At 41.6% G+C, this 214,623-nt stretch overlaps 2 protein-coding genes and 1 long non-coding RNA gene across 4 annotated transcripts; 1 reads left to right on the top strand and 2 right to left on the bottom strand.

Annotated features, from left to right (window-relative positions):
• Window positions 1-14,072: 14,072 nt before the first annotated feature.
• Window positions 14,073-22,386, bottom strand: CFAP97D2 (CFAP97 domain containing 2). The gene is made up of 4 exons (XM_062606924.1): window positions 22,330-22,386; window positions 20,906-21,124; window positions 16,840-16,926; window positions 14,073-14,283 (listed from the first exon to the last, which is right to left on the bottom strand). Exons 1-4 carry the CDS (start codon window positions 22,384-22,386, stop codon window positions 14,089-14,091), a joined length of 558 nt encoding a protein of 185 aa, XP_062462908.1. The 3' UTR covers window positions 14,073-14,088.
• A 10,979-nt stretch (window positions 22,387-33,365) lies between these two features.
• On the top strand, window positions 33,366-166,189 carry RASA3 (RAS p21 protein activator 3). Of its 2 annotated transcripts, none has more exons than XM_062606956.1 (24): window positions 33,366-33,384; window positions 73,532-73,649; window positions 85,555-85,658; window positions 96,516-96,610; window positions 109,097-109,173; window positions 132,520-132,600; window positions 135,402-135,474; window positions 139,772-139,851; window positions 143,849-143,953; window positions 144,454-144,610; window positions 145,445-145,593; window positions 147,495-147,609; window positions 148,500-148,574; window positions 149,063-149,186; window positions 150,320-150,426; window positions 151,050-151,127; window positions 152,049-152,126; window positions 152,657-152,730; window positions 156,514-156,620; window positions 157,551-157,633; window positions 161,073-161,284; window positions 162,040-162,143; window positions 163,895-164,078; window positions 164,333-166,189. In XM_062606956.1, the coding sequence occupies exons 2-24, from the start codon at window positions 73,573-73,575 to the stop codon at window positions 164,406-164,408; spliced, it is 2,415 nt and encodes an 804-aa protein (XP_062462940.1). In that variant the 5' UTR covers window positions 33,366-33,384; window positions 73,532-73,572; the 3' UTR covers window positions 164,409-166,189. The 2 variants fall into 2 exon arrangements, with proteins under 2 accessions (XP_062462940.1, XP_062462939.1); XM_062606955.1 differs by lacking the exon at window positions 33,366-33,384 and adding an exon at window positions 34,309-34,503.
• Window positions 110,273-112,517, bottom strand: LOC134157724 (uncharacterized). The gene is made up of 2 exons (XR_009962440.1): window positions 112,364-112,517; window positions 110,273-112,075 (listed from the first exon to the last, which is right to left on the bottom strand). It is a non-coding gene; the product is annotated as an uncharacterized LOC134157724 (long non-coding RNA).
• Window positions 166,190-214,623: the final 48,434 nt, after the last annotated feature.

The following is a 214,623-nucleotide window of genomic DNA, read 5'->3' as shown; positions in this document are numbered from 1 at the left end:
TGCAAATGGCCAGTAAGGAATTCCCCTGGAGGAGGAAAGCTCCCAGCTGCCACAGAGCCAGTTTCTGCATGCTATTCTGTTTCCACTCCTCCTGCCTGGCAGAGCTGATAGGAAGGGACTGAGGCTGAGAAATGAGATCTGACTGAGCTTTGTGTGGACCATTGGACCAAATTCCAAGTTACTTTCTCCTGCACTGGAGTTATCACAATCTGACCCAAAGGTGTGGGAGGCAGGACCTGCTCAGATATGCTCCATTTTCTTGTGCTCATTGTTAGGAGGGAGAGCCTGACCTGCAGCACCTCTGGCAGCGTTTTCTTTGGGCATCTTGGACACCCAGAACACAGGCGTAGCTGACAGCTTGCTTATGCTCTTGTTCAACGGTGCAGTAGGAACTTGTGAGGCTTATTGCACTTTTGATGTTGATTGTAGATGGGCATTAGGCCTTATGCATGTTCAAGCTTACTGCTCAAGGATATACATTTGCTCTGAGTAAGCATGGTAAGTCCAGGTGTCCAAAATATGGCAGTTACCATGGGTGAGTACAGTCTGATGTGCCTGCGATAACAGTTTTGTTGTTCATACAGAACAGGGTTGCTCTGCACAAGAATTGTAGGTGATGGTCACTGCATGTGTGCAGTGGTAGCTTAATTTCCAAAGCAGCAGGGTGAGAGATGAAAGGAATAACGTTGGGGGCAGTTTTAACAGCCTGTGCTCTCTTCTGAATGAGCTCATTCTGGTGTCTGGGCTTTCAGTCTTAATGGACTCAGTTAAGCTGAGTTTTTTTGTCTTCTGGAAACTGAGGATTTGAAAACCACTTCCTAGAACATCACGTTTGCCACAGTCAATTAACACGGTCACCCTCTGCAAGAGAGACACAAGTGGCCGGCCTTTAGGAGCGCTATGCATTTCACTTCTGTGGGATAGAATTTCATCATTGGAAGCTTTGAAAGAACATATTTCTGTGGTGTAAAAAGAAAACTGTCTTTTTCTCCATATATAAAGATACACTTAATATCTTTATCAGTATGTTTGCAGACAACATGAAGTTGGGTGGGAATTTGCTTGAGGATAGGAAAGCTCTACAGAGGGATCTAGACAGGCTGGATCCATTGGACAAGGCCAATTGTATGAGGTTCAACAAAGCAAAGTGCCGCATCATACATTTGGGTCACAACAATCCTGTGCAATGCTCCAGGCTTGGGGAAAAGTGGCTGGAAAGCTGCTTGGCTGAAAAGGACCTGAGGGTGCTGGCTAACAGCCAGCTGAACATGAGCCAGCTTGTGCCCAGAAATAAGTTTATTTCTTCAATTGCATAATTGAGTGAAATTGTATCTGAGTAAGATACATATCTCTATCTCTGTGTCTGGCTATGTATATCTATATGTTGACTCGACCATTCATAGTTTAGAAGTTCCATCTTAAAAGTTTAACCCAAAATATGCTTGGGAGCAGTGATTTGGATAAAGCCTTATCCAGGCTGTTCAGGTTGAAGAGTAAATTCTAGAGCTGAAAAGTTGGGACATGACATGTACTCAGATGTGTGGACTCTCTACGAGCTTTTGTTTAGATTAATTAATATGCAAAATATGCTAGGTATGTTTAGATGAATTAATTGCCTCCTCTAATTGTTAATCACACATGTGCCAGTATGTTTGCTCGAGTTTATTTTGTGCAGCTGCTGCAAGCCTGTGCCAGATGGCAACCTACCTCTTCCAGCATGAAAAAAAGCACTGAAAGAAATAGGAAGGTCTTGGATACCCATGTAAGGCCTGATCCTGTAGGCAGTGGGAGTTTTGTATATGAAGGGCTTGTAAAGTCAAGTCCTTTGCATGCTTTAACCTAATACAATTAGCCTAACTTTTGATTTTAGTGGCTTGAGCTGTTTGCCTTTATAAGTGTTGTCAGATGAACAACATTTTTAAAATGGAGGCAAACATCTTAATTCAAATTTGATTATCTAATTAAGATAGAGAACCATATTTAGACAGCCAGCAAAAGAAGGCTTAATTTTTTTGGTTTGCTTTCCCTCTGAAAATGCTGGGTACCTTTGAACGCAGGATATTGTATTTGGGCAACTGCTTTTAAAGTTACAAATCTGAGATATTTTTCTCCCCAACTTTCAGGTGGGTTTGGCATGTAGGCCATGTACCATATAGTGAGAATGTTCATATCACAGAACATGCAGACCAAGTATGTTGAACTCTAATATCTAACTCTGGTATAGGGGGTAATATAGCATGCAAAATATACTTCTTATAGTAGGAGTGAATTACACAGGAGATTTAAAAAAAAGTGTATACATTTACAAATTCAGTAGCAGAAAGTGGTTCTCATTTTGAGAAATGATAAGCATAAAAATAAAATTGTGTTTACAGTGTAGTAATTAGTTGCAGCAGGATAATATATGATGGAAAAAATGTGCCAGTGTGCATCTATGCCAACCTTGGTCCTGTTCTCAGAAAGGTCAGAGGATAGAAGTATTATGCCCTGTCAGGCAGCCAACACCATTTTATAGCTGTTATCAGTTGCTCTCAGCATAGAGGAAATGGGCTCTTGCTTCAGCTCACAAAATCAGAGCCTGAAGCTAGTTGTGCAAAACATTCAGGTTGGATCTCTAATGTATTTGAAATCAATCTTGATTCAAGTCCAGACTAGCTCCACGCATTTGCACCCGTTTGCTGGAATTTTGCCTGATGTTTTCCGGCAAAGGTGATTACGAATCTTTCCCAGTGATTATGAATCTTTCCCCCCCATATCTGAAGATTTGTAAACTTTTGCAGGTTTTCATGATTAGCACTAATGTGATCTCTATTTTATACTTTTTTAGCTGATGCTGTCAAGGGTTTGCAAATATTCCTTGATTCTTCACAGTTGAGGTAAGGCTCACTTCAGCTGATGTTCTAATATAATCTGATAGACAGAGATCTGCCTCCATGTTTATCTGCACCAACAATGAATTTGAACCAGTCAGGTGGTCTGTACCCTTATCCTGTGTCTGCCAACCTCTGTGTCTTTTCATGTTGCTTAATCTTATCAGTCACGTTTGTCTAGCCTAGGATGGATCTGTGATATCGAAATGCTTTAGCTAATGGCTGCTAATATGTTCTAGAAGTGTGAAATAGGATGTAGTACTACAAAACACCATTAAGAAGTCTAAGCTTTAGCTCAGATCAGTTAACCAAAGCTAACTAACTCAGAATAGCAGCAAAGGTGAAGTAATGTGAATTTTAACTTCTCACAAGAAGCTTGCATTCAAGGCTGCACAAACATGCTTAGCAAAAAGAAGGTGAAACTGCTGCAAAAGACACAAAGTAGAAAAAAGCTGTAGGTACTCATATGAGTGGGTAACTAGTATTTCCTGAGGAGTTATACCCTCCTTGCTTGTCTTACAGATGTAAGTAAGTGCATCCAAGCTACAGCTGCACCCCTTTTGCTATGTAGCAGCTGGCCAAAAATCCGAAGTGTGCTGTCCTCTGGAAGATGTGAGCTATGCCTGGGTAAGACCACGCTTTCTTGCACTGTAACCTGTTAGGATATATTCTAATTCACGATAAGCTTCAATCTAAGGAGTCTAGAAGTGAAATGAAGCTTGTGCTATGTTGACTGTTAGAAGAGCTCGTTCAGGTTTGCTTTGCATGCTTCTGTTGCATAGAAGCCTGGCAGAGATGGGGAGACCAAATTAAACTAATTATCAATAACATGCTGTTCAGCAAATGCTTCTGTTTCTGATGGCATTAGCAAAGTGGAAGGAGTAATTCAAAGGCTGCAGTCTCTGCAACAAAGTGCTGGCACCGCACAAACAATGCAGCAAGCGGATCCATGAAGGACAACTAGGGGGTGGGAAAGGCAGAGGCAAGAAGTGATTGTCTGTCTCCTGATAATGGGACCAATTTTCACTGCAGCTATGCCAGCTGAGCTCCAGGGACACACCAGGGAATCCAGCTCAATGGGCTTTAATTTGGGCGAATGTGTATAGATTACATATGGCAGGCACGATTCCACATGCCTTCCAAATCACAGCACTGTACTTAAACCCTGATACACAGATAACACAGATGCGAGATAATCAAAGCACCCTTTGTCATACTGAAAACTGAAGCCCTTGAGCGCAGAGTTTAATCAATGTATCATTGGAACAAAAATTCCAGCCTTTCTGTAGTGATTGTGTTACTAGGTGCCATATTTAATTCATGAAGAAAACGAGTTTTAAAATTGAAATGAGACTCAAAATTTGCTAGTTGATGCAGAATGTAAAATTAATTTTCTGTTGGTCATGGGCCTCAAAGAAATAGATAGGAAAGAGCAAAAAATCTTTCTTGTCTGTTTCTGGATTCCTTTTATCAGATTCTTGACAGTCTCAAAAATGTTACAGGAAAACACTGCAGAAAGGTAGCCATGATTCACCCTCACAAGTTGCATCTCTGTTTTTACCGAATCAATTTTTTCTTCTGTTCCTTTAACAATGTATGTAAATCTCAAGCTTCTGTAGGCTGAAGAAAGATTTCAGCATTATTTAAATATATATTTAGAAGAAAGTTATTGCTTCCCTATGATTTTGGTAATACTACCTCCTTTTTGTTATTTTTTTTTTGTTGTTTTTCAGACAGGTGAATTGCTAGGAGGTGGTAATGTATCACTTCTACATAAATACATAATGGCAGTAATCTTTGCCCTTGTGTATTTTCCCACAGCTTTGGCAAGATTTGATTTAACAAAAAAAAAAAGATAAAGAATCTGCTGATTCAAAAGAAAATACCACAGTGCAATAAATCTGGGTTATATTTGGCTAATAAGGAAGCAGAGGATGATGCCGGATGTGGAGGTGACCAGGATGTTCCATTGTAGCTTTCCTTCCTCATTTAACTTTTCTTTGGCTGCTGCAGCTAGAAATGATGCATGAGGGCTGGAACAACAGCAGCATGGAAGTTTTTCATTACCTGCCCGTCTGACACAGGAGCACAGCCATCACCACACCTCCATCTTCCTTCCTGTAGGCTCCTTCTTTCCCACCCTGGGGATATTCTTTCTCCTGATATCCTGTATCTTCCCATGTGTATGGTTTTATAAATACTGTTTGCAAAGTCCCAGTAAAAGTTTGCTTGTAGAGCTGTAACAGTACTTCAGGATGACAAATTATGAGTGTCTTCCTGTAACCCAACAAACTCTAATGCTTCCACACACTGTGGTTCATATGTTTGTTCAGATGCTGGCTTTTCATCTGTAGAAAAGCAAAAGAATAACTGGACCTCTTGTTGGCAAGGAAGTTACAGCCACACATGATATTTTGAGCACCAGCCTCTCACTGACATGAACCTGAAGCTCGAACTCTGTGGTCATCTGTGCACAGACTGAAGTAAATGTGCTTGAATTTTCAGAAGTGGCTGGGAACAGTTGAATTTATATTATGTTTAAGAGTACAGTTCAGACCTTTCTTGTATGTGAACTGCTTTGCATGGTGATCTATCTGGTTTATCTACCTACCTGAACGGTGAGTTTGGAGTCAAGTGCAAATATGACCATCTGACTAATGTGACAGTAGCCTTTATGCCAGACCCTTGTATCTGTGATGGAGGTAGCATTTCCATCCTTCGCAGGATGTATGGAGGGATAAAGCCATGTTAATGCCAATGCAACAAATCAATAGGGTAAACCACAGATTTAAAGAAACCACCATGCTGTACTCTGCCCTGGTAATCTCCAGTTGTTGCTGCATGCTGCTGCTGCTTTCTTAGCACTTCTTTTGTGCTGATTTATTTTTCAATCACATTCATGTTAAGAGTGTTAATCCACCTACTACCTCCCTTCTTAAATAAACTTTCCCATTTATTTTTAGAAACACATTTAAAACATAAAGCAATTAAACTGACATCAGTGAGGGTAGCAAGGAGAGTCAAACATGAGTGTTGGGAAGGAACAGATCTTCACAGTTAAATTTTATTACAGCTTTTGTGATATCTCGCTGGTTTAGGTTCTTTGAATTCAAGTTCCTGCTGGGCAGTCAAGTGAAAACCCTTCAAAAGAAGGTTTCTTAACTTCTTAAAAGCACAGGAAAACTTGAAAACATGAAATCTGCATGTCCTGTAACTACAAAGCAAGTAAAAAAAAATCACAATTCAGGTTTCAGTTTCATGACTTTTAATGCAGTAATACCAGTGCAATATTTTTGGGAGGCATTATTTTTAACTGCAGGCAGTATAGTTTCAAATTATCCTTGCTAAAACTCAGGGCCTGGAAATCCAGGTGAATAATTTTCTCCTGAAATTATAAAAGCTACCTGTTAAAAAAAAATTAAAAATCAGGAATATTTAAGTACTATTCCTTTTATTGTGGTAAATATAAAGAAATAATAAAATGAATACACTCATACTTGGTGTTTGTCCAGTTAAAATGGGGGTGGTGGTGAATACCACATTAGTCACTCCTAACTTGGACAAACCCTGATTGTGTCTATATTCATAATTTTTCCATGGTAACCAACATGGATTATTGAGTTGTGACATTTTGCTGTGTTCCATGTGTTTCTACTGACCCTTAGGAGAGCTGTTTTGGTGTTAAATACTGCCAGGCAGTGAGTAACCATTTTTCCACTTTACTGGAGGAACATGTAGCTTTACTACTTTCTTGCATTAGCTATGGCCTTAATCTTAAATTCATCTTCAATGAACTGATTGAACTCATTAAACCACTGGAAAACTATTCTCCTTCCTGAAAAAAAAAAGTTTTCCTTTGTGACTTCTGTCCTGGAGCTGACCTTGCTCAGAATTTATAGAGACAAACAGAATGGAAAAGGGGCACAAGGAGGGGGAAGAAATGGGAGAATGACCTCTTGTTTCCCATGGCAGTGAGCTGGTAGTTTAGCTCAGCACAGCCATCTTTAAAAGTTCATCATGAGTTTTCTTTTCATAGAATCACAGACTGGTTTGGGTTAGAAGTGACCTTAAAGCTCATCCAGTTCCAACCCCCTGCCATGGGCAGGGACACCTTCCACTAGACCAGGTTGCTCAAAGCCCCATCCAGCCTGGCCTTGAACGCTGCCAGGGATGGGCAGCCAAAAGTTCTCTGGGTTTGACATGGTTTCTTAGTGTATAGTAGTTATATCCACAGCAATTGCAGTAGATTCACAGCTGCTAGCCTGGACTTACAATAGTGAAAATGGAAGCCCTCAGATTAACATTTCCTGTAACTTTTAACACTTTTTTATACTTTAGTTCTCTCTTGTTTCAAGTATTTAGCTTGTAATCATACCAGTGTTTCACTAGCAAAGTGTTTTAATTTTGGAGCCAGGGATTTGGAATAACACTTCTATTTAATTATAAAGCAAGAAGCATTTGGTCAAACATTTTAAGTTATCATCATCCCAATCTGAAGCTCTTAAAGAAGAAAGGGAAAAAAAATCTTGTTTGGTTCAGTGATGTAACTTGTTAGAGGACAGCTGGCCCCTTATGGAGTGCCCCAGTGATCCAGTCTGGAACCACATGAAGTGGGGGCTTCAGGGGTTTTTGTCTTGAGCTGTAAATGCATGGGACATTTTAATTAAGAAATAGAATTGCTATTAAAGCCAAGGTGGCACCTTCCTTCTGATAGTAAGGGAAGTTTTGATTCACTAAATTACTGTCTTTTTCACTTTTGTTTAAAGGGTGCATAATCTTTCTTTTAGAAATAAGCTACTGCTGAAGTCAACAGTTGATGTACTCTTGCTCAGTGTGATTGCTGTAAGAGATGTGCACACCAAAGCTGAGTTTGTCTATCCTGGCACTGTCCCATCACTGCTGGTGGCTTGAGATAACCTCCATGCAGCCATGTAGTCCTGTGGCTGACCACTGCATAGGGGTCAACCCCTCTGTGCTGGGCCTGGGCATACTCAATGCTCTCTAGGATGCATATTGCCAGTCCCACTATTCCTTTAGGCAAATGGGCATCCTTCCTTTCTAGCATGGTGGGTTTGGGGATGTTGTCTGAGAAGCTGCGAATTTTCTGAATCAAGGAGTTCACAGTCATATGTACAGTTCCTGAAGTACTGGAGAGTTGGAGGTTATGGTAGCTGTTATTTCTGTTCTCAGTTCAGTACTGTAAAGACCTATTCATGTATTTTAGAGTTACTGTGCTTCAGGAAATGTGTTTTCATAATCAACACTTCAAACATTATTCACTAAACCATATTGTAAATGAGAAAGGAGAAAATGTCTTAGAAAGCATTTCTAAGTGCCAGGAAGTAAATAGCTATTGCTGGGGTGTCCGCTTGGAAAGCTGGCAGCCTCCAAAATGATTACCAGTGAAATTCTACTTTAGGTAAAGCATGAACTGATACTGGTTTGATGCTTGGTTTTGATTGATACTCTTTCTGAGAGAACTGCTGCTACCCTGCTTGGCTATGCTAAGATCAGTATGGGATTTTAATACATACTTTCTTTTGAAGAAGTGTAATTAAAAAACAAGAAATGGAGAATATGTGTTTCAGAACAGAAATGTCTGTCCCCTGAGCTGTAGATCAATGATGGTCTAAAAGAGTGGTAGATTATACCAGGCTGAGCCGGTGGAACATGTGGTGCTGTTTTGCCTTGCTTAAAGCTTCTAAATCCCATTAAAAGGAAAGCTAGAAACAAATTTTATGTATTTTCAGTATTTTCACTCTGTGAATGCAATTACTGTGACTGACACAAAAGCTGCAGAAAGTCATGAGTAAAGAAGGAAGTGTTGCTGTAGTGGGAGGACATTGGTCCACCAAGCACTCCCCCTTGTTTGCAGGAAGTGGCTCAAGGGCTTCAGAGAGCTTCTGAAGACTTTCCAGACCCTTCACTCTGAAGTATTTACTGTCAGCCAACTGGGCCCTCCCTGGAGAGACTTTGGATACTGAGATGAAAATTGTCATATGGGATAAAGCCCAAATCTTAATTAGATCAATTAGTTATGCTACAGTTGCTCACTTACAGTCCTTTTCCCAGTTAGGCTCCTTCTTTGCTAGCTGTTATAAACTCAAAGCAGTTTTGTTGGCAATTATGAAGGAAATGGCTTTTTTGCCATTTTGCTTCATGTTTTCTTCACTATACTGAAGACACAGTGTCTTTAATATCTACACTCTTTCAGAATATATAAACCCCTAATACCCTAAACTATGTGAATCCTTCCACCTGATTCTCCCAGGCACCCCAGTTCATTCTGAACTTCTGCTTACAATTTTTAGCTGTTTAATTGAAAAGGTTGCCAAAAATATTGCCAACCTCACAAATTCCCATCTTTCCTGAAGCTGGAAGTTGTAATCCACATAGGAACAGCCGTATTTTAACTTAAACTACAGAAATCAAAGTATGCTGATGCACAGCGTTGCAATCACAAAATGAGCTCTCAAACCCCTGTTCTGCTGGTCCACCATGCCAGGAAAGGAGTGACTTTCAGAATAAAGGCAATGCAGAGGGCTGAGGACAGTGAAATTTTCAAATGCTATCATTATCCAGAGCCAGTGAGAGCCTTTTGCTACTTTCACAGGAGACTACTGGAATAGTGCTATTTCTGGAACTCTTGTCTTGTTCTAGTTGTTTCTTCCCTTTCCATGATGGACATCATCTCTTTCTTTTTCCTTCATCATACTTTTCACATCTTCTTGTTTTAGTTTATTTTCTCTTTTTCTGTCTTGTTCAGGTGTTTGGTTTTTAAATTGTTCTTCCTAGAAAAGAGAAATCAATATAGATGTATGCAAAATAAAGAACCTGTCACTGCCTTGATTTGCTAACCTTCTGTGATTTATTTTCAGGATTATTCCCTTGGCACCAAAGCTCAGTTAGAAAAGAAAGGGACAACTGTTTTCTGGTGATACTGCTGCTGTCCCCTTCCAGAACAAAGGAAGAGAATTTTCCCTTTCTTTCATTCATTAGAACTGCCCGAGCCACCAGAGTCAGAGCAATTTCCATTAGGCAGGCCAGCCGGTAGGCTGGTTCAGATAAATTGTTTCTCCAACTGATATAACAACATGTAAAACTTGCCTTTATATAAAAAGGTTCTCGCTTTCTCCTGCTGTTATAGCATATCAGTGACCAATAAAAAGCTTTAAATTGCAACAGAGGGAAAGCAGAAGAATGCTTGATGAGAAGCATGACTTGTCCTTTATTAAAGGTTGACCGTGGACTGGTGTCAGGTGAACTGTAAAAGCACAGAGGGATCACCCAGTAGCACAGGTTATTGCACGGGGGTTGGAAGGACCCTTAAGGACACTTAAGGTCCTTCCCAACCCTAACTATTCTATGATTCTACGATTTTGCCAAATACTTCCACTGATCCTAATTTCAGCTGTAACTTTACTGGATTTCCTCCATTCACCTGAAGAAATCTGTGGCAGGTATCCATACCAGATTTGCTTATTTGTCTTTTAAAGTTCCTTCAAAATGGCTTAACCATTTCTGAAATGGGGACTGGCAAAAGGTGTTTCCTAGTGACTACTTCTCACAGATGTTCTAGTACCTATCAATTGCAGAGCAAGGACTTAACAGTTGATATGGGAAAAGTTGCAGGATTTTCTTTGCCATAATTCTGGAATTAGAACTGGGATCAGAGACTTGGAACAAGGATAGTCCTTGGATAAAAGAAATACCACTTACGTGTCCTCCAAAGACTTGGACAGATTTGGGTGAGCTACACCCTTCAAAATCTTTTTACATAGGTTCATAAACTACAGGCTTAAGAAAGATTTATTTCAGTGGCCTTAGGCTAGAGATAATGGTAAGGTAGTGAATATAGTGAATGTATCTATAGTGAATATGAACCACATCCATATATATTGACTCAGACTCGCATGACAGAGGACAGTCCTCGCAAATCAAGACACATGGGAAATCTTGCTAACACCTCATGTAGCTGTTTTGTTGTTTTCTTTACCTCTGTTATTAACAAAACCAAGAATGGCACAGAATTGCCACTGCAGGTTTTAGAGCCATCCATGCATGTGCCCATTTGATCACCTTAAATGTTGCTGCAGTGTTTGGTTGTTTCTCTCAGGGAACTGTTAAGCCATTGCTTCTTTTTTAAAGCTTATTTTTAGATCTATTTCTTGGAGCACCATCTATCCGTGGTGGATAGTCTGATTGTACAAACGACAGCACTTACAAATCACCTAATGAAGGCTAAAGAGCGCTCTGGGATTCATTTGGTAAGAGTGGCTGTATAAATGAACGGCTGTTAATTGTGCAGCTGGCTGACACGTGCAGTTAATCTCAAGTGCAAAAGCACAGAGAAATGTGCTCTGTGAGCAGTTCTGATCCAGAAATACCCGTGAAGGAAAGAACAGAAGCTCAGGGCTACCTTTTGGCTCTGTGATTTATACCGCCCATGAGGATATCTTGCGATGTTGGCCATGTGTTTTTCAGCTCGATGCCAATCCTCATGCCATCGCTGAACTTGATACTGAGGCTGGGACTTTGTAATTCTATCCAGAATGGCACGGTTCTCCTGGTTCATTTTCTGCATCTCCAGCCTTCGTTTTGTTCCATTTCAACTGAAAGGGAAAACCACATAAGCAGAATCAAACTTCTCCAAGCTTGTTCATATTCTCACACCCTGTAACATAGAATGTGAAATGTCTGTCAGTCTTGTGTCAAGGAAAAATAGGTCTTATATCTCTTTTATAAGGTTTTATATCTCTTCTACGGAGACTTGCTCCTCCATGATCATCATTAACTGGGCCTTGCAGCCCAGTCCTTTTGTCTTTCTTAAGAGGATAGTCTCTGCCATTCAGAGGGACCTTGACATGCTTATGAGGTGGGCTGATGCCAACCTCATGAAGTTTAACCATGCCAAGTGGAAGGTCCTAGACCTGGGTTGAAGCAACCCCAGGCACAGCTACAGGTTGGGCAGAGAAGAGATTCAGAGCAGCCCTGCCAAGAAGGACTTGGGGGTGTTGGTTGATGAGAAAATGAACATGAGCCGGCTTCAGTGTGCGCTTGCAGCCCAGAAAGCCAACCGTATCCTGGGCTGCATCAAAAGGAGCATGACCAGCAGGTCAAAGGAGGTGATCCTGCCCCTCTACTCTGCTCTTGTGAGACCTCACTTGGAGTATTGTGTGCAGTTCTGGTGTCCTCAACATAAAAAGGACATGGAACTGTTGGAACAAGTCCAGAGAAGGGCCACGAGGATGATCAGGGGACTGGAGCACCTCCCGTATGAAGACAGGCTGAGAAAGTTGGGGCTGTTCATCCTGGAGAAGAGAAGGCTGCATGGAGACCTCATAGCAGCCTTCCAGTATCTGAAGGGGGGCTATAAGAATGCTGGGGAGGGACTCTTCATTAGGGACTGTAGTGATAGGACAAGGGGTAACGGGTTCAAACTTAAACAGGGGAAGTTTAGATTGGATATAAGGAGGAAGTTCTTTACTGTTAGGGTGGTGAGGCACTGGAACGGGTTGCCCAGGGAAGCTGTGAATGCTCCATCCCTGGCGGTGTTCAAGGCCAGGCTGGACAAAACCTTGGTTTAGTGTGAGGTGTCCCTGCCCATGGCAGGGGGGTTGGAACTAGATGATCTTGTGGTCCTTTCCAACCCTAACTATTCTATGATTCTATGATTCTGTCTTTGTTCAGTATCTTCCAAATGCAGCCCTGCTTATAGGGAGGTTGGGTACATTTTGTAGGAGGAAAAACACTACTTTTTAATGCCAACCCTCCAATCCTGGAATTGCTGTAGTGCAGTACTGAGGGGAGGGCATGGCCATTGTCTGAGGTGCTTAACAGTCAGTTTCAGTTACTCTGATTTATATGTTTGTGTACAAATCTGATGTGCCGAGTTAGGAAGCATGAAGGTAACGTATTGCCTCAAACATCTTGGAAACTTCCTGTGATTTCTTAGACTCTAATTTTGCAGGCAGCTGATCTGATCTCGTAGCACTCTCCTGCCACCAAAAAAGGGAAGGCCTTGCTCTTTTCCTTCCCCTGCTCATCTCCCCACTGCTCCCAGCTGTGTGGTCTTCTACGCCTTTGCACCAGCCCTGGAATTCATCACTTTGCAGAAGGTGGCAGAAAAAGCATCCAGGTTGTATTGTTTTTGTTGGGTCAGTTTTCTGCTGCTGTCTCGAGTTTAATTAGCTAATGGAAAGGTTTGATGAAAACCAGAGTTGGTCCAAAGAAAACAACAAGATTTGGCCACTTGAATCAGGAAGGTAGAGAGGGAATGAAAGGGAGGCGGATGCACTGCTCTTTCCATATCTTTTGGAATCACACCTTGAACTGTGGAGTTAACTGTTGCTTGTTGATGCCTGCACTGATCTGGGTATTATTCACTAATGACAAGCCATAAGTTCTATGATGTGATTTTGCATGATGTGGATATGACCAACTCTCCTTCAGATAATTTCTGTCTTCCCAGGGAAGAGTGTCAGGATATTCAGGACAGTGATGTGTAGTGAGTTCTACCTAGGTCACTTGCTCCTGAGCTGCATTTTGCTGTCTGGAGGCACTTTAGGGCTTGATGAGCAGTCTGTCTGTCATGAAGTAGTCTGTCTGTAAATGAATCACAGGAGATAACAACTGCCACCACAGTTATACAAACCATTCTCTTCAAAAGCCTGTCCCTGTGGCTGTCTGATTTGCTGTGCCCTATTCAGGGTGTGAATTTCCTCCTGAATCAAAAATACGTAAGGTGATTCTCTACAGTTATAAATCCTCAAGGCCTATTTTGCTTTGTCTCCTTTGAGGAGTGAATTTTATCTTTACTTCTGCTGCTTCCTGCTCTACTTTTCTTTTCCATTTTAATTCTATTTTTCGCTCTGTTTTTATTTCATATCTAAGCTTTGCATCTCCCTTTTTCTGGTGGTGTCTGTAAGAACAGCTGGCAAAGTCAGCAGCAATGACTCACTTAGCAGGAACAACAGCTTTACTGAGACATAATAGGTTTGCTTCATTTATTTCCTTAAAGTAGGGCAATCTTCTCCCTCTTTTTATTTTTTTTTTTCATTCCCACAGTTATTAAACTTAAAAACTAATTTAAAGCCATCTTCTCTTCAACAGAGGGTAGGAGGAAAATAACCCAGCATTGGATTTCATGCGACAGGGCAAGCAAATGGCTTTCTGAAGTGCTGATTATACCTTAGCCTGCCTTTTAAAATGCATGTCCTCAACAGAGCAGTTTATCCTTAGCTATGTTTGTCACTGGGAAGGTAATTTGATAACTACACAGAAATAGTGCTGCTGCTGCTGCCTTATAGTCATTTTTGTTATCAGTTTGTCCCTTTGTTCTCTTGATGCAGGACATCTTCTCCAGCAGCAAACGCTTGTCTCTTTTGATGACAGAAAGTCGATCTTCCTCCAACTTTGTGTACAAGAGGGATAAAGAAATGCTTTTTTTCTTTACAAGGCCATAGCAAACAGCAGTGATGTACCATGAATACCTAACAAGGTGTTCAAAAATGCTGTCCCCTTCTCTACACTGGGTGTAACAGACACTGGCCAGGTAAAGCTCTGTGCTAGTGTTGAGAGAACCCTTTGTGTCACCATTTTATTGCTGACACAGGGAGAGAAAGGCCTTTGCAAGGCAGCACATTTGACCCTGTAGTACTCTCCTGCAACCACAGCAGCAGCCTGCATGATTATCAAATGCACTTCATCAGTGTAAGCAGAACTTCTATAAATATTTGTTGATGTGTTTTCCAGGATCATCATTATCATTTGTGTCTCTAGCAGCCCTCAAAGACTCTTGTCAAAATCTAGGACTGTGATGGACAGTGTACAAACACATGATGGGACTTATCCAGACTCCTCTGAAGTCAGTGGGGCTCTTTCCATTATCTTTGGTGGACTCTGGATCAAATGGTAATTTTTCCATTGACTTCAGTGAGGTTCGGATTGGGTCCAGCTGCAAGCCATTTTTGTCCTGGAGTGGTTGCAAGCTAGTGTAAGAAGAGAAGCAACAACTGGGTGTAATGAACAAATGGAGAGAGGTGTAAGAGGCAGTATAAGACATTTCTCTTCATTGTTAGCATGATTTTAAGCCTCTTTAAGTTTGATTTTAAAATGGAAGATATTAATAATCTCAGTTTCTGAAGTTAGCTGTGTCAAAAGGGGGATGAAAACTGAAAGAGTCCACTAGAGGAAGGAGAATCCCTTTGGATATCCTGTGGGCATTGTCTGATTTGTAAAAAATGTTACCATATTGTTTTTCAAACAACACAAATCCATTATAAAAGTGGTTTTGGGGGATTGGGAAGGAATGGAGAAGAGGTGAAGGGAAAAACTCATTTTCCGGGTTATCTGAGTCCCAGGTATGCCTTCTTCAGCAGGGCTGAGCTGGAGATAACCAGAGAGAGGCTGGATGGAGGAAAGCATGCTTTTCATAGCTGACTTCAACATCTCATTCCCAGAAGCCTCTCAGAACAGAATCACTGAAGAAATAGTCTTGTTTTGAGCATACTAATTCACTCTTCTCCTTTCTCCACTTTTTCCCCCATATTTGATTCTAGGCACTCCAAAGACATTGCAAGTCCTCTATAAAATGAAAAGGAAATCCTGCTCATCCTGCTCTAGTAGTTTGGAGTGGTTAATGTTAGAGTAACAGGTTTTTGTAGAGAGTCCAGTGCATCTGCCTTGTTACCTCAGGTTTATAATCAAAGAAGGTCAGATACTGGTCACAGTGTAGTACAAAGGTACCTAAAACTGGTGTGTTTAGTAATCCCATCAGGCTCTGAATAACCTCAAGGAGAATGGTTGTAAGGAAGAACTAGTTAGTAGAAGATTGCAACATCAGACTTTCTTTCTCTCTCTCCTTCCTTTTTTACTTCCTTCTTTCTTTTCTTCTTTCCCTCCTTCTTTCCTTCCTTCTTTCTCTTCCTTTCTTCCTCTATTTCTTTCTCTTTCCCTCTTTCCCTCTGTAACAGTATGGGAAGGAGGAGGATGAGAAACTAGGACTAGGATCACAGTCTCACTTCTGCAGTTCAAATGAACATGCCTGAGAGTAGTGGGCTCCTGCTGTTGGGTTTTTTGTTAACCTCTGTGTGTGTTGGGGGGGGGGGGGGGGGTGTGTGTTATGCAATGTTTCATTTCCAGAGGAACTTTGTCAATGTTATTTTTGCAGAAATAGGAAAGAATTAACAAGAGCAATTGAATCCCCATCCTAATACAGCATATGATTTTATGCACAGAGGAGAAATGAATTGTTTTGCTAATGAAGTGATTTTAAGGTGCCTGGGGATTATTATGTGGCACAGTGAGATGATAAACAGTTTTAAGCGAATTAATTCTGAGTCCTTACATGGGCTACACTCCCATTGCCCGGGGGGTACTGCTTTGGAGATTAAACCTTTGACAGGGCTGAGCTGCACCCATTTTCTACTGTGCTCATGTTTGGGGTTTTTTAATTGTTGTTGTTGTTTCCTTTTAGTGAGCAGAGTTAATCAGGTAACAATTTATTTTCCACTCTCATCTTCTAATAAAATTTGCCTCTTGGGAGCAGTAAGATTTTGAAGGATGACTGCCAGTCGAGGCTACCCATTGTTATTTCTTGTGCTTTGAATATGCTAACATCCTATTATTCAGTTCATTGCTCAGTGTGTATCTTGATGATTGTGCTATTCTTATTATTTGTGATGTTTTTTTCATGGTTCTACAGAAGTACCCTTTAGGAGGCTATTTGAACACCTTAGCATTTGTTAATCTGAAGCAATCCGATTTCATCAATAAGCATAAAGATAAAATAAGTTATTTAATGCTGCTGGGAGTCTGCTATTCATGGATCCTGATAGTCCTGTGGCAACAATCAGTGCACTGAGGGGAAAAAAAGGCCCTGAAATTGTGACCATCTGGTCGCCTCTTTATTTTCTTTGAGAGGAGATGTGAAGGTAAGCATGCTAGTGCTCAGTGAAAAAAACAATACTGTACCTTCATCTTTCTCTAACTTCAGATGATGGTGGCTGTATATTGCAGGGGCATTTGTGTCCATTAATGGTTTTGCTGTCTGGATCTGCAACAGAAATGAAATGTTTATCCCCTTTGTATTGGAAAAACCCTTGCATATCATTACGGGAAATCTTTAAATTCTTGTGATCTGTTTTGTTAGCCAGCAGTAGCACTATTAAACATATGATTCATTGTATCAGCAAAGCCAGACTTGCCCAGAAGAAAAGTAGTGGAAAATGAAAATGTTAAAGGCAATTGTTCTAAAGTCTGCTTGAGATTCAAAGTGCTCTTATTGTTGGAGAAATGTAAAAACACATACAGTCCATTTACAGCTGTGTTGAAGTTACGATATAGGAAAGACTGTTTAAGATAAGTCAGCAAGTTTTTATTAGGCATCCAGCAGGAATAAAAAGACTAGTGTAAGAAAGCCTTAGGTACTCCTAAGCTGTACAGGTTTTCCAAAGTGATGCACATTTAGGATGCTGCCAGAATAAGATAAGAATGCTGGAAAAGGACTTCTTGTGTTGAAGGGATTCCCAGGCCTCTTCTTATTAGCACATTAGAATGATCATCAAAAGCAAATTGTTAATCTAATTATTCTGAGTTGACAGTGCAGTGGCACAACAATATTTATCCCCACCTTGGCCTAAATAGCCATGCAATATATGAGAAAGAAGAATAATCTGTGAGATGTCTTGCACTGAATATATCCCGTGGAAGAAAAGCGGGTAATGGAGACTGGAGTGAGACAGGATTTAGAGGTGAGACCACTCTCTCTAATCCTGGAGATTGAAGGGAGTGAGAGCGGATCAGTTAAAATAATGATACCATGATCACTTTTTTTTCCCCCCAAAATAGATGCGATAAACAATCTCCCTCTGTCATACCTCAGACTTGAACTGTTCCATCTCAGGCAGACTCAGCCTATTTAGAACCATTTTTCAGTGATATATAAAGAAGATATACTTGCAATTTAGAAACCAAGAGGCTGCCAAGAGCAGCAGGTATAGCACCAACACAAGCCCTTCACAGAAAGACATGACCAAAGCACTGCCTGAGTGCAGCAGGAGTTTTCCACATCTTTCTGTAGCAGCTATGTGATGAGCCAAGGACCAGGCTTGCAAATTTGATGGCAGACCTGTCATACATACTACCAGGACAGGTTCCTTGCTTTTATAACAGGTTCCTTGCTTTTTATATCCCTGCCCCTCTACTCTGCTCTCGTGAGACCGTACTTGGAGCATTGTGTACAGTCCTGGTGTCCTCAACATAAGGAGGACATGGAGCTGTTGGACCAAGTCCAGAGGAGAGCCACGAGGATGATCAGGGGACTGGAGCACCTCCCATGTGAAGACAGGCTGAGAAAGTTGGGGCTGTTCATCCTGGAGAAGAGAAGGCTGCGTGGAGACCTCATAGCAGCCTTCCAGTATCTGAAAGGGGCCTATAAGGACTCTTCATTAGGGACTGTAGTGATAGGACAAGGGGTAATGAGTTAAAACGTAAACAGGGGAAGTTTAGATTGTCTATAAGGAGGAAATTCTTTACTGTTAGGGTGGTGAGGCACTGGAACGGGTTGCCCAGGGAAGCTGTGAATGCTCCATCCCTGGTGGCGTTCAAGGCCAGGTTGGACAGAGCCTTGGGTGAGATGGTTTAGTGTGAGGTGTCCCTGCCCATGGCAGGGGCGTTGGAACTTGATGATCTTAAGGTCCTTTCCAACCCAAACCATTCTATGATTCTATGATTCTATGAATAATTTACACCATTGATTGGGACAATGCTGAGCAGTTTCTAGCTTTGTCTGAAATTCACTTGAACTGTTTGGCTTCTTGTGAAAACACTCAGCTGCTTTTTTGTGGCAATTATTTCTGAGGAGGTGGGATCCCAGGAGGGGCTAACTGCTCTCAGGCCACCTGATTTCAAGGGGGAGACAAGAGTACTCATCTTAATCTTTTCTAGAACCCCCCCCATGGTAAGTAGCTGATTTTTCCTGAGTAACAGAAGAAACTTGGTAAATCTCTGAGGGTTTTAGTGATTTTGGCTTCCTCTTGCTGCTACCTCCTCTGTTTCTTCAGGTGCTTTAAATTATTATGCTATTATTTTAAAACTAACTTTAAGAAGAGATACAATTTGTAAAAGAGAATTGTTAGTGCATCAGTCAGTGGAAACCAGCAGTGGGAAGAACGTGATATTTATGTGAACTCTGATATAAGTTTATAGGTATGTGAACTGTATCAAAAGTGAAACAACAAAAGGTGGGTTTTGAAACAAGATTTCTTCTATGGAATTTATATCACTATAATTTCATTTTCTGGAAAGTGTTATAATTAATTTCTGTCTTGTCCTTACATGCACAACTGTAAAACATAAAACCTGGTATTTTTTAACCCACCCTAATCTCTGTTGTGGCACTTTCCAGAGCCATGGTGATTTTCAAGCTTTCTTGTATTTCATTCTATGCAAAATGTTGCAGAGAGGAGATATAAATCTGTTTTTTTCCCCCTGTTCCTTTCTTCCATTAAGAAAATGACAAGATTATTCAGACTGGAAGTGTTTGGTCTTGTGTACATAAAAGCATGCTGGCAGCTTTTGTACTTTGCATCATGGAGAAAATCATAATGTATCCCTAAACTTTGCCATCTTTATAATGGTCCTCTCCAAGAAGTGTACCTATTATTATTACTTTTTTTAATGTTACCTTTTTTCTTCCTTGCTCCTTATCTTCCCCCTTTCACTCTTGCTCTGGTTTATTTTTTTGTGAGCTCCATCAATAGAAAGCCTGCACCTCACCAAGCAGAAGCCCTTATATTTTCTCAGAGCAATCCCTGTCTCTCTTGGCAGAGCAAAAGCCTGTGCTGCAGGGGGCTGTGTTGAGGACAGCCTGCTGCCTTCAGGTGCCCCAGCCCAGGGGCACTACTCCTCTGGTTGCTGGCATTCACCGCAGCAAGCCTGAGTTCATGCCAGCAAAGGCATGCTGGAATTTCTGGGCAACTAGCGTGGGAATTTAGGAGCACGCCAGCATGTCAACACAGGGGCACTTGAAGAGGCCGCTCTTTGGCCATTGGAGACCTTGTTAGTCACTGCTTGGTCTGGGTGTGAACCCTGTAATAAGGAACAAAATGCTGTACCTCCTAAGCTGTCCTTTACCCAGCATGATAGTTACTCTTTCTCTTTGCTCGCACTCAGAAATTCACACTCATGTTTAATCCAAGAGCAGCTGAGTTGTGGGAAATATTTTGTTCTCTATAAATACATTTCTCCACTATATTATCTTGATGATATCTAACCTCTGTTCTTGGCTTCTGAATGCCTTCATGAATATATGAAGTGCTCTGTTTGCTGAACAAAGGGGAGTTCTGTATGCACAGTGGATGCCCAGAGTATTTCAGTTACACTAATATAATTTTGCTGCTTTAAAAAAGCCACTGTTTAAATATCCATGGCTATATACACTAGTAACCCTCTCGAGATTAATTCAGACAGAAGGCTATTTATTTATTTATTTATTTCAATATTGTTAATTTGGTTAGAAAAATATGTCAAATTCAGTTCTCTACTTCATCTTTAACTGTTTTCCACCTGCAAGTCAAATTATAGGAACAATGGAAGGAAGGAAGGAAGGAAGATATTTTTATACAGTTAATGAAACAGACCCGGTCTGGAAATAATGAAGAACTATTTCTTCGTATTTAAGCTAATTATATTGTGATACAATCTTCCAAAGGTAGCAATACAGTTGAATCACTGCTGATGGTATTCACTATTTTCAAGAGGGAGCAGTACTGCATTATTACTGATTTGAAGCCAGTGACTAACTGAATCTATTTTACATCTAAATTTGGTGAACATCATTATGGTAACTCTAATGGACACAAAAGCTATGCCTAATTTGCTGATTATTCTTAAAACATGTCTCTTGTACCTGGCTGCTGATCAGCAGCTTTCACAACAGTATTAAGTATGAGAAAAGAGCTGCTGTTGGTTTTTTTGGGGTAAGGTTATTCTTTCATAAAGGCCTACGCTCCTTATCAAACAGCTGTACCTACCCTTTTCTTGTGTTCTTCGTACTTTGCTTTGTCCCATTTTAGCTGAAGATATTTGTTGCCACATGGTAAAATTGTCTGATAGGCTTGATGCACAAAATAAAGCACCTCTGAATACGGGCTTTTAGGGGGGGGAGAGAAAAAGAGGAAAAAAAAGTATGAGTAATACCAGTCTAAGCCTTTCCTATAGCAAAGCCCTGGAGACTTGTGGTATGTTTGCAGCTGGTCACGTGGGGGTTGTCATGGCATCGCTGCTCAGAAAAAGAATGAATAGCTGGTGGTAGCATTTCAAACAATACATTTAATGAGCAGCAAACAGGAACTGAATGTTATAGCACAGCATTCCAAAAAGTATTTTATTCATATATAAAATAGATTACCAATTATACTTCACTATCCAGATCTACCTCCCACTGGTGAAGAAAAGATGGTGTTAAGTTATTAGTCAGATTAGATATAAGGAAGAAATTCTTTACTATGACAGTGGTGAGGCACAGGCTGCCCAGAGAAGCTGTGGCTGCCCCATCCCTGGCAGTGCTCAAGGTCAGGCTGGATGGGGCTTGGAGCAACCTGGTCTAGTGGAAGGTGTCCCTGCCTGTGGCAGGGGGGTTGGAACTGGATGGTCTTTAAGGTCCATTCCAACCCAAACCATTCTTTGATTCTATAAGCAATGCTTTACCCACTACCATAAATATGTAAAGAACTGTATAATGGGCTATATTTGCCAAGCCTTGAACAGTATGCCTCAGTAATGCTTTGAGCAAACCACAGTGGGATGTGTCATGTTTTGCACTGCAGTAACTTGTTTCAAACAGGTTTTTTTTCATCGATAAATATGCACTTTTCAAAAGCCACAGCAAATGTGTTCATAGTGAAACAGTTCTGGTTTTTAACAGCCTTTTCACCTTTCTTTGTCTGCATGCCATCTGATTGCTAACAATTACAGAAAGCTCAGACAGATTTCCAAATGCTAACTATTTACGAAGCTGACCACTGGCTCTCACTCAGGGCCACCTTGGCTTGCTTTCTTTGTAGGCAATATTTGGCAAGGAGATACATGGGCAAACACGTTTTTTCAGGCCCACCTAAAAATGGAAAAGGTGCTTCTGCTCATTTAAGTGTGGCTTGGCCTCCTCCAAAGCTGGGCTTTAGGTGGCACAGTTCATTTGATGTTTCTGTCCCCATGGTGTGGAGCACCCTGAAGCTGGGTCTGGCAGTCTGCTGAAAAGCACTGCTTTTGGCTTATGCATTTTCATGGTAAGGTCTGTAGTTCCTAAGGAGAAGACTTGAATTACAGCTTGCAGCTGTCATGGGTCTTTTAAAATAGGTAGGGTAATACATGCTGTATAGAAGCACTGGGAAGTAAGGAACCTTTGACTGACAGTACCAAAATTCACTAGCCAGAAAGGGTCTGTACAAGGATGTACCAGGGGATATTCCATTTTAGCACGAGGCTGTTCGTCTAGGTTGTTCTTATACAGCATCTCCTCTGGGTGCAGGAGAACAGCAACACACTGTCACAGCTACCCAACACAGAATCAGAGCTACTGCACTCTTGAATCTTTATCTTGGTTAACTTTTGCATTTCAGTAGCAATGTGCAGTCGGGTATAGGAGTTGTGATTTTTATTCTAGTTGCTGTGAAATGGCACTTACTTAAACAATGAAAGCAGATAAATTTAAAGCCTTGATACGTGCTAACTTTGAACTGTAAGGCAAGTACTCTGATTTTCAGACAAATGATGGAAGCAATTGAAAAGTGTCTCTTCAGCCGCTTGGGTTCTTACTATTTTTCTGTTAATGTAACAGGAAGATGTGGAAAATGTCAGTAAACATAAAAAAAGAGCTGAAATGCATTTCTTCAAATACATGTAAAATCTATCTAGGCACATAATAGAATTACATTTTGCTCCTGAACAAATAGAAATGCTTGTCCCTCATTTGCTTGGCAGTGTCTTGGCCTCAGTCTTTTAAATGCTACATGTGTAATGATCTGTTATGGACAGATCCAAAAGGCACTGTTTTCATTATGATTTCATTGACTTTGATGAAGTCCTGAAAATATAAGGAAAATATAGCCTCTTACATTGATGGAAACATGGCCAAACTGCTTCTCAATTAAAGTTTGTGAAAGAAAGGAAGTGGCTTTAAACCTCCTCTGTGGTTGCCTGTTCTCTCTCTGCCCTTAGAAACTGTGGACCAGATATGCTTTCATTCTCAGCTGGGTTTTGGATGGGTTTTTGTTGTTTCTGTGGTTTTTTTGTTTTGTTTTCTGGTAAGGAAAGTAGAACTCAACAGTTTCAAAATTGGCTGTCTTTGTGTTGAGCTACCTAAGGTCCAGCAGGTCCTTTCTAATAGAAGATGGTGCTGGAAGACAGCAGGTCCTACCTCTCCTAATTTCACAGCCTAAGCTTACAGCTACAACAGGGGCTCTTCAGAGTGGCATTTCACTGCTTAGTCAAAGCAGTCATGTGAAGTATCCTTAACAAGTTAGAGGACTGGACCTACTACCTCTGCAAGATAAAGCAGATATTTATGAAACTTTTATTCTGTATACAATTTTATGAAGTGACAGCCATGGGAATTTCCATGTTATGTGCAGAAAGACTTGCATATAATTCCTTCATAGCAAAAGGTATTACCTGCTGATAAAGAAATGAGAAATAAGTAGATAATGAACATCAGATGATTTTGGAAAAAAATGCATTTTCCACTATACATCCACTTTCCAATGTATACATGTCTACATTTAGTTTTCACATAAAGCAGAGAGAACACTGTTTTCTGCAGCATAAAACCAAGGTCATTAATAATAAATACCAAGCTACTTTTCTAATAGGTCAATCTTGGAGTGTGCTGAGCTTCTTTTCTGAGATCTTAGCACCCTATGGATCATGTAGATTTCTGGGTATGTTTTTTAGTCTCTTTTTGCTTTTGGTCTGATTTTTAAGAAAACCTATGCAGATAAAATATAAGGCTGGAAGCTCTGTGGGTGGTATCGCCGATAGGAATTTGAATCTTGGGTTACTTCCCCCTTGAACTATGTTGCAAAATTAGTGAGTTGCTGCCCTTTCCTCTCCCACTGTCTGCCAGAAGAGCTTGGGATGGCTTAGGAACTACCAGCTACAGTAGCTGCTTATGCTTACAGCCCAGTTACTGAGTAAGTCAGAGAATATGCTGCTTCTCTCACTGCACACCTAATATAGATCAATGTCTTTGGAGGTACTGTTGCTCACCATGACCAGAAGTACCTTTTCCATGGTTTGCTTTTGCTGAGAACTTTGTATATATATATATATATAGTAAGAAAATATAAGAAGCTGGGTGTACATGTCCTAAAGCTTTAAGGGATCTCTGTATGTGTGACAAGGAAAGTGAGTCCTGTTTTTTGTTGACAACTTTCCTGGTTATTTTAAAGTTATGGCAATTTCTCGCTTTATTTTATGAAGTGTTTTTCTGTGACTGACTTTGAGTGCATGCACAGGCTGAACTGCAGGACTGGAGTCACTTGTGGGTGTGTTTGAGGATCAGGGCCAGTCTCCCATCATTCACTGCCTGTCCCTGCATGAGCAATTGGAGATGCTGTGAGAAGCCAATATTGTTTTGGTCAGTTCGGTATGATACATGATAGGATCCAATGCTGTGACTTTAACCCTGCAAGCACACACCCTTATCATGTAACTCACCAGCAAACCACTCCACTGAGTAGCTGAAGAGTCCATCCGTAGTCAGGGGGATAAAAAAAGCAACTGGAAAACCTGGTGGGATGAGTGGGGCCGGCTCTCCCTGTGCATGCTGCATACCTAGCTGCTTCCATCTAAGGGCTGCCTGCATTCAGGCAGGCTCTGGCTTTGTGCATACATGTGTAGTGGAGCAAACTTTTCCCAGTGTGGCATGAGTGCTTGCTGCGCTGAGTGGTGCAAAGGGAAGGGGACGTGAGGGTTATTGCTCCCACTGCAATACAAAAGCAGATTTACCAGATGCTTCCTTTAGACTTGACCCTTTTTGGAATCTTTGAGTGGGAATTAATTTTTGGCTGGGAAAAAAAAAAAAAAAAAAGGTTGTTTCCCACTTATTGTCTGAGAAATTTAGGGAAGGGAAAGGGGGTGGGAAGAGAGGAAGAGGAAGGGAAAACATTGCCATAATTATAAGGAGTTTTATTTATCTATACATCTATCTACATACACAATTTAAAATCTTTTGGACAATGTTTGGTAAGATCCAGGATTTCCTTGGTCTACAGCAAAAAGCCAAGTAGATTAGTGCTGATAAGTGATTTTCCTCAGTGGTTTTAACATGGGAGGAGGGTACAGAGGGAGACGAGAGAACTCTTGGATGATTGACTGAGCTTCTGCATTGAGGTCTGTTTGCTTGTGCAGTATACTCCTTAGCTTTTTGAGGAAGGCTGGTCTTACAGTGTGGGTGCTAGGGAGTGTGTACACAGAGAAGAGGCCAGGGCCCTGTCCTCCACCTTTGCCTGAGGAGGGGATCCCTTTCATGGTAACCCCAGAAGGTCCTGTAACTGTTGAAAAGCCTGTCTGTAGCCAGAGGCCAGCATATCCTGGCACAGAGGGGTGGGTGAATTGGCCCAGGAGGCCCATCCGCTCCAAGGTGAGCATTTTCATTCAGCTATGTGTTCTCCTGGACACAATGATCACTGCAGCAATGGGTGCAGCAAAGATGGTAAGTTGTCTGCTGTGTGCAGGCTGGGGGTGTTGCCGAATCTTTGTCTGGCAGCGTTCTACTTTGTGAGTCTTTCCCTTGTCTGGCTTTACGAGAGCAAACCTCTGCCTACTTGTCAGCATGAGGCGTAGCTAAATTTGTGGCTGGGATGAGGGCAATTTGTCAGTGCAGACAAGGTCTACATTGCTGGAAGAGAGGTGGTAGCCTCCTAAGAGCAGCACAGAGGAGAAAACTTGGAGGCGCCTGAAGTATAGCAGCCTCCTAAAAACTGAAAAAGCACAGTGAAGCAGTAAAGGTTTTTGGCTAAGAGCAGATGCCAAGAGAAGCATTGTTTTGTGTGTTTGTAGGTGGTGCACATGTGTTACGGGAATAGACTGTGATATTGCTCATGTTAATGCTGTACACTGCAGTAGGACACACGTGCCTCTGTGTGCACACCTCAGGCAGGCCTGGCCCTTTCACTGTGTAGGAGGCGTGTGATAGCAGGTGCCAGTATTAATTCTTGCTAATGTGCTGCTTAGTGTTTTAGATTTGTGACATTGCTTTCAGGGCTTATATTAATTTTTACTGCTATAAATATCTGATTGCTTCTAATGGCTAAAACAAGTTAGTGCAGAAAATGAGGAACTAGTTACAGTTTTATTAGGTCCTTGGGTGTGTGTTTTCCTTTCATCTATCTTTCTCTACTCCATCCCACAGACCTGGATAACCTTCAAAAATCATTTGTATCCCATCTTCATTTTTGAGTCTCCTCCTTTAAAAGGTACTCAGAGAAAGGCACTGTTTTTCTGAATGCAAGCACTATCTAAACATAAACCCTCTGCTGTTCTAAACCTGTTGGGCACACAGAAGTCATCTGCTTAAGGGTATGGGTATGATTTTGGGGAGAAAAAAGGTCTGAAGCACTAATCTAGTTGTACCTGTCTCTCTCCCCACTGGCTTGGGGATACCTGCCAACTGCAAAATTACACCAGTACAATTAGTCCTGTCATAGGCCAGTCAGACACAAGAAGCCATCGCACTGACAAGTCTTACCTGTGCATCCTGCTACTATTCAGACTGTTCCACACAAGAAAGAGAAGAAGGCGAGTCTTGCACTGCTGCCTTTGGATTTACCCTCTGGTTTACTTGAATTACTTACTTTGGTTTGCTGGCACGGAGGCAGCAAGCTGCAAGGTTCTGGCGCTCCTCATCCAAACCCTCTCCCTTCTTTTTGAGTGAGAGCAGATGTCTTGGACAGGCAGGTTTTGTTCTCCTCGGGGGTTTTATGGACCACCATGAAGCCAGAATGGTCAGGCTCTTCAAATGAGGTTCAAATACAGTGCTAGACTATACTGTGTAGGGGAAGAGCTCCTTTATGAGGATGGCATGTGGGGACCTGTAATTGTGCCATTTCCAGTGGGCTGTCAAAAACGCATGGAAATACCCCATGTGCAAGGTAAACTTTCCTAGTGCATTGGGTGCAAGAGGAATAAGTTCCTGTGTACAAGAAGCATATTTTGCCTTTTGACATTTCTGCTTGTTCGATGAGTGACCAGACCTTCCATCTGTGGAACTTCGTTGAGATATCACAGCTATTTCCAGCAGGTGGCAGATGATAATCACACTAGTCACCAAATCTGGGTACAAATGATGTGTTTTCCAGACTGTTTATTCAAATATTGACTTAAATATACACATTATATAGTAGCTATAAATGTGTTTCCAACAGCAATAAAATAAGATTGCATAATTGGAGCCGATTAGTAGTTACCCATGATAATATGTAATTAAATACTTGGGAATCAAGTGTGGTATGATTTACTTTTTCTTTAAAAATTCAGCTTTGATTTTCTTTTTTTTTTCTTTTTTTTTTCTTTTTTATCTCTCAGATTAGAGAAATTGCTTCTATTCCAAAAACCTCCAAGTAACCATCTGGCTAATTGTGTTTCATGGTATAAGATTATCTTTGTTCATGTACTGTGATGGGAGAGAGCTCCTTCATGCAGTCATGCCTGGATAATCAAAAAAACCCACATGCTTTAAAGAATTACATGCTAAAACTATCGTGCCAAATTGTGCACATTGCCTTTTCTAGGTAGCATCTCATTGGCAGAGTAGCTCTGGCTAAGTGGTACTACTGACGGAGAGAGGGTTTATTTCACATTAGCAGTCCCTAGTAAGGACCAGATTTAGTTCCTTTTGCTCTCATTAGTCGTTACTCAAACACATGAGTAATGCCAGTGGGTTCAATGGGAGCTATTCACCATGCAGAGAGAGGGTGGCTTTCGCAAGCTGACCCGCCAGCACTGGCCTCAATGGGATTTTTGAGCAAATGGAAGACCACAGGATCTGACCCATAGTAAATGCGTGACTACATGGAAAAGTCTCGTCAGGGTTTATAGCTGCGTATGGGATAGCTGTGTCACTCACAGCACTGGCTGTGGATGAATTATTCCCAAAGCTTCCCAAAGTCAATGTAAACTTTATAGCATCTGTCATATACATCTTGCTTATAGCACAAATCTGGGACATATCTCAGAGGCAGAAAAGTGTTTGTTTTATGGGTGGTTTTGGGTAAATTTGGTAGCATAATCCTAGTGGCTTCCCTCTGGGGGACTGTACACCCCCATCTGGGGGGGGATATGAAGGAGAAGATGGGGTAAGAGCTCTCCTTGCAGTCTCACCAGAAGAGATACTATTGGTGCTGCTAAACTGAGGGGGGTTGCGGCTTTGCCTTGGAGCTGGAGAGCAAGGATGGAGCCCTGTGTTGTCAAATTAATTCTCGTAAGGAATAGAGAAGACTGCAGATGAGCTGGTGACATAAAAGCAAAGAAGACATGAAGATGACTATGGCTGCCAATATGCAGTTACTTGTGAAATACAGGTGTTTATATGCCTGCTTGCATAACCATGTATTTATTGTAAACAGCATTACCCAGTATTTAAAAAAAAAGTAAAAAGCCCCACTGCTGCTCCATTTTTCTTTCTCGAGATTATTTGCTGTTTTCACTTAGTTACAGCAGTTCCACAGAAGCCTGATGTGGGAGAGATGAGGATGGATGAATACTTATTAAACTGCAGTAAAATTCACCACATTTCGTTCTTGTACATAATCACTGGTTTTGTTTTGAGTTTGTTTTTCTTTTTTTCCATGTAAGATCTTAATGCAGTTTTATTACATTATAATCTTTTATGGGAGGGTAAAGGGACTTGTTCCTTAATAGGAAAGCAAAATTTATAGGCTCAAGTAAAGCAGATAGGACCCAGAACACAATGCTTCTACGAGTTTAGCTTGAAGGTATTTCATGTTGGTAAACTTAATCGGAATCCTGAATGTTCTGTGCTTGCCGCTGAAATGACTTGGATTTTAACAAAGTTACATAATTTAGGAGGATGCTAGGTGGGCAGATTTTTAGAAGTGATGAACAAGAATTAAGAGAGCAAAGTGTTCTTTTTTATTTTCTTTTAATAAAGATTAAAAAAACATACAACAAGAAAATTAATTGTATTGTCTCAGCTATTGTAACAGCCAGTTCTCACTGGCTGCTTTTTCCTGTAATTAAAGCCATTTTTCTTTTCCCCATTCTGGCCTCTTCCTGGCCCAGAGTTCCAGCAACAACCGGCAAAAATGTGAGATGTTCTGAAAAGCCAAGCAATAAGAAAGTAGACATGCTTTTCTGCCTCTACTCTGGGGTCACAGTGGAGATCTTTGCTTTCTTTCAGTGTAGTAACTGCAGAGTAATCCCTGGTTTTCCTGTTTCTGATGCACAGATCTATTTTTATCCAGTGTGTGAGTGCACTGTACATGTATATTCTACTGGTACATGCACGCAGAGTTCAGCAACAGCCATCTCAGTAGTGTCCGCTCTTTCCAATGTTTCTTCTTCAATTAAACTTCAGTTAAATTTTTGGGAAATCTGTACTTTCTTGTCACTGTTGCTGACATTTTGCTAATTAAAACCTTCTTCTTGTCATCATTCTCTTTCTTTCCTTCTCTCATGTAATGTAATGGCCAAAGTGTTTTCCTGCCAGACTCATCATACAAGCAATTTCATTAGTTTGTTCATTCCTCTGTAGCTACATCAGATGGAGGCTCTTAGCCTTCAGAGACACAAGGTAATCAGAGACTCATTCTTCAGTTTCCTACTTACACAGATTATTTCTGCCATACCTCACTTCATGGAGGCTGGGGAAAGAACTGCAGTCTTTTCCTGGCCAGTTCTGGTTCTAGGACTTCAGGGCAGCCACTCGCCCACCCCTCCATTTACTATATTATTATGAAAGGTATCACTGCATGGGCTGAATTTACCACTTAGTCAGGGCATAAGATTCAGAGGCACTACTGAAGACATCTTTGCTTCTCCACTCACTTTGCCAGGGAAAAATATTTATTGGGTCACCATGGTCAGAGTAATGATATCACACAGCATCTCTATATGGATAGTAGCTGCCTTTAAGCCTCATATAAATATTATTAGTTGAAATTATCTATGTCTTCCTAAAACTCAGTCACAATATCTTGCTCAGTCATCAGATCATAGTCTTGCTTTGTGTCACAGTGATATTTCCTTAGATTTATCTTAACTATGTTGTTCCTCTACATAAATATAGGTAGCAGCTTCACGCTACCCAGGGGATAGTAGGTTCATATTTTGTTAGTTACTTGCATAATGCAAAAGGAGATTAGAAAGCTTCTTATATTCTGTTTCCTCCCGAGAGAAAGCTATCATGTAGATCAAGAGAGGAAATTATTTCCTTGCTTGGCACAAATGAGTCACAGAAAATGACCTTCTTTGTAGTCTAATTTAGACCCAAGAATCCTCTGAAGAGCTGGTAATATAAACCCATATGGCTTGGATGAAGAAAGTTGGAAAAGATATTGTCATTAACAGACTCATCCACATCTTAAAAAGCAGCATTTTACTTAGCCTAGGTTTTTTGATCAGACTGCTAGCAGCTGCAACCCTCATGTTGCCTGCACATGTTATCTATAGTACACACACACACATGCTATACGCTGCTACTGAAAAAGCAATGCACAGTTCTGTGGCTGTTTCTTATAATGCATTTAACATCTTTAAAATACATATTCATGTGAGTTTTGAAACTTTGCTTTCATTTACATTGTTGGACTGCATGTCATGTCGATTTGGAGACAGATGTTTATTAGAGAGGAAGCAAAAAGCTATTAGCCTTATGTCAAGAAAACAAGAGGCAAGAGAAAATAAACTGGCACACTGACACTGAATACATGAAAGCACTGTCAAAGAGCTTCAGCAGAGCAGGGCTGGTGGGAAACCAGCAGAGTAGCTGGGAAACACAGTGAGCTGCAAGTAACTATTTGCAGATTCTCATGTGAGGAAGATTGATTTATTCCATGGCAAAGAGTGTAAGAAGAAGCCAGCTTTTTTTTTTTTTTCCCTTTCTTTCTCTTTTCCTTGCTATAAGGGTTCTTGGTTTCGTTTTGTTTCGTTTTGTTTTGTCTTTAATTACTAGGTTTGGGTTTGTTTGTTTTTTTTTCTGTTTTGGGCTTTTGTTCTTAACACTGGTCTGTTCTGATTGTTGCTAATCTCAGTTCCCTAGGCATCTTGGTAGTTTCTTTTATGCTTAAGTACAGAAGTTGGTGATGCTTAAGTACATTTTAAAGGAAAGGCTGGGTTTATGGTTGAATTTTGCCACAGCCTTCCTGGACATATCCATGCTCTTGGTAAAGCTAGGCCATCCTGAAAAACAGTCTGGAAGTATGGTGGTGTGTAAGCATGTACTCCTAAAGCTGCCCAGCATGCCAGCGTCCCCCAGTCACACCTTTGGACTGGGGTTCTTTCTGCTCAGGTTGCTTATGATCCTGGGCAAAGGATTTTAAAGCATCATGGGTCTCTTGTTTTTCATAATATACAAGTGGGAATCATGTCAGTGTACTTTTTTTTTCCAACCAGCAAATGTGGTACACCACACACCCTCATGAACAGCCGTGCTAGCACAGGGAGAGGTTGCAAGCGATAGCTGAGGTTAGGACGTGGGGGGCAACCATCGCCTTAGATAACAGCATGCATTTGTGCTAGTTCCAATAAAACTAAATTTAAGAGTGGCGGGCTCTGACTGCAAACTTGGGTGCACAAAAAGGGATGGGGAATTCATGCATAGTCTCATTTTGTGAACATACAACAACTGGTTTATAGGTAGATACCTTGTTTTGTTTCATGGGCATAAAGGAAATAGAAGTGCCATGGCTGTGTGAAAAGAACACAACTGCAGATTGGGAAGCACAGTCTGCGTCTGCTGAGAGTAACTCTTACAGCTGCAAATGCTGGGAAGAGAAGTGATAAATTGATTTTTTTTTTTTAATTAATATGTTGGGGTCAACTTTCTGCAGATGAGAAAAGCTTCAGAGGGGGAAATGAGGTCAACTGAAGTCTTTATGTACCAAAGGCAAACACAGGAAACAGAGAGAAGTACAATATTTTATCTGAGATGTCTATATTTAGAGCATGGAAGCAGGTTTCTCCCTGTTGCTGTTAGGGAAGATTTATCAGTTCCCAGCATCAGTGTGTAGAAGTTTCTTTGGTCACTGAATCACAGGTACAAAGATAACATGTTTTAAAAAAGATTTGTGAACTCATTTGGGGTCAACTTATAGGGATCCCAACAACAGTACCCATTGTCCTTTGCTTAGAGCTAAACTTTATCCATTTGTTTACGGCTGTTGTTTCTGCCTGTGTACTGCATTGTGTGTAACAGTTGTTTGCCATTCTTCTTCAGTGATGCGACTCAGTGGGCCTGTATTTATTTTGTGCAAGTATGTTCAAGGTGTGTTGTGTGGCAAAGGAGCACAAGCAACAGCTGTTGTATATTCCTTTTGTATCTGTGAGCATGTACAGAGTTTCAAAATAGGGACAGGGAGCACTGAAGGTATCACAGGGGATGCAAATGACCAGCGGGGAGAGGGGCTGAAGTATTGCAGTGAGCTGGGAGCATTATGGAGAAGAGATGACACACAGTAGGTGGAACGGGGATAATGCAATGAGGCTACAGAGGACACTGGGCATATCGTAGTGAGGAGGATGGAATTATGGCATGGATGCTGGTAAATGGAAGCCTATGCTTTACAAAATCCTTCAGAGTCTTGTGCTATAGAAGTATTTTTATCAAATTACCTATGTCACTTGGCTATGCAGACAAGGAGAACACAGTAATGCAGCTCCTTAAGATAACTCACTGCTTCCTTTTTTTGGCTGCAAGCTTGCCAGTTTCCTTCAGATTTAGGCCCATACCTGTGTTGGAAAACCCAGATGCCCCAGGCTGTCCTGACTTCCCAAGTATCTCCTTCCTGAGTTTTCATTTGCTCTTATGTATTTCAATGTCTCACTTTTTTTCTTAAATAAAGGGAATTCGTTCTGTGTTGTACCTGCCATGATTCAAGCAATGATGGACTGCCAGCTATATTCCTTTGGCTAGACTGGACAACATTTTGCCTACAGACTTCATGCTGCATGTGACTGACTTAGTATTTGCCTTGTGATTTCTTGCTGTCCTTTAATACTTGCTTCTTAATCTATGTATAGCTTGTTCTTGGTGTGCCTCTTACTTCAGAAATTATCGCTGAAAAGGGAAAGCATTGTATTCTAAGGTTTTTTTTTTAACTTTTTTTTTTCTTTTTTTTTATTTTCTTTTCAGCTGCAGGCATGAGAAGGGACATTTTGTTGTGCTTCCGGCCATGATGGACTGTGATGTGCCTAGGTTGTTCTACATAGGGATGGTCCAAGCCCCTTCGGGGGGTGGGGGGGTGGGGGGGGTGGGTTGTGACTGTCTGCACCAAAGGTAATCTGATTTTTTGCTTTACGAAGGAATCTGTAGGGTCCTATTGAACTTTGCGTTCTGCTTTTGCCAGACCTCCAGGGGAGGAGTATTTCAATTACTGACTTTACAAGACCCAAAGCTTGGCGCTGAATGCTGACACAGGTCCTATTTCTTGCTGTTTATCTTATAATCATGCAAGACTGAAATTTGAATTCGCTGCTCTTCCCATGCCATCAGGCAGAGCAAGCTTTGCTGCTGATCTAATGGAGCCAGGAGACAGACTGGCCTGCTCCCAGCGCCCAGACAGGTTTGCTTATTTACCACGGGACTTTTTTTCCCCACTAATGAATGGGTTTCATCCTGGGGCATCGCAAGAGCCCTTTCTTTATGGCTCTGTGGGAAAGAGGACTTGAACATCCCTCCCTCCCTCCCCCCCTCCCTTTCGCCAAGCCGCGCAGGCCCCGCGGCCGCTCCCCGTCGGCGGGTCGGTGGGCGCCGTACACGGTCAGCGCAGTGCAGTTGGTCAGCCCGCCTCCCGCCGCTGCCCCGCCGCCGTCCCGGCGGGCTCGGGGCTGCCTCTCACACCCGCCGCCTTGCCCTGACGGCGGCGGGACAGGGCAGAGGGCGGGGGTGGGAGCGGCCGCCCCGCGCTGCACAGCTGGGCGGGCGGCCGGCGCGAGGCGCGCTCCAGCTGTTGCGAAGCACCGCAGCACCCCCCCCCATCGCCTCATCTCCCTGGCACCCCGCTCCCCCCTCCCACCACCCCTGGCGGGCAGCGGACCAATGAGCACCACGGCCGGCTGCCCCGCTGGCCAATGAGGGGGTGGCGGCGGGGCGAGGGCGGGAGTTGCCAGCGTCAGGGGGGAGAGCCGGACGCTGCGCTCCGCTTCGCTGGGCTGCACGGTCGTGGCAGCCGGATCGGAGCGCGTTCCGAGACCTCCGCTCGCCGTTTCGCCTTCCCATCGCGGCGGAGCAGCTCCTCTGTCTCCTCCTCCCAGACCCAGCCTGTGCATCTCCGCGGCGGCGGCGTTCGAGCGCTGCCGATCGCCAGGCGCGGCGGCGGCACCACCACCACCACCACCACCATGGCGGTGGAGGAAGAGGGGCTGCGGGTCTTCCAAAGCGTCAGAATTAAAATAGGTGAGGGCAAGGGGTGTGGGCGCCTGGCAGCGCGGGGAGCCCCCTCTGGAGCGGGCCGCGCTGGGCAGAGCCGGTGCGGCGAGGCACCCGCGGCCGGACGCTCTGTTCCGCTCCCCTGAGCTGCGCGTCCCGCCGGGGCAGCGGTTGGGGGTGGCGGAGGGCGGGCGGTGCCCGGGGCATCGGCGGTGCGGAGCTGGTTCCTGTGAGGCGGCCGGGTGCTGCGGTGACAAGCCGGCAGCGCGGAGCGCGTCCGGCGGGCGAGCGGCGCCGGCGGGAGTCCGGGCGGCGCAGGATATCAGGCTGATTTCGAGATTTTTTTAAATTATTTTTTTTTTCCTTTTAGTCGCTAAGCAACGCGCTAAAAGTTTGGAGGCGGTCGCCGAGTCTCAGTACTTTATGTCGCTGGCAGAGCTGGTGCGAAATCGGCCAAAAAGCGGCGGTGGGAAGGAGCGTGTGCCTCAGCCCCTTCCCTCAGCGAGCGGGACGGGCTGCGGCTGCTGCTTCACGGCTGCCTCCGACTCGCGTTGCTGTTGATTGAGTTGCAAACCACATTATTAGAAAGTAAGCGACAGATGTCGCCGTGCAGATTAAACTCTCCCTGTTAGAGCTCAGAGCGTGCCGGCTGGGAGGGAAAATCCCTCGTTTCCGTAACAGCGGCAAACGCGGAGTGAGCGGTTTGCCTCCCTTCGATGAGGCATGGTGGCCGGGAGCTTTAAGGGGAAGTAGAGAAGTTTAGCGCTGGACTCGCAGTGATGGGTACTGAAGGAGCTGTTGGACTGGTAGCTTCCTATTAACGCAGAGATCTTGAAAGATCTCTTCTCTTGCGTGTCCGTGCACGCGAAAGCAGATTTGCGACCACCAGTTGTCATGTTAGATAAAACTGAGAGTTGAGTTTGCTAGGAAATCTCATTATTTGCGTAGTGGCATTAGCATTTCAATGAGACAATTGCTAGGATCGTTTCCTTCTTAACTGCTAGCAGGTGTTTTAGTAATAGTAGATTTTAAGAAGTAAAATTTCATAACATAAACTAAAAAATTGTATGTTGATTCTGTATTCTTTTATACATGCAGAAAATAGATTTAGTAAGACTATAAAGTGTCGCCAGGCTTGGTTTTTGTCTCTTTTCGGGGGGGGGGGGGGGGGGGGGAGAACTCTTTCTGCGAGGGAGCAATTCAGACAGCATGCAGGTGATGCTATTGCAGGTTGTTCCTATCTGGTGATTTTCAGTGAAAGGAGTAAGAATACATCTCACATGATGGAGGATGATGACTCTTGGGTATTTTTTACAACAAACAGTGATGTTATTTTACCCAAATGACTGATGTCACTGGAGTGTGGGAATTTCTTTGAGTGGTAGAAGAGATCAAAGATATTAATGGCAGCAAAAGATTTGAGATTAATCCCATTAAATCATGGATTGAAGTTAATCCTGCCGCTGGCTTCAGTTATTGGAGCCCTCATCAGAACTAAGCATTTGATTAACGTGCAATACTGCAGCCAGGATTCCCGCTGCCTTTTAGCGTGGATAGTAGGTAGGAAAAGCTGTGTGCTTCACTGGTACACCAGTGCTTCGTTTCTGCATTCTAAGCAGAAGGCCTTTACTCAATGAACTGCAAGAATGATGCCAGGCGCCTTCTGGGGCGCTGCAGTACTCAGGTTTTCTGCTGTACCTCGGCAGAGGGCGGTAACAAGTACGCACAAAAGCGAGTGCTTTCCTTCTGTTCACTAGAAAGTGTCAGAAGGCAGAGCCATCAGCTTTGGTGGCAGGAGAGTGAGTTTCTGAGATTTGCTTTTGAAATAAATACCTTTCTGCAGCTGACTGTCTTTCATGAACTTGGTCAGACAATTAGAAGTGGCAGGATTGCTCTGATGGGTTGAGGGAGTATTTCTAATCTTGCAAACCCTGCAAAGCAATCCTAATCTTGACGAAATCGTATATTGAATCTTGTAAGCTCCCTGCAAAAAAATCCTGTGAGTGAATTTGAAAGGAGGTAATGAACATTGACCAAAAAAAAAAAAGTAGTGTCCCTCCGGTTATTTCCAGGAGTAAATTTGTATGTTAGCAGTTCCCATTTGCTAGTATCTTGTAGGTTTCTGTTTTCTAGGGACAGGATGCTGAATCTTTTCATGGGTTAAGTGATAAGTTATTTGAGGACAAAGGGATAGGTCATTTCCCATTCTGATTTGCTGGTATTTTTCATGCTTGAGAAGTGATCAGTCCTGTTCTTTAGGAGCTTGCTTCATGGCCAAGCTCTGTCTAATCTCTGACTTTCAGATATTCTGTGCCTGATCTGGCAAGATGTCTTCTCCTCTGTAGTACCTTTGCTGGCAAATCATGAATGGGGGCACTGCTATACAAGTATGCCTCAGTGTAAGTCTGACAAAATATAGGACCGCAGCTCTGAAGAATCAGTGCAAACACACTGTGAGATCAGCGTGGGACACCCATGGTGGTGTGCCTTTCTTAGTAGAGAGGCTGATGCAGTCTGGAGATTTCAAACTGCGCAAAACATGTATAACCTAGAGATGTTTGAATGCCTTAATGTGAAGTATTGCATGGCTGGGTCTTGTCCTGTATTTCCAAGAAGCTTCAGGTAAATTAAGGCATTTTCTACTGCTGGTATAAGTTGTTCAGCTGGGAGCTGATGGGTTGCATAGAGCCACATTTAGCTAGATGGCTAATTATATTGCAGACCTAAATGCTTCCCCATTGGGAGTAATGTTGTTCTAGTCATGTTTGGATTTGGCTTGAGGCATCTCTTTCGTATGTTGAAAATGTGAAACCTTGAGCTTTTTAGGAACCTGTTTCCCTCATACGGCTGCTGTGCCAATGATGTGCCATTTCCAGAAGGTGTCTCGTTGAGATCCTGAAGTCGTGGAGCAATGATACAAACTCTGCCATTGTGGGTAGTAGTGTTAAGAGGAATTGTTGCTGTGCTACCTCTTGTTCAGTTTCTGGTTTCTTTTGTGGTTTGTCGAATTGAAAGAACTCAATGCCTGGCTACTTCCATTCATGTCTGTTGCAAGGAAGGAGCACACAGTAAAAAGAAAAAAAGTAGGATCTGTGCTAATGAATGCACTGTTGAAATGTCTATTTGAAATTGTTTTATTTTGGCTTCCCATAACTGCAACTGTTGTCCTCTTGTTTTTTTTCCTTAACTGAAAATTATTTTTACCGGAATCCCTTGTACATAAACAAAACAATGTGTCATGTAAGACTAAACAAACACTTCCTATAAGATTGCCACTTTGAGGAAGTGTGCACTGCTGATATTTCCATGACTCAGTGTTTCAAAACCTGAAAGGAAACAACATAAGGCTCTATGGCTGATGATTGGCTGGAAAAACTACAAAGAGTCCTTCTGCTTGACAACATGACTTGTGTCGTACTGTTAATAATGTTTAATAAATATACTGTACTTAATTGCTATTTCTTTTCTCCTTAAATGACATCAACTATTAAGGTTTCAGCTGAGAAAAGAAAAGCTCATATTCAGCACTTCTGCTGTGGAAGGCTGTATAGTGGTTAGCAGAGAACTTTCTGCCAGATTTTACTTTGTGAAATTATTTATACTTGAAAAATATAGAGGAACAGCTCATCTGTGAATTTTCACTGTGAAGTAACAAGCTTTCTAGGTCCCTGAAAGTTAGTGCTCTTTTATTTAGCTCTGAAATTGTGTGTTTTTCTAGATGTAGCAGTGCTTGCTGTACAGGTTAAACTGTCTCACAGTTTTGAAATAATAAATGGAACAGGAGGATGCTGCATGTGAAGAGGCTACTGGGGCCATACTATAACAAGGAGGACCCTTTGCTCATTGTTCTGTTGACTTCAGAAATCATAATGGTCCACTGCGAGGGCTTGTTGCAATTCAAGACATGAATAAATTTCTAAAACTCTTTTATTGTTTTTAGAAAGGGCGAGGTATTGACCTTTTCTGATTACAGGTGCTGAGGTCAGAGTCTGAAATGTGGGTCTTGTGGCAGCGTAGTCTCTCTTTGGTGCTGCTTTGTGATCAGAAGCATGAAGCTGTGAAATTTTTGTGATGAAGGTTGAGTACTACCTGATGTGGGCTGGTGCTCCACTCGCAGCTCACCTTGTTCAAAGGTAAACCCACCATTTTCTTAAAATTCAAAGCCCTGTTTTACACTGTGATGATCCAGTTGACTAGATGGAGGATTGTTGGTCTGTAGCCTGTGCTGTCTTTCTGACTCCTCATTTTCTGTACCTTCTTTACTGATTCGTACAGAGCTATGTAGTTTAGGACGTTGCAAAAGCAATTGAACTTTTTTTTGGTAAACTGAGAGTCTTGAGTGAAGCCAGGCAGAGTATTTGCTTAAGTGGTAGTATACTAGGTTTACTCAGGTTGATTGACAAGAGAAGGTATTTACTGCCCTTCCGCCATTAAACTTGACATGAAATAAATGTTTGAAAGATGCCTCTCTGCATTTCTGTAAGGTTAAGAAGGAACTACCTTGTCTCTGACAAACTTAAGGCCTCTCCTAAATCTAATAATCCTAAGGTTGATCAGAGAAATCCATTTTGCCTTGAGAAGATGTTCCTTTCAGTGCTGTCTGTTGGGATCTAGTGCCTCGTCTTAAGTGGTAACTTGTAAAAGTAAGTATGACTAAATATGCTCCCTGCATAATAGTGTAAAAGGATTTATCCCCATTTAAGTGGGGCATAAGGTTGTTGAACAGGTATTTTTAAAATAAAGTATTTTCCCAGCTACCTATACATACAAACCAGAAAATTAATATTTAGGAAATGTGAAATATTTCTTATAAAGATAACTGATTTTTCTAGTGCTTCAAAGTTAGTGGACCAACAAGTAAAGAAAGGAAGAGAAATTATTTACATCTCACCCTGAATATATTCTCAAAATCACTTTCTACAGCTTAAAAATTTGGCAAGTACAGCTTAAACTGAAGTAGCGATTTACATTGTTGTGGATTGACTGCAACGCTATTTGAGGCTAGAGTCTGACAGGGTGTGGAGGGTGCAGAATAGATTATACAGATCTTTCACCACTGGTTCAGTATTTCATATTGTGCTAAATTTGGTGGTGGTTGTGTTCTGACTGACTTGTGTTCAGTGTGCTGAATGGAAAAGATGTGGGACCAGTGCTGTTTCTAGAGGAGGAGTACCGTGATTGTTCATGGAGCATCAGGAACAGCTGTAGCTGGGGAAAAAATGGAGACCAAAGCATAGTTAATGCAAGTGAGAGAAGGAAATGAAGGTAGCAGTGAAAAAATGCTTCAGTGAACTTAGTTTGAAGACATAGAAGATATTTGTGTTTGGGGCTGCCAGCCTGACATCAAATTATCCATAACTTAATGTAAAAAATTGTTCATATATGAGAGTGGAAGCCAATGTGACTTGGCTTTTAGATTGTGTAGAGGTAAATTCAGAGGAGTGAAGCCATTAAACAGATCTGCTCAGAGCCTCTGATGTCAGGTAGCAAATTCTGTAGGCTTTTTTGTCCTCTTTTGGAATTAGAACATTTGAAAAAAGTGTTCTCTAATCTCTCTCATGAGAATGAATAGTGTTTTCTTGTCTTCCCATTGAGGTGATTATGTGCTGGTCAAAGTACCAAATGCTCTTATATGAGGACATTATGTAAGTGCTGGGTAACTTAGTTCTGGAGTTTCCCAGAAAATTTGTTGCATTGAATTACTCTTCAGACTGGTTAGTGGGCTGTTTGGTGTGGTTTTGGTGTTTGATTTTGTTTTTGTTATTATTTTTTTTATTTTTGTTTTTGTTTATTTTGTTTTTTTTTTTTGTTTTTGGTTTTTTTTTTTACTTATTGTTGGTAGAAAACAGTTTTCAGTCTTCTATTTCTGAAATTACTGGGTTAGGTAGATCTGAATATTAGCTTCTCCCCCTGTGTTCTTATGTCTCTCTTCTGCTTGGTGCTGTTCTCCATGTTTCATACATGGCTTTGTGATTCTGTTCTTGCAGATGAAGTCCAAGGTGCTGTGTGATATGTTAACCCAAATTAGTAGGCTGTTGCTGCTGAAAAGGCAGGTCTTGCTTTTTCCTTTCCTACTCATTTTGCTCTAAGTTATGAAATGCTCTTTCCCTTCTCCACCCCACACGCCTGCTGTAGACTACTTTTCTGCTAACAAAAAAAATCCAGTTCAATTTGCAAAGTAGGTCCAAAGAATGCAACTTATTTTTCTTGTCAGGGTTAGTTTTCTTCTATTTGAGTGAGCTGAATCAAGTGAATGTCAGAGCTGTCTCTGGGCAAGTGTCGGGAGCTTGACTGGGCATGTGAGTGTGGGAAATCAGATGGAGGAGACAGCAGGTGCATCCCCTGCTTTCATGTCTGTATCCTGGCAGCGTCACGAGACTGACTGAATCTTTCTATACTCTTCAGACTGCTCCCCTTCCATAGTACATGTTTTCTTGATGATGCTGTATTTTTTAGCTTCCGATATTACCAGCTTGGCCAGCTGCTCTGGAGAACAAATGTGAGACGGCCAGGAGGATTGACAGACTGAGTTATCTGTATCTCTGATCATCCTTCTGCCCGAGAGATACTTGCATCTCACACTCGGTTCAGTAGCCTTAGTTGCTCCTGAAAGTGTAGGTGTTTTAGTTGGTATTAACTGATTAATACTTACATGCTGGTCTTCTAAAGCTGAGGCACCTAATGTTGTATATGCTTAAACAGAATCCCCTCATTCCCCCTTCTTTGTATCACAGCAAGATTTCTACTTATGCAGATAACGCTGTCAAAAATTGTTAGGTATGAAGCCATTTATTGCACTGGTGCTTCCACTGAAGGGTGCTACTTACAGCAAGATTAGCAAATAGAGTTAAAAAAACCCACCTTCTAAAATACCTTTAATAGTGTTATATCAGGTTAAAATTCTTAGAGCAGATAAACAGTACGGACTGCAAATAGACCTTCAGGTATTCCTCTATCCTCTTAGTCTCTGACTGATGAAGGGCTGACTGATCTCCATTACAGGAGTGTAAATTGTGAATAATTCTGTTGAAGCCAATGGTTACACTTCCGAATTAAGTCTTTGAGTAGCTCATGTAGTAGTTTTTCTCTTGAAGGAGGTGGAGGAAAGATGAGGCAAAATCCAGTTGGTGTTGTCAAGGAGTACTTAATACCTCTCGTGACAACTTTCTCTGCAGACTGTTGTGTTTGGAGAATACATGTTATGGTTTCCCCTTGTAAGAGCAAGAAGCCTACAATAAAGACAGAGGGTTATAGTCTTTGCTGAATACTGTAGAAAATGTAAATATCGGACTTTTATATTACTCATGATTTCAGATCAACAAATGGTCAGTCAAACATGTAGAAGAAAAATAAATGTTTATGTGTGCCAGTGGACTATTAATGTGTCTGGGCAGCAAGTCACTGAAGGCTTATATTAATGGTTAAAAAATGTACTAGTATGTCTTAATGTTATGGTTTTAAACCTCCTAGTACCAGAGGTTGAGTCAGGGAGAAGCTTGGGAGATGCTTGGAGTTAATAACAGGCTCTATTTTATTAAACTGAAAAGCTGACGTTCTGAACAGCTCTCTGATTTTAGCAACATTTATTAAACCTTATAAAGTACCTGTTCTTTAGCAGTGCCCATTTGATTTTTTTCAGCATGGTGGACTGGTGACTGAATTTAGGATCCAACTAAAAGCTTTGTTGTGGAATAAAAACTAAACAAAACTAACTTCCTTCCTCCCTCATCCTAACCTCTACCAAGGGAAAGCAACTTCCCTGAAACTTCATGTTGTTTTCCTCCTATAGTAGACTTTCTGGGTGACAGTTTTGCAAAATGAGATGTGAAGCTTCAAAATTATGAAGAACTGGATTTTTTCCACTTATTTTGTGTTTTGGAATTTTTCATGGATCGCTGCCAAATGCGAAACGGTTTAAATATTCAGTGGAAAGGTTGAGAGGTTTGGGGTTTTCTTTTTCCCTTTTCTGTGTATAAGGGGTGAAACGTGGTATATCTTTATTGCTGGGACCGAAGGAAAGCACGCAAATGTTGAAGACTTACAGCCTGGTTGATTTGCCCAACTTTGGAGAGTTCTGGTCTTCAGTTTTCATTCCAGACCTCAGAAATCTTATCTTTTTTCTACCTGACTAGAGACTCATGCATTTGCCTTTTGTCACCTCTCAGGGAGCACTGAGGCAAAATAAAGATCCCTTCGTTAGCCCAGTAGCCCAACAATGGAATTTTACTGTTCCCTACCTGCTGGGTTTTACAACTGTATGGCCATTAACTCAAATGGATTAGTGTGATGTGATAGTAAGAGGGAGAATGTTACACTTATGAATGGCTGGTAGATTTGAGCAGGTAGCGTTTGATGTGATGTTTAATTTGCATAAATATAAATGTGCTTTAGTTTTGTAAGCTGGTAGTAGGTAGATGAACATTAGGTGAAGTATCTCAATTCTGCCACTTGCAACAAATTCCTGAAAAGCCTTGAAACTGGGAAAAGTATCTATTTCTGCAATAATGGGAAGAGGGGAAATTTTCTATTAATGCAGGTCTGTGTTCCCTAAAATGCATACTTAAGCTTTTTTTTACAGTGCTGTTTTACAGTGACCTTAGGAGGAAATACATTTGTCTGTCACTGTACTTCTAACAAATTTCAACAGATTTCAAAATCCATTTAAAATAAGTTTGTGTTGAAAGGCCTAAGTTGTGTTTCAGAAAAGGAATGTAAAATGTTGGAGACACTGGGTATCATGGGGAGCAGAAGGGTATTTGAACTTGAGGAGGAGTTCTGTTTCCAGGATTTTTAACCTTGAGTGGTTAATTTTATAATTTATAGCTGTAGGAATGAAGTTTTTGAGTGACTGATAACTTGACTTTTAGCAATTTGCAGATTTAAATTCCCATTCAATTCCAGTTACACAGAACGCATGTAGTATGAATCAGCTTTACTGTTTTTGATTTTTCTTGCTTTCAAGTTTCATTCCGCTTTAATGTTCCAAGTACTGAAAAATTGACAACTTGAAATACTTTATTTACAGTTGTGCTTCTGTTATGGCTGCTTATACAGAGTTCTTAATTCCAAAAAAGCAGATGCACTGATGGCTGAGTTGTAAGCTCCTTAAAAAAGGGAGAGAGGGGAAGAAGTTTATTTTTACTACTGTTTTCAGTTTCTTCTAAAAATATTTCTGTTTACAAATTGTTTACAGCTACTTACTTTTTGTTCAAAAACTCTAGAAGAAAACAGTTAGTGGTAGGCTTTTACAAGGCTTTAGTTGATTCTTGCTTGTATTTCCCAGCTGGTGTTAGAGTACATCTGGAATCTATGAAATTCCTTTCTTTGTTCCTCATTTCCTGTTCCATTCAGTACTATAGTGTGGCATTCTGAAAGCTCTTTCTCTTGGTATTTTCTTCTAAGATGCATGTTTTAAAGCATTTAGTGAGTTCTTAAAGGTGGTTATATGTTCCTTGTGCTTAACAGTGTAATTGGACTGTATCATGCAACTTCTCAGATGTTCTGTTTCGGTATTTCAATGAGAAATAGTTTTGTTGATTTTTCTGGCAGTCATTCAGCTTGTAGAATTGTAGGAAGGAGGGTGGTAGAAAGAGAAGAAAAATCTGGTAGATAGTACAAAAGGTCCCTTTCTTAGCCTCCCTCTCTCCCTCCCTCCTCCCCCTACCCAGGAACAATCACCAGTTTGTAATGGAAAATTAGATCTATTTTGCAGGAGACACAGGGTGTGACATCCTACAGTTGCTTTTAGATTTTAGTTTGGAAAGCTGGTTGCTGCTACAGAACACGTGAACACAACCTTGGAAAACTGAGCTCTGACAGTATGATATGGTGTGAGAGTTGTGTGTCTAAACCAAAACCAATCTGTCCCCTCCAAACGAGCACTGTTTAAGTTAGGTTTACTGGCTGGGACTGCATTGTTGCAGATCCCTAATAGTCACTAAAAAAGAGAGGGGATCCTGGAGTCTAACAGAATTGCTCTTACTTATTGCAAGGATGTGTTTCGGGGTTTTTTCCTAAGAACAAAACTTCTGAAGGAATTGTGCTTTTATGAATACTTACATATATCTGGGTGGCTGGCCCAAGCTTTCCAGAAAGAATGGAAGTTCTTCATTGACCGGTGGCTGGCTCTTCAATTGTTGTCATTTGCCAACTGTAAGTGTTGTTTCCAAGATTGGAACTTTGCTCTCTACATGCTCTCTGTAGTCATGAAAGATCTGTAGTGCTACAATACATATTGAAAAGCTTCTTCACAAAGCACCTGCTTTTGAGATCAGGCTTTGCATCACAAACATTGTTTCTCTGTTTATAAATGCACTAGCAATTTTTGAATTGCGGAATATCTCTGAAAAAGCAGCATTTGCTCTCATGGAGAGCTTAATATTGGGGAAATACTTATTTTTATCTGCCTCTGAATGCAGTTCAGCAGAGAGAAGCAGGGAATGCTGCTGTGGGACCTGTCACTGCTCTACAGGTCAGACTTTCAGATCTGCTGATTCCAGTTGCTTATCTTTTTACTCTTATTCAGTTGTCCCTAACAGAAACTGTATAATTGATTACATTAAAGGGGTTGTACATATGGGTAATTGTACATTATATTTATTCAATGTATTATAAGGAAATCAGGGGTGGTGCTATTTGTTTCTATAAGGTATGCAAAAATAATGGCAGAACTGTGAAACTCCTGAAATTTTTGCATCAGTTGTTGCAAATCAGCAGTTGTCCGAAATCTTTCAGCAGATCATGTGGCTGCAGTATAAAATAAATCACATTTTGTAGAGTAGATATTTGATGTTTGGGGACCCTGGCTGATGTTGCGCAATACTCAAATGTCAAGCTGTTATGGTACCTGAAAAAGCACATTTGTGCTCTGTTAGCATCTGTTGCCCCGAATGTAAGGTAGGAGGTGATCAACACCATACTCATTTCTGTAAACATTAGTCTTATCCTGTGTTTGTGGATTGTTCCAGGTAGTTAATTTTTCTGCATGCTGTCAGCCAGCAGTCCTTGGATGATTCTGCTTGATTTGCCACTAACAGTGTACGGTACTCTAAGACAGGAGCTCCAGGTAGTTGCTGCAGAATAGGCTTAGGCTATCAGTGCTTCAGAGATGACAGTGGAGGAAGGAAGTCATGGTTGGTGGTCATAAATCCACCCATGACAAAAGCTAGGGGAACTGCTTATGCCTCTTCCCTCTCATATTACAATAAAGATCCAGCCTCTCTAATCTCTGGGATGATGTCTGCAGTGGACTTGAGGACACTGGTGTTGCATGTTGGGGTTGGAAGGAACTAGATTTCAGGACAGAGTGGGTGGTATACTTATTCTCTCCCTATTCCCCTCTGGCTTTTTATTTTTTTAGGCCTACTAAGCAACATTGCCTGAGAGGAAAAAAAAAAAAAAGAAAGCTAATTCTTATTCAGACCAATGCTCCTGACTGTCTGTTTTTGAGTGGTGAGGCAGAAGTTTTTGACAAGGAATAAAAAGTGCCTGGGGGAATTTAGGATCTTGCAATAGAGCAAAATAGCTTCAGCAAAAGAAAAGCTCTAACAGGCCGATAATTAGCTTGTTTTGACACCTGCTTCTGTGACAGTGTTCCTGAAAGTTGTGGGTTTGAAAGTAAAAAAAAAATCGACTGAATTACTTTTAAAGTCAGCTCCAGAATTAAATGTAACCATTCTCTGTAACAGTCTAGCAGGAATGTTGTCATTATTAGAATTTCCTCATAACACCTGCAAATATTTGGTATATTGATGCCTTGGTAATGGGAATTTGTAATGTAGTCCTGCGGCTAACTTGTACTTGATGCTCTTGAATATGGACATTACTTTCCTGTGCAAAGTGCATCTCAGGAACTGAGAACATACTTTTCTCTGAGCCCTTTGAAATCTTACTCTGGTATAGTTGCACCATGTCAAACTCCATGTGTTTTTTCAGTATGGTGGCTGTTTGATTTTGGCAATAACTGGAAGTGCCAAATGCTTGTAAGAAGGGGTCCCTACTTTAGCAGTACCATGCACACTGCATCGGCAACTGGGTAGAAGCAAATATGGTGCTTAACAGACCATGCACAGGGTCAGAATGAAATGGAATCATGCATTACTATCTTATTAAAGAAGGGCTTAGAACAAACTAAGAGCTTACTTGTCTGTGAGTTAATGTTGGGCTGCAGGTATACCAAAACTACTGCTGTACTGTGTGGGGTTAACTAGGTGCTTAAGAATGTGATCTGAAAAGCCCACTACTTGTGAGGTGACTTGTCTGGAGAAAATAACTGGGAATGGGGCTAGGTCTGATCCCTTGTTGTTCTCCAGAGCTCCAGCATGTGAGATGGGGACCGAAGCTTCCACCTACTCCCTTCAGAGGGTAGAGTCAGTCACAAGGCAGGACCTTGTAGCTATGCTTTAAAGGTAGGAATTTGTGCTTTTGGAGGAGGTGGCGGTGGTGGCGATATATCGCTGCCTTTATTGTATACTAGGTAAAGCATTTGGTAGTCTTCTGTCTCATTATGAGAATGCTAATGTATTTTCCAGTGTACATATCATCCTAGTGTGTCAGGCTGTGGGAGATCGAGCTGGGGATATTTGTTTTGCAGCAGGTTGGCTTGGACGGAAGCAACGCATTATGGAGCATATTGGTCTAGTACAGGTGTTGTGCGCTTACTTGACTGGCACAGGTTGCCCAGAGAACTTGTAGCTCCCCCACCCTTGGCAGTGTTCAAGGCTGGGTTGTATGGGGCCTTGCCAGGAGCAACCTGGTCTGGTGGAGTGTCCCTGCCCAGGGCAGGGGGGAGAAACTGGATGGTCTTTAAGGTCCCTTCCAATCTAAACCATTTGTGATTCTATGGTTCTTTTTGTCATTGTTTTGGACATGGATGCATGTTTCATTTTTTTGGTGTCTGGCTATTTCCCTGCAAAGTTAGAATTTGTATAATGAGTGAAGCTGGGCATTGCAGGCAGAGAAGAGTGTCTTAGGGTGAACATGTCTAGAAAACTACAAGTGGGGTGCATGCAGCTCACCCGTTGCAGACATCCATTAAGAGGAGAGCCAGTCTTTTTGTGTAGCCCCTGCCAAGGTGCTTGTTTTTTTCTCTGTCCCCTATGGTACACCTGAAGCAGCTCTGCTGCTGTGGGGAGCCTTCACAGCCACAGGGGGAGCAAGGTGATGGGAAGGATGAGCGATGGTCCAGCCAGTGCCTGCTATTTTTTTTTGCCTTGTTTGCTGAATGATAGCTGTCTTTGGAGAACCATGAGTTTAACACTAAAATAGGCCAACAGAGGATGAAGGTGACGACAATATAAAGCTTCAAAATGTCATTTTTGAGCCAGTGGGTTGGCTTTATTTTAATCAAGATTTTAAATGTTGTTGGTTGTTGTTTTTTTTGCTCCTTTTTTTTTTTTCCTCTCTCTCTTTATCTCTCTCTTTTTTTTTTTTTTTTTTAAGACATTGAAGTACCATTCTTGGACCATAATAGCTTATTTTCAAGAGTATTCTTGAGTATTTCTTTGGGAAGTGGAGCATTTACTCAGCTTTTGATGGGCAGTAATGTGAGTTCTGTTGTAGGGCTGTGATTCAGAGCTTTTGGGCTAGAAAGGGAAGGAGGTTGAAGTTTTGTAAATTAAAACTAACTCAAGAGGATGCTGCTGTAGTTTCCTGTGGTATTAATGGTGCCTCTGAAAGGTCTTTAATTATGCCCAGGCTTCAGAATCATACTGGCAGTTACAGCTTAGCTGTAGACAGTGTAATCATGTTGCTATTGGTCTGTACTCTTGTAATAATTCACATTGGATAGTTCAGCCCCAGCCCTTCAAGACAGTAAGTTTGACCTGGCCCACTTAGTTCATTTTACAGTCTCCTCAGGTGTATTTTTCTTTTCAGTTCATTACTTGCCTAATTAACCTTACTGATGATAAATGAGCTGCTATACTAATTATTTGAAAGACAGTCTGATTTCACTGAAATGCATAGCTGCTGTTCTGCCTGTAGGACAGCATGCATACTTGTCTCACTGTGACGTTATAGTATCAGACATACGTCTGTGTTCACGTTCCTGCCAGGGGAACGTGAATCTATCTAGGTGACTTGTGTTGTCTACCCCTGCGTCAACTAAGCACCAGTGAGCTTTCAGAATCAAATCCTTGAAACGGAGGGTTACCATCATGAGGGTTGTCCATTGGTCTGATCCCTTTGTGGACATAAAATTCCTCCTGCTAATGGAATATATACTTGCCTATAAAAGGAAAGCACTGTGCTGCTTCCTTTCCATGGGATGGGTGGTACTTGTGTAACAAGCAGTTATTCTGTTCCTGTAGTGGAATATGTGGCTTCCTGCACATACGTTCAGTTCAAAACCTGCCCCAGCACTGTCGATGGGCTTTCATTGCCTTCCTTACCCTACAATGGAATTCTTTATCTTCCAGCCTTTTCCAAGGCAGAGCTGACTCTCTGAAGTGGGTAGAAAATGGTATCTACCAGCCTAATTTTTTTGGTCTAATTCTAGATTTTTCTGGAAGGCAGTTTTGTAGAAGTGGCAAGGATCTCAGTGCCTAGTGTGCTATTCAGATCTGTTATTCCACTGTGGCAGTCATCTTTCTTCCTGCTTACTTGATTCACGATGTGCCTTCCCCCTGCTGAGACATACAGGGCAGGTGCTTCACAGGCAACTCTCCCAGCTGTATATAGAGATGGAATAAGTTGCTTTACATAAGCAGTGCCCAGGGTGGTGAGAGCCCTGCTAGGGGAAGGGACAGGGGAGGACTGTTCTCTTTCTCTGCCCAGCCAAGTCTTGTTTCCTTCCTTTCAAGGTGCTGTTCTTGTCAACCTGTGCTTTGAGTCAAATACCTTCTGCGTCCTCCTGGACACAGTATTGCTCTTGCAGTGAAGGTCCTGCCTGCATATCCAGTCCTAGGGAAATGAAATGTGATACCAGAGCAAATAGCTCTCACAAGGGTCAGAAAAGATGCTGATTTCTGTTTTCTGGTGATTTAGGGGACTTTGTTTTAATTGTTTTTCCCATTCTAAAGGCAAGGGATGCTTAATATGTAAGCTGGACATCTGCAGGACGAGCTGATTTTTCCTGACTCCATGTTAAGTTGTTTTAGCTAAAACACTCAAGGGGAGCAGAAGGAGTTTAGCAGAAAAGAGTTTAGGTGACTGTTTGGGTCTAGAGAATAGAAACTAAGGAGGAAGATGCTATTAAGAAACTGGCACTAAATTGTTGATTTCCCCTTTCTTCCCACTGTGTGCCCCTCCTTCTCCTGCTGCTCCCCAGCAGAACTTGTTCAAACACTTCCTGTTCTTCTGCAGGGTTTGACACTAGTTTTTGACTTTCTGTAAGCTGGCAGTAATGGAAGTTTTAGCATTGTGTGACTGCATAAAGGTCCCAGGCCTGGTGTAGAGCATTATTTTGTTCAAGAAGCTTCTGTTCTAGTTGCTTGAAGACTAAACAATGTAGAAAAGTCAGCTATAGCTTGAATAATAAATCCCGTCTTGTATTCTAGCTGCTTACCTTTCTGAAGAGCTGCTGGTCACTTACGTTTCAGATATAACCTTTTGCTTAGCTTTCTGTAGCCCTGTTTTGTATAGCAATAATTAACTTAAATACCCCAGTGGCCTTTGAGACCTTAGTAAGAGAAGTCCCAGTGCCCTGCTGGTGTGTGTGGGTTGGTAATATTTAGAGCAGAACTTAATAAACAAAAGATAAATGTAGTGTGGCTCTGTTAAGCCGTCAGTCCATCCTATCACGCTTGTCAGGGAGCGCAAAGTGCATTAGTTGGTAAAGAGAGGCAAGCTGGAAACTGAGTGTGACAGCAAAGCGGCAGGGGAGTGATCTTGCCAATGAAGTGGGGAGTCCTGTGGTAGCCAAACAAGAGTAGAGCAGGTCCATTATGTTAACCAGGGTCAACCAAGAGCCTGATGATCACCAGACAGGTCTGTCATGATGGGTATGTCTAAGGTAACACCAGGAGATTAAGTCAGCAGTTCAGGGTCAAGATCTATAAGGCAAACAGACAGGCACAGGTAAACCTGCTACATAGCTCTGGTAAGGACAAGGGCAAGTGTCTGAGCTGGAATACAGCTCTGAGGTGGAGAAAAGTGCCCAGTGAGGCTTGCTCCGGTGCTTTCCCCCCCAGCTCTCTTCCCAGCAGCCTGGTCCAAGCTTACACGACAGCACCATGTCCCAGCTGTGCTTGAGGCAAGGCATTCAAGCCCATGAGGGGTGGGAGAGAGGCTGATCTCATGGACCTGCACCACTGGTGTTCTGGTAAGATCTTATCTGGACTCGCCTTTATCTCATAAAATCTGTAGTTCCTGATCTTGGGGTAGCCATGGTGGGAATCCTAAATGGTGAAAAGAGGAAGCACGCATGCAGTAACAGAAAATAGGGCTGCATGTTTTGTAACACTAACTGTGGCAATAAAATGCATCCTGTGTGCTAGGGGAGCCAACTGCTGTCATTCACTATGACTAACATTGGAAGGTGAGTATTTCCACAGCTCTTTGTGGATAAGGACAAGTATGTGGGAGACACTAAGTATTAGGTAGCTATTGCTGCATTATGGAACAGTTATTGTTAATTGGTCTGGGGATGGAAGGAAAGTAGATTCTCTTGAAGCCTCTTTAACCTTCTGCAGCTGTGTTTTGTCTCTGTATTCATCTGCGTATTTTGGCTGATATCTTGCTCTCATTCTGTGACAGTTTTTAGTGATTTATTGTTCTTCCTTCTTTCTGTGGTTTGAAAACCATGACTGATTTTTGTGAAGTTTCTTGTGCACGTTCTTACTTCTCTCCAGGCTGTGGCAAGCTTGATCTTACATCAAGTCAGCACTATTGTATTGATTAGGAGAAGAGAACTATTAGTGTAATGTTCCTTTATTTCCTGTGTCTTTCACTCTTCCCCAGAAGCATTTTTTTTTTTTTTTAGACTTCTCTGTGCTATTTCTGTGGGAGCTGTACTGAAGGAGTTTTTGCAATGGAGGGTTGTGTAAAAATTAGCTGATGAGCTCAACCAGTGGCTCTCCCTGCAGACCTGGACTCGAGATGAAAGGGTTTGGTTTGCGATCGAGTTTCCTGTAGCTTTGAAAGATGATGATGTGTCTTGTAACAGCAATACTTCCAATGTGGTTTTCCACAGAAGGGAGAGTAATGACTGGTGTTTTGTAGTAAGACATGTGGTGCCTCAGTCTTCTTTAATTCTCTCTGGTTGAAAGAGCTAGAAAAAGTTATCAGTGTTAAATCTTTTTTTCAGAAAGATGAAGGATAACTCATTCAAAATATTTTGAATTGTAGTCTGAAATGTGTTTCATGGAGGATTCACTTTAGAAAATACTAGAGAATACTCTTAAATGTATCGGAGTCTTTTTCTACATAATCAAAGTGCTCTGAGATTTTTATCTTCACTTAAGATGCCCATGAATCTTAAAATCACAGAATGGTTTGTGTTGGAAGTGACCTTAAAGATCATCCAGTTCCAACTCCCCTGCCATGGGCTTCCACTAGACCAGGCTGCTCAAAGCCCCATCCAACCTGGCCTTGAACACTGCCAGGGATGGGGCAGCCACAACGTCTCTGGGCAACCTGTGCCAATGCCTCACCACTCTTATGGTGAAGAATTTCTTCAGAAGAATTTTCCCTTGTCCTGTCACATGCCCCCCAAAAAGTCCCTTTCCGTATTCCTTGTTAGACCTCTTTTAGGTATTGAAAGGCTGCTACAAGTTCTCTCCAGAGCCTTCTCTTCTCCAGGCCGAAAAGCCCCGGCTCTCAGCCTGTCTTCATAGCAGAGGTGCTCCAGCCCTTGGAGCATCATGAAGCTTGTACTGTTTGAGATTAGTAATGCTTTGTTGCAGGACAGCAAGCATTCCAGTATGTTTAAAGTTATCTTGCTTGTGTAAGAGTAGGGAGATGGCATGCAATCTGCTTAAGCAAAGATGTAAGGAGACAGCAGTTGCAGAGTGGTGGGGGAGGAAAATTCTTCACAACTGTCATGTAAAGAAAGTAGGAGAGGATCTTCCTAAACCAAGAAGCAGAGAGAGCTCACAAGAAGTGTAGAATAGGTATGGAGCGTTCCTTTATAGCATTGCTTTACCATTAGTCCTGGTGTTTTATGTGAGTGGTGTTGGTTCTGGCACTGTCTAGGTTAGAGTACTCCTTTGAACTGAAGGGTACAGCAGGGAGGTGGAAGTGCAAAGAAGTTGAAAGGACAGCTTATCTGGTTAAGTGGCTTTTTCCTCCCTGCTGGGAAGACCACAGAGCTGTACTATCTATTCAGTAGATATCTCCTGGATGTGAGCTGTTGGTAGTTTGCACCTCTTAATGATAACAAGTGAGAGAACTTTATTTTAGATAACCAGCAGAAATAAGTAGTTGTCATAAAGCATTTTTAATGGGGATCTGTCAGGGTGAGGAAGGAAGTTTGTTAAATGGGTATCTTTCTCGTTCCTGCAAGTACACAGTAACTGGTTAAAGCTCAATGATGTAATTGGATTCCTTAGCAGATTTATTTTAGCTGGTTACTTTTCAGTTATCTACTGTACATGTACCTCATCTCTTCCCTTTTGAATGTAAGCTTGACTGACAGCATTTATTATCTCTCACTGCTGAAGAAAACAAGGCAGGGTCTGTGTTTAAGATTAGAATTACATCTTCTAATCTGCAAGACAAATTTTGGATATATGTCTTTACATCTACTTTGCCTTTATAAAAGGGAGCAAACTACTGGAAGAGGTACCATTTAAACAAATTTGGGTGTGGGTCTGCTAATGGGGAATGGCAGTTTCAAAATCACTTACTTAATTTTATGATTCTCAAGAGAATAAAGATTTGTGGGTTGTTTTTCCTCTGCAATATGGGCATCTGTCAACTTTGGTTAGCCATGCCAGCAAGAGTTACACAACTTAGTTGGAATAGTAGACTGTGCTGGGGAAAGGATATCCCATGAATTTGAGAATGAAGCTTGTAGATGATAAATGCCAAGGCAAGAGTTAATTTAATACCTACTTTCCATAAATAGAGGAAGTTGATTCATAGAGTCACAGCTAGAGAGTACATGAGCATGTCTGAGTCTTCACTGTCTTGCTTGAGATCAGAAATACACTGAATAACATGGAGGTCAAGTTGCAAAGTCCGATCTTCTTCTGCCCTTAGAATGGGGGTCAGAAAGACAAAATGGCATGGAAGGAAATGTATTTTTTTTTTCTGTAATTGTTCTCTTCACTCTTTGGGTTCTTAACACTCCAAGCCATGTCACTATTCCAAACTCTTCAGATGTACTTATGATCTAGTTAAAGATCAGCATTGTGTGATACTTGATTATGCTTGTGGAAGAAAATCTATCTATTCTGTCAGTCGGATAGAGCTGTATCAAAACCCAGCAGAACAAGCACTGTCAGAAATGAAATCAAAATGTTTTAAATGTCAGCTGAACGGAGCTTCAAATTTAGAAGTTATTTGAAAGTTGTGTAGGGTTTTCATATAACTCCATGTAACATATGGTTGTACAATATAAAATATATATAATGTATTATAATTGCATAATTATGGCAGTGTATATTATACAGGTAATGACAATATTATGTGTAGTGTATTTTGTTATGATATGCTATACATTTGTTATATATTATTACAGAGAACAGTATTTTAGTGTGTCTATGTACTTTACTGACCACAAGGTCTGTAATTTTGAGGCACGTTGGCTACAGATTACTATAATTAAACATTATAGGTGAAGGAATCACAGGGGACCGTAGCTTATGTTATGCTGTCAATGATATGGTTGAGTTTATCCAGAGCTGAGTTTAGGACCATCTCTGTTTCTAAATGTGCTAGTCATCTGGCACAACTTACGTGTGTGGTTTGGGTTTTGGTTAGGGTTTTCTTGGGTGGTGGTGCTGGGAATAGACACACAAATGTAGAATGTAAATTCTCTTTTGAACTCGTTTTGCTGTTGCTGTAAAGCTGATGTCTAACTGCTCTGGTTATTTAATTTCTAGTTATTTAGGTGGTGGAGGCTTGTACCTGGCATGTTAATTGAACAGGAGAGCAGAAGTGGAAATATTTCTGTGCAGATCTTCAGTGGAGTTTGAATTGGCAGAGACTACTTCATTATTTTTTTAAAATAAATACATTGTTCTGCCTGTAAAAAAAGATGCACGTTCTAAGTTCTTCAGTGTATATGGAGCAGAGCAGTCGCATCCAGGAGGAGTCTGCCCAGAAAGTGGTGAGATACAGCATTGTTTTCACTACCGTAAATATGAGTCTGTTAGACATTAGTAGATCCTGAAACCTAGGCTGGTAGCTCAGCGGTTTGCTGCATTACCACATTTCAGCTCTAAGCATATTAGAAAAAAAGATAAACTCTTCACTTACCCTAAACTTCATGTTTCCTTAAAGTAGGTGGTCAGAAGCATAGCTTTCATTCCTGTCCAGCCATTTTCCTTCTGCTCTAAATTGGTCCTGTAGAAGAAACAGCCCACTGAGTATTCATTGCTGGCTGTCCAAAAATACTGCTGTTTTGGTAAGAATTCTTGGAAACTTTTAAACAGTTGCTTGAACATGCGGTAGCTCAAGAATACATGGTCTCCCATGTTTAAACCTATGTTTAAAATGCTGCAGTGATGTATTTATAGTTTCTTAAATTCTACTCTTAAGTGCATGGAATGTGCATGACATGCAATAGATAGGCTGCAGTTCATGCTAGACCAACACAAATAACATCCCCTCATTATGTTCACAGGGATAATTAGTATGACTTTAAATATTTCTCTTGCTGTTTTCCACCCCTGTGAATCTTGATTGAAGTTGCTAATTAATATTAAAAAGAATACATTGCCACACCTGTAATTGCACTATCTTGTTGCTGTCAGGCTTATAGGTGTTTAAGAGGAGATAAACTGTACTCTGAATGTTTTTGTAGGGAACCTACAGCAACAAACAGCTCTGTGATGTAGTGTTTTATGCAACCTGCAGTTTTCCTGTGCAATTTGATGTATTCTTTGTTCTGCCCTTGTTTTCAATATGTTAAGTATGCTGTGTTCTACTAGCAAAATAACATTTGGCATGGATTTCTTTTTTTTTGACTATCCCATTTGGAGATGCACGAGTGGAAGACATCCTGTACAAGTGTCATGTTTTAGAGTTAATTTTTAAAAATTATCTAGCTCTTGTTATGTTGCCATCTGTTTTCCTCTCACTTGAAGAGGAAGCAGCTGTTGTGAATAATCTCAAGACAGTATTTTTAATAAAGTCTGCCTACCTTCAGCTTGCGTGTGCATCAGAGTGAATAAATGTGCCATTTAGGAAGAGAAATGTGGTTTTATGGTAGAAACTGTAATGAGCTTGTTTGGTAATACAGTGATTCTGGTATGTCTCCTCCATAGCTGGGTTTGAACATAGCTGGGGATATCTGTGTTAATGAGCACACTTTGCTTGCTCAAACTGTAATGTCTTGCAGAGTGGCTGCTCTCTGCTGCTTCTGCCCTCCATGTGCACTGGTTGACATGCAGCTGGGCAGTTGACTGAACCCGATGATCTAATGTAGACACTAACGCATGGCCCCACCACGCCAAACTTCAGTTCTGCTGCTCAAGTGGAGTTGATAAACCTCAGGGAAAGCATTGGAGATGGAGAGCCAGTGACACAATGTCTTCAGCTGACAGCATGCAGTTGTACAGAATTAGATAAAACATGTACCATGGGAAACTTACAGGAATATAATTTTGTAGAAAATACTTAACTCTCATCTGGAGAATAAATGTTATTGACAGTGAGCAGGACATGGATGCGCTTCATGTGTCTAGTGGGGTTCTTGATTGTGTTTTAGTCTTCACTTTGGTAAGGAGTGCAGGACCTCATGAAGGAATTATGTACAATATAAGCTTCAATCACAGTGGTGATTCAGCTGAATTAAAGGGAAGGATAAATGAAAGCAGACAAGTTGACTGTCAAAGAATGCATTGAAAAAAGTTAAAATTAGTTTATTAAAGCTCAAACATTGCAGAATGGACAAGGTTTAGTATTGTACACTGGCTGGCTTTCTTCACTGCTTTCTGTCTAAATCATAGTGAGATATCTTGTTAGGTCTCAGACTTTGCTGGATGAAAGTTACTTGAAGTAAGAGGCCTCAGTGGTAAAATGAGTGGAAGAGACACTGGCAGTGGCAGTCAGGGAGTGCAGAGTTGAAGAAAGAATGATGACTTGGATTTTTCAGTAAGTAGTGTGGCTTCTTTTTGTCAGAGGCTTTGTTTCTTTTGAGCAAGTCTTTAGATGATGGCATTCTAGAATAACAATAGTAAGAGTAGCCTTGGAAAGTGAGCCTGTAGTCCACATACTTGTGAGGCTGGAGCCTCAAATTTTCCAAGAACATGCTTGGAAATACATGTTTGAAATACATGTCTAACACCATGCAGTTACACAAGTTCTGTGCTCTTTGCTCTCATGCTGCCCCATCTCTTGCAACAAGACAAATGTATGCTTAAAAACTGCCTCTTAACTTTTTTGTCTTTTGGAGGACAGTGAGTGTGTTGGAATTCAAGAAAGTAAGAGACACCAACTTGCAATTCATTTAATATTAAAAATTAAATGCAATACTTGCTTTTGAGCTTTCCTACCAATTTTATGCTATTAGTGTTTGCTGTCTTTCTCTGGAAGAATAGCCTAAATGTGCTAAGAACATACTTCAGCAGAAACCTGTTCTAGATCTGGCTCTCAAAGGAGAGAAGCTCTGATTAATGACTGCAAAAACTCTCGGGGAAATAAGCAAGTAACAGTGACCCAGAATGTTGTCACTTAAATAGCTATTTCGTTTAAAAAGTAATATTTTAGCTTAGCTTTGTGGGCAATTTCATTGGTTGAATAACAAACTTCGTTTGTTTTCCCACTCACAGGTGTATCCACTGCTTCACTTCTGAATTCATAATGGGAGTACTTTGATTTCAGACTAAGTTAGAGCTGGAGATAAGAAACAAACTTTGCGTTGCAGAAGCCCCCACTAGGCAACTATTTCAAAAGATATGCATAAGTCAGAACAGATGCTTCACTGTACTGAATATTTTTAGCATTCATATTCACAAATGGTTCATCTTCTGGGAAGGCAGTGTCTTTCTTCAGATCTCATGAATCAATAGCTGGCAGCAGGGTAGTGGTTATGGTGTGGTTATTTGGGATGTAATGGTGCCAGATTACGGAGAGGTGAATTTACACCTCGGTGGGAACGCTTCTAGGGCTTGTGTCTCTGTTACTCTGCACTTCTGTTCAGTGTGTTTACCTTCTGGCTTCCTCTGCCTCTCTCTTTTGGTACAGTGTACCTGAAGCTGCTTCGCATGAAGAGTGTCTTTCCTATGAAAGTAATTTCAGTTATGCAGCATTTTTGCCAGATTGTTTTGCAGCTATTACAGTACCTTTTTCATGCCCAAATTGGTGTTCTTTCCACAGTAAAGCCTCTGGGAGTCATTTTTTCTCTCTCTTTATGTACATTACAGTACTGCTGCAGTATACCCTGCAACAATAAGATATTGCCTGTCGTGGTTACTAGGAGTTGTTTGTCTGACTTAGCTTTTTGTTAAAAGGTTGAAAGGACCAGGTGCTTTGTCTTCTACTTTGTGTTGCTAAATCCTGCTTTCACCCCCCCCCCCCCCCCCCAACTTGTGCTGTTAAATAAGTAGGCAAGAGGCTCCCAACACCACAAGGATGTTGATCTTGCTATACAAGAGAATCTTTTGGTGCAAGGTGTGTTGGTCAGGCTGGGTTGGCTTTGCTGGTCTCTTTGTGGCTAGCTTTCAAATACAGTTTCTGAAAAGTCTCATGTATTAGGAAATACTGTAATGCAATATTCCAATGTGGTCTTTTCATTTAAAGGTTGGACTTGATGATCTTAAAGGTCTTTCCCAACCTGGTTGATTCTGTGATTCATCTGAGGGATCTGAAGTCGCATTTTGAATGCGAAGTACTAGAGAAGGAGGTAGGGCAACTGTGAAAGTTAGCTGCCTGGCTTATTATGCACAGTCACAGATGGAGTCTGCAACAGAACTGGGATGGAATCCAGATCTTCAACCAAAAAAAAGCTAGCTTCTTGCATGGGATTGCAAACTTCTTGCACAGAATAGCTCTGCTGTGTGGTAGGGCTTTGTAGAAACAAATAGACCATTTTTGAAACTACATGGGATGAGTAAGGAGTTAACCAAAGCTGAATGGCTTTCCATTCTTGGGTGACCTTTTTAAAGATACATTGGGTAGCCAGATGTCTGGTATATTCATCCCCATCCCCCCAGTATTAAAAATAATGACTACAGCATGCACGTGGACTTGCGTAACTTGTGTTCTACCCTAAAAGGTAAAAATGGGTATCTTTTGATCCAGTAAATAGCCTTTGGATAGGCATGTCTATTTACATGCTTTAGGTTTTGCAGCTGCTTATTGTAAATGTCAGTGAGGAACTTTCTTACCGTCTGTGAAAGTGTGTGATATAATCCAGAAATCGACTTCATTTCACACATGATTATCAGAAGCGTTCCCTGACTTCAGTCTGCTGTTCTTTTGTAAGCCATGAATTTGCACAGGAGTTTCAGGAGATTAGTTGAAGACAAGAGGGCATTGCACAGGTATAGCTTGGCCTATAGCTACTTACTGACACTGGCTGCATGTGATATCATAGCTTCACTTGACCCTCTGAAGAAATAAGAAGGGACTTCTTGCTTTTTATGTTTAAATTTGTGATTAAACTAGTACATAGTATATCTGCAAGAGGAACATGATGTGCATTATATATTTTCTGTTGGACTCTGCATAGTTGAGCCCAAAACCATAAATTGACATATGTGTGGGTAAGTTACCACTCTTTGCCTGCTTGATGTGTTCTGTAAACCGCTGAGGACAGGGTTGACCCCGGTTTTTTGTATTTTGGGCTTTTGATGACTAAATAATTGCAGTACGTAACTGTGGATTTGAAGCTGTGAGTTTAAATTTATGTGGCTCTGTTGTACTTATTGGTCATCGGGTTGAGGAATAAGCTTGGTTGCAATGCTGGCTCCGCCTGTGTGTCATTAAAGCAAACTATGGTCACTCAGGCTTAAGACTGTGAAGTCAGACCTTGGTTTGGTTCGGAAAGTTTTCAGTGTAAGACTTTAAAGATTAACATCATATTTTTATATATTTTGTATTGCATTGTTTGGGAATGCTGTGCCTTTGTACTTCCATCCTGTCAAATATCTTTCAACTTGCCCTTCCCTTTTTAAAGCTTGATCCTCCCTTTTCATATATGAATGTTTGTGTAGGCTTAAGCATTTCAAGAAAGACAATGTCTTCTGTGTTGGTACAGCTCTCACTACAGTTAGACCTCAGCTACTGAAAGCAAGTCAGGGCAGGTTTGTGCTTGGTTAGACAGGTTTGTGGAACTGAATGTGCTTTAAAAAATAATGCTTTGCGAATGTATTCCAGAGCAGTTGCCAGTTGTCCCTCTTGCTGATGTTTTTGAATTCTCACACTGCTGCATAGGTAAATGAATTCTGCTTTGTCACTAGTAGTAAGTATGCAAACTACTAAGCATTTCCAGAATGCTTTACAGGCAGTATGTCTTGCTCACCCCCTTTTCTGCAGCTGATATGACTAAATTGTAAACTGAAACTAGAAGAATAAAAGTGACATTGATGGAGTTTCATTATATTAACGCTTTGCATAGTTTAGAAAAGGAAAGTAGGTCACTTTCCATTTTTAATACCCAGCTTTGTACTTTGCATAAAAGCCTAACAGCTGGATTACAGACATTTCATGGAAAGTTATACATTTCCCTGTAAATACAGATTTTAATCATAGGAGCATTTATATAAATTACAAGAGAATATTGAATTTTGGCTCAGATGCCTCTTCAAAATCTCAGCTGCTTATACCAGTGATCTGTTTTAGGTGCCCACAGCTACACTAACTTCTGAACTCTGTGGTTGTGACCACTGCTTATAAATAAATGACTGTGCTCAGCTTCTTGCTTCTTTTTCTGCAGTGTTATCATAGAACGGTTAGGTTTGGAAAGGGCATTAAGATCATCTAGTTCCAACCCTCAACCCCTGTTGTGCCAGTGTTATCTATGCTCAGTGCTGAGGAGAGAAGTAGAAGATGTTTTGGGTTCTTTTTTCTCTTCCTGTAGTTACTGAAGTTGGATAATCTAGCATTTGGTTCTCATCACGTTGCCTGCACAATGAGTCATTCCTTCTTGGTTAAGTTTGTTCCTCAGGCCAAGATTCATGTGGTGTTCCCCCTCTCAGGGCGATCACATTAATCACTGTTTGAATCTTGTTTAAAAATAAATGGCACTGCAGGTTGATGCCTTGCTTACCAGTTACATGCTTCCCAACCCCCTCCACTTGCTGTTCTGAGTTCAGTAGCATCATTATATTGAAATGTGTTTTATAGTCATGGTAACTGATATGTTATTGGAGTCCAACTGAAATGAGTATATTAAATTCAGAACTCTGGGTACTAGCAGGTGAATTTAAAGTAGTTCAGTGTGCTGAAGTACATCTTGATTAAACTTGGGCTTTTTTCTTTGTGCTGCTAAAAATAAAACCTACGTTACAATTTTAGTAGTAGCTTGAACTTTGCGAAACAAGTTTAAAAAAACAGTGGTAATAACAGAAGTTATTAACATAGATGGTCTCTTATCATGATGCTTGAATCAGACCTGGACTATTAGTGGCAGAAACTCTCCTTGCAGAATTATCTCTACCTGGAAATGTTCAGTGCAGTTGAGATCTGATGGAGGTTTCAAACAGCAATGGACAGTGGCAGTTTCCAGTTCCTCTTGTGCAATATGTTATTACGAAAGCTCTTGAAGTTCTTTATCTTGGTATTAGAAGACTTTAGGGGTCTTGTTCATTGTGAGAAATATCAGTCTGAAAGTCCAGCCTTACAGAAAATGTGAGGTATCTAGATCAGCAGTAGGGAAAGCGTGTGCTTCATGGTTGTAAACGCTTAAACTGGACACTGATGTTAGCAGGCTAGGCTCTCTATCTAGTCAATGGACAGCAAGGGGAACTGATTCAAATTATGACTTAGAAAACCAATTATCTTTGTTCCTCAAAGCCTCTTATGCAGGAGTCTATGTGAACAGTAGATGCAAATGCAGGTACCTAAATCATGCAGAATGTTGAATTCTATGAATATCCATGGGAGCAATGTCTGGTTTGTGCCTTGAGAGCGAGTCAGGCTTAAGATAGGGTGGAGGATTGCAAGTTGCTGAAATAAACTGTTATAAACTATGTCATGGTTCATAGATGAAAGCTTGAGTAGAAGGAAAGATGTATTAATATTCCACATTAAACTTTGTTTCTGGCTTTTTTGAACATCATTATTTTCCATCTTGAAAGTTAACAGCATTTTGGTGGGAAAATGTTCATGAGGTAGGTGAAGGTGCAGACCAGTGGGATAGAAAATGAGATTGCTTGTAGAAAGTTCAAATAGTGAGGGTTTTCTTTGTGAAGCTTTTTGTGGTGGTCTTGTTCTGCCTTCAGTTTTAAGTGGATCCTCACAGATACCAGGCACTCAAAACTGTTAAAAGTATTAGTTCAGGTTGTTAGTTTTCCTTTCATTCTGTGTGAGACAGATGCATGTAGTGTCTAAAGAGATGTGTTAAAAATTCAACTTTGGATGAACTCTGTGGGTGTGGATCAGCAGCTCACAGGGAATGAATGCCCAGCTTCCAAAAGTCATTGGCAGTTTTGAAGAATGCTCAGCCTCTGGGTGATGACCTACAATCTAAATTTATTTTTGAATCTTGCTCCCATTTCTATAAGAATAACCACTGAAGCAACAGACGTGTTTCTTTGGGGTTTGTCAGCTTCTACTGCATTGGCTTCCTCTGGAAGGCAACAGACCCTGTATTTTGGCAGTTAATTCTTTGGTACAGGGATGAGTATGTTGGGTTAAAGCTTCAGCTGAAGTGAATTGGCTTCTATGCAGTGAGGTGGGGACCTGACCCTGTGACTTCAGGCCAAGCAAAAAGCAGTGAATGCTTAGGTATTCTTTCCTACATGTGAACAACATTTACTTTAAAGTTTGTTCCCCTGGCCACCACTGTGCAGGAGACTGGGAACTTGGATGGGGGATTTCTTGTTTGTGTTTTACAGTTTGTTTTGCTCAGCACTGGTCAGTCAGTCCCACATAGATCCCTAGATTTGTGGGTAGAACTTGATAGCTCATATTTTAAAATAACCTGGTACACTGTCAGTTTGCAACTGGGGAACTCTCAAAGACTTAAGTTTAAGGTTGTTCATATACATGTATATTAGACTTGCATTAACTTTAGCACTGTGAAGAATGGGCACTGTTGGGAAAGGGGAAAGACTATGATTACTATTACACTGTAACTCATAAACAAAGAGTTTAATAATAATTTTTAATTTGTATGAAACTGAAAGAAACAATTTTAACATTTTATTTTCTGTTTTTTCCTCTCGCTTCAGAATGAAGTGGCATATTTGAATCCAAAATTTTCTTCACTTCTTCAGTACTTCTTTATTTCTCCTGTGACATATACTAGCTAACCGTTCCTTTGTTATTCTGTGTCAACAGGTCTGAAAGTATTTTAGGTGTTCTAAAAACTTCTCTTGCTAAACACTGTTTCTAGCCCTCACTGTATTCTTCTAACATCATCATCTCTTTATCCTTGTGAAGAAGTCTTTGGTCTCAGCAAAAGTGCCTTGAGAGGATGGAAACATAGCTTGTCCAATATAGCTCAGCTTGCTAGTCGAGGAGTCTGATGTTGACTCTGTTAAATGACCACTGTAACAATAGAGGGTGTTGAACAAGCCCAAATCAGAAGGGGGGAATGAATATGTTTAAGCTGATTGTCTACATAAATAAATAAAGTCTATATAATGGTAAGAATGCTAAATTTGAATCTAAAAATATTGAGAGGTTAGCTGAATGTTTTATATATGTTTTATGTTCTTATAAGGAGGGATAGCACGTATTTTGTTTTTAGAGAGACCTTTTAGCTGCTTTTGCTTTACTAAGAAGAGGTACTTTCATGAAGTCATACCAAATTATACCCAAAAAACATATATTACTTGAAATGTACTTAATATTTGAGTGGGAAAAACACTTCTATATTTTCTTGGTAAAAATGAAGACACTGAGCAGATAGAATTACATAGAATTGCCTGTACTTTGGTGATAAATTATTGCCTGGGTTGATGTCAGTATACTCTATGTTCATGCCATCCAGGCAGAGGGACTTGTAGCATGTCTCTGCTGAGCCCCATTAGTCCTATGGGTCTGTGGAACTGTGCTGGTGGGCTTTCAGTGTGGCCAAGTGGGGGTGACAGCTCAGCATGTCAGAGCGTTCAGAAGTCTGCAGTGAGCAAACACAGCAGACGGTGATAGCTGACACTGTCCTTTCCTCCCTGTACCTAGGTCAGTTTGTCTTCAACTGTATTTTCTAATAGAAAATTTTATTTCAGCATTGAGTCAGGAATCCTATGCTAATATGTTAAAAAAAAAAAAAAAGAGAAATAATTCTTTAGTAAACCCACTGACATGGGCAAATTGAATATTCAGGATCTTGAATGTTTAGGATCCCAGTCCAGGTTTGCCCGTGTGTGGATGTTCTGAAACTAGCTGTTCATGAGGAAACTGTGTGCTGCAGTAGTTAAGGTAGTCTGGGCTTCAGCATACAGGCATGCTGTCATCTTTCTTTCCTCAAAGAAATCAGTAGGTCTGTAGATCAGTTGCAGTGTGTCCTTTCTCATCTGCACAGTTTTAATTTTACAGCACTGCAAACTGACAAGTAAGCACTTTGTTAGTCAAGCTCAAATACTTCAAAGCATCTTAAAATATCATGAGGAGAGGTGCTGGTTTTTTACTTAATTAGAGTGCAACTAGCAACAAAAAATTAGGAGCATCTATGTAAAATCTTGTTCATTGTCAGCATACATCTGTGCAATACAGGCTACTCAACAGGGAGATAAATCTCTCTGTGATAATTTAAAATACTTTAGAAGTGCACCAGCATGGAAGAGTCACCTATAGGTCAAACAAGGCAACAATCTTCGGAATGACCAAGTGGGATTTAGTTTTGTTTCACTCTGCTGGAAAAAGTGCTGTGTAAATGAAGACCCAGTAGCTAAAGCAGAACAAGTATTGTGGTGTAATTTCAGTAATGTCCTAATCTGAGCCTTCTGTTCCAAACAGAGGTGTGTTCGCAACATAGCATTTGTCAGCCACCGAAGAAACGTAACGATTTTCCTTAAATTGTTTTCATTCCAAAACTATCTATAACTACATGTCTGAGACCTGGTTATGATCATTCTTTTCTTAAAATAAAGGATTTCCTATGGCATTGTTCCTTAGTGTATACGATGCTCTTTGTGTATGAAGGAACACATGAGGAATATGTGGGCTAATAAAATATCAAGACCATGTCAAGTTTGACATAGTTATAGTCTTGCCTGTTACTGGCTCTAAGGGAAGCTGCTAATTACTTACTGCAAGTTTGGAGGAGACTAAGTTTGGATCTTTATATGGAAGAATGGATTTGGTCATCTTGTAGGAAAGCACCTGTTTTCACTGGTTTTGAAGAAAGGTTAAAGCAAAGCAAGTTGGGCAGATTTTGAAACCTCTTTCTCTCCCTTATGATGATTAGTTTCATAATAAGAAGGGTGTTCTAGATATGGAGGAAGACACTCTGCTCAGTTAATTCCTAAATCTGAGGTGGTTTCAAGACTGCCTTGAACTGCTGCATTGTGAGTCACCCTGTTTCTCAATAGCTGGGGTTGAGTTTAGTTTTGAACACTGCAGGGCCACAGGGCCAACATGAACTTGATCTAAACTTGATCCTGTGAACTCTGGTTAGTGAAGATATTTCTAAATAAGCAACGCTAAAGCAAGAGCAATAGTGGACAGCAGAATCATTAGAGGAAACAGTCACTGTTTTTTGACATTGCCAGTAAAGCTTCATCTCTTCAGCAATCGCTCCTTTTGTTACTAGTTTGTAATCTAAGCAAAACACAGCCTTTAGCAGATGTGTATTTTTCAGATTATTGAAAAGTTCTTCATGTCACTTATTGTGGTAAGTGATAAATGCTGTGGAAGAGAGAAGGCATCATGTCTTTTTCATTACTGGTGGGTTGTTTGGTTTTTTTTCCTACAGCTATAGCTTTTTGATATACACTGAAAAAGAAATTGAATATACATAGATAGAAAATTGCCTTTTTTTGTTTGTTTTTTGTTTGTTTTTTTTAACCTGGGGTTTGTTTTTTGTGTGTGAATAATATAAATAAAGGCAGGTAAAAAGAGAATTATTTTCACACTGACTTCTTTTTGCTTATGCTGATGTTTTCGAGATCATTACTTTTGTTCTTTAGCAATGATTAAGCTCCTGTAAGGAGCTTAACTACCTTAAAGAGAAGCTACCATAAATTATCCTAAAGCACAAAAACTCTCAAAAGGGAGTTGTTGGTTTTTGGTCACGTTTTGTTTGGTGTTGTAAATCATTTGCATGTATTTCCTGTCTAATACTGTTCTTCTAAAAATAGCTGGAACTGCTCGCTGTTTGCCCATGGTGGAATAGCCTGTTTAAAGTTACTTCCTCTCAGCTCCTCTGGCCCTCCTGTAGCCTGAATCCTCTCCCTCATGGCTGAGAGAAGGTCCTCAGACTTTGCTGAGAGGTCTTCTATAACTTTAGGAAGCTGATTTTTCTAAAACCAGCAACAACCGAAGACAAGACCACCACACCCCCCCACACCCCCCCCAACAACTAAAAAACTGCAAATAACCTCCACAAGCCACCAGTCTAAACAGAGGTCACAATTCAGAGGTACTGTAGCCAGTCCCTACATTACTGAAACTGGTAGGGAAAACCTCAAGGACCTCTATCAAACATGAGGTGTGCCATGATGCAAGTGTCATCTTCAGAGTACAAACTGGATTGAAAAATAGTAAATGGGGAGCTGAGTCTAACATTGTATCAACACAGCTAGAGGCAGTTTGGTTAATTCACCAGTTTTTCTGCATAAATAGGAGGGAGTCACATCAAAGAACCTTGGAATGCTAACCCCAGAATGCCACAGGAAAGCTGAATCTGAATGAAAGCTCCTTGAGAACACCTTTTTCCTGGCAGTATCCTACTTGAAAATGATCTCTTCAAAGTATCCTTTTACACAAAATAGCTTCAGTCTTGTTAAAAAGCAGCTGCATTGTACATTTTTTTTATTTTGTGGGATTAAGTTACCATCCTAAGAGAATCTTCAGAGAAACCCGATTCCTGCTGTTAGACCATGATATTGGCAAGCAGCATGCAACCAGTAACATTAATGACTTGTGGAGAATTATGCTTCTCCTCTTATACAAACTAAAATCTTAATTTTACAAGCAGCTCTCATGGAACTTGCTGGACAGACCTCTTTCCTGTCAGCCCTGGGATTTGATTAACTGCCAGTGTGCTGGGAGCACTTAAGTACTTGAGATCATGACAGTATCTCTTGAGCCTCCTCAATGTTCGTTGCCTCTTAAAAGAGAAGTAAGGCTGTTAGCCTGCAGCTTCTCATTGCTCTCCAGTGGAAACATCCTCAGCTGCTTCTGTTAGGCCCAGAACAGTACAGGCAAGATATTTGGACAGTTTATTAGGCCTTCAGGGCGGCAAAAGAACTGGGATGTCTGAGTACGCACGTATAGGAAAGAAGGAATTTGGCTACTAGCCATTTTGAGTGATAGGTCCTAGGCTGTGCACCATGCAGGCTATACCTGATTAAGTTTAGCTATTGTTACAGCTGATAGAAGGGCCTGTCGCTTGCTGTCTCAGAGCAGGTTTCAGATCACAGGAAGATCTATATTAAGGTTTCTAACTGGTATAGAATAAGTTTAATCGTGAGTGGAAAGGGAAGTAGTGTGGTAGTATGCCATGCACACTAATGAAGTGGATTGTTCAGAAGGGACTTTGGTGGATGCCGAATGTTCCTGTCACTAGGCTGTAAAGGGAGTAAAACCCCACTAGAAGAACTAGGTCTAAGTAGATATAAGTAGTTTTTGGCACAGAGGTATCAGCTGGTGGTGGTCTTCAGTTTAATGCCAAGGGATTTGGGGTTGATGCTGCCCCTAAGCCAAGGGTGTCCATATGATGCTTATGTCTAAAAAGTTGTAGTTAATGTACTGTGCTCCGTTTCCCTTCTAGTTGCTTGCTGAGGCAGCACTAGCTGTGGTATCAGGTTGTTCTGGGGTTGTTGCTAAGGCCCAGGTGGTCAGTATTGTTTTGTTGAGGAAGTGTTTTTCCTGAGTCTTCCAATGTGATGATTGCTTCACGTGGAAGGAGGCTGGCAGGCAAGGACTTAGATTAAGAACAGGTCATCTAAAAATCTCATTTTCCAGATCAGCAAAATCTGTTCACAGATGGCCGTTTTTTGACCTGGTTTAGAAATCTAATGCAATCTGTCTCTCCATGAGAGCAAAGTGTGCGTGTGTGTATGCGCACATAAATACCTATGGTTAAAGCAAAGAGAGATTGTTGGGCAAATACTGTTTCTAGTCCCATCTGTTTTAAGAGGGTTGTTGTTTTTTTTTATGCATCAATTTTCTTTATTCAGATATTTACAGATTCCACGTGTTTTTCTTATTTTCAGGCTGTGTGACTTATATACATAGGTAGAGGAGAGAGAACATTTTTGACGCTTGGCATATATTGCCTAAAAGGTGTTACTTGTTTTTAGCTTACTACAAAAGTACGTGAGAATATTACGCTGCTTACATAACCCCGTGGTTTCACATTGGGTGCGCTGGTTCTTGAAACTTTTCATTTTTATAGCATTTTCATATTTGGAAAGGCAAAAATGAACTGAATCCTTATTCTTCTGAGAGGTACACACAGTGTATCTACAGATAGGAATTATATACAAATATAACTGTATATCCACATATTCTGTTTTCAAACATTATGTTAATTTCACATAATTATCACACTGGCCGTGTAGTAACAAAACTGTTTTCTGATGTGAATAGAGTTTTTTTAACAATGACCAAATGACTATTTTAATATTAAAAGGGATTATTTTCTGTGTATATCCCCCTTGAGGTACTGCAGTCATACCACTCCCTTAACCCCACCTCACCACCAGAAAGCACACCTTGCAAGAAAATGAACTGCTTTCTAAGTCTTCAACATTAATGCAGCTGTTTCAGTTCAGTTTGAATTCATGAATAGGCACAAAAGTTAATGTGCCTCTAGGTATTTCTGCATGTTTTAATCAACATTGAGTGTTATTATATTTCTGTTGATTATAATTTTGCTGGCATCTTCATATTTTACGTATATGCTGGGTTTTGTGTATGAGGAGCTTTATAAGCATAAATGGTGATAGAGAGTTGGAGGTCTGTACAAACATTTTTCTTTCTCTATTTTTGCTTGACCTATGGATGTTGGGGGAATAATGTTTTCAGAAGAAAGAAAACTTGAAAGGAGTGCTTGAGAGAATTTTTTTCTTCTTTTTTTTTTTTTCTGATTCCAGCATCTCTAATTGGTATTGAGAGCTTAAGGGAGAGCAGAAGCTTTTCATTCTTGACAGACATTGCTGCTCTGTTCTCGAGGTGCTTGCCTATGAGGTTCTCTGGAGTGTGTTTTCCTGAATATGGTAGAAACAATGTGGATTGTTGTTGGTTTGGATATGTTGCCCTTTTCAGATTTTAGGTATTTTGTTTCTCTACTCAAGTCTTTCTCAGCATACTCCCTGAAGTCAAATGCTGTGGCATTGAGAGCTTGTCTGCTTTTATTTGGTTTATTTTTTAGAGGTAGTTTTTTGTTTGCTTGTTTGTATTCTGGAATAGTTTGGGAAATAATTCTCCCATGTCATCTTGATAAAAATCAAATATGCTGCTGCTAGAAGACAGCAAGCTGTATTTGTTGATACATTACTAAGCTTTCATGCACTCATATCAGCGGATGTGTGGTGGTGACCCAATACTTGGAAGCACAGGAGCAACAAATCCTTTTCCAAAAGGTAGAAATAGTACCTGGCTGTTGTGCGTTCTCTGCTTTTTAGAAAGCTGTATCTGGGGAAGCATGTCAAAAGCAAAGGTAATGCGATGCCAAGTATCTAAATTCAATTAAAAGCACTAGTGGCAAAACCTTAAGGAAATGTATACATGTCCATATTTGTTTATTCTTAGAAACATCTTCAAAGTTTTTCTTGTTTTCACCACTTATGCCCCCAGGCGTCTAAGCAGTGCTGTTCTCTGCCGTATATGCCGGCGAGCCCTTTTTTCCTGCTTCCCCTTTATTGCCAGTATCTTAGCAAGGCAGGAACATATAACATTGGAAAGAACACGGAAGATGAAAATGGTTCTAAGTTTTTTCTTCCTCTTTATCCAGCCTGTTGCATTTGCTGTGGCTAGCTCAAGCTATCTGTTTGCCATGGTAGCCTATTTTTAAACTGTAGTAACCTAGTATTTGCAGGGAGAAGAAAGCAAGCCAGTGAGGTGTTCAGAATTGTATGGTTTATTTTTTAAGACTTGCCCAAAAAAGCTAATGATAACTTCTCCATAGCTGAAATCAGCATTTCTAGGTTTAAGTACTCGGTACTAAGTTGAGTGATTTAACTCCATTAAGTTCAGACCCATGTATATTAGAAGTGCAGGGACAGAAAGAAAAGCTATTGCCAACTTGAACTGATTATTCTGCCACTGTGGCTCCAAATGGAAGCCTTTTGCACAAAATCAAAGTGCTTGTGTTTTTGAAATTGTCAAGGTCATAGACATCTTAGTAAACATTCTGTTTCTTCTTAGCAGTTAAGTGGAAAACTAAAGGTGAGTGTGTTGACCTTTTGCCTGCAAACCCTTCCCAAATTCTCTAGCATTCAGGCACTTCACAGATATGAAGGGGATGGGGGTAGGAAGTGCAAGGCTGTCTCTTGAAAATACAGTTGATGAAGATGCCTCTTTTATGCAGCTAGGCTAAATGATAAAATCTCACCCAAATTAAATGATCTCATAGCTCTGGTTCTTGAGAATGTTGAAATGGTGCATGACTCTATCAAGTATTTTGGGCTTTCTGTTTTCATTTCAGTAGTAGCAGAACACAAAAAATCCCGAGCAAATTGTTCAGCTTCATTGTAGATGGCAAAACGGTGCCACAGAGGGAACGTTTTTGTCTTGGAGGAATCTAAAGAGCAACTGAAACGCTAACAGAGTGCATTTGTTGACATAGAATGTCTGGCTAGAGAGCAGAGTCTTTAGCTATGCTTGAAAGCTTGACAGATTTTTCTTTCTGAACCGCTGAGTGCTGGAGGAATCTAAACAGCCATTAGCTGCTGCCAGCATTGGGAAGAAAACCCATGTTTTTTATTTTTCATAAGCTCCTACTTGAGTCAGTAACATGATTAATATGCTGGGTTGGTCAGTTAATCCCTTGTTCTAGTCTCAGTGGTTTTGCAGGGCCTTTTTCCAGTTTGAAGAAAGATATTACTGTAATATGCCTTCTCCCTCTATCTTCCCTGTGTGCCTCACTTTCCAGTATTATGATGGTGAGCCTTAATTTGCTGTATGGGCTGCAGGCAGTCATTTTCTTGCAATCCTAAATGGTGTCTTCCTGTACCCTGCACTGAAGTTTTAATACTGTGGGCTTTCCTACTGCAAGTCTGTTTAACAAAGAGAACTGAGTTTTCAAAATACAGTTTTTACAGTGTGCTCTGATATGACTAAGTATCAACTTTAAGTGCTTAACTGAATATTGTGCACATCAGAAAACTGGAAATCAAGATCACAGAATCCAGAATTGGGTTCATATGTGTGTGTGCATGTTGAAGTAGGAAGTGGAATTGTGCAGAAAAAGGGAAACTGTGTAAATTTTTGATTTAATTTTGAGCTTGAAAAGTTCTGTCCTGTTCCCTTGGAAGAACCATTAGAATGGTGTGACAGCCCCAGAGGAAGACTTCCTTATCATTCTGCTGTTAAAACTCTTCCTGTTGACATGCATGCTCTCTGCCTCTGGGGACCTTTACCTGGTTATCCAAAAAAAGAGGCTGGCTTCACATGATTTTAATGTGAAAATAGATAAGAGAAATTGGATGCCTGGGACTTGGAGAGAGGTTACAAACTCTGCAACCTCAGTCTACGTGAGGCTACATTTGATTTGTGACTTGCTTGAACTTAGAGTAACAAGAGTAAAAGTAAGGTTTACTATGGCAGAATAGACCTCAATGCAGCCCAAGCAAGCTGTCAGTAATCCTCAGTATATATTTGGTTGTTGCAGTTAAACTATTGCTAAGGCTTCAGCTTGGTTTAAAGCCACATTGGGCATGCCAACAGATGTTCCAGTCACACCTCCCAGTCACAGCAGAGACAGCTTCTTTTTTATATACAATGTCTCACAACTCTGAAGGAAGTGCGAAGAATGCTACTCAGTTGCATCAGCTGAGCTGAGAGCAAACTTTATTTCGAAGCACTCTGTAATAAGATGTTTTCATGTCCTTTTTCAATGCCTCCTTATACGTTCTCTGATTAGCTTTAGAAAACGTATGCACGTATGGTCACCCATATATATATATGGGCCATTTGTGTGGACGTGTGGCATTTCCAAGGGCATGTCGTGTCAGTTAGCAAAAGCGTGCAAACAGTGTGCCAGAAAGAGATCACAGGCAGGAAGCCATGGAGTCTTGTGTCACTTTATGTTTTTCCTTTAAAGCTGAGGATGCAGGTTGGCTTAATCTTTCCTTGCTGTAGTTCTTCAGTATTTACATGCACATACATCAGAGTTCTGTTGAACAAATCTATAGAAAGGAAAAAGTGTGTCTTTACTGAAGACAGGGTTGAAAGAAGCAAGATGATTCTGTTAATAGTATGGAGCTGTTTGGGAGTTGGAGATTGGGAAAGCATGTGTCTAGTACAATGTACTTAAGCTAAGCTGCAGACATCTGATAAAACGTTATGTTTGTTACTGTCATTTAGAGTTCTCTTCTCCATTGGCAAACAAACCTGTGTTCTCTTGGTCTATGCATTTTTAGTTTTAGTTTTATTCCTTGTTTTTTTTACCAGGAGAGAATGGTCTAGTTCCCATGGTATGTGCTAATGATCTCTGGGTACTGGAAGAGTTGAGGTAAATAAGAGCACGTGCATTGTAGACTTACACTTGGTCATTCTTTGAGAGTTCTGAGTTTTGTCTTTAGAGTTAAATCACTCATCCACAGAGTGCTTATGTGCTTTAGCAAAGCCATGAGGAGCAATACTGAGTTTCCTGTCTGTGAGTTTTGATTTTATCAGTCTGCCAAGGAAATTTAGTTCTCAGCTTTGGTTATTAATGGATAGGTAGAGGGAAAAGCTGTGGGCTTATTCTTGTTTCATGCTTGTGCTCTCGTGTTTCATAGTCTCTTGGTTACCCTTAGTTCCTCAATCCTGTCTTTTTCTTCTTTTTCTTCTGTAAGTCTAGGATACATACATGTTTCTCACAGTTTTGAAACAAATGTTTATTATGAGGAATATTCATGGCTTGCATGGCACCTTAGTGCAGGTATCTTCGGCAGCTTCCCAAATGCTAATTGCCTCATCACAGTGCTTTTGAAGTCCAGTGTGTGATGTGAGGCTGTTGGCTGTAACTAAAGTGACTGTTTTCCATCCCCACATCCATGGAGAGTGGTGGAGCTGGGGTCAGTTCTCATTTGCTGTGTTCTGGTGATACCTTTAGCATAAAATCAGTGGGCTGTAATGGAAAGCTTTATTACCACCATGTTGTATTGTGTTTCTGGTGCCTTACAGGGTGTTGTATGGTGTTTCTGGTATCTTTCGGGAGGACTGATCAAAACAAACACAAATTTGAAAGGAAGCAGTGTGCACTCAAATACATGTGAATAAATCTAACACAATGAACTGTTGAGTTGTTGCTGGCTACTGCTGAGCTCTAAATGTGGCAATGGTCAGGAGCTGCTGCCTTGGAAAGAGAGTACTGCTGTGAAGTTTATAATAGAGACTTCACTCTTGGGAGGAAAAAGACAACGCAATTTAGCCATGTTACTGGCACTGCATTAGTTGACAGGTGACTGATTTATGGATAATATTTTAATATGTAATCCTGTTTTTTTTTTTCCTTTCTTGTCTTTAGGTGAAGCCAAAAATCTTCCTACATATCCGGGGCCAAACAAGATGAGGGATTGCTATTGTACAGTAAACCTGGACCAGGAGGAGGTTTTTAGGACCAAAATAGTGGAGAAGTCATTATGGTAATGAATACTTGTATATATGTTCTGTTAACTCTTATTCTTTGCTATGTTTGTTTAATGTTCCAAAGATACTTTCTTAAGGGGAGGAGGGAGGATGAGTATGATCCTTTTTCCAGTTTTAAGAACACCAGTGGTGGAACTATTCATGTCATGATTCCTGTCTGTATATATGGGAAAAAGTCTTCTCCAAGGCAAGCCATATTAACTATTTTCCTAAGAATGTATGGCCAATGCTCCTTTGTTTCTACAACATTTGTTTTGAACTCCCCTAAGCTTTTCAGATCTCAACTTAGAAGGGAGCACTGAACTCCATTTCATGTCTATGCTTAGTATTTTGCATTGATTTAGCTACCCTAAAGGATGAAGTTAGGAATTCGTGTCGGTTCCCCCCCCCCCCCCATGAGGCTGCAACTGAAAGAAGAGGTTTGAACATGAGATGCCTGTCTGATCATCTTGGAAACTTCCTGTGAGACTGTAGAAGCCAAATGTAGAATGAATGAGAAACATGCAGCAAAACTTAAAATGCTTTCTCCTGGAAATCCCCAAACATCAAAAAGTAAAGGGAACAAGGCTGTGCATATATATATACTCTGGCAAGCTAGGCTTTTTTTTAGAATTGAGGGGAAAGTAGCAGCAAGGAACAGTCAAGTTTCTAACTTTTATCTTAAGATATGAAATGGGGAAAGACAGTTGAGTAATACAGTTAGGAATTTGCTATTTTGTTATTGCAAGTAATTTACTTTGGGAAGTAGCTCTAGACCTCACTCCCAACCTCTCAGAAGTACCTAATGCATTTAAGAATGTGAGTCTCAGTAGCTTGAAGTGGGTTTTATTCCCTTAAGTTACTTTAATTGTTCTCTTACCATATTTTTTGTTGTCTGCATCTTCATTTCTCACCTTATATTCTGATATGGTATACTGGGGTCCATCATGGAGGCTTCTGTTTCTTGAGGTATTTAAATTGACTGAACATATAGTGCTTTTGAATGGTGATGCTGATGCTTTCCTGCTTGTAGTATACTGTATATTTTACAATAACTGACATGCAGTGTCCCTAAGCAAGTTGTCCCTGAACCAGCTGTTTCCCTATAAGTAACTTTGTAACTCATTTCAAGTCATTCCTGGGTCAAATAGCTGTAGCCCTCCTGCTCACAACTAGAAGTTGCAGAGTTTTTTTCTGGATTATCATTAGTGTTTTGGAGGGAAACAGAAGCTGGGGAGTGAAGATGTATGAGAATAGTTGGAGTAATTTCCTTGTACTAATACATGTATTTTTCTATCGAGAAAATAAACTCTTAGTAGTAGGAATAAGCAACAAGTCTAATTCGTTTAGTCAGAAAGATTCCACCTGTCTTTGGATACCATTATAAAGCAGAAGAGGTACAATGAGGCTGTGCAGAACTGGAAGGTTTCTGGTTTCTTGCAGTTCTTTTTGTTAAATTCAGGTGAATTCAGAGCAGAGCAACACAATGATCAGAGGTCTGGAAAACAACCACTGAGGAAAGGTTACAATCTTGGAATTCTTTAACCTAGAAAAGAGAGATGAGAGTAGATATAACTGTGTAAATATACTAAAGAAAAAAAACAACCAAAAAAGAGAAACACCACCACCACACTCTTCCCTCCCTCCAAAAAGAAAACAAACTTCAGAGGGAGAGAATTACTCTGTATGTCCAGTACAGATATTGCAAATAATAATAAACTTAAATTGCAGTGGGGAAGGAACTTTAGGCTGAAATTTAGTGTGAAGAAAAATCTTCCTGTTGTTAAAGAAACTCGAGTGGTAGTTTGCCTTCTCCCTCTGTAATCTTCTATTTGCAAAGTATTATTTTGAAAAACTTACTTCTTCACAGCCCCTGAATATCCACTTACAGACAATGATGTCAAATGAGTATTGCATTTATCTGTGTAGGTTTTTCCTCTGCCCTTGTTTTTCTGTTTCATAGAAGAAAAACAGACAAAAATCCCAAATACATGAATGGTAAAACTGGGATGTCTTCCCAATCTGTGACTAAGAATTGCTCTTATTTAGTGAGGCACACACACACAGCTACTTAATCTTTTATGACTGTGTTTACATCTATTAAAACAAGTGCATAGACTTCCAGAGGAAGATGTTTTTCAAATGATTTCAGACTGTAATGCAGTCGCCTGTTGTTTTTTGTAAGACTGAGATGAACATACAGCTGAGGAGCCAGTCATGCAGTTACATTCTTTAATGCTTGTTTGTAGATTGATTCAACCCATTGACTGAATTATTGGGCAGGCAATGCTTACGTGCCCTAAGGCCCACGTAATGTGTATGTAGCAGAGAAATACCTCCCTTCATGTATGGTGCTTCTTTGCCAGGCATTTCCCAATGTAATAGCAAAGCACATGTTGGGTCCCTTTTTCTGGGGTATCACTGCTGCATTAGGCGACTTCAGATGGGAGGAGGGATGTGAAACTGGGCCAACACATGACTAAAATAATCGAATCCTGTCTGAACATCTGTGTGGCTGGCACTCAAGTGGGTGACACAGCCTTCAACTAGAGTTTGAAGGGGAGAGCACTGGCTCCGCTCTGTTGTTCAACCCTATTTTCTGTTTCTGATCACTTCACGGCTGACACAGGGCTGGTTTGCTCTAAAGTAAGCTTTAAGAATTGCCTGTATTTTCACTCATACTGGTAACTCCCCATCTTCCAGTAAGCTCAAAAAATTACTGTCATGTAGTCTATGAAAAATAAGATGCTTTATGTGAATGTCTGAATTGAAAGATGTTCCATATGCAGCCCTAGCACTACTGACTCTGAAGTGATATCTTCTCATTCAGATTTTCCTGGGGAAGCCTATCTTTTCCAACGTATCTGCATAAATGACTTTTTCATCTGCATGAAAAGGCTTACAATTACAGTCATGCTGAAAACATCATCTTGTATATTTGGAAATTCAAGGAGTGCTTGCTTCCCTTCCCCCCCCCCCCCCCCCCCCTTTTTGCTCAGTTGAGCTTCATTAAGCTTCTACTAAGCACTGCAGAAATGTATACTTTTTCCAGGCAAGCCTTCTCCTGATGTAAAGTTTAAACAGAGCTGCTAAGTGAGAAAAAAGGAGTTATCTCTCCTTCCCAGAGGAACTTGGATGAATGTGCAGTTCTGACTTGCTTGGGGTATCTGTGGCAGAGCCTTCAGACTCTGACTCATGATCTCCTGTGTTTTGTACTGGGGCAGTGTAAGAAGTTGCCTCCCTGAGCTCTGTCTAAACTTCTGCAACAGATTTTTATTTTATTGGGCTGTGGTAGAGGCACAAGGAGACAGCTGAGAACAGTAACCTCTTAAATCAACAAAGCATGAATCATTCAGAACTCTAAGAATTGAACCAGCACATCCTATTGTGCAGTCCAGTGCCCTTTCAGTGCTCTGAAGAGAATCTCTGTGAGCCTGATGCCCTGTATCTCAGTTTGCATCTCAAAAACTGAGTGCAGCCAGCATGGCAAACCTTAACTTCTTTGTTCAGAAGTCAGGTGGGACTCATAAATTACAATCAAGAACTTCAATAAGTCCTGCCATCCTACCTCTACTGGCTTCTGTTAAACTGGATGGTAGCACTGCTGCCTCGTGCTAGAGGTTTTGAGGGCTGCTGTGAGGCTATCTTGGTAGTGTCTGACTGAAACAAGTCAAGGGTTACAACATGGGCAGTCCTTTCTAAGAAACCACGGAGCAGTGTGAAAGTACTGTTTATGTGGGGCAGTTGGGGTCATCTGACTTCTCTGGGGATCTTTGGACAAGCACAGGGAACCCTTGGGTTGGTCAGAGCAAGTTCTCTAGGTTCCCAGGAAGAGAATCTTGAACTCTTCAAGCAGCACTGTTTTCATAAACTCCTTGGCACAAGCTTTTAGTAAATTCTAAGAAGGTCACATGCAAGTCATAAGATATGAGGGAGAGGTCAGTTAGAGCCAGGATTTAACACGCTCCTCTGTTTTGTGTTTGTTGTTCAATATTTACACTACCATCATCTGCAAAGGCACTGGATAGAATTGGATCCACTCCATATAACCTAGCAGAGAGGTATGTGAAGGGACTAATTTATTTTACATCCTAAGGAACGTGTGAGAATTTACTGTTCTTTTAAATGCAGAGGTCTATAACTTTTCTTGAATTCCTAGCTGCCAGTAGAAAGCCTGATAAGAATTTTGCCAATTAATTTCCTCTGCTGAACCAACTACTTGGCTTCCTCCACGAATAATTTCAAACTTAGAATCACCAAATGGTTTGGGTTGGAAGGGACCTTAAAGATCTAGCTCCCACCTCCCTGCCACAGGCAGGGACACCTTCCACTAGGCCAGGCTGCTCAAAGCCCTGTCCAACTCAGCCTTGAGCACTGCCAGGGATGGGGCAGCCATAGCTGCTCTGAGCAACCTGTCCCATTGCCTCACTGCCCTCACAGTAAAGAGCTTCTTCCTAATGCCTAATCTAAATCTACCCTCCTTCAGTTTAAGACTATTCCCCCTTGTCCTGTCACTACACACCCTTGTATAAATTCCTTCTTCAAGATCCCTCGTAGTCCCCTTTAGGTACTGGAAGCTGCTCTAAGATCTCCCCAGAGCTGTCTCTTCTCCAGGCTGAGCAAGCCCAGCTCTCTCAGCCTGTCTTCATAGGAGAGGTGCTCCAGCCTCTGATCATCTTCATGGCCTCCTCTGCACTCACTCCACCAGGTCCATGTCCTTCTCATGCTGGGGGCCCCAGAGCTGGATGCAGTACTCCAGGTGGAGTCTCACTAGAGCAGAGTAGAGGGGCGGGATCACCTCCTTTGAGCTGCTGGCCATGCAGCCCAGCACGCGGTTGGCTTTCTGTGCTACGAGCACACATTGCCAGCTCATGTTGAGCTTCTCATCAACCAGCACTCTCCCAAGTCTTTCTTCTCATAGCTGCTCTCAGTCCAATCTCTGTTCAGCCTGTATTGCTTGGGATTGCCCCAACCCATGTGCAGTACCTTGAACGTCGCCTTGCTGAACTTCAGGCTTCACCATCCAGGACTTGGTCCTAGCTACATATCTTCCCTGCGGATAAACTTTCTCTGCCCATTGGCATTAAGACTGACTTTGCCTTTGCTGGTTGCATCAAATGTTTCCATTCACTTAAAGGGCAGTGTCAGCTGCAGCAGGAAATCAAGGCAGCTTCTCAAATCATAGGTGAAGAATGGAAGGAATGTGACATCTCTAAATTTGTTTCAAGGATATGAATAAAGGCAAAAACCGTTGTACGCTAAGAATCAAATGGCTGACACTGTGTGCTTCAGAGGGGTGAGCCAAGCGTCTTGAGTCTGTGATTTAGTTCTCCACTATTTCACTGAGGAATTTTTCACATGCTAAACATAGTGATCAAAGCCTGAATGAAACAGCAAATGAAGCCAGAGGCACTTTCCCTACCCCCAGTCTTCTTGTCTCTAGTGAAGGTAACAGTGAGAACTACAAGTCTGCAGTGTGCTTGTGAGTGTATGGTGAAATGTGCTGTAAAATCATAGTTAAGACTGTTGTTTTTAACAAGAGGTTGCTGTGTCTTTGCTCTGGATCAGGTAACATACTCAACCAGTAGCTCTCAGAACTTTTTCTAAGTAATTCCACTGCCATATTTAATGTTGCTTTTTAGTTGTGGACTTGCTTAAACCCCTGTTTTCCTATGTTTGGAGTTCATGACTGCATAGCTAAACTTCTCTTATGTTCTGATAACATCTTGGAAGCAGGCCACTTCTCAAAATTTAAACACAGAGTTGTTTCCCTTAGTTGGGCCATTGACAAAATTAGCTGCTGTATCTGAGTTAGTTCCATTAGCTACTTCCATATTCTTATATTGCTAGTTTCCTTCCTTGAAATAACAGCTTTCCCAAGCCTGGATGCCTTAAGTAAAGAAGCCTTGAGCTGAATGCTTTAGCATAGTTTGCAGCTTCTCTCCTGCTTGCTTCCAGCTTACTCCTCAGTGTGCTGTCTGCCCCAGGGCCTGCCATCTTCTGCACTCCGCTACATCTAACTGTGGCTTGAATTCCTAATGTCAGTAGACTTTAATTCTGAAAAAAAAACCAAGCCTTTAAGGAACAGAGATAAAATGGGTATGGATACAACTTCAGCCTGGTCAGGGATGTTATTGAAGGCAAGGACTGTGTGGTTGTGTAGGGAAGTAATACATCTGGGAAGGGCACAAGGAAGGGAAGCAAAACTCAGTGGAAGGTGGAGAATGAAGTGAGCCTTGAGACCTGAGGCAGGGTTTATTAATAAGAGCATTTATCCACATGAAGAGCCACCCATATGAGAAACAATTGATGGTAGTGTAGGCTGCTTTGACTGATTAGAAAAAAAAAAAAGAAAGTAAATGCAGCTGTAATGTGACTTCTGTTGTTTGTGTGTGTCGTCTTACAGAATATTTTGGGAGGTGACTGGGGCCAAATGGCTGCTGCTCCAAGTTATCATAATCCCTGTAAGCCTCAATGAGCCATACCAGCAACTGTCAAGTGAGGATGATAACTATAGCTTGAGTGTCTGTCTCTCCCCTCTGAGCATGGGGTTGAGAAAATGCGAACTGCTTTACTTTTTTCTCTGTGTAGTAGGGGTGGTTGTGGCTATAGCACAGCACTGTCCATCTGGGTGTGTCTGCACAGGGACACAAGGAAAAATCTGCCTTTGTCTCGGTGGATGTCTGGGAGGCTTAACAGTGGCCATAATTGGTATGTTTGGATTTAGATATTGCCTTCTGGCCATATACTTCCTGCTGCATGCCCTCTGCCAGATCTGTGCTTCAAATATGATACTAGGTATTTTTAATAAATTGTGTAAGGAAGCTACCGTGACATCTGCCAACTTTACTTTCCTGTTGTCTCCTAGCTCTGTGTCTAGCAGAAGACTGAAGTGCATTCAGATTTCTATTTGGCTTGCTGTATCTGCTTTGAATAAACCTTCTCTGCCCCACTCCCTTTACATACACTGCAAAGCACAGTCTAAAATGTATTAGCTAAGTAGTAGGAAAAACTTAGTAGTAGAAACAAGCAAGTGTACTCCTTTGTACAGACTGATCTTGCTTCCCACTCACATGGTGATGTGAACTCTGGTCTTTAAGTTCATGCAGCAGGATGAATCCAGTATTTCTAAACATTTTAAAATAGTCAGAGGATGTGGAGTTGTCTGTGGCATGTTAATAGTCCTTACTTTCAATCATCACAAAAGCAGTTTAAAAAAAAGAAAAAGCTGTACACAAAGAATTCTGGTTTGAGGGGTTTCATTATTATTCATCATGCAGCTCTTGCACTTCATCCACTGAAGTACTGGTGCCAAAACAAAGACAAAACTGCTTTAGCAAATCCTAAGTATTGAGAAACAAGCACAAGCTTTTGCAACACAGCCTGAAACTAAAGAAATGTTTCTACACTGAGACTTGTTTTATGAAGTCTCTTCCTCTCTGTTAATATTATTTGTGATGATTTCATTAGATATGTGAAGGTATGGAATTTAAATTGCAAGCATGTTTCTGGAGTTATGTAAAACATGTAAAATGAACAAATTTTGAACCTTTTATAGGGGAAGAAGTTCCCATTCATTATGTTTGAAATGAGGATTCTCTTCCTTATTTGCTTTCATTCCGCTTGATCTACACAGTAATTTGTTTCTCTTCTCCTTCCCTGTCTCCTCTTGAAAATACCCATTGCCAAAACATACATTAGAGGAGGTTCAAAAATAGATACCTTGAAATGGGAAGGGCTCTAAGCTGGATAGCTGAGAGTGAAACAGTACCTAGAGGGAACTTTTTGGGTTTGATTCCTTGGTATTCCTGCTTCTGTGAGCATTCAGAGCAAGCAAGATTTTTTTTATTTTTTTTTTTTGAGTGTATGCCTGAAGATTGAAATCCATTGCACCATTCTTTATGCTTTTACTTGACTTTTGGGGGGGGGCGATGTGTGTATGTCTCTTCTGTGCCGAGAGCTGTGGGAGCGTCCTAGGGGAAGTGTCCCAAAGAGAGGTCAATCAGTGTATGTGTTGGTGGTAGGAGCTGGATAAAAGCTGTGCAGTATGAGCCCCATGCTTCCTGAGAAAAGGATTACCTCTACTGCTGAGGTAGAGCTTCCCTCATTCAGAGCATAGTAAGGTGATAGGTATCTACTGGAAAAGAGATAAGAAAAGTGTGTGAAGTGACAGTACATAGAGTAGAAGGCTACAGCGTCAGACCCTTCTGTGTCTGAAAGCTTAGAGCAAGGTTTTTAAAATTGATGCAGTTCTTTCTTTGCAGTTTCTCATCCTGTCAGGAGAACAAGAAACAGTGACTTAGAACAAGCCCCATTTAATAACTAAGAGTAGTTGATGCCTGCTCATCGGTGTGATAGCAAAACTAAAAAGTTAGTAAAACTGTTCTAAACTTAGTAGTCTGCTGAAGAAGCTGGGTTTGAAAATGGCTTTATATTGAACTTGGAAGGAGCTGAATTGCATTTACAGTGGAGGCCCACTGTATGTGTCCTTGCAAGGTATTGCCCTCAGCAGTTACGTCCTGTCATTTAAGTCCAAAAGGAACTGAAATAATGACAACAGTGGTCTTGTCCATGCCCTTCCATTGTGCTGGCTGCAAGGTTGGGAAGGGGGGACTCATCATTTTCCTTTCTCTTTGAATGATTAAAATTTCTCTGAATCCACAAGGAAAGCTGAACTCAAAATCTGGAAGTTGCATCTGAACTCACTTGGTTCTGAAAGATTCCCAAGTTTTCAGCCAGTCTAGTTCTAGTATTTGTTTTGGAGGATCTTGTCAGACTCTTGAGGGCTGTGTAGGCAGATGCTGCTGCTTTTTATTAATTGCTATGTCAAAATAAAAGTACTTACCGAAGCCAAATCAAACTAATCCTGGCTTTGGGGAGAGAGGGGGCACTGAGGGAGGAATTCAGCTGTTCTTTTGGAAAAACTGTTCTGCAGCCCTGGGGCTCATGCTCAAGAGAAGTTAGCTTGGGAAATAAATCATGGGGTTTGACTGCTGCGACCTCTTGCTCTTCAGGTCTGGGTGGGAGACAAAGTGAGTACTGTTCTCAAGAGATACATGGAGAAAAAGCACACATTGAAGTGGAAGCTGGAAGCTTTTGTGTGGTAACTTTTGATTCTTTCAGAAAGAAGATACTGTTTCTACAAAGCAACGCAGGATTGGGGTGAGGGGGTATCAGATTTATCTCCATATGTATCTTTACAGTTAGAGCTTTGGTGGCTAATTATCCAGCGTAGAGCGAGTGCACTTGTGTTGGAAATCTGCTTGCTTATACTAATTAAGAGTGCAGAGCACCTCAGGGGTGTTACCTGAGTGATGAGAGGTTTTGAATCTACAAAAGTACAAGATCTTGGAGGGGGAAAGCCAAGAGTAGAACAAAACTTGTGGTGACAATGGCTGCAAATAATGCATCCTGTGAAGAGTGCCTGCCAGTGGGCTCTGCTCAGGCTGACAAGCCTTGTGCAGAAAAGTAATGCCCAGATGTGGTCCCTACATGGCTAAGTCACCCACCACATCATTTCTTTTGTTAATCAGTCTCTTTCTGGTACCATGTGTTGAACTGGATGATGCTTCTTGTGCACTCAGCTTTTCTGATTCTCATGTTTGTTTTGCTGTGGTGTGGTCTTAGTTATCTTCTGCCCTGACCCCCCCCACAATAGCAGACATTAATAGGGCACTTGCCAAAGGCCCCAGTTGTTGTCTCTTCTCTGCTCTTTTCTCCAGAATCAGCTAAGCTGAATTCAGGTATGCTCGGTGCAAGTCTCACATGTATTTACATTGACTTTAGACTTCCAGTATATGGAAGCTTCCCTTAAATTCTTGACAGAGGATTGGATGTATCATCTACAGTTCATTAAGTATCGTTTCATGATAGTAAATTCATCTGTCACATTGTTCCAGCAGAAAGGACAATTTTATGTCTGAGCGGAGTATTAGGCCTCGGAATGATGCAAGTGTTTTGCATGTGTAATGCGCTAGATATCTGGGCTATGTTTCTGCATTTGTGTAGCCCCCTCGGGTTCAGCTTGTGTGTGAAAACTTGCACCAAGTGATGTGTGCAGAATGAGGCCCTTGGGGCCACCAGCAGAAACGTGGCTGCTGGAACAGTCAAATAGTTCCCAGTTTGGTAGAAGCTGCTTGTACCACAGAACACTTTTATTTTGTGCCTGAAGTAGTGGCTGCTGAATTCCTGATTCCAAATAAAAGAAGACATAACTGAGAGTGCTGTTGGGGGCAGTTGGGACAGTCAAAACAGCTTCCATTTCTGCCTGTTAGATTTTCTCCCCTGCCTTCACTGTAGGAATGACTGAGTGGGGCTCATGCTGGTTGCCATAGCTCACAGCTGGATGCATTTATTTCAAGGAATGGGAAAACGTTTCCAGTGGTGTATGTTTAACCTGTAGGTATGCCTTGCACTTTGTTGTTTATCCAATATATATTCTTGCATATGGCTGTTGGACTAGTGACTTAAATAATATTCTTACTGAATACTGGGTGATGTCTCTAGACTTCATAAAATTAATGTGGCATATTCCCTTCAAACACGGAGTGCTTAGCTAAGTTGCATTGCCTGTGTGTTTTGAGTGAGACTTGGCAGCTAGCTCTTGAGGGAATGTGGTAATTCTGGGGGAGTGTATTTTTACTGTAGGCAGAAATACAAGCAAAAGTGCATGGTGATGTAAAATATTCTGAAAGAAGCCCAGGCAATGATGTCTCCTGACAAAATGCTAAAAAAAAAAAATGAAGCTAATGCAAAGAAATATTAATATTTTTTGATATCTAATTTTCTGACAGAAAAAGCCTTTAATAATGGTTAAAGCTACAGCACAGTTCTGTCTCCCATTTTTTTGCTTAGCCAAGACAATAAGGAGTTCTGTGTTTAAAAAGGAAGAAAAAAATCCTGCTGGCTTTTGGCCTGTTGGAATTAGATTTATTTTTAAGTCTATATCTGCAGTGCTTGCTGTATTTGTTCATATGACTCAGACTACATCCACTCATTTAGATCTACTGAGGCATGAGTGACTAGGATTGAAAAGTGTGTGTAAAATGGTAGACCTGTCAATGAATAAATAATGTTGATACATGCTTATAGTTCTTAGGAGTAAATCCTTTCCCATATAATTGGATAGAGAGAAACTGAAAGGGTTGCTATTAGGTGTCTGAGATTTTCTTTTTCTCCATTTAAATTGATAAGATCCAAAGAAAGCCCTGGAAGTCTCTAAAGAGCTTTTCATGCTGAGATAGTATTTATTTTTTTTTTTAAATCTAGTCTTACTGTAAAGGAACTTATTCTACACAATTCCAGAATGCAAAAATAGACAGATATGCAGCACTATCAGGTAGCAGGCATCATGCCAGCTCCAAGGCTTAGTTACCATCAGTTGACTGAATCTGAGTTTTAATAAGAAACATTGCAGGGGATGGGGAAAGAGGCAGTGGCTGTAGGCATTTTATTTTAAATAAACCATATCCTTTTAAATAAATATTTAACTATATATGCCATGAACCATGCTGTATTTTGCTCATGCAGTATGGGTATGCTTTAGTGATCTTTGTCATAATGGTCTATTGTAAGCACAGTGTGACAGCAGGGGCCTCTCACCACTTTTCAGGGCACTTTATCTTAACAAATAATATACAGTCTTATTTGGTCTCTGCCTTCTTTATTTTGAGACATTTATTTTCCAAATAAAAAGAAGTATCTATTGAGTTTTTTGCATATGAAGAAATCTTGTTATGTGGGTGTTTAGGATAGTTAAGACAGTGTGCTTGAAGGCACACATTCATGGGTGGGAAAGACCATCAGAGCCCGGAGTGATGCTCTGGGTGTGAAGTATGAACACACTGGCTCCTCCAGGATATCAACACTAATTTCTTTTTTTTGTGTGTATGTTTATGTGTATGTTGTTTTTTGTTTACCCAGCCCCTTCTATGGAGAAGACTTTTACTGTGAAATTCCTCGGACCTTTCGCCATCTGTCATTTTATATTTTTGACAGAGATGTTTTTCGAAGGGATTCCATCATAGGTATGTGCTCATAAATTCTTATTTTATTTACAGCTTGCTTCTCTTGGATTTTAACTGTTAGATCATATGTAGTCCTATGAATTGGGAGTTCAATAGGACTGACAGTGACAGTTGCACGTACTGTTCAGGATTGTCCTTTTTGTCAAGTGACAAAAATGCCTGCAGTATTACATATTAAAAAAGTCTGGCAGGTAGATGCTCTCTGTTGTGATAGTAAATGCAGATTGCAGTTTAACTGAAATAGGCAATAAAGTGTTGTTTAAATGCTGGCAGCATCACTTGTTACTGGATTCATTGTTTTTTTCCCTAAATGCAAGGCCTTTAGTCTTGCACTCTTCCAGGCCTCATTACCCTTGCCTGTATGGCTACCATATGACTATCTTAATGACATGCAGAATAATACCTGCTGGTCATAGGTGCGCACAATACAATGATGACAGAATTTTATAGAGCATATCAGAGCAAGCTATTGCCTACAGAATAGCTCTGTAAGACTTCCAGTGTCTTCATGTGGGCAAGACCTTTGCTTTTCCACATGGTATTTGCTATGCATTTCACCTGCAGCAAATTGCATGATACTCCATTTATCTCTTCAGGGATAAAAGTCTTGTAAAAGCCTAGTTGTTATTGAGCAGAACAGTTTCCACTTTAAGTAATTTTAACTGTTGGATTTTTTTCAGCTTTTCATCTCTTTTGAAGGAAGTCATGTATGACTACCATTTTACTAATTACAGTAGAACATGACTGTAGCTGTCAGTGAGGTGTGTATGTTTTGACAGAGCTTCTAGCGAGGAAGTTGTCTGATGCTGAGCAAGAAATGCTGAGCAAGAGTTTGTATAATATTGTAAAATGCACTATGTTAAAGCGCATGGGGTGGTGGTGCAGATCTCTTTGTATGTATCTTTACATTTGTTATGCAGTCACTAGCTTTTTCTTTAATTATTCATTAATTATTTTATGTTTTACATAAAGCTAGAAAACTGGGTCTTCACTCCCCTAACTGAGCTCATGTGTGTACAAGATCTAGCATCCTGGGGAGGAGGGCATCAGTTTCTGATTTTTGAGTGAGCTTTTGGAAAGCTTTTTGGTCTTTCTAATCTCTATAGTTTCCCCTGGTAACGTGAAAGTAATATCGCCTTTCTGATGAGTTTCTCATAGTTTAAATTGCCTCATCTGATGTCTTGTGTGACACCAGTTTTCTGCAGCTGCAGTGACCTATGAACAGGCCACGGACTGGGATTTTTCTTGCTCAGGGCTTTACTCCCTCTCTTTGAACAAGGGTCTCCAAACACTTAACACAAGCCAGATCCATGAAACTGCAGATGGAGAAGTGCAAATTGTTTCCTTTTCTCCATGTGTCCAAAGTTGCTGTTTTAATAGTCAGGCTCTGACACTGGAGGGGAAATCTTCAGGAGCTAGTGGAGTAATCTCACCTTAAAGGTACTGGGAGCAGTTTGTGAAAAGAAGGACTTGGAGAAAAGATATAAAGAGACTTTTTGGATACTGAAATGATTGATCAGGTTTCTGTTTTTCACTACCTTTTCAAGAAGAGACAATGTTGATTTTTTTTGTTTTGTTTTGTTTTGTTTTTTTGTATGCGTTGTGGAATCTGTAGGTAGGCAGACTGGTGTGTTACTATACTGATGTAGCACTAAAAGTCAAAATTCCAGTGTCACCTGTCTATGCTGAGATTTTACAGTACATGTTGGCTGTTGTAGGCTGAGTTTTCCCCTCTTCCACTCTCTCTTCCCCTCCCTCCTTATCACAGGCATATTTTGAAAAGCATTTCAAAGAATTGGAAGTATGATAAATAGCAATGGAGAGAAGAAAAAAATCCAGCATTACTGTCACATTGATACTAACTCTGTAAGTTCTGCTTGTAATAGGAAAATGTTCTGGAAAGAGAACAGTGCTCTGGAGCAACTGCATGTGGTTATTTTCAGTAGTTCCTATTGACAGGAGTCAGCAGCAGCAAAGCTGAAGTGTGGAGGTTTTTTTGAGAAAGGAAACTCTTTCATTGAAACAAAGTCTAAGGTTTAAAGAGAACAGCTGCTGTATGTGTATCTTCAGCTCAGTCTTAAGAGACCTTTTCTTGCAGGGGCTTGAGTAAGGGAGGTTTGGAAGAGGTCCCTATTAAGTGAGTTTGGTCAGAGTAGTGCAAGAATAAGCAATTTTCCACTGAACCGCTGAATTCTGCAAATAGAGGCCCTTTGTTTGCATTACAGAGATATCTTATTATATTATGTCATCATGAGACACTTCTGCTGAAGAAAATGTGTTTACCCATGTTTGTCCAGCAACAAACTTTCTCAGAGAAGGGTGTTGGGGGTTGTGTCTTCCATCCAGGGAGACTAATTTTAAGTTCAGATGTTACTGAGCTTGTGAATTTGCCCGTGTTTCCTGTGTGATCTGGTATGTTTAACACATCTGTTTGCATTGTTTGGCTGGGTTTGTGCGGGTTTTGAAACAGAGGACGGTGCATGTGTGTCGGTATGGTGAGAATTTGGCAAGTGGCTGTTTTTTGGTTGGACTAGCAGAGTTCTTTTTTAGTCACTACTTGTCAGAACTTTCTCTTGGTGTTTTAATATTGATTTCCAGGGTGACTGAAGCTCAGAGCAGGCATGTTTTTATTTACTCAAATATGAAGCACAAGTTTGTGATGGTAAATTCTTTAACATTAGAACTGCGGCTCAGTGTGTGACAGACGAGAATGCTCAAGCCACCAAAAGCGGAAGGAGTAGGGGCGAGAAAAACAAGAACCCCCTGAAACCTCTGACAGAAACTTCCGAGGAGAAACAAAACAAACTCAGAAACTGGACACATGTGCAGCAGATATGTTTTGGAACACACTGTAGCGTTTTGGCATACAGGATGGGAGGATTGTGCAGATAAAGATATCTTTGAGTTTGCATGTTTGTTTATTGTGTTTGCATTTTCCTCATTATAATTTACTAAGTCACCTAGGATTGTTAGCTTGAACAATGTGTCTTGGAAGAATCTTGGATGACAGTTGAAAAGCAAATATAATGAAGACAAAGCAGAGCTCAATGGATCCGAAATGTGATTTGTCTTTTTTTTCTGGAGGAAACGTAGCAAATACACAGTTACTGAGGAAGTAAACTAGTCTAAAGTTGTCTAATTGGTATTGTGTGTCTTGACTCTTACTGGCTAGAGTTTATGTACTGATTTATATAGTGTGTTGAACTGCTTTGAGTGGGAAAAAAATAGATCTGTTGGTTTGTTTCCAAACGATCAAATAGGAGTAGTAGGCTAGTTTGATGGAGCATGGGTCTGTATAATACCTAGGATCGCTCTTTCCATCTAGTTGATACAATCTTAAAAACACCGTTAACTTGAACAACTGTCAATTGGTACCCTTCCAGTTGTAATGGGAAATAAGGTACCTCTGGCTGTATGCAGTAGAAGGAATATTAGGATAGTAGTGCTGCTAAGTAAGGTAAATGTAAATACATGCTCTTTAATTACTAATTTTTGACACTTTGTGTTTAGTTTTTTGGAAATGTTGAATGAGGCAAGCTGTGCCAATACAATGGGAGAGAAGGCATTTCTCACCTTTAATACTTGAGCTAGATTTACTGAAGAAAACCATCTCCATCATATGCCCTGAGCTGGTATTCTCCTAGGAGCCTAACAGACAGTTCAGGCTGCCAGGCTGTGACCTTGAACTTACAGATCAGTTAAAAAAAAAAAACAGAAAATGTACCACACCAAATCATGTAACAGTGCGCTGGTAGAATAGTTAATATCAGATGCCTTCAGGAAACATGTACACAATTATTTATCCTGTACTTAATTCACAAATCAGGTTTGTTTGTTTCTTTGTTTTCACCCCAGTACCTAATTTGTTTAGGCAACAAGATGCATGTAACTGACATGCTAACATCTGTGTTAAGTAGAAACCTGAATGTGCACCCCCTGTGAAGCTCTTGAGGGAAAAAGTAAATCCACTGTATCAAGTCTTGGCCCCCCATAATGTGCTGGGGAATAAGTACCTGGGAGGGACTGGTGATGGAGAGAATTAAGGAGGCAGTTGCTCAGTGCAAGCAGCATGCTCAGGGCCTTGGTGCCTACTGTAAGTCAGGCAACAGTGACGGCTAAGCTAGATTTTAGGACTGTTTTCCCATTGCAACCAGCCAACCATGGTGGCTATCACACCTTTCTCAAATGTATGGGGATTTTAAGGGCCCAGAGAGCAGCTGGCAGAGAATTGGTACCAGAGGTGTGGTTGGGTAGGTGGTGTTTTTCAGGTTGATTTTTCTTTTTTTTTTTTTTTTTAAACAGGGAGAGTAGAAATTGCTCTGTAAGTTAGGTGAGCTCTTCAGGACTGTGGTTAGCAAAACTACCCTGATATAGTCCATGCAAAGCTGCAGCTTGCTGCTGTTAAGGATAGAAGCTATGTCTTACCTGCAGCCTACGTTTCTCTGCCTTATTATCCAAGATAAATACCACAAAGGGAAAAAATGGGTTTCATAGGTGATATTATATTTGCACTAGTTATTTAAAAAACAAACAAAACTGGGGTCATGATTGTAGTACACCTTAGTACTACAGGCCTTAGGAGGCACCACTGCTGTGTAGTGTTCTGCTGTTATCTCCACCACTTCTTACCCATGGTAGCCAATGGTGTAGTAGTGCTTGTGCTTCATGGTGCACTGCACAGGAGCTGGGAGGGAGCTATTCTGCTGCTTCCAAGGTTCTGAAGCCTCATGTTACCCCTAATTCTCATCCTTATCTTTCTAATCCTCAAGTAGGGAGATTGCTTGTTTCAGTCTTCTTCCATGTTATGGGAGAACTGAGTGAATTTGTGCTCACAAACAAGGCAGGCATCTGGCCCTTCTTGTCTTGCAAAGTTTCTGTACTTTTATTTGATGACAAATAACCTTTCATACAGATTATTATTAAATTCCAGGCAGTCTGGATTAGTTGCAGTGCTTCTTTGTTGTAGATTGCAGGGTAATTAAAGTTTGCAAGGCTTTCAAAGCCTAAAATGTTGATTAAAATCAATTCTGATCTGTCTTTAGTCTTTCCAGCTATTAAAAGTGACTCTCCTTGTGCACTTTCATATCAGTTATTTTTAATAAATTCACCGATATAGTGTGTCTTTGCTCTTAATATACCAGCATGAAGCAACTTCTGAGCTAGCTTCCGGGTCCTCTTACTGCCTGATACTGTAGCACATAGGAAGCAAAGTAGTCAGCTCAGAGCTAAGATGGTTAAATTAATTAGGCATTTGGGACCTTTTAACATGTGACTCAGACTTCACTCTTTGCTATATAAATTAACTATGCTGCAGTCCGTGTTACTGGAGGATGTTGTATTAAACGTACTACATTATATTGGTTCAGCTCACTTGGCAGCAATATGCAAAATTCTGTGGTTTTCACTGTGCCAGTATTCCAAGATAAAGATAGCCTACAGAGAAGGTACAGGAGCTCCTGAAACACTGTTTTTAGGATCCTGTAAAATAACTGTTGGATCATTCTTCAGGTAGAGCCTTGCACCCTTTTAAAATTACAAACTCCTGTCCTATTGCTGTTTTGACTTTTTTTTTTTGTAAAGAAATATATCCTGCTAATCTAGCATGTGACAAATAGTCACATATCTCAGCTGTGAGGTAAGCATCCTACAAACCGGCAAATGAGTATTAAAAGGTGAGATGTAATCCTCAAACTAGTGTCCAATCCTTTTGTCACTAACAGGTAATCCAGACAGAAGGTAGTTGTGACTGGGTGGAGAATGCTTCAGCCAAATTATCAACTCTGTTAGTCTTTGTATGGAAGTGTTAGACCCTGAGTTAACAAGCCCAGCCATGTGTAGGGACAAGCTAATGCACTGCACTGACTTGGCAGAGAAGAGCTTCTGAAACTCCAGTGAGGAATGGGCACTGAGGGTGCAGTGCTTCCACAAGCACTTCTCAAGCAGAGAAGCCAGAAATCTCTATCCATCTCTGTTGCATATGTCTTCCTCTGTGCCCAAATTATTCACCTTCTGCTATGTTCTGTCTTTGTTGATGTGCAGAAACCATAAAACAGGTCAGTTGAAATTATCTGTGTGTTGAAATGCCAACACCACCCGCACATGGCCCCTGAAACTTACTGCTTCTTCCCTTCTCCTAGAATAATCATAGAATCATAGAATAATTAGGGTTGGAAAGGACCTTAAGATCATCTAGTTCCAACCCCCCTGCCGTGGGCAAGGACACCTTACACTAAATCGTATCACCCAAGGCCTCGTCCAACCTGGTCTTGAACACTGCCAGGGGTGGAGCATTCACAAGCTCCCTGGGCAACCCATTCCAGTGCCTCACCACCCTAACAGGAAAGAATTTCCTCCTTATATTCAATCTAAACTTCCCCTGTTTAAGTTTGAACCCGTTACCCCTTGTCCTATCACTACAGTCTCTAATGAATAGTCCCTCTCCAGCATCCCTATAGCCCCCCTTCAGATACTGGAAGGCTGCTATGAGGTCTCCACACAGCCTTCTCTTCCCCAGGCTGAACAGCCCCAACTTTCTCAGCCTCTCTTCATACAGGAGGTGCTCCAGTCCCCTGATCATCCTCGTGGCCCTCCTCTGGACTTGTTCCAACAGTTCCATGTCCTTTTTATGTTGAGGACACCAGAACTGCACACAATACTCCAAGTGGTGTCTCACGAGAGCAGAGTAGAGGGGCAGGATCACCTCCTTTGACCTGCTGGTCACGCTCCTTTTGATGCAGCCCAGGATATGGTTGGCTTTCTGGGCTGCAAGCACACACTGAAGCCGGCTCATGTTCATTTTCTCATCAACCAACACCCCCAAGTCCTTCTCGGCAGGGCTGCTCTGAATCTCTTCTCTGCCCAACCTGTAGCTGTGCCTGGGATTGCTCCGACCCAGGTGCAGGACCTTGCACTTGACATGGTTAAACTTCATGAGGTTGGCATCAGCCCACCTCACAAGCGTGTCAAGGTCCCTCTGGATGGCATTCCTTCCCTCCAGCGTATCAACCGAACCACACAGCTTGGTGTCATCGGCAAACTTGCTGAGGGTGCACTTGATCCCAGTGTCCATGTCAGCGACGAAGATGTTGAACAAGACCGGTCCCAACACCGATCCCTGAGGGATGCTACTCGCTACTGGTCTCCAGAATGATTGTTTTCATTGTTCTGTGTTTTTTAGTTTGGATCCATTTCCTCAACAGTTCCAGTACAGCCTCCTGCAAGGACAGGGGAAAGTAGGGTGGGGAAAGTAGGAGGCTCTTAAATCAGTTTGCACCTGGGATCGTAAGTGGAATTTGCACCCTGACAACCATTCAGGCCCTAAGTAGTAATTTCATTCATCCATGAGCTTACCAGGAGGTTGTTGATAGATTGGTTTTTTTCCCTAAAGCGAGATTCACAGAAGAAAGGGATCAGGTGTGGCATGTCACATCTTTGTTTTGAACACAGGGCTGAGGATTTAAATGTGCCAGTGAAGATCTGTTCAGTCTGAACTGGGGGGACATAGGGAAATGGCTGCCATATGGGCAAACAACATGCAGGAGTGTGTAGGGTTTACCTACCCTGCCCCAACCTGAGGTCCTGGTGAATGTCAGACTTCAGAAAGAAATTAGTTCCAATGAGAAGAATGCTTCTACCTCATCGTTGCTGAGAATCCAACTTTTAAAAATGTAACTTAAGTTTTGAAATTACACCTTACACCGTTCAGCATGCCTTGCTGTCTTCTGCCTCCTTCTATAGTGTCTAAAAGCTTGCGCAGACCTGGACTCTGCAGCCTAGGGCAGCTCTGAGGAAACCTGCAGGAGTGGCTGGGTGCCTCAGGTGCAAGTTTTAGAGTCTCTCTCCACTGCCTGGCTGCCACCCAAGTCTTGAGAAAGAGCAGGGACAATGGGCTCGAGTTTGGGAGCATGCTGAAGAGCCACAAAGAGGAAAACATCCTGTAAGTGAGTGGTGGTAAACCTTTCTGACCTCTTGTATCACATTTATCATCTAGGAGAATTATAGGCCCTTATTGTGTAGTGTCAGGTCAAATGACAGGTGCCAACAGCTTGTGATTATTGGCCTAGGTTTAACCTGCTTCTAGTGAGGCTAGAAGTTGTTTGAGCCAGGTCAGATGTAGGTCAGTTAGTGGCAGAGCAGTGACTGCATAGATGAGGGCAGGACCTGATTGGGCTCAGCACCTGCACTGCGGTACGCAGGCCTGGTGAGGAGGAGGAGGAGTGTGGGTTGGGTGAGCAATGGACATAGCTAGTGCAGGTGTAGAGTTATAAATAGAAATTATGCAGGCTGTTCCTGTATGCAGAGATTGTTTAATAGGGCAGACCAAACAATCTGCCTTATCAGCAATATACCTGTGTATATGTTTAGACTAACGAAAGTATAGGCCCTTTTGTACACACACACTCACCCTTCCCCCCATAGTAGATGTTTCTCCTTTGTGGATCATTTGGTATACAGTGAAAAACCTTGGATTCTAGCCAGCCAGGTCAATAAGTTTCACTCATTAGTAAGACTTGCTTGTGTACAGAGCAAACAGTGCTATTCAAACAGTTTCCTAATCAAAACAGTTGTACCATCATGTTATTAACCCTCTTAAAGCTGGAGGCATGTACCATTGCGTCAAAACACTTGGTGCTGCAATTACGTACCGACTGTGCGGTCAAACCCACCTGGGTTATCTTGCCATCCTTGATGCAGAGAGCAGTGGAACTCCTTGCTGAAAGAGAGGACAGTGGTAACACACCACTTATGCACAGGTGCAGATGTTGGTGAAATCATCCTTGAGGTTTACGCAAGGATGTTCCCTGCATGAGAGGTGACTGTGAATGAGGCTGATTATGGGTGACAGTGTTTGGGAAGCACATGCTGCACTGCAGTTGAGTGGAGGATTTCTGCAAGAGATTAAAGGGTGCAGTGAGGGTAGCAAGCAGTGAAAGTAAACAATTTCAAGTGAGGTCCAAAGCAGTTACTGGAAGGTCATGTGTTCAGATGTATTCCTCTCTCAAAATGCTTTAGAGAAACTAGGTTGCCTACAAACTGCTGTGATTGAAGAATAAAAGGAGAAGCTTTGAAAATACACAGAGCATCATCTTATAGATTCTCAGCAGCAAAACTTGAATGTTGTTCCAACACAGTTCAGATGCCTTACTCTTTTTGCCGTATTATTTAGGAGATTTGTTTAATTTAAATTATTGCTTGTCTAAGAAGTTTCAAGTCACTTGCTCTGCATATCCAATAAAGAGCCTAGTAATGAACCTGCCTCATTAATCTCTAGTGTAATGTTTGCCAAGAGATGGATCTCATAATCTCTATAAAGGACAAGCAGAGGGAGGGGAGTGCTGGTGGCAGAATGAGGAAGATTTAGGTGTAATGGGTCAGCAGCTCTGTGGAAGCTGGAGCAGAAACCCTAATGGGTACTATGCAGGGCAGTTGTGGAAGAATGGCAGAGTAGTTTAGAAACTAGGACTGGAAATCTGGAAACTGTCACCAGAAGCAGCCCAAGACTGACAGAAGAATGCAGCAGTAGCTGCAGCAGGGTATGCAGAGTGCCCCAGCAAACAGGAGGGCTTGGTGAGCAGCTAAAGGAAAAGGCCAAAATGTGCGGGAATGCTGAGGTGCAATAACTAACTGCTGTGACTTTCATAAGCTTTGGGGTAATGTATTACTGACCTCTGGCCAAATTGTATGGATTTGGGAAGCCTTGGAAATCTCTCCCACTAAGACTGTCCATTGGTGTATTTCATCTAGCAGGATCTGGTTAAAGAAACTGTGTTTCTGCAGCAAAGCAGTGGTTGCAAACTGTGAGCACCTCACTCTAGCAGAGGAAGTCTGGTACCAAACTACATTGCCAAAACCCGGCCTTCTTGAGCCTCGTAAACATCTCTGACTGTCCTAGATTCTTTCATTTTGAATATGCTGCTTTGCTCAGTGCCTGGGGAACCACCCAGCCCAAAGCTGCTCCCTGAGCTGCTTTCACGTGCTTCTCAGGCATGCCATGCTCTGCTTCATATATATAAAGACAGACACTTGGAAAAAGTTTCATTACCCCTCAGAGAGTGTTTTACATAATGAAAATGAGAGACTGGGCAAGATAAAAGTTCCAGCTTCACATACGTATTATCCCTTGGCATGCATGTAGTTCACAGCACGGAACTGGTTGCTGTTGCCATAACTACCAAGCCAGCTAATTTGGTAGAGGTTAGAGGGGGTTAAAAATATAGGGGGGTTTTGAAGCTCTACTGTATGGTTTTTGGTTTGTTTTCCCCCCTCCTCAGGAGCTACTTGTGTGAGTCTGGGTTGCAGAATGCAAACTCTGCAAGGTTTGAGAGAGGGAGACAGGTCAACAGGGCCTCAAAATGCAGATCTGGCAATCTGCTGTGAAATGACATCTCTAGTTGCTGCCCTTCTACAAAACCTTATAGTGAAGAGCCTTGTCCTAAAATATTGTTAGCAGTAACCCTATGCATCAACTTTCTTTTAGGATTGTTATAGATGTATGCCTCAAAAATGTCTCTCCAACAATTTTTGAGCCTGTTCTCCCATAAGTTTGTCATGTCAAAGACATTTTAATTATATTTTTTGCTATAAGCATACTTACAGGCTTATCCACAGAGCTTGGTGCTTCAACTCTGTTAGAGTACAGTGTTAGGAATTTAAAAGTCTTTCACAGTACGAAGTGGAAAAAGCTGCTCATCAGAAAGAATTATGTATTGTGTAAAGAAAGGCTTCCTTGGTCTGAAGCCTTTCTTGACTAGGACAGTCCTTAAATCATTGTTTTAAAAATTGTTTTTGATGGAAATGTACTTTTGGGGAGCTATATAGCATGTCTTAAACTGTGCTTCTGGTTTGTTTTATTTCCAGGAAAGGTAGCTATACAGAAAGAAGATCTGCAGAAGTATCATAACAGAGACACCTGGTTTCAACTCCAGCATGTTGATGCTGATTCAGAAGTACAGGTGAGATTATCTTGGCAAGGGAGTATTTGCAACAGGGCCATGGCAGCTCTGTGGGTTCCATGGCTCTAGGACAGATGTGTTGCTTCCCTACAAAAAGGAAGCACTTCTTATTAGTATGGTTTAGGTTTCAGTGATATTTGCAACCTGTGTACATGTAAGGTGAATTACAAGTGTGAATTACAATCAAAGGGGCCAGGATTCTGCCTACAGAAATAATTAAAACTATGTGAAGTATCAGGGTCACTGATACAAGAAGGTGTATGGTTATCTCAAGTATCAAATAACTTCAAAACCCTATAAATAACTGTTAATTCCTCAGGGAGCAGAGCCAGCTTGAAAATAATATCTGCAGGTACTGTTCTAAATAATTATGTAGGCAGGTTGTCACAGGAATGGCAACAAGTACATCTCAGATGAAAAAAACCACTCCTCACCAAATGTCTAGGCCCTGCTCCAAACCATGGGAATGCTGATAATTGTATCACTTCAGCTCCATTTAGGGTTTGGTACTTTACAGATTTTGGTACACGGTGAGACTTCTCTTTTTTTGTACTTATCCTCTTTTGAAGCAGGTTCTATTTTCGTTTCCAGTATTAGGTCTTGTGAAACAAGAGCAAAGCAATGTAGCAGGATATCAAGTCAATATAAATCAGTTACTTTTTTTACTTCTTGTAAGTAGTTATTACAGGTCACTTTGGAACCACAGTATTTGCTTAGAAGGCCACAAACATGAATGTCTGACCTGTGCAATAGTCCCATAAGTGCAAGGGGAAATGCTGCTTGGATACTTCTGTATGGTAGGGTTGGACACAGTATCTTGGGTTTTCAGTCTGTACACAAGTCTGCACATACCATGTCAGAACATGACACTTAAAATGCATACTCTTTCCAGCATGTAGTGTGATGGCCTGTAGTTAAGCATGCTATATGTGAAAATACGTTCAAGGTTAGGTTTTCTGTTTATTTGCAGAGACAAATAATACACTGTTGTGCATGTGATGCAGAGAAAACCTCATGACAGCTTGTTCAGTCTGTAACACTCTCTTGTAAAATATTGATCCTCTTTAATGCCATATTTCAATGACAGTGTTGATGGAAAGGCTTTTAACAGCCTTTTAAGTTTGAAGTCTGTTCTGTTTTACCCTGGTCTCTTTTTCTTCTTACCCCAAAGCCCCTTATGATACTGACTTGAAAACAGTAGATTTAGTGTTTACTTCCTGCAGGATATGAAAACTTTCCTTTTGTAATTTATCAGTAAAAGGAGGCCAGTGTTTGGATAAGCTTCTGCATTGCTTATTTTATTACAATATTTACACGGAGTGAACTTGTAGAAGCTTTTTAGACCAGGGTAATTTCTAGGACAGCACTGATAATCTCTGCCTGTGAACTCGTAGCAGAAAGGTTTACAGGTAGCCCTAGCTTTTGGAAGGATGAGGAGCACAGTATTTGCTGGAAAGTATGTTCTCTGTCTACAATTGTTTGTACCGTTTATCACTTCCGCTGTTTGTATCTTTATAAGCGCCCAGCTGTTAAAAGCTGTTTCTGGGCTCTGTGATAAGCATTTATTACAACTAGTGTAAATATGAACAACAGTGATGATTTTATCCACTTACTTAGATGTTCCACAGTCTTTATGTTAAGGAGTCTGCAAGAGAGCTTTGTTTTTCTTGATAGCAGGAGCAGACTGTAGATATTTTGTGAGAATTCTTATGCAAGTGAAGATAGCCAAATGAAGGAGTATTTTTGTGTTTGTTTCTCTTTATGTTCATGGTATCTCAGTTGTCTCTTTTTCTAAACCCTTTTTCTTTGATAAGAGAAAAAAATATGTTAATGATAACTTTGCACAATATTAGTCATTTTTTTTCTCCAATTTTAAGGAAAATAATGTAAGAACCTTAGTTAACTTTTGCAGCAAATCATACAAATACTAGTAGTCGAAATGCAATTTTCATGTGCCAGCTATCAGTTTTATCATTCTAGCAGTTGTCCCCATTAGTCACATAATCTAGTGGATTAAACATTGAGCCATGTGCCAGGGAACTCCAGCACCTTACTTCTGGTTTTGTAGGTCAGTGGCCTTAATACTATTTCCCACATTGTAGAGCACTTCATGACTAGTTAGTTATGCATCACAGCACCGTATTGAGGTAAGTCACTGTCAGTCCAAAACATTGAATACAGTGAGAATAAGTGTCAGAAAAAAATGTGACTTGCTTGAGGTTGCAGAAATCAGTGTGAAAAATTAAATAAATGCTATCAGAGAGACCAGATTTCTAATTCTTTCTAATTCATTAGGCCATGATATAAAAGAAACTGGGTGACAGTGATAAGCCTGTATAGGACTTTCTTGTGTGCAAAGCCTGAAATGATCTAGTTTTCAAGAAGACCAATCATCACAGTCAGAAACTGGAAAACTGTAAAATTAATGGATTGTTGAAATATTAGTGATCTTGGGTGCTGTGGTTCTCAGATGCTCAGTTCTGGAACACATTTGGCCTCATTTTTCAGAACAGAAGGAATGACTTGAAATTATGGGTAATAATATTTGTGGTTTAAGAACTGGTATTCTGAGCTATTTGGTATGTAATGAGTAGAATTCACAGTTTTGTTCTTGCATAGTTTGGACCTCACTTGTGTGAGATCCAGAAATGGTTTTCAAATGGCACTACTGTTTTCTCTCTTCATACATAGAGAGGGAATATGTGATGTGGAGGTTCCTCTTATTTTGTGAGTACAAAATAATAAACCAGACAAATAGAATTCCAATGTTAATGGAATATGAGTGGATTTCTTAATGTTTTTATGCTGTTTTCTCAAATTTTATTCTGAAACTACAGCTCATAAGTATTCTGATGCTGTAGAAAATAAATAAGCCTATATTAAAAAAACCCAAAGCAATCAAAATGTAAGTGGCAATGTTGTTTAACTCCATCAGATGTAGTTGCCAAGGTGTTTAGCTTGAGGCCTTGCATTCAATTTTATGCTTTTCCATAATTCTTAATGTCTTATAAAGAAGTTTTGTATTGTCAGGAGTGCAAGGTGAGATTATGATTTGATCAGCTTCATTATAGACAAGGATGTTGTTGACAGCAAGACTATGTTAATTGTCAGCCTTCACAGATATAAGCAGTATTGTAAGATGCTTTAATGCCACATCCATTCATTGCTTGACAGCAAGGTGTACCATTGCTTATCTTGAAGAAAGCCTAGACAGTGTCCTCTTTCTGAGAGCTGCTAAGAGGTAGGTATTCTCCCTAGCACTGATGCTGCTCAGTGTGGTGCACAGCCCCACATGAAGCACATAGGAGCTGTGCAGCTGCTCAGCCCACACATGCAGACTGGGCATTTCTCACCTACATGACCTTTGTGGCTTTGGTTCATCATTTGGTCTAGCAAATGAGCTTATTGAGAGAATAACAGCATAATGAGGCACACCTGAATTTCGCTTCTGAGTGAGTGCATATCAGTAGCCATCAGCAGCACACAGTGCTGTGTCATATAGCAATGGGCTGTAATTGCTCCTTGAGGTTAACAGGCATTTATTCTGTGGATACATCAATACCCCCTACATCTTACTGGCTTGTTTTGCTCTTACTAGTTTGAAAATAACATAATGCATAGTTTGCTGTAGTTGTGTCAGTGTATACCCCTAATGCTGTTTAGGTATAGCCTGGGTGATGAAACAACAGTTGTGCTAAGAATCATGAAGTTTGAGGTGTTCTGTGGAGAGCAAATTATGAAACTCCAGCAAAATTTGTTTGGTACAGTTATCTCTGAATATTTAATTTTGAAATATATTAAAACATGTTAAATGTTATCAGGAAGATTTATTATACAGAGTGCAGAATTAAACTTGACAGCAGTCGTTAAATGCATAATTCATGGCTTAACTTTTCAGACTGGAAAACTTCTTAAAATATGAAGGTGTAGCCAAGTGGGTTTGTGCGGATTCGGGTGAAGGAATTTTAAGTTCGCATCTTCTAATGCAGTTGCCTATTCCTTAGTGGGACATTACCACACCCAGAGCTAAATATCCAGTACAAGTGCCCAAACATTCCAGCAGGAAATAAAAGAGGAATTGAACCGTTTAACTTTTGTGTTGAAATAAGACTATGAACAATCAGGCAGCCTCAGCTGGAGAAAGGGAGGGACTAGCAACAGAATTCATACCTGTGTAAGCTGCCTGAAGTAGTAAAAGCATGATGTTGCACACTTCTTATGGGATATGTCTCTCTTCTACTAGCCATTCGTCTTTCAGGACCTGCTATATTCTCATTCTCATGCTTTTTGTGGACTGGAAGTGAAAATTGCTATGCTGCTGTGTCTGCATCTCTCTTGATCCGTGAATGTTTGCCTTTCCTTCACGTGCACAAGTTTACTCAACAGTAACTGATTCGCATATTTGCCTGGGGCTGTAGATGACAGATGTTTTCAGTGGTCCATGTGTTCTTAATGGAATTTAAGCCCAAGTGCACATGTGATCTTTAAAAGGCCTTTGCTGTTTTTGAGTAGTTCCCCCTAATTTTTTTTATTTACAGTAGCTTCAGGCCTGCATAGCTCAAGTCTGTTCTATGAAGTCTGAGCTTTGCAACCCAAATGCCCTTTGTGTGCATGTGATTAATCAATGAAATGGTTAAAGATCCAGAGATACTCTGATTAATATCAAAATACACTAGCACACTCTAAAGCATGTAGTCTGTATATGCCAAAGTGGAGGAGAGCTGCAAGGAGAGTTAGATCATTCTGACATGTTTTCCTGCGCAGGCTCTTGCTTTAAAAGTTTTCTTTTTCAGGTGTGCTTTGAGTTACTTCCTCCACAGCACTGACAAATGTGAAATGGTCATGTTCTGTTACAGCTGAGTTCTCAGTATTAAATGAGAGTGCTTTTCCAAAGCCAGTCATGCTCAGGGTCTTATGTAAAACTCATTGTTAGGAACATAAAAAAACTGACATAAAAACTTGAAAATTGCTCATTTCCCCTTCCTCCTCATTAGAACTTTGATGTGTCTGAAACATATCTATTTGGCTATCAATTTTAGGAAAAAAAAAAAGGCATGTAAAGGGCAGATAACCAACACTGAGGAAGCAAATTGTCTCACATTTTAACCTTCTGTACTGAAAGCTTTGTGCGAAAGATTTACTGATGTTAAGAAATACTTTACTTCAGATGCCAGAAGTCCTTCCTCCTCTTTCCACCACATTAGCATTTTGCCCACACAGGCCTTTGACTATTGTTGATTAATGTGCCTGTTCTTGAGTATGGACTGGTATGAGTGGCAGGGGTGGACTATACCTCATTAGTGGAAAACATTGCTTATGGGTATGTTTGAAGAGTACACCTAAAATTCTGTTGTTGTACTGGAAATCACTTGCTCTGAAATGCTGTCTGTTTATTAGCTAGAAGGCACTAGTGGCTGTCCAAGGCACTCTGCAGTGCTCAAAATAAACCTCTCCTCTTTTGTCAGGACCTTCCCATTGAATGCAAAATCTGTATCCCAAGTGTCAGGCTTCATGAATGAAATCCTGGCCTTGCAAGGGTGGGAGTTTTGCCATGACTTCAGCAGAGCCAAGATTTTACCACAAGCTTTTGAATTAGCTCTTCTCCATTCAGTCCTGCGTGACAGTTAGAGAAGTTTATCCCAGATCTGCAGAGGAAGCTGGAAGTGTTATCTATTATCTTCTTTTGCTATATCATCATAATGTCATGGAAGTTGCCAGTCTCCCTGATACCTGCTTGCCTGCTTCCTGTTCTGTATAAATCTGTTTTGTACGTGCAGAGCAAATTCTAGTGTTGAACTGGACTGGCTCTGATGGTAATTGTTGCTTAATAATATGGCTTTGAAGATACAGTAGGTTGAGCAAATTGTGTTTAGGAGCAACTGTGTAGGACTGTTTCACTCCAGTGTTTAACAGAATTATCTAGTCTACTGAACAGTTAAGAGCATTGCATGCCCACTCTCTAACACATTAACTATCTTTGTGTAGGTATTTAAATGCTTCAAGCATAAAGATTTGTCACTGATGCATATTGTAAAACCTATGGTAAGCATGAGTATATGCAAATTGTAAAAAGAAGCAGCTGCTTCCAGGTTTGGTATTAACTTTCCACCGCACACAGGAAATAAATGGGTGTTGCCCTCTATTTTATGAACTGTGGCTTTCAGGTTTCTCTCTTCTAGTTGTTTTGAAGAGATAAAATCTCCTTTTTGATAGGGTGGGAAGATTCTCAAGGCTATATGCCTCCTGGCAAAATAATTTCAGACAACTGAATCATGTGCCAGCAACAGTAAATAATGTTGGTGATAAACAAAAAGGCCAGTTATTCACCAAATCCTGCTTTGTGGCAGGACTTCCTCCCTATGTGAGTATAAGAGTGCAGTATTCAGACTTGTCAGCCTAAAGGTCTAAGACAGTCTATCTGGTTTTGGTCTGTTACTTCTCAAAAGCTTGTCTGTAACATGGCATGTGGTAGGGAGCAGCTACTGCTGAATAATAAATTTACATTATTTCAAAATAACATACCTGGATTCTGTATCTGTAGAAAACAATTTGTCAGGGGAAATGAAAGCCAGGTGGCTTTCATTCAGAGTATCTACATATTAAATTGCATCAAAGTAGTTTGAGAGGAAAACATGAGTAATTGCAAGGAATTTGACCATATGGAGGTATTCTTCCCTTAGAGAAACAGGAAGGCTAACATTGTGCCATTTGAAGATGTTTGCCAGTTACTGAGCAATTCTGACACGCTTGCACAGACGGAGACCAAGCAGACATCAGTTCTGCTTTGCCTAGCATTTGTGAATCCATGAAGTGTTCATTAGAGCTTTCCTCAGTGATAGACTGGATTTTGTTCCAGATTCTTGTGTTCCGTGCTGTGGTCCAGCAGGCAGGCTGTGATCTGGAGCATGATCCTTAGCCCTTTCCCAGCCGCCTGCTCCCCTCTGCTAAAGGAAGGAGCAGCTGTTACAGCAGCAAATGCAGACAACAAACAAACTCTTCCTCCAGCTCTCAAACCTGCTGTTAGGCTGTGACCTCAAGTGAGGCTGCTGATAATGCTGCAGGGCTGGTTTTACCTAAAGCAGTAGCTGCATTATTGGTCTTTCCTCTCCCAACTCCTTCATGGACAGCATTTAGTGAGCCCTTAGAGTTTGAGTCAGTTTTATTGTTTGCTTTTAAGCTTTATCAGTGCCAGAAAGTGACATCTCAGAAAGCTGCCTAAGAGGGTTTCAAAGTAGACTGGATCTCTCTAATTTTCTATATTCTGAAATAAAATTTGGAAATACAGAGAAAGCAATAGCACATGTTATCCCATGGTTTGGAATGGTCTGTGCAGTGCTGAGTTCTTCCAATGCTCCTTTCTCCAGACAATTTGCAGCAAAGTAAACCAACATACCAGGGGTATTATGATTCTAAATTTAAGATTCCAAGACAATGAGGTGCTGGCATTAGTCATGGGCTGTGGTTCATGTCACCTGCTTAGCCTAGTCTTTTCCTACAACCCACCCGTGTTGCATCTCTTTCCTCCTCCATCTCCAGGAGCTGGGGTGAGATTGCCTGCAATCACTCTGTAGCAGCAGCAGGATGAGCAGACAGCTGAAGGTGGGTCCCAGTCCCTCCTTCCACACTCCTGAGTAGTGAGCAGAGTTGAGCTAAGCTGCTGGGGTAGGGGTACCTATGTGGGATAAATGTTTGGAAAACTGCCATGCAGGTGCACTCCCACTTTGGAGGGGAAATTCCCTAGCAAACTTGGGTAGGTGAGTGAGAAGTAGAATGATGACAAAACCCTCTTGTCCAGAAGGTTTAGTAGGGGACATATACCTTTTCTAGGTATTTTTGCTTCTATTGTTCTTTTGTAGAAGAAAGACCTATAGTGCTGTATGTGCCCTGCAAATGAAGATAATTGACTTAATATTTAATATTCAAGCAAGTGAACAGTAAATACTTGTTCTTTTTCTGTTTTTTAAAAGTGAAAGATTTCTAAGAACTTTCACAGTAACAAAAAGGATGGAGATGTGGTTGATACTTCCTTAAAGACATGATTTAAGAGATTTGGGTAGATTTGGCTCCTGTCTTTTGAACTTAGCCAGACTGTCAGTCTTTTGTGCATTTTACTAGACCCTCAGATAGAGATGCAAACATTCCTAGTGTTTGTCGTTGTTTTTCTTAAATCTCTCCCTGAAAAACCAGTTCACATCTGGTTTGAGTTAGATCAGATGTTGCATCTGAATCTGCAGTCACTGGATCATGTGGCGTGTGTCAGACTCCAGGCCAAAATGCGTGCAGAAATGGCTCCCAGTGGTGTCTTGGTAACTCTGCAAGCATGGCCTCTGAGGCCCACACTTGTGCAAGATGCTAAACGTGCTTCATGCCAGGATGGCAGAACTTTGTCATAAGAATAGCTTTAGGATAATCTGTGGTTGTGTGTTTTCTTTTCTCCTTCAACATACTGTGTTTAAATTAAGCCACAAATTTGCAACTGCTGGAAACATGATACAGGTAGGTAGCATTTGTATACTTTTACTTACTTTACAACTGCTTTCTGGTGTTTCAATCCACAGTAACTCACAGCTGTGTTCCAAGTAGAAATGAGATGGTTGGAGACAGACTTTTCCTGTATCTGTAAAAACAGGACTTTTGAGTCTGCTTTTTCTTCTCTTTGCAAGCTTACGATGAGTGCGTTTTTCAGATAACCGTGCATGTAGTTCTCCCAGATACCTGTTAAAGAATGTTAAAAGACTGGGACTTGATTTCATTACTTTTTAGTAAAGGGGATAAACAAGCATAGTGTAGTTTGGGGTTGGTTTTGGTTTTTAACACAGTAAGGCCCTTTAAAAATTTTGTTTTGTTACTGATTTCCTTTTGAATGCTACTTCCCTACAAAAAAAAAGTCAGTCTACTGATGGCTTCTTTCATCAAGAACTGAAAAATGGAAGCTGGCTGGCCCCATTATGTGATGTTAGATGTGATTAGGAAGGACGTACGACCTATGAACCCACCCATCCATATCAGTCAGCGTTTATGGAAAAGGAAGCGTTCAGCAGTTGAGTTGGCACTCCTTCAGCTTGTTCCTTGAAAAAGCCCTACCCTTCCAAATGTGAAGGATATGTTAATGAACATGGCTCTTCTAGGAACATCCTGGAATATTTTTTAATGAAAATGTTTTTAATAATTAATGCATTCTACTTCAAAATTGTCAAACCTCCAGCTGCTTCTCTGAGGTTTTTCACTGGACTCCATTTAAAAAAGCTTTATGGCTTTATGGCCTGGGACTGATCCTAGACTCGGTCCCTGGCTCTGCAGCAGGGATTCTGTCTGAGGAGTACCAAGCCACGGTGTTTCAGCTGTAAAACAGGAGCAAAATATTTTTTTATCCTGCTGCATTATCAGATCTTTCCTTCTTGTAAATGTGTAACTGAGTGCCCCTGGTACAACTGGAAGCTCTTGCTATTATCACATTAGTTCTTTTAATAATAAAAACAGGAATTTCTTATAAACTGTCAGTAAATACAATATTGGTAACTCCCTGTTTCTGGGGTACATTTAATTCAGTATAGGTTGACCTATATTGCTTAGGTTAACTGTTGATTTTATGACACAGATTTATTTACAGTTTTCTCTCTTCCCTGGATTATCTGCTATTTTGTAAACCAATTAATGCCCTTGCTCAGGAGTAAATTTATTCAGAGAATCCATATATTTTGCCTAACAGTATAATCGATTTGGGAAAAAGCATTCTGTTTATGTAGGAGTTACATTTCCTGTGAATTAAGCCTGCAAGTATGTTGATGTAGCCTTACTTTAGGGTATTTATGCATTGGAGTTTTTAACTGGAAGTAAGGAGGTGCTTTGGGAACAGTCATAGGGCTACTGATCCCAGTGATCCCATGACCTCTGTTTTGCTGTCTAAAGCTTTGAGATGCTTTTTGAGCAGCTGACCGTTTTCAAAGGCTTCACAAGAGAAAAATGAGAGTTGGTCCAAAAGAAGCAGCATTGTGGTTTTGTGCTTAATGTAGCCAGGAAAATGTGTGCAGCACTGCTGACTTCAAAAGGCTTTTTGCAGCTTAATTTCAAAAATAGGGAGCTTTCATCTTAGTCTGTGTGAGATTGAGGAAATGGGCACTGTAAGTAAGTTTGCATTCAGGCTCACCTAAGTGCATGGAAGCATTCTTATTTTCTGAGAGAGGTTAGTCTTACCTTTAAAACCAGCAGAAATAGTTCTATAAAACAGTATCTTACCTTCTTGTTATTTTTCTGCAGCAGGATATTTCCTCTAGAGTTTATAAGTCTCTGTTCCTGTCTTGTAATTTCTTCAAAACTTGTATTTGTTTTGATTCCTCTAGTAAAGGTGATATGCAGGATACCAACAGATACAGCAGCAGTGTTTTTTTACAGGCTCATAATATAAATTTGTTTTCCAGAGACTAGTGGTTTAGATCCTGTGGTAAAATATGTGACCAGTGGAAGAGAGAGCAGTGAAGACTAAAGGAAAACATAGTAAAACTAAAGCCAGAAACCATCCTGCTTAACCAGAGTTCTTGGCTGGTTGTGGGCTTAGCCTTGTTATGCATGAGTACATAGGCACTGCAGTGGAACTGAGTGTTGAAGAGGTGGGTCTAGAAGTGGCTGTATGCGTTTGTGCAGAGAAATCCTGAGGACAGGCTTCAGTTTGGAAGAAAATGACAGATGTTGACGTTTGCGTGGACTGACAGGGCAAAGGAGGATACATGTCTTGCTGAAACAGACATGAATCAGAAGTCTGACAGACAAATGCAACGTTTGAGTTTCACCTTGTTTTTATTGTTTCTTTTAAAAGGATGCACAAGACACTTGGCAGGAAACATCTTTTTAAACTCCTACACACATTTGGGTCCTTCCCTGTTCAAAATGCCAGGTAGCTGCTGTGATGCCTCTGCACCATGGGCTCTCACACAGCTTGGAGAGATTGTCTGTCTTGTTTTCTGTGATGATGAGCACCAGTATCCTCTGCCACATGTACTTGAAAGGCCTGCGTTCCAGCCCTTGGACAGGAAAAACTGCTACTGAGTCAGAATGCTAAAGGTGTAAATAGGTGATGGAAGTTTTGAGGAGTGAAATGGTGAAGTGCAGGAAAGCATGAAGCCCGCATTCAAGATAGTACAGAGAGAATGGTATCGAGACAAAGGAGTATACAAGGAAAGGAAGAGAATGACTTTTTAGCAGTAAGAAACAGAAACTCTCATAGGTTTCTTCAGGACAAGTGTTCAGGCACTGACTTCAGAGTTTGTTTATACTGCTAAAAGTAAGAGGACCAGGCAATGACCTTGAACTGAACTTCTGTGTGTCCATGCTACTTAATTGTTACTGCACTCCCTGCTCTGCTTTGGAGTGGTTTCGTCAGCTTTTGTCCAGACAAGTATGCTGTAGAGGAAGTAGATCTTAGCAACTTGAGGCCAGGGTTGATCTTCACTCTCCTGTGTTATGCAGGGCAGACATCCTCATAGAGCAGGAGTCGGTAAATAGAAGACACAGGGAAGTCTCTGGCAAGAGTTCTGTTTATGTGCAAAAAAGAGGAAAGGTTAAATCTGGAAGATCTTGTGAAAGGGGTGGCAGCACATTTTTGTATGAGTTGAGGTAGACCTGAGTCAAAGATGACACCCACATTAGAGCTCTGACTAACTAGCAGGGTGGATTTTAGTATCCTTTGGTAAAAAGGGTGGAGAGGAGAAGTTATGAAAGTGAGTGTCGAAGTTTTGGCCACAATGATTTGCAGATGATTGGGCAGTGCCAGCAAGTCAGAATAGGTCAATAACAAAACATACTTTGCAATTACTTTACGTACCCCTAAGAGTGGTGCTGAGTTTTTGTCACTGGAATGGATGTTCATGTTTTGAAATGTAATAGAGTTAGTAAGAGTTAATAATACCGATTGCCTTTATTTTCTTAGCATATTTGAGCACAATATCTTAGCCCAAGTCATAAGAAAGTTAATGTGATGATAAGGAGTTACAGACTGTGGAATAATAGATGCTATGAATGCTAGCAGCATGGTTGTATTTTGTTTTTTTCAGTTGTCCAATATAATTTTACTGATACACAGTTTATATTATTTCAGAATTTTTGGTTTTCTCATGTTTAAAACATGTAGGTGTTCATTTATAACACACTGGTGTGATATCTTTTCAATGATTGTATTGCAGATCCTTGCTTAATATTTAAACTGTTAAATATAGATAAAGCTCCAACCAAATGTTTTTGTGTCAGGCTGCAGACCCCCCATATCAATTTCTAAAACATGGAGATCAAATAACGGTGAGAATTACGCACTGAAATTTTAGTGAAATGGCTACTAATCTGAATTCTATGGCAGTTATAGCTATACAGCTATTACTTAATTGTTAAACTCCTGGAGTTACTTGCATTTAACCATCTTGCTTTGTTTGAAGTTGGAATGATGTGGCTGGCTATGCATAAACCTAACTTTTCATGTGGTCTTTTGGTGTGTTTCAGGGGAAGGTTCACCTTGAGCTGAGACTGAGTGAAGTCATAACAGACACTGGTGTCGTCTGCCATAAGCTTGCAACACGGTAGGATTTGAAATGTAACTGCAGAGTTATGAGAAACACACTGATTTCAGATAGTGTGCAGTGCTTCATTTAAAAATGGTTGGAGGAATGAAAACATTGTTTGGATATTCAATGTTCTTAATCAGAGATAACCTTAGGAGTTTATAGGTTGTGAATTTTTTTTTCTCTTCTCTCCACATAATCTATATACTTTTATTCCTTAAATGTTAATAAATCACCCAAGTTTTGGCATAGCATAGATACTAAAAAGATACCAGAGGGTATTATTAATGTCTTTCTGATTTGCATTAAGGACTTTACCAGCTAAGCAGATTTGTGGCACAACTTCTATGGTGAGAGTGTTACAGAGCTGACTTAACACACAGGAGTCTGCCATCAGTTATTAAAGCAGTCTCAGAATCAGTCATCTAATCTCACTCAAACAAATAGACACCTAGAAGCCGCAGGACTCAGATGGGAGTTAAGATTTTTGCTTTCCTGTGAGGAGGAGTCTGAAAGGCCGTTGCTCTCTGACTGCACCAGAGCCTTTCAGGTGGCTACTGAAGGGGCAGTGGCAGAACTGGTTGGCTTCTGTCAGGAATCTGATTTGTATTCTCTGTCTGGCACAAGAGCCATCAAAATTGGAGTGTTGGCATCATATACTTCTACCTATTTGGCAGTTATGTCAATAGAGAAAAGTATTCTGCTAGGGAAGTTCTATTTTCAGACCAGTATTTGACATCATTTTGTGACTGCCTCTGCTATGGTTTTGTTAATAAGCTGTCATGGTAGTCCTCGTATCTAGGACATGTTAACAAATGCAGAGGAGCCATGTGGTTGATCTACATCCTTCTAGGTACACTGTTGATATGAGGATGTGCTGAGGTATGTGATCTTGAATTGCATGCCTGTGTGTATACCCTCTAGCCATCTGGGCCCTGCCAGAGCTCTGTGAGTAGGTGCATTTGAAATCTTTCTCTCCTCAGTCTGCTGTGATGAGGCAGAGTGAATAACAGGGATAGTTTGGTGCAAGTTGCTGTGTAGGCTGTGAGCTCCAGTGAACTTATTAACCAGGGCGCAATGCCACTGGAACACAGCTGTACCTTTTTCAGAACAGGTGTTTCTATGTCAGTATAGCTGTGTACTACCTGGAGGGCCCAGACTTACTTTAGTTGCTGTGTGAAGACTTTCATTGTGTCATTTTCCATTGTGCAATTTGAATGTGACCAGGTGATGATGATCTCACACGTTCTGTAAAACCAGGGTTCAAACCTGCATCTACTGAGTTGGCTGGCTTCTTTGGTTGAAGTGTTATTTGTATTGCTATAGATCCTAGGGCCTTGCAGTTGAGGGGGAAATAGAAGGTGGGAAAAGGCAGTTTCTTATCTTTCTACCCTGCTTGTATCTCCGCTGTGTGAGAGGGAACACAGAGGACAGCTTATTACTAAATTTGGCCTGTCCTCAGAGCAGGACTGGAGGGTATTGTGCTTCATGATGGAAAAGTATACAGCTGTCCTGAGTACCAGATTTATTCTGGAAGCATGTAGTGCACTTCTTAGTGTTGTGATACAGCCACAGAGGCCTCTATCCATGTTCTCTGAACCCTGATTGTGAGTTAAGACCCTGTGATGTCTGGGACTCTACAAACACAGATGAACTGGAACATCCTGCCATTCTCACCATAGTCTGTTTTGAATAGTTGCGTGTTATACTGAGGGACCTTCAGAAGTGTTTACCTCATCTTGTTTTGTTCTGAGACAGCATGCCATGACACAGCCAGCTTTCTTTTAAATTTTCCTCAGTTAAATGAGACCTGGTAACATTACAGTACCAATGGATTTTTTTTTGTTGGGATTCCTGAAATGCTGGAAATAAGTGTCTGAAAAGGTTCTTCCTAACATGTAACACATGTAGCCCCTTGCTTCATGAAAAGTAATAAGGCCTCGATTTGAAGACTATTTCATTCACTTTCTACAATGCAGAGAAAATAGCTTGCGAAGCATTCTGTAACCTTGATTTGCAAGATATTGTTCAGTAAGTATAATGTATTTGCTGAGATGCCTAGAAAAATCTTGAGGTTTTAACAACTGAATCATAATGTTCAGAGTTTATCTTGATTTAAATCTAGCCCTTGGCTCTTAGAACTTGAAAATCACAGGCCAAGGAAGCTTTTGTCTGCTGAAGCTATCTTTTCCCAATGTCATCTTCTTTTCTGTAGCTGACATGGACACTCTGGCTCTAGCTGTCTTCCACAGCTATTGGTTATTTGAGTGTGAGAACAGAGCTTAGCAGCTTAGATTAAAGAATTGGGAAATAAAAGTATTTCCAGAGTATGTAGTTATATTGGTGCAGGTTTTTGTGGTAATGTGTCTTACAAGTGAGAAAGGGGAATGATGAAGAAAAAGAAAGTGGAATGATTACATTGGTGGGGGGGTACGATCAAAGCACTTTAGAATGAAGTCCAACATTTTCTTCATGCCACACTGTTTGCTTTAAGAAGATATACAGCAAACTTCAGCTCTTAATGTTTTTCCACTATCTGAAATCTTATTCAGGTTTGTTCATAGTTTGGTTCTAGTGCTTAGGTATGTAAGAAAAGAGTGTGATAATTAAGTAATGCTCAATTGCATGTCTGTGTAGCCAGGATTTGCCAGTGGAAAATGCAGCAAAGGTAGGGTAGACAGAACTTCTGTTATATGTAGTTCATGAGTGAAAAGCCAGGGACTGGGTATATTAGGGAAGTGCAGCTTCCAACCGAGTTTTGTGATGATAACTGATTTTCTTGTGGATAGCTCATGAATTTATTGCAGTGAGCAAGTAAGATGAGGCTGTAAAACCGTGAGCAAGAACCTAGAATCTCTTCATCTTAAAACCTGACTGTTCTGATGAATCCAATACTTGTCTTGTGAACTTCCTTGAATTCCTTTTTTTAAGTTAAGAAAAAAAATAATGGAGCTCTTAGTGGCAAAGATAAACACTCCCCTTCAAGTAGCCTCATAGATATAGCTAGTTGAAGAGTTCAGGTTTGCAGGGAGAGCAAAAGCTGCTTCCAGCAGGCAGCTCTTTAAAAATACTTTTGAGACATATGCTTTTTTAAGCCCCAGAATAGTGCTTGTTTTCAAAGATACAGAGGCAGGCTGAGTGAAGATTAGGCCTAAGTAGGAATTTTTTTTACCTATCCAGAAAAGAAATATTTTTCTTAAGAGCTTACCCACAGGTCTTCACCAGAAAGCGTGTTCACATTCCTGCCACCTCCACATTCCAGAAAGCCTCGAAAGCAGCTGGGCCCTTGCTGAGCCAGCATGAAGTCCCATGGAGCACACCCTGAATAGTCAGCTGCACAGGTGGAGGGGAAAATTTATCTGAATGGAAGGGCAAATTGAAATTGTTAAGTGCTGAGCTCTTGAGCATTAAGTAGCAGATTACTTTAAAATGCGAAAGATGCGTGAGCTTCCTTAGCCTCTGCAGAGGAAGCAAAAATAATCAGTTTAAAAGCTGTTACCTAGTAGCTTCTCCTTAGGAAGCATTCAATACTTTCATTTAGCCCTAAACCACTTAGCTGTTGTGCTTCATCGGAGCCCTTCAGAGGCCCTAATCTCTGCCAGCTGCTACAGCACAATCTCCTGGACCAAATCTCTGCAAAAGATATTACAAGGAGAAGCATTAGTGGATTTAAAAGTTACATTGAGAGTACAGATGCAGGTACCATGCATCTTGTGTCCCCAAGCAGCTCCTGCTGTCATCCTTTGGTAAGGACCACAACTTTCACTTTGGCACACTCCTTCTGGGAGCACTTTGTTACTTGTAGGCTCCCTCTGTGGAACTGGTATGAAATCTGATAGTCCTAGTGACTGGCTTGGACACAGTTGTTAACTGGGTCTCTGTAAGTCTCTCACGTCCGTCCCTGTTACAGGTTTCAGGATGCAGGCTTTTGATGTGTATGTTCACATCATACAAAGACAGCAGACCTACAGCCTGCTGAGCACATACCTTTGACCATGTGCTTGGCTCATAAAAGACAACATGTATGGACTTTGTGGCCTGATACATTTATAGAACTGCATTTGTACTAACTACTGTTGTGCCATGTAGTGAGTCATCTTGAGCACTGGGAAAAAGGCAGTAGGTTCTGTCTTCCTCCCTCTCTGTCTTTCACTCACAAAGTATCTCATGTTGTCTTCCTCTGTCGTCTTTACAGCCACAGCCTTCCTGGCCCTGTGCAGAGTCAGCTGCTGTTTGTGGCTACCAGCACCTGCATCACCTCCCACTGGCTGTAAAGTGAAGGCCCAGTCTTGTTTGTCAAGTGGTTTGTCACCTGACAGAAATCTGTCCATGATTTTATGAACATTAACGTACTAAGGCCGTGGAAAAAAGTGGTCAAGGCTTTCTCATGCTTCCAGATGGTTATGTCCATACCTACCCCCTTGTGCTGACACATAGCTCCTGTATTTTTGGTTTTTTCACCTCCTGGTTTTTAAGCTGAATCAGGCCTTAATCCTGTGCATCCTAGAATCTGCACTGTTCTTTTTCTGTAATGCAGAGGAAGGAAAATCAGCAACATGGACCATGTTGAATTGTTAGAACTAAGTCATGAATGGAGTGTGTGTACCTGCATTCCTTGAATGTATTTGAAAAACAGTCTCATGTGGTTCTCCCTAAATCTTTTCTGAGACATCACTTTATGTATACAGATATCCTTCCTTTACAACAGAAATACTCAGAAAAGAGATCTAGGCTTTTTGTAAACCTTTCCCTGCAATCATTAGAGCAGATTCTGCGCAGCACATCTGTGTTCAGCACAGAAGGGTGGTTCCCCAGAGACTTTTAATGCTTCTGGGCTGGTCCAGACACAACTTTCACTCATATCGCAGGGCAACATAGGCTAGGATCAGCAAATATGTATGTGTATTTAGTTAAAAAAAGAGGAGGGCTCCTGCAGATAGGTTTGTAGAAATCCATAGGCTGCGCTGTGGTTAAGCCACCAGAGGCAGCATTTAGAAGCAGTGTTCTGTATTTAGCAAGATGACATCTGACTTCTAGCATGCCTGAAGAAACAGGCCACTGAACTCCTGTTGAAAGTCAGCGTGAGCTGGGAGCCTGGCTCCCTGATCTTCCTTTGAGAATTCCAGCATGTGTATGTAATTAGTCACATATAAAGGTCTGTACTTATTCAGTGTCCCCAGCTGCTCCTTCTTATGTCGTGTCTCTTAGGTTTAAAAAAGCTTGGGAACATCTGCTTTTGGAGTGTTTTCCCCTCCCCCTGTTCCTTTTATTATCTCCCCCCTGCCCCAGTAAACCTATATAGCTAAATAATAACATATGTGGTTTGGAAGTTCCAGTAAGCAATTAATGAGTCTACAAATACATTAGCAATGCTGAAATTGTATTTGATAAATGAAGCATTTGTAGCTCTGGTGTGGAAGATGTAGCCACTCTGCATTAATTTATGAATTAAACTTAAATGCCATGCGGCTGTCTTAAGAGCTGTACATGATGTGATCTGACCATGTGGAATACAGTTAAATGGACTGTTTGCAGGACCAAGCAGGAAAGGAAATAATAAGTAGATATGACATCCCTAAGATAAACACTTCAGGGGTCATTAAGACAATAGTGACAGAGCTGTGGGCATTTAAGAGCTTTATAAGCCCTTCTGAAGAGGAAGAGGGAGGTAAGGAGGAAGGTGTCATTTGTCAAGTGTGGTTAAAGCAGATGGTCTCTGCCTAGGGGTAGGAGTGCTGGGACTCACTGATGGTTCCCCAGCCTTCTCTCCCATGAGAACAGAGCACAAAGCATGCAGTGAGCAGCATCTGACCTTCCTCTCCAGTTCCTCACATTAGAGATTTGAATTTCCTTGTCCATGAGCTTTGCTGGAAAGTGGCCTGGGCAGCACATTGCTTGCAGGTTGGCAACCATTGCCCTAAATCAGTCTGAGTTTCTGTAACTGTTTAAAATTCTCTCATGCAATGTGATGTTTCTAGGGTTAAGGTAAATGGCACTCCACTTTGACAGTTTCAGAGGGTCAGCAACTGTGCTTTGCTGCACACAGCTCCTGAAGGGCAAAGCTACATCTGTCAAGTGTAGTCAGAAGTGCTGAGAAAATGGCTGTTCCTGCTTGTGGATCAGCAGTCTGCATCCTAATCTAAGAGTAAGAGGAAAACTGGAGAAGTGAAGGCTCCAAGGAGACCTTAGAGCAGCCTTCTAGTACCTAAAGTGGGCTTACAGGAAATCTGGAGAAGGACTTTTTACAAGGCTAGGTAGTGACAGGACAAGGGGGAATGGCTTTAAGCAGAAACGGGGTAGAGTTAGATTAGACATTATGAAGAAGTTCTTTACAATGAGGATGGTGAGGCATTGGCACAGGTTGCCCAGAGAAGCTGTGGCTGCCCCATCCCTGGCAGTGTTCAAGGCCAGGCTGGACAGGGCTTTGAGCAACTTGGTCTAGAGGAAAGCGTCCCTGCCCATGGCAGGGGGTTGGAACTAGGTGATCTTCAAGGTCCCTTCCAACCCTAACCATTCTGTGATCCCATCTTGTCTGGTGAAGATTTGCTGTTGTCACCTGTGATTGCTTTGGAGACACCTTGAAAAACTACAGGAATGCAGCTAGTCCTTCAATTATGGATTATGTTTAAATGCTTTTGTGTAAAATTAAAACACACAGGCATCATATTGGAGTCATCTGAGAATTTTCCTTTACTAACTTGTTTCCTGCTTTTCTCATTTATGTTGGAGCTAGTTTACTTTCCTGTAAATAACTATGTTCACCAGATCCCAGGAATAGGTAATGAAACTGTCTAACGGGTTGAATTAAGGAGAGAACTTGGAAATGCATGGTTGTATTGTATCTGTGGTGCTGAAGACTAAATTTTGTTGGCTTTCTGTCATGGCTCTATCTCTGATGCTGGTCAGAGTGGAAAGCAGGAGCGCAGGAAGGGTGGCCTGCGAAGTTTTAAATAATATATTTCTGAGCTGTTTTGTGAGGTTTGGTTTTTGTGGGGGGTTTTTTTTGGTTTGTTTTTTTTTTTTTTGTGAATTACATTTAAATGCAGGAGACAGTGGAACCGATTTGCTTGATGTAATGTCTATAATCTCTCATAGTATTCCAGTTTTCTTTAATTGGTCGTGGTGCTGTTGGGTGGACTCCGGTTACTTAATAGCTGGATTGAGCCAGTATTGAGCAGGATTTGCTCCTCATTTGAGTGTGGTGTGCCATACTGCACTTTCCTTTTCCAAATTAGAGGAGGGTGTTCAGTAGCCAGGAGGTGCTCATGGAGGCAATGTGCTGATGACACTGATTTGTTACTGTGTGAGGTAGTGGTGCTCAGTCTCAGGCTGTTTGTGGTATGTTGGCCTGGTGCAAGGCTGCCGCTCCTATTGAGTCTGGAAGTAGTCTGAGGCCAGAGCTTGCAGTGGGTGCTCTTCCTGTGAAGTTACAGCTCTCAGCATACTTCCCTTGCTTTCATGGGTCCCTGAGCCACCCTGCCTCTTGGGTTTTCTGCTTCCAGACTTAGAGAACATATTGTTATATGTTGCTGTAGAGAAGTTTCTACTCTGTTGCAGAAATACACAGCATACAGCCGGCTTTGAACTTGCTTCAGGGTCAAATGAAGCTTATTTTCCTGCCTGAAACATGAGCTGAATCAGGAAAAAACCCAGCAGTATTGCTGACCATGAGCAGGCCCGTTTAACGTACGCATCAATCAGGTTACCTCACAGCATTCTGAAACAGTTTGACTTCTCTTTGCTGCTGGTAGGGAATGCTAACGAGGGCACAAAGTGGTTTCAAAGCTTCACCTTCAATAAACTCATGCATCCATTAAAATGCGTCACTCTCTCCTTTCTCTAGAAAGCATACCCTGCATCAAGCTGTGCCTTTCCCTGCAGGATTGCACCTTGGTCATGCTTTTAATCTTGTGTGTGTTTCATAACAAACTGGGGAAAATTGCTCAGATATTAAATCACATAGTATCTGCTATTTTTATCATGTAGTGCTGCAATACTGCAGGTTTTGGGGAGTAGGAAGGGGAAAAGAGAAGGCATGGATATGTATTTCTGTCCAAGGCTTTAGCATATAGTACATCAATATTTTTCCTTCCTCTCATCTCTGGTAGCATTGAGGTTACACTGCCTGCCATCTAAGTAGTTCTCTCCCCTTTGCATCTGCATTCTCACCAAAACTTCTGTTGACTGTTTTGTAGCCCAACTCAAGTTTAAATTGCTTACTCTCCACCAAACCCACCATATCTATAAATGCTATCTCCTGGTGCCATGTTTCCTACTAAATAAAGTGGGAAGCTTTCATCCTTCTTTGGTTTTGTATTCAGTGTTGTCGTGGTTTAAACCCAGTCAGGTAACTTGTTCACTCACTCCCAGTGAGTGGTGCCGAGCTGACAACAATCGAGGTCCGTGTCCCCCCCCCACCGGGGTTCTCCCCTTCCCCACTCCCGGAGGAACGGGGAGGAGGATCGAAGAAGTGCAACTCCCACGGGTTGAGACAAGAACAGTCCAGCAACCAATGTACAACACAAATCACTACCGCTACTATCAACTACAACAATGATAAAGGAAAATAACAAGGGAAGAGAATACGATACCACCGGCCAAGAAAACGAGTTCCACCCGGAAGCCCGTGCCCTTCCGGGTAACTCCCAGTCACCCCCCACCCCGGGCATGACGTGCTGTGGTATGGAATACCTCCCTGGCTAGCCCGGGTCAGGCGCCCCGTCTCTGCTTCCTCCCGGCTTCCCCTCCTCCCTGGCAGAGCATGAGCCTCACAAAGTCCTTGGTCAGGGTAAACATCATTTAGCAACAACTGAAAACATCGACTTCACCAACACTGTTCTCAGGCTGGAAGTCAAAACACAGCACTGCACCAGCTAACACAAAGGAAAAAAAAAAATGACTGCTACTGCTGAACCCGGGACATTATCCACCCCTTATTCCATACCATTCACATCGTGCTCAGATCCCACATTTTCAATACACCATCGCTCTCCCACATATATACATCCATATACATACAGACCAAGAGGAAAAATCATTTTCTTAGTGCATGGACCAATCCCTGTAATGCTGCCGAGTCCATTCGGTCCATGATGTTCAAAGTTCATTCTCTGTTGGGATGATGGCTGGAGGGAAGTCAGGGCCAGTCGCTGGTGACCTGGAGACATCTAGTTGATGGGCTATAAAAGCATTACACAGCAGGCAACAGCATACAATTGAGTTCACTAGCTGTTTTCCCCTAAAATCAAATCCCCTTGAGGTATACATTGGACTTCCCCATCTTCCCGCATTACCCACCAAGTATATCCAGGTCCCTGAGCAAAAGCAATCCCACGAGTGGGTTTGCCTTTACCTGAAGCAGGAATTATCCAGACTGTCTTCTCCAGCAAATTCTTCATATGCACCACAGGAACTTTGTCCCCCTCTACAATATGTAAAAGTTCTGACTGGGCTGGGCCAGCCCTGTTGGCAGATCCTCTGGTGTTGACCAACCAGGTGGCCTTTGGTAAGTGTGTATCCCAATGCTTGAAAGTTCCTGTGGTGCATATGAAGAATTTGCTGCAGAAAACTGCTACTGCTGAACCCAGGACAGTGCTTTTTCAGTGCTTCTTCTCTGTTCATAACATTCTTTGTTTACTCAAATCACAAACAAGTATCATCTGTAATCCTAATCAAGAGCAAATTCTTCAATTACACCCTTTGGCAGTAGTCCACCTCCAGCAGGACATGTTTAGTGCTCACCTTTGAGATTGAATTGTCATCACATGGCTGTCTGGGATACATACAAAACTGAGTTTGTAATTCAAGACTGGAATGTAACTCTTCTAAGGCTGTTCCAACAGTAAGTGCTATGTACTGTTCAAATACACAATACTTCCTGTTTTACACAGAGTAAGCATGGTCTGAGTTTATAAATGGAGGGAAATTATTCAAGCAAAAATCCTTTTGATTAATGACTTAACTTCTCAGTGTGCTTGAGGTCACAGTGTTAGGTTGATTGGGGGCGGCATTAGAATTCCTGTAGTACCTGTATTTGTAAGAGATGCATGGATTTTGAGACCTATGAATTGTTAGCACCTTGGATATGTTGACCTTACCCCAAATGTCCTTTAATGGTGATCAGCTACAGAAGTTCAATTATGTTTGAGGTAGGGCCCTAGGAAAAATTAGTTGGCTGTCTTGCAGTATGACCTGTATCAAAAGGCTCTTTGAAGTACACAGTGTTAAGCATAATACAGAGGTAAATTTATATGCTGTTACATTCTGAATGACTGTTGAAACTGCAAGTTTTTTGTCTATTGCTTCAAGAGCAACACTTGCCAAGGTAGTATTTACTTAGCAGAACAAGGAACTGGGAACATCAAGGTATTTTAGGAATAGGGGAAGCTGCAGGGTAAAGAGGAAGTCATAGGGCCACAGGTGTTGAAGTTGGGGGTTTTTTTTTGGAAGTTTAAGGGAGTAGACATGGTGTACAATGCATAGGAAACACCCTTCATTAACTCAATTGTTCACAGATCTATTTGTTGAGAAGTCTGACAGTGTATGGGGCAATAATGAGAAAGTATCTCTTTCCCTACTCCACCATCTGGGTGAGCTAGAAGTCATGTTCATGTTTCTGGGTACATTTATTGAACTGGGAGCACAACTGGCTATGTACTTTGACCAAATTCTTTTCACAGTCCACAGAGCTAATATAATCTGAGATACACTGTACTCCCCCCCCTGTACCCCCGCCTTGGTGTAAACCTTTGACTTGGATGCCATTTTCTGGCATTTCTAGTAAGAGCTGATTGTGAAATGTTTCATCTGTGTTGCTAATTATGTATTTGTAACAAACAAAGCACTTGTGAGTGGGAAAGAGTAAAAGTCTTTTAATATACATGTGTAATAGCACTTTATAATCAGTAATTTTCACTGTGTCACTCTTGCTTCCCGCTGTACAAGGTAGTTTGCTAGTTCCTCCTTTAATCATTTTGTTCTTTTAAATACAAAGAGAAAAGGGAAATATTTTGAAAGAAAATGCATGATACCATTCTAACAAGCTCGGAAATTGGCAAGGAGGCTGTGCTTTTGGAGGCAGTATGTCTGCAATTAATTTCAACTCATTTTACAGTTGACTTGCTTCCAAGGTGATGGTTTTGTAATAATTTCATATACGCTTCAAACAGAAGCAAGAATTCAGCTAGACTCTATACAGCTACAGATATACTGGCTGCAAGTGGTGTTACTCTTTTAGTTGTTGGCCAGTCAGTGCCATGTTGCCATTTCCTGCTTTGCTAGCCTAAACATGTTGGAAAGAGGTGGCATGGTGCAATGGCCGACTTTGTTCATGTACTGTTGAGTCAAAGGCTACAGAGAATTGCTGAACTCTCCCTTTCCTCCCTGGGGACATCCAGTGGTGCTCTATTCTCTACACAGCCATTGGATTTCACAAAATTCATGGAACTGGAGTATCTTTTGAGGGCTCTCCAACTTTTTCACATTTTGTGGAAATGACTGAAAACATCAACAGTGGGAGACTGGCCAAATGTAGACAGAAAGCATTTTCTCATAAACCCATATCTTTAGGAGACCAGGCTAAAAAGGATGCTGTTGAACTCACAAGGGTTCACAGAATAACTGCAGGAAGAACCAGATTTGGTAAATGTGTCTCACAGTGAGCAAGTGTTTGATTCATGCAAGAAAAGCTTCAAAGTGGATGAAACCACAGTGTGCACAATGTTCAGATGGGAGTCCTTCTGGGTATTTCTTCTTACCACAGTAATACCCAGTGGTTGGAAGCAAAAGGCTAACCTAGTGATGAAACAAGTAGTAAAATACCGCATACCACCTTCACCCCCCTGCTCATTAACCAGTGAAGTGTTTCCTGTAGAACATTGTAAAGATGTTTTAATCATTGACAGTCCTTTGAATTAAGCCTTGATTTCTTTCAAGAAGGTGCTCTGGAGATGCAGTAGACATCATGAACTCGTTGCACAACTTGAGTACATGAGAGCTTTCATCACTGTCCTGAAAGAACCCAGACTGTGATCCCAAAAATCCCTTTTGGTCCCAGAATGCAAGGAGAAACTTAATGCAAGTATGAACTGTTTGTGCAATAAGTGGAATTACAAAGCTGATGTGGGCTATTAATTACAGCTGGTTATACCAGAATGCCTACCTGACCATGTCTTAATTTGCATCTTGTTTTTCCCTAAGAAGATCTCAAGTGACAAGACACTAAAAACTTTTAAGGAGCATTTACTTGACATTGTTTTTCATCACCAGATGTCTTAGTTCTGTGCAAACAACAATATAACCACCACTTGGTGAAGCAGAGCCTTCTTTGGGTGGGATATCATAGATTTTAGCTGAACCTAGGACATGACTGACATTTCAGGGTAGAAAGGGGGATAGTGTGCCAGCAGAAGCTGTTCACAATATGTGTAATGCTTTGCTCCTGGTAGGGTACTAGGTTTACCATTCTGATGTGCTCTCATTGTGCAGGAAATCTCATCTAGTCCTTTATCCCATCCAACTGGTCAAGGTATTTTGTCTTCCATTAAGAGTCTGTGCCTTCCTCCCCAAGCAGCTCCTGCGTATTGCTCTGTGATAATTCAGTAGTAAGCCATCACTCAGAAAAAAAGTCTAAATAGTTTATTTTTTTTTATTTTCTGAAATGCTACCTATAACACAATGTATCTGTATGGTTTTAGAGGAGAAAGCATCAGGCAGGATCGTTCCAGGTGGGTACTTTACCAATGTCTTAAAAATTGTGGAGAGTCTTAGGAGCCTGGTGCTTTACAGTTGTGATGTTGCAGAGGATGATGCTTTATTAAGGTTTCACTGCTAAGGGAAGGGTTTGTCTGCAGAACCCACTTTCTTTGGTATTTCCACAGAATGGCCCCAAAACATCCTTCCTGCAATTTCTGTAATATATTCACAGTGTGATCCTCTAGGCACAGAACACTATAGCAGATGTGTAGGAGAGATGATCCCTTTCTCTGCTGAAACTTGTAGGGGAGAGGCTATAGCAGGAGCTAAGGACACCAACAGTCCTAAGAGGATACCCAGCACTGAGAAGGAAAGGGTAGTAATTGATCAGTGAAAGTGCTACACTAGCTCTGGAAAGCTGCACGTGTATTGCCTTACATGTGAGATGTTTCACTACCCACTTCAGTGATTCTGGCATAATCAAGTGTCACAGTAAGGTAGGTGGACTTGTAGGATTGGAGGAACAATTTAAACTAGGCAGCGTACGGTCATGCTTTTTGATGCGTGTGATGTTTGTGCTTCTTGTTATGAATAGCAATATCTGCATTAGTGTTAGAACTTCAGATAAATGAAACTTAACAAGCCTGATCTGTGTTGCTGTTTGGATAACTGAAGAACTTTCCACAGTTCTTCCTGCTTTTCACAAACTTGGTGTATCTGAATGTTGATTTGGATTATTTCTGTACTTTGATTAAAATACATAATACAAAATACAAAAAAATACAGTTTTTGAGGATGTAATGCCTTGATTTTACTGTTAAATACCTGTGATTTTATGTGCTATTTTATTTAATTTTTTTGCCTCCCCTGCTTGATTATTGCATTGTCAGTAATCCCAGTGAGACACGTTAACATCTTTTTAGTTGCATAAATCTATGCATCAAGCTATTAATACTATTTCTTGAATTCTAGGTGGAGAGCATTTCTGTGTTAACTGTGACACAATTTGTATAACCTTAGCCCAGTTCTCCTATCAAAATGGATTTAATGCATCAGCATTACTTTGGGACTCAGCTGGCAACTTAACTGCCATGAGGTTTCAGTAGAAGTGATGAATCAGCTTAATTTGAATTCCTTAATGAAATTATTGCATGTGTAGTAAAGTTCACTGCCCTTTAATAATAAGTATTGTTAATCAAGATCCCAGATAATCTGATTATTCACATAAATGTAATCAAAAGTTGTTCTGAGTTGTTTCAAGTTGTTTTTTTTAAGCATTAAAAGTTTCACCTACCTCAGGTGTGCCAAAGCATGCCCAGCACAGAAGGTTGTAGCCTCCACGTAGTGTTTGAAGGTACCTTTGGTTGTTTTCTAGGTCCACAAATAATTGCTTCCTTTTAAACTGTGACTTTTTTTTTTTTTCATTTAGAATAGTGTATTTGCTACTGTAATACATCTGGTGAAATATATGATGTGAGAATCTATGTGAAAGAATCTTCAAGGATTTATTTAGTGGAGAAATTCTTATACTTGGACTGGATAGGGATGAAGAAACTGGCTGTGTCAGCACCACAGCTCTCATTAAGCTGTCTCGCTCCCTTGCCTTCCCTTCCTGTGTGCACCCCCTGTTACCCAAAAGTTGTTGAGATTTGATCCAGACTCTTAGCTAGTGCATTCCCTTGGCCCAAGAGTTCTGGGTTATTGTTCCCTGTGGTTCCAGTGTGTTGTGGCATGAAATTCAGATGCTTTCCTCCAATCTGCTGTATATCCTGCTCTCCTGGTTGTCACAGATGTCTGTCTTTTCAGTTCGCTTACCGGCATGTCTGAATTTTTATTTAAAATATTACCATCTGTGGCCAGCCTGGGACAGATGTTTGGCTTTGCAATACTCAGCGCTTCGGAGGAGGTCCCTACTCACCAGCTAGGTAGGGCACCTCTAGGTAAGTTAAGAGGATGCTGCTTCTGTTTTGCTGCTCTTTTCTTATAGTCAAATACTCCCCGCAGTCCTCCAGGTGCCTTATTTATTTGTGTCATAATTTCTTTAAAACTTCTGGGTTTAGTCTCTTTTTCCTCTCTTATATTTTTATTTACTTCGTAATCAAATCCCTGCAAGTAGGTTCAAAAACTTTTTCTTTGGCTGTATTCTTGGTAACTTTTACCCTGCCAAGTATCACACCCCATTTTTGGGATGCATTTCAGTCATTCCAAAACTGGCTTCTTCATTTTACCTTCCTTTTTGTCACACGGTTTTCAGTCCATCTCTTAGTTGTAGGTTTTTGTGGCCCCTATTGACTGGCAGAAGGGAAAAGTCAGGACATGCTCACACAGCTTATTTTGTTTGCTTATGTGCTTGTGCATGTGTGCAGTGACATGCAGGCCCTGCCTGAAAGGAGAGGTTGTGCTGTGTGTACAGGCAGCTCCTTCTCGGTAGCAGATTAAACTTAGTCCTCAAGTCTGAGTTTGTTGCAGTTTGCTTTCCATAAACCCTGTATATCCCATATAGCACGCTGTGTGCCTTCTGGAGACCGACCTACATTTCCAAGCAAAGAAAAACAACATGGGAGATTTTTGTGTCACTGGCTGGCTTCATTATGTAGCTATAACAGCCTTTCTGTGTCCAGCTATCATGCCTTTTGGTCTTTGGTCTTCTTTCTTCCTTTATCTGCCTGTACAGACGCTATCGATTGCGTCAATTTAGTATTGCTGTAGGCCACAGTCGGCTCAGCTAAAGCCGCTGTCCAGGCTCTAATTGTTTGCTGCATGTTGTAATTGTTTTTTGTGCTTCACTCCTCTTGCGTTCCTCACCATGCTGCTTTAATACACATGCTTCTGTAACTGCCATGATATGTTGACCAATTCCTGGGCTTCCTGCCCTACTACATCAGATTCTAATTTCTTCACTTCCCCTACAAGAACCAATATAGTGCTGTCATTGGGCAGATTTATCCTTTCCTGATTGTACCTCTTCTTTTGTGTTGCTTTCCTTAATTTTCACATACTTCTTGCTTTGCTGCAACTTTTATTTGGTTCTTTTGTCTCTTCTGAAAATCAACATATGCTAAAAGTAACACCATCCCCTTACTTACCTTTTCTCTTTACTCTCCCATCATTCATCTGTCACTCCCTGTTAATAACTGGGGTTGCAAGTCCAAAACCAAGGCAGGAGGAAATGATGTTGTTAATGCCAGTAAGAGTCACTAAATCAATGCTGTTCAAAATTTCAGCAAGCTTGTGTCTTTCTTCAAGGCCTCAGGGCGCTGTCACAGAAGATAATTTAACCATTTTTTTTATATTACTCTAACTAAAAACTTTTCTGAAGTGGCTTTTAGGAAGCTTACAACCCTTCTGTAATTGACTCAAACTGGTTTAACTGCTAATGGATTAACTCCTTGTTCTGGGAGAACAGGATGGCTAACACCCACTTCTTAGTCTGTTCTCTATTTAGTGCAGAGTACAGATGGTTCTCTCTAAATGTGTGGGTTTAAAAGTCTTTCGAGAGCTGATATTGGGAAGCAAATTGGATGTTTTGAACTGTACATGGAGGACAGCTTCCATATTAATAGCAGAAAAAAGTCTGTATGATTTTTAAACTAGTAAGAAATGTTTAGATGTCTACTGACATGATCAAATCTTGCAGTTTATTTGAAGTGGGATGCATATGTACTGACAGTTGTTTTTTTTCCTTATTTTAATAAAGCAATTCTTAGCATTCTTTAGCTTTACTGTAATATCTGTAATATTTTTTGTTAAGATCGGGTAAGTAGGGGTTGTGCTCGTTAACTTTCATTTGCTTTCTATATGTTGTTGGTTGGCTTTGTATGAATATTTGTTCCTGTTTTGCTATAAAATATATTCAGTGAATACCTGGGAAGGAAATTGTTGTTCAGACCCAAACATCACCAGTCAGTTCCTCTTCCTCTGCTCTGTCCGAAGCAAGTCGCCATTAACAACCTTTTGTTAATAAGAATTGTGTGTGCGGGACAGAAATGTTGCGTATACAGAGCTGTCTAGTTAGGGCTAAAAGCTAGTCTGGGTGCTGCATGAGGCTGCAAAAACTGTAGGTCAGTTCAGGAGGGAACCTGTGTTCAGGATAACACGAGTTTAAGATCATGTTTAAATGTGTTGCTGGGCTGCAACTGTTCTGAATTCAGCTGGAAATGGGGAAGAAAAGGCAGTACTTATGTGGGGTTGCAGATCTAATCTCTGAGTTTCAAAGTTTCTGTTGTGATTCTGGTATGGAGTCTTTGGAGGGTATTTTAAGGGGAAAAATGAAAACAGTTGCTTGCACAGCCACTCTGTCCAGATTTCAGAAACCAAAATGCAGGTAGCTTTGAGCGTATAATGTGCCCTTTGTAGACGCATTTTGGAGCCAATGCATCAAATGCTGTACAACCTTTATTTTAAGAGAATGCACATCGAGTGAAATGTTGGTCCCAGGTGATGTTTTGCCATTTGTTTGAATGGGGCAGAATTTCATTTAGTGTCAGAGTTTATGAATTGGTCATGTGAAGGAAGGAAGAGTAGCTCCAATTGACTATTAATCCTGTCAGAGGGTAAGAAAAAAACAAACAACAAAACCCTAAACCCCCCCTTAAACAAAGATCAGGGTATCTTCCAAAGAGCATAGGATATTGTCAGGGTTCCTAAAGGAGAATGGTTTTCCTGGAGGTTCATTCTACCAGTGTGAACAGTGGTCACCAGACACTACACAGAACTGTAACATTTTTTGTCTGAATGAGGCATAAGGTGAAGGTGAACCAGAGTACATCACTGTGAGCAATTTACAGTATGTTACAACCAGTTTTAGAGGAAACTAGTCTGTTCCCAGTACAAAAAGCATCCAGGTGAGAAGGATAGTAGGAAATTTTTCTTTGGTACAAGCAGATCATTTCCAAAAGTCAAGGAATAGGTACTTTGGAAATCTGCTTTTACCTGGAGTTCACTTACTGTTAGTGGCAATAATTGTTTGGCTTCAAATGTTTATCCAAAGGACACGGGCTTGACTCAATACATGGATGCAGTATTGCTAGCCTAATTATTCCCTATGGACGGGGCAAGGCAGAGTCAGACTATGGATTGGTTAAAGAAATTTTGAGGCGGTTGGGGTATAATTCTGTTAGTATTTTTGGTGATGGAGGCAGAGTGTAATTTAAAACCAGGACTGAATAAATCATGAAAATTTTTGCCTTATTCAAGAACAAATGGGCCACTTGATCAGCTTGTTGGCAAAAAAGGGTTGTGTGTTTATGTTAAATCCTGAATGAAGATCTGGTAGATTACTTTGTGGAGTGGAGGAGAAGTTCAAGGTTTGTTTGAAGGTGCACTAACAGTAGTTCAGATGTAACCAAGTATGTCCAGTAGGAGATAAAGAATTACGAGAGCAGTCACATGGTGGCACACTGTCCTGGCCTACAGAAGTTTATTATTCAGGGAATTTCTGAGCTAGGCACAGCATGTTTGTACTTAGTAGTGGTAGGGGCAGGTACATCCAGACAAAGCCCCTCTAAAGTACATGAATATGGTTGGTTTAGCAAGGTCCCTGGTCACACACAGAGAATTAAGAGGGAGTAAGAGGGAGGCCAGGAAACAGTTCTTGCTTGCAGTGGAAGACAGAAGTCAGCTCACTGATTTGAGAGCAGCTACCATGTGCCAGCACAGACATGAGGTTAGCCAAGGTGCACGTGGAAGTCCATCATGCAGCATTGCCTCAAAGTTCCTCATAAACCACTGGGAATGAGTAAGGAGCTCCGCTCACGATGCAAGGCTGTAGTAAAAGAAAAGAAGAAACATGACTTCTTCACTGTCAGACTAGACACTGGAGTACTCTGTTATAAATCAGAAGATTAATAGCCTATTTTATGTACCCTGAGAAGCCCATTCACAAAGTGAGACTATTCAGAAGTGCTCCATTACCCCTGGAAAGCAAGGTACCTGGGGTATAGTGCCTATGTTGTAAGATAGGATCACAGAATCATAGAATAGTTAGGGTTGGAAAGGACCTTAAGATCATCCAGTTCCAACCCCCCTGCCATGGGCAGGGACACCTGACACTAAACCATCTCACCCAAGACTCTGTCCAGCCTGGCACTGAACACTGCCAGGGATGGAGCATTCACAGCTTCCCTGGGCAACTCATTCCAGTGCCTCACCACCTTCACAGTAAAGAGCTTCTTCCTTATACCCAATCTAAACTTCCCCTGTTTAACTTTTAACCCATTACCCCTTGTCCTGTCACTACAGTCCTCCACAGCATCCTTACAGGTAAGATGACCTTACCAAATAAGTATTTAGCATGAGCCAGAGACACATTGTTTTGATGACAGTTCTGACAAATCCACCACAAAGTTTGCTTTTAAGTTGCTTTTAACTTCTCTGTCTGGTCAGGTTTACCGCACAAAGTACTGAGTGTTCAAGTAATAATTAGATCACTAGAGCAAGCAAGGAGGAGGAAGTCTGTTGTCTTTGAAATGACGCAGAGAAGAACCCAAGCATAGCCAAAAACCACACATACAGATGAGACAAAGCCTCTAGATAAAGAAATGAGAGGGTGAACAAGTGGAGGCTGGAAGCAGGAAGTTAATACTTGTCAAGCATTATGATTGATCCCAGGAACCCAATATGTATGTGAAAGCAACTAAAATGCATGGATTATATACAGCGATAAAAAGCAAGATTGACTAGGAAAAAAAGTGGTGTTTTGGTGTTGTGTTTTGTGGTTTTTTTTTTCTGTGGAGTCGCAGTAAGAAAATGGTCTGATTTGACAAATGAGAATGGAAATGGTGTGCTGTTCCCTACCTAGGGTTGAAACTGGGGGAAGAACTGCTCTTGACTAGGTACACTGGAAGTGATTTAGTCTGGAAGAACAGTAAATAAAGATACATGTTTTAAGAATAGCTGTGGCTGTTCTCATTTCTTGACTCTGTTTTTGCATTGGTTGTCCGTTCTGGCCCACAAGGGTGCGGATGACACATATGCATCCCAAACTAATCAGAAAGCCTATAATTTTTAAGTAATTTTTGCTGTTCCAAGGCAGGGGTGTGGAACACCCACAGGCTTGGATCATGGTGCCTGGCTTAGAGTGTGATTGTGTAGGGGCCGTCTCAGAGCCTACAGCCTACAGCTCTTGGTTGGCAGCCCTGAGGCAGAGGGAATGCCTGTGCTGTAAGATGTGAGCTGCTTAGTCTTTGCTGAAATATCTTTTCTTTTTCAAAACCTCTCCCTGCCTCCCTCTCAACTTCTGTAATCATGTAATTTCAAGACAAGAGGGCATGCTTATGGTGTGTTTGGGTTTGAGGTTTTCTTTTGCCCTCTGGGAATTTTCCATAGCTTATTTACTCTGGTGAAGGTTTGGTCATGAACCACATTGAAAACTGAAATGTCTTGTTCCTTGAAACCTGTTAATTTTATAAACCACAGACAAAATATGGTGAGGCAGCTGCATTGAGAGTTTTCCCATATGACCCAGCACTAACCTTAGCCCAGCCCAGCCAGGCTAGCTCCAAGGGATGGCTCACCCTGCCACAGCTGCGCTTGAGACAGCTAATGATCAGAAACTACCAGTTGGGCAGAAAAGATTGTAGCAGCCACTAGACATTTTTCCTGTGGGGCTTGATGAGTTGAGTCGTAATTCTTGAATAGTCTTGATTGCTTTGGCTTTTTTTTTTTTTTGCATTATCCTAGTACATGTATGTTAAATTAGTTCTGCAGAAGATTAGAGCAAAAGCATGTCATTTTTACTGGCTTTATTCACTGCTTCCCAGCATGTCTCCTCCCCCAAAGATTATACCTTCATTATGCATTTATTTTAGTATGTATTTTCATCTAATCCAGATATGAACTGTCAGTCTTAATAATGTGATACCATGTGGCAGAACTGAGGCATCATTTTATCGTCTTTGAGTAGCTGTCATTTTGTTCTAGCTCTTTTTCTGCTTGCCAATTAAAGCCAGTATTTTGGTACCAGGTTGGAAGAGGAGGAGTGTTAATTTAGCTAGCAACTTTCCCATGACTGAGCAAGACCAGCTCTAGGATTACAGTTTCCTGCAGCTAATGAGTGTATACTAACATGAGTCAACCAGACCTGTGCTTTGATGAATTGTATTGTCTCTCCCTGTAATGCTCAGTAAAATATAAGAACCAAAATGAGCCCTTCTCCAGACGTAACCTTCCTTCCTCAAAATTGTAGGTCTTCAGTCTTTTGCCTGCTTTCTCCAACATCCTTAATCTCCACTTTTAAACTACCTGAAAGGCTTGGGATACAGTCTACATCAGTGTCTGTTTCCTGTTTTCCCACATTTTGTTTTGTTCAAGGTTACTTTTGCTTTTCTTATTCCAAATGCACAAAAGAAAGGTCTTACTCTTAAGCCATCATGACTGCATGAGAACAGCTGTGTATTTTTTGTTTTCTTCTGTTTTGTTTTTTCCCTGGAGAGCATAGAAAATACCCTACTGTGTTAAATACCCCGTCTAGTCTAGCTTAGTACTGTTTCTATTATTTGATGGTGAGTAATACTTCAAATATGATATGATTGCTCCAGTGTTATATGCTTCTCAATCAGCAATTTGGGTTTTCCTTAGCTGGAGGAGGCTTCTGGACCATTAAGCTTTAATAGTTGTCTACAAACCTACACTCCATGAGCTCATGTAGTCCTGGTTTGAATCCATGTATTCTTTTGGCCTCCACAGGGTCCCGTGGCAGTAAGTTTTGCAACTTCATTAGGCACTGTGTGGAAGAAGTACTTCCTTTTGTTTATTTTAAACCTGCTCTCTAGTGATTTGATTATGTGCCACTTAATTGTTATTTTGTGAGGAAATGTTCTTCAGACCATCCATGACTTTGTAAGCTGTTCATGGATGTATAACTTCTGTTTCCAAGATGGAGTGAACAAACCTGAGAGTGCAGTGAGAGGTTAGATGTCATCATGTTATTCTTCTCCATGTGTTTGGTAGAGAACGTACAAGTTGAGCACCCAACAATTTACATTGCTATGTTCTCTCTGGTCAGCTAACGATACTGTTTGTCTTTGCTGACAGTCTGTTGCTGGCAGTCGATGTGTTAATGACAGAGGACTATCCACCAAAAACATAGAAATTTGTGGCAATATTAGAATAGATCCTATGATTGTATGTGTGTATAATTAGGGTATGCATAGTTTTTGTGCGTGGATAACTTCATGCTTTCTGTCATTCTTTCCATCATTCCATCATGCTTTTTTTCCATCATTCAAATTCATCTGTGATTTGATTGTGTAGTGATTTATATACTGTGTCCTCAAGTATAGATCATGATGTCTGGGATGACTTTCAATTGTCTGCATATTCTTGAGAGGACTGCTTTTATTAAAAAAATGCTCATACCTAGGTTCACACAGTCCTAGAAGTATACAAAGATTGAAGATCACACTATCTAGATAATACCTCCTCTGGTACAAAACTGATACCTGTATTGGTGCAGAATATCCATTTTTTTCCCTCCCTTTATGAGAGTAAAAAATAGGTCTCTACTTAAACTGCATTTGAAGTCCACATCATATGTTACCAAATAACTTGCTGTGTGGATAAAATTGTGGGGCACTATCTGTTACTGAATTTTAATCTGTTGATTTTTTACTGGGTTTTTTGTGCATCAAAGTTGGTGTCACTGAAAGCAATGAAATGGGTGTTACTTTTTTCACTGATCTTGTAGCACCCTGATGTTTGCCAGAAATTTTGCACTGCGAGTATAGTATTAATCATTTGCCCAAACAGCTTCAGAGATCATTTTCACCAAAATTTTTCAGTTGTATAAATACATCAGCCCAAGAAGTTTACCTGTTGGAAGCAGAAGGAGAGTCCTCTGCTTCTGGCATCTGGCTTGTCTGCCTTTGTTTCCAGTTGGCGCTTCATTCCTCATTAGGTTTTAACTTGTGAAACATGAAATACTTTTCATTTTGAGGTTGTGATAGGTTTTTCTTTTTTGCCCAAAGAGATGTTAAAATGAGAATGCCAGAGTGGAGATTTCTCACCATGGCTTGAAGCAAAGCCCAGTTTATTCCATTTTGTCCCTCCAGTGTCTCTTTGACTTCTTCAGTGCAGAGCTGCTGAATGTATTTCTTCAGTTTTGCTACTTAAAAGTTTTATGAAGAAAGCTGGCTGTGTCATACTGTTTCCTGATCCATAGTTAACTCACCTTTCCAAATATGCCCATGCCAAATTTTACCAAGAGCACTGAGGCCTTCATAAATACGATTCTGAGAAATTACTTGACTACTGCTGGGATCCATCTGTTTGGGTTTTTTAGTCTTTTGTTACAGAAGTAAATTCTGATTGTTGTGTTTTTTCTTCTTTTGGTGAACAAGTTGTCAGAGTTCTACAGCCTACAGTGCTGACAGCTCCCATCTTGACAGCAGACTCTTATTTCATGAACCTTAACTTGTTGTACTTGCATAATAAGAATCCTTCAGTTTAAGGGTTCTCTGTAATTTAACAGTATTTTTGACCTCGTTAAAGTTAGTATTTCAGGCCAAAATGTGTTTTGAAGTTTAGGTATAAATGAAAGGCTTGTGCATAGTGACATTTCAATTCCATAGTGTAAAGTGTTAAGAAGAGGAATAGGATGAGAATGAATTGCTTTTATTTTCACTCCAGCCTCCTCCCATTTCATTAATTTGTCTGCATTTTCTTCTTTTCTAGAGTTTTAGAGTGCCAAGGGCTGCCCATTGTGAACGGGCAATGTGATCCGTATGCCACTGTTACCTTAGCAGGACCCTCCAGGCAAGTATTGCACATGCAAGAGCTTCTGTTTTATAAGGAAAGCAATCAGGTTCCTGATTCCTTTGTCTATTGGAAATCTGCATCCTCGGATGGACAGATGGGAGTACTTAGATGCCACTAGAATATGTTAAGTGTTGGTGTGTGCATGTATGAACTACTGAATTATACTAGAGTAAGCAATTTGAGGCTTGTTTCAGGTTTGATTTATGTAAAGGTCTGAATAATCTCTGAATAATTTGAATATCCTGGAGTATGTAATTTGTGGTTAGGCTTAATTTGTGCATCTTCTCACCTCACAGTTGGAGACCAGTTTTTGAGCAAATTTATTTCCTATTTTGGGCAGGGGCAGAAGAGAAAGCTGAATACATCAACATCATGCAGAGTATGCACGTTTGTGTGTGAATATTTGGAGTCTTTTAACTTTGTAGGTGTGGCAAATTAATGTGTATGTTGAAAGCCCTAGGTGTCTTAGCCCTATAATTTGATACATGCAGATATAATAGCATGAATAAAACTGGAATGAGCTTTTAGTAATGACATTATGCATGCTAATCTTCAATTTAAATTTGGGATTAAATTTTCATGTTCTGTTATAAAAATTTCCCATGTTGTCAGATGTCACTGTTTTATTTCTGGTTATTTAGAGTCATCTTTCATGTCTGTGCCATATTAGAAACAAAATAGCTCTGCTGTGACCTGAGAGAATCAGATTTGGTAGCATGGGTTATTTGTAATGTTTTACTGAAATAGCTTTATTGAAAATACTGTAAATAAGATGCATTCTTGACAAATTCTTACCTTGCATGCAGAGGAGTCTTTGACCAGTCTATGACCAGAATATAGAGCAGTCAGTCTGTATTATTCATCTTTGTCTAGGTGTGTTGTTCATTATCTCCATTAATGAGCTGTGCATCTGAGTTGTATGTGTTGATGTTTTAAGCCTCTAACTTGTTTCAAATGGTACTGGGTGGCTATTACTGGTACTCTAAGGAGATTTTTTGACTAACCCTTGTATCCTTGAATGTCCAGATTTACCTTTGTCTGCTTCCCTCTGCCTGTGCGTCTGGCTGTGTATGAAACTGATAATGTATTTCCCTTCAGAATAAGCAGCACAGCCTCATCCTATTACTATCTGTTTTTTGGTGGGGGGAGAAGGCTTGCCTGCTATCTCCAGCAAGCAGCATGCAGCTTATTCCCATTGACTGCTTTGTAATTGCCCAATAATTGTGCTTGCTTTAATCGCCTCCTGTTCTACATCCTGCTTCCCAGTCCTTTCCCAGATGGGCTTATCAGTGAAGAGGTTGATTGGCAAGTGTGACTGATGATATGGGATAGACAATCTGCCCTACGTCCTGGAGGCAGTTAGTCTCTCTGATCTCTCAGCTCCTCGTAGGAACAGTGGGATATTCTCAATCTGTACATCATTCTCCTCTCTGAATTTTTCAATGCCTCTCCTTTTAGAGTAGTAAAGCCGCTTTATTCTGCTACATTTATGCAATGCCAAGCATAAAAATTTCACCAAATGTGCTGCTGTTTATTGTGTGGTTTCTACTTAGAGAGCTATCAGACTTCCTGAACAAAACTCTTTCTAAGCCTCTATTATAGACAGGAAAACATTGTATGCTGGTGGATGGGCCCATTCAAGACACAGGAAGCCTGTGGCAGCACTGGGAATTAAACCCAACTTTACTTGACCTCTGTAAAAGAATACATAGAATTGTCCAGTTACTATAAACAGTTACAGCCTATCTTAAGCAGCTTTGCTGGATGAGAAATGAGGGATAGATTCTGGAATGAAATGATTAGTAGGTCAGTTTTCCACACGGCTGATGTGCCTCTCTATCTGTGTCTGTTTTATCTATGCCTGCAGAGCTGTAGGGGAAGATTGATGACACAAGGACAACACAGAGCTTTTCACTTGTAGGTAATGAGAACATATCAAGCATAGGATCAAAACATTTGGAAATCATCAAACACCTGTTGGCTGGCCTGTGAGAAATGCATTGATTGGCTCTAGCCCAGTTTGATGTCCGCATTCTAAAAGGCGGTCGCAGGTGGATGGAGCTGCCCACAGAGGATGAATGGGCAGTGCTGAACTTTGTCAGGCCTATTGCCCAGGGAGTGCTTTGAAAGAGGTCTGCCATGTCTTGTTCCTACAGAGCAGCAGAAATTGAGAGACTTAATCCTACAGAGCTCAGCACTACTCATAATAATAACAGCAGAACATTAACTAAGTGCTCTTGTGGCTGCAGGGAAAAGGCTGGTAATACAGCAATAAAAATACTCTTACTGAGGAAATGGTTCTGGGTGGTTTTGATTATTTCACACCACTGAGAAGCATTCATTGATTCCTCAGGCCAGGATTATAAAACATAAACCACAGAAATAGCTATTTGTTGGTCTTCCTGTCTCCTGTGCTGTTAGGGTATGAGGAATTTTTGAGTCACATCAAGACTGAGACTGTCCCCCAAATGTTGCTCCTCAGGGCCTCATTCTTGCCAGTTGCTTTGTACAGATACAAGATTCTGCTGGACGAAGTGAGTGACAGAATCAAGAACTTGTGTTTAAGAGAGGATAACAAACTGTGATTACTGCCACTTCAGAGAAACAAGCATGCAGTGAATCTCTCTATTAAATGTGTGTGAGTGTGTATTCCTTACTGTGCTGGAGCCATGTGGCATTCTAGCTTTACCATATAAATCAAGTGGATAATTATTTGTTCCTCAGTCTCCCTGTTGTAGGATCACACGTCTGCTGATGTTGTTTCTTACCCTTTTTTTTTCTTTCTTTCCTTAATTCAGATCAGAAGCCAAAAAGACTAAAGTTAAAAAGAAGACCAACAATCCACATTTTGATGAAGTGTTTTATTTTGAGGTTGGTATTTCAAAGGAACGGGTGATAAGCTGAAATACTATACTGTAGATAGTTGGCACAGTATCCTGCTCCATGTTGTGCCAGCTGTCTTCTTTGAAGACTGTTTCAAAGCATGGTGCAGGGGAAAGAAGTACCCAGGATTAGACTCGCTGTCTGCTGAGGGAGTAGTATATTGCGTCGGCTCAGATACTGTGCAGGAAAACCTCCAAGGTGCGCTTCTGAGCAGCAGCCTTTATGCTCCATGGCAACTCACCCAAGAAGAGTTTTGAAAAAGAACAGTTAAAATGGGGTTTAAAAATAAAACAACAACAATAATCTTTTTAACCTTTGTTTTTATAGCAGCTCCACCCTGTGATTCCCAGTCACTGGGAGGAAGGTTATGTCCTAGGGGTACTGAAAACTGTAGAGGAAAAATACACTTAAACTGGATGTTCTGGCTGTCTACCAGTCTGCTGCAATACCAGTGCCTTTTCTCCAAGTGGGTGAAGCCTCTACAGCTTGATTTAATACAGAGCATTTTCAACAAGTCTAGTTAAAACGAAGTATAACTTTCATGAAAGTGCTTATTTTGGTTCTTTCTGGCAAGAGCAACTGTAATTGTGGTGTGTCCGTACATATATCTCATGTGTTTATAATTTTGATACCTCTGGAAACTTTTAATTCTGTCTTCTAAAGTATGTGAATCTTTTCTTTTTCTCTGGGACATCTTAGTCCTGATCTACGTTTGACTGTTCTATTTCAGTAGACACCTCAAGAACATACCTAGCATAACAAAGTTGATGAAAAGCCACAGTAGTGCAGTGCAGGTGGCATATCACCGAAAAGCTTTTTCTGGACGTGAGGCTTGCATCGTTCAGGACACACTTGTGTTAGAAATTGTTGCTGACATAGGGGTGGCACCTTGGGATGTGGTTTTTCAAATCGGTTCAGGAGCACAGGCAGCCACATCAGTAAGGAGAGCTGGGGAGGAGCCATAAAAGTGCTGTTGCACTGTGCAGACCTGAAGTGCACTTATTATTCTTGGCAGGGCCGCTGAGGGGTTTATTGCTGTCTTCCCCTCTTAAAAAAAAAAAAAAAAAAAAAAAGGCCATCTTTGCTTAGAAGCTGATAATTGTACCAAGTAATCTAAAGTCTGTCATACCAGCAGAAACATGATCTTGTGGATGAGCACTGTTGTATTTGGATTTGAGGAACAGAGAGCAAGTTCTTCATTGGCAGGAGCACTTTCCCACTGCCCAAAGGGGTGGAAGCCCTGAGGCTTGGCCACGCTAGCTGTCTAAGGTAATCTTTCCTTTGCTAACCCAACACATCTCTTCCTAGGATGTAACTTCCCTGCAGACTTAACTTCAGCTAGCAGTGAGCCTTTGTGCCTGCTTGCTGACTTGGTGAGGCTCCGTAGTCGCTGCATGGGCATGGTTGGCAGGGGAGAGATTCCATGGTACTGCGTGAGGCTGTCCAGGATTTAAGTCCCTCATCTGGCCTTTGCCAGTGGCACAAGAATGATGCTATATGTAATTAAACTAAACTGGTCTTCCTTATGTTTAACATAGGCAGTTCTCAGGGCATCTGTCAGTGAGAGCTTTTTAATGAGGATGTAAGCCAGGAATTCAGACTGTAAAGCACAAAACTTCACCTGTCTGATTCCTCAGCCTTCTGTGCACTGCGGAAGCCGAGAACGTTTGGTATTTAAACACTGAACTTGGCAGGTGGTGCCATATTGGGAGAGGAAGGAGAGAAACAGAAAGCATCTTCCAGCTGGAGTTGTGGAGGGGGCTGGAGGCTTGCTTATCTTGCCTTTATGCTGAGAGCTGGGTTGCGTGCAAGTATTAGCAGAAGCAAAACCTGAACTCAAGCCCATGCCCCAGTTGTTCTGCTAACTCAGAGCAAAATGTTTTCTGTGTGGGTAAGAGCAGAGCTTGGGAAATGTCTGAATCAGCCAGAACTCTGAAACATAAACATACCCTTAGTGCAGGGAAAGCCATAATAGATTTATGTCATTTTGAAAGCAGTTAGTATATATCACACTAAATGTCTCAGAGGAACAAGGTTCAATAGAACTGCTATGGCTGGGAAATGCATTCACTAATGAGACATGGGCAGACCTGTGGCTAGTGCATGCTGATGGAACTGCACAGATTCATACTGTTAACAGCAGTGTCACTCACTGCTTCCAAACAACTTCATCACCTTCCCTGCAGTCTGCTAGCACAGTGATCAGCCATGCCTCCAAGGAAGAAGCTGATCTGTAAAAGGTATTGAATGGTTGCTTTCCTTTCTATAACCAAATTTGATTTTCTGAAAGGAAAATAGCTTATAGTTGATTTGGGAAATCTAAGGGCTTATTTAAGGGGTGCTGTGAGCGAAACTTGCACCTGATGGCCAGGAGCCATTTTCACCACCACTCCAGCTGCAGTGTAGTGTCGGGGCTTGGAGTTCTATATGCAGGTACAAGAAAATGGTCCTCTTATGGAAACCAAAGAAGGTGGTGCTGGGGACCTGTTTGCAAACCTGCACGTGCTGAAAAAAAAATGACTGGGGTTAAACAGCTTGCCAGCTTTGCCTAAAGAAAGGGACCACCAGCACAGCAGAGTTGTGCCCCCTTCTTTGTAAAATGGTACATGGCAGCTTAGTTCAGCACTGTGAACTAGGAGGTCCCTCATCTTCAGTTCCATCCTTGGAATGGATGAACTTCATACAGCTATCTTTATAGCAACACCACTCTTGAACTGTATTAATATGCACACTAAGCAGTCATACAGGTGAACAGAGAAACCTAGTACGTGCAGAGTCCACCAAAACTTCTCAGAAATGTGCTTCCTTAAAGGAATGTGCTGTAAGTTACACCTATGCTGTAACATTTTTTTAACAACTCATGTGTTAGAGATAATAAAAGGCTTAAAAATTACTTCCTTATTAAAAATTACAGCATTAGCTTCACAGTAGTAATGAAAATGTCATTTGCGGGTATGTAAGATAATTTCTTGAAGCCACAGTGACAGCAGTCGCAAGGGTGAAAAGATTTGTGCTAAGCTGCTGAAATTGTAGGCTACATGTAAATCCTCTGTGCTCTTGGGCTTCCAGGTGCACTTGTTTCAGTTAGTGTAGAGCATTTGGTCTCCAGTGCTGCTAGAGTCTTTTAGTTTTTATGTATTGCTTTCAAAATGGTGCCTCCCTCACACATACATACATACAGAAAAAAGGCTATGTTGAGTGTCCTGTGCTTTAAGTCTCTTCTGGTTCCTCCCCACTTGTGCAGCTGTATCTTTGCCTCCTTTGTTTGTACCATCTGCATCTGATGTGCAATAGAAAACCAAGAGGTCAAGTTTACAATAAAAGCCAGTTTTTGTGAGTGGGAAATATCAAGCTACAAGTATATTTAAACCTACATTAAATTTCAGCTTCTGTGTGCAACCAAGAGCTGAACCCACACATCATACACTCTTGCATTTGATCAGTTCCTGCTGTGGTTTCAGCTGGGTGGGGTAGGCTTTTTCTCAAGTTTCTGACACACTGCACAAAAATACAACCATCAAAGTCTTTTTATAATCCTGCTAGAAAACAACTGTCAAGAAATGCTTGTACAAAAACTTCTTTGCTAATGCTCTACACTTAACAGCTATCTTCCCATTATTTTCTGCCCATGCTTTGCTCCCTATCAGTCTCGCAAATACGGTTGCTGAACTGTGCACCTGGTTCTATACTCTGATATGCATAATACACACAAGCATCTCTTGGACAGTTGATCTGCTTGGCATTTTTTGGTATGAGCATGATAAATTGACTTCCAGGATATCAGGACAGGCAGAACTTCCCAATTATAACTGGATAAAATGTTTATAAGGATGGTTTTGTGTCGGCCCGTCCCCACCTCACTTCAGAGTGTCTCAGGCCATCTGAGACACTCTGAAACATCAGTTGTACAGCTGTATTTAAAACCCAGTTATTAATTGTTCTTTTATTTCCCTAGATGGATTATAAAAGTGGTACTCCTTTCCATGTTTTTTTTTCTTTTGTCAGTATAAACTCAAAGTACTGTGGTAATATTAAAGACATCCTTTCTCTGTAAAGACAGTATGGAATGTCTGTTTAGTTCTGGATATGATTGTGTAACCATCACTTTTGTATAGTCAGGAATGTGTTTAGTCACCATGTTTATTCAAGTGCCTGAATGTTTTCAAAATTAAGACTGAAGTCACTGCTGATAGTAAAAGGCTGTGATCTTCCAAAGCTTGGTACATGTAACTTCAGAATGCATTTGTATCAGATCAAGTTGTTAAAGTTTCCTTCTTTCTATTAGGTTACAAGACCCAGTAGCTACAACAAGAAGTCCCATTTTGATATTGAAGATGTTGATGAAGTTGACAAAATGGAGATTAGGTAATATAAAACATTTTATTCTAATAAATTTGTCTTCTAAAGTTGTCTAACTTTGTAGTAGACTGTTTTCAAAGTGGCAGGCATGGTTTTGCTGCTGATAAATCAAGATGTCTTTGTCATTGTATATATTTGTTTACCTCCACCATCTTGTAGATTGTATCTGAATATGTGTGATGGTTCTGCTGCAGGAGAGATCCTTATTATTTTCCTTCATATCCTATATATGCTGTGGGTATACTAATCTGTGATTGTCATTAAGCTCAGCCTTTTCTGTCTGGGCCTGGGCTCCCCTTCCTTCCCTCCATCAGTTTCTCAAGAGAGCCCAGAAGTTCTGTGTTCCTCCCAGTTAGAGAGTATATTTTCTTTCATCACTTGAGTTTAGCAACCCATATAAGGTCCTTCTTCCCTGAAAGGAAACTCTTGAACTTGGAGTTTCTCTGGGACAGAGGCAGTTTCTCTTCTCATTTGCCTGCCAGACTTTAACCCCTTCTTGCAAGGCTGGCTATGATAAATGTGAAATCCATTGCTCAGGAAAGAAGCAACTCTGATTTCAAAAAACAAAACAACCCCACCTCACCCCCTGCCACCCACTTGGTACTATTTTAAAATATGCTGAGGTCTGTCAACAGTGTCTGTAGGGACAGGAAAATAGGAGGAGTGGAGAGAAAACAATAGGAGGTGCAAAACCTAAAGGTATCACATGCGTCATATCATCACAAACATTGAAACTTAAGAGACTTAGGCCATCTGGTGATGTGGGTGCACTGTAGCTGAAAACTGCTGTATCTCCATAAGGTGGTAAGAAATTCCCCTCTCCTTTACTCTAGGATTTGGAAGAAGAAAGTTTGGGGGAGAATGGTGGCACCCCCTTCCTTCCCCTGTATTCCCACTGGAGAGGCAGTGAGGGCTTATTTTCCAAACCATGCCCTAGTACCTTTAGAAGCAAAGCTGGCTGTAAGGAAAGATGGGGAGACCAGGAAGGGGGAACAGTACTTACTCCCTGCAAGCAAGACACATCTGTGTTTACAAATGAATGGGTGAGGGCTGTTCTAATTTGATGGTCAGCTGCTGGTTCATGTAGCCTGTTAGTGTAGTATTGCAGCATTACGAGACCATTAAGGAATTTAATTGCCATGATTCTGTGAGACAGGAAAGGGAAACTATTCATATGTGAGTGAGACGAGCCGTAGTTTGTTTCTCAGAGAACATCCATGTCAGGCAGTGCAAAGGTACCGGGCTTAAGGGCAGCTAATTCAAAGGAGAGAATGCGAAGGCCCAGGTTTAGTGCCATGCTGCTTCAGTGATGTCAGTCTTGCAGCACAGCCGATGACCCAGTCCTAGCACCACACTAGAGTTCTCCAAAGCTCTGCATGGTGTAGGCAGATACAAATTAACATGCCCCATATTCCATGGGATGTGTGTGATGGAATAGGCAACTGAACAACATCTTGGGAGTCCCAGTCTAGTCTTTGTAACCATGATGCCTAGGCACACACTGGCTTTAAATGAAAGCTAGGATACTTTGGTAATTTTGTCCCCCCTCTGGGAGGGGACCCTAGACATTGGTAGACAGTGGCTGCACATTGCTTAAATGTTTCAGTTGATTCTTATTTTTTCACTTTTGGACTAAATGGAATTATACATTTGTTTTACTTGCTAAGTATAATTTTCTGGAGAAATTACTGTCTGCAATGATAATGTATGTGTTACTCAGCTTCAGAAGAATCTTTCATTCCTTAAAACCAACACATCACAGTGTGGTAAGGATGAATTGTTTGTGAGGAGCTTTACAAAATAGTTGGGAAAAGATTAAACACTTAAATAATAGACAAAAACAGTATTAGTCTTGGTTGGGCAAACTCTTTGCTCAGAGGTTGTGTTCCCTATAGGACGCTGTGTTTTTGTTTCCATCTCGGGTTCCCCTTCCACCCCCACTCACTTCCTCCAGTCTGTTTAGTCAGAGTTTGATTGCCCCCATGCCTTCTGGACAGATTGTACGATTTATGGGTTTGGGGGTTTGTTTTCTTTTTCTCTCCTGAGAAAAATACCATTCCACAGGGTAAAGAGGAGGCTTAATCGCTCATGGTTTCTCTCTAAAACTATGACAGTTTCTCTTTTTGAGTGGGTGTAGGAAGTTGCAGGGCATATCAACACTTAGGGACCAGATGTTCTGGTGAATTCATTGTTTCTCCTCCCCCTCTCTGCTGTTTCTTTCTTTCTGTGACTGAAGTCTGCCTAGTTTCAAAATAACACTTGCCATAATTTTGCCTTTTACAAGCTCAGGAAACAGTAATCTTCTAGAATTGGAGGTCTGTGTATTACGATTTTTAAAATGCTGCTATGCTTTGTACTCCTGAATGCACAAAACAATCATTTCAGAATTGGATGCCTGCTTTGCCTACTGTGTAAGATCTACCTTGAGTTGTTAGTTGCTCTCCTACCATCCTTTGCACTGATTTTTTTCTGTAACTTAAGTTGCTGTGGGGGAATGCCTTTTGGCCGCATATGTTTAAGTGTGTTATTTCTAGTGGGCATCTTGAAAGAATTTGTATAAACTAGAAACTAGTAGCCTGTAGATACTTGGTAAAGTGTAAATTAGACTTTGTATAAATAAAGTCCCCAAAAGATTCCTTTCCTCCTGAAGCTGGTTTTAGCTATCTGAATTAGTAGGAACATACCATCCAGACATGAAGAAAAGGGGGAGAAAAGGTTGAATTTTCAAAGAAGCTTTTTTTTCCTTTGGGGGAATTCTTGCCCTGCAGAAATACTGTCAAAATATCAGAGTCTGAAGAACTTTACCCAGCAGGCATACGATGTGAGCTGATAGTATGTCTACTGTATGAAACTTGATGCATGGCTGTTGAGAGGTACAAGGCTCAGAGGATTTAACATGCTGTCCTCTGCACTTGCATAAGGTAGGACAAACCGTTAGCTGGACTACCAACGCCCATTCATTGACGAGCTTACTGTGACTTGCTCGAGAATAGGAAGGCTGTGTGAATATGTCCATGATTAGAATGACTTTTCACCTAATGCAAATTGAAGTTGCTCTTCTTAAAATGTTTTATTATTTGAAAATCTGTATTTTTTTCTGAAATATTTCTCCCCTCCCCAAGTTTAAGGCACATTCAGGCTGTCACTTAGCTGCAAAATTCTCATCTGAGCTTTCTTTAAAATTAAAGTGCCTCTCGAAGGAAACCTTAATTTATGTACATAAAGAACTACCCTGGCATTTGAAACCTGTGCTTCAAGGTGGGTATTGTAATTTTTATCTATGAATACCATGTTAGATACCAGTACTTTTACTTTGAAGCTCAGTGCAGTTGTTTTACATCCTAATGTTGAAGACCGTGTAAAAGGGAAGAAAGTATTATCTGGAGACATATACGGAGAGCTTCCCAAACATGAGGAACTGAGTGCCAGAAATTGTGTAGGCTTCAGTCAATAAACAGATTATATGGAGTGGTAGAACTGTCCTGAGCATCTGTACAGAACTGGTTTAGGTGCAACAAATTTGAATCTTCCCAGGAGCTAGAGCATTGGGAAGGACTGTATAGGCATTTAGCCTAACTCTGTAAAGATGATGTTTAGCTGCTAGTAATCCCACATTAGACCAGGACTAACAGTATGTAGTCCTTAAATATCTCTGCACCTTTTTTTTACTGTGGTGTCCATTTTACCCATATTCTTTCATTATCTGGGATAGGAAGACAGCCCTCTGAATCTTTATCAGTATGGGTAGTGGAAGCAGTACAGGTAAGGGAGAGAGTCTAGATGATTGTTTTATACTGACATTTCATGGAGGTGAATTGCAAGGCTCCAGCAATCTAACTAAGGTAAGGTTGTCACTTTACTGTTTAGAAACTATTGTAGTTTTGAGACTCGTAGGCTTGAGGGGGGAAAAAAAAGACAGAATTTGAAATAAGTTTGGGACGATTTGTTTTGGTTTTTTTTTAATTTATTATGAATCTTAAAAAATAATTTGTTTTTATTGCAGAGTTGATCTCTGGAATGCCAGTAACTTGAAGTTTGGAGATGAGTTTCTAGGAGAACTGAGACTTCCTCTGAAATTTCTCCGACAGTCTAGTTCTTACGAAGCATGGTATTTGACATTTTTATTTTGGAGAATAAGTAGAAACATATGTCTGCTACGAAGACTAAGAGTAATTACTGCTAGGTGATAAAGTTTAAATGGATTTAATTTGTATCTTTTTTGTAAGCAAGCCAAAGTAATCTTAGCAAATGTAAGAACACGAAGTTTTGATGGTGTGATTAGAGATTTTGGTCTGCGTCTGTATTGCATGTGGGAGTTCTAATATGTTGGCTTTGTGATATTATTTACTGCAGTTCATCAGCAGTGCCACAGTTTTAGTGTGTGGGGTTTTAATCATAACTGCCTAAAACTTTATGATCAGAACTTCCCATCTTGCACTTGGGGCAAAGCAAACTGGCAAATTAAAAAAGTCTGATTCAGAACTCTTCAAGAATTTGATACATATGCAAACATTGTATGTATCTGTACATTTTATATATGTTCATGTACAACCCAAGATTATCTCGTGTTTCAGAACAAACTTTCTGTCTTATTTTTTTGTGTATCAGGTATTTCCTGCAGCCTAGAGATAATGGTAACAAGTCATTGAAACCTGATGACCTCGGTTCCTTAAGGTTAAATGTGGTTTACACTGAGGACCATGTTTTTTCCTCAGACTATTACAGTCCACTTAGAGACATCCTGCTAAAATCTGCAGATGTTGAGGTAATTTGCTTGCACTGCTTGTTGTTTACCTGCAGATCATCCTCACAGAGGTCTCTAAATGTTTGTCACTGTCTTGCTGGCACCATAGCTGTGTAATTACCAGAGACTTCAGCTTTTTACTTTTCAGACCTGAGGGCCTTGTTAAGCTCTGCATATCCTTGGTGCTAGTTTTCAGTCCCTGCAGAGATCTTTATCTGCATGCAGTATGGTGGGTAAAGGCACACCCAGGAACACCAGTGGTTTTAGCAGCAGCATAGTCTCCGTGGCTTTCTAATTTTACATGTGAAAATGCAAAGTAAATTTCAGTTTGATCAATTGGTTTTCCTTTACTGGAGAGGAACAATTTACTTGTATAATTAAAAAAAACAAACCAAACTGAACAAGCCAAAAAATAATCCTGAAATCTCAAGAGGGTTGTACCATATGTGACATTATATATACTTTTAAGCACTTGTAACAGTGCTTTTATATTTTCAGTACAAGAAGTGTGTTCTATACTTACTGAGGCTTGAAACTGAGAAGGATTAAAGTTCTTCCTCTTCACTTGCTTCCCAGGCAACAGTGACATTCAGTGAAAATACAGCTATTAAAAATGGAGGGGGGAGAAAAAGAGTCTGTACTGTAGCAGTTTTTAAATTGCTGCCGTCTTGCAATCAGAACTTACAGCCAACAAAAACTGGAATGTGATGCCCACCCATGTTATGTATGGGCATGTTTGGGTAACTGGCTGTTACAGCTGTTGTGTTGGGTTTTGCATTAAGGAGCTAATGGGAGAAGAAAGAAAGGATGCTTGTTCTGGAAAGATCTCTCAAAGTTTTTCTTTCCATTGTTCAGCCTGTTTCAGCATCAGCTGCACACATTTTGGGTGAAGTTTGCAGAGAAAAACAGGAAGCAGCCATACCTCTGGTCAGGCTTTTCTTACACTATGGCAGAATTGTGCCTTTCATAAGTGCCATTGCAAATGCTGAAGTGAAGAGAACTCAGTAAGTACCAAAACCCAAGTTGCTATCATACCTACTTTATGTTGGCTAGTGTTAGACTCCTCCACTCTAGAATTACGTGTAATATCAAAAGAAAATGTTAAAGTTGTTCCTGTTTCTCCCAGCTGAGTGGCAGAACTCTTTATAAATTATTTCACTGCTCTGAAGATCTGGTACGTTTGATTTTTAGGAGGAATTCCTGTCATGTTTTGCAAAATTTACTTGCAAGACTATTGTAAGATCTGAGAGCAGGGGTTTTCACTCTTCTCAGTTGTAATTATATTTCATGATAGCTGTGAAATACTACATTACCTTCAGCTGTTCATATGAAATAATTTCAGTTTCATAGTGTGCTAATAAATCATCTAGTGCTGAGTAAAAGTGTTGAATTTGTGAAAAAAAAAAGAAAAGACAAGTTTCTTCCTAATCATGAATATTTACGGCAAGCTGTGTGTGTCTAATCTTTCCAATTGGAAGGCTGAGGAACAAAGATGGGATTGGATCTGGCAGTAGATAGCAGAAAACAAGTTTTTTTTCTGGTCACTTCATTTAAATACGTTGTTTGGCTTAGTGTTGGACTGACAGTTCAGTAGTGTAAGATCTAGATTCTTTAGGATCAGCCAGGTCCTAAAGAACATTTCTTGCTGCAAGCTTTGTCCCTATGTAGTTGTGTTCCTGGCTGATGATAGAAGAGACAATAGAGAGTCAAGGGGAATGGCAGATGTTAATGCTAAAGTAACAGCTTCCTCAGCACAAGGTAAAATCTTTGTGTGCGCTTTTTTTTCCAGAGTGTCTGAGGGATAGTGTTTTCCTTCCTTAGGTAGGTGCATTTTTTCTGTGCTGCAGGTTGCCTGAAATAGCTTGATTGCTGCAGTATGAGGAAATCTGCTGCTCCCTAGTCAGTCATGTTGCTGTGATAAAACAGCAAAGATGGTGTTTGGTTTCAGGGCTTTCTGGCATTTATAACAGGCAATGAGCTTACATTTTTATGAAACAAAATGATGAATCCAGCAAAGTCATTCATCCTATTATTCACTGCGTATAAATAGGCACAACTGTTTATAAGACAAGCAGATAACTTCATATCCAAGTTTGATCTGCTGTCAGTAGGCACAGGATTTGATCGTATAGGTTGTAGATGAGATTGTTGATGCTGCATAATGTAAACTGCTATACAAGGAATTGAAGGTACAAAATGAATATAAAATTGCTTGCATTTTGAAAACATAAGTAATTCTAAAAAAATAAATACACATGATAGTGCAGATAGTACAGGATGATTTCTGTGGAAGTGGCTTTTCAGAAAAGACAGTCTGCATGGCAGGTTTCGCTCTCAGGGCAGGATTGGGATCTGCGCTGTGTTTAATAGTGTTACCACAGAACAGTGCTGTGCAAGTCACTTAGAAGAGGTGGCCATGTCATTGGAGCCAGTGTTTTCTTCTCCCTTTCCAGTTTACAAGCATTTATTTTGTAGGGGAAAGTTGTAGGTCATGTGTAATGTCCAGTGTTGTGGGGACTAAAATCACTGCCTCCTTCCCTTATTCAAATTAATACTGTTCTGTAGTACATGAAAACAAGTTTGTTTGTCCTAATTTATACTGTAAACCCCTTTGATCTGAGCCTGCGTGTTTCTGTATGTTTAAATGGTGCACTGAGCACACAGTACTGATACAAAGAAGGAAATCTATAGTCCCTCTGGACTTAACCATGACTACTGCTTTTCTGTTGTAACCTGGAAGCGCAGTAAATGCTACATGACTTCATTTGATGGCAGGCTGGTGTCAAAGGGAATATTTGTTTGTGCATTCAAACCCAGATTTCTGCCACTTTTCACCACTTTTCAGTTCCATATATTAGCAGTTTATTACAAAGAGACTAAATTACAGAAAATTGTTCTCTTCCAGAGATCCAAACACCATTTTCAGAGGAAACTCATTAACTTCTAAGTGCATTGATGAGACAATGAAACTGGCAGGAATGCATTATCTGCAAGTTACACTAAAGCCAATTATAGATGAGGTAAGAGCGGTTTAGACTGTTTATTTGATAAAATGTCACTGTGAAAGGGCCTCAGGGAGCAGATGCTTTTTATTCCTTTCCATTTTAGGTGTCTTTGTGGAAATAACGCTTAAGAGCCTGCTTATATGTTAAAATCCTGTGTGTTTAGCCACAGCCGAGTCACCCAATTCAGAAACAGTTGGGTTGTATTAAAGGAAAAGGAAAGCTTTCATTTATTTAATTACTCTGTTCTATAAAATCTAACATTTATAATTTTTGAGAAAATATTAAAGTAATAACTTAGATGAATAAAGAGTATCTACAGCAGAAAGCTGCTGGGAAGCTATAAGTAACACGTTTCAGCCTGTGGGTATAAAGGAATAAAATTATTCCTAGATAACTGTGTATGTGATGCATGTCTTGTAACAATGGTTTATTATCTATCCAGTACAGAATTGTGGGTGTGAGTATTTTAGTGCCGTAATTGGACAGTACATTCAGACCACAGACTTCCTTTAAATGATTTGACAGTTTCTTCAGCTGTTGTTTTAATGTTTCGTCAGAAAATGTCAAGTTGTTAAAGAATATAGATACACTTTCAGAATTGACTGTTTTGGAAAAATTTCTCTTTTATTGAACAGCCTTGCATGAGAGAGTCTACAGAAATATTCTGCACTTTACTTGAAGGAAAGGGTAGAACAAATTAATGCTACTTTTTTTTTGAAAAAAATTAATATCGTATGTAATTTACCTTTGTGCTTTGTCAAAACAACAAAAGTACATATACAAAAATTTATGAAGTTGCCTTTGGCCTTCTACCTCAAAAATCCCTAACAGATTTTGCTTTTTACAAAACTTTTTCTACTTGAAGGTAAACTAATATGTTGAATGTTCACTGTTATTTTTTCTAGATCTGTCAGGTCCATAAACCTTGTGAAATTGATCCTGTGAAATTAAAGGATGGTGAAAACTTGGAAAATAACAGGGTATGCATTAGATTTTGAAGATATAATCTCTGATATAACACTACCAAGTTTAACTGAGTTCCTCAGATGTTTGATGTTGCAAATAATTTTGTCATTTATTAGAATATACTGAAGGCTTTCTCAACACCACAGACCGTTGTAATTATTTTTACAACAGCTTTACATTGTGGTATAAATACAGTATCTGTAGAATGTTAATCGCTTCTTCCCTGCCCTTGAGGATAACTTAGCCTGTGGTTCCACTGGTGCCATAGAAAATGATGCTATGAGAAGGAGCAATACGCCATACAGCCATGTCACTTGGTATGGAATAGTATTTTTACTCTTGTACTTGAATATATGCACTTAACAAAGACGGTATCATTGAGTGTGAGGTTGTTTTGAAGTGGGAATCTTTTAACGATGCCATTATGAATAAACCCAGGAATAATACAACTTTCCAAAGCAGAAAGTGGTACTAATACTGTCATAATAATTGCCTTTTTCAGGAAAATCTGAGGCAATATGTTGACCGCATTTTTACTGTAATTACAAAATCTGGTGTAAGTTGCCCTACAGTGATGTGCGATATTTTCTTTTCACTGAGAGAATCAGCTGCCAAACGGTTTCAAGGTGAGTTTCTATATATTGTTTTATTTTACATCACTGATAGCTTTTCAATGTAGGTGTAGTCTAGCAGTGTGCACAATCCATGGTGGATTTAATAACTGAGCAGCATCTTATCAAAAATGCCATTTGGAGTATGTATTAATATGGAATGAATAATCAAGGAAAAAACAGCAAAAAACATGACAGAAAAAACAGCAAAGAACGTGAGTTTTCCTTAAATATCTTTTCAAGGAAAATGGCATTTAAAAAGAGCATTATGATGGTATGTATGTTTCAATATTTGCAAAGTATGCTCAGTTTTCAAATGTTCAGGTTTTTGTCATGGCTCATTCTTCAGGCTCCATGCAGCTGAATTATTTTCTGTTCATATGCCAATCTGTAATAAAGGCCAATCTGTAAATTATTTGACCTGTTGCAAGCTCATTGCCTCAGGAGGCCATGTGCTGCAAAGGTTTCCTGGCTGTCAACAGAGAATTCCTTCTGCTCTCCTCTAGTTGTTTTGGCTCTGCAAGAACGAGAGGACAATATAGAACTGGAATTGAGCATAACGACCAACCTATGTATTTTTATGGAGGGAAGCAGAAGGAAGTTTTAAGACAGAGTAATCCAAATTCAGCTTTTAAACAAACACTTCGTAGTAGAGAAGCTCAAGCAGAAAGCCATTGACTGTGCTGTGTACTGTTTATTTTATGTAAAATGTGTTTTCTTAACTACCAACTGGGATAGATATATTAAGAATCTCTACAGCAGTTGTGCTCAGGGCTCTAACTAGATTACCTAGGGCTGGCCTCTGTGCTGAGCCTTTCATAAGTATGTAAATTATTCATCATACTTCAGCTGTATTGATGGAATAGTGGATGTTTATGTGAAATTCCCTCTGTAGTGGAAAAGTGAATGGTGTTCTCCTCATAGCCTGTGTCGTGAACTCGCTTCTTTTTAAAAGCCTGTCATTGACAATTCCTTGGTTTGTGCTAGCCGATCTCTGGCTCCAAATCCTCCATCAGTTCATCCTGTAATTCCAAATACAGACCCTTCCAGCACATGCTTGAGTTAGCTTTCTGAAGGGATTCTGATAATTTGAGAAGTTTTTTAAGAAAGGATTATGGAAATGCTGAGTGGAGGTCTTTTTTTAATAGGTGACCTAGATGTGAGGTATACAGCTGTCAGCAGCTTTATTTTCCTGAGATTCTTTGCTCCTGCCATTCTTTCTCCAAACCTCTTTCAGCTTACACCACACCATCCAGTAAGTACCATACCAATTTTTTTTAGCTATGTATGTGGTTCTGTCACCATAGTCTGTCCGTCAAGATTCTTACTTCAGTTCTTTTAATAGCCTTTAGGAGAAGTACCTTTGTTAGTTTAAAGATCTGATGTGTCTGTCTTGGGTACGAAGCACATGTTGAATGACTGAGTATGAGCATGGGAAGAGCAGTGAAATTTAAAGACAAAGACGGTCTAATCTGCTGTGGAAAAGATGGTCACTGCTTCATTTTTGCTGCATTACATTAATGCTGGGATGTCAGCAATGTTGGAAATGTTTTGGATGTTAAGTAACTCATTCAAAACGTTTGGTTCTTACTGGGGGTGGGGAAGACCTGGACTGTCTTCAGGATAGAAATCTCTATTTTTGTGTTGCAAGTGATAGTCTTTGGTTCTCTGAAGAGCAATAGGGTAGCTATGAAGCATGAGGGCTTAAGAGTCCAAAACCTTTTAAAAAAGCAACTTTATTTCTCTGGTATTTTATTGCATGTTTTCTAATTTTATGTTACTTTTCTTAAAATGAAGTAAGAAAGAAGAAATGTAGTTTACCTTTCTCTATTCTGTGTTCTAAATAGCTAATCTGTATAATATTATTCCCTTTCCTAGGATCCTCAGACTTCTCGAACTTTGACTCTTATCTCTAAAACCATTCAAACACTTGGCAGCCTATCAAAATCTAAATCTGTAAGTATATAATTTTCATTTAAAGGCTTAATTTAGGAAAGTGATTTCCTTTTTTTTTAATCTTTTATCACTTACTGTAATTAAGCCTTTAAAATGCTTGAGTTGCACTAGGCTTATACAAAACTGGTTTATGTTTGCTTTGATTATAAGCCTCTCAGGCTCACAGGAAAACTAAATCTTTCTTAATCTGAACTAGATTTCAGTAAAGTAAAACTGTGTGACCAACCCAGAAGTCTGTTCCAGGGCTTTTCATTCCTTCCTTCTGGAAGAAAGGCAGTGATCAGGAGAACCCATGAAGTTCTCTACTTGCTGCAGGTATACGTGATAGCAGCTTGACAGGGCTTTACAGATTGTTTCAGCATTTTAAAGCTCAACTGAGAAGAACTCATCCGTAAGGGGAAGGGCTATGCTTCTCTTTTTGTACCAGTTTAGTTTTCTGAGAGTCAATGGTGAGATCAGATCTAGGTGCCCATGCTCTGGATATCTGTTTGAAATAAACCTTGTACACCTAAGGCACCACACTGCTGTATCTGATGGTAATTTGAGGTTGCTGGTGGTCTTGTTAGAATTCACACTGGCAACTGTAGATAAATTTTTATCTTACTTATGAATCCTTTGAGACAATAGAATTCTTTCTCTCACACTTTGCCAGCTTCTTTTAGGACCAACATTAAAAGCTGAATCAGAAGTTCTAAGCTTTTGAAGAATGCATGGTTAACTGTCGTTACTATACATTTGAAATGCATTCTGCTACCTTTTTGAAATAAAAATACATAAAAGTAGCCCTTTGCTTATTTTACCTCTGGACAGAGTAAAACCTCTTACCTGCAGTGGCTTGTCTCATGGTCTACTGCTGTTAGCAAATAATATTTTCTGTATAAACTCTATTATGATATGCATGGTTTTGGCTTTATATTTCAGGCCAATTTCAAGGAATCCTACATGGCTACTTTTTATGACTATTTTAATGAGCAGAAATATGCAGATGCAGTAAAAAATGTAAGTATTGCATGTGGATGTTCTGAAAATCCTGCTGGGTTGTTGAAGCTGGTGCTCAGAATCCTAGAATGTAATGCAAACTGTTTGTAAACCAGGAAGCATGTGCTGGAAGAAGCAGACTGATTAATATTCAAGAAACTTTTATTAAATTATGTGAATGTCAGTAGTAGAATCTCTTTGGATCTGTTTCTACTTAATAATTATGTTGGATTAACAATACAGCTCAAGACGTGTGTGCTTCATAGGATGCTGCAGATCTGTAATGAAATTGCTTAGTACAAAAGGAATTGAAAGAAATGTATAACAAAGGAGAAGCACAAGAAGTGTTTGTCATCTGCAGTTGTTCTGCTTAAGCACATTTGTCCTATTTTTAGTTTACAAACAAGGAAACCTCCCAAATTCCTCAAGCTTCTGCCATTACCTTCTGTTTAACTACTTTTACAATATTTTCTTGTAGCTGTGTGCTGTAGATTTTTATTTGGGTAGTGCAGTCCTGTCATTTTTATATCTGCTTTTTGTTCACCTTTTAGTTTCTAGATTTAATTTCATCTTCGGGAAGAAGAGATCACAAGAGCATAGAGCAACCTATATTGCTTAAAGAAGGGTAAGCATGTGTCTGCAACAAAACCCTCTACTTGTGTGCTTGCTACTATTCTAAGGCAGCTATCTTTTTTTTCCACCACTCCTATTCCATCTATACGTTCAGAGAAGAATGCAGGAAGATTCATGTGTTGCTATTTCTACTCCGTGGCTGCTGTAGCTGCTTTTAACATCTTTTTTCATCTGACTTAAACATCTTAAATTAAGTACGCTTTGAAATAAGTGGAGGAAAAAGAAGCCTGTAGAACTTAATTAGCACAGCTAAGGCAAAATAAACTTAAATCAGCATTTTGTTAAAATCAAGTTGATTTATCTTTTTTTCCTGAGCTCCAGTGAACACAAGCTGTAAAATTCCACTATGAGGGCAGATGCTGAATACCTTAGTGAGGGCTAATCCTGCAAACAGAATATGCTTTTGCTGCCCTATAAGATCCATATGCTAATCATTATCATAGCAATTATGAGGAAAAATTGTGATGCATTTGGAACAGTTTCTCCTTTTAGTACCTTTCCTTTTTTTTTGAAGCATGTTCCATGTGCCATATTAGCTTTAGATACCAATGGTTGACTTGTGTTGTGTTACAAAACTGTGTTCTTAAGATCATCTAAGTGCACAGTGAAAACAGCTTCTTTAAGCTGGGAGGATGAAAGTAAAAAATCTAAATTATTCCTGTCAGAGCTCAGTAAGCTGAATTGCTGTTTGAAAGTAAGCTTTCTTGGTAGCCCTAAGTCATGCAAAAAATAGGTTTTTGGTGAAAACATGACTACCTCTTCCAGTTAATCTCTGCAGTTCACTTCAACTGTCCCTAGAAGCAAGTTTGTCTATTTTAATTCTGTACATTTATCATTCTTTTGTTTTTGAAAATAAATGTATAGTTTGTGACATTTTCCCTCTAACTCTAAAACGTTCTATTTTTTTTTTTTTTTTCTGCTTGTCTTTCTTTTGCTCCTGTCTGATTTTTTTTCTGTCTTTTCTTGCTCGGCCTGTGGCTGCTGTTGTAAGGACTCTAAAACTAACAGTAAAGAAAGTTGATGGTAATAGTTCATGCAGGTAAGATGGTAGGAGCAGTTGGAGCAGTTGGTGCTTTGCTGTAGCTACTGGCTGACAGCATGTCCTTCCTTCGCAGCAATAGACTTGTCTCACTTAACTTTGGGGAGGAAGTACTCTCTTTCACAATCCTGAAATGCCTGTGTAAAACCAGCAGAGAGCATTTTGTTATCTATTTCTTGATGTTGAACAGCATTGGTTTTGTTTTGGTTTTTCCCCCCCCTTTGTTAAAACAAGAAAACTGATGAAAATAAAGTACTCTTATCAGTAGGCAGAGGCTTCAAGAAGCACTGAGATTTGCTTAATATTCAGTGTATAGATCCCAGTGAACTCAACGGAAATGATTAAGAAGTGGCCATACAAAAGAAATGCAAAAACTAGGTGCTTCTAAGTAGCATTCATGCAAATTGTTCTCAAGGTTAAGCAGTGGCCTTCAGCTGTCTATTTTTCCTGGCATTTTGCATTATTGTCATGTTATATCATGGGGAGTGAGTGGGAATTTTCACAGCCTTTGATCTGATTCTTTTCCACATTTGTTGGCTGGTTTCTGGTTGGCTTTGCAGCATTTTTGTTTGCTTTTTTTAATCTACCTTTGCTTCTCTTAGAGTATCTAGATGGAAAGCTGTAGTGTATGTACTTTTGAGTGAACGTACAGTATCAAAGATTAGTCACTGGCACTTGGGTTTGCTGGCATTCATCATGCCATTGCTGCTTAACACCTCTCTGCCTGGTTCTTTCTAAAAGAAAGGAAATTAAAAGGAGAACTAGTCCTGCCATTCTTGTAGGTGAAAGGGCCGTGTTGATGCTTCCAAACAAAGCTAAGGCAGATCCAAATTCAAGTCTACCATAAACGTGAGCAGAAACAGGATCTCTAACCACCCACCCACTGAAATGGGTTTAACCTTAGACTTTTTTCCCCACTGTGCTTCTAACTGTTTGCTCTGATTTATCACGTTCTGTGAATGTTAGAAACAAAGAATTTGACTTACAACTTCTTTGGCTTAGAATGCTTGACATCTATCTGTAGGAAATAGAAGCATGTTCTTCTCTTGGCTATGTCAGCTATGAATAAATTAATTAGGAATGTGCTCATAGCTCTGCAGTATGGAGTTTCCGTGTTTCAAAGAAGAAGCTGTGTAGGAGCTTGCAGTTTTAAATCACCTTCTAAGTGTTGGCATGGGAAGGAAGAGAAACTAACTTAAGAGCATGTTGTTCAGCCCAAGGATATCTGCTTTTCTCTTGAAATTTGCCTCAACCTTGAAATATGAAACCTACCACCAGTGGGCCTGGTAGTGATCTGAATCACATGGTTTTATTAAATATTTCTTGGGTAATCCAAGAATAGGGACTGAGACAGTAACTGTCTGACCATTTTAAGAATGAGAGGTGTGTAACTATAGCTGATTTAAAAAAAGAATCTATTGCTCTATACAATCCTTGTCAGCTTTTGTCCAGACGACTTGGAATGGGCAGCAGACATCAGCCCAGCTGGTTACAAAACAGTTAAAGTCTGAAGGAACTTAGGTTTATCTTTGAGCTTTAGAGAGATCTGGGGTTCAGTTGGATACGATGCAGTCTTTGACTGGAGATACCAGAAGTGAGAAATAATATTAGCTCTTCCAAGCATCTTAGTTCTCCTATTGAAAATCTTCAACCAAATCATTTGCTGTTCTCTCTGTGTGCTCTTTGTGCTGTATAGTCTTCCCACTTGATAAAAACTACTCTGTAGTAAGTAGTTTTTACTCGCTCCATTATACAATTCTGTATTTGGCGCAATAGTTAATGTAGTGTGTAGAGTAGCTGTTATCAACTCTTTATTGTATATACATACACTTTTTTTTTTTTTTTTAAACCAGAGATGATGCTAAGCAGTATGTAAGCACTAGGCTTTCCAAAGTCATTTTAAAGCTTTTGGACTGATTTAGTGGTTAGGAAGGTGGTGGATATCTCACAGTTTCTTGTAAGCTAATTCAAGTTTGAAATTAATTAAAACTGGCAATTCACTAAATGAATGCCCCTCCTCTGCCAAAAAAGGAGGGCTAGGGCATTAAAGCTTTCAGCCATCAGATGGTTTTGTATGTTACTGAAAATGCATTTCCAAATGTAGCATCAGTGTGCAATTGCAAATGGAGGTGTGGAACATCCTGGGTTTGTTTCTAGAGCTTCAGAGTGACTAAAGCATGTAAGTGTACAGTCCCTATGCTCCAGAGGCTTGACACCTACCTTTTAATTATTAAACATACTCTAAATCTTTTAGGCTTTCTCACAGCTTTAAAAAAATAAAATTAAAAAAGCTTGTAGAGTTAACAGGTCAAGCTTAACCAGAGCAGTACTAACCATGTTCTGTCCTTTTTTTGCTGTAGTAGGAAACAATTTAACTGGATTTAGCTGAGGAAAGCATGCAAACTGCAGTTCAGCTAACTAAGTAGAGCCCCTGTGTAGCCTCCAAGTCAAGCTACAGATCTTGCCTGTTATGTAGATCTGGGAAAAGGACAGGCTTAACTAACAGGTGTTCTAAACCTATCTAAATTGGACTTTCCTTTACTGGTCAATACAAGGCCTCAATAATTGGAAAACACTGTGTGTACCCTCTTAAAGCTTCTCAAGTGCCATCATGTATGTGTATGTATATATGCATATAGGTCTAAATCTATATATGTAAATATATGTATGCGTATATTTATATGCATGTATATATAAAATCCAGTGTATTGGAACAACTGTTGTCCTGTTTACTAGGTTCATGATCAAGAGAGCACAAGGAAGAAAACGATTTGGCATGAAAAACTTCAAGAAAAGATGGTTTCGCCTCACAAATCATGAGTTTACATACCAGAAAAGCAAAGGTAACAATGGTTTGCCAGTCTTTTTTTGATACCTTAAAGCACAGATTACTCATAAGGATTGTGTAAGAACAGAAGACTGAGATCTAGATCTGTAACAGTAGAAGGCACAGTGCAGGCAAGTCTGTCAGCCTGTATGTTCTTGCCCTTTTTTAGTATGCTGTATTGACTGTTAAAATGCTTCTTGGATAGCACAGTATCCTATCAATTAGCAGAAAATATTATAATATTTGTCTAATATCAGTTGCCAACATCATCTGTAGGTTTCATGGTTACCTAGCAGACAGTCCAAGGAAACAAAACTCAGGATACACATACCTTATGCTGGGATTTGAGTATTGAACATTCTCAGATGCATATCTGCTTGTTTTTATAGCACTGGCACAGCTGGCTGCAGTAGGAAGAGATTTGCCTGCAAGCTTTGAACTTGCAAAAATGTGTTCACTTAATGTTGCCTAATATTAAGGATTGTGCTTTTCACGAATTGTCTGTTCAGTAGTACACAACGAATACCACTTCCTTCCATCATATAAATACATAGGGAGTGAGAAAGATAAGGAAACATGTTCAGATCATGCCAGTCATTGTTTCACACTCAACTTTGAGATCTTTACTTCACCACCACCAAGCTAGTTCTGTTGAGCTGACAGGAATGATTTCTTTCATTGTCACCCTCTCAGGAAATGCACTGTGTCCTCCTGCATTAGTGAGTTTCTGAGAGATTTGCTAGCATAATGTGGCGCAGCTGGAAACAGAAATGAAATTAAGACAATGCTTAAGGACCATGCTAGTAAATCCCTGCTGAATGGAGATATTTTTCTTGTGCAGTCAAAATGATCTACAAAGGAACTGAGTCAGCCCTTAGAATAAGGGCAGAGGGTGAAGCTGAGTTGTGAATCAGTTGCTCAGTATCTCTGTGTGTCTGTTCTGCAGGTGATCACCCTCTGTGTAGCATTCCAATTGAAAATATTCTGGCAGTGGAAAGACTGGAGGAGGAATCCTTTAAAATGAAAAATGTAAGTAGGTCATCTTCATTAATGTACTTGTTAGGCTGGTCTAGATCCACCAGCTGAATTGCCTTTTTCCCTTTGTAACCTGGATTGGGTTTCTATCAAAAGATGTACAACCACAGCTGCTTGTTCTGTATATAGTAGCAGGAGTTTCCAAAAGTACAACCCATTCAGATTCTTAACAGCCCAGTCAGCAGTCCTTGGATTTCATGATCTGCAGCACACTCAGTACTGACCACTGCTGATCAGCTGTCTGGGCTCTGTAATGTCAGACACAGGTAAGATGATCGAGTCCCTGCCCTTTCTGTCAGACCTCTCTTCTGGAAAGGAACTGGCTGCTTATAATTGTGAAGGATCACATCCTTCCAGTGCATATGTATTTGGGTTAGGTCATGTGCCAGAGCAACATCTGTGCTGTGCTAGTATGGTTTAGCATTTTGATTGCCACATTAGGGAATAAAATAAAGCTGTACTTCTCTTGCGTGGAACGCTACTGCCAGCTTCTGTATGTGATACATGCCATTCATTGTGTAAGAACAGTTCTTGGACATGATCAGTTTAGGTGATGTTGGGAGTCTTTTTTGTACTTTTCTACCTGTAAAGCTGAGTACAGTCTTTAAAAAGTTTTATTTAGAAATAAACAGAAAAACAACCGAGTGTTTTCCAGTTCTAAACATGCATCTACTACGGACTTCTTTATATATATAAATGGTTGTGAGTTTTACCTTTTCTGCCTTCAAGTCTTTCCTGCCATCTTCACTGTTTGTGGACACCATGCAGGGCAGCGATCAAACCTGCCCTGGATATTAGGTTCCTCAAACAGCACTGAGTGCTTTTAACAAAGTGCTTGACTATTTTCCCCGTCTCAGGTATTATTTTGATAGCACATATCTCTGTGCTATCAAAGATGGAATAAGTTTCAGTTCACTTTCTTCTAGAGCACATCTTCCTTGTACTGGAGCTGGCTCTAGTGTTTATAACCCTTGTTAATTACATAGGCAAAAGTAAGCAAGCTGAAAAACAGTTCTCAAGCTATCAGAAGGCAGCTGTAACATACGTCGAACTGCTGCCAACTGTACTCTGCAAAATAACTTGATTGAAAGTAGCCACACTGTTAAGATAAAATTTACTGTGTGGGGAGGAGCTGAGCTGTAATTCTGATCAACTCCTCAGTTATAGCAGTCTTTAACTTAAGCTGCATCTACTGGGCTAGAATGCATCCAAAATATCCCTTTATTGTGAAGATTTATTACTCCTTTAGAATCCCATTGTTGTTAAAATCAGAAAGGGCGTGCTATTTTGCTTGCTTAAATTCACTATCACCTGGGAAATGAGGGTGACTACATCCATTCTGGAAAGTAAGATTCAGAGTCTTTCCATAAGCAGTAGAAAATACCATTATCACCTTCCCATGCTAATATATTCCCATATATCTTGCCATATATAAATAGAATACTGCAGCAAGAAGAGAGTTCTTAAAACACCATGGCAGATGTATTTGCGATGGATATTCTATCATAAGTGCTAAGTGTGATTAAAGATTCACAATTTCTATAAATACTCCCTATGTATCTGTGCTCTGAATTCCACTAAGTGTGTCTTACTCCTGATAAATCTGCCTGTCTGGCAGTATGGCCGGTAGCCTTCATCTTCCTTAAGCACTGTTTGAGGGGGAAGGTGGTGTGGCTTTAAGTACTGTTCAGGTCTTCTCTGCTGTTCGAGAAGCAACTGGTAGGTTAGTTACTGTAGAGGTCTTGCAACCACTTGAAATTCTTGGCTTAGTTGTGGGCTTCTCGCTAACAGTTGCCATATGTTAGTTCACTTAGATTGGTGTCCCCTTACACAAAGCCATACTCCTTAAATATGTTCCTTTGTTGTAATGCAGAAGGCTCCATTGACCCCAGCAGGACATTAAAATTCTTTTCCCTCTAGTTGTGTTAGTGGAGGGTTGAGCTTCATGCTCCAGTCTTCCTCATTCCTTCCTTCCTTCCCTGTTCTCCAGATTCAAATTGACAGTTATGTCCTAAAAAGCTTTATTAAAATGACTATCTTTGGTGTGTGTTTTGGCAGTTCTGGGCTGGTCGCACTAGCAGCTCCTACTCTGCTGTTGTGTGTTGTGCCTTACTAATTATTGTCTGACATTCATAGGGGTACTAAATCCAGGGGAATGACTGCTGCAGCTTTCCTTTTCCTGTTAGAAGAGATGTTGTAATTAAACTGTTTGTTCGCAAATTAGCAAGTATATTTGCAAGCTACTCTGAATGATGTGCACCTAAAGGAGTCACAAGGGGAGAAGAGATTGCAGCTGGTGCCAGTCTGCAACATTCTCCTGACCAGCTGAATTCAGGCCAATGTTTCAGGTCTTTATAATACACAAAAGTGAATTTCAATTTTGGTGGGGTTTTCCTTTCCTTTTTTTCTGGTGTGGGGTTTGGGCTAGGGGGAGGTTGTGCCTCTATTTTTAAAGTAACACAAGGAAACCTGCCATTTGGAAAATAATATTCCACGCAGTATAGGCACTGTAATGTCAGTGGTTTGAATAACTGAATTAAGAGTAGGGGGGATTTAGGAATACGTGAGGGAGAAGAAAACTCATTAAAATTAAGTATTTGCAGAGAGTAGATGAAATAACGATGTTTGGCACTTGCTTTTCCAGACATTGCAGTTAAGATCAGTAACTTGAACTTAGTTATCTTCAGTGCACGATCAGTTTAATGAAGCAATAAGACTGTACATCAGAAACTTGTGTCTTCAACAGGAGGAAAATAAATGTGATTGTGCCGTTTTAGCTCTCAAGCTGTTCTGAATAGGCAGGATAGTTGTAGTTCACATTTTCAGTGCCCAAACCATCATACAGAATTAATGTGTAACTATTTGAACAACCCAGTGGCAATTAAAGAGAAACCGTGTTGCTGTGATTTGCTAATTGCAGCTATAATTGGTGCAGAAGCATGGAAGTTATTGAAAGGAAAGAATCATGCTGAAATAGGTGTTAAAAGCCTAGAGATATGGCAGTATTAAAGTAACACTGTCTCTTAAGGCAGGATCCAAACATTCATTTTCCTCTTTTCTGCCCTCTGCTGACTAGCATTTCCTTCAGCCCTGCTTTGAGTTTCCTCTGTCAGCCGTCCAAAACTTCGAGCTGTAGCATTACTGAAATTGCATCCCTGGGGCTGACAACAAATCTTGTTGAGGCCCAACCAGCAAGTTGATATTAGCTGTTTATAAATCATCTCCTACAGGAACAGTATCTTATTCCCTGTGCAAGGTGAAAGGTCTTGTTTTAAGGGCACATTTGCTGCTTGATTTTGTGTTGAAATGTATTTATTGATGCATTCTTTTAGCATGCTGTTTTTTGCCTTTAACAAATCATCAGTCTGAGACAGTTTTAGGTTCACCATCAAATTCTGCTGGTTTATTCTGTGGCTTATTTCCTTATTTGCAGATGTTCCAGGTGATCCAGCCTGAAAGAAGAGTCCTATATATCCAAGCAAATAATTGCGTAGAGGCCAAGGACTGGATTGATATCCTCACCAAAGTGAGCCAATGCAACAAGAAGCGACTCACAGTCTATCATCCCTCTGCCTATCTGAATGGCCACTGGCTTTGCTGTAAAGCTACTGCAGACAATACTCCTGGCTGCACACCCTGCACAGGGTAAGAATTGGCAATGTGCTGTTGGTTTAGGTACTGCCATGGGTATGTGTGTCTCTGTAGTGTGACTTGCAGGTATGCAGCTACCAAGAAGATCTGCCAAGTGTGGTGTTTTCAAAGGCAATGTTTATTCTGTCAGCATCTGCATATCTTGGTCAAAATGTTGAATTTTTTAGAGTTCAGGGCATTGATAGGAGTTGACTGTAGGATGAAGTACTTCGGTTCTCATCATCTGTCATTAAAAATGTCAGAAATCTCTTTAAGATCTTGTTTGTAAATTCTTGAAACAGGCAATCATCTACTTTTAGATTTAATTCTAAACTGATCTTTTTCTAAGGGCACTACTCATGCCCTCTACTAAGTGAAGAGGTGCTGTCTGGTTTGTAGGAAACAATTTTCATCTAAAATGACAGAAGCAAGAAGTCTGTGGTTAGTCTCAGATTATAAGACCTGGACATTTGGGAGTTCAGTGCTTTGGCTCTTCCATCTGGTTATAGCAGACTAATTCACCAAAATGTCTGGATAGTGATACAGTCTCTTTAAATCAGAGTGAAAGCATGCTGGTAAATCTAGGCATAAAGCAGCCTGAACTTGTCTGCCTTTTCTTTTGGGAAAAATGGGAAGTTTTGAGCTTTATTATATACAATCTGTTGCCTTTCATGAGTACTCACTTTTATATTCATTCTCACTAAGTGCTTTTCATACTGTATTAAAGCGTTCAGCATTTAACTTCTGCCTCTCTTCCTGATGCTGTACAGAGGCCTGCCAGCAAATATACAACTGGATATAGATGGAGATAGAGAAACTGAGCGCATCTACTCTCTTTTCAACTTGTACATGCCAAAATTGGAGAAAATGCAAGGTGAGGATAAAAGATCATTGCATCTCCAATACACTTATCAAGGCAAATATAAAACTGGCTGTTCTAGCTAGACCAACCTTCTGAATCACATCCTAGAACACAGTGGCCATTATTTGATTTGTTTTCCTTTCTGCTGTCTTGAGGCAGTTGTATGAACTATTTTTGGTGCAGTGTGCAGTCCCATAATCTGTACAAAGTTCTTTGCATAATAGTTGCTTGAAATAAGGTTTTAACCACAGCATCCTAAAATAGTGCAGGCACGGATCACTGCTTGGATGAATGCTCTGAATTAGGAAATCAGAGTGTGTACTAAACTAGAAGTTTACTGATCCTGAAAAGAAGCACCAGCGAAGTTGAATTTTCTGTGAAGTATGGTTTTGTGTTACCATAAGTCATGTGCACATTGCCTGATTCAGATCCCAGGATCTGAATACTCATGGTTTCTTCAAGAAGGCTCTTTTGGAATTACCAGCAAAAGATGATCCATGGATGTCTGTGAAATGTGGAAAAGTGAAGTTTTGGCTGGGAAACCCTCAGGAGCTGAGGGGAACAGAGATTTGATGTGAAGTCTAAAAGAAAGAAGCAGCAGAGGAAGTTAGTACTAGTAGACCTGCCAAGAAAAGTATCCGGTGTACATGGTGCCAGACTTGAAATACCAGTTTAGCACAGGGAGTGGCAGGGAAGCCTTCACTGTGGCACTGATCTTTAGATAGGAATTTATTTTATAATATGAGATAAGCCATTGATGTCAAACACACGGGTTGGAAAGCGCTTTAATCCATTCCTGGCTGCCATGCAGTTGCAAACTTAAGATCCCCACCACTTCCGAGCTGTCTGAACAAATGCCCAGCTTTCCCCTGTTCCAAGTCCTCACTGCCAGAGCTAGCATCGAATTTCAGTGTCCGGGAAAAGGACACAGGTCTGGCACAGACAGTGCAGCAAGGGAAGGTAACTTGAAAGCTGAGACTGAGCCAGTAGTAAAGCCGGAAAGCTAGGGAAAAATAGAGGCAAAGTAAAATATTCTCTCTCCTCTTCTAATACTGTCAGCTACAATGCAGAAGTAGATCACATAATGAATGTGTTGCAAATGTTCACGTGTAATCAGTGTCCACATCTCATAGCCAGGAAGGCTCCCTGGTAGGATAAAAAGGTGGTATGAGTTGCTCCTTCTTAGGATATATCCTGAAGCAGGCAGCCAGGCAGTAGTCATGACATACTTTGATTATGCTTATTGTATGAATCTTTTAGGGGTGATGTGGCAAAACATCTTGTGTGACTACTTCAGCCTGTGATTGTTTTGAATTCAGTCTGTTGCACAGTGCTGTATGTGCTGCTCAGGGATGCAACCTGTCCTTCTGACAAGTGATTACTTGACCTTGTGCAGGCCAAACCAGCAGCACAGTGGCAGGGTTAGGCCTGTGGCAGAGTTCCCAAAGTGTGTGCGTGGGGTTCTACTAGTGGTAATTGAGATGAAAGCATTGCCTGTTCAGCAAAGGACCAAGCCAGGTCCTTACTGCCCTTGCCTTATGAGACAAGGAGGAGGGAATGGGCATGGGACAGACTTTGTGCCTACCAGCAGCCCAGCAAAGGACAGCAAACTGCTCCTTCTGCTGTTGCTGTCAGACACAGTTCTATGCTTATCATGCAGAAGCAAACCAAGGAAATTCATGAACCCTAGACTGAGCCTGCTTGTCTCAGTTTTTTTCTCCTGTCTATTTGATACCTATTCCTGTACTTTCTTGGTTTTCCAGAGGCCTGTGGCAGCAAATCTGTGTATGATGGACCTGAAGAGGAAGAATATTCTACATTCATCATTGATGACCCTAAGGAGACATATAAAACACTAAAGCTGATTATTGAAGGTGTTGGAACTTTAGAGCAGGAGCATGCTCAATATAAGAGAGATAAATTTAAGAAGACAAAATATGGAAGCCAGTAAGTATAATGGGTTGTCCAAACAGCAGAACGGCCCTGGGAAAATGGTATTTCCCTTGCCTATGTTCTGGCGTTCACCATACTCACGGTCAAAAAATACCCTTCAAACACATACAAAGTAGGATTGTGACTTAGGATTGCTATCACAATATTTTAAAGGTCTCTAAGGAATTTTTGAATGCTGTTTTAACATTTTGATGTCCTGACAGAGAATTATATATATAATACTTTTTCCTTTTTTTCTAATTTTTTAGAGAACATCCCATTGGTGACAAGAGCTTCCAGACGTACATCAGGCAGCAGTCGGAGATCTCGGCACATTCCATATGAAGTGCAAAGAAAATCACAGGACAGTGCTGAAGGGTTGATCAGTGAAGCTAAACAGCAGAACAAAAGGGAAGCCACACATGTAGCAAAATGTATGGATAAGTGTCAAGCTTACAAACTTTGAGACTTGCTAAACATATTCTCTTTTCAAGAAACTGTTATAATAGTTGCTATGCACTTTATTCATCTGGTTATTGACAGATGATAAAACTCTGCCTTCTAGGCAGTTGTTGTCATGTGTATTTTTAAATTTGCTTTGGTTTCTTGGAATCTAGTGATCAGTTCAATGATCAAGGTGTGTGGACTTCATCTGGACAACTTCCAAGCAATTCCTTATGTTTCGGAAACCAAGCATGCTGCTAATATGCAGCGTTTTCTAGAATGGTTGTTTGTTACTGTTTTTTGTTTCTGGTTAATGTATATTATGCCACACCCCTGTGTGCTCTCTTAGGAAAAGCTTAGTAACACTTTACCTTTAATGCCTGCATTTAGAAAAGAAGCAGAGAAAAAAACCCTCTGTTGTAATCTCTTGCGTTGTAGCTTGTATTCTGAGCAGGCCAAGGAGTAGGCCTTTTTCTTTTATAGCAGTATAATTTTTGCTAAATGTGCACAATTTTTAATAGAAATTCAGATCTGAATGGTACTCTTGATATTTTTGAGATACAAAGTCATTTCTCCAGACACTTTCAGCAGACTTTGGTTTTGAAGATCCAATCTCAGCGGTATAATAAAACTGACTCTCATAAATAATGAGTAAGAAAGAAATGAACTTATGTCAAAGCTACATGTCTCTCTTACGCAGCCCAATGAATGGGAATCTTTGAAAGTCTGCCAACTGAAAGGCAAGGTAAGCTGATTTTGATGACCTTTTGCCACCACAGCGAGAAGGACAAATAAGTAGAATATGAGACTGGCAGCTGAGACACACTGAGTCCCAGCACGAAAGCCTTCAAGATGGGTTTCTCCGAGAGAATGTTTAAGCACTGGAGTCCATGCTATCCTAGTACCACTTGCTTTTCTGGTAAATGGTTTCTACTTTTCCAAAAATGTTTTTAAGTACTTTTTTAAAGAGACTTGTTAAAAGGTATTTAGTATATTAACACACGTTATGGTAACTTGTTAATATTCCAAGTGTAGTGAAAATGGGAGGAGCTGCGTATCTCACTAATACCAACAAAAGTCATTAAGGAGGAGAATAAAGATCTGCTAAATGTAAGATACATATTTATGTATGCTGTTTAGTTGTACACCGTAACTTTCCTCTGTATAAGGGTCTGATTTACAAACATCTAGCTTTGATGGCACAGAAGCCTTGCATGATGGACTTTTAAGCTTCTGTAGGGAAGAAGCTAGTGTTGGTTTTAAGCTGAATTGGAACAGAAAGCATTGAACTGCTAGTTTAATGTGAAGATACCTGTGTCTTTGCTTAAAGTGTGACAGAATAATTCTCAACTATGTCCTCATTGCATCTGACATGATTTAAGATGGCTAAAGTACTTTGAATGCCTCTGTTTGTAAGCGATGCTCTTAGGAATGAGGTTTTCTTTTTGTTTGAGTATATAGTAGACCACCTCCTAGTAGATGATAAATGATCTTCACCCAGCAGACTGGGGAAAGGGAAGTAATATGAAGCATTGCAGAGATGCATTTTGGACTCCAAGCTTTTAGCTGCCATGAACTGCAATTTTTAACATGTATTTGTAACTTAATATTGTTTATAAAATACTAATGACCTGTAATGTGTGTTCTACTTGCCAATTAAAGAAATGTTTTATTTCTGAAAACTGTGTACACATTTGGAGTCTGTTTAGATTCATATGTGATGTTGGCACATCATCCGCTGTTCAGAGTTGGACAGAGATGGAGATCCTTGTGAGCAGCTGTTGGTGCTGTGAGGTAGGGGTGATACTGTGTTGAAAGGACAAGAGGAAAGAGTTGAGAGGACAGCACTATGCATGTATATCAGCTCATGAACCTATGGAATCATCACCCTTTTGAATACGACCTGTTTGGTGGCAAAACCTGGAGCATGCTGAGCTCTGTTGGTCTTCTGGAGCTTACCAGTCCTCTCTGGATGCTCATGTGGATTAAGCTTTGGCTCTGGAACACTGTGTGACAAGCCGCACTCCCTGGTTCTCTCAGGGGGTGTTTGCAAGAAGGCTAGGCAACAGCCCTTCCAGGATAGAAAGCTGTTGACAGGCTCATTCAGTGTATGTTAGACTAGCTTGTGTTCAAGGTAACCCACACTGCTGTATCAGGTGTCTCTGTGACCAGAACGCAGGCGTGCATTTCTGAGAAGCTTCTGGAGAAGAGCTTCTGCAGGCACACTCTAGCTGTTTGGCAGCAGTGGTTTAGCAGGTAGACCACAGCCAGGAAAGGAAACCAAACTGACAGTGGAAGACATCACCAGTGTCATAGTGAAGGTGAATTTGACCACAGTAACGTGAGTGTGAGTTTTTGCTGAGGAATGGTAAACCTTGTTCCAAAAACAAGGCTTTAACTGACACAGAGTTTGTAAGAAATTAGCAGACTTAAATGCAGAAGTACTGTAACACCATTCCCAGGTCTGGCTGTTTTCCACTCAGTCTCATCCAGTGTATAGAATCATTTTGTTTCCCTGCTAATGTGTCTTAGCTTAAGTCAGTAGGAAATCTCTGAAAGCTCCTTTTCTTATGGCATAGCTTAATTAACAGGGTTGGTGAGGGGGTTGAGTTAAGACTGGGCTTCCAGTACTTAGTTAGCCTCTGCCTGTCTGCCTACAGCATATGTTTCTGACGTTATATTCAGATATAATCAACAAATACAGCCCACAACACAGATGACTTGCTAGGGACACTTGGGACAGCTTCTCATATCTGAAATGAAGAAAATGACATTAAAAATAAAAAGGCACAGCCATAAGTAAGCATGTCAGGTCGGTTTTCTTTCATTCTCCCCTCTGTCCCAGCCTGGAAGGCAAAAAAAAAAGACTTTTGACAAAATTTAGAAACTGGGCTGTTCTTTCCTGGGAGTCTTGATGCCGAAGATGATCCTCATGTCTCTTTCCTCCTTTGCTGAAACAGCACACTACGGCGGGGGTGACCTGGCAGCAGTACCGAAGTGACCCCAGTCCGTGTCCATTCGAGGTTCGAAGAAGGTGGTGTCTCTGGCCAGGCAAATGTCTTTGTGTATTTCAGTAGTAAAGAGTTCAGAGGGGGAGATTTGGCTGTGAAACTGCACACCCAAGGAGGCGAGATTCCTCTTTAACAGCTTCCTAAGGCAGTGGAAGGGGGTTTAGTTGACAGATGAAATCTTGTCACTCGTGTATTTTATAGGTGGATGCAGTAGAGATGGAAAGCAGCTGCTGCAGTGCTGACAAGTCGCTATAAGGGCCTTCTCGTGCTGTGGATGTTGTGTCTGAAACTGTGCTGGGATGCAGTCAGTTGGCAGCAGGAGTGACAAGAATTGCATGTGCCAGTGATATCTCAAAGCTCGGTTGGCACTAGTAGGTAGCACTTGGTTCTTCACTCAGTAAAAATTTAATGAGGTCTGTGTATGGATAAGAGGGTTGAAGAACATGGCTCTTGTCCGGAAATGTTTGCATGTAAAAATGGCCAAATGGAAAAAAAGCATGATATGCCATGGGCATGGCAGGCAGTTAATGCAAGTAACACTCAGGACCTACCCACATCTTTAAGGGGCTCATAGGAGACAGTGACTGCTATGTGAGAAGCCGTGAGGAACCAGTGAGCACTTATGTCTACATAAGAAGCTGATTTTGGGGCTAAGGCACCTGGCTGTGTGACACAGCTGTTTGAGGCCCTTGGAAGTTGATGTGCTTCCTGTCTCCATCCCTTCTGTGTGGTACTCCATGCTGTTCCAAGGAGGTAATTTCAGCTTGTAATCCTGTAAAGCATGCTTATGTAGGGTTGTGAGAAAAGCTGGCTTGAATGGATAGCAGGAGAATGTGTGAACCCTGTCAGCCGCCACCATTAGGTCCAGGAGATGGATGCTGCAGGACGACTATGGCGTAGGGCAGTCCCAAGGCTGGAACTGATGCTGGGTGGTGCTTGGAGATAAAGAACAGCGTCTCCCCACAAACCGCCTCTACTCAGTACAGCCAAAGACAAGGGCTAACAGGCTGACTGGAGAAGTAATTTCTTTCTGGCTTTGATATACTGTCATTAAAGAGTAAATAAATTTTTTTCAAAGCTCAAATGGGTACCCAGGAAAAGACAAGGTTCTAAAACAGAAATGCTATGGTCCTATGTGTGTAAGCTTCTGGATCCAGGCTGCGTAGGAAAAGACTGGAAGGAGCCATCGCGGAGCAAATAATTGTTCTAAGTTCCTAAAATAAAACAGGATCCTAGGAGATTCATCCTGAGGATAGAAACCAGCCCTTCTGACTTCTGAGCAAATGATGCATGCCTTTCTATTTCAATTCCCATCTTTCATCTGCTCCATGTAAACCTCTCTGATTTACTCCAAATCATTAAGTATATCATGTTTGTGCAGAGCTATTACTGTTCACCACAAAGTTGCCTGGTGTTAGCAGGATTGCTTCCAAAGTTAATGTAGGTGTGTTGATTAAAGAAAAAGCTCACCAGCAGCCTAAATGGGCTAAACGTAAAGAATGTTTCAATGATAAAGAGGGAAATGGGCTTTTTACTATTTTGAAACTGCTGCTATGCTGAATCTTACCAAAATCATACCCCAGATGGGCACAGTTAGGATTAACATTGAAGGAAGCTTCTCCCCAGAAGTGTGGGGCCTGTATGGTGTCTGACTAATTTTACTAAATTTGCTCAACATCTTTAACCTCTGTTGCAGTTGCACTGTTCTGCCCTAAAGCTGTCAAAAGGAAATACGTCTTTATTTACTTGAGTGCACAACTGCCTGGATATGGACTCTAATGTGAAAACAAGTAAGTCTTGATAGAAGAGACAGTGGTGTACAGGGTTGCCATCAGGTACCAGAGGTATGAATGAATACATGTATTTGATTAAGAAAGGCATTTTGGATAAGTGTAGTCATTATTTTTTGGAGGGAGGGAAGCTAAAACTGTAGTCATGATGTTTGTGTAGAGGAACCTGCTGACAGCAATACAGGAATTGAATTTTATGAATCACAGGGAAAGAAAAAGGGAAATTATTTGTGAAAAGGGAAACTCTGCACAAAAAAGGCCACCCTGAGGCACCTTGATTTGTTTTCTTTAGCAAGTTTTAATGTGTTCCAGCTCAGCTATAATTCCTACTTCTCATCCTTTCCAGAAGCCACCCTCTGGCAGCCATGATATCCTATGCCTGGGATGTCAATGACAGGAGAGGCTCACAGCTGAGAAAAGCAACCTTAAAAATAGACAGGCTCATCTGTGATGTCTGGAGATGCAAATGCTTCACCTCCTGCTGAGCCACGGTGGTGTTGAGGACAGCCCCATGGTATGTTTCCTCTTGTGGCAGAGCTCGCTTAAAGACATTCCTGCTCCCCCAACCCTGGCTGTGGTTCAGCATCTTATTAGTAGCACTGGTGCAATTGAATCAGTGAAATTACTGGGACTTGTTAGAAGATGTGGAGATTTTGGAAAAACCTGGACCATCTCTCTGGCAGGTTTAAGGCAGTCTCACAAACACTTGCATCAGAACACCTGATGAGCAAGAACAAGCATTGCTGGCTTTGCTACCAGGGTGATTGATTGCATCTCCCACCTCCATTTTGTTCCAGAGCCATCCCACCTCAGGCTCCCTGTTAGAATCACCAATGTGTGGCACCAGACATAATACAACCTTCTTCTGAAGCCAGTATTGACTGTGTATGCATCTCCTCTCTTGCAAAATGCACTGTTGTTTAGGTGACCCCCATCCTCATCTTCATCTTTTGCATCTTTTTTGGCCAGCTGCCTGAGTGTCCTGATGTTCTTTTAGCATGAGAACCAGGCAAAACCAGAGGGGAATTCAGCTCCAAGATTTGTCTCTTCCTGCTGCCACAGTACCAATGAGCTTCAGCACCCTCCCCACCAGCCCTTTGCTGTCTTGAATTCCCCTGATGAAGAATTCCATGGACTCATGGTGAAGAATTCCACTGGAGAGCTGGGCCAGAGCCTCTTTTTTTCTGTAAAATGTCATCCTTTTTCACCCCAGAGAAGTCCCTTTGGCATAATTTCTAGAGCAGTTTGGAGACTCCTCTGAGGGGACTTGGCACTGATTCTCACTAGAGTGTGGCTGATGCCCAGGTTATTTTGGTGTCAGAAAGAGATGGCCAATGCTTTTGCTTTATTTGGAAGTTGTGAGTGCAGAACGGAGGGGATGAAGAAACTGACAGGCGTGGGCAGTAGCTGGTATCAACCAGTATCCTCCAGAGGAGGAAGGCATGGAAATCCTCATGGAGGTGGAGGAAGGCAGGACCTATGTTCCTGGGCTGGAATGGGTCAAGTGCCCTGGTCCTTGAGAACCCCTTTGGCTCTTGGGGTGCGATGTGACACAGTCACTGTAATGCAAAAGCCAAGAGGCCTTGGGCAGGCTCAAGCAGAAGGATCAGAACTGATTTTGCCCAGCAGGCTCTCAAAGCTGAAATTGAACAATGTTCCTTTAACCAAGCTGTTCAGTAATCTGTTTTCTGGTTTTTCCTGCCTAAGCATTTCCTGCTGTGAGGGAGAGCTGTTGGTTTCTGTTGTGTTCCTCAAAGCAACACCTGGGTGAAAACCGTGAGAGCCACCACACAGCCGCCTGTGCATGGACCACCTGCAGTGGCTGCTGGCAAGGAGGAGAGTGGGGGCCTTCTCCCCCTGCTCCCTGCAGGTGGGTGCTGCAGGATGGGGATGCTGCAAGTTCCTCCAAGCTCTGCAGGAAGTGGTGCTGTCTGCCTGGCAAAGCTTCTTCTGCCAGTCCTGCCTGCCTGCCTTCCTCTAAATGTACCAGGTTGGCCCTGCTCTTCTAAAACTGTCCCCATCTCTTCTCCCCAACTGGTGCATGGGGAGAAGACACGAGGACAGCCCTTGCTTCCAAGTGCCTTCCTCCTGTCCCAGGTGTCAGGCCCATCCTGCTGCCCCTTCCCATGTCTCAGACCTTTTGTTCACCACTGCCCTCATACTGATTGCCGTCACTAATTAGAGAACCAAAAGACTCACTGTGGAAGGGGCCTGTGGGGTCCACCTCATCCCAACTCCCTCTCAGATCAGACAGATCTTTTGACTGCTCTGCCCGTGAGGCAAGAGCAGTGTCTTTGCTCAGTCAAGGAGGCGTCTTAGGCAGTGATACAACATCATCGCAGTGGAGGAGGAAGGAAGCTGGTGAGTTCTCAGTGGAGTGTCTTTACTTTTTCTTCCCTTGCAAATACAATAACCTCAGCGCCGCTTGGAGTTAATGGGGTGCACGGAGAAGCTTTTCCATGCCATAGGCAACTACACCAGCATCTTTGTCTCTAAAATCTCACTCATCTCTATATGTATCAGGGGCTGAGTGTGCAAAAACAGAGATTAGGCTTTGAAACTGATTTAATCAGAGTGGGTTTTCTTTTGCAGGGGGCAGGGAATGATATTCTGATTTTTTTTATTAATATGTTATTAATTATTATGCATATTTATTAATATGTTCATATACAACTCTGACAGCAATGTTAGAGCGTTACTTAACTAGACAATTTCTGATGTCTTGTTGACACCCATGGGAAACAAGATCTGCATTCCTAATTAATTCAGTAACAGCCATAAGACAAAGAAGATGGGATCTGTCTCTCCAAATGTAGATGTCCAGCGCGTAGATGCTGATATTTCAGTTAGTCACTCAACCTCTAATAGTTGGGTGGAAGAGAGAGGCCCCTCTAGAATGTGACTCACAAACTTAGATGTCTACCTTAGGATGAAATTAATCAAACCATAAAAATTTCCAGTTCCCTTCTGCTGACCTCAAGGAACCCGGCATGGTCACTTACAGGGAAGACATCTAAAGCTGGTGGGATGACTCCCACCCAGAGTGATGGGAGAGAAGCCTAGCTGCTATGATGTGCATAGTCACTCTCCTGGCTCTCATTGCGCAGCAGTGATTCTCTTGCTGGCCCTGTCCTTCCTGCCTTTGGTGCCACAGGCACGGCTCAGGCCACTAGATGGGGGTGCTCTCATGCAGGATCCATCCCACAACCCCACGGTCCTGCTCAACACCCTGTTTTGCAAGAATCCCAACCAGGAGAAGCAGCTCCTAAGCACTTTTCCGTGAGCTCCCTCGCTGGCTCCCTGCGTTGCTGACCAGCCGGTGCCACACGATGGACCCAGGCACAGGGCTATTACAGCATTACTACAGTAACTGTCACATCCACGGTTTAGGTGGCCCAAAGAATTTATGTTCTGAAAAAAGGTCTGAAAAAAAAAAAAGAGGATTTCTAAAAACCATGAAGGATGCTGGCATTCTTAAATTTGGGAGCACGGATATCCTCCTATTGTTTCTGTGAGCGCTAACCACACAAGAACACTACTATATTTGATCAGTCCTGTGAAACAGTCACGTGAAGACTCCTTTAGAGACCCTCAGCTATCTGACCAAGAACAGCTCTGAAGCACTTCCTTAAATTAACATGGAGTAAGCATCCTTTGTGCACTACTGTTTCATTTGCAGGAGTCAGATGGGGTTAACAGAGGTGCAGAGTCCTTAGAAGAAAGCTGCTGGCAAACCTTCTTCACCTCTTCCATGGTATCCAGGCCCCTGAGGAGCTGGGCTGCTTCCCAGGCTGGATGGGGCAGGAGAAGCAGGAAAGAGCAGTGTTAAACAGGCAATCACATCTCAGGAACTGCTCAGACCTGTCTGGGGAGGGATCTAGACAGGGGAGAAACTTTCTCCACCAGCCTCCTTTCATTTCCCCTCCCTGGTACCACATATTCAGACCTACACCTTAACCCAAACCTGACCTCTCCCATTTTCTTCTGCTGTCACCATCCTCCAGTGCCATTGGGGGTGGCTGCTGGTACCTCTTCTTGTAGAAGGAGATCCTTCTCCCCACAAGCTAATAGCCACCACTCTGTGAGCCCAGGGAGTCTGCAAAAAAGAGATGTGCCCTGCTGGTGCTGGTGAGGCTGTAACACGTGGCTGTGGAGCACCTTTCCAAGGCACATCCTGGAAGAGGCAGCACAGATCACGCCAGCTCTGTGTGCCTTTGCACAGATCAGCTGATTTAATTTTGTTTGCACTGTGTTTTTTTTTTCATGTAGGACACATAATGCTTGATCTGCAGATACCTCTTCTTAAGAAATGATTCCCTGAGTTTCAAGCCAGCAGTAAGACCTGGGAGTAGGGCACTTCTGAGCCAGCCCCTCCTCTGCAACCCCACTGAATGTCAGCACTTTGTGCTGTTCCCGTGAGCGGACGCAGGGACAGGGCTGGCTGGAGATGGGCTGGCAGGAGCCGCATGCTTGTGGCACAGGCTGCTTTCAGCTGCGCTGGCTGAGACTGGCTGTTTCGTGCACTGGCTGGCTGAGGTGTTTGTCTCCAGATGCTGGAGCATCTCATCCTTGGCTATGAGGGCTGACAAGGACCAGCTGAGGAGCAGATGCTAATTAAGGCAGAAAAGCAGAGCTTCAGCCTGGTTTGTTCATATGTGCAAGTTGCCTTATACAGAGGACTAACATCCATTAGATGACGCTGCTTTTGGTGCAGGGGGAGGCTGTGATCTGTAATGCTCATTTCTAAGATATACCTGAGATCACCCTATGATACCTAGGCTGTCCAGTGTTCTAGGACTCACCTACAGGGGACTTTTTCCCCCCCACTCAGGAGCGGGGATCTGGAAGGTGGCTCTGGGAGACGTTTTTGATACAGTGAGTGTAATAACCACCTACATCACCCCAGGGGTCACATACCCTTTCTCTTGTCAAACGGGTTTTAAAAGCTTTACCCTCGGCATTTTGAACTGTCAGCAAACAAAATGAAATTCAGATTCACTTGTGCAGGCTTGTTGGATTATGCTTTGCTCCAAGTAATCCCTCCAGCATCCTGTCTCCTCCTGTCCCCTAAACCACTCTCCTGCCTCAAGGCCCCGGGAAGCACAAGGGGAGTGAGTATATGTATCACTGGGTATGAAGGTTCCCATCTCAGACCATCCCTGAAGGCTGCACATGACATCAGTTCCTAAACTTGTCTGTTGGCTGCTCCATTTCTTATTGAGAGCCACTGGTCCTACAAACCTTCTGGGCAACGTAAGCTTGTGTCTGTAAACCTCTGATTTGGAAGGTGCACAACCAGCCACAAGCTCCATCGCTGCCACTGTTAGCCTAAATTCAGTAGAAACAGATACAGCAGAATTGCATGGTGAGGGATATGTATGTACCCTTATCACATCTGTGTGTTCAGCAATGCTTGTTCAGTGCCACCACTGTCTGCACTTGATACCTATGACAGCACCAAATGGAGCTGTTGCTGTATTTTAACTAGAAGACTGTTTTGCACTGAGATATGCGGGGGTTTTATGTCTGTTTTTCACTGAAGAGGACTAGAAGGAGCTAGAGTGTGAGGGTTTTGCCTGCCCTTCAGTGGGGGGGGGCTGAAAATGCTGTGTCTGTAGAGTGTAAGAATCACAAAAGAAAGGGGAAAGCTGCTTTCCTCCAAAGCCTCCCAACAAACCTCCACACAGACAGGCTGCCAGGGGCTGAAAAGCCTGAGCAGAGCTGACACCTGGGTGCTGCCACTGAGTCAGGTAGGGCTGTCTGAAGCGCAGCTGCTCCAGCTCAGGCTGTGGCATCCAACAAATATTCTAGTTCCACCATAGGTTTCCTTTCAATAGGGCTTGCCTTCATGTCAGCAGCCCTAAGGTGTTTGTTGGAACGAAAGGTCATTTTCCATTGCTGAATAGTCAACAGGATGCATAGAATCCCATTTCCCCCATGGTTCTCTAGTAATATTTTCCCCTCTCTGCTCTGCCTCAACCAATGGGACTGACATGTTTTCTTCCAAGTTACTAGCATCCCTCTGCCACCAGCTTCCCATGCAAGTCCTGCTGTACTCCTCAAAAGCACAACACTGTCTCTTGCTGCAACCAAATCAGTCACTGCGAAAAACCAATTGTATGTCAGACAAGTCATCAGCAAATATTGGGTAATGCTTATAATGCCTCTGGCACTATGTCTCATCAGCACAGCCTGTCTCCCTAGAAGCTCTGGAGAGCATCGCTTTCTTCTCCTGTTGTAAATATCTTCCAGGGCTGAAGAATTCACCTGATGTTCATGCATCCTCCTTGAAATGCTAACGGTAATGTCACTACTTTAATTACACTTTACTTTAGTCACTACTAAAATTCCACTTTAATATCCTTTGGATAGGTCTCGCCAGCCTTGCTGCTACAGATGGAAACAGCTATTCATCAGACAGCCTTTCTTCTTGTATTCTTTTTCCCTGAGATCATTTTTATTGGAGGAAATACATTATTTACAGCAATGGGCTTGCAGGGGGCTAGCAGGGTGTCTCTGCAAGCTGGACTTCTTCACCCATTCTGACCAACTGGTTTGCTTGGCAACCACATACAAAAAACAATGCAGGGAGCTGCCTTGGAGGAAAGTGGACATCCTGTATGCCCTGATCTGATGTTTTCCAGACAATGCCTCCATCTGGCAGCAAGCTGCACTCTTCTCCAATTCTTCTACCTCTTTGAGAGGTGGATAATATAAACAGACCTGGATGTCCAAGAACAGATTTGCCAGTTCTTCTCTGCATCTATTTCTTCATGGGCTTAGTAAAAAAACCACCCACATTAACCCTCTTGCTACAGCCTGAAACTAGGATCTCAAATGCATTTCCTCGCTCAAGCCTGTAAAGTCTTTCTTGTTTTAGAGCCCCTGCTTTCCACTTTGTCACCCTCTGCGCCTGTCCAGCTTTCTCTGCCCATCCTCTGTGCCTTGGGGAGCTGTGTGGTGGGACTGGCTGCAGACAGCACTGCTTTGCTCAGAGCCTGGTAGAACCAGCATTCACCAGCACTCACCAGGGGCCCAAAGACACCCTGGTAAGGGGTATGATATGTGCACAATCAGCAAAATGCTGATTCTCATGTAAGAAATTGGAAAGACCATAGAGGAAGGGAAATGGCCAAGAGAAGCATGGCCTGACTCGTTACCAAAACCGAATTAACACAGTGGTTAACCTAATGTCTTGAGCTGGTCCGTGTAAACTGGACACGCGGCTTGTGCCTCCAGCGCTACTTGTAAACTTCAGGTAGACTGGCTGTAGTTCTGTTGTGAACAGCTCAACGGTGTCACCTCATGGCCAGACAGAAAACTACTTTGTCCTCTTTATCTCTCCTGCAAGAGCCACACAGGATTTCTCCTGCCACTGGTATGAGAGACTCTTGGAACAGGAGTGTTTTACTGCTAGACAAGTACATCCAAGTACATCCAATATACTCAGCTGGCTGCCATTGCAGCTGCCCCTGCAAACACAGTGCCTTATCTCAGGGAAAATAGAGTTAAAGAACAAGCCATAAATAAACTGCTCAAGACCTCTCAGTCAGTGGCTGGTGGAGGCCTCATTATTTTTGTTCTTTCCCCCATTGGATGCCACCTGTCTTTTTTTTCCTTTCAGTGCTACCTGGAGAAAGATCAGCCATCAAAACATACTATAAAAGACTCATGATTTGTCCTGGAAACTTCTCATTCCCATTCACCAGCTTCTTTCCAGCCCCACTGCAGAGTATTTCTATGCTGCTAAATAAAAGAGGATTGGGGACCCCATCATGAGGCCACTGCCTTTTCCCTGCCTCATGTTCAGCAGACTTAAGCCACGCTGGCTTCTTTCACTCTGTATCACACCCGCCCTGGGGTGGCACCTCTTTGACCCAAAGACATGCTTTTGTTTTGCTGTCTCCTTTCTGTGCAAAGGCTCAGAAATAACCCAAGGTCCCACAGTGCAGCCCCAGCCATGTGCTTTTGCAGTCAGACACGAAAGGTGGGACTATATCCCCCTGTTCAATGCTTTTGTGAACTGACTGCTGTTGCTTCGAAGAAAGAGATGCAAACCCTGTGGCAGCCACGGAGTTGTACAGAATGAAGCCTGCTGTGGTTCCCCACCAACTGAGGCTGGCTGCAGCTGCTCTGGGAGCAGCAGTCATCTGCCCTTCATCAAATTAGCCATTGTGAGACCCCTGTCAAGAAAGTTTCTCTGGAGGGCAGCAGACAAGGTAACAGTTGTCCACTTCATGCACAAGAAGTTAGCTCTGCTTGCCAGAAGCTCCCCCAGTGGCTCTGTAGAAGAGCAGAGCAGCATATTGCAAAACAAGCCCCATGCACACCATACTGGACCTGATAAGGTGCAAGATTTTGGGGTCCCAGTGACAGAGACGCATGAGAGAAAAATAGCCACCCTTTGGGAGAAGGATGTGCTGCGACCAGTCTTCTGCAACTGGTGTCTTCCTGCTGCTTTCCTGTGGAGATGTGGCGCACACACCTTGCTAGCTGAAATGACCTGGAGTGCAAACCTACAGACGGCCAGAGATGAATGTCTATAAGTATCTATTTGAAACTATTTGTCATAAGGGCTTGTCTACCAGCACACAGGAGATGGGGGGCCACAATGCTTGTTGGCATTACCACCATCCTTGGAGCTCAGGTGGAGAACTCTCCTTGTCTGAGGGACTCTGAGCTTTCTACTGATCAGTCTTCTGGCTTGAGTCAAAAGTACATGCTCCTTCTGACCTGTCACTGCACTAACATCGCTCTGCCTTCCTGAGCATCCCTCCCAGCAGAGGCATGGGGCAGGAAGTGTTATGAATGGAAACAGGGCTGGGGATAAGGCATCAAACTGGAATTGAAATCTGTTGCTTTTGGCAGTTGGTAAACAAGGGCTTCTGTTTGATGAAAGCTCTGTGGTGTAACCCAAATGCAACAGACAGCCCTGGGGGCTGCTGGAGCAGCATCAGTGGAAGGGAGGATAGGTGAAGGCTAAGGAAGGGCTGCCTCTCAGCTGAACGTGAATGAAGGCTTATTCAGCTGAGGGAGGCTCCTCCCCTCCCTGTTTTGGGACCTCGAAGAAGTGTTCAGTGATTTACAGGAAGGTTTACACAATGTCCCAGTGCTGCTTGCTTCCTGGCCTTGGGGACACAGGGTTTCCAAGAATCCCTCGAGCTCGTGTGAGAGGCATGGAGCCACTGCCTGGCAGGAGAGGTGCTGGCTCTGTGCATCCCCACAGCCACTGGGATGAGGAGCCTGGCCAAAGTACTTTTTTTGGCATGTTTTTCTTTGAAAACACATTCAGTTTAAGTATAAATTTAAACTGACAAGTTTAAGTCACTGGGAAACCCCATAGTGTTGCTCATGTGAGAGCTCTCGGCTGACATGTGGTATGGAAAGTTTCAGTTCTGAGAGGATGGGTTTAATGTTAGCTTTGTCTTCATGCTACCTCCAGTGTGTCTTTCCCAGAGACACAGTAGAAGGTCTCCCCTGGTTCTGTAATTCCTTCAGCTTTCCTCTCCTGTGGAGAGGAGATGCCATTGACAGGGACTTTTGTCAGTTTGTACATGAGGAATCCTCTTGTAGGCTGCCTGTTCCTGAGCCTACTGATCTCTCTGAAGTTTCAAACTACTTCTCTGGGTATTTTTCATTGGCATGCTTCCAAACTATAACAGTTTGAAACCTATTGCTCCACTCAGTGTATTAAATACTGTGATGGTTAAGGGGATGCGGATCATGCAAAGGAGTTTCTGAACCAGTCACAGGCAAAACTCACAAAATCTGCAGGTCCAAGGGGAAAAAACACTCCATGCAAACCTCTCCCCCTCCTCCCTGCGCAAGGATCCTCACTGCTGTAAGTGCTGCTGTTGTCTAATATCCATTTGGGCACATCTGGCTCTGCTCTTTTTACTCAGTCCCCTGGTTCGTGGTGTGAGATTTCCTCCCAGGCTTGAGGAGGTCTGGGTCTGGAAATGATTCTGGTCTTGTTCTTGTCTCCTCTGCTGGAGGGTCTTCATGGCAGCTTTGGACACCCCTTTAGCAGAGCTGGCTGCTCAACTTTAGCCACTTTTGCGAAAGCGACTGGGACAACTGTTTCCCTACATTGGAAGCAGGCAGCTTCCCTCTTCAGTGCTGGTGGCCACTGAAATTTAAGCCACTCAATCACAGCTGAGGCCATTTTTCTTCCTTATCAAACTCCCCGTTCTACTGAGTGAGAGAAGAAAGGCTCGCCGAGGCTTTCCATGAGATCGCCTTGTTCCCAGCAGATAATACTTGGGTGGAAAATGCAGATTCAAATCAGTTCAAAGATCCTAATGGTTTCTATGCAGAGAAACTCCCCTCTGGATTAGAAAATCAGTGACCAGGACTCCAAGTTGTCCACAACCCATTGACTGGCTCAGACGGTTTCTTCAGTGTCAGTGCAGAGGCTGCAGCTCTGCCATGGGCTCAGTGCTGGGCTTTTGTCCCTGCAAGGTCCTGAAGGCTGGTTGGGCAGGAGCCCTCAGCATAGCTGTGTATCTTCATATGAATATCAAATATGAAAGAAACACTGAAAGAAAGAAGGACACATTTGACTGCAGTGTGTAAATGCGTATGTATCTTTGTCTTGATAAGGGTCGTTAATATGCAGCAGATTTTAACAGGAGCAAGCTGTCTTCTATGGAAAATAATTGTTTTTCTTTCCCCAGATGCAATACTGCTCAAAGATCTCTCCATACCTGTGGGTTGGCAGCCACAGAGCTCAGTGTCCCCCTCCATTAGCATGGCTTTTGGGCCACTTGGCAGGCTTCAAGTCTGAACCCTTTTAAAAAAACATATGGAACACAGCTGATTTCCTCTGGGCTACACTAAGACAAGTGTCTTACAAAAGCCACCCTTCCAAATCCATATTTTTGATGTCACTACCAGTTTTGTTTTCCTGTTTAGCTTCACTTATACTCACTATAGCAGCTTTTCTCCTTGTCATGTTCAACAGAAACAGGCAGTGGTCCAGGTTATGATGAGATGCTTTTAGGGAGCAGCCACGTCAACTATGCAGCACTTCCTCAGCACCAGACATTCCTAACTAGCCCGCCTTAAAACAGTTAATTCTCAGGTAAAGCCTAAGGAAGCAGCCTGTGAGGGTCATCCATGGAAAGCGCCTTCATGACTGTGTGTGTCATGGACGTGGCACCATCACTTGGTCACTCTTAGTGACCATGTGAAGTGGTACCATGTGGATGGAAGAAAGAGGAATAAGAGGTTTTAGTCAATGTAACTGTTCACCTTCTTCCTACATGAAAACTGAACCTGATGCATCTTCTGGTCTAGGCTGGGGAAAGACCAAAAGTAAGAGGAGCACCTCCATGTTCCCAGTCCCATGCCCCACACCACCATCTCACTCTCTTTATAATGCTGTGGTGTTAAAAGGAGCAGTTGGTTTGAGTTTAGGCTTAGTTCAGCAAGAAACTGATCTTTTATCACTGATCTTTTTGTCTGTCATACTGGTCCTAAATCATCTCATCAGATTTGTGTGCTTCTGGGGCAGGAAGGCAGTCGAAGGCTCTGTGCCTTGTACTGGTGAAAGACACAGGTTATAACCATAGGAAAACAAAGTTCATAGCGTGCTGTAAGCTCCATGTGTCAGCTGATTGTTTTTGCAGAGCACAATATTATTTCCTACTAAGGACAGAATCTCCTTTTTCTTTTGTCTCTTCCACGTTGTGTTAATTGCGCTTTGTTGTGTTGCATCCCTGCTGCTATCTGGCCTGCACTCTTAGGTTCATTTTATCCCTCTTGACAAAGAAACCAGGTTTGTGGCATGGAATATTTATTTGCAGCACCCTGATAACTGTGGTTTTCTGATATCTACACTGGTCTTGGGAGGGGAGAGAAAACTAATACCTACGGGGTGAAATCATGGCTCAGTGGAAGGCAATGGCAGAGTTCCCACCAGCTTTGCTATGACCAGAGTTTCACCCCGTGAGTGCCTAGGGAACTAAATGTCTTCACCATCCTGTCTCCTCTAGCTGTCTGCCTTGACCCTGAATCAGGAGCCCACAGAAACATCTCTCAGCTGCTGCCTCTGTACAGCCCCAAAAGAAAGGAAAAAGATTTGGTGGCCTCTCTGGAGCCAGACTGCTCCCCTGTTTAAACCTTCAGCTATTGCTTTTGTTTCTCATTGTCCCCTAATTCGTCATACCAGCACTGCTGGGCTTGGTGTAGGGGGGCTGCAGCATCCTCAGGACCTGCTGGCTGCTGTGCTGGTGTGGAGCTGCTGGGCACAGGCATGGAGCCAAGCCTGCAAACCCAGCCTGCTCACGTTTTCAGTCAGCTATGCTGAACGTGTGGTTGGGAGGGTGCTCCTACAGAGATTTGATCCCTAAATTGCTTTTTGCAGCTTATGTTTTCTCAAGATGCTCCTGTCTGCCAAACCCTTTTGGCCTTCTTGCGTCTGGGACTCTGGTTTAACTAAGCCTGTTATACCTGGGGGCAGTGTCAGGCCTCTGCCAGTAACCCTGACCCCCTGCGCATCCCCAGGAGCTGGGCTATGTGCAAGAGATCCATCTCAGGTGTGCAGCAGGCCAGGTTTCGGTCTGAGATGCTGGGTACACCTCTCAGTGTGGTACGTGATACCAGGTCTTCAGCTTCCCAGTCCTTCACCTGGGACAGTTTGTGAGACCAAAGGACAGTTTGGGAGACCTGACACCCTCTCTAGCCAGCTATTTTAGTACCTTTGGTAAGATTATAGCTGTTCATCCTCTTGCAGGAAGTGGTTCTGTGATCAGCTCCAGCAAGTTTGCATGGCTGCTGAAGGTGTACATTATTAAATTGCTGTGGTACACAGGGATTGCATCCACTTCATTCATAAAGCTTATTACCCCACCTTTAAATGACAGCTGTTACGTTTTCTCTCTGTTTATCCTTGCATTGTGCTGCTCCAGGCATCCTGTCTGCTGCAAAAATCAGGATTTCACCTTTGCTTGTGGCACTGATGAAGAGTAGGACTGCTCATGAACAGGCTGTCTTTCTGCAATGCCACTGAAAGGTCAGTCCCCCCCATAACAAGTTTTCCTCTCCTGGACCCGGGGCTTGTGAGGCTGAATGTTGAAGTCAGGCAAAGTCTACCAAATCCACAATGAGATTAGTAGTTCCCGCAGTACAGGGGAGAGCAGGAAGCATCCCAGAGGCAAAGGGAAGCATGAGATGGCTTCCATCAGCCTAAGCCCTCACTTAGATCAGTTTAAAGCAACAAGAAAACTACACCTTATACAGTAAACAGTCTGGAGTTTCATCACAGAAGGGATTATTTAGGAGGACTGTCCATGCCCAGGACAAGGTGATGCCCAGCCATCACCACAGCTGCGGGCTAGAGCAAAGACCCATGGCTTCCCTTCACACACCCATGCTTCGTGGATGGCAGATCCTGTGTGTGGGCACACCTGCAAAGCCACCTTTAACCGTACATGCCACACTGGCACTTACTGCTGGGGAGCAGCTTTAGCTGGCACCTGAAACACATGGGTGAACTCAGTACCTAAATCAGGCTCACAGGGTCCCATCTTTTCCTCCTGTGCTTTCTTCAGCAGGTGTTTTCTTCCAGCAGCCTCAGAGCACTGAGACACAATGAGGTAAGAGATGGCTTGCATGGCTCTATTCACTGGGAAACGTGAGCTTAAATACTGTAAGCTCTTGGCCAAAGCAAACCAGAATGTGCTCCGGGACTGATCCTGCCCTTGCTGAAGTCAATGGGAATTTTGTCTGATTTTGCTGGCTGTTGTGAGTTATTATCTAAATTATTGCATCACTTTGGGATTGAATTTACCATGTCTATAAAGAATTTATTACCTTGTGCTGGACTGACAGCAATCGTATTTTCTATATTGTGTATTATTGCACTGGTAAACTTGTAAAATTACAAGCTGACATCTCTTGTGTACAGGGACATCTTACCATTCATTACCATAAAGTCAGGATTCCAGCCATGTTTTTAGCTCTGAGGATGGAAAGAATGATCACAAATTGCAGCTCAAGTCTTACTGCATAAGATTCTACCAGCCTGGATGTTGTCATAACATGGAAAGCAGAGATTTGTATAAACTGGCTCATCCCAATGGCTGGTATCAAGGTGGGAACCACATGGGAAAGATGCCCCTCAAGGGGAAGGTACCTGACCACTTTGTGACCGGGCTTTGCAGTTTGGCAGTTTTCTTGTCCTCACCATTTTCCAGAAATGAAGCATAATGATCTGGGAGGGCTCATGTCCTAGGACTTCCAATTCCTATGAAGAGAAATGTAATAGAAAAATGAGCTGCAGACATCTACTCCTTTACTGTGCTCTTGCTGAAAATTATCTCATCCATGGTCCTTTAACTTCTGACATTGAAAGGCCTGATCCAAAAACCTCAGTGAGACAATTCCAGGGGATTTCACTTTGAAAAAGGCTCCTAGCAAGTGTGTAACCTCCTTGGAAAGGCTGTGTAGCAATCTATCATTTTATCTGAATGAGGTTATCCCACAGGGCACTCTGGGATTGTGGCCCATGCTGGGCAGGACCCAAAACCAAAGCACCTCCTGAGATTGTGAATCTCCCATACAGTACCTCTGCTTGTGGATATTTAGTTTTTGCATTATTTGCTCATGTTTTGGCACCGCTGCCAAAACTTCCCTGGCCTTTGAAACGTGTGTGCCACTCGAACAACAAACCAGTAAGCTGAGATTTGTCATGAGCGAGGCTTGTCTGCAACTGCCTCCTGGCAACCATTTAAATGAATCTCTTTTAACACTTCTGTCATCGCTCTTTACAAAGTCCAGAAAAATGCACACAAACAGAAGAAGGTGACGCCTTCAGCAGCTTTGCACCCAACGTTACCTCTGTGTGTTGGGAAATCTTGTCACAAAGCTAAGGCCTGGAGGGCTTTCAGAGAAAGATAACCCTCTGAGTGGGTTATTTATAAGAGTACTAGTCCGGGAGAAGGGCACAGCTTGCTGTGTTGCTTTCCCACAATCTCAAGACGTGCCAGGCATCAAAAAGAGCAAGTAACATAAGAATCAGGTGGGCATCAGTCCCTAATTGATGTGGATGACACCGGGCACTTGCAGGATACCTCTTTCCTGGTGGTTCAGTGCTTGCAGCACCAAGCAGGACACAGGTGGAGAAGGAGCATGCATCCAGATCTAGCAAAAGATGTTCTTTGACAGAAATAAGGCTCAGGCTCAGCAAATGTATTCTGATTTTCAGTTTCTGTGATTATGGACAAAGTCTTCAAATGATCACATCAGCTTGAGCACGCAACTCTTTCCAGGAAGGGTTTCATGCTGCAATTTTTGGCTCCTTCAAAGAGAAAGCTCCCCCAGGTTAGGAAAAGTTTTGCATATAGCATTTCAAATCAAAATTGCTGCTTTACACGCCACTTCACAGTTCAGCCTGGCAGGGATCTACCAGACCTTCGACCTTTGGAGTCTTGCTGCTTTAAAAACCAAGCTCATCACAGTCAAGCAAGTATCCAAGCTGGACTTTGATGAGCTGCAAAAGAAGTGAAGTTGTGGAAGGAAAACCTCGAGCACGAAGAGCATTCGAGTACAAGACAGTTTCCAAAAGTCTCCTACAACAGGGTGAGCCAAACTGGAAAATTGTGATGTCATTTTCTGTTGACCCCCCCACCCAAGCTCAACACTGTTTGGGACACAGCCTTTAATCTGGCCCAGCTACACCTATTACTCTTGAAAAATAAGATAAAGCATTCTAAGAGAGTTTTAAAACAGCTCCAGAGTGACTCGAATTCAACAGAAGCATGTCACTTTAAGCCTAAAGAAAATGTTTTATCCTTAATTTGCCCTGCAACATTCAAATCCACAAAATGAGGTGCTATTCACACCACCAGCCCAGCATGACTCTTCTGGGCTGGGGCCAGAAGCAGATCCAGGTTTCCATGGGTGGAGGCAGGGACCAGCATTTTGTGTCTTCAGTGTCTGTGCAGAAGCCAAGTGAAAGCATGGAGGGAACAATCTGTGGTTGCACCTCCTTTTAAAAGGGTAGCAAGGAGGAGGGCAACCTACCCAGAAGGACAGAAATGGCATCGTGGCATATTCCCCAGCCTTGTAGTGCCCACCAACTTCTTTTCAGCAATGTTGGGCAGCCTTGCCCCTTCAAGGCTCTCCACGGATTTGCACAGCTGTTGGGACCAGGTTCCTTTCTCCCATTAGGTTTACTTTTAACCCTTCCTTTCCTCAGTGCCTTAGAAGGAATTGTGATAATGTCTTTATTTACATTTCTTTCCTTTTTATTTTTTTTTTTTATGTAATTCCTATCTTTTCTCCTTCTTTCCTCTCCTCTTGAACACAAACAAACTCCCTCTTTGCTTCAGTAGCACTCAGTGCTGGCTCTTTGCTGCACTTCAGTGTGGTGTCACAGAAACCCCAAGGGATAGGTAGCATGACAGCACCTATTCTGCAGATCTAGGGCCAGGTGTGTAGCTCAAAGACACTGTGGTGCAGCTTCATGATGCACTTGAGCTCTAACCTCTTTCTCTCTCTCTCTGTATAGAATCTATATGATGACCAAAGGAGGCACCTTAATGCACTGTCTAGTCCCCAGCCATTTGAACACCCTTCTTTCATTCATCTTCTGCCGCATGCTAGCTGTTGTGTTAGAAGCATTGGTCCTGGCATTAAAGAAAGGGGAAACCCCTACACAGCCAGAGGTAAAGCAGCATGTTGGGGGGTGCCTTTTGGCTGCATGTGGACTTAGGCTGGCCTGAGGCAGCCCTTGCAGGGCAGCCCAAGTCAGGACAGAGCTACAACTCTGCAGTGCCCAAATACCCACAGGATCTTCTTCCCCGACATCGCACTCCTATGGATGCCACGGGTACTATGGTGGAGATGGGCGCCAGGAATAAACCTGGCTGTAGCCTCAGCACTGTACGGACAGCCTGTCCCCACGGCACCCCGCCACAATCCTCTGCTGCCTTTTACCGAGCTACTGCAGTGTCGCCACTTTAAACCAAGATGTCTGCACTGCCGGAACATTGGATGAGGTGTCGATTTCTGAAACAGGAAGGTATTTAATGAATTATGACTCTTTCCCTCCCAAGCAAGTATCAGTGTTTGTAATAGCTGTGAGAAGACAAGCTATAAAGACCCCCAAGCAGCCTGGCACAAGCTGGGCACAGGGACAAGGAAGCAATCACTGTGATGCTCTGCTTAGCAGACGTGGCTAATCACGTTTCCCTCCAGGCACTGGCATCCCAGGGATTCCTATAAAGGCTGTTTTACAGTCTCCCTGAGGGGTAATTAGCAGCAATAAAAATATTTTCGAAATTGGTGGCTGGTTAATAGCATACACAACATAGGAGAGCTTTGAGTCCCAGCATCAACTATGGCGAGGCATGAAATGCCTCCAGACCCATGAGTAGTCCAAAACAAAAGCCTGTGTTTTGCCTCTCCGGCATACAGCAGCAGCAGTCTGGGACATGGAGGGGAGGTGTTGCTTCAGGCAGGACAGAAACATAAAACCCAAATATTGTGTTTAACCACTATCCAAGTAAAAGAAAAAGAAATCTCCCTTGTGTAAACTGAATTCAGAGCTCTGCTCCTACGCAGGGATGGCTGGAGCCAGCAGGAGACATCATATTGTATCTTCACTTACAAACCTTGAGAAGTGTTTGCAGGGGAAAGAAGCTCAGTGTAATGGTGTCCTACTGACCAAGCTCAGTGTCCTCTCCGGAACCCTTCAAGTGCCTCTGTGTTTGAATTTCAAAGTGCTGCCATTCTCCTCAAAGTTTTCTTCAATGAGCCAGAGGGAAAAGGCTTGAAAGGGGTGGGAGGGAAAGGACGTGCCAAAGGTTCTCTCACTGAGTCTTACAGATGCAAAGCTTCCAGCCCACCTGCATCCCTGTGCCTGTGTTTCACAGGACTCACTTCCTTCAGCTCTTGGGAACAGCATGTTCTTCCTTCCAAACTGATGGAAAGAAAGAGCAAAAGGTAACCCCATGAACTACATATAAAATAACCAGAGATCTGGGGCTGGCAGAGATGATGTGCAAGAGTCAAGAGACAGGGCAACTGATGAACCCACCTGAGTTCCAGGTTCTTGTTGCCCTTTCCAGTGATTTTGGACCTTGCACTTAGCAAAGCAGACAGCTTTGAAAGAGCTTCCTGCATGTTATGGACAACACGACACTGATGTCAGCCTGACAGTGAAGTAATATGCAAGTATGGTGACTGATAGTGAAACAGACTTTATCTCTAAAGGGTTACAAGATCTTTTCCTTTTAATGTTGGTTTGAACCACAAAATGTTGAAAAACAGCTACATTAACAGTAGGACATGACCAGTGCATTAGCGTTGGCTAACTGAGAGCTGGTAAGATGGTCAGTCACGCATCCTCTGGAATCGAAGTCCATGTGAGAAATCCATAGAGCGCTACAATAACAGTCTTCTATAATTCAACTGGAGCATCACATAATGTTGTGCTTAAAGACTCTGGATATAGAAGTATCTCTGGATACTTCTTTTCTGCATTGTTCTTTGCATCTGTTACTGTTTTGCATACCAGCAAAAAAGAGGTTTCAGAAATAAGTTGCAAATTTTCTGTGATTAGAAAATATTTGTCCATAAAATCATCACCAAAATCATCCTCCTTTCAGTAACAAGTATCTCATTGTAAAAGTAACTTCTGGAAAAGCTCAGAAGAATATTGTGAAGCTTTTAATAAGATAATATGCAGAAGCATAGGGTCTTGGGTTCCTGCATGTGTTCTGTATGAATAAAAGACTTCATTTAAATTCCTTCCATTAGTGGCAAGAGCTAGTTTTAAAATGGGCATTTTTTTTAACCTGGTCTATTAATAGTATTCAATATTAAATTACCCTCAAAGACTGCAAAATTATAGAGGGGATGTTTGGGGTTTTTTTTGAGAAGAGATACAATGCCTGAGTAATTTTCACAAGAGTGCTCTGGATGGAAATACATTTCTGCAAGGAAAATATTTAGACTAATGAATTGGTCTGAGTTACTTGGCTTAAATTCCAGAATAGTATTCCTACTCGAGTACTTTAAGAGCTTTGATGGGTTTCTGGTCGGCATTAAATGCAAAAGTTCAGATGGGTTGTGAATGGAAGTGGGTGGAACCAGTTCTGAGCACTGACTGCAAGGCTGCTACCTTTCTTTGGATCATTATTTGCAAGATCTGTTTCTACAGAGACATTTATGACAGCAGATCAAATATTGCTTTATTGAGCTGACACTATGCCATCTAGCTGTAGTAAATGTATTTCACATGTTTGGCGTTTGAAATGTTTCTAGCTTTACTCTGTCCTGGCTTTGGAAGACACTGGACCTGACACTAGGGAGAAAGAGCTTTCCTTGGGATGGCCAAGAGTGTGTCATGGAGTCATAGAATGGTTTGGGTTGGAATGGACCTTAAAAACCATCTAGTCCTAAACCCCCTGGCATGAGCAAGGACACCTTTTGCTAGACTAGGTTGCTCAAGGCCCTGTTCAAACTGGACTTGAACACAACCAGGGGTGGAGCAGTCCATCGCTGTCCTTTGCAAAGTGCATAACCATGGAAGATGCAAGGTTATGTGGTCTGTGGCAAGGATATCGGGGATTTAAGGACCCTGAAGAGCCCTTAGCAGCCAGGCAGCTTCGGACGCTCAAAGAGGTACATGCTCTGAGCTCTCCCCTCCCTCCTCTCTTCTGCTCTCGAGGTCAAGCATGCATGACAGGGCTAATGCAGTGTGCAAGAGCATCTGTGGAAATGAAACAATGAAATGCCTGTTTGATGAGGGATCAAAACATAAGAAATGGAAGTAGGTCAAGAAGCGCTGCCAGAAGGACCCAAGAACACAGTGTCATTAAATACAAACCACCACCAAAGCTCTGCAATGCCTGATATGCTCATACGACAAGAAAGTAGTTGCTACTTGGCAATGTCAGAGCTTGGAAGCTATCGGGTGATGGCCTGTTTTCCCACAGTTTTTTCTCATGGAGGGATGCAAGCCATTCTCATAAAGCTAACCCCTGCAGGCCAGCCCAGAGTCCTGGGAGCCAGACCCTACTCGAATTCCTTGTGATTGTAATGTGAACGAACAAAGGGCTATATCCTGCCATTGATACTGTTTCAGAGCTCTTAATAGGCATAGCTTGGAAACCCAGATATAGATCAATGGCAGGATACAGTCATAATGACCCAAACTGAGCTAAAGGAACAGTGTCTTCCTATTTCAGCTTAATATGACGCAGCACTTGCACATAATGGGGGCCAGATTTTTCATTTGAACAAATCATCCAAATATCTGTTGCACCCCTATGAAGGAAGGCTTGAATAGCAAATTCCAAGCCTAACACGTCAATAAATCAAGCAAATTTGTTATACTGCACTACACTGAGAAGTATCTGCAGATCCTGCTAGTTCAGCCTTTGCAGGTAGAGTATGCTGACTGAGACCACACCTGGAGTTGATACCAAGAGAATGAGCCACCTTAAAAGATGATGGATGGTGATGGATGCTTCTCCACAGCACTCAGCACCAAATTTGCCATGCCTTTCTGTTTGTGCAGGCCAATATATGTGTGATGAAACTGTATTTTAGAGCTCAACAGCTGAATATTCAAGTCACTGAATATTTAACCTGTATTTATAGTGTGTGCATTACTGCATGGATCAGTAAAAAAAAGGTTTCAGCTGAACAGTATTTTTAGAAGCTAGCTTATTCTTTTACCAGTGGCTATTAGTCCAAACAACTCATGACAGTTTTTTATTTCTCTTTAAACTTTTTCTCCCTCTCAGTTGGAGGTAGCATTTCAAAATATCTGGAAGGTTGCTATTTGTTTTTCTTCCCAAAATCTCCACAAAGATGTTGTGGATAACCACAAAAGTATCATCCACATTCCTTTATGGTAGTACATGGTGATATGATTTATTCAAAACCAAACTGTACTTTAAGCATGTGCCAAGCCAAATCGCACCAGATCCCAGAACAGAGCCCTGGAGAATCCATCTAGACTGTTGACAAACCTGGCTCAGAAAAGCGACCTCTACACTGTCCAAGAGTAATAGGGTATATGACAGTGCTGCTAAAAACCCAGGAGGGTAAGGCAAACCAACCAGGCCATCTGGGGCTGTTTAGCTGTTCTTGCAGTGTGATACTATAACTTGGCCTGAAAGGTTGGAGCCTTAAGCAAAATCAGACATGACAAAATCTTCTGAGCTGAGTCAGAAACAATAATCATTCTTTTCACTGCAAAGAAGCCGAAATCACTGCCTTTTGCTTATCTGAGAGCCATCTGACAGATAGGAATGGCTGGGCAGCAGTGCCTTTTGCCTACTGATCACCTTGAAAATGTGACAATGCTGAGAAAAGAAGGGCTCCTTAGGCTTTATTGCACAGTAAACATTTACAGTGTCGGTCCTTGTTCCAGTAAATGAGGCCACATCTACATCTACAGTGAGAGCCACCTACTGAAGCAGCGATGGGTCAGGATGGGCCTCCACCTCCTCTGCCGCTCTTCAGGGATGTGGTGCGCTTCCCAGACAGACCTGCCCTCTCCCAGGAGAAGCTCTCAAAGATGAAGTTGCCCTGAGATGAAATAGATAATATTGTCCTTTTCAGTCTTTTCCCTTTATTGAGGCAAACTGAATTAGGAATCAGTGTATGTACTGGAGAGAAAAAACTTTCTTCTACTTGTTAGGATGAGACAGACTTGATCCTGGTGTGACACAGAGAAATGGGGAGTGGGAGCCCAGCTGCTGTAACTACAGATCAGTGGGTGCACAACTATTGTAGGCTTTCCCCCTACCAGTGGCACTACACAAATGGAAATATCAGTGGCATTAGCAGGGGCAGAAATGGGGGGACCAGACAACTAACATGATGCAGTCTCCAGAACATGAGATGATAGTTCCTGCAAACTGGGTCTGCTGTGATGGTCTGTGCCTGAGGGAATAAAGATGCTTGAGATGACACAGTAAGGTTGCCTGAGGTAAAGCGGAACATGCTTTTTAATGGGTTGCTAAAAGATAAGGGTTACAAGCCTCAGGAGAAAGCAGAGTGGAGCTGAACCTTTGCATGTTAAACCGCATAGCTGGAAGCTGCCACATGGGAGAAAGAGCAAACCTAATTCTTCCTCTATGCTTTGCTTCTCTAATGTTTTTGTGGATGCTTCCTGTAAACACCACCCTGTAAACGCTGTCATTTAAGGATAATTTTTATGGTAGGTTTAAATGTAGGTAAGTTCAGGTGAGCTTGTGGCAACAGTAGAATCCTGCTACCCAGAAGAGGTGTAGGTCCTGCCTCCACATCACTGGAGGTTGCTTGTGAGGCTCTTGTGAGGCTGCCAACTTCCCTGTCACCTGGGGCATAAGGGTGATGTCCTGGTTTGGTAACATTTCTACTCTCAGTCTGTGGGGTGCACGTGACTGCCTGCAATGCAGGATAATGATGCTTCAAGGCATTTTGGTTTTGGTATTTTTTGCAGCTGGTGCCCTCATGTCACAAAGCCCCAGGCTTGCATAGGCTGAGCTGTGCAAATATTTTGTGATTTAGGACTGCTTGGTGGTGGTGGAAGGGGAAGTAAGAATATGCAATTCTGTGATTGCTGAGACAGACGTGCTCCTGTAGCCACAGTTTGCTTTTGATTTTGAGGGGTTACTGAGAAATTTAGCCACCTGGAAAGTAATAAGAGAGGGAAAAAGTCCCAGAAAGAACCCAAGCTGGTTCTGGGAGAAGGAGAGCAAACAGAATCTGGTCTACTGTATTGTTTTCTTTTCTTTTTTTCTTGTTTGGTGAGTTCGAATCCCACTGCACTAACCCCAGTCACCGTCCCATCCTCTGCACTTGCTTTTCTTTGATTTTGCTTTATTTTTATGGCTATATTATCTATATTTATCTGTTATTACCTATCCCATATGCAATTGAATTCATATAGCATTATTTACAAGAAAGAAAATCACAAAGCCCAAGAATAGCAAAGAGAACTACAACTCCAAAATTAAAACAGCCAAAGGAATACCACTATGTCTTTCCCAAGACTCCCACCCTCTTCCCAGTTCCTTCCTATGCCACCCGTACCTGCTTGGGTCACCCTCCCAGCTGCCCTGCCCAACACCATGCACACCCTGGCTGCTGCAGCATGGGGCTGGTAAGGATGGGGCTCTCTCTGGTTCCCTTTCACAATAGCTATTATTTGAATGTTTCTCCAGTACATGGCTGCTGATTTCATAAGCCTGTGCTATCTGCAGCGGGGTGTGTGTGTCAAAATTTGAAAGGAGGTTAAAGACAGACAGGCACTATGGCCCCACAGGTCACATTGCATTTGGAAATCAGGCTAATATGTACTGTAACTTTTGTGTGTATGAGAGCTTTTGTCTTTAAATAACTGCTGCTCCAGAACTCTGTTTTCTTTGGCTGCTTTAATTACAACGTTTCAGATATTTCTTCCCCTTGTTTGACTCCTCCAGTTACTGTACTTTGCTGGATTTCCTCAAGCATGCAGGAGTGTGTTTGCTAGCTGCACGATGACTCTACTGAATGAGCAGTTATACTTCATTTGTAAATGTGTCTCATCATTAAGAGCCAAACTGTTGGATACGTGTGGAGTTGGGCTGCTGCAGGTTTACTCAGAGAGGCAGATTTCTCTTTCGCACTCTTTGGTACAGGGCTATGCATCTGAAACCACAAGCAGAAAGTGCAACAAGAGAATTCAAACCATGCTTACTTCCACTTAAATCGTGCAGTCCCTGCACAGTGAATGTGTTCCAGTCTGAGCTGGAGAATAGTGACCGGTGAGAGGCCACCTATTTATTTTCTTCACAAAGAGATAAAGAGTGTAAATGTCACACTCCGTGCTTCAGATGCACCACCAAGACAGATGCAGACTGAAAGATGATCTCCCCCTTTAACTGCCATTAAATTTGTGGAACAGGATCAGATAGTGAGATCAAAACCTGCATTCAGCCTTATAACCTGAAAGTTAACACCAGGCAAAATCCCAGAGTCATGAGCCCCGAAAGAAATTAGAGTAGAATAGAATAACTGTAGTTGGAAGGGACCTACAGCAATCATCTAGTCCAACTGCCTGGCCACTTCAGGGCCGACCAAGTTAAAATATAGTAAGGGCATTGTCTTAAGCACTGACAGGCTCGGGACATCAACTGCCTCTCTAGGAAGTCTGTTCCAGGGTTTGGCCACTCCCTCAGTAAAGAAATGCTTTCTAATGTCCAGTCTGAACCTCCTCTGACACAGCTTGCAATCTACCACTGGATCCCAAGGAGAATTGATCAGCACCTCTCTCACCACTTCCCCTCATCAGGAATTGTGGAGAACAATGAGGTCTTGCAAGGCAGCAAAGCCTTGGGGCATCTAGACAGGGAGCAGAAACAAGTGACTCAATACAAGATTTTGATGTGCTGCAGTATCAGAAATACAAGCCAGGCACTGGTGTCCCTCGAACATGCTTGTCCAAGAATTGGGGTGTAGCTCCTCTCCTTTGTGAAATGATTCTGCAACAACAGGTCCAGTGGAGGCATTTCGTGGCTAGACTGGGCTGACTGAGAGGGTGGCTATGAAGAGTCACTACCTGTGGGAGGAGCTGGTGCTATTTAGACACTAGAAATCCTCATGAAGAAAAGCACCGGCTTTTTATGTTTCCTGTCTGATAATGAGATAATGAAACTGCACCTCTGAAATGGAGTCTGACACTTAGAGCCAGAGGGGTTGGGTGAAACTCCTCACATAGTCCTTCAGGTGGTGGGATGCTGTCCCAGCAATCCCACAGCTGAAGAAACTTGAAAGCAAACAATATCCTGTGTTAGCCTGGAAGACAGGCAGAAGGAGAGCCTGACTGGTCTTCCTAATCTGTAATTATTGTCCTAACATTATGTGGAGGACGGTCCCACAATGTCAAATTTTATGGTGCTAGTTTCAGCCAAAATATGTGTTGCAGGTCCCACTTTTCTGGAGGCATGAAACAACCTCAGTTTATAAATTCCTCTGCCATGGCAGCATTGTCACCAGGACTGAAGGTGGTTTCTGCTGACATACCCCAGTATGTGCCTCTCTTCCTGCGTCTTGTGCAGCAAACAATCATGAAATCAGTCATCCAGCCCTTCAGACACATGCATGGTGCACAGGCATCACAGGCAAATCACTGCCTTGCCAATATTACAACACAGAGCAGTGAACTATCTTGGATTTCCAAAACTCGAATACTGTATTTCAACAGTGTGCTAAGCTGCAGGAAGAAGAGAAAATATGTCAATTAACACAACATCCCCAAAGCACATGACAGAGCTCACTGATTTCTTTAAGCCAGATGTAAGCATTCGACAACCTTGAATTTAAGGGGTTTGTGCCATGAACATGCCACAAAAACAATTGCTGTGGAGACTGTGAATGCTCAACTCTTCCAGAGAAGCAGGACTTGGAGGGTAGTTCTTCACAGCTAAACTAACAAGGGCCATGGACCAAGTCCAAGCAACACTGAAGAGTTCATGTCACATTCGTGCTGCTTAAGGCTCTTCTAGGTCAGGCTCCTGCCGCAAAGAGCTGTGCAGAACAGTCCAAAACAGCTAAATGTGGACTGTTCGGGCAATCACATGTCCAGAGCTCTGACCCCCAGCCCTTTTCTCTTGAGCAGAGTAGATGTTATCCCCATAACATCTCACTCTGAAGACTCCAGGAGTGAGAAGCTGAAACCACAAGATCTTGCTGGGGGGGAGGGTGAGGGGGGTACTGGAGGTGGGGGTGTACGGGGAAAGAGGTGTTGGTGCTTATAGCATTTCTAAGAGTATGGGAGTCTTCCCATCTGACAGCAGAAGAGCTAAACAAGACTTGCCATTGAAGCCTGAAAGCTGTCCACGTGTTTCATTTGTGGATGTGCCTTTTTGTTCAATTAGAATTTGGACAGTGTTTTGTACTGAGTGATTTCCAGAAAATCTTGTTCTTCATCCTGCTGGAATTTCTAAGGAGATATTTGCCCAGGCTGTCCACATGAGTGTCTTTTGTAATGTTTGATCCCTCAGAGAACAATCATGGATGAAACCGCTAAAAAACGTTGTGCAACTCTGTTTTTCTCAACTAGGAGCTTGGAAATAACAAATAAACTGAAATGTGGTTTCAGTCCACTCCTTTTTTTTTTATTTGACCTCCTATCAAGGAGAAATAATATATTCTTCTTCTGGAGTGGGATCTGTGTTAGCCAGTATATTGGCACATCTGTGAAATGTACAGGCCTACTTCAAAACATCATCTTTTTGGGGGGAAAGAAATAGCACTGAATTTCTTCTTAAGTCATTGGCCAACCATGCAATGACAGGATAGAAGTTTGTCCTGCTTTTCACAGTATCTTTGCAGTCCTCAGCCTCAATTGAAGCCCATCTAATGTGCTCCCCTTTGATGGCTCTGTGGGTTTAGGGATCCCTATCCCTTTTCTGCAGTAATGCCAGCCCTCCACTCCAGCTTCCAGCAAACCTCTTTCCACAGCCTTCTTGACCACTGTCTCAGCCCTGTACCTCCACCAGCCCCCTGCCCTGCCAGTGCATGTGCAGAGACCATGCTGTCCACCAGCTCTGGGACCCTTCGGGGAACCAGCCTTCCTCCCACCCACCCCTTCCCTACATCTGGGATCTGCCACTGTGAACCCTAGAGCCCTAGCCAGACATTCCTATGGTCAGGTGCAGTCACCCCACCTGCCTCCGTCTCAGCCTCATCATTGTATTGCAGCTCCTGCAGTCTTCTCACCTCCAAGTTTGCTGAGAGCAAAGGAGAAAGGTCAGGAGAAGGGGTACAGACAAAGAGTCCTCCTGTGGCTGCTTGTACCTTCTAGCAGGCAGTTCGTGATTCCTGCGCCCACATGAGGCCCCATTACTGCATGTGGGAGCACTGGTGGAGGCAGCAATGATTCCCTCTTTGGACAGCTTGGCAAGCTCACTTTCTGCACAAGCATCGCCACAGCCACAGGTACACCAGCCCCCTTTGATCTATGTAAAACATCTCCTGCGTTGCATTTATGTTTTTCTACTGGCAGCACATCATTTTGGTCCTATGCTTCTTCCTCACTTTCCTCTTGCCTCTGAGGAAACCTTTTCCCTGATTCAAATAGCAGAAAGAAATAAATTGCTGGGATGTTTGAACCATTACAGAGGGATTCCTCACTTGTCTGAAAGGATGTGCAGGATGCTGCTGCCAAGGTATTTCAGGAATGGCCATGGAGATGAAGGCTAGAAAGGAGGTGGGAGGACTATGTCTAGACAAGCAACTGATTATGGTGTTTGGCTTGCTGATGTAGAAATGGTATTCCTAAAGGCCTGGCAGGACTCTGTACTGGCTTTTGTTAAAAAAGGTTATGGAGGCCATAGTTAGCCTACAGCTGTTTTTTTCCAACACTCACTTTGCTTTTAAAACATTAGCAAATAACAAATCATTTAATCTTTTGGGAATTCTCCCCCTCCTCCCATTTAAAATGTATTTAAAACATCACAGTCTGCTTCTTAATGGTCAAACTGGGAAAATGTATTGCTCCTATTTTTTATTTTTTTTTTTCTGCTGGATAATGGAATAAGGAATTCTTACCTGCATAAGGTAAGAATTTAAATCTGAATAGACAACTCAAGTATACAGCCAGCATGTTCACAGACTCTGGGGTTCTCGGGAAAGGCCATTTCACCATCAGCCTGGTCTCTGAACAGGCAAAATCTTGCCTAGTTCATTATAGGGCTATTTTGAAAACTGTGACTGCTTCTTGAGAAACCTGTGTGGTAGCAGAAGAAAATAGAGGTGAAATAACTGAGAGAAGAACCACAGGCTGCCTATTTGCACAATTCATCCACGCTAATCAACCTCTTGATTTGCCCAGCATATAGGGGCTGATGTAACTGCCTTGAAATCCACTGCAGATATAATTGAAACCTGCTGCAAAACTGGGCCTTTCTCACTGAGTGCTTGCTCAGTGTTACTGTGAAGTTTCAATGTTTTGCAAGTGTGTTTTATTGCTTGTCCTATGTAGTAAATAAAATACTGAAAAACTGGCTTTCTCCTCAGGTTTGTTGTTTTTGCAGTGATTCCAGTAACTACCGCATCACTGAGTATCTCTTAATATGCTTGCATAGACATGAAAATTCATGATAAACAGATGGATTTTGAGAAAAAGTACAACGGCAGTAACACACAACCTGGCCTTTCCGTGTTCAGGCGCTGCTTTTTTTATCATTATCCTCTATATGCTTTTCCTCCAACCACCCAGCTACATGTTCCTAAAGAAACACGCATTCTTCTCAACTTGGAACCATGCAAGTGTAGCAAGTCAGCTAATAGGAATATATAGGTCATGATATTTCATGGCTTACTAAGCTCTGATTCAGTAATTTATGCTCTTTCTCAGTTACTTCATCACCACTAGCTGTTGTTGAAGGAGCCAAAATGAATACAAATTATTATGGTTTGAAATAACAAAAAGGAAAGGTCTTTTTCATGACTTAACTATCTATTTTAGGTTCATTTAAAAAAAGATATTATTTCCATTTATTTTCAGAGGGAAAATGTTATGTTTATTTTACTTTTGTTAAGTCAAATGAATGGGCTATGCTCACTTGCTACCAAAGGGAGTTTTAGTACCACCATTAGTGCCATTAAAATCAGAAATAGGCTTGAAGTGACCTGTGGAAACACTGTAATTCTGCCAACTCCGATGCACATGAGCAGGCTACGTCCCTTCTCGGGGGTAAAAAATACATATTACACTGCCTCTGACTTGCCACAGTGCCCTTGGGTATTTCCTGCTGAGACATTAGCCATGACAGGCCTGGTTTGGAGGGGACAGTAAATCATGAAGTTGTGGTTGGGAAGGGTGGTTTAAGGACAAGCACACAAGCTCTTTGCATTTTTAAACCTGTCTGCTCTAAGGCTAACCTTGACTTGGGAAGAGAGAACTCTGTATCTTCCAGCGCTCCTTCCAGGATCAGCCCTGTGACCCCAGGAGTGCCAGTGGGAACAGCTAGTGGGCAGCATGGATGGGGTGGGCTGGAGTCTTGTGCAGGGGTTGCCTTCAGGATCTCAGCATTTCCCACATCTGCTGCAACCCTTTGTGAGGAGGGGGCAGGAATTCACATCTACCATCAGACCAGCAGACCAGGATGTGAGATGAAAAAGCTGTCCAGTAGGTTCTTAATTAAGGTATGTATTGTTAAACTAATTTAAGTGAGCAGATCTAACACAAAACAGCTTTGAAAGACACTGAACCGGCTTGCTCAAATCCCCATCCAGTTTGGCCTTGAATACTTCCAGCGCTGGGACACCCATAGCTTCTCTGGGCAACCTATTCCAGTGTCTCACTTCCTCATAGTGGAGAATTTCTTTTTCTGGAGAATCTACCCTCTTTCAGTTTAAAACCATACACCCTTGGCCTATCACTATATGCTCTTGTAAAAGTCCCTCTCCAGATTTCTTGTCTCCCAGAGCCTTCTCTTCTTCAGGCTGAACAAGCCCAACTCTCTCAGCCTGTCTTCACAGGAGAAGTGCTCCAGCCCTCTGGTTATCTTCGTGGCCTCTGGACTCACACAGGTCCATGTGCCTCTTGGGTTGTGGTCCCCAGAGCTGAACGCATCACTGGAGGGGGGGTCTCATGAGAGCAGAGGGGCAGAATAACCTCACTTGACCTGCTGATCACGCTCCTTTTGATGCAGCCCAGGATATGGTTGGCTTTCTGAGCTGCATGTGCACACTGCCGGCTCATGTTGAGTTTCCTATCAATCTGAATCACTCACATCCACATCAGTTTTGCTTTCACCAAAGTCAGCAAGAGTTTTGCACTGATTTTACTGGAGCAGAGGGAGGCAGATACAGCAGGACATTGAAATTCTTCCCCCATGGTGTACCCTCTAAATCTTCCTACCACAGGCTGCAATTTGAAAGCCAAATATAATCAAATAACATCTATCCACTAGAAATGTAGGTGTTTTGGTAAATACTAAATAGTTATACACAGTGTGCTGTGAGGAGGTACAGATGAAGGGATGCCTATTGGCATCAGCACTTGTTCTGCTTCTTCATCCCCATTATAAATCATTGTGCACCTGACTACTGGAAAGTGCATTGAGACCATCTTGCTTATTTTGCACAACTTGCTCAACTCAGCTATTGAAAAACCTTTCATTTATTTCTGTCTGGCTTTGAATTGACAGTTTCATTTATTCATCAAAGGCTTTACAGACAAACACAATCCAGAAAGTTATAGGTCTCAGAAAATAAACTAAGGAGAGAAGTATAATTTAGCACAAATTTTTCAAGAACAGGTCATATCAAAATAAGGCAACATCCTTCCAAGAGAAGGAAATAGGTTTATTTATTTATTTATTCCAATATATTATTTGTAAATAGGGAGATGGAAAATCTCTTCAATTTTGCAAGGTCTTGCAACCAGCTCACATAGTATCTTCATACATGTTACATATATACAGTAAAGCAAGGGAAATAAAAAAATGTTTGGAAATCTCTATTCGTGAAGTTGTTATGAGTGATCCGTGATCAGAATAGAGGGATGTGTGAAATGGACAAGGGCTTAAGTCCTTTGCTATTCAATATTTTCATTAATAACTGCAAAAATGCACTAAAGAATATGTTCAGTACTTAGTGTTTCTCATGTTTTAGATCATTATACTGGGAAGGGTAGCAAGCACTTTGGTGACTAGGATTGGTGTTCAGAAAGATCTTGATAAATGAGCACAATTGTTCAAAAAAGTAATTCAGTAAGAATGTGAAGTTTCACAGGTTTGCAACTTTCAGCGGCTTATCGAATGCAATGACTCAATATTGTCAAGCTGCTATGAAAAGTGGGAAAGAGTATGCTGGACTGTGCATGTCTTCTGTACAACAGATGGCAGACTCCTTCTTTTCTCCTGAGTCACCAGAGACCCACTGTGAGAGCAGAGAAAGTAAAATTGAGGCAGAAGGGGAAAGGAAAGTACTCTGTGTATTGCAGATGGATAAGGAGAAGAGGGAAGAGAAGATAGTAAAACAAGTTTCAAGAAAGAATTAAGCAAGGATGGAAATAGTATCCTTGTAAAAAAGGCAGAAGCAGAAAGATTTGTGGTAATATATGCGTTTTTCAGCAAAGGGATGAAAAATGTTTCTTCACTTGCACTGTAGAGATATCAGAAAACTCTCAATTAAGTTTGCTCTGAGACAGATTATTTCTATTGACTTTGGTGGAATAGCAATGGAAGGACTGTTAGAGAGAAGAAACCCCCATATTTGAAGAAGTTATCTCAATTTTGCTGGTGTCACTAATTAACACAGGTTTAGCAGGATGCATTCATTCGAATGTCTTTAAGACTTCTTTTAATTATGGGAGAACACATTTTTATAAAGGGAGAAGTACATATTTCTGTCACATTGGTGGTTTTGGAAAGCAAATAAACTCTGAAAGAAGAAATAAAAACATTAGGAAGAAACAGTAGAGAATTCCTGGAAGTCTTCAGAAGTTCCTGTGTATATAAAAGCAGATATAAGTTTATCATTCTTCTTTTGTAGGAAAGAAAGTCCTTAGAGCAATCCCAGACAGTCACTGTTGTCTCCTCTTGATACAGCTGATGTTTCAGCTTTTTCTTTTTTTTTCAAATATGCTGCAGTCACACAAAGGACCCACAAAAAAAAAAACAAGAAAAGTATTTTTAACCAGACAAGAATGTGTAAATATAAACAGGGCTGCTGAAAAGTTCAGTCAGTGCCATTTATAATTGCAGGGAGCTATAAGGTCTTTGGATCAAGACAGGCTGCATAAGTCTGTAGCCCACACATGAAGCAACCCTGAACACGCTACTATTGATAGTCGTAAGAAGATCTTCATTTGGTGCTGGAACCTCCTCCAGTGTGTAACCTTCCATGAGTGCCCTAACTTTTCCATTTTAAGATGTTTCCGTGCTACATCCAAAGTCCCAGATAATGAGGCAAAAGGAAAAAGGAGTGAATGTAAACAAACTTGCAGTCTTCCAAATTAGTCAGCATCCCTTGGGCTTTTATATTTTCCTCCGTGTAAACCCTTTGATTCCAATCGCAGTTCACTGTACACTTCCCACAAAGAGGCAAAAGCAGACTGCCCCAATTAGGGATTTCTGGCGTCGCTGCCTGTGTTACTGTTAGGCCAATGGATGAGAGCAGTCAAGATGCTGGGCACAGCAGTGCTGCCTGACGAAGCCCAGGTGCCCTGGTCTTGAAATCTCCTGCAGGTATTACCACTGGAACCATAAACCAACCTATTGATGTTGACGGTGGCAATGTCAAAATACACTTAAAACAGAAGATTCCTCATGCCCCTCTCCTAGCTCCCTATGAGCTCTGAACTGATATGCTGCCTCTCAGGACACTGTATCTTGCAGGTGGAGCATGGTAGGTGGGGATGAGCTGTTTCAGTGTGAATGCAGCTACTGTCCCCCCACAGAAATGACGAATAGCTTCTCCTGTACAATGCAATCTGTCTGTTGGCTTGTTTGATTTAGTTTTATTTCTCTTTCTGCTCACACCCACAAAATTATTGGTGTTTACTAAACTCAGTTTTGGATGTTAAATGGACATGCCAGCAAGCACACTGGGAAAAGTATTATGCAGTTGGATATCTATGTACTGTTCATCCCACCTTGCCTTATTCAGAATGAGTCCAATCAGAGCCTACTCACAAATTCCTATGAGATTTGGAATATTCTATACTAAAGGAGCTTTTTCTAACTTAACTTCTATAGATTAGCTAAAGAAATTCTCCAAAAGAGAGCCAGAGATTTCTTGGACTAGAATTTTATGTTGCTGGGTTTATTGTTGGATGAATTCTGAGAAATTTAGGATTATAGGTAACTTCTGCAGATGTCACCCTATTCTCCATTGCTTGATGAAAGAAGAGTGTTTGTTGTAGACTCAAATCTCATTAGACTGCATCTAGGTTAATGATTTGCTTGGTTTCTTTTCTTTCAATTTTGAGCATTGTCTAGAAGAAAATACCCAGGACTTGACTGAGAGGTTTAATGACACAAAGGAATTGATGTCCTCAATATTGATTAGGATCTGGATCCTACTGACGAATCTGGATGTACAGCTCTATACCACGGAAGAACATAAAGTAGTCCAGCTCAAATCACAGTCATACAAAGGCCTTTTTGCAAGTCTGACGTAACACACACTTGAGAGCTTTTCTGGACTAGGCCTAGCTCAGGAAGCCTGATAAGATATAGTTTAATCCACTGTGTGACAATGTAATGAAATGCAAAGCACCAGCTCCTGCCAGAGACTCAGTGGTGATTGATCTCATTCTGAATCAAGACTTTCAGCATCATGAATTTAAACTGTGGTTCTTAGGTGTCTACTAGAAAACATATAACTGCTTAAATACATATATTCTTTATCATCATAGAATCATAGAATAGTTAGGGTTGGAAAGGACCTTAAGATCATCTAGTTCCAACCCCCCTGCCATGGGCAGGGATACCTCACACTAAACCATGTCAACCCAAGGCTCTGTCCAACCTGGCCTTGAATACTGCCAGGGATGGAGCATTCACAACCTCCTGGGCAACCCTTTCCAGTGCCTCACCACCCTCACAGGAAAGAATTTCCTCCTTATATCCAACCTAAACTTCCCCTGTTTAAGTTTGAACCCGTTACCCCTTGTCCTATCACTACAGTCCCTAATGAAGAGTCCTCCCCAGCATCCCTCTATGCCCTTTTCAGATACTGGAAGGCTGCTATGAGGTCTCCACACAGCCTTCTCTTCTCCAGGCTGAACAGCCCCAACTTCCTCAGCCTGTCTTCATACAGGAGGTGCTCCAGTCCCCTGATCATCCTTGTGGCCCTCCTCTGGACTTGTTCCAACAGCTCCATGTCCTTTTTATGTTGAGGATACCAGAACTGTACACAGTACTCCAAGTGGTGTCTCACGAGAGCAGAGTAGAGGGGCAGGATCACCTCCTTTGACCTGCTGGTCACGCTCCTTTTGATTCAGCCCAGGATATGGTTGGCTTTCTGGGCTGCGAGCGCACACTGAAGCCGGCTCATGTTCATTTTCTCATCGACCAACACCCCCAAGTCCTTCTCTGCAGGGCTGCTCTGAATCTCTTCTCTGCCCAACCTGTAGCTGTTCCTGGGATTGCTCCGACCCAGTTGTAGGACCTTGCACTTGGCATGGTTAAACTTCATAAGGTTGGCATCTGCCCACCTCACAAGCGTGTCGAGGTAATGTTCCCTTACACTTGTAGGCTACCAAAATACAGTCTTCTCTATGTTGCTTTTCTATCTCTACATATACATAGATGTTTATAAGTGCTTCTCTTGCTAGTTCTTAATTCCAATTGAACTACACCCGAGAAGCCACAGGTAATTTTGGATGATGTCCAAGGATTGCTGGCAGGGAATGCAAAGACTCTACAGCCCTCTGTCCAGCCTTTAGGTTCCCTGGGGCCTTCTGCAGAGTGCGATTTTGCCATTAGCACCTATTTGATGTGCATAAGAGTTAGCAAACACATTTTTTGCTGCTGTGCCAATGGACGTCTAGTTTATGAATCAGTATATGTTATCAGAACAGGCTGTGCTTCACCCTGCCCGACTCAACTGAAAAAGTATAGGCAGGAGTTGGAACTGAACATGTCAAAGTACATTTTTACATTCAAAGAAGACCCGCTGGAATAGTGAGGAAATGGCGTACAGGGTCACTCTCCAGGCAATGGGATGAGTGGCAGGGTGCTGACACAGCCTTACCTGAGCCAACCCTGAAGGCTGGCTGAGCCATCATTGCTCCACCACACAGAGATTTCATAACCCAGACCTTGTTCCAGACACTCAGCCAAAGCTTTCCTTCCATAAGCCCACATAATTCACCACGCATGCATCACACTAAATCATAATTAACCAACAAGATTTTCAAGCAATTGTAAATCAAACAAGACTGGCCATGGCCTCCTTGGTGGGGAGGATCAGCATCTGCCCTCCCTCCTCATTCTCGAGTGGTTGTCATCTCCCAGTGTCTTCATGTGTTAAGGGCACTTAGCTCCTAAGAAACAGCTCTGCATCAGAGCTGTTGGGCTAAACACTGGTTTATAGGAGCAGTGAGTAACACTGTACCATATAATTTCTCTTCTAAATTTTTCTGTAGATGCTGTTTTGCTCAGAGGCTCCTGGCCTGGAATGCACTGGAATTTTCTAAATACTTCAACTGTAGGATTGGAGGATGGAGGGATAAGTAACTGTGAAACCCCATTATCTGTGAAGATAATTCTTGACACTCCTGTTTGCCGCAGTGCAAGTTTACATGTTTGCTTTGGAGGTTAGTATCTCATTCATAGGAAGGAATATTTCTGGTCTCCAGTTCCTCCCTTTGCCACTTGGGTGGCCAGAGCCATGCAGCTTCCAGTGGCCAAAGATGGTGGCTGATGGCAACTGCCATGAGGAAGTCTTATGCTGACCTATGGGCTCTTTTGATAAAATATCAATGTTTATGACACAGACATTCACTATGGAGTAATCTTTTTTAAACTGATGAGTATGTATTCAGGGTGTGAATCATTTAAACCCAAAGCAGGCACCTGAAATAGCTCAGATGAGCTGTGCCCCTAAAGGCATCTACATACCTCTGCTTGCCCTGGGGAAAGCCTGGGGTGAGTGGATCAGTCACAAACATCTGCTCCAGACACTTCTAAAGTTAGGTGAGGTATTTGCTTCCTCCTGTGCATTTTCCAAGACATGAGATACGAGGTTTGCCTTTCCAAGTCATCATCCCAGCCCCACACGGTGCCTATGTTTTGTAACAGACCTGGGCTCTAGAACAGCCACTTACTGTGTGTTTCAGGCTTTATTCTCTCATTGAAGCAATTCCAGCACAGAAAGCAGTAGTTGGGCTCTTTGAGGAGTACCTAATTTTATCTCTTCCCCCTCCGCCCCTGCTTCCCACCACGGTAAGCTAAAATAGTCAAATGCTTGGGGTTTGGCCGCATGCGTTGTTTATCCATACTTGCTCCTGCTTCCATGTTTAAGAGGAAATAACTTGCTACAATAAAGTATCACTAGATGCTGGTAACATCAGATAAGCTAAACTGGACAAAAATGTTTTCTTTGGCAATTCTCCACTTTCTTTAATTTGGCCAGAAAGCTCAATTTACTTCTGGAAATGCAAGGGCCCCAGTTATATATGACTGTAACACAGTTTCACAGCTTGGCTTGATAAACTCCATGTAGGGCAAAGAGAACAGTCTGCCATTTTTTTCCCTCATGTACAATTGAGCTGATAAGCACCAAGCTGCACATATCAAAATCCACTGTAAATTTCATTTGCATTAGCTTTCTACCTTTCCAGAGAAAAAAAACGAGCCTTTGCAATATGCTTTCCTGCCCCTATTGGAAGCTGCACAATGCTATAGCAATGTATAAAGTTGAGCACAGGAGAGGAAAAAGGGAGCACGCCTGGAAGGTGCCCTTTTGGGTTGGAGACAGCATTCCCAGGCACAGCAAGAGGAGTTGAGCATCCCCCTTGCAACTGGCAGGGGTCAGAGGAGTTTCCATGTCCCTCCCAGGGAGTGGGATAGGGGCACTGATCCCTTGGCTTGGCAAGGGATGAGGAGAGAGGATTGGAGTGAAGGATCCTTCCATGGGAATGGCTTGTGCTACAGCTTCTCTGCTGCTCCCATTGGTGGGTATCAGGCTGTAGGGGTCACTCAGGAGATACCTTAGCACACAGGGAGAGAGGGAAGGAGAGGACTGCCGAGGATGGATGCCACTGCTTCCCCAGATAAGTGGGTGCTACTGCTTGCAGTGGTTCTGGGGCCAGGTTTTATCACTCCCTGCTCGGTGCTCTGCATACGGACACAGCCGAGAACCTTGAACCAAGAAACCCTAAGCACCACAGAGGGCAGTTATTTTCACCATGTGCAATGAATATATATAGCTATTCAGGACATACGCACATGGGACCACGCATGAACTCACGTGTTAATGGGTTAACCAGCGTGCCATTGGAGTCACACCAATGATGTTGCCACAGCTTCATAACTTTACTTTTTGCATCTAACTCAAAGCTTTGACCTCATGAACCCTTTACTGCCTGAAGGCTGGAGTGTGGCACTGCCTGTGGGAGACACAGGGCAGCAGCAGTGCAGAGTATTCCCTTTCATCTCCCACTAAGCACCTTGAAAAGCTCTGGCTGGCCTTGCTATAACCCCACTACATTGCACAGTGAGGGGAGCTCCTCTGCTGATAGTGTGTAGCTCCATCATACAGCCCACAAGCAGCAAGTCCCTGGCTTTCAAGATACTGCATGTGGGACTTAGCAGGCTTCACCCCAAAAATGTGCATTGCTGATGAATTTACTGCACCTACCCTAAGAACTAGTGTCTGCACAAGCGATGAACATATCAAAGATTGCTAGTTTTGACACAGTTGATGGTAGTATGGAAGCTGAGCTACGTTTCCAGGCAGCAAATACTTACGGCATACAGTAAGCCACACTGTGAGGATCTTCTCTGGAGTATACGTACACACCAAAAGCCTCAAATAGGCTGGATTTATTTGTTGGTTTTTTTTTTTTCCCACCCTTTCCTCCCTCCCTCAATACAAACATTTATGTAATAAAATATTTGTAGAGCACAATGTATAAACAATGCACACAATAAAAACAAGAACTAGAAAAATTTAATAAGAAAAGAGCAGAACTCAATTTTCCACCCAAGAAACAACTGAAGTTTTTTAAGTTCTTTTTTTTTTTTTTCAGATATTGAGGCATTTTTCTTGTGATAGGTTTGAATTACTCAAGAGTACTCTGCTTAACACTGGCTACTTAAAAGTATATGTGATTTTTTTTTTTTCTTAGTTATAACCAATGTGTAATTTTGGGGACTTAAAATTTGAATTTCTGGTTGAATAACTTAGAAGCAAACAATAATTATGTGCCTCTTCCTGGTGCAACTGGTGCCAAAACGTAGATGAAAGCAAAGTGATTATAGACAAAGGGCAACCACTGGGTGACCGGGTTTCCTTTGGAGTCAGTGCAAGTCATTTATGAGTAAATCTAGCCAAGAATCTGCAGCAGAGCGCAGTATGCAGTATTAGGCTGGGTCCTGCATACAAAATACAGTCACTGGATAAAATACGAGAAGAGGCTAACATAGGAGATATCCTATTCCCTGCTGAGTGTCCTCTCTGTATGCCACAGTATCACAGTTCCCTCCTCCATCACCTCTACTGCATCCTAGTGTTGCTTATAGGAAGTGAGGGTGTGTTCTTCAGAGGCAAGGGGTCAGGAACACAGGCTGAAGAATGCCCCAGCCCATGTCCTGAGGTGGGATGGATAGATCTGCCCCTTGCACCACTCTAAAAGGAGTTACTGCCCCTCCAGACCATCTTTGCCCTCTTTATTCCTTTTGAAGGGGTGTTGCTGCTGTGATTTATGTGGAGCCCTGATCTGCTGATACCAAAATGTAGTGGTGCTGAACTGGGTCTTTCAGAACATTGTTTTTCTGGTTCCAGCCCTTAAGATCAAAGAAGGGACTTTATTATTGTGATCTGAGTGCAATTCATTCAGAGGTTTTCTCAAATGCTTATTCACCTCTTCCTGTGGTACAGCTTGCAGACCCAGCTGGCAGTCAGAAAGCAAAAACACACTGCTTTCTGAAGAATCTGACCTTCATTTTTTAATTATTACTCTGATACAAGCTAAGATGGGGAAAAGATTTTCTCTTTCTCAGCTTAAAAGGAAACAATAATTCTCTCCTTTTACTTGGACACTATTCTACCCCATTATTTTTCTCTCTTTGCCATGGAATTTTGAAATCAAGTCAAATGCTAGGAAGAAAAGATGGTATTGTAAACCTCGCATATAAAAAACCCACCTTGGCCTTAAATAAAGCAAATTCCATCTCTTCCCGGGTTTTACTTTTGAACTTCCTCACCTTGAGGCTTCAGCTTTCTAGTCTGTAAACAGGAATAATACCTTCCTGTCTCAGAAAAGCTTAACTGATTTGTGTTTGTAGAATGCTGGGACATGGCCCATCCCTGGCAACGTTGAAGGTCAGGTGTGATGTGGTTCTGAACAACCTATTTAGTTGGAGGTATCCCATTTCATTGCAGGGGGGTTGGTTGGACTAGATGACCTTTAGAGGTCACTTCCAACCCCAACTGTTCTATGATTCTATGGTAAAATATTTGTGGATATGGAGATATATAATTGTGCATAGTTGCATGCATCTATGGATGGAGGTGCAGACTCCTTATTTTTGTGTCTTTCTCCTGTTTTTTCTTTTCACAATATCACTGTCTTCCTAGAGCACAAAGATTTCTTACAGAGAAGAGCAGTGATACATTTATCTGAAGACTACCTTGCACATCCAGGAAATGTGTTTTCTTGACAATGTACTTTTTGCCCATTTTAAGTACCAGTGTTAGAAAGTTTTGGTATTGGATGAACATAGCACAAAACAGGCTCAAAACCAGCTTTCACTAGCAATGTGCTCTCACATTACCATATCTTTTAAAGCAATCTGTAACTGAAAAGGGAAGAGATGCTTCACCTAGGACATCCCTCTCTTTCCCTAATTTCCTGGTTAATATAGCATGTTACTGAATGTCATGGTTTAACCCCAGCTGGCAGCTCAGTCCCACACAGCCTCTCACTCCTCCCTGGTGGGATGGGAGGGAGAGAAAATTGGAAGAGTAAAAATGAGAGACCTCATAGGTTGAGATAGAGACAGCTTAATAGGTAAAGCAAAAGTCATGCATGTGAGCAAAGCAAAACAAGGAATTCATTCACCACTTCCCATTGGCAGGCAGGTTCAGCTATCTCCAGGACAGCAGGGCTCCATCACACATAACAGTGACTCGGTTTGACAAACACCATCACTCCAAACATCCCCCTTTTCCTTCTTCTTCCCCCAGCTATAGATGCTGAGCATGACACCATATGGTCTGGAATATCCCTCTGGTCAGCTGGGGTCAGCTGTTCTGGCTGTTCCCTCCCAACCTCTTGTGCACCCCCATCCTGCTCACTGGTGGGGTGAGATGCAGAAAAGGCCTTGACTCTGTGTAAGCACTGCTCAGCAGCAACCAGCAGTTTCCAGCACAAATCCAAAGCATAGCCCCATACTAGCTGTTATGATGAAAATTAACTCTATCCCAGCCAAATCCAGCACACTAAACTGACTTTTTTTAATTTAAACCAAACCAGATCTTGTTTTCTTTCTGTTGCCAGCACCCCCTGAAAGCGGACGCAGACTCCATGAGCAGCTCTTTGTTGGGCTGCCTCCCACACCCAAGACCACATCAATACTACCTTTTGTTCCCAGGACATGTGAGCCATCCCCTGTTCTTCACAACGCTTTTTAGTTTGCTGCTTTGGGGTTTTGCAGGCTTTCCTCTTTCCTCCGGCTTTGGGAGATGGAAATTTCATGGCAGTCAATCACAGGCTGCTCAACAGCGTGACATCTGGAAACTCCTTCCTGCAATGATGGCAAGCTTACAGTGGGATAACCATCTGCTTGGCCTGACCACCATTTCCATTTTTCTTTGTCTCCCACAAAGGTGTTAACAGCCCTCATTTGCTTCTCATTCCCTTCCAAACTGGACAGCTAAAATTTCCCTTTTCCCTCCCTCTGCCCGCCCCCAAAGAGCAAAACCGAAACAGAATACCTTCTGTTTTAGAATCCAACTTAGAACTTTTGCTTTTAATATTATTGTTAACAAAATACAAATATGCATATTCCAATTTGGATGGAGAAACCAGCACATCACATATTCTATTTTCCATTCAAAAAATAAAATCTGTATTTTTATATTTTAACATATATCTTTGCGTGAACTTTCTAAAAATGACTTTTCAATGTCTTGGTTATGTCTGTTTCTTGTCCTGCTGTGGTACAATCCCCTGCGCTATTACCTTTTCTCCATCCTTCATGCTTGCTGGAGGTTACAGCATTGCACTGACAAACCTTGTCAGAACAAGGAGCTAATCAATAAAAGATTACAGAAACCCCTGTTTTCATTTTGTAACATGGACCTGCTAGGACTCTGCTGCAAAGGCTTGTCTCCTTTGAATACAAAATAATAAAAATGTAGTCCAGAGGGGAAAATGTCACCCTCACCACATTTAGTGAACACATTTTCAGCCACTGAGTCTATATATCCCTATATACACACAAACAGGAGGCCGGGGGTGTGCGTGCACATATTTTGGAAATAATGACTGACTTCCATTTAAGGCTCTTCACAGTTGTGAAATTTTTACTTGTGTTACTCCTTTTTGTTTAATTAAGGACAATAAAAGAATGGATCCAGTTGGCTTCAGCAAGGAGGGCAGTATTTCCTGCTGCTAATAAGCATTGCGGCACTGATCAGCACAAGTGTTTACCAGCTTTTCCACCTGCTTCAAATCAAACACATCCACAGGAGAAATGGTCTTTGTGGCAAAAGGTTGAAAACAGTTTTGCTTGCTTTGCCAGTAAGGAGCTATGTTATCCTGCTGAACCATTTACAGATGGCTCTGTAATGGCTCCTGTTCTGTTATATTAAACCTGACAATAAGCTAGGTTTCTATTCTAGTATTATTCAGCTCCTTTCAATGCAATTTAACAGCTGGAAATGAGAAGAAGGCAGCTCCTTGTTACCAGGCAACTCTTTCCAACCACCAGCAGTTGCCCCAGGGGCCAGGGTTTGGGAGCTGCTCTGCAGTGACGGCTCTTCTCCCTTCCTCCACACCCAGATTGATGCACAGAGGCTGCTGCAGTGTGGGCTCCCCTCTAAGAGCTCAGGGCATTTCCAAGAGCTGTATCTCATGAAAACTGGTTTTCTCTCTCACCATCCCATTATATTGTGTTATATAGCTGGGAGTTTAGCCACTGACTTCCAACAAGCCAACGCTTGTCTAAATATGCAATTTTTAAGTTACATGTTTATTGCTTTGAGTTAATGAGCACAATAAAGAATACATCATGTTCTTCCACTAAGAAGTCCATTTCAAAGCCTGTAACGGGCATCAGTACATTCCTTCCTGCCTCCAACACACGGCTCACACTCATGTGATCTCTCAGCAAGCCCACCTGCCAACTTGGTGTTTATGTTATCCCTTGTGCAGCTTTGTAAGCTCACTGTAGGGGCTTATATTTGTTATTACTGTTTTGCTGCGATGTTCTTTTACTCCTCATTCCACCCTTGAATTTATTTAGATTTATTTTAGCCTTTATTCAAGTACCTAAAAATACCCCAGAAAACAAGCACATGTGGAATGCATAGGAATAGAAACCACGATGACCTCATACATAGTATATTAGCTGGCCTAATACAACACAAACAACATCCACTAGCAATATTTATGAAATATCTTACCTCACTCCAAAGTTCATTCATATTCAGAGAGCCTGGTTTGGAATTCAGGCATGTTGAACTCTTGTCATAGAATAATAGTATGGTTTGGGTTGGAAGGAACCTTAAAGATCATCCAGTTCCAACCCCCTGCCATGGGCAGGGACACCTTCCATTAGAATCATAGCATAGAATCATCGAATAGTTAGAGTTGGAAAGGACCTTAAGAACATCAACTTCCGTCCCCCTGCCATGGGCAGGGACACCTCCCACCAAACTATGTCACTCAAGGCTTTGCCCTTGGCTGGCCTTGAACACTGCCAGGGATGGAACATTCCAGTGCCTCACCACCCTTACAGTAAGGAACTTTCTCCTTATATTCAGTCTAAAGATCAGGTTGCTCAAAGCCCCTTGGGTGTAAGTCAGAAATGGGCTCAGTATGTTGATGTCACCTTTTCTCTTGACACTTTCCCAACAATTGGACAGGTTGACGTAGTTTCTTCATCACAAAATATTCCATATTTTAACTCAGCACCCTCCCAGAGGGATGAGGACAGCAGAGAAGAGAGAAGAAACAGATGCTTAAATGTTGGTACATACTTGCTTCAACGCAAGATTTAGTTGGCTGCAGAGATGCATTCAGCAGGCAAACCAACAGCTCTGAGGAAAAAATGGTTCTTGCAAAGGTTATTCCTACGGTCATTCTGTCCAGCATATGGACATGGCCATGGCTAGCACCTGCAGGACAAGGAGCCTTTCTCTTTTTCTTCCTCCAGCATAATGCATCCATGTCAGAAAATGGGGTTTGGATCCATTACTGAAGAGAGATACTGGTTACAGAGTACTTTTCTTCTGCATCTCTCTCCATGCGTCCAGTTTCACTTCTTTATCTAAGTCTTTTTTTCTCTCTCTAACCTACATTTGCTTATTCTTCTCATCCATTTCTTCCTCCACTAAAATTAAGCATATTTTCAAAGTTAACTCTTTTCTGCTTGAGTCAATATATGCTAATTTTAAAAAGAGTTAAGCAGTGTAATGGGACCTTTTCTGTGTTTGTTTTTATTAGAAAATGTTCAAACAAAACATACTGGATAAGAGGAAACATGCCATTAGCATTATTGGAGACCTCTTGATGAAATGTCACATCCTCCAACAAAAGCATTGACCTGATATAAACACAGACACATGTTTGTGTGGCTCCAGGAAGGATTCATATTTGGAAAAGTGGAGGGGAGAGTAATTTTTCCTATTTATCTAGGAATCTGAAAATAGCCTGAATTAAAGCATGGCTTCTTTTTCATCACCGTTCTCATTCTACGTCAATCTGTATCTTTGAATGAGATTTCGTACATATGTTAAGTAACATCCTGCAACAGAACTGCATGACCATCATTGTTATGCTGAGTGCCTTGAAAGCTTCTTTGAAGACTTGTGGCCTATTTCTTTTTACCCTTTCAGCTTTCTCTTCTCATTAATATAAACACTTCATAATTTTGATATATTTTGATTCATTTTACAACCAGACATTAAGTGAAGCTGATGCGTTTCAGTATCAGTCGTATTTAAAAAGAGAAAGTGCTGGCTGTGCAAAAAGCCCTAGTTCATCTGTGTCAGTGGCATTTCAGGAGAAGGTCCACCCTGATCCCCTACATGGGTTTCCCAAGCAGTAGGGGTTGCACTGGTACCATGAAAGGTTCCTGTCTTGCACTCTGGGTTCAATTCCTGCTGATGACAAGAAGAAATCTTAATTTTTTTAGCCTGGGAACACATACCTTTTCTCATTAGACCCATGTAGGGAAGCTCCACACATTGCTACAGGAGCTCTTTCATCTTTGCGTGAATCAGAAATGCAAATCCTCAGCTCTTTTTCAAAAAGACACCGTTTTAGTAAGGATTTTGCGTGTGTGTGTGCATGGAGACAGTGAGATATTTGGGGTGCTGCTTTTTTGATGTAAGTTACCTGTCAGTGATGTCCTAGAGTTATTTATAATCTGTCTGCTCACAATGCTTCCAGTTTGTGAGTTCCCTACTTTGCCTGTTCACCTGTGAGTAAAAATCAAGATGTTTCATTTAAAATCAACCTCTACAGAGTTTTAATGCCAAACAGCAACATAAGGAGATAGAAGCTTTTAGTGATGGGTGCTTTATCCTCAAGCAAGAAAACTGTTATACCTTAAATGTAATTTTCTTAACTGTGCATGGCAAAGGAACAGGGCTTCTCTGACAAAGCGGTTACAGTCTAATGTTTCGATCACAGAGATCCAGGGGTCTTTTCCAAAATGGAGGAAGCAAAACTATTCTTTTGAAAGCCATTCGTTCCAAAGGGAATAAGAAGTAGAAAGCAGAGTCAGCTATGCAAAGACCTCTTCCAGTTTCTCTTTCCTCTCTGCAACCTCTTCTTGTAATGACGAAGACAACAGCCCCGTTGGGCTTCCTGCCTCCCAGGCCCTCAGTGCTAACTGCATCGTGGTGACTCGGATTGCACAGAAAAAAGACTTTCTGATCCCCCATCCCCACTTCATCCCTTCTGTGACCTGCAGTGGTATTTAACGAACAGGGAGCCAAGATGTACTATAGGCTGGGGCAGGAGTTCTGGTGCTTTTGCTCGGTGCCATTTACTGGAGTGAGTCTCTCAGACAAACAGGACATTGGTGTGTTCTGCCCACATTGGTGTGTTCTGTGTTTGCACATTGTCCCACTTGCTGCAGAGGGAGTGTTGCTGCTCAGATGAACAATTTGGTTTTGCTGGTGTGTAAAGCCATTTTCAGTCACCATTTTGAGGCTTAATGAAAGGAAATCTCATTGACCTGGAACCAAGACAGGCACAGAGGGGACTACAACTGTTCCCAGTTTCCTGTCCTTGAAGCCTCCAGTTTATTTTCTGGCATCAGGCTGTGAATTGTACTTCACACAACTAAGCAGCAAGTTACAGATCTTAATGCGCTGCGCATATTTGGCATGTGCCCAGCCTGCAGTGCATTCAGGTCAAGGATCGTGGAATCAGCTTGCTTACTCTCACTGGGATTTGCTGGTTAA

This window comes from Pezoporus occidentalis, unplaced genomic scaffold (assembly GCF_034315485.1).
Source record: "Pezoporus occidentalis ecotype Australia unplaced genomic scaffold, CSIRO_AGI_Poc_V1 ctg99, whole genome shotgun sequence".
Classification (NCBI taxonomy): Eukaryota; Metazoa; Chordata; class Aves; order Psittaciformes; family Psittacidae; genus Pezoporus; species Pezoporus occidentalis.
This window is presented reverse-complemented; position numbering and strand designations above follow the sequence as displayed.

Excerpts from the sequence above, each read along its gene's own strand:
- CFAP97D2 (XM_062606924.1), bottom strand. The coding sequence starts at position 22,386 with ATGCTGTATAAGAACAACCTAGACGAACAGCCTCGTGCTAAAATGGAA. Across the intron at positions 21,125-22,329 it reads CTAAAATGGAATATCCCCTG|CTGCAAACATACCACAAGTC; the intron begins GTACATCCTTGT and ends CCACGTGACCAG. Across the intron at positions 16,927-20,905 it reads ACGAAGAACACAAGAAAAGG|ATCCAGACAGCAAAACCATT; the intron begins GTAGGTACAGCT and ends TTTCTGTTGCAG.
- RASA3 (XM_062606955.1), top strand. The coding sequence starts at position 34,449 with ATGGCGGTGGAGGAAGAGGGGCTGCGGGTCTTCCAAAGCGTCAGAATT. Across the intron at positions 85,659-96,515 it reads TCGAAGGGATTCCATCATAG|GAAAGGTAGCTATACAGAAA; the intron begins GTATGTGCTCAT and ends TTTTATTTCCAG. Across the intron at positions 143,954-144,453 it reads TCTAGTTCTTACGAAGCATG|GTATTTCCTGCAGCCTAGAG; the intron begins GTATTTGACATT and ends TTTGTGTATCAG.